The 288,358-nt window shown below is 42.6% G+C and overlaps 1 protein-coding gene across 1 annotated transcript; it reads right to left on the reverse strand.

Moving 5' to 3' along the window:
* Positions 1 to 30,056: 30,056 nt before the first annotated feature.
* Positions 30,057 to 226,759, reverse strand: COLEC12 (collectin subfamily member 12). Its single transcript, XM_065889785.1, has 10 exons — positions 226,623 to 226,759; positions 208,698 to 208,748; positions 75,638 to 75,760; positions 65,995 to 66,093; positions 64,204 to 65,250; positions 51,057 to 51,545; positions 49,944 to 50,080; positions 48,525 to 48,634; positions 39,127 to 39,272; positions 30,057 to 31,512 (listed from the first exon to the last, which is right to left on the reverse strand). Exons 1-10 carry the CDS (start codon positions 226,627 to 226,629, stop codon positions 31,493 to 31,495), a joined length of 2,229 nt encoding a protein of 742 aa, XP_065745857.1. The 5' UTR covers positions 226,630 to 226,759; the 3' UTR covers positions 30,057 to 31,492.
* Between the last annotated feature and the right edge of the window lie 61,599 nt (positions 226,760 to 288,358).

Below are 288,358 nucleotides of genomic sequence, written 5' to 3' on the forward strand. Positions count from 1 at the left end.
TTACGGCTCAATGGGCCGCGAGGGAAGGTAACCGCCGCCCGAGAATCCAAGGCAGGTGGGTTATCCGGGAATGCTCCAGGCTGGGGAAGTGTCGGCAGTGGCCGTGCACCGCCGGACCAAAGTCCTTTTCGAGGAGTGGTCCCAGCTCCGGATTTGCGTTTCTGCCCTACAGTTCATGAGCCCTGTAGCTCAGGAGCAGCCTCCTCTTCTGAGTAATAGAAATAATGCTTATATCCTTGGGCTGTGGAGGAGCGTCAGTGAAGTCATGAATGCGCGTGTGGCTTGTATAGCAATGCAAGTATTATTATGAATGTTTGGGGATTCGTTAACTTTGCTGGCACATAGAGGGCTATACTGAAAGAGGAAGATCTCGGAGGAACGCAGTACTCGGCGCTGATTGGATAGCGCGTGGCGCCGGGTCAAGGGTTGGAGGCACCAGCTGCAAAATCTTGCAGTTTCCTACCTTGGCCAATGAGAGAGGCTTGGCCAATGAGAAGCCAAGTGGCAGTAACTTTTCAGTTGGAATTATGCTGTGGGCGAAGAAGCACTGACCCAAACACTTCCTACCAGCTCTTACTCACCTCCATGTGTACCTAAATGAAGAAAGCTAGACGCGCTTTACCTTTTTCCCTTCGTTGATATCCAGCGAGAATACAGGACACTAACAAAAAGACAGCTTTGCATAGTCTTGTCCCTAAGTGGGAATTGTGAACAGTGCTGGCTACCTGGAGCGTTGAAGGCTTTTTAGAATCAACAGAATCATTCAGGTTTGATTGTGCAACGTAAATTTCCAAATTGCCAAAATAAACAGGTTTTAACTGATTTAATAGGTAGCTGATGTATTAGGATTATTATTATACTATAGATGATTATTAACTGTGTGGAGCACAACTAAGACCCAAGAGGTAAATAAAATTATTTTCTACAAAATCCAAACAGAAGAAGAGCTTGAGTTTATTGACTCATCCATCAAAGTCTAGTGACTTAGAATTGTGTTTATTCACACATTTGCTGGGCACTTTATACACAGTGGACAGTATTTGTTGAATGAGTAATAAATATATGGACATATGATTGAATGAACAAAAATTGCTGTTTTGAGGAGCTCAGGTCGACATAAATGAAACAACTGCAGTGTACAATTTTGATCATGAGTAATTTGCATCATAGCTGCTGTAAGAGATCAAAGGAGAGAGGGACCATATGAGGTGGTCAAGGAGCCTTTGTGGAAAAGAGAGAATATGAGCTGGGCCCTGAAGGATTCCAAAAGACAGGTCAGAGTGTGAAGGGGTGAATAGGAAAGACATTCCAAAGGGTGAAGAAGGTGTGAGCAGAGGTGTGGAAAGAAGAAAGCACAGTGAAAGGTAGTTGTTGACTTTGACTTAAACTTTGGATTCTGAATAGAAATAGAGTTGAAAAACTGGGTTGGAACCAGATTGTCTTCGTGTTTCAGGCCAAAGAATGTTACTGGTTTAAAAATGGCATTTGCGGTTTCTCCCAAGTTATAGCCAGCAGTATATTTTGTGGGAAGGAGAGAAGTGAGCTGTTGTTACTAATGAGTGAACAAACGCCAGATAAACAGGAAAAAAAAGCAGCAAACATCAGGGGATAATGGGGAGTTACTGTTTAATGTGTACAGATTTCAGATTGGGACGATGAAGAAGTTCAGGAGATGGATATGGGTGGCGTTTGCACAGCACTGTAAGTGTACTTTTAATGACACTGAATTGTACACTTAAAAATGGTTAAAATGCTAAATTTTATTTATATTTTACCACAAGTTAGGAAAAAATCTATGTAAAAACAGTAGTCTGATGCTAGATAACTTAAAAAGGGCAAAAACGTCACAGCCATCAGTATGATCTTGAGATCTCAAGGTGAAGTGATATTCAATAAGGCAAGGAAGTAGGTGATGCATTTAAAAAAGTTGTGCATCAAAACTCACTACCATAGAAATGTGTTAGCATTTAGATCATGTTAATAAATGCCTTATAATTCCCAAAGCACTTAACGTGTAGTGCTTTTGATCTTTTAAATGATATTTTGAGATGAGTAACAGCGATTATGCTCACTTTACGCGAGGAAGCAAACTCAAAGAGATAGGGTTCTTGATAGAGGTAACTGGCAACATGAGACTACCCATGGGTTTTGATTTCAATTTTTTAGCTCTACACTGTCATACTGTCGTAAGTAATAGTCAAGTTTTGAGTACCTCCTATGAGCCAGACACTTGTATTATTCCTAATCCTTACAACAACATTGTACATAGTTATACACATCAGTGAGGAAACAGGCTCATCTGTCCTAGGTCACATGGCTAGAGGAAGCTAGGTTTGAACCCCTAGCTGTAATCCCAAAGCCTATATTCTTCTCGAGTCTTAACTTATGAATCCTTATGAAGCCATGGGCCTAGTTAATGGCCCATAAATTATTTCCTTATAATTAGATAAGGGTGAGGATCATATTGTCATTCCTAACATAAGTGTTTAAAGAAGTATGTAATAATAACATTCCAAGGGCAGACATCCAATAACATGTAAATTCCTCACTTACATTTATTGAGCACCTCTTCTTCCTTCTATGCTAGTGAGGTAAGATGGACCAGGGAATGCCTCTCTGTTAGGAAAAACCTCCATGGGAAATTCTAGGATGGATGGTTTGGATGGATTCTAAGCATTCACATCTTTATTCCTCTTCTTTTCCTTGGTATGTCTCATTTGGATTCAAGTTATCATTGGTGTGGTGAGATCCTAGGAGAAAAGGACCAGGGAGGCAGCTTAGTCTGCTTTCGTTCTGGTCTTTATCCTCTAGCCCGGGCCAACGAAACTTTGTTGCATGCTCACAAGTCAGCTGTGTTAGCATGTTGGATTGCGGCCTTTGCCGGTTTGGGTTCTGGGCCCTAGCCCTCTTTCCCTTCCTCTCCCTAGGTAATTTAAGTGGATTGAAAGAATTATATTGACAGGGAACTGATGTTTGAGAGGCAAAGTTGAGCAAAAAGAATGAGACTCCTGCATTGGGAGAGGAATGTCGCTGAGAAGAATGGAAGAAGTTTGGCACTTCGTGTATATTTTGGGAGTTACATTTTTGTGGAAAAAGAGAAATTGTGTGCAAACTGTGGGTGCTGTCTTTTTTATAGGGTGGTGGCAATTTTCAAGCATTTTATATTGTAAATATTGTGCTATTCATTCAATATGTATTTATTGAGTGCCTACTATTTGCTAGGCACAAGAACAATATTATTGGACTATATATGCAGTATTGTTATTTTATTTTATTGTAATACTGTATATATCATTATCTAGTATATGTTGTGAAATCCTGTTTGGTGAGCTTGATTGGACCACATAGATGAACATAATTTAAGGTTAGAAATTGAATAGTGGGTGATTCTTACCCTGGTGAGCCCAGCTTCCCTGAAAGGTTAGGCAGAGATTTTGACTGAAATTGACCCATCACTTGGCTTGTATCCCTTTCCTATCCTGTTTCTCTCCCTTACTGGTTTCTCCTGAGAGCACCTTAATCATATATTCACAAATTCTCCCCTCGGGGTTTGCTTCTGCAAGTCCTGAGTGTGTTAGTTTGGGTCTACCAAGAAGCAGATGCCAACATTTTATTAGATGTGCAAGAGATTTATTAGGGAGGGAGCAAGAGCCAGGAGCAGGCAGTGAGAGCTTGCAGACCACAGTGCAGGGCTGACACCTGTGCAAAGAGAGAGGGAGGGAAGAAGTGAAGTGCAGCTCCAGGAAAGGCTTGACTTTGCCAGTGGGGAGATGTCAGGCCAAACTTCTTGTAGGAAGGGTCTGGCAGTTTGCCCGAATGGACCTGCCCTGGTTACCTCTGCCATGCTCAGTCATTGACCTAGAGCCACCCTCAGAAAGCCTGGCCTCGGTGCAAGTGTGGTGGACCCAGCAGGCAGCAGTGGGGCTGTCAGTCAATTATGTTTCCCACAGCAAATGGTCTGAGGGGAGCGTTTTCATGGCCACCACACTCTCCTAAGTTTTTGATATAATATTTTCTTCATTTGTTTATTCTCAACTAATATATATATTAGCTGTGTGTGTGTGTGTATGGGTGAACCTGGCACTTTGAACAAAACAGAAGAGTTAACTGTCCTCATGGAGTTTTTATTCTATGGGAGAAAAGATTTTTTTTAAAGTAAAGAAAAACATAAAAGAATTTCACTGTGAAAAATGCTATGAAGGAAACAGTGGCGTATATTGAGTGCCCTTGTGTGCTTGAATTCTTAGTGCTTTACACGTATGAACTATTTAGCCTTCCCAGCAACCTTGTGAGGTAGGTACTCTTTATTATTCCCCGTTTACAGAAGAACCTGAGGTGAAGAGTGCTTAAGTAACGTAGCCCCAAGGTCCCTCAAAACCAAAGGAATGAGAGACTGAGGCAGGGGACTCCGGCAGTATTTAACTTTTGAGTTGCCAGAAAAGACCTCTCTGAAGAAATGATATTTAAGCTAAAGCTTAAAGAATGGAAAGGAATGAGCTGTATATTTGTGAGGGTGGGATTTGGCAGAGGAAGGCAAGAAAGATATTCATATGAATGGTGATTTTTCCTTCTGTATGTTTACAAATGTTTATAAATGAAGGTCAAGATTGTTCAGTCCTAATCACTGTTGCAGGGGTGCCCAGCACGTTTCCCACTCCTCGCTTGCCATTCCCACCACCTTTGCCCCATTCTTGTAACAGATGAACAGTTGTGGGCATAGGACCAGGCCTGGCCAGCCGTAAGTCTTTGAAATTTTTCTTCTGCAGCTGGACAATATGGCTGTCGTACTAGTGAGAGTTTCTCTTTCATAAAACAATAGAAACCTGCTCTGGTTAGTATTTTGAGAAGTACGTTATTGGGAGGGTATCGGGAAGCTCATATAAGTAAAAGGCTGGAGATAAAGCTTGGGCAGGCCTCAGTGGAAGCAAGACATAGCTTCAGTCTTAAGATGCCCCACCAACACCATTTCTATGGCTTGGCTCTGCTTCTGGATTCGGCAGCCCCTGGGCACTTGTCACCGCGTCATTGAACATTGACCACCACACCATGCCGCTGCAGCTGTCCTGCATCATCTCCAGCTCTCAGACCTTTGCACGTCTTCCTCGAGATTCAAGTTCGTGGCTGACAGTATCTGATTGGCTACACTCAGGTCTCGTGTTTGTGCTCTAGCTTCCAGGGAACAGGAAGAGTTATACCTGTCCCTCCTCACCTTCAGCTTCTGTAGTGAGCTGCAGAGCCCTATTTTGGGATTTCCCTTCAACTGGAAAGAGTTATTTGGATGCTGAACAGCAAGTAGGATAATATCCATTAGTGATGCTGGCTGCCTAGCCCGATTCACCACAGGAACCGTGGTGAATATTGAGCTAATGCTGCCATCTTCCTTATCACTTGGAGAAAGCCCATCTTCAGAAAGAGAAAATGAGGCCAACACACAGACACAGAGGTAACAGATGGACTGTAGGAAATGAAAAGAGAAGGGGAGGATCTAATGTACAGCTCAGTGACTATAGTTAATACTGTATTTTACACTTGACATTTGCTAAGAGAATAGATCTTAGGTGTTCTCATCAATCACAAGAAAGGTAACTAGGTGAGGTGATAGGTATGTTAATTAGCTTGATTGTGGTAATCATTTATCAAAACCATGTTGCACACCTTAAAATACACAACTTTTATTTGTCAATTATACCTCAATAACACTGGAAAAAATTAAAACTTGCCCTACTAGATATATGCTTATTAGAATCATAACAAGATGCCATACTAATGGTTAAGGGAAAGAAAAATTGACTAATGAAAGAAAATAAGGAGTCCGCAAACAGACCCACACATATGAAGAAATTTTATCTATGTTTCATTGTATCACATTTGAAGACATTGTGACTAAGAGTCAAGAAGAAAATGGGAGATTATATGATAAATCATTCTAGGACAATTGGTTATCCACACATGGGGAAAAAAAAAGATCCCTCATATCACACAAAAAAATTTCAGATGGATTAATGACACAGTCTGAAATACAAAATTAAATTATTTAGAACATATCCAATTACCATGGAGTAGGGAGGGATATCTCAAACAAAATACAAAAAGCATAAAACATAAAGGAAAAATAAACAATTTTGTCTACATTAAAATTAACTTCAGCTCATTAAGAAGACAAGATAGTAAAAATGGAAAGACGGGCTTAGAGTGGTGGAAGATGTTTGCGACTCTTATAATCAGTGATTAGTGTCTAGAATATATTAAAAACTTTTACAAATCAATAAAAAGGCAAACAAGTTAAAAACGGCAAAAGACATAAACAGTAAATTCATACAGAAGAGGAAATATGAAAAGATGCTTAGCTCCCTGAGTAATCAGGGAAATGCATAAAACAATACTGAGAGATTGTTTTCTCATCTGTGAGATTGGCATGAGTTTAAAAGCCTGATGTGGGACTCCCCTGGCGGTCCAGTGGTTAAGACACCGTGCTTCCACTGCAGGGGGCACGGGTTCGATCCCTGGTCGGGGAACTAAGATCCCTCATGCCGTGCCACGCGGCCAAAAAAATAGAAAAAAAAAAAAAAAATCCTGATGCATGTTCGTGAGGAGGTGGGGCCAGCTAATGGAAATGTAATCTGGTACAGACATTTTGGAAGAGAATTTGGCATTCTATAAGGTTGAAGGTGTAATACCCTTCAATCCAACAATTCTCTAGGTATAAAACACAAGAGGATTTCTTATGTTGATAAGACGTATACAAAGAGCCATGTACACAAATGCTTATTTTGGTACTGTTGGTAACATCACAGAATTGGAAACACCAAGTGTCAATCAATGAATTGGTGAATAAATATTAAAATATTCATTTGCTGAGTGTAAGGCAGAGAAAATGAAAGAGCTAGATGTATTTGTTTCAGTGTGAATAAATCTCTTTGGTTGGAGTGATCATGTTTGACTTTTATAATTTTCAATAGGGATGTAATAAGCAAAATGAGAAAGCCTTTGGAGGAAAGAGAGAAAGTTCTGGGATTGCCAAGGGAAAAGCATTTTGTGGGTGAAGTTGTTTTTTCCATTAAAATAGGATCATTTAGGGCTTCCCTGGTGGCGCAGTGGTTGAGAGTTCGCCTGCCGATGCAGGGGACATGGGTTCGTGCCCCAGTCCGGGAAGATCCCACATGCCGCGGAGCCATGAGCCATGAGCCATGAACCGTGAGCCGTGAGCCATGGCCTCTGGGCCTTCGCGTCCGGAGCCTGTGCTCCACAACGGGAGAGGCCACAACAGTGAGAGGCCCGCGTAACGCAAAAAAAATAAATTAATTAAATAAAATAGGATCATTTAACTTTGCCTTTCCTATCCATAACGCAAATTATCTTAAATTCCATTGGAATGATACCTTCTTTAAAGTAACTTTAAAGAAGTAGTTTAGTAAGTAACTTACTAAAGTTTCTTACCAGGAGAGGTCAGCATTTGCATGGAAATACTCCTCTAAAGTAGAAAGACGAAGAGACAGAAAAGTGAACTTTTTCTATTTAGATGTATTTCTATCTGAAGTGGATTCTGGTAGTACTGACCTTAACGGCCTTAGTCAATGCCAGTTGTAAGTAAGTTATTACTACAGGAAATGGTATATACTTATAGTGCTATGTTAGAATACTTCCTTAGTTCTGAGCAACTCAGCAGGTCCATCCACATTACAGAAGTCAGGAAGGCTCAGCTGGACTTTGGTGTTTTTTTCTTTCAAGGAACTCCTCTAATGGCTGTTTATGTCAGTTTAAAAAACAAGTGATACAGACCTACACCAGGGGGAATTACTAAGTTATGACTATTTCATGAGGTTTTGTGACCTTCACTCTAGCATGTGCTATTTTTATTCATAGCTCTTAGAGGAAAACAAAGCACTTTGCCCTCAGGGCTAGAAGAGGCCTCTGCCACTTGGTTCTGGTTAGACTTTCCACTAAAATGTTTTTTTGCCCGACTCTAGCTTCCTTCCTCCCACTTCGTAAATGGAAAGTCGTGAAAAGGTTCCTGTTTTGATGTCAGCACCAGACCCACACTAAATCGTCAGTGGTTGATGGCAGTGAATCATAGAGGGGGTGTCTAAGATAGCATTTTTGTTCAAACATCTCTCCCACAGTGATTAGCACACTGCCTTGTACTTGAATATCTGCCTTAATGAAAATAGAAATCTGATCAGTCCATTCCTTCAGTGGCTCCAAATAGCTTTCAAGACCTAGTTAAATTAGCTCCACATTCAAAGGTATTCATAGCATGGCCCTGCCCAATCCATCAGCCTTATATAGTGATATATTCCTATTCATAATAAGTTACTGTATGCTAAGCACACATCATATGCCATCATTGTCTTTTATACTTTATATACATGATCTCATTGATTCCTTTTTGAGATATTGTATGCAAACGAGGAAAACAAGACTTAGAGAATTAAAAAAAATTCTTTACACGACTAGGATTCGGACTTGAGTGTTTTTGATTCTAAAGTCATAATTATATATTGCATTTCTCTTGTCTTGCCCCATAACCACATACTCTGCAGTCAGACTGAGCTACTCTCAGTTCTTTTTATGTCTAATAACTTTCGCGTACATTTCTGCTTCTTCCGGAATGCCTTTCTTCCCTGCTCTAACTAGTTGAATCCTTCTTGTTTAAAGCTCAGCTTAGTCATCACTGCTGTGGTTGACCCTCCCCGATCTACTCAACTGTGTTCATGGCCCCTGCTCTGAGGACAGAGTAGTTTTTCTTAGCATGTACATGAGGGAGTACGGCAGAGGATTCGGGAGTTAACTGCTGATGTTACTCTGGAAGAACCATTGCTCTGGTTCTTCAGAAAAGAATGTGTGGAAATCCACTTGTAGCTTGCACCCCAGCAAGGAAATGTGTTCAAAATAAGGGAGCAAAATAAGTCCATCTCCTTTGACCCCGAGATATAATTACTAGGAGAGGGAGAGTACTGATTGAGCAGTAACTGAAGTTTCAAGAAGGAGCTCCCAAGGTGGAGTTGCAGGGCTAAGAGAATAGAAAAAGATATTACTTGGGTGAACAAATCAAATGGGCAGCTGTGTTTAAAGGCTAGACCTGAAATGAACTCTGAGCCTTTGCAAATACAGGAACCAAAAGGGCCTTGAAAGTGAGGGAAAACAACTCCTACCCAAACTACAGGGAGGACTTGTGTGCTCAGAATGGGCAAATCAGGAGGAGGCAACACTCCTTTCTTAAAATTCTTTCCATAAGGTAGCTAATGGCTATTTTGAGCATGCTACCTGGGAACAGAAACTTTGAGGGATTATATCTCCAGCATGCCTTTTCATTTCTTTCTCAAATATTGGGAGCTAGATTTTCACTTAGATTTGTACCATGAGCATTGCCTTTCTTATTTCGCAATGGCTTCTTCCTCTTTTTTTTTTTTTTGTACAGTTTTCTAGTTGCTGAGACTCTGGAAATTTCCTGGCAAATTATGGTTCCATTTTCTTGAGAGCAAGAAATTCTTTAAAGATATGGCCTTATTAGTTTCCCATTTCAAGTAATTTATTTTTATCACTCATCTTGAAAAAATATTATGAGAAAAGGAAGGGAATTAGTATTTACTGAGGATATGCTAAGTGCCAGACAACTCTTTCACATGCATTATCATAACCCCGCTCCCCCAGGGTCTCCCAAATTTAAATGAAGAATAGACCTCTTTTAAAAAAGGAAAACATTTCCACAGACCCCTTGTAATGATTTAAGTTATTTTATGTTTCTTAAGTGAACAAACATAAAACTAAATACAGTTCATGTATATGGCATTTATGTAACTACAGGACTAAAAGCAAATACACAAATTAAATAGAAACAAAACTTCAAATGACATAAATAATAGATAATGTAATTTTGTTAAAATAAAATTGAGGCTTGCAATATAAATACAATATTAATTCTCATAGTGCAGTTTTTTTTCACTTCGGCATTTCTGTCTGCTGTGTGATGATCCCATTTCACATTACCGCTTAACTCTTTGAACTACTGTGAAAATCCGAGATTTTTACAGCACATCGTGATATGATTTAACCTTTGCTTGACCCAAGTGATTATTTCATTATGAAATCCACCTCTGTTCTTGTTTCATTACAATAAAAAATCAATCATGACAATAAAAATAGAACTATGTCCACTCCTCGAGGGTGGGTCTGCCTTTTTCACTGGTGTATTGATTGGTGTCTAGAACAGTGCCTGTCACATAGTAAGTGCTCAGTAAATGTTTATTGGATGGAAGGGTTAATGAACAAAAAACACTTGAGGCCAATACATTATTACCTGTAAGGGCAGTTTCTGAGATCTTATGGTGATAATAGGTTGTTCGATGGTCGTCCAGATGATTCACAGTGTGCTTATATTGCTGAGATAATATTTTGAGGCATTATTTGTTGATTTCTCTCTGTGTTGTCCCTCTCCAGCCCTTTCCTTTATTCCTGTCCTGACTATTCCAGCAGGTACTTGGATTCTATGCCAAGGACCTCATGGGAGGGGTCTGGCGGGTCGGAGAAGCAGACTGTAAGCTTTCTTGGTTTGTGTTCCCTAAGCCTCCAGGTGACAGAGCCCCTTTTGGGTCTCCTTTTCCTCAGTGTGCTGCTTATCCTCCATCCGTACCTTCAGATCCACTCTCCATTCTTCTCCAGCCTGATCTGTGCCCTTGGAGGCTGCTCATTATGAATTGTATCACTGATCCCTCTTGTCTTTTGGCTTCTGCTTGGTTTTGGCCAGTGGGAGGCACTGACATGAGACCGAGGGACGCATCTCAGTGGCTACTTGTTTGGACATAAGTCCTTGCTCCCGCACAGGCCCCCATGATTTGGTGTTTGGGGCTCTGTGAAAAGTCAACAGAGTTGAGACAAAGCCCTGGAGATGTGGGGTGAGGGGAGCAAGGAGACCTGAAGTTGTTTGTCCTCCTGGTGGAATGGTAGACTCAGATTTAGAAATTAAGTTTAATTATAGAGAATTAAGTAATATATTTTTCCCTGCTTAAATTTGCAGATTGAGATTCATACCCCCCATGGTATTTTTTTTTTAAAGGTTATCATTACAGTGGGAACTCCAAATTTAAAAATTGTCCCATTGAACTCAATGGACCCCATCCAGGAATCCAGTTTGAAATACACTACACTATGTCATACTGACCTTTGGGTTACAAAATTCTAAAAGCTGGTTTCCGTGTGCATGAACAAAAATTGTGATTAAAAGTTACACTCTGGGAGCTTCCCTGGTGGCGCAGTGGTTGAGAGTCTGCCTGCCGATGCAGGGGACATGGGTTCATGCCCCGGTCCAGGAAGATCCCACATGCCGCGGAGCAGCTGGGCCCGTGAGCCATGGCCGCTGAGCCTGCGCATCCGGAGCCTGTGCTCCGCAACGGGAGAGGCCACGACAGTGAGAGGCCCGCGTACTGTAAAAAAAAAAAAAAAAGAATGAGGAATCTGGATTCAGATTCCTGCCTTGCCACCCACAGCTATGTGACTTTCAGTAAGTCTGTGCCTGTTTCCTCATCTGTAAAAGTACACAAAACTTTGAGGATTAAATAAGATAACATGTAAATAACTTAGAAAGGTGCACATAATAAGTTCTCAATAAGTTTATGATAATTATTACTCTGATCTCAGTAGTCACTCAAACACTGCTTCATTTCACTGTTTACTTGCCACTCACCCTGCAGTGCACAGCAGAAGGCACTCATGAAAAAATGAATAAAGGGTTTATCTGCTTCCAAGCAGATGGTTAGCCATTCACCAAAAAGAATCCATTTCTTCTTTTTCTTTGGGCAGGCAGCTACACTACATTCCTTGCACCCTTGCAAGTAGGCATACAATGCAATGAAGTTCTAACCAATGGTTTGTGAGAAGTTTTACCCATCACTTTCAAGCTAGAGTTTCTAAAAAGCAGGGTTTTTAAGTGCCCTCCTCAGTGTCTTGATGCAGAAGATGGACAAGGCCGTAGGAGATGGCACAGCCACAAAACAGATGGAGCCTGGTTCCTGAATTGCCATGTGGAGGAGAGCTGCCAAACAATATCTCCTTCACACTGAGTTCTGGGAAAAAAAGAAACTCCTGTGGTCTTTGAGCCATTATACATTTTTTGAGGGGCTGTTTATTATAGCAGCTAGTGTTATCCAAATTAATATACTCTTCTCATAACTCTAACCATGGAAAGGGTGGATATTTGCAGTCAAATATGTTGTCTATTTGGATTCAGATTTTCAGGAGGGAGAGGGTGGGGCAGAAACTAGAAAAATGGGGTCCTTTTATATCTTGTTTTTTCATAAAGCCAGACCCCTCCCAGATCCTTCTGGTCTTCCCCATGGTGTTTCACTCTGGGCAGTGTTTCCCCCCACCTCTCTATCATTTTCTTCTTTATGAGAGCTTCCAGGCAGCTGTCTCCTCAGCTCAACCATGAATGGCATCTGCTAGCAGTGCTGGCCCCTTTTTATATCTGGGTCATGCTGTGTGTGTGTCTGCATTAGTGGGATAAAGAGCTCTTCCTGACCCTTTGGTTCCTTTCCCAAATGATCCACTGGCAATTTGTAAAGTGAAAGGTTGGTCTTCCAACAGCCCATAAATAATGTGACTTACTAATCAAAGGAATATCATCATACACAAGGCACTTAACCGGTTTCATTGAAAACAAGGTTTATTGTTATTTTGGGAAAATATTTTAAAACTCCAGATTAACTGTGTATCTACTTCTTGAAACAAAATACCTTACTTTCAACGAGCACTTTCTAGAATGAAAGGTCCACTCCTTCACTAAATGGCAAAACCAGGTAGTAGTTTCCATAGTATTTGATCACCAACCTCCAATCTAAATTATGAATTTGACAGAGACACTTCTTAGGATACAAAAAAACACCCATTGGGCAAATCTGTATATGCCCCTAGAATGGCCTATCCAGAGTGGGCTCAAGTGGGCTCAAGTGGGCTCGTCCTGAGGGTGCTGCTCCGATTCTGGGCAGCCCAGGAAGGCCTGTCTTGGGTCAATTTCAGCGTGGCTCTGCTCCAGGCTCTGTCTGGAGGCCTCCCTAATGGGAGATGTGGGTGCTGTCCAGTTCTCTGCCTTCTTCAGGGCACTGCCAACCTGCAACCTTGGCTTGAAAGGTGTAAATAACACAACTAAAAACAAATTGTAGGCACATTTTTACCTGGAGTTGCCCACTGCCCTGGGTTGACCATTCTTATCCAATAAGCAAGCCTGAATCGTAGAGAAAAATAAGCACTTCAGAAACATTTGGAAGTTTCTCTCTTTCTTTCTCTCTTTTAAACTCCTTTTAAAAGAAGGCAATACTTCTTAAGTTGCCATAGGTAGATTCAAGCTACATTGATAATTTTTGCTATCAGGACTTCATTTTACATTTTAAAACAATATTCCAACTCTGAAAAAAATTACTCTTTTGGCAGGTTTTCAGGAAATAAGTGCTTAACCATGTTAGATTTTAGAAAAAAGGAAAGAAAATTAGTCACTCAATACTTTGAAGCATCCAGTAACTTCTAAGTCCCTGGAAAAATCAACACAAGGCAGACCTTGCAGATTTCTTAACTTTTCTATTCTCCTAGAAATACCAATCTCTCAGCTGGCTGGAACACAATTTGTGAGCCAGGATTGGCCCAAACCAAATTGCGGTTTTTCATTTTTCTACAGCAATGGCATTCAAACTGGTAATAACAGCCACAGTGTAAAGTGTACCCTCCAAAACTGGGCAGAGTGGGAGCTGGCACACGGATGTTTTTCTGACCTGCTCTGTAGAGGGTGTCATGTTCTGGCCAGTCGCTAGAGTAGTAGTGACCACCCACTGGGCAAAGAACTTATAGGAGAAACTATGTATTCTCCATCCTAGCACTACTCTCTGGTTTGGCAGAGTGGGGTGCCAAGGAAAAGCACAGACTTAAGCACCAAAGAGCCTCACTCATATCACATCCCTGCCCTGAACCTACCACAGTGGGAAACTTAACCAGCCACCCGCTATCCATTTACCAGCACAGTGGAAAGAAAGATCATGGGATCTTGGTGCTGGCTGGAGATGGACTGCTGCCATGTTGTACCCCCTCTCAGGGTGACCTTATAAAGGCTCACTTTATAAAGAAGGAGAAGTACCCTGAGATACAGATTGATATGAATTCTTGGACAAGAGTGAATGGCTTGACTGCTTGGTCGGGGCCCAGAAGGAACAAAATTGGAAGGTCCATGGTGAGGAAATCTGGGGAAGAGGCATGAGGATGTATCTGTGGTTGTGGGCACAGAGTATGTGTATCTTTGTATCCTACATTAATGCCCACCAGAGAACCCCCACTGCAGAGGGAACTCTCAACCACAAGGTAGACAAGATGTCTCATCTTGTGGATGTGGACAGCTAGTGATGAGCCTTGGGGAGACCAGACCACCCACTTGGTGGCAGAATGATGTCAATTTCAAGTTGTCCTTTCCAGAATTGATATACCAACCCTACCCACATGTCTCTATTAATATCACCACCCAAGGGCTCACAGAATTCCTGATCTATTAAAAATGGCATCCTGCACAGCATTGTGGCAAAGGGCACATGAACACGAGATCTACTGGTCTCCCCAGAGATCTGATCAACCAGAAGTAGCTAGTCTAATGGGAGAGTGCAAAGACTGTTGAAGGCTCAGCTAGGGTTCTAGCCTTGGGGCAATAACCTGCAGAGTTAGGGTGCTGTCTTCCAGGGTGCAGTATATCCACTAAGTCAGTGGCTATAGTGCTATGCTCCCAATAACTAGAATTCACAGGTACAGGAACCAAGGGATAGAAATGGGTGTGGATCCTCTCAGGATCACTGCTTATCAAGCTTGCAACTTTAGACTCTGCCATTTTAAAGGTTCTGGTTTCCACAAGAGGAACACCAGGCAGCAGGTGAACTTGAAGCTGTGACTATGTCAGGTCATTTTAGGCTCCTCATGTCAGTGGAAGAACTGGCAAAGAAAAGAATTATCCCCTTGGTGGGCAAAATTGACCCTAATTACCATGAGGCAGAGGATTGCTCCTACATAATGAAAGCATGGAGGAGTTGACTGGAACCCAGAGGACTCACTTGGGTGTCTCTCGGTGCTTCCATGCCAGCAATAACAGTAAGTGGGCAACTTCAACAGCTATGGCTTGATGAGGCCAAGGCAGCTGAGGACTCAGGGCTGAGGTTCTGGGTCAGCCCATCAGGCAGGAAGCCTCAGCTGTCTGGAGTACTGACCAAAGGTGAGTGAAATCTAGAGTGGGTGGTGGAGGAGGTAAATGAAGGCTTTATCTTGGGATCTGCTTTCCAGGGAACTCAAGAAAGATCCCCAGCATCTGGCACAGGATCTAGAACATAGTAGAGAGGCCCTAAGAGGTTGACTATATGAATCTTTGATGAATGTATGAATGAATAACTGTGCCTTGTGCTCTGTGGTAAGGATGCTCAAGTTAATTCACATTTGAGAAGTGCTTAGGGATCTCAGGGAAGGTCTGTATGTTAACACGTGACACCCCCAGCCCCTGTTCAGCAGGGTTCATTCATTGTTCCTCCCGCCGAACCAGGGTCTCATGTTGAAGGCTCACACACAGCTTTGGAAGTGCACCAAAGCCCCTCTGTGCTTGCCTCCCCAAGCCACTGTGTCGCCAGCAGGAACTCATTATTCCTCAGAGTCAGAGCGACAGAAAGAAACACGATCCTTAAGGCTTGACCATTTTCTTTCCCCCAAATAAAAAAGCCAAGTCACACATGGCTATAATTTGGATGCTGTGTCACTTTCACACTTTATTGCTCCACACGTAAGCCAGTTGAATGTTTTTGAAAGTGACTGAATGAATTTAGTTTTTAAATTATCCCATGTACCTTACCCCGATAAATTACCAAAATAAGTGGCAAGTGTAATATAATTACAGCATTGACAGTGGTCTAAGGCTCAGCTCTATGAAAAATTGCTTCCCCTCCACCCCTTCATCTCTCTCTCCTGGGATTGGTTGGTGGGAGATGAATTCTCCAACAAATGAGCTATCTTCTTGAGATGTAATCGTAGGCCTGGAAGGACTTGGAGGTGTTTTTGCCTAGTGCCCAATGCCAAAAGCAGAGGCTCTGCAGATAGGGTCAGAAATCTATCAGTCTTTCACTCTATTCCCATCTTTTTTGCTTTCTCTTAGTTCTGACATTTTACAGCCTGGCTCACTGATTCTCAGCTCTTACATTTCTAGTCCATTCTCGTATGCTAGAATTTTGGTGGCATTTGTGAAGAGATTGAAATACTCAGAACAACGGTAAACAAGTAAGCAATAAATTACCATGCAGCCACTGCTCGGGTTTAACACTTTCTCAAGGTGTTATGAAAGCATCCACAGTCATTTCCTCATTCACCTGGCAGCTTTTCAGGCCATGTTGTTATTTCAGAAGACCTTTTTACTGCCCTGGCCTTTTGCTCACATGGTTAAATTAGCATAAAATTTGCCTTTGGTACTAGCCTGATAAAAATTTATGCTTTACCGCCTTACAGTAAGTTCCACATAGCTCTATATTGCTCTTCACAGCCTCGTCACCTCTGTGTTTCATTTTTTGAACAACTCTGTAACAGTAAGTATTGTAGTTGTGCCCAAAATGAAATTTATATGTTGATCAATATTTGGCCACATGTTAGCAATGGATTTGTGAGATGCCACCGTACTATACGTGACCTACCAATTAAGAATCCTGGGTCTAGCTAGCAGTGAAGAAAACAGTATAAGAGTTATGAGTTATGAGATTAAAGCCTTGAATGTTAAGACCTGAAACCATAAAACCCCTGGAATAAAACAGAGGCGGTAGGCTCTTTGACATAGGTCTTGGCAATGATTTTTGGTAATCTGACACCAAAAGCAACAAGCAAAAGTAAACAAGTCGAACTATATAAAACTAAAAACTTCTGCCCAGCAGAAATGAAAAGGCAACAAAATGAAAAGGCAACCTACTGAATGGGAGAAAATGATTGCAAATCATAGATCTGATAAAGGGCTAATATCCCAAATATATAAAGAACTCATATAACTCAATAGCCAAAATTAAAAATCTGATTAAAAAATAGGCAGAGGATCTGAATAAACATTTTTGCAAAGAAAACATATGAATGGCCAGCAAGTACATGAAAAGATGTTCAACATCACTAATCACCAGGAAAATGCAAATCAAAACCACAATGAGATACCACTTCACAGCTGTCAGAATGACTTATCAAAAAGATAATAACAAGCGTTGATGAGGATGTGAAGAAAAGGGAACCCTTGTGCATTGTCTGTGTGAGTGCTAATTGGTGCAACCACTATGGAGAACAATATGGAGGTGGCTCAAATTAAAAATAGAACTATCATATGATCTAGCAATTCCATTTCTGGATATTTTTGTGAGGAAAACAAAACCCTAATTTGAAAAGCTGTATGCAGCACCCGTGTTTATTGCAGCATTATTCACAATAGCCAAGATATGGAAACAGCCTAAATGTTCATCGGTGGATGAATGGATAAAGAAATTTTGGTATATATATACAGCGGAATATTATTCAGCCTTAAAAAAATGAAATCTTGCCATTTGTGACAACATGGATGGACTTTGAGGGCATTAATGCTAAGTGAAATAAGTCAGACAGCGAAAGACAAATACTATATGATCTCTCTTATATGTGGAATCTTGAAGAAAAACAACAAAAACCAAAAAACTGAGCTCAGAGATAGAGAGAACATGTTGGTGATTGCAAGGGGTAGGGGGTGGGGGTGGGAGAAAGGGGTGAACTTTTTTTAATAGATTAAATAAATTGAACTCAAAAAGTCAAAAATAATATTATATTTTCCAAGCTAATGTAACCACTAACATAATGTCAAAATAATGTCTAAATAGCAAAACAAAAAGTAGAGAAGGGGGCAAAACAATATTTGATCCAAAAGAAGACAGGAAAGGGGAGAAAGGGAACATGAGAAAGCGAGACACGAAACACGTGATGCTTGATTTAAATCCAAATACACGACAATCACATTACTTATAAGTGGACTAAATATTTCAGTTAAATAACAAAGATTAACCACTATACACCTTTTAGAATAGCCAAAGTCCAGAACTCTGAAAACACCAAATGCTGACAAGGATGTGGAGCAACAGGATCATACATTGCTGGTGAGAATGAAAATGGTACAGCTACTTTGGAAAACAGTTTCTTACAAAGCTAAACATACTCTTACCATACAATACAGCAATTATGCTCCTTGGTATTTACCCAAAGGAACTGAAAACTTATGTCCACTCAAAACCCTACACACAGATGTTTATAGCAGCTTTGTTCATAATTGCTAAAACTTGGAAGCAACCAAGATGTCCTTCAGTAGGTGAATGGGTAAACTGTGGTATAGCCAGGCAATGGAATATTATTCAGCACTAAAAAGAAATGAGCTATTAAGCCATGAAAAGACATAGAAGAAGCTTAAATGTATATAACTCTTTATTAGTAATATTATAAATAGTAATTGAAAGAAGCCAATAAGAAAAGGTTACATACTGTATGATTCCCAACTATATGACATTCTGGAAAAGACAAAACCATGGGAACACTAAAAATATGTGTTACTAGGGGTTCCAGGGGATGGGGAGAGGGATGAATAAATAGGTGGAATACAGGGGATTTTTAGGACAGTGAAACTATTTTGTATGAAACTATCAATATAACGATGGCTACATGTCACGTGAACCCTAATGTAAACTATGGGCTTTAGTTTAAGCCAGTAGTTTAGCACTACTGGTTCATCAATTGTAACAAGTGTAGTGCACTAATGAATGATGTTATTAAGAGCAGAAACTGGGGGAGGGGGTGGTTGAGAGGGGATATGGCAGCCCTCTGTACACTCTGCTTAATTTTTCTGTAAACCTAAAACTTCTCTGAAAAATAATGATTTAAAAAATTTACGAGTTATGTTTTTAAGATGAAATTATCCAAAACATGGAAATAACATAAAAGGATAAATATATATCCGTGCAAATGTCAGTCTGTTGCATTGACCAACAAGCCCATCAACGGGCCATCAGAACCTTTAGGGAATAAAATTTTGGCAAATTAATGGCTCAAACGCTGTAAAGCTGGATGTTAATGAAGATAATTGATAAGCTGCCAGTGATTTTTGACCAGTAGAGGAGCAGATGATTTCTGTCTGGCTGAAGAGATAACTCCAAAGGTTATGGCCCTATTGTCCTGTTAGTGTAGCTTTGTATCTAATTTAGCAACTAAAAAAAAGTTTATTTTTTCACTTTGTAATTCTTTTTTTAATTTTTATTTTATATTGGAGTATAGTTGATTTACAATGTTGTGTTAGTTTCAGGTGCACAGCAAAGTGATTCAGTTATACATATACATATATCTATTCGTTTTCAGATTCTTTTCCTATGTAAGTTACTACAGAGTATTGAGTAGAGTTCCCTGGGCTATACAGTAGGTCCTTATTGATCATCTGTTGTTTTTTTTTTTTTTTTTAAACATCTTTATTGGGGTATAATTGCTTTACAATGGTGTGTTAGTTTCTGCTTTATAACAAAGTGAATCAGCTATATATATACATATGTTCCCATATGTCTTCCCTCTTGCGTCTCCCTCCCTCCCACTCTCCCCATCCCACACTTCCAGGCTGTCACAAAGCACCGAGCTAATACCCCTGTGCCTTGCGGCTGCTTCCCCCCAGCTATCTACCTTACTACGTTTGTTAGTGTGTATACGTCCATGACTCTCTCTCGCCCTGTCAAAACTCACCCTTCCCCCTCCCCATATCCTCAAGTCCGTTCTCCAGTAGGTCTGCGTCTTTATTCCTATCTTACCCCTAGGTTCTTCATGACATTTTTTTCCCTTAAATTCCATATATATGTGTTAGCATACGGTATTTGTCTTTTTCTTTCTGACTTACTTCACTCTGTATGACAGACTCTAGGTCTATCCATCTCATTACAAATAGCTCAATTTCATTTCTTTTTAAGGCTGAGTAATATTCCATTGTGTATATGTGCCACATCTTCTTTATCCATTCATCCGATGATGGGCGCTTAGGTTGTTTCCATGTCCTGGCTATTGTAAATAGAGCTGCAATGAACATTTTGGTACATGACTCTTTTTGAATTTTGGTTTTCTCAGGGTTGATCATCTGTTTTATATATAGTAGTGTGTATATGTTAATCCCAACTTCCTAATTTATCCCTCCCCCCACCTTTCACCTTTGGTAACCATAAATTTGTTTTCTAAGTCTGTGAGTCTGTTTCTGTTTTGTAAATAAGTTTATTTGTATCATTTTTTAGATTCCACATATAAGTGATATCACATGATATTTGTCTTTCTGTCTGACTCACTTCACTTAGTATAATAACCTCTGTGTCCATCCATGTTGCTGCAAATGACATTATTTCATTCTTTTTTATGGCTAATATTCCATTGTATATATATACCACATCTTCTTTATCTATTCCTCTGTCGATGGACATTTAGGTTGCTTCCATGTCTTACCTGTTGTAAATAGTGCTGCAGTGAACATTGAGGTGCACGTATCTTTTAGAATTATGGTTTTCTCTGGATGTATGCCCAGGAGTTGTTATTGCCCTGTTAGTATAGCTTTGTATCTAATTTAGCAAATTTTTTTTAAAAATAGACTTTATTTTTTATTTATTTATTTTATTGGGTTGGCCAAAAAGTTCCCTTGGTTTTTATTTATTTTTTTTACATCTTTATTGGAGTATAATTGCTTTACAATGGTGTGTTAGTTTCTGCTTTATAACAAAGTGAATCAGTTATACATATACATATGTTCCCATATCTCTTCCCTCTTGCGTCTCCCTCCCTCCCACCCTCCCTATCCCACCCCTCTAGGTGGTCACAAAGCACCGAGCTATCTCCCTGTGCTATGCGGCTGCTTCCCACTAGCTATCTGTTTTACGTTTGGTAGTGTATATATGTCCATGCCACTCTCTCACTTTGTCACAGCTTACCCTTCCCCCTCCCCATATCCTCAAGTCCATTCTCTAGTAGGTCTGTGTCTTTATTCCCGTCTTATCCCCAGGTTTTTCATGACATTTTTTTTTCTTAGATTCCATATATACGTGTTAGCATACGGTATTTGTCTTTCTCTTTCTGACTTACTACAAAAAAATTGAGTAGATAGTACAGAGGATTCCCTTATACCCTGCACCCAGTTTCCTTTATCTTAGCATCTTACATTAGTATGGTACATGTGTTATAATCAGTGAACCAATATTGGTTCATTATTATTAACCAAAGTCGATACTTTACTCAGATGCCCTTAATTTTGACCTAATGTCCTTTTTCTGTTTCAGGATCCCATTCAAGATACGACATTACATGGAATTGTCAGGTCTCCATAGGTTTTCCTTGGCTTTGACTGTTTTTTGTTCCTTGTTTGTTTTTGATGGCCTTGACAGTTTTTAGGAGTACCACTCAGATATTTTGTAGGATGTCCTTCCATAGGAATGTGTCTGATGTTTTCTGCACGAATAGACTGATTTTATGGGCTTTTGGGAGACAGACCAAAGGATAAAGTGCCATTTTCATTACATCATATCAAGAGTACAGGCCATCCACATGAATTATGACTGTTAATGCTGGCTTTGGTCACCTGGCTAAGGTAGCACTTGTCAGGCTTTTCCATTCTCTCCCCTCCCTCCTAGCAACCGCTGATCTTTTTACTGTCTCTATAATTTTGCCTTTTCCAGTTGCTATTACTATTGGTGACCTCTTACAAGAGAGGTTGTCGAAAGTGCTACCTTGCTTTTAAAGCTCCTTAAGATGATTCTGTGTGCCCTTCAGACTCTTATCAGGTCACATTAAGGATATTGGTATTGTAGACACAGTGGTGGGAGAGTGGGATGGAAACAGTGCTGAGTTTGAGGACCCCTCTGCTACTCAGTGCCCAGTCCATTAACACCTTCAGCCTCAGCTTCCTTATTTTGTAAAGTAGGAAATGTCATAGCAGCACAATGATACTATAAGTGATAAAATATCCTAATCCACTGAGGTGTTTGTCTGAAATAAAATTATATGTGTGAAACACTTCCTAAGCACTACAGAAAGATAAATTATTACCATCTAGTATAGGGGTTGGCAACATTTTTCTGTAAAGGAAGAGATAGGACATGTCAGTGTTGTAGGCTATCTGGTCTCTATCGCAACTGTTCAACTCTGCCATTGCAGTTCAAAAGCAGCCATGGGGCTTCCCTGGTGGCGCAGTGGTTGAGAGTCCGCCTGCCGATGCAGGGGACGCGGGTTTGTGCCCCGGTCCGGGAGGATCCCACATGCCGCGGAGCGGCTGGGCCCGTGAGGCATGGCCGCTGGGCCTGCGCGTCCGGAGCCTGTGCTCCGCAACAGGAGAGGCCACGACAGTGAGAGGCCCGCGTACCGCAAAAAAAAAAAAAAAAAAAAACAAAAGCAGCCATGGACAGTGCTTAAACAATGAGCACAGCTGTGTTCCAATAAAACTTTATTTATAAAAACATGCAGGGGGCTGTATTTGGCCCACAGACTATCGCACGCTGACTCCTTGTCTAGAATATGCATGGAAAGACACAAACCACTCTGCCCCCTTCCTCATGAAATCTCTTCCAAATATAGTGCTGGCGAGGACATTCAGTAATTTATTGGGAGTCTTGACGCACAGACTACAAAGACCCTAGGTGGATTGAGTCCATACACATATGATATAAATAAATAAATGATGGAATAAATTAATAAGAGGGGGAGAAGAGACAGATCTCAAGGCTTGATCCTGAGGCCAGATGCACCACTGTGGTACTGCTGATTTTGAGGAGCTCCAGGGAGTGGTGTATCCTTGAAAATTTTATCCTGGGTGTCCTATAGGAGGAGGTTCTGAAGACTAGAACGTCAGCAAGGATATACAGTGCTCGGCCATCGCATAAGACACCTGAGGAGAGAATGGTGCCAATTTGCAGAAAATGGGAAAAAGAGGGTGTTCGGGTGAGTGGTAAAGGGGTTTGAGTAAGGACGTCAGGGTGCCCCCAATTTCCTGTATTCCCCAAAATTCCCACAAAAGAGAAGAGCTGAAAGGGCTCCTGCTCTGAAGACAGGCTAACAATTGCCATCCATGGAGAAACTCTTTTTTTCTTTTTAATTTTGCAAAGTTTTCAAAATACGTAGTGTCAGTTTGCAAGCCCCCTGAGCTGGGTGCTAAGCATGCAGAGTCTTCGTTATCTCACCCTGGGAGGGCTGGCTTCTGCCTTGTCTCGGAGGAAAGATCTTTTTTTTTTTTTTTTCTGGAACTGCCTCCTAAATGCCTTGTGACAGCCAAGTTCCCAAGGCCAAGGGCCTCACTCTCCTTCATTCCACCTGTGCAGTTGCAACTGGGAGGAGATGTGTGGGAACTGGCTGAACTTTCTGATCAATTTTTCCCTAAATCTAAAACTGCTCTAAGAAAGTAACGTCTATAAAGATAAGGAAAAAATGGTCCACTTATAAATGTCATCCCCCCTTATAAATGTCATCCCCCTTTTACCTCCTATCCCCAGATTCCTCCCCACAATGACTAAGAGTCCACCTTTGGAGACACACTTCTTTGGGTGAAGTATCACCTTCCACCCTTTCTACCGAAGTTTGTCTCCCTCCCTATCCCTTCCTCTGTCTCTTGTATTAGTGACATTGGGTTTTTATTATTGAGATTTGGTTATTCTGGTGCAGACCCTGTAGGGTGAGGCTGGATCTTTTCTGAAGGTTGAGATCTGTGTCATGTGAATAACTGGAGACAGGTGTCTCCAGGGTGGACCCATGGATCTGTAGGCAGGAGAGGGGCACTTTGGGGGTCTAGATGCCTAAAAGGTGCTTCTGAACAGGGGGTTTTCAAGGCGATGCCAGGCGGCACCCTGGAGTGAGTAAGGGGGCAGTCCAGGTGAGACCTCTCCTCCTTGGAATCCTCCGTGGCTGACAAGCTCTGCTTCTCTAGCAACTGGATGCTCTCTGTGACTGTTTATCTTTTATTGTGCTCTAGCCCTGACTGTAATGTAAGCCTTCTCCAGAGCTTCTAACCTAGAGAATGAAAGGGGGGAGGGGTTTGGTCAATGCTTGGCTGTGAGCGTTAACAGAGCAGTGTCCCTCTCCTGCTGTGATGACAGCAGGGATCCATGAGGCCCCAGGAGAACGTGAAGCTTAGGGACACATCAGGCTGTGTGGTCCAGGATGTTATCCTTCAAGTGCTAGTCTTGGGGATTGGTTTATTTTCTTATGAGAAGTGGTATTTTCTTATATAATCTCTAACACTAAGTAGGAGATTATTTCTCAAAAATAGCAACAGGGCTAGACAGGGAAGGGTGAGAATCCAGAGTTCATGCGAATGTTCAGACAGATCAGCCTTGCCTGCTTTTCCGTGGTGCCCAGTGCATCCCTGCGGGGGTTTCCGGTTGCTGGGGGCAGCCTGTCTCTGGCAGGTCTGCTCCTGGGTAGGTTCAACCCCACCCTGTATTTGGGTAACATGCTGGGTTCCTGGCCTCCCCTGCTCTGGCCTCACGAGGTGCCCGTTGTGGTAGGGTGTGTGTCAGCGAGCTGAATTAGGGAGGAAAACAGTCCCCACGGGAGGTGGGAAGCAGCAACCCCAAATGCCAGGGCCAGCTGACCAAGCTGCCAGTTCTTCCTGCAGACTGTGGAAGAATGCAGTGCATATGATCCCGTTGCCTGCGATGGAAGACGAAAACCGGAAAAGGTAATGCTGGGGCTCTGTGATTTCAAAACACTGTGGCCACAGAGTTGAAAAGTGAGCACCAACGATCTTGAGCAGATGATTTTTTCATGCCTTCAGAAGAGTATGTGCAGTGCCGCGGGCTGCTCCTAAGCTGTCATCATCTTAAACTCAGGTTTCACCTGCCTGGGGGGGGCAGGTGGAGGACTTCAGGACTTCAGTGGACTTTAAGGCAGTGCTTTCTCCACCGAAAGAACTCTTTCAAATGGACTCTTGGGTAAAAAAAAAATGGTAACAGCTTTCTCTTGGCTGACCCTCTTTCTTTTTCTCTTCCATTCTATGCATCTATGTGTCTATGTTTCTGTCTCCTATCTTTCTTCCTCCCTCCCTCCTTCCTTTCTTCTTCCCTTCCTTCCTTCCTTCCATCTATCTATCCATCATTTAATTTTGGGGGGCTTCTTTTTTCTTTCTGAGAAATGCCAGGCTCTGTATGAAGGTGCTGGTCATTATTCCTTGTGCCTGTTGATTTAGGCCTCTTGGTATATACTTCACCCAGTGTAGTTGTAGGTATAGGGTTGAAATAGGTGAAGTTCTGGTATAAACTGATTATTTCTTTGCAGAGTGTCAATTAAGTGGCATCTTATAGGACCTGAAATCCAGACTATTTTATGAAGTGGACTCCAAACTATACCTTTGGAGTAAAAAGAGCTTATTTTCACACAGTATTGTCCAAATGGAGGCAAGGCAAATAGTTGTTTAGAAATAAGTTGTTATTACCATCAATAACAAGGTAGTGTGTGTCTACGAGAAAAATCATTATTCATTTTACTATCTATGAACATCATGGTGGAAGGTTGGAGCTAGGAAATCTTTTGGCGGGGGCAGGATTATAGATTTTTAAGAGCATGTTAGCGAGTCCACTGGGGACTCTTTCTTGCTTTTTGTCTGTTTGATCAGGATTTCCCACAGCATCAGGCTTCCGTGCTTTTCCTCTTGTGCCCCCTTCCTCCCAGGTCTCAGTAAGTGGGACCTGGAGCTGCCTCATGCAGCTGAGTTCAGCCAGCCTCTCCCATATCCTTTCTGACCTTCAGCTCTCCTTTAGTTGGCCTTTTAGAGTTTGGTTGAAGTTCCAGGAGAGATGCTTCCAGTGGGATTTGTGTGGAGCAGAAAGTCATATTTCTACAGGTCATGAGGAAGGAGGTAGAACCTGTGAAAAAACTACTTATGATGGGGCCAGAGCCTTTCCATGCAGCCAACCATCTGTCCATCCATGCTTGCATCTGTCCTTGCAACTATTCATGCATTCATCCTTCCATCTGCCCCTAAAACAAAGGGAGGACACAATGGTATATGACTTCATTCTATTCATTTTGGGTAGATACAATTTATATGCATAAAAAGGCTAGTGTATTTCTAGCAAACAGAATCCAACAGCATATGCCTCACAAGCAGGAAGTAGAGAGGAGGATTCAAACCTGGGTCTATTTGGCTCCCAAGCCTGTCTCCTTTCATTTGACACTAATTATATCAGAGAACCCTGTGAGACATCCAGTTCCTCTAGAATCTACGGTGGTTTCTCCAAACTGGACCTCTTTGGACATCCATGGCATGGGTGCCAAGTGGACTTTTGCCTCTTTGCTCATTGATAACAAAGAGATTGGTCTAGTACTTTTATGTAAAGGGCACGAATCACGATTCCTCCATTATCTCCCTGCTTCTGTTAGAGAGACCTGGTGGCTTGACTGATTTCTTGTGGCAAAGAACAAAATACAACCCAGAAAGCCCAGACTCTCAGGAAGGTTACTGTTGGATCAAAGGAGACAGCCTGGTGGGGTGGAAGCTAGGTGGCCATGGGTTCAAATCCCAGTTCTTGGAAAATTATTTAACCTGTCTGATCTTCAATTTCCTCGTATGGTAATTGGAGATAGTAGGTGTTATTATAGCTACTCTAGAGCCAGCACTTTGTGCTGGTTTATGTCAAACCTGGCCTAGCTCCTCTGCTCTCAGGCACAGCAACTGCTTTTAAGAATCTTATAATTCCCTGAAGCTTGCAGGCATTATTTAGTGGGTCACAGCAATGAGTGATGATTAAAGAATACACCAAACTCTGGCACCAACGGTTGGAAGACTGGCCAAAGGACAATTCTCCATCTCTGGCCAAGAGGACTAACCCTTTTGTTAAAGCCCATTTAATGACCTGCCTGATTGAGTTGTTGGTGGGAGTCTCCTTGCTGGCAGCTGACTCCCAACCAAGTTGTACAGGTGATCCCTGTTTTACCTAATAAGTCCTTGGAGGAAAGCTGGAGGCTGGGATACAACCCTGCCTATGGCAGGCAGGGCTGGACTGAGTTCATTCACAGACTCATTCATTGAAAAGTTTGAAAACCAGGGGCTCTGCTTCTGGAGAATTAAAGTTGGTTTTCTTAAGCCTGCTTTTCTTTGGACTTCTGCCCACCTGGTGTAACCTGGGCATGCTATGTACTTATTTGAACAAGTATATCTAGGAGGAGAGGAAAAAGCATGAACGGGTGGAGTGGAATCTCTTTAACATCTGCTCTGTGATTTATAAAATAAGTGTGATGCCATGCCACTACGGGATGCTTTCCAGGAAAATGGAGCTATGGTACAGAGAAATACCTTCTAAAAAATGGCAAAAGTTCACCTATACTTCTAAAACTGTTGAGTATAACAGAAAAGAGATATTTCATTACACAGCCATTTAGAAAAGGTTTCTAAAGCTTTTCCCTGACTCAGGGCCATATTTTGATAAATAGAATGAATCTGCTTTGCCAGTTTTCTTTTCACTCAATATTCCATTCATAATATGTATATTACATATATAGCCAATATAGTGGATTTATAGTAACCAGTTGTTATCAACGTGAATTGCTTCATTTCTCCTGCTTGGCTTCTCCCATTCATCAGTTCTCTTAAGATTTCATTGCTGACTGGCCATATTCACCTTTCTCTTCTTTCTTTTTTTTTTTATAAATTTATTTATTTTATTTATTTAGGCTGCATTGGGTCTTCGTTGCTGCGGGTTTTTTCTCTGGTTGCGGTGAGCAGGGGCTACTCTTCATTGAGGTGCACGGGCCTTCTCATCATGGTGGCTTCTCTTGTTGCAGAGCACGGGCTCTAGGCGCGTGGGCTTCAGTAGTTGTGGCACGTGAGCTCAGTAGTTGTGGCTCATGGGCTCTAGAGCACAGGCTCAGTAGTTGTGGCGCACGGGCTTAGTTGCTCCACAGCATGTGGGGTCTTCCCGGACCAGGGCTCAAACCCGTGTACCCTACATTGGCAGGCGGATTCCCAACTGCTGCGCCACCAGGGAAGCCCACCTTTCTCTTCTTAATTCAGTAATATTTAGGCCTCTCAGCTAATCTGTAGATCATCTAACACAGTGTGTGGGTTTTCCTCCATGTTATCCGGAGCACTTGTGTGTAGCGTTTGGCATGGAAGAATCAGCTCTTCCTTCAGGGTGCATTTGTTTTGAAAGGATTCGGGCTAGAAGTGATGCTTGAGCTGTATCTTAGAGGTACTTTCCAGGTAATAAAGGTAGGGAAGGGAAGTTCAGGTAAAGTATGAGGGTAAGAAAGAGCATGGAGGAAATTGCAGGTGGCTTGCAAGGCTGTTCTGGCACATGGCAAGGGAGGGCAGGGTTGCAGCTGGAGGGGAGGCTGGAGGGGAGGCTGAGGACCTGGTCACAAGGCCCTCATCTCCCCTGCATGTATGTCCTGCAGGCAACTCAGAAGATTTTAAACTGGGGGTAAGGGTTAGAATGGGCTTAGACTTAGGGACATAAGAAGGAGGAACCTGATCAGATTTGCATGACAGTGATGTGGGCAACGGGCAAGTCTTCAAATTAGCCTCAGTGTCCTCATTCCTAAAGTAGAGAGAAAAGTTTTGCACCAAGGTTGGAAGAGGTAATGTATGTGAAAGTGCTAAATATATTTAAACTTTTATTATTATTATTGGACTTCTTTGAGCCATGAATGAGTTAACATACTTCATTTTTCAAGAGATCAGTTCTGTCATCTGAGGCAAAATACACATGCTTAATATCGTTACCTGATTTATATAGGGATATATGATTGATTGTTTGATTGGCTGCGTTGGGTCTTCGTTGCTGCGTGCAGGCTTTCTCTAGTTTCAGTGAGCAGGGGCTACTCTTCGTTGTGGTGCACGGGCTTCTCATTGCAGTGGCTTCTCTTGTTTCGGGGCACAGGCTGTAGGTGCGAGGGCTTCAGTAGTTGTGGCTCATGGCCTCTAGAACGCAGGCTCAATAGTTGTGGTGCACGGGCTTAGTTGCTCTGCAGCATGTGGGATCTTCCCAAACCAGGGCTCGAACCCATGTCCCCTGCATTGGCAGGCAGATTCTTAACCACTGCACCACCAGGGAACTCCCAGGGATATATGATTTATGTAGCTTTCTATTTCCTTAAACATCTGATTTTTAAAGTGGGAGCAGGTCTTACTATTTGTTGTCTGCTTTAATCTCTAACTGCTAAAATTGGAAGGATATGGGAAGACCTGGTGAACGCTGCTCACAAAGAGGAAAAGAAAGGGTTTTTTTCTTTCTGGTTGTGCACTCATTCTTTCAAGTCATTTAAAAAGAAAAAGTTTCCATCTTCTCATAGCAACTCAAGTGCTTGAGGACCTCATGACATTTTACCAAAACTCTCCTCCCAGAAGGGCATCAGTGGTGAGTAGGTGAATAGAAACATGGTGTATAAATAGCTAAATATACAGAGGAGTACATGAGGCATCTGGTAATGTGTGATTTTCATCTGATTTTACTGTGTTATTAAGATGAACCCTGCTTCCTAAAGAAAATTAGAACATTTTCAAAGCTCGAGTCTGAATCCTGCCTCATTCCTTGGTGATGATGTGACCCAGGAAATGACATCACCTCCCTATAAAATGGGGAGAGCAGTAAGGCCTACTTTTTAGGGCTGTTGGGAGGATGACATGAGATCATCTGCTTGAAGCCTGACAAATGATAAGCTCTGGGTAAGTTGTTATTAGGAACACCCTCAGCTGTGGGAGCCAGCACCATTCTCTTCTGAGCATGGCATCAGACGTTCAAGTTGCTTCTGAACATGAATCTTAATTGACACCTAAGAAACCAGAAGGGGATGAAAAAGAGGATAGAGTTTAGTCTATAGAAGGTCTTGAGCCTGAAGAGGTACCAGAGTCCAGTGCCTGTCTTGTGTCATAGGGCCCAGATGACAGTGGGTCCTACCAGCCCGACCAGACTACATGGACAGGACAGCAGGGCATAAAGGTGCTGAGGAGGTGACCATTCCTGGGCTGCAGAGATGGCATGAACAGTGACCAGGGCAAGACAACACAGTCCACACAGCTGCAGGTGTGAAAATCAAACTCTGTCTTTATTCTTTTACCATTGTATGTGGGATAGGTAGCAGCACTGCTGGGGAGCTCCTTGGGAGGAGAGGAGAGGGAATCTGTTGGATGGAAATCTTACCTTTGAGCATCAGTTACATCTAAGCCTGTTTTCAGCACATTTCATGTTAGACTTTTCAATGGCAAGTCAAGGAGTAGAAGGTAGATGGGCTCAGACAAAAGGTTCTTTGCAAGAGTTCAACATAGTGGCCAAGATTTTATTCTTGCATTTCATCATGCATGTGCCTTGGAATTACGGATTCTTTGGAATCTGACTGAATTGAAAACATAAACTTTCCAGGTAGTGTATAGGCGTCCCCATCTTTCTAGCATCTCTGCCTTTGGCCGATGTGATGCCATACTTTCCTGACATTTAATATCAGCTCTGGTATGGGTCTGATACCAAGTATATTCATACCTCAGCCATAAAACAGGACCTTCTAGATAGCCAGATTCAGGTGCTCTGCCCTTCCCAACAGATGCCTCTCCACCACCCCTGACTCCGCCAAAATGAAGTAAAAGCACATCCTGAGTTGACCACTTCCTCTGAGCCTGGCAGACACACAGCAAGAGTCTTGGCTGGTGATGGGCTTGATGCATGGCCCACTTGACTGAGCCACACACATGCTCAGGCTTGACCTACACTGGCAAAATCTGCAAGGACACTTCTTAGACATTTCAAGTGATTGATTCCTCTGAGGAAATGATACATTAAAAAATACACATATACACACATATTTAATTATTTTTTTAAACCACAACTGAAAGAAATTCTTTGCCACTGTGTAGAATTAAATCTGACAAGAAACCCTATGAGTTTTTATTAGTACCATTATTGTTTTCTTTGGCTTCATGTACTATAATGGTAAAATAACAAAAAAAAAGAAAAAAATTGTAAAAAGGCAAATATTTTGTACAAAAATACAAAGTTTTAAAAGCTCTTTAAGTATATTTCATATTGTTACTAAAAGTTGACCTATATATCTGTATGTCTGCATATTTTTCCTACATGTGGGATTTTAGAAATGTAAGGTACTGTTTACACAGTATACGTTTTCAGTTCTTCCTAAAGCTCAACAACCAATGATAATCTTTTTTCTGATTGGAGCATTCCATACTCTGGAAGACATGATTTGCATAACCGTATGATTACTGGCTGAGAAAAATCTATGTGATTCAGTCCATTTGCATACTGAAAATCAATGTATCATACTGGGGGAACACTTTTGTTCCCAAGTCCTTAAGTAATGGCAGATGGTAAAGAACGTTGGCTGTCAATTTTTTCAGTAATTGGTTTTCAGTGCTTTTTTTCAATCTGGTGAGAAGGTGATGCAATGAGGAAGAAGTATCTTTTGCCTTTGAGAACTGTCCGAAAATTTGCTCTTATTATTATATCACAGTCCATTATAATGCAGGTGATAGTACTAAAAGAAAGGAAAAAGGATGGGTGTTAGTTTTTCTTAAAGAACAATGTTAATGTATAATTCAAAAAAGGAACATGTGTTTTTATAGGAAACATTCCAAACACATCGTTCAATAATTATTTTTTCAAATAAATGCCTAGAAATTCTTACTCAGATTAAATAAAAGGTAAAATTCACTTTGAAAGAGCCTATTTTGGGGAATCCTAGTCCCAACTCAAATCCCAAATGGCCAAAGAAGGCTAACAAATGACAAATCTGGGTCACTTGTCACCCTCTACTATAATCTCTTGTTGAGATATTTGTGTTCTTTTCCTGAAACTGACCAGGATGGGAGTTTCTTACGTGTCTGGAGACCTCTAGCACTTGGAGGAGTGCTTGACACACTAGAGGTTTTCAATACATGACTGCTGAATGGATAAATGCATAATTTGTGCCCCAGTTACTGTCAAAAATAATTTGAGCAAAATATATTTTTGTCATCAACTTTGTTTTTAAAAATTGAGATAAAATTGACATATAACATGTTAGTTTCAAGTCTACGTGATTCCAAATTTGTATATATTGCAAAATGATCACCACAGTAAGTCTAGTTAACGTCCACTACCACATATAGTTATAATTTTGTTGCTGTTGTTGTGATGAGAATTTTTAAGATTTACTCTTTTAGCAACTTTCAGATATATAACAGGATTATTAACTATAGTCACCATGCTGTACATGACATTACATTACCATGCCTTATTTATTTTATAACTAGATGTTTATACATTTTGAGCCCCTTCATCCATTTTGTACACCCCACCACTCTCCGCCTCTGGCAACCACCTGTTTTCTGTATCTATGAGTTCCATTTTTTTTTTATAAGGTTCCATATAAGTGCGATCATATGGTGTCTGTCTCTGTCTGACTTATTTCACTTAGCATAATGCCCTCAAGGTTAATCCATGTTGTCACAAATGGCAATATTTCATTCTTTTTTATGGCTGAATAATAATATTCCATTGTATTTATATACTGCATTTTCTTTACCCATTCATCTATTGATGGACCCTTAGACTGCTTCCATATTGTAAATAATGCTATTGTAAATAATGCTCCAGTGAACATAAGGGTACATATATCTTTTCAAGTTAATGTTTTTGTTTCTTCAGATGAATACCTAGAAGTGGAATTGCTGGATCATATGGTAGTTCTATTATATTTTTAATTTCTTGAGGAACCTCCATACTGTTTTTCCATAGTGGCTGCACCAATTTACATTCCCACCAACAGTGCATAAGTGTTCCCTTTTCTCCACATCCTCGCCAACACTTGTCTTTTCTATAATGACCATTTTGACAGGTGTGAGGTGATATCTCATTGTGGTTTGCATTTCCTTGATGATTAGGGATGTTGAGCAGCTTTTCATGTACCTGTTGGCCGTCTGTATGTCTTCTTTGGGAAAATGTCTGTTCAGATTTTATGACCATTTTTCAATGGGATTGTTTGGTGTTTTGCTATTGAGTTGTGTGAATTTTTCATATATTTGGGATATTAGCACCTTATCAGTTCTATGATTTGCAGATATTTTTTCCCATTCAGTAAGCCGACTTTTCATTTGTTGATGGTTTTCTTTGCTTTGCAGAAGCTTTATGGTTTGATGTAGTCACACTTGCTTATTTCTGCTTTTGTTGTCAGATCCAAAAAATCATTACCAAGATCAATGTCAAGGAGATTATCACCTATGTTTTCTTCCAGGAATTTTATGGTTTCAGGTCTTACATTTGAGTCTTTCACCCATTTTGAGCTTATTTTTGTGTATGGTATAAGAGAGTGGTCCAGTTTCATTCTTTTGCATGTGGCTGTCCAGTTTTCTCAATAGCTTTTATTGAAGAGATTGTCCTCTCCCCACTGTATATTCTTGGCTCCTTTATCATAAGTTAGTTGACCAATAATCCATATGCATGGATTTATTTCTGGGTTATATATATTCTGTTTCACTGATCTAGGTATCTGTTTTTATGCCACTACCACACTGTATTGATCCCTGTAGCTTTGTAATATAGTTTGAAATCAGGGACTGTGTCTAGCTTTGCTCTTCGTTCTCAAGATTACTTTGGCTATTTGGGGTCTTTCATTGTTCCATACAAATTTTAGGATTGTTTGTTCTATTTCTGTGAAAAATGCCATAGGAATTTTTCTAGGGATTGCATTGGATCTGTAGATTGCTTTGGATAGTATGGACATTTTAACAATATTCTTCCAATCCATGAACACAGAATATCTTTCTATTTATTTGGGTCTTCTTCAGTTTCTTTCATCAGTGTCTTATAGTTTTCAGTGTATAGGTCTTTCACCTCCTTGGGTAAATTTATTCCTAGGTATTTTTTTCCTTTTTGATGCAACTGCAAATGGTATTGTTTCCCTCATTTCTCTTTCTGATCGTTTGTTATAGTGTATGGAAACACAACATATTTTTGTACATTGATTTTTGTGTCCTGCGACTTTACAGAATTCATTTATTAGTTCTAACATTTTTTTTTTTGGTGGAGCCATTAGGGTTTTCTATATATAAAATATCATGTTACCTGCAAATAGTGACAGTTTTACTTCTTCCTTTCTGATTTGGATGCCTTTTTTTTTTTTTTGCCTAATTGCTCTGGTTAGGATTTCCAATACTATGCTGAATAAAAGTGGTGAGAGTGGGCATCCTTGTCTTGTTCCTGATCTTAGAACAAAAGTATTCAGCTTTTCACCATTGAGTATGATGTTAGTTGTGGGCCTGTCACAGACCCTCTATAGAGAGTTCCCCTCTACAGGGAATCCATTTGAGAGTGGTTTTTTTTTATCATAAATGAACACTGAATTTTGTCAAATGCTTTTCTGCATCTATTGAGATGATATATGATTTTTTCCTTTCATTCTGTTAATGTAGTGTATCTCATTGATTGATTTGTGGATGTTAAACCATCCTTATATCCCTGGAATAAATCCCACTTGATCATGGCATATAATTCTTTTACTGTATTGTTGAATTCGGTTTGCTAATATTTTGTTGAGGATTTTTACATCTATAGTTCATCAAGGATATTGGCCTGTAATTTTCTTTTCTTGTAGTGTCCTTGTCTGGCTTTGGTATCAGGGTAATGCTGGCCTCATAAAATGAGTTTGGAAGTGCTTCCTCCTCTTCTATTTTTTGGAAGAGTTTGAGAAGGATTGGTATTAATTTTTCTTTAAACGTTTGGTAGAATTCACTAATGAAGCCATCTGGCCCTGGACTTTTGTTTATTGGGAGGTTTTTGATTACTTATTCAATCTCTTTACTAGTAATTGGTCTGTTCAGATTTTTTTATTTCTTCATGATTCATTTCTTTGTAGATGGTATGTTTCTAGGAATTTATTTCTCATAGGTTGTCCTATTTGTTGGTGTATAATTGTTCATAGTGATCTTTGTATTTCTGTGATACCGGTTACAGTGTCTCCTCTCTCATTTCTGATTGCATATATTTGAGCCCATATTTTTTTCTTGGTAAATCTAGCTAAAAGATGGTCGATTTTGTTTATCTTTCAAATACCAGCTCTGTCATTAATCTTTTCTATTATCTTTTTAGTCTCTATTTCATTTATTTCCACTCTGATCTTTATTTCCTTCCTTCAACTAACTTTGGGCTTCATTTGTTCTTTTTCTAGTTCCTTGAGGGGTAAGGTTAGGTTATCTGAGATCTTTTTTTCTTGATATAGGATGTATTGCTATGAACCTCCCTCCTGGAACTGCTTTGCTACATCCCATAAGTCTTGGTATGTTGCATTTTCATTTGTCTCACTATATTTTTTACTTCCTTTTTGAGTTCTTCCTTGACCCACTGGTTGTTCAGCAGCATGTTGTTTAATCTCCTCATATTTGTGATTTTTCCAGTTTTCTTCTTGTGATTGAAGCCATATCAAGCATCTTTTCCAGTCACAATGGTATGAGGCTAGAAATCAATCTTCTTAAATTTATTGAGACTTTTTTTTGTGGCCTAACATGATATATTCTGGAGAATGTTCCATGTACACTTGAGAAGAATGTGTATTCTGTTGCTTTGGGATGGGATTTTTTCTATCAGTTAGGTCCACCTGATCTAATGTGCCATTTAAGGCCAATGTTTCCTTATTGATTTTTTGGTCTGGATGATCTATTCACTGATGAAAGTGGGGTACTAATACTGTACTGCTGTCTATTTCTCCCTTTAGGTCTGTCGATATTTGCTTTTTTTACTTAGGTGCTCCTATGTTGGGTGCATAAATATTTACAAATGTTATATACTCTTGTTGGATTGATTCCTTTATCACTATGTAATGACCTTCTTTGTCTCTTATTCCAGTCTTTGTTTTAAAGTCTATTATGTCTGATATAAATATAGCTACCCCATCTTTCTTTGGGTTTTCGTTTGCATGGAATATCTTTTTACATCTTCACTTTCAGTCTGTGTGTATCCTTCATCTGAAGTGAGTCTCTTGTAGGCAGCATATAGACGGGTCTTGTATTTTTATCCATTCAGCCATTCTATGTCTTTTGACTGGAGAATGTAGTCCATTTATGTTTAAAATAATTATTAAAAGATATGTATTACCTGCCATTTTGTTAATTGTTTTCTGGCTGTTTTGTAGTTCCTCTGTTTCTTCTTCTCTTGCTCTCTTCCTTTGTGACTTGATGATTTTCTGTAGTGGTAGGCTTAGATTCCTTTCTATTTATCTTTTATATATCTACTATAGGTTTTTGCATTGTGGTTATCATGAGGCTTACATATAACAATTTATATTAACAGTCTATTTTAATAACAACTTAAGTTTGAATGCATTCTAAAACTCTGTGTTTTTACTCCCTGCCCCCACACCATTTTATGTTTTTGATGTCACAATTTATATCTTTTAATCTTGTGTATCCCTTAACAAATCATTGTAGTTGTAGTTATTTTTATTACTTTTGTCTCTTAACCTTCATACTAGCTTTATAAGTGTTAATCCACTACCTTTACAACATTAGAGTATTCTGAATTTTACTATATATATGTAAAGGTAAATATATTTTGACCTTTACCAGTGAGATTTATACTTTCATATGTTTCCCTGTTTTTAATTAGCACCCTTTCTTTTCAGTGTAAAGAAGCCTCTTTAACATTTCTTGTAAGGCTGGTCTAGTGGTGGTGAACTCCTTTAGGTTTTGCTTGTCTGGAAAACTCTCTCTTTCAATTCTGAAGGATAACTTTGCTGGGTAGAGTATTCTTAACTGGAAGGTTTTTTCTTTGAACACTTTTAATAAAACCATTCCACTCCCTTTTGGCTTGCCAAGTTTCTGCTGAAAAATCAGCTGACAGTCCATAGGGGTTCCCTTGTATGTAACAAGTTATTTTTCTCTTGCTGCTTTTAAGATTCTCTCCTTGTCTTTAACTTCTGACATTTTAATTATAATGTGTCTTGGTGTGGGTATCTTTGGGTTCCTCCTATTTGGAACTCTGGGTTTCCTGGGTTTGGATGTCTGTTTCCTTCCCAAGGTTGGGGAAGTTTTCAGCCATTATTTCTTCAAGAAGTTTCTGCCCCTTTACCCCTCTCTTCTCCTTCTGGGCCCCTATAATGTGAATGTTGGACCACCTCACATTGTCTCATAAGTACCTTAAACTATCTTCACGTTTTTTCATTCTTTTTTCTTTTTGCTTCTCCACTGGGTGTGTTCCACTGCCCTGCTTTTGAGCTCACTGATCCTTTCTTCTGCTTCTAGTCTGCTACTGAATCCTACTAGTACATATTTTCCAGTTCAGTTATTGTATTCTTCAGCTCTGTAACTTCTATTTGGTACTTTCTTATATTTTCTGTCTCTTTATTGAAGTCTAACTGTGTTCATCTATTCTTCTCCCGAGTTCAGTGTGAGCATCTTTATAACTATTATTTTGAACTTTTTAATAGGTACATCACTTATCTCCACTAAGGACTTTTTATAAGGTTTTATCTTGTTCTTTCATTCAGAACATATGTATCTTTCTTCATTTTGCTTGACTCTCTGTGTTGTCAAACTAGATAAAACAACCCTCTTTCCCAATCTTGAGGGAGTGGCATCTTGTAGGAATGAACCTTATCTTTCAACACTGCCCTAGCTCTTGCTTGTCCTTCAAACCACTGTGATTGTTCAAGCAGCCTTTTTTATTTTTAGTGGCTCCTAGCATTTGAGTGTGCCAAGACCTGTCAGTGCCCCAAAGGGGAGGATCTCAGTCAGCAACTAGAGTCTTGCTGATTAGAAACTAGACCGTCAGGCAGCAGCTTTTAACGTATGCAAATATTTATAGTCTTGTGGGACTGAAAGGTATGTCCCACTGGCCACCAGAACTGGGTGACCTAGAAGTGTCTCCTGCACAGTTGTTGCAAAAATCAGGGTGCCAGACAAGTGTACAACCTCCATCCTGGGAGCTACCTGCACCCTGTCACGAGGCAGAGGGAGGTCACAAAGATGGCATCCACCAGCCTTTGTCCCTGGAGGGCACCTCAAGTAGGTCCCTAGATGAGCCAAACCAGAAGCCTACCCCTCTTGCTGAAGCTCCAGGACAAGCAAATAGGCCTCTTTCACAGAAATACTGGGGGTATGATTCAGTTTGTTGTCTGCACAGTCCCCTGGGGATAGCAGCTGGCCAAGAATGATTTGTTTGTTATAGTCTCATGGGACCCAGGAATGCAAGCTCACTGGCCACTAGAGCCAGGAGATCAAGGGGTGTTCCCTGCGTGGCAGCTGCAAAAAACTGGGCATCAGACATGTGTAAAAGCTCCCCTTGGGGTGATACTGGTGCTATGGAGCACAGCAGAGGGAGAGCACAAAGATAGTGCCTGCCCTTCAAGGTCTCCCACCAACTTTCAAAATAAAGACTTTATGAGATAGAATTACATAATATTCACAAGGTTGTATAGTTTAGAACTATCTAATATTTTAGAACATGTTCATCACCCCTAAAAGAAACCCATACCTATTACCATTCACCCCCATTTCCTCCTTCACCCACCACAAACTTTCAAATCTAGTTCTGATGAAGAAAACTAAGATGCTATGTCCTGAAGAGGGTCATGTATTTAATGAAGTTTTACATAAGTACCTTTTGAAATGAAAAAAAGAATCTCCAAATGCCTCTTAGGCTTATGAGCTTAGAAGGAGGCAGGGAAACTATATCCCTACATTATCTAGCACAGCATCTGGCCCATAGTAAATGCTCAATAAATACACGTGGAATTGAATGCTTGGCCACCTGAATTATCTGTGCATGGAACTCTATGAAAAAGACACAACACTGGTGCCATATGTTAAATAACAATTGACTGACAATATTATAAGGTAATGACCTAGGCCTTTTAGTCTAATATTTATTGAGTACTTCCTCTACATTAGGCACATTTACTAACTTATTTAAGTCCTCACAACAACCCCATTAAGAAGATATTATTATTTCCCTGAGGTTAATAGCTTGCCCAGCTAGTAAATGGCAGAACCAGGACTGGAAGCCGATTACCGAGCCTACATATACTGTATATATGAGTATATACATATACTCATCACCTCTTGCCCTTTAATAAGATATAAGCTCAGTGGCTCTCTCTTAAATCCCCTCTACTGCTTACCTGTCTCCCTGTCTTTTTCGCAAATGAAGTTATTGATGTCCTCACATTGGAAGTCGTTCCACTGCCCAGCATAAATCAGCCCAGCACAGTCTTCTCCAGGCCCATGGCCATGACCCCAGTTATCTGGCTGTCCAGCTTTCCAATTTCTTTTAAGAAAACAGAAATCAGATATTATCTGCAAAGCCACAGAGAAGTTTTCTTTACCCAAGAGCAGCAGAGAAATGTAAAAAACAAAACCAAGGCCTGTCATTTGTCCGGGAATGAAAATGCACTGTTTAAAAAGCTGTGCACACTCGGGTTCAGAATAAGCAGCTGTTTTGCAGAGCGCTGTGTTATGCAGCATCTCCCTGCAGGCTTGTTATCATTGCCACAGAGCAATCAGCTCACTGAGCTGCTTCATCACATTGCTGAGAGAGTAAATCTGTCTTCAACACAGTTAGATGAATGACAGCTTTCTAACGTGCACTGGAATGCTGACTGCTGGGCATATGGGTGTATATCTGTGTGTGAATGTATATGCATTCTGAGGACCACACACACACACGCACACACACACATTCTTGGAAGAACCCAGAGGGATCCTCGTACGTTCTGATATCTTGTCTCTAACAAGTCAGAGTCAGGCAGAGAGAGCGAAAGACGCTTGATATACACTTACAAGAACCTACAATTATAAACACTTGGTTATGGTTTTCTGGCTAAGTTGTAGATAGTTAATTGCTATAGAAAGAAATAGTAATTTATTCTTACTGAAGATGACTTATACATCTCACTGCCGTTTTGGGGAGAGAGATTAAAGTCTTTAAAACAAGTTTTCTTTAGGATGAGCTCATTTGGGGCTTAACTTGCATGCTGCTGCTCAAAGCACCCCTTTGCCAACGTTTGCTGTCCCTGACTCTATTTCCAAGCAATAAATTAGATGTGCTTCCAAGACTCAAAACTTGAAAGACTACGTTTTCTCTGAGAACCAGGTCTTTGCACAGAAGCTTGTGGTTACCTCCTAAGAGGACAAGCTTGCCTCGTGCGGAGGGTCCGAAAAAACATCTGCAGCAGGAAGTGCTTCCCATAAACGATGACTCATTACCCAACCAGCATCATCTAATAATAACTCACTCTGGTCCATGCTTCATGTTCGTATCAAAGTGGCTGCGGCTTTGGCCGCTAGAGAGAAATCTTCCACTGTACAGACCCTGATAGCAGGAGAAAGTTCTACAGCAAAGAAACACTTCTCACTACTAAGATTTTCCTTTTCTGAGGCCAGGCTCTTACCAGGGTCACCTGGGGACAGAGCCCATGTTGTCCTGCTTCTTTCGACGACAAGACCAGCAAAAATCAGGGCGATGGGAAAGGAGAGTTGAAATTTACAGTTAAAGGATGTAACAAGGTAGCATGGACTCCCCCAAGCCAACTGTATATTTTGGGATATTTTATAAAATGAAATGAACTCACTTAAATAAATCTAGTGATGAAGAGATAATTTAGATGAAACCATCAACTGATGAGAGTAAATGTGGGACGATACTCAGGTGGAAGTCAGAAATAGTCATTCGTTAACTCATTCATTCGACAGATATTCACAGAGCACCAACTATGTGCCAGGGATAAATAATGCTAGCTGATGGCAACACGGCACTGTGGAGAATAGAGTCCCAGCCCTCTCAGAAATTATATCACAGGCAAGAAACAAATGAGGTAAAACCCTCAGACTGTCACAGTGATGCCAGAAAGAGATGAAGTTGGAAGGAAACTTTCAGGCAAGCTTTTTTGTGTGTGTGTTTCCACCTTGAAGGACCCTCCCGGAAATGACAACAATGCCCGGGCACTTTGATGTCGTTGGTGTACACGTTGTTCATTTCTGTAGTTATACGAGGGGGTTCCCTTCCAATTTTGTTTATCAAATTTGAGATTGTGATTCTCGATGCATACTGACAGGACATTTAATATTCTTTATCTCCCAGTTAGTTGGGAATAAATAGGAATAATAAATAGGAATATTTATATAATAAATATAATAGGATTTATTATATTATTTATTATATAATAAATAATAAATAGGAATAATAATAAATAAATAGGAATTCTGATAGAAGATCTGTTTAATATTTTCCCCTTGTATTTCCTTGCCCTTTTGAGTAGACAAAAGGGATTTACAGATGAGACAAAAAGAGAACTGCTTGATAAGAAAGGAGATTGTCTTTATCACCATCCTCCATTCGTTTTTTTCCAGGTCACTGGAATTCTTCACATGCAGTGCTTAAAGCAATCCTTCAGGACTAAAGGTAGAAGGTGGCTGTGAGTGGAGTGACTCAGGTGGGACCAGCATGGATGTGCGGTGGAGTAGCCTGAAGCCAGGCTGCAGGAGGAATTTGTCTCAAAGACTAAGTCTCACAGCATCTCTTTGGAAAAGCTAAAATCACATGGAATGATTTGTGGCAAATCCCCCCAGTCTGCATGTTTGTAATAGAGCAGAACGTGTCAGATAAATAGAATGTATATATTTTGGAGAAGAATTTCAGCTTAAATGTTTCCTAAACCTCATTCATAGGTAGATTCTGGAAAGAAGAATGGCTCAAACCTGGGCGCCAGATCCTTGAATGCCACATTATAACATACATGTCAGAGAAGTGGTTGGGTAGCAAGGTGTGTATGTACTTGGACACTGTATTTTGAGTACACTGGGGACCATGGAAGCATCGGGACTCCCTCTTCCAGGGAGCTGGAATCATTGCAAGCACCTCAGCCAGTGGGTGTGAAACACCCCCCAGGATTCTGGGTTTATACTAATGGAGGTAGAGCACAAACTCTCAATTTTGGGAACAGCCCCTTCCAACCCTCACAACTTAGTATTTCTCATCAACCACAAGATTGACTGAGCCTTCGTGGCCAAGAAACTTCTGCTGGTAAGAGCCTGGCCTCAAAACAGGAAAATCTTAGTAGTAAGAAGTGTTTCTTTGCTGTAGAATTTTCTCCCGCTATAGAGGTCTGAACAGTGGAAGATTTCTCTCTAGTGGCCAAAGCCAGTGCCACTGATACAAACATGAGGCATGACTAGAGCGAGTGAGTATTGAAGTAGATGATGCCAAAGGTTCCCTTCTGGTCCTTACCATTCTATGGTTCTATATTCTAAAAATGTAGTATATAATATTACGTGTAGCCATCTGTGTGGACAGAAGGGCAGCCCATGTTTTGTCTTTGCAGTGCAGAGATGAAAGCTGTTACTCGTAACTTGACAGCATGCTCCCGTTAAATGATATCCTGTGCAGGGGACCAAGAAATGGACAAGAGGAAGAGAGGAGCTTCAAGTGTGTTTTGGGAGACTCTCAGGAAGCACAGCATATCTCTGGTGATCTAAGGTGGGCAACTGCAAGGAGGGTGGGCAGGAAAGGCCTTCAAAGGCTCCCTTACATTTCTGCTTTGAGCAAGTGGGCAGTCTCCATCCCATGTGTTTGGCTGCCCCGTGCCTACCAGGCAGTCTCCATTGACAGTGATGACCTTTGCCAAATGACACACCGGCATTTATTCCATCAAGAGTAGAAAGACCAGCTTTGACATGCTCCTGATTTCACTGGTCTTCTCCCTGGTTTGTCTGTTTTCTATTTCATTGCTTTCCAGTCATTATTATTTCCTTGCTTTTGCTTGCTTTGGGATTAATTTGCATTTCTTCTTCTACCCTCATAAAGTAGAAGCTTAGGTCATTAATTTTCAACTTTAAAATATTTTTCTAATATAAGCATTTAAATTTATAAATGCCCCTCTATATACTGTTTTAGCTTCATCTCACAGATTTTGGTATGTTATGTTTTGTCTTTGAAACATTTGCAAATTTCCTTTGTGATTTCTCCTTTGCCCCATGGGTTATTTAGAAGTGTGTCTTTAATTTCCAAATATTTGGTGATTTTACAGATATCTTTTTGTTATTGATTTCTAATTCAATTTTGTTTTGGTGAGAGAACATACACTACATAATTCCAGCGCTTTTAAATTTATGGAGACTTGTTTGATGACCCAGCCCATAGTTGATCTTGGTGAACATATCATACGCACTTGAAAAGAATGTGTATTTGTAGTTGTTGGGTGAAAAGTCCCATAAATATCAATGAAGTCAAGTTAGTTGATAGTGTCTGCTATATCCCTCTTGGTTTTTCTATCTCTTCAATACTTGTTCTATTAATTACTGAGAGGAGAGCATTGAAACCTCCTTTGAAGCCCCGCTCTTCACTGTATCCACGTTTAGGGTCAGAGTGTCTGTCTTCTTGATTGTGACAGGGTCCTGGAAATCAGACTGTTTTTACATGAGTAGAAGAACAGTACCTCTCACTCGTATTGTGCCCCAAACTCCAGAAAAGATCCTCCAAACCAGCACAGAGGCTGGGTCATGGTGGACACTCCAGGATAATTCACTGAATGTTATCATGGGACTGTGGGCCAGTGGATCCCAATGTCCAGTCAGAGGACTGGTGCTGGGCAAGAATGAAGTTCTCACAGGTCTGTGGTGAAAAGAGAAAAATGAGGACAACTCTGTGTGTATGTGTGATGGTCAACTGTCTTTTCTTGGTTTTATTCTTGTTTTTGTGCTGAGATTTGTTGATAGGTGATTTTTTTTTTTTTTTTTGCCTGTGCTGTGTAGCATGTGGGATCCTAGTTCCCTGACCAGGGATCGAAGCCGTGCCCCCCTGCACTGGAAGTGTGGAGTCTTAACCACTGGACCACCAGGGAAGTCACCGTTGATAGGTGATTTTTAAAACCCACGTCCTTAGTTGGGCAACTAAAATCTTGGCAACATGAGTCAGCCCTCCAGTCTTTCTCTTGGAATTGTATTGGTGTGTGGACCCAACGCATTTGGAAACCTGTCCTGGGGACCATCCTGAGACATCACAGATTGCTTCTCATGCCATCCTTTTCCCTAATCGTCATAAGATTTAGTGAGTCAGGTCGTATGTTTCATGGGAAATAAACCTCCGTTCAAGTCCACGTGTGCCCTAAGCTTCTGGCATCCAATCCACATCACCGTAGCTTTTTGTCTGTTTATTCCAGCACTGTCTTTCTCAGCCAGGTCTCAGTATAAAAATGGAGTGGGGGCAAGAGGCAGAGGAGAGAACCTTTTATCCTTTGTGTGTTTCCTCTTTAACAGTCCCCTCAGCAGCCTGAAATAATTTCACAAGGGGTGTGTGTGCGCGTGTTGGAGAAAAAGGATAAGAGTAAAGTAGGGAGACTGACTTCTTCTGTAGCCTGCACAAAGTACGGGGAGGTGCCAGGTCCAGAAACCACTGTGGGTGGCAGGGGAAAGGGAAGTGGATGTGGGTGGCAGGGGAAAGGAAGTGGATTCTTGGAGGCCACAGAAGCAAAGAGAAGGAGGGTACAGGTGAGTCTGAGTCGATGGAGAGGTACTTGGGGAGCTGTATCGTGTTGGGAGACCCCTGAGAGCCTAGAGCCCCATCCCCAGGCCACGGCAGGGAACATTCTTCTTGTCTTCACAAACCTGTCGTGTGTGTGGCATCTTCTTCAGGACATGGTATAATCCATAACTGCTAGGAAGTGTTATCCTGCGATTAGTGACTAGTATGAAAATGATGACAGTGATGACAATAGGAGTAATAATTCTTGAGCACTTCCCATGGGCGCAATGTCCTCAGTGCTTGATGTATATTATCTCATTTAATTTTCACAATACTGACATCGGTCCTTCTGGAATCTTCATTTCTAGATGAGGGCATGGAGATTCCAAAGTTGAGTAACTTGCACAAGGTCACGAGCTGTTGAGTGCTGAGTCCGGACCTGGAACCCACACCTTATTGACTCTAGGGCAGGTACTCTCTCCCCTCGCTACACTAGCTCTTTTTCTAGTTTGTACTGTGTTTATTATTCTATGTCAAGTTAAATTAGCCTTCAGCTATTGAGGCCTCATAATATGTCTGCCTAATTTATTCTTGCTTTTAAAATGTGATCCCAAGGGCAAAGTGAGAGAATGGCATGGACATATATATACTACCAAACGTAAAATAGGTAGCTAGTGGGAAGCAGCCGCATAGCATAGGGAGATCAGCTCGGTGCTTTGTGACCACCTAGAGGGATGGGATAGGGAGGGTGGGAGGGAGACGCAAGAGGGAGGGGATATGGGGATGTATGTATATGTATAGGTGATTCACTTTGTTATACAGCAGAAACTAACACACCATTGTAAAGCAATTATACTCCAGTAAAGATGTTAAAAAAAAAAAAATGTGATCCTAGGGTTTTTTACATGTCTATGTATTCCTTTGGGTGGAAAACCAGAAGCACTGTCTGGGCTGTGGCTGGGAACAGAGCTCCCAGGAAGGTGTCTGGGGATGTGAGCCTTCTCAGGTCCCAGGTACCAATTCTGGCGCTCTCCTCCCAAATCACATAATTCCTGCTGGAGCCTGGGAGAGACGAGGAAACTTCCACTTTGGGAGAGCTGGCATAGGCCGTACTGTTCTGTTCCCTCTCAATCCATTCCATGTGGGCCAATCCAGTTTTTGCTTATAGGAGGGCTTCAGATTGAATTTCTTAGTGAGTCTAACCCAGACCTTTTTCGTATTTATGGTTGTGAGAAAAGTGGAGGGGACTGAGGTTTTTTGTTTTTTTTTTTCCAGCTCCCCACTGACTCCCTTAAAAAAAAATGATCCTGGCACTCTAGACTGTCAGTCACAAATTTCTCTTTCCCTTAGTAGTCTCTGCCTCCCGTGCCCCCCCCACCACCACTGGTCCGATTTTAGGTGACAACTCTCACAACTGTTTTGACTCTCCTGAAGCATATCTCTGCTGTGCTGGATGCCCTCCTCGGGCTGGCCGTCAAATTCCCGAGTGCCAGGGTGTGGTGTGGCTTCGTCTCCCCAAGGACAGGTGCGCAGGGAGCAGACAGGATGTCTGCTGAGCCAGGAGGCAGATATCCATTTGCCCTGGGGGCAGTCTGGGGCAGTTCGGAGCAGACCTAAAATCTTCAAACGTTCCACCTTGAAGTTTGGTCGTTCTTTTAAAAGAAATGGCCTTCGCCAGCCCCCACCCAGAACTCCCTTGTGGTAGGATGAACCTAGCTATGGACCCAAAATTTCCAGTGTGCGCTCCAGCACAGCACTTGTGATGGGCTGCAGGAGCAAAAACATACATTGTCGGGACTTCCCTGGTGGTCCAGTGGTAAACAGTCTGCCTGCCAATGCAGGGGACACGGGTTCGATCCCTGGTCAGGGAACTAAGATCCCACATGCCAAGGGGCAACTAAGCCCGTGCACCACAACTACTGAGCTCGCACACCTCAGCTAGAGAGCCCGCATGCTGCAACTATGGAGCCCATGTGTTCTGGAGCCCACGCACCACAACTAGAGAGAGAAAAGAAACCTGCACGCCACAACTAGAGAGAAGCCTGCGCCACACAACAAAGAGCCTGCGTGCCACAATGAAAGATCCCGAGAACCTGCATACTGCAACTACAGCCCGCAGCCAAAATAAAAAATAGACATATACTGTCTTTCTCTAAGTACGGTTTCTAAACACTCCCCCCAAACCCCCCACAATGGTAAGATCATAGACCCAGTGCCTGGCTATGTGACCCCACCTCGGGGGTCAGGTCCATTCTAGGCTGATCATTTCCACCTCTCCCATGGGGGTGATAAGGGTCACATGGAATGAGGTCTAGGGTTGTGCTGAAAACTGAATTCCCATATTTACACACCTGTGTTCACAGCAGCATTATTCACAGTAGCCAAAAGTTGGAAGCAACCCACATGTCCATCCATGGATGAATGGATAAACAAACTGTGGTCCATCCATACAATAGAGTATTAGTGAGCCTTAAAGAGGAAAGAAATTCTGACACGTGCTACAGCATGGATGAACCATGAAGACATTATGCTCAGTCAAATAAGCCAGTTACAAAAGGACAAATACTGAATGATTCCACATACACGAGTGACTTAAAGGAGTCAAATTCATAGAGACAGAAAGTAGAAGGGTAGGTACTACAGGCTGGGGGGAATAGAGAGTTATTATTTAACGTGGACAGGGTTTCAGTTTAGGAAGATGAAAAAATTCTGCAGATGGATGGTGGTGAAGTTTACACAACAATGTAAATGTAGTTGACGCTGGAATCTACACTTAAAAATGGTTTAAATGGTAATTGTTATGTTATATATATTTTACCACAATTTTTAAGTAAAAGGTTTTTTAAAAAAAAATAAATGGCCTTATTCTGGTTTCCACCTATATCCTCTAATCATGCTTTTCACGTGGAGGATTTAAAAGTATAAAGAAGCCTGTCTGTCTACCCCCATGCACAGACATGCACAGGAACTCTATCTGGCCCCTCCATCCCTTCTAACCCCTGTTCCCTGTCCTTGACCTCTACTGCTCCAGCCCCGAAGCCCGTGATGCTGTCTTGGACCTGAAATACCCTCGCTTTCTCCTCTCCTGGTGCCAAGGATGCTGTGGCTCCTCCATGCTCGGGACATGGTCCTGAAGCCGAGATGCCCACATGCCTGCTTGAACCTCTGCGGGGCCTGCCTTCTCTGTCTCCAGCAAAGGAAAGGTGGGTTTTTATAAATTCTGCTCCATTTGGTACAGTGTGTGTCGCATATTTTCACATCCATTAGAGGCAAAGCAGGAGTAGGATAAAGAGGTGAAATTTAAATGGGCACAAGTTAGTCCTCTTCAGACCATGGGGTAGGATTAGGGCAGGAGTGGGCACGGGGGTCGGATGAGGCTCATAGAGATGTCTGTGCCCCTAGGAGCTCCGAGAAGGTTCTGTGAAGTGCTTCCCTTCTCTGTTGCTGCCTTTATAGAACTCAGGTCACATCGGACTTAGAGAGACTCTTCAAGCCTGCAGGACACGGTCATCCCACAAACGCCTTCATTTGTGGTGTACTTGAACTTTCTGTGTGTAGGACAGTCATCAACCTGTAGTTCATCCCCACACTCTGGCCAGAAGCACAGAGGGGGTCAGGGCGTCGATGGCGTCATCCTGAAGGGAGTGCCCGGCTCTCATCAGAAACATGGCTGGTGAGCTCGGACCATGCTGGGGAGCCTGGGGCTTCTTTGGCCTTCACGGCAGCATTTAAAGAGCACGCTCGGCCACAAGTGCCATCCTGGGTGGTTTTATGAGTCTGGTGGTTTATTTTGTTTGTTGTTTTGTTTGTTTTTGTAGAAATGAAAAAAAATTCACTCCATGAAAAGAAAAAAGAAAACCCCTATTTTTACAGCATATTGATTCTCAACCATAATTTCCCTACATGGAAATAAACATGCAGCTGGTACCTGGAGCCTCAGTTTGAGGAACGTGTAGGACACAAGGTCGTTCAGGAAGAAACTGTAGGAAGTCAGTCTGGCAAGAGGTGAAAACATAGACCAGTGAGAGCCTGACCAGCAATCTGGAAGTTTCTGAGACTCACTTATACTCTAGAGATGTCCCATCCAGCCACTTCCATTCGTTTTCCTGCTCTGAGTCTGTGAGGCCGATCCAGTAGTTCTCTTTCCCTACCATCTGCTTTTTGATCCATTGCTGAAAAATAAATCAGAAACGGTACATTACTATTTCTTGAACAGATGTTTGGGGGACTTTCCCCTCAATGTTTAGAAAAGAAGGACACTTTATAAGAGGATGTTTATCAGACTTTAACAGAGAAGCAAAATGAGATTTGAATAAGATAAAGCTGTCTCACAAAAAAAGGATGTTTGTCAGAATTTGTACACTGCTTTTGCTGTGCACTTGTTTTGCACTGTTTTGGGGGCTTTGACGTTTTGTCCTCTTATAAGCTTATAAGCAATATTTAAGTGATGCTCTTTCTCCCTTAAAGTATCCAGACCACTCGATGAATCCCACCAGGCTCCACCCCCTTCCACCACCCCTCCCTCCCATGTTCAAACAACAGTAACAGCCACGGCAATATTGAGCGCTTCCTCTGGGCCAGGTCCCACGTCCAACGTGTCACATACAATGTGTCTTTGAGCCATTACAACCACCAACCTAAGACAGATGACAAGTGGCTGAGCTGGGATCAGGCCCAGGTGTGTGTGTTCTGAAGCCCAGGTACCTGACTTCTGTCTTATGGATGCTCCTTCCCAGTCGATTACTGCAGAAGCATCTGTTTTCGGGGTCATGTCTGCCAGAGACACTTAAGGAAAAGGAAGGAGGCCACTGGGGCAGTGTGGCATTAAAGAAAGAGCATTGGTATTGTTGCTAGTTGGACCTCAGTTTCAATCTCAGCTCTGCATTTACTTGTCTCATCATGTATTAATCATTTAAACTTTGCGGGGCCTCAGTTTTCTTATCTGTTAGATGGGGGTAACATTACACATAAGCTCTAGGGATGTGGTAAGGTTTCTAAGAGAAAATGCCTCATACAGTGCCTGGCACACAGTAGGGGCCTAGTGAGTGGTCACCATTGTTATCATGTGTGGGCTCTGCCCCAGGGCCTCCTCTGCTCTTCCTGACTGTGCCGAGGCCACACGTCTGGTCCCTTGCATCCCTCCCCACCCCTGCGGTGCTTAGGCCTCTCTGCCTCTCTCTCCACAGGGGCCTGGTGCCGGCCTGCCAGGCTTACGGCTCTTTCAATGGCCACCGGTAAAAGCCACACACCTCCAGGCTTGATAAAGCAAGACCTTCCAGGTGGAAGCATAAGGACCTAATTCCCATGCCATGAATGCTTCTTGTCACTGGATAAATAGCCCAAATCTCCATAATGCAGCCTTCTGTGTTTACGTGACTATGAATTCTTGATATCTTTGAATCCTCAGTAAGCACGTACTTTCCAGGTGTCACGATCCTTAAATTACAGTTTTCCCCAACTATAAGTATGCTGCAAACATACCTGTTCCTCTCTTGTGTTTATGAAAATAAGATGTGAAGACTTGTCTTCACAGGAAAGTTTTGCATCCTCAAAAATTTCTTTTTCAACCGAAAAATAGTAGCATTTGTCTGTGAAGTTCTTCCAGTGAGGCGGGCAGCCTAGGAATGCAAAGTTTAAAAGTATTGATTAAAACACACACACACACACACACACACACACAGAGAGAGAGAGAAAGAGAAAGAGAGAGAGAGAGAGAGAGAGAGAGAGAGAGAGAGAGAGAGAAAGCACTATGCCTTTCCTCAGCTGCGTTTAAGAGGCACAGCTATGGCCCTGCTTCCCCACGTCCATGTGCCAAGCCAGTGACTGACGTTTGGGGACATGCTGGGAGCAAAGACTAGTCCAGGAAAGTGGCCTGCAGAATACACAGTAGTTAAAACTACATAATCTGGAAAATATCTACCCTGAGCCTTTGTTCCTCTGTGTCTGGATTCGTCTTTACAATGACAGAAATAACAGACACAGCAACAAAAAGCACAGGCACAGATGTTCAATGTCAGTCTGGAATCACGTGGAACCTGTAAACAAGTGGCTAGGAGAGCCCAGAACTAGAACTAGGCTCATGGAACAAACATGACTGAGCTGGACTGAAGGAAACCAAGTGGAATCGGGTGTGGGTCAAAGGTTGCAGACCCAACACTCAGGGTTTGACCAAAGGTTTCACTATCAAAGGACGAGAAGGCGCCATAACATCTTCTCAAAAAGAAATACGATCTGGCTTCAGGAACAGAAAGTTCCATCTGCACGTTAACCACGGGTCATCCATCCCCAGGTGAAGGGCATAAAATGAGGACAGGGACGGGTCCAGGGTGGCCAGCCTCAGACTTTCCTGAAGGAAATGTTTGGGACCAGTCTGTCCCCGAGGATCCGACTCAGCTAATTATAAACAAGTGCTGGAGGGCCTGGTGCTGTTTAGAGAGAAACACAAGTGCCTGAGCACCACCGCCTGGCACGGGGCCGTGGGAGCAGCGGGGGCGGAGGCCACCCTGTGCGATGCCTTCACTTCCAATAAAATGCAGTGTGGGGGGCACACATGGCGGGGGCACCCATCCCCAGGTACGTGGGGCTCAGACTTACCGTTGGCCTCGGGTGCTGCAGTTGGCTCGCTCTGCAGGGCCAGGGGCACCGCCGCCCCTGATGGGCCCGGGGGACCGGGGGGGCCCTTGGGACCCGGCATGCCCGGCACCCCAGGCAAGCCCGGCAGACCCCTTGGCCCGGGCACCCCAGGCTCCCCCACGGTGCCCTGCAGTCCCTGGAAGCCAGGGGGGCCCTGGGGGCCTGGGAGTCCGTCCTTGCCTGGTGGGCCAGGGGGGCCTGGGTCCCCACTGGGGCCCTGAGGGCCGGGCTTCCCGGGGGACCCGCGGGAGCCTTTGGGGCCCTGCAGGCCTTTGGAGCCTTTGCCACCACGCTCTCCAGGGGGGCCGACCGGCCCGATCGGGCCCCTCTCACCGGCCGGGCCGGGAGGGCCAGGCTCCCCCTTCTCTCCTTTCTGTCCCTTGTTGCCAGTGGGACCCGGGGGTCCCTGCTGTCCTCTGTCACCTTTCGGACCCCTGGGGCCAGGAGGACCTAAAAGAAAAAAAAAGACAAAAGGCATAAAAGTGAAATCCAGGACGCCTCTGGTCATCTGGGACCATTTTGTCACCAGCAGGAAGGCTGTGTGGGTTGAGATCATGTGCGGGTTGAGATCGGGATGCCCTTCCCTCTTATTTCCTCCTCTTTCCACCGATGTGATGAATATTTATGAACTACCTGTTATATGACAAGCACCATGTAAGGTGGGGGAGAAGGGGTTTAGAATTAGACCAAAAAGATGCCATCGAGCGTTGCGGGCCCTATCCTGTAATTCCTGCACCACACCGCCCCGGCCTCTCCTCTCTGCTCCTCCACTGACGCTCCTGTCCCCTTCAGCGGTGCTGCGGGCACACTGCTGTCCTCAGGGCTCAGCCTCACCATGGACCAGCGTGCAGGGACGGGCGGTCTCCATGAGAAGTGCTCTCGGGGCCAGAGCTAAGGAGGATCAGTTTCATTTTTTCCAGAGAGTCTAATGATGCAAATAGGGAAGGTAGACTAGAGAAAAAAAGAGGTGGACCATCTAATTGGCAAGGGAGAAAAAAAGACACCATTTTCCACCAAAGGAGGAAAAAGCAGTTCCCCCTAAAAAAGGTTGGGAGAAGAAGGCAAATACCTGTTCATCCCTTCTTGTTCCAAAAGCAAGTTCACATAACATGGGATTGTTTTGTTTTCTCTGAGTTCTCAGGGGTAGGTAAGGTAACAGGGATATCACACAAATACATCACAACAAGGATTTGTTGTGATGTTGTATAGAAAATGACAGTGTGAGGTACTTTCACATACATTATGTCACCTGACCTTCGTCTATGACAGAGAATTCCCACAGCACATCTGAGGACACGCAGGGCCACAGACACCAAGCTCTTTGTTCAAGGTTACTTAGTGACTCAGGACAGATCTACCCAGGGGAGTAAGACACGGACAGTCACCGTCTGGGAGAGGAGCTGGGACAGGAATTCAGGGCTTCTCGTGTTGAAATGGATACATCGTGGAGGGCACTGTGCTCAAATATTCTGCTGCCCAGAATCTTAGAGTTTGAGATCTCACTATTCTTCGTGAACAAGTGTAAGAGCTTCACACCCATGCTTTGGACAGAAGCAGACAGCCTTTGAGGCTGGAAGGGCGCAGGTGTGGGGGAAAGGCTGGGTTGGTGGGACTCTGCACTCCCACAGTTTTTCCTATTCCCCTGCACCAGCACACCCCACCGGCTGGTCGGGATGGAACAGTGAAGCAGCCTTTCCCACCTCAGTAGGGGGAATCTCTGCACCCTCCCATCCCAGGCCCTAATGGACATCACTGCGCCCACATACCATCCATGGCCAAGTCCAGCCTGCCATCTCTGCCGCCCCTTAGCAGGAGCCTAGGTCCTGGACTCAGCTTTCCTTACTTGAGGCTACCCGTGACGTGCCCCTGGACTTACTGGCAGGACCCTCTACAGAGCTGTAAGCGAGTTTATGCCAATGGCTAGCACTGGCTTCAGTGCGTTCTTTCTAGGGTTATCTACCCCATAAGTGGGAGGCTTTGGGATGAAGCACCCCTCTCCCTGAGCCCATTTCATTGACTCCTCTCCACCCGCTCCTGTTGACTCCTCTCTCATCAGCTCCCCTGGGCTCTGGGTCCTTATCTCCATCTCATAGTCGGATGGTCTATCTTCTCTGGGATGTCCCGCCAGCACCCCCAACCTGGTGTGTCTACACTGACCTTGTCATCTCTGCTGTTCACGTCCTCCTCCCGCCATCCCTTATCCCACTGCATCATCACAACCATCTCATCACCATCCTAGTGTGAGTCTTCTCTCTCTTCCTCTCTCCCTCCTGCCCCTCTCTTTCTGGTAGATTTTCACAGTTACCTCTTAACTGCTCTTCCTACCTCTGATTCCTCTCCATTCATCCCACTCTGCATCTTTCGCCTTCTTTACACATAACTCTGGTCTCCACCTGCTCCAGAATATTCAGCCCCTTCTCGATCACCTGATGTCAAGGCTTTCATGACCTGGCCTCACATGTGTTTATTCCATCCTCCCCTGCACTTATGCAAATTTCTTCTCTTAGAATTTTCTCTGCCCATATCCATCTGGAGAATTCCTGTTCACCCACCATGTAATCCTCCCAGGTCACTCCAGATGGAAGTTTTTCCTCTTTTATGATTTTTTAGTCCTTGTTTATTCCTCGAGGATCCTTCCCCATCTAGCAGCTAGATTATAGGCCATACTCATTATCCAGCAAGTGTTTATCAAATCAATGGGCATCACAGCCCAGTGCACTAATGCCAACATTATGGGCCCCAGCAGAGACCAAAAGGGAGAGATTTTGGGGGAACGGTGTCCTGCCTGGTGTCCCTCACCTCATTCCAAGAAGTACAGCTCCACTCAATCTACATATCAGGTTTACCTGATATGTAGCCAGGTAACCCTGGCTGCCAGTATGGAATCACCATGGGGAGATGTCTTTCCTGACTCTACTCACACTTCAGAATTGATCTAGTGGTCTTTTATCCACAATCTGGATAAACAGATTTTCTTTTTCTGTTTAACTTGATGAGGCTTATTAAACAGCCAAACCACTTAGTAAAGACATGGAGGGTGGGTTTTCATTGCCAGATCAGTCTCCTGATTTTTTAAAATAATAAAGTTATTTTTTAAAAATAACTTAGAGGCTTCCCTGGTGGCACAGTGGTTAAGAATCCGCCTGCCAATGCAGGGGACACGGGTTCGATCCCTGGTCTGGGAAGAACCCACATGCCGCAGAGCAAATAAGCCTGTGCGCCACAACTACTGAGCCTGAGCTCTAGAGGCTGTGCACCACAACTACTGAAGCCTACGTGTCGTAACTACTGAAGCCCGTGCACCCTAGAGTCCATGCGTCGCAACTACTGAGCCCACATGCTGCAACTACTGAAGCCTGCATGCCTAGAGCCCGTGCTCCACAACAGGAGAAGCCACCGCAATGAGAAGCCCGTGTACCACAACAAAGAGTAGCCCTTGCTCACCGCAACTAAAGAAAGCCCACGCACAGCAGCGAAGACCCAATGCAGCCAAAAATAAATTTTAAAAAATAATAAAAATTTTAAAAAAATAAAAAGGGCTCTCACTCATAAAAAAATAACTTAGTTCCTTTGTGTAGTTGAGAAATAGTGTCTTACAGATTATTAGCAGGTAAGGTGGCATGTGTGTTCCTCCACAACAGATGTAGCATTATGGAAGATTCTAGTGGAACAATACTGACAATAGGCCAAAACGAACAAACAAAAATCTAATTTATTTAGAATAAGGGCAAAAATAAAAGTAACTTTTTTTTTCCCCCTCAGCTACTTCTGTTTTGTTTATGTTCTATGTTTAGCCTTAAGAAATCTAAATAATGAGGAAGGTCTGTTGGGAAATTCAAGTGCTTTAGAAATTCTTTATCCTTATCCTCTTCGTGGATTTACCAATAATCAGTGTTTCTTGATCACTCACATCTGGGGTTGGTGCTATACTTGCAAGTTACGGGAAATGAGTTCACTTGCAGCCGTGAAATAGTGCCCATTCCGGGGCCTGTCTCCCTGTTCTGAATGTTCTGACAGACCCATGTGACAGGGACTTGTATTTGTTCCAGAACACCCTCCTCTGGTTTCCGACAGAATTCCAAAGACATACAACTCTCTCTTTGCCTCCTTACATGAATCCAAGACCTCCCTTACCTGGGGAGACAGCTTTTCGTGAATCTTATTTCTTTCTGGGGTCAGGTAGTTTATCGTATTCAGCTGTTTCCCTCTGAACCGAAGTTGTGCTTGAATGGCCCTACCTTCTCCACATAGAATCGTGGCTTATTTTAAGAACAGCATAAAAACACGGATCCCACAGTCAACACAAAATACCAACAGATGCTAATTTCCAAATCTTGAGAAGGAAGGGAATAAGACACTGGGAGAAGATGCAAGATTTTGCCTTTGATAAAGTCTAAAATCCTACTTGTGATGGATTTCCTAGCTGGATTAGCATAAAAACTGAAATTTTCATACGAAGCACTAACTACATCCATCATAAATAGGTTATCTCTCTCTTTAAGATAAAGTTTTATATTCATGGCTGTGGATAAACTCCTAGCAAGCACTCTATTATCAACGCATGTCTTCATCCCCAGCTGCCCCATCCGCAGAGCTAGAGCAGGAGGCTGGCGCTCCGCCTACAGATGCTAGGCTATGTGAAAACGTATTCTGTGTGTCCCATACCCAGGGGATTCATTCATTCATATACTTGGCTCATTAAGACGGTACTTTGCTCCTTAAGACATAGATATTTGCTAATCATTTCTTTTTAAAAATCACTAAGAGGGCTTCCCTAGTGGCACAGTGGTTGAAAGTCCACCTGCCGATGCAGGGGACACGGGTTCGTGCCCCGGTCCAGGAAGATCCCACATGCCCGTGAGCGGCTGGGCCCGTGAGCCATGGCCGCTGAGCCTGTGCGTCCGGAGCCTGTGCTCCGCAACGGGAGAGGCCACAACAGTGAGAGGCCCGTGTACTGCAAAATAATAATAATAATAATAAATAAATAAATAAAAATCACTAAGAAAAAGAGCTAAAACCATTTCAGAAGTCAGCACTGGATCCCCCTACAAAGCCGATCGTTAATGCCATAAGTATATCTTCCTCTAGGCCCTGGGATGCTGGTATGGTTTTGGCATCTAGATGATCCCAGGCTTTTAGGTATTACTTGAATCTTTTATTAGGCAGCTATTGAAGTGAAAATAAAATATAAGCCATCCATAGTGCCTTAAAACTGAGAACACTGAGATAAATGATGAGGGAGGTACTTATGAGCTCATGTGATAACAATTTGAATTCAGACTCAAGAAAATGTAACACTACATGTGAGGCAGACATGATGTCTCATACAGAAGAGCAAACTGGAGATTTGCTTCCAAGGCCAAGTGGGTGGCTGGCCTGGGATTCTGAAATGCCAGGATACCCATGTTGCTGATAAAGCCACCAAAGGCTCCAGAAATGCCTGTATATAACCGACACCAGAACTTGGAGCAACCGTGTTTACACTGCCAGCAAAACCTTCTCCCCAGGTTCCCAGGCTTCAGAGCCCAGAGCCTTGAACACACGAATCCCCTAAACAAGCAGCTCCAAAGAGGACAGAAGACTAAATCACTGTGCCATTTCCGCTTTAACAACCAAACTGCAGGCCTTGAGAAGGGCCCAGCCCTGTGTCCTATGCCAGAGATAACTTTCCAATTCGTTTTCCAACAAAACTGCTGGTGCCTAACAGAAAGTAGAGAAACCACTCCAATTCTTACTGCCATTCAACATCTTGGAGAGACTGTTTTAGAACCACAAGTGGTTGGGTTGGAAGATAGAAGAAAACAGTAATATAATCTGACATATTTTTCTTCTCATTAAAAAAATCTACTTCGCATGCAATGAAATTAATCAAACATTTATTTAACACCCACATATGAAAAAGTGGTCCTGCTTCACTTAGGTGAAAAGGAATATACAAATTAAAAGGAAATTTAAGAGATATTTTTTGGCAATCATTTTGAAGAAGAATTTGATTCTTGACCTCATGTTCAAGACAGTCAGGCTTCTGGAAAGCCATGGAAGCTCTCTCTCCACAGAGAAGGATATACTTAAACCACTGTTTCTCACCAACTGGCCACGGTCTACATCGATGCCTTTGAGTTGCCTACTCTCAAGGCTCCCCAGACAAGTGGTCTTGTTTGGGGAAGAGTATCAAGAGGGGGTGGGGTCGACAATGAGAGGAATCGAGGCCTCATGCCTGATCCACTTTGCTCCATGCCCTGTCCTGCTATGTGTGCTGTCCAGCCTTCCTGTGCATCTTTCAAGGTCCAGATCAAATGTCAGTCTCTCACTGAAGCCTTAACTGATAGCTCTCCTGAAGGTAAACTCTCGTGTATTCAACCTCCCCAAACATGCCATCTTTCTCCTGAATCATCCGAGGGCAGCAGGGTACCGTGTGGAAGCATGGGTTAAGGGACCAGACAGACCCGAGTTTAGCACTACCTACCACTGACTAGCTGCTTGATCTTGGATTAGTTACTCAGGCTCTCTGTGCCTCAGCCCCCCTCCCTGCAAATGGGGATGCTGACGATCCCTACCTTAAGGAGCTATAACAAGGAACAGAGACAACTTATCCAAGTGCTCACTGGCATGACTGGCATGTTGCAGACACTCAATAAAAGTCCACTAGGGACTTCCCTGGTGGCACAGTGGTTTGGAATCCGCCTGCCAATGCAGGGGACACGGGTTCGAGCCCTGGTCCCAGAAGATTCCACATGCCATGGAGCAACTAAGCCTGTGTGCCACAACTACTGAGCCCACATGCCACAACTACTGAAGCCTGCGTGCCTAGAGCCCGTGCTCCGCAACGAGAAGCCACCACAATGAGAAGCCACACACCTCAACGAAGAGTAGCCCCCGCTCGCCACAACTAGAGAAAGCCCATGCACTGCAACAAAGACCCAACGCAGCCAAAAATAAATAAAATAAAATAATTTATTTAGGGGCTTCCCTGGTGGCACAGTGGTTGAGAGTCTGCCTGCCGATGCGGGGGACACGGGTTTGTGCCCCGGTCCGGGAGGATCCCACATGCCGCGGAGCGGCTGGGCCCGTGAGCCATGGCCGCTGAGCCTGAGCGTCCGGAGCCTGCGCTCCACAACGGGAGAGGCCACGACAGTGAGAGGCCCGCGTACTGCAAAAATAATAATAATGATAATAATTTATTTTTAAAAAAAGTGGATTAAAGAATGAGTGAAAGCCAGGGGTCGGCAGCACCGAGTGTGATTCCTCTCCTGGGCTGGGCACCAGGAAGCCAGTAGTTAAGTAGTTTTGGACCCATATGGTACAACTATAGTCCTTGTGCACATGAAGCTGTTGTTTTCCACAGCGATGTACTGGCTGGGGCTCCAGTGGAGGGAAGTCTTGGATAGGAACTGAACAAACTCACTCTTGGGTATGAATATTAGCTAACCCCCTGCCAGGCACTGCACTATTTTATTTACATTATCTCATTAAGTCCTTATAACTCTAAAAGGTAGATGCAGATGGGAAAACCGAGGCACAGAGAGGCTAAGGAAGTTGGTACCCGTATCCAGGGCTATCAGGCTCTAGAGCTTTTGTTCTCACCCACTAAACCTGTGCTTCTCTCAGAACAGCAGGTGCAGGGAACTGTCTGATTGCACTAGAAGAATGTGACTTACACCTGCATGGCTTGCAGAGAATAGCTCAGGATGTGAGGTGAACTTGCCACCCAAGAGTGTGTGTTATGAGTATGAAGTCCTCCATGTGCCTAATAAGGATAAAAAGCATTACATTATTGGTAACAAAAAAAAAAATAAGGCTTTCTTAAGGTTTGGGGGTTTATGGATGTAGAGATAATTGTTATCAGGATTCAACATATGACTTAATATCTAGTTCCACATTATCATCTGGCTTCAGTGCCATCTAATCAGTCAGCTTCAGCTTTCACTGCCTAATGAGGCAAGTGTCTCCTGTGGCTGAAATGTCCCAGAAGCATTAGGGTTCTTGAAGTGCACGTCACCAAGAATTTCCTGGAAAGCATCAGTGTATTCTGAATCTTGCAGAGGCAAACCCAGCATAAGCCAGTGTTAATCCCATCCTGCTCCTTCCTGTTTTATCCCATCTGTCCCTCATCCTCAGGGGTGGGATGTGCGTACAGAGAACGAGGAAAGGCGCTAGAGATGCAGGGGGGGAGGAAACGCTTGCATTTGGAAGTGGGGGTCTCCCCCCAGTCTCTGGTTCTCTTGGAATCGCCAGTGGGCATTCCCGTCCTGGAGGAAGTTGAACACATTGAATAGAAAGGGGGTGGCTTGGCTTGAGAAGTTTCTCAGGTCAACTCACAGAAAGTGCAGGTAATGAGAAGACCAAGGATAAATGTAAATGGGAAAGCATATGAAAAAGAGAAAATACCATTCAGAAACCAAACTCTGAGGCCTTTCAGAGACACTGAGCCAGGAACCTCACCCTAAGAGACATCTCCCACTTAATACGTCTAAACAGACCTCCCTTTCTGCATCTCCTGGTTGGTACTGCCATCCGCCTAGGTGCTCAAGCCAAACACTTAGGAGACACCCATTCCTCCCTTTCCCCTGCCCTCCATGGCTGATGCATCCGTGAGCCTCGTCCACCTGCAGGCAGCAGCCCCTAACCCCGTGTTCAGTTTCTGTCCACAGCACCCCGACTCCTACGACGTACTGGTGCCTCTTGGCTGCCGCTTTGGGCTTGGGACACTTCGGGGAGGGAAATCCAGTGTGCTGTGCGCCAAACGTAGTCAAGATGGGATTGGCACAGACTCCAAACTGCACTGCCCCTCCAGCCCGTGAATTCCTCACGCCGGTGGGCACGGCCTGTTGTCCAGGGAAGGGCAGGGCTGTCCTTGATTCTACCTCCATGATTCCTCCTGACTGAGGAGACCCACTTCTGTCATCTCCACTGCTACCATCCATCCCACATCACCCATGACTGGTCCACTGCCCCTCACTGGACCCCTGCCTCCAGGCTCACTCCCCCAGAATCTGTTCTCCCCCCAGAGAACATTTATTTTTGTATTTAAAAACGTAAATATTTTTATATTTAAAAACACAAATATTTTTATATTTAAAAATATAAATCAGGTCATGTCACCACCTTCCTTAAAACTCCCCTTCACACTTAGAATGAAATCCCATCTCCCTGCCCTCACAGGCTCCCTCGGGATGGCTGGGAGGGGGGCGTGCACTTGCTGTGATTATCAATGGGGTTCGCACCATGGGCTTTGCACCAGACGCACTGGGCTCAGATCCTGTTTAGCTACTTATCGTTTCTGTAAATTTAAGGAAGTTCCTTAAACCTCTCAACGCCTTAGTTTCCTCATCTGTAAACAGGTGATGATCTTCTGAGTACCTGCCATACAGAGTGGGTGTTAGGACTCACCAAGATGGTTCATGAAAAGCCCTCATTCCTCTCATGCTCAGTATCAGCTGATAAAAATAATCAGAACAATGGAAACATTAACTAAGTTAAAGCCGGGCTCTGAATCTCCAACCATGAGCTTTTCATACCCTTCCTTAGCTGTTAAGCCGCACTGTCTGTAAACTAAGTATGTCAGAAGTTTCCTTGTAGAAGAGAAGTTAACAATTAAACCCATGGAGTAATAAAACTATGAAATTTATAGCTAGAAAATCTCCAGAATACCATGATAGGACTGCCTAAGGTATAACAACTTGCCTAAGGTATAACAAGAGACAATGAGAAAGCTCTTATTTTCTGAGGTTGCACGTCTGCTGAGATCTGCCCTCATTCTGAATTTAGGTTGAGGAAGAATAGGGAAAAAAATAAATCAAGCACTGAAGAACCTTCTGGTCATTTGAAAGCCCACCTCTTTATTCCGAGTATCACTCATACCTACAATACTTTGATGGGCAGTCCAACCTCTCTAGAGTTGGGGCATGCTTATGGTTCAGGAAACCCACTACAGTCTCAAGCAACACCAATTTTTATAAGGAACATTATATAAAACCAAGATTTGGGCTTCCCTGGTGGCGCAGTGGTTGAGAGTCCGCCTGCCGATGCAGGGGACACGGGTTCGTGCCCCAGTCCGGGAAGATCCCACGTGCCGCGGAGCGGCTGGGCCCGTGAGCCATGGCCGCTGAGCCTGAGCGTCCGGAGCCTGTGCTCCGCAACGGGAGAGGCCACAGCAGCGAGATGCCCATGTACCGCAAAAAACAGACTTTATTTTCCTTTAATGAGTACCCACTAGTCTTTGTTTCACCCTCTGGAGCACCTCCGATGTCATTTAAAATCTCCTCCACATGCTGGCCTTTTGAATAGTTGTAAACAGCTGCCTTATTCCCCACTAAGCTGTCTCTCCTACAGGTTAAAGTTCCCAGGTCCTTCAGTCCTTCCTCACAGCACATCGTTTCTAGACCCCATCATCCTGGTCATATTTTTCCAAGCATGATGGTCTGTGAGCGCCCCTGTTGAAAGGGGCTCCCCAACATACGCAGTATCCACCAGGAGTGGTTTTGCCATGCTGAAGGGAGTAAGATATCACCTCCCTCATTTTGGAAATCATATTTTTATTAATACGGTCAAAGATCACATTAACTTCCCTGGAAGACACATTTAGTTGCTTACAGTCAACTAAAATCCCCACACTTTTCCTGCACACTTCCTCCAAGCCATGCCCTCCCATCAACACTAGTATTTGGTCTCTTCTATGTACGAGCAGGTCCTATATGTCTTCCCTATTTATTTCACTTTGTTGGCATCTCTTTACTATGCCAGCCCCTGCAGATCATTTTGGATTATGATTCTATCACCCATTAAACAGTATATCCAGTTTCATGTCACACAAGTATTGGATGACCAGGTTATCCACGTCCTCAAGTGAGTCCCTGCAAAGCTGTTGAGCAGGTCCCTGCCATCTGCCACCCAGATATGCCTCCAGGCTCAGAGGGGCTCATGAACTATCACTCTTTATACTCAGTCATTCAATAGTATGGCAGTCACATCCCAGGGTGACTCCCAATGACTCATGCCCTCGTATAATCCCCTCCCATTAAGTATGGAACCTCTAACTTGCTTCTAACCAATAGAATATGTCAAAGGCGATGGGATGTCGCTCCCTTGACTAGGTTACATTTATAAGACTCTGTCTTTGCCAACTAGAGTGAGAGAGACTCCCTTGCTGGCTTTGAAGAAGCTGTAATGTTTTGAGATGGTCACATGGCAAAGGACTGGGGGTGGCCTTTAGGACCTGACAGCCGATCTTACAGTCCAAGCAGATGAAGTCTGCCAAGAACGTGAAGGAGTGTGGAAATGCGTCTTTCCCCAGTCAAGACTCTGATGAAACCACAGCTCCTCGCTGAGACTGCAGCTGGGTGAAACCCTGAGCAAAGGACGCACCTGAGCTGTGCCCAGATTCCTGACCACAGAAACTGTGAGATGAGAAGTGGGTGTTTTTTTTTTGTTTTTTTTTTTTTTTTTTTTTTGCTGTACGCGGGCCTCTCACTGTTGTGGCCTCTCCCATTGCGGAGCACAGGCTCCGGACGCGCAGGCTCAGCGGCCATGGCTCACGGGCCCAGCCGCTCCGCGGCACGTGGGATCTTCCCAGACCGGGGCACGAACCTGTGTCCCCTGCATCAGCAGGCGGACTCTCAACCACTGCGCCACCAGGGAAGCCCGAGAAGTGGGTGTTTTAAGCTGCTGAGTTTTTAGTAATTTGCTATGCAGCACAGAAAATGAATACAACCAATAAACCCATCTAACTGGGCTATAAGCCAGCACTGAGTGCTCCATCTTGTTCAAGGGTATCACTGCCAAGTGCCTTGGTGAAATCCAGATATGCTACTTTTCATTCTCCTAGTTTAAACAATATACTAACTCTGTTAACGTGAGGAAATAAGATGAGGTTCACCAGGCTTCTTCTTAGTGAATTCATTCTGATGACGATTGCATTCCTGAAAACTCAAAAATTATCCTTTTTATAATCTCTTCTCAAATTTTTCTTGGGCTTGAAGACAAATTCTCCATTCTACACAGTGTGTAGACTCTACCTTTATCCCCTTTTTTTGAAAATCAGGATTACTTTTGCTTATAGCCAGTCTCTTTTTGCCCTAAAATTCTCTTGATTTTAAGCTACATGAGGGCAAAGACCTTCTGGTCTTCTTTGTACACCCCAGAGTGCCGAGCACAGCATCTTCCACTCAGTACTTTCAACTTAAACCCTGTGAAAATAGTTATGACTGAAAATACTATTAATATATGGTTGCTGCAAATCTTCAGAAGTAGGCTTAATCTAATCCAAATTAAGTAGGCTTAATTTATAGGGATGATCTAGTTGAGAGCAAAACTCAGATTTTTATGTAAGTCCATTATTCCCCTCCTCTGTGGTGTTAACAGTTACTGTAATGGCCAACCATCCATCTGCTCATGACACTTAGAAGTAGGAATCTCTTAATGGTAACTCCATGATCTAAAAGAATTAATCTTCCTTCCAAAGGAGTCTGATTTATAATGGCACTGAAATAGCTAGGCACTAAGAAAATCCAAGTTAACCAATCTTTCATCCCACAAATATTTAATGGAACACATTTGAGCATGGTCCACAAATTCTTAGTTATTTCTGCTTCCTTTCAAGAAATGGAGCTTAATTCCCTTCCCCCTTGGGTGTGGGATGGACTTAGTGACTTGTTTCTAAATTAGAGACTGTGGTGGAAGTGATGGTATGTGACTTTTGAGGCTAGGTCATAAAAGGCATCGTGGCTTCCTTCTTTCTGTTTCTCTTGGATCACCTGCTCTGGAGGCAGCCAGCTGCCATATTGTGAGAATACTCAAGCAATTTCACATGGTGAGGAAACGAGGCCACCTGCCAACAGCTGACAAGCCAAGAGCCATGTGAATGAGCATCTTGGAGGCAGATCCTCAGCCTCAGTTAAGGCTTCAGAAGACTGCAGCCCTGGCCAATATCTTAACCACAACCTCATGAGAGTTACTAACCATCTAGCTAAGCTAAGCTGCTCCTGAATCCCTGATCCATAGAAACTATGAGATAATACATGCTTATTGTGTTAAATTGCCGAGTTTTGGGGTCATCTGTTACACAGCCATAGATAACTAATACAAACACAAATTCAGAATTTTCGCTTACCTTGTAGTATTGTAAAATTCTTGATGAGCTGACCATGCTTGGAGTCCACCAGCTTCATTTCTTCCATAATCACTGATAAGTTGGCCACTTCAGTGTCCAACCTCGACCTCATCAAATCTTGTTGCATCCTGAGAGAAACAGAATCCAAACGGATGTTGGCCAGTGTGTTATTCAAGGAGGTCAGATCATCCGTGTGTTTGGTCAGCGTATCCGTGCACGTGGTCCTGACTTCATTCAGGTTGCTGGTCAGTGTCCGTAGGTAGTGGGCCGTGTAGCTAATGTTGCTAATGATGTTCACAATGTCGGTCTCAAAGAGCTGGAAGCGCTCCTCCAGCTGGCTGAACTTGGCAGCCGTTCTGTTCTCTGCATCCCTGTGTACATCCTGCAGATCTTTCAGGTTCTGCTCATTGGCTTGGGAGGCCGTAGTGATGTTGTCCATCTGCCCTGCAAAGGAGCTGAGCTGGCTGTTCATGTCCTCCAGGGTGTCATTGTTGGCTTTGGCCAAGGCAGAGTTATTGGCAGCCAGCGTCTGCAGGCTCTGCACTTTCTCCTTCAGCCAATCCGTGTCCTTCTTGGCTTGAAGGAAAACCTGCTGCAGGTTCTGGAAGTCATTCTTGATTCGCTGGATTGCCTGGCTTGTGTCATCCAAAGAGCGCTGCAGATTTGTGATGAGGTTCCTTTGCTGTACCTGGGTCAGGTTCAGGTTGTTGAGGTTCATGATGACCACGTTGTGAGAATACATCTGGCTCTGCAGGTTGCCCTGAAGCACACTCGTGTCTTGCTGCAGGTTTGTGACGTAGCCGTTATATGCCTGGAGGGTTTTGTTTACAGTGGTGATGAGGAAGGAGTTATTCTCCAAAGTTTCTTTCAGCTGACTCTGCTGGTCCACCAGCGCATCCCCGCTCACCTGTAACTTCTCCAGCGTATCTCTGTTCTTGCTAGTCTTTTCTGTAATCTCACGAAGTTGCTGACGCAGATCCAGAATGTCTGACCTGAAGGTGGAGAGTTCTGAGTTGGTGCTGAGAGCTTTCTTCCCAGTTTGGTCCCCTGGAATAAGACACGTGTGTTACTCAGATTGGTGGGATGGAGAAGTGTTCAGGTGAGGTCACAGATCCCAGAGACCTAACTGGGATGTGCTCTATTTCATACATAAAACTTGTGGGATATGCAGACTGCACTGCAGTAGTAAAATCCATCTCTCTGTTAAAACTGGGTCCTCAGAAATTGGAAAGGCTACTGAGTACTAGGACAGACTAACTTGGGTGAACACTTATCTCAAAGGAGGGGGAATTTGCCTGATTCTAGAGCACTGGGAAGGACGTCAAGAAGGCAATAACCTTCTGTTTAATTCATCAAAATTCCTTTTTAAAAAATTGAAAAAAATCACAGGATAAGAATAGGCTGGTATCTTTTATTTTTTTAATTAATCTCTACAAATTTTTATGAAGTTTAAAATATTTCAAATAGGAATTTACTGAGTATTTCATAAAAGAGCTTTTAATAAAGGGTGTTTGTGGTTCTTTTTGATCAGGATTGGTGTTCAGGTTTTATGTGGCACATAATAGTGTTTTCTGGGGAGCAGAATTCAACTCCAAAATTGGTCCTTAACTTTAAAATTTTAAAGTCTTTGAATTAAATCATGAGGAAAGATTCAACACACAACATGAAAGTTTAAAAAGTCTTTCTGGGTGAATGTGAATTTAGAGCCATGTCATTCTAAAAAGCTGTAATCATTTACATAGAGTTGAGTTAGGGGATTCAACTTAATAGTTCACTCTCATTGCAGATTACCTAATTTTTTCAGGTCGCTTTCCACTGCTGTGAGCTTGTCATCATAGGTTTGGCGAGATGTCTCCATGCCACCTGTAACACTGTCCATTTTCTCTACAACTAAGATTTGGAAATCAATGGATTAATACACACACCTGCCCATATTTTATCTTTCAGTTTCAACAAGAGAGCATTTCATTACAGAATAAAGGAAACAGAGTGAAAGAAAAAGAGTATAAAAGAAATCAAATATAGGGAAAAGGCCATTCTTTTAGAAAAATAAGTAACGTACTTGTCGTAAACCCCGGTGGTAGTTTACTTGGTTGAGAACTGTATGTTCTTAAAAGCTGTTCTCAGGATTCTGTATTGGCTTGGAGATTTTAGAAACTGTATGCAACTCATTAAATATTTTTTGTATTATAGAAATCCTCAATCTGTGTTATTTTTTATATTAACTTCCATAGGTGGAGGCATAACACAAAATTTTGTCACTTATCAGACTCCCTACCATTCTTGGTAGGTGTAACTCGATTATATGGAAGGAGATTCCATGGCAAAGAAAATCTAGCTCAAGTCTATACATAAAGTTGTTGTAAAAGGGATGCAAAGTCAAGGGTGTTTGCTACTCTCTGTCATGAGTTCATCACTGAGGCTTGAAAATCTGCTTCTCCGTAGTGACAAGTGAATCTTTATCAGTTCCCAAGAAGGTGCCTAAGTGGGTTTCCAAATAATAATTTACTAAGAAGACTTTTTTCCCAGCATTTTCCTGATTGTACATGATAGGGAAAGTTAGTGATGCAGTGTTAAAGCCACTGTCATTATTCGTTCTCAGAAGGCAGTAATTGTCCATGGTTATGAATTTAAGTTTACCATTCTAAAATGTCTGGGAATTGTCTCCTAAGGCAAAAGAAACAACAGCAAAAATAAACAAATGGGACCTAATTAAACTTAAAAGCTTTAGCACAGCAAAGGAAACCAGTGACAAAATGAAAAGACAACATACTGAATGACAGAAAATATTTGGAAATTATATGACCCATGGGGTTAATATCCAAAATATATAAACAGCTCACGCAGCTCAATATCAATAAAACAAACATGCCAATTAAAAAACGGGCAGATTGGGCTTCCCTGGTGGTGCAGTGGTTGAGAGTCCGCCTGCCGATGCAGGGGACACAGGTTCACGCCCCGGTCCGGGAAGATCCCACCTGCCGCGGAGCAGCTGGGCCCGTGAGCCATGGCCGCTGAGCGTGCACGTCCGGAGCCTGTGCTCCGCAACGGGAGAGGCCACAACAGTGAGAGGCCCGCGTACAGCAAAAAAAAATAATAATAAATTAAAAAAAAAAACGGGCAGATTTATTATACAAACACCAAACTTACTGAATTATACTTTATTGTAATTTAAAATAGAGAATAAATATGTAACATATATGTATACACACACACACATATATATATATCTTTTTTTAAATTGATTTATGGCATCCTCGATGCTTCCCTGAATTCCAAAGTTGCAGTGTCAGACTCACTTTTATCTATTTCCTTCTCTTTATACCAGCCTTCCTCTTTTGTATTATTGGAATAAAAATATCCAGGTCAATAAACTCTAGTCTATAAAGAAGAAAACTCTTACTCTCCCTAACAGTGATCCATCCTATGTCATAATCTCTTTCATCTTCTACCTTCTCTAATATTGTACCTCTTCATATAAATGAAAACCTGATTCCTTCCCAATAACACCACTTCCCTGGAGGTCCACCCTAGTGGGGACTGTAGGTATTGACATAATTGTTTACCTCTGGCACATCTTGATCCTTATCTTTGAAATATCTTTTAACCCTTTCCTCCTTTTGAAATCAGCATCACCCAATTTTACTCTACTTTTCTATCTTTGAGGCTATAAACCACAGAACTTCAAGACATGGTGTACCTTCTCTCTGATTTCAGCATCTTTTTCTTCTCATCCTTTCAATGCAACATTTCTTGAGACTTCAGTGTTTCCCTATTCATCTGGAATGGACGCATTTCAACAACTGTCTCTTGTTCCTTACAACTCAAGCCATGTCATTGTAACTCATCTTCCAGGAGATCCCCACCACCACCAAAAAAAATCCAACCAACCAACCAAACAAACAAACAAAAAAACAGGCAGAAGATCTGAACAGACACTTTTCCAAAGAAGATATGCAGATGGCCAACAGGTATGTGAAAAAAATGCTCAACATCGTTAATCATCAGAGAAATGCAAATCAAAACCACAATGAGATATCCCCTTGATATCTCATATCTCATTTACACCTTGACAGGTGTAAACCTGTCAGAATGGCTATCCTCAAAGTCTACAAATAACAAATGTTGGCAAGGATATGGAGAAAAGGGAACCCTACTACACTCTTGGTGAAAGTGCAAATTGGTGCAACTACTATGAAAAACAGTAAGGAGGTTCCTCAAAAAACTAAAAACAGAACTACCATGTGTCCAGTGATTCCACTGCTGGGTATATATATGAAGAAAATGAAAACACTAATTCGAAAAGATACATGCATCCCAATGTTCGCAACAGCATTATTTTACAATAGCCAAGATATGGAATCAACCTAAGTGACCATCAACAAAAGAATGGCTAAAGAAGATGTGGTTTGTGTGTGTATATATATATATATCTCTATATACATATATATACAATGGAATATGACTCATCCATAAAAAAAGAATGAAATTCTGCTATTTGCAACAACATGGAGGGACCTGAGGGGTATCGTGTTTAGTGAAATAAGTCAGACAGAGAAAGACAAATACTGTATATCACCTATATGTGGAATCTAAAAAAATAAAACAAACGAATATATATATACAAAACAGAAACAGACTCACAGGTATAGAGAACTAATGTTTACCAGTGGGGAGACGGGAGGGGAGAGGGGCAAGATAGGGATTAAGAGATACAAACTATGTATAAAGTAAATAAGTAACAAGGATATATTGTACAGCACAGGGAAATATAGCCATCATTTTGTAATAACTTTAAAAGGAGTATAACCTATAAAAAAATTGAGTCACTATGTTGTACACCTGAAAATCAACTATACTTCAATAAAAAAATAAAGATAGAAAAAAATAAAGTGTACTAAGTGAAAAAATAAAAAATAAATGTCAAATAAGAGTATATCCCTCCAGAAGTAACTCCTGTGAGATCCAACCTCTAGCAGCTTGGGATCAAGTCTGACTGTCCCTCTTGGTATTGATAGCTTTTTAAAAAATAATGACCAATTTTTTAAGCATGAATATGTTTTATATATTACTTATCAGCCAATGGACCCAGTCTATTTTATTCAGCAAGCGTTCCACCCAAGTGGGACTGCGTGAGAAGATTCTCCAGGCTCCCATCAGGAAGCAGAAGTATGTTCCCACGCGTGGAGAAGCTGGAGAAGCTCGTCGTGCTCTATCTCAAGCTTCTATATAGTCTGGTCATAATGAAATGTGTGCTTTGCACCAAACGCTCTTTCTTCCCCAAGCCTTTCCATGCATGCTTCTCCCCACCTAGAATGTTCTTCCCTGGCCTCTTCCCCAAGCTAAGCCCTCCTTGCTCTTCAAGACTCAGCTGGTCACGTCCTGTGGGAAATCTTTGCTGAAGTTTATGTTGCAGGGGTCTCTCTCCCGATTATAGGACTCTCGTCACTGCGTTGTCATGGTTTCTCTACTCTAAGACCCTTTAGGGCAGGACAATTTGTGTTGGTTTTATCTCCAGCTCTTAGCTCAGTGTGTGGCGCGTAGTAGGTATTCATCACATACTTATTCATTACACCGTTTATTTAAATAAATGAGAATCTGCCTGCTGGCTGCTGAGGCCTGTGGAAAAAATCGACTGAGCTAGAGGTTATGCAAACAAACGTATAAACCAACCAATGCAGGGAGGCCTCGACACTGGCAATGAGTATGGCATTTAGTTGAATAATTATCGTTTTTTTTAAGATGACTATATAAACACAGAGGTACAGTTATAATAATCTGAGGGTTGTCTGATAGGCATGCACATTCCTAAATCCCTGGAAAATGGGAAGAACAAAATGTTTCATCTGCCTTTTAGCAAAGCTACCCTTTAAAAAAAAAAAAAACGAATGTTTACAAGTTTAGGTTCAGTTTTGATCCTCAAATCAAACACATGCCTCAGTCTGTCCTCAAACCACACACAGGATCTTAAGTCCTGACCTTTTTTCCTGGAAGCCAAAGAAACCTCTGAATATGCTGACAGGCAGTCATTTTCTACCCTCTCTAATTTTTCTTCCATTTTACTTTTTAAAAACACAGAACTGTCGTAGACAGCTAATTCAGGTTTGTATAGAGTAAAAGGAATAAATACATTCATGAAAAAAACCCAAAAACCTGTTAGGTTTCTCTTTGGTGCTAGGAAACTCTTTGCCCCGCCCACAAGGATTATGAATTGGTTACATGCACCACTGCCTGTGTGTCTGTGTTTAAAAACAGAGGATCTGGGTATAAAGCTGCAAACTTGAGGGCTGCAAAACTGGCAGCTTGCTAACTGCTTTAAAATACTAGACTGATGGAGATCCAGAAGTAACACTTGCTGTAATAGCACATAGCATTTTCGCTGTTTTTTTTTTACTCTTAACTCATTAGCACAAATTCTCTGTCAGGAAAATAGTGGCAGACCATCCTCTCTGACCCTGGAAACTCCCCATCTTTGGAGGCAGACCTCAGTTTGTAGATTGTTCTCATATGAGGAAAACAAACATGAAACACAGAAGGGTCACGAGCAGTCTGTTTTTTCACAGGCTCCCCTTTATTGGAAAGTGTTTCTTGACAGATTTTTTCTTCAAAGTATCATTGCTTTAGGTGTCATATCTGAAGTGCTGCCCTTCTTTAAGTACCCAAAACTCAATTCTCTAGGATCATCTGACAATAATATCTTTTCTATAAAAGCATGTTGGTATCATTCCCTGGCCTGGGCCACTAACCTCCTTCTCCCTCGTCTGGATTCCACCCGTCCTTTAAGGTCTACTCCAAATCTCACCAGCCCATCGTGCTAAGCCTTGCCTGATGATCTGATTCCACACCAATGGACCCTTTATCTGAATGGCAATAAAAACAGCCTCTGTGGATTGCCTACTCTTTGCAAGGTGCACTGCATCGTCACTGCAGTTAATCCTTATGACTGCTGTTTTACAGATGAAAAAAACTGAGGCTCAGAGATGTTCAGTAACTTGTCCAGAGTCACAAAGCTTATTATTTTTAATTTTGGGGGGGGTAAAAATCTACACTTTACTTTTTTAATTTTAAAATGTTTATTATTTTTTTGGCCACACAGCATGCAGGATCTTAGTTCCCTGACCAGGGATTGAACCCACGCCCCCTGCAGTGTAAGTACGGGGTCTTAAACATTGGACCACCAGGGAAGTCCTTCACACAGCTTATAAGTGACTAAGTGGGATACCAGCCCAGGAGATCTAACTCTAAAATCCATGCTTGCCTATAATTCCACATTGCCTTTCATCCAGTATTTCTTTTTCCTAAATATGGTTTCTTCCAAGAAAAGTCCCTTCAGGGGAAGGACTATGTCTTCTTTATCTTCCCTTTACAGTCATCAACCTCAGATGTTTACCAAGTATCTGCCAGGTTTGTGGCCCAGAGCTGGACATGGAGGATCCAAGAGACGTAGCTCATGGCCCAGGCCTTGGGGACAGGGAACAAGAGCAGAGCACAGAGCTCCTGCCGGGTGCTCACGAGAGTCTGTACCAGCCTGATTGTGGTCCTGAGAAACACGCCCCCTGCTGGTACCTCGACTTCCCAGTAATACCAGTTATGCTCCTTCGTGATGTAATAAAGACATTTCTACCTTGAACACTATTTCATATTTCATTACAAAAATACAGAAGATCTGGTTATAGGGTGTTATCATGGATTCTGACAACAGCTACACAGTGTGATCTGATGCACATCTGAAAGCCTACTTATCCAGCTGTAACTGCCACCTTGGCAGAGCCGAGCAGCAAGGCAGACATTTATGACTAGGAATGTTGCATCAGAGGAGGTTCTTACTGAAAAAGGTTCAGATGTCTGTCTTTCATCTTTATCCTAATTCCCTTAAGGTAGATGCCTGCTGGGCAGGACCACAGACTAGGATTTTCCTGTTCAGGGAATGTTCTGGAGGAAAAATGACCCACTGAATTTAGGAGGTGGCTTCTGTCATGGAAGCTTCACTGACCGATGATAAAGAGTCCAGGACAGAGGGTGCACCAAGCTGTAACTGTCTGAGAATGCGCTTTCTGTAAAGTGGCTGACATGCCTCATTGTCACAGCCAGTGTACTGACCTGTCTGGGTGACTCAGCAATCCTCTGACTTGATCAGCAAATTCTCTGGAAGGAGCTTAAGTTACATCCTAACTTGTAGCTGCATAAGTGACATAAAAGGAGAAGTAAAGAACAGTTTTGAGGAAAACACCATGGAACTGCATTTGCAAACTCTGATAAATAAAGGAGTTTCTATTTTATTTCCTTCCAACTTCTCCTCCAGAGAAACCTCTTTTTCACTGAATATTCTTTTTGTTTCTTTCTTCCCTTTTTTTTTTAAGTGGAGCGAGTTCCTCCAGACTTCCAAGGGAGATGTGTGAAGGGAGAACTTATCTTTCTGCCTCTTACCATGTTGGGTCACCAGAATCTTATCAGCAAGAAAGAGGAATCACTGTTCAAGTAAAGGGAAAACACATCTGGAAAATGTCAGCATTTTAGCTCATTAAGGCTGTGTTTAAAGACAAAAATTGCATGTTGTGTTACCTTATTTTTGTCATTAGAAGCCTGAGGGATGGGGACCCTGAAGGAGGAAAAGAGGGGCCTCCAACTTGTCTCACTCCCTCAATCTCTTCGCCCTTCATCCTCGCGAGATACACCCCAGTGCAGGCCAAGTAATCTTCAGGATTTTAAGCTTCTAGGTAGGGCCTTGAGTCGCAGCAATTGGCTTAGAGGTCCCTGGGCATTGATTGACTGCCTTTATAGAAGTCGGCCCTAATCTACAATTCAACCATCCAACTATCCATCCATCTTCTCATTAATTCATTCAGTAAACTTTATTGGGTAACTATTACGTACTATGAGCCAGGTGCTAGTGGGAGATATGATAAATAAAAGATAGTCTCTTGTCTTCGTGGAGCTTACAGTTTGGGTGAGACAGACCCATTGGCCATAACGATATAGTGTGACAGGGGCTAAGAGTAAAAAAGGATGCCATGGGGACCAGCAGGAGGGCACCCAACTCAGCTTTCAGGGGCTTCTTGCGGTACATGTGTCTGAGGGAGACATGAAGGGAAAGAAGAGAAAGTCATAAAGAGAAAGGTGGAGAACAGGGAAAAGGCGTTCCGGGTGAATGGACCAGCCCACACAAATATGCCAGAGCCGAGAAGGGCTTTCTACTGTCATAAAAATGGAGGAAATATCTGTACTTTAAAAATAAACAAAGCCCCCTATTTTGTATCTTTCTGTATAATTCTTAAGGCATAAAGATCCTAGACCTTATCTTTTTGCAGAGGTAAAAATGCCAAAATACCATACAGAGCTATTTCTTCAAACCTTTCTCATCTCTGTTTACTTTCATATCACATAGTGTGAGCCCTAACGATACCTATTAAATGACTGTTTGATTTCAAGCATCTCCTTTATCTGAGTTCACTAGGAAAAGTTGTCAAGTGAGTAATGACCTAAATGACCCAGTAAAAGAAGACAACCAGGCTGAATTACCTGGGACATAAAACACCTTCCTTTTCCCCACTAGGTTTCCTCCCCCGCCTCCCTCTGTCCAGCCCCACCACGATTTAATAGCCTTTCTTAACACGTGCTCTGTTAATCCTAGGTTAGATTAACTCGTCGCAAATGGATAGAATGACCTGGTAATTTTCCAAACTTCCATTGCCCAAGTTCCTCAGTCAGCCCACTACAGGATGCACACAATTTTCCATGGAAATAGCCTTAAAAGTGGACTTAACAAGCCCTGGCTATACTGAGTATTTTTTAACATGTTTTGCCATTCTCATAGCCAGAGCTGTAAAAACGCAGTTATGAAGAAGCAAAGAAGAGAGAGATTCAGCCACTCGCTACTGGGACCAACCTTAGGACAGGTGGCTCAGTTACATCATCTTTGCTCATCGCAATCACCTTGAAGAGTGGCATTACTATTGCCATTTTACAGATAAGAAATCAGAAACACCAAGGGGTTATGATTCATACCCAGGTTACACAGCCATGCAGAGGATTTAGCGTGATGCCCAGCACGCCAGCGAACACTTAATAAACATTCACAATTGCATTACAAATGGTGGACTCAAGAACTGGACCGGGACTGTCTGGCTCCAAAGCCCATTCTTATTCCAGTACATTGTTTTCTCAGGAAACCGATAAACACTGGGAGAGCAGTGGGAGGAGTTACAAGCTGGAGGGAATTCACCTTGCATCCTTCTGTCCCCCCGTCAAGTCTATGGGGCAGGGAACAGAGAAGGGAACATGTGGGAATTCTCCACTGTTAATCTGTCAGTGCTGAGGGAAGGCAGAGTGAAGATCAACAGACCCCATGTCTGTCTCTTGCTGAAACCAGACATCACATCTATCTCGCATGTCTCTGTGAGGCTTCCATGGCTGTTTTCTTTTCTTTTTTTTAGATAAATAAATAAATAAATAAATAAATAAATAAATAAATAAATAAACTTATTTAGGGCTGTGTTGGGTCTTCGTTGCTGCACACAGGCTTTCTCTAGTTGCAGCGAGCTTGCGGTGCATGGGCTCCTCACAGGCTCTAGAGCGCAGGCTCAGTAGTTGTGGCACATGGGTTTAGTTGCTCCACAGCATGTGGGATCTTCCCGGACCAGGTCTCGAACCTGTGTCCCCTGCATTGGCAGGCGGATTCTTAACCACTGCGCCACCAGGGAAGTCCCCCATGGCTGTTTTCTATAAAAGGGTTTACATAGTTTGTGATTCTGAATCAGGGCACCTTCTACCTGCAGTGTCTGGAATGGGGGGTGGGGGGGACCAACCCACTTTGCAGATCTGGAGGATTCAGGCAAAAATCCTCCACTGACCTTAAACCATACATGTTGAAAGAATGCCTGATGTGCCATAAAGTACAGTTGAGGTGGTGGTGCCACCTCTGTGTTTAATTTCTACAGGGTGGTATTTTTATGGGGGTATATAAACAGTGACCACAGTAAATGTGCTGAAGAGAAACAAAAGGGAATTAATTGGCCAGTTCCTAGGTGAAGTAAGTCGTATCTCTTGGAGGTCTTATCCTCTGTCAATACAGTTTTCCCATGTGCTGACTCCAGGGTTTTCGTGGGGCCTCTTAGAGATAAGATGGAAAAAGATAGAGGAAGAGGGAGTATTTGGAAATAAGTAGGAAAAAGCAACAAAGAGGAAAAAATTTTATAACTCATAGAGGACCATGATTATGGTTGAAATGACTCAAAAGGAATTGCTACTTCTCTTCTTTCAGGTCCCACAGCTACAAGAAGCTCAAGACACAAAGATGGAGCTTAAGATGTTTAAGTTTTGTTGGCAAGAGTTATATTAATGAAATACTTCACACTTGCCAATGTACTTGTTTTTTCAGGCTTAAATTAATGAAAGAAAACTTGCTATTTGGAAGGAAAAAGGAGAGAATACTTACCTTTGTATCCCAAAATGGCTACTGTGATTGTTAACAAGGCACACAAAATGTACAATAATATGATAGAAAACTTCAGTGCCCAGTTATTTTTACATTTGGTACATTGTGTTCCTTCCTGAATACCTGTAAGAAAAGTCAAATCTTAATAATAGTAACCAAAAACACATTTCAAAAGTATCTTTTTGCATTTTGGTTCAAATACTATAACTAAGAATGTAGTTTGTACACATGCCCTACTATAGGATGAGTGGTATTTTAAAATTAAACATACTTGAACAATACAAGCACTTTAAATCTCGCCATTATATTATTATAAACGTATTTAATGACTTGAAAATAGAGAACTTTGTCTCATAGAACAGTTTCAAGATCACATTCCATTATGATAATTATAATTGCAATAAAGATCTCTACATGACAAGAGATTTAAAACACCCAAATCTACTTGTGTCAGCCATTATTGGACCTACAGTAATTCAGACACAAACAACAACAAAAAAATTGTGACTGGGGCTTCCCTGGTGGCACAGTGATTGAGAGTCTGCCTGCCAGTGCAGGGGACATGGGTTCGTGCCCCAGTCCGGGAAGATCCCACATGTCGCGGAGCGGCTGGGCCTGTGAGCCATGGCTGCTAAGCCTGTGCGTCCAGAGCCTGTGCTCCGCAACAGGAGAGGGCACAACAGTGAGAGAACCACGCACAGCAAAAAAAAAGAAAAAAAAGAAAACTGTGACTTGTCCCTTGATGTTTGTTTCATTGGTGTGCTTGAGCTAGTTCCTACTGGCTTGCAAGAGTCAATTGTCAAATTTGTAGGAATTTTGGGAACCGGTTGTTAAACAGTTGGCAGCTTGAAATCAACCCTGGAGGGAGTATTTACACCATGGAAATTGGCAAACACTACAAATGATGCCCTCCCACACCCTCAATTGCTTTACCAGCATGCCACTAGCTATACTGTACTATAACCTATAGCAGAAAATATAGGTAATTTTATGATTAAAATGCTCCATATATAACCATCTTTGTACATTACATATATACAGAAAACAGACACTGACCCTTATTTATCACAGTGATTTAAATAACAACTAGGGAACAACCAGAAAAAACAGACATTTTTGATGAGAGGAGGTAAATTTTTAGTGCTCACAGCTGAACTTTTTGAAAAACATTCTAGTCTAAGTGGTAAACCACCAACACTTCTGCAAGTGACTCCAGAAACTAACCCATTAAAAAGGAACTTGCCATCGGACTGATGAGAAACACAGAAGACATAGACTCTTGACATTTTAATGTGAAAATCACATTGTAAGGAGCATCGCGAGAGTCTTCCTTTCCCTATGTGTGTCTTACTAATAGCGTCTCCCAGGAGCAATAGCATATAAAGGACTGATCTTCTATGATTGTGCTCAATAACTTTTCATGGGTAAATTGTGAAGATCAAGCCACAGCTGAAGTTTCTCTCCTTTGGTTTGTAATTTTACGCATTGTGCCCTTCTTCGGTGAAAAGAGTTCTTCAGCTGTGTTTAATGCAAAATGATGAGAGAAACAGCATAGAACAATGACTCAAATTAAGTTTCAGGGTTTAACCAATCTCTCCAGTGTTCTGGGCTATACACCCAAGGGGAGGGGGCTCAATCTGTCTGTTCCATGACTTAGAGCAATGATTCTCAAACTCCACAGTGCACTGGATTCACTCGAAAGGCTTGTTGAAACATAGCCTTTCTAATTCAGGAAGTCTGAGAAGGCACCTGAGAATCTGGATTTCTAACAAGTTCCCAGGGGCTCTGATGCTGCTGGTCTGGCTGCCATGCTTTAGAACAGTGCTTCTCAAACCGTCAAGTGTTTACAAATCCCATTTTTGAAATGGAGATCCTGATTCAGCAGGTCTGAAGCAGGAGCTAAAATTCTGTATTTCTAAAAAGGTCCAGGAGATGCTTCGTTGGAAGAACACATTTTGAGGAGCTACGGTTTGCTTTAGAAGATGGTCATATGCTGGATCAACCTTGGTTAGCCAATTCCCTGAAGGTAAAGCTGTAAAGTCAGACTTATTGATCAAACAGACCTAGAGTTAATCAGCTTCGCAGCATCACGGTTTTCTCATTTCTTTGACTCCTTTTCCTTTCCATCCTCCTCCTTCCACTGCCACCTGGATGTTTCAGTGCCATCGCTCGTGTCCAAAACTGACCTTGGTACTAGCCCTGCCAAACCAGATCTCCAGCTTTCACCCAACTTTTTTATTTCCGTCCAACCTAAATACTCCTACCATCCCAATCCCCCAGGTAGTCAAACTCAGACACCTTGAAGTCTTCTCTTATACTTATTCTCTAACTCAACAGGTCTTGAGACCCTGCTAATCTTCCTGCGGATATTTTTGTCATGATCATCTCATCCACAGTTTACTGATGTTCGCTTACTGCCTACACTGTGCCAGACTCTAATACAGGTACTTTACATCACCTTTAATTCATATAATAACGCTTCAAGATGGCATGGTAGTGAGAGCTGAAATGACATCCCATAGACATCATAGCCAGGATTCGAACTTGGGCCCGTCTGACTCCAATCGTCATGACATCTCCCCTACGCCACGGTGCCTCTCTGGTCAAGCTTTCCTATCCATTTCCACTGCCACCGTCCTAGTGTGAGATCTTCTGCTCTCAGTGGAAGATTCCTCTTCCATTCCCACTGGAATCCAGCCTCACCCTGGAACAAAATACTGCTGACCTCATGATGATGCCAAAAAGAAAAAAACAAAAACAAAGAAAACTTTCAACCGTTCACCCTTAACTAAAGGATGTGCGCGTGCATGCACGCACACGCACACACGCACACACACACACCTGCTCGTAAGCTCTCTATAATCTGGCAGTTTAAAATGAAACAAAGACCCCTTATATCCAGTTAGAGTGAGCATAGTTTTGGAATTGGGAGTGGGGGAAGCACAGGTAGACCCAGAGATATGCCACATCTCATGTTCAGAAAGCAATTAACTTGCTTTGGTGGTAATTGTAAAACACAGAAGGAGGATAGACCCAGGGATGCTGTGCAAAGATTGGATGACACTTTTATAGTTGATGGAGGGTTTCATTCCTTTTGGATTTTAGGACTGTGGTGGGTGAACTCTTTAAGCCTCTCCAGGGCTATTTCTTTCATTCCATTAGAAGAGCCTCAGAAGATTTGGTCAGAGGGCAGATGATGATAGATAACAGAATTTGGGGCTAGAAAATTGCTTAGAGGTCATCCCGTCAAGTATCATTGTGTTACTGATGTGGAGAGTGAGGCCGGCGAGGCAAAGCAGAATCAGAAGGAACATGCCCTGACATCCAGTGCAGGGGTCCTTTCCTCCCCTTCTCACCATGCGTGCTGGCGCTGTGTTTGCCACTGGACATCTTCTGCATGTGGTTTTAATGCAGATCTGCTCCCAGACAGTTGTCACTGCTTCACATGCTGAAGAACAAGGGTCACTTCCTAGTGACACGCATTTCTCGTTGCTGACTCTATCAGCATTTAATCAATATCAGATGGCACCGCCTGGTCTCCCGTCCTACTTGACACAATTTCTCCGTCTTGTTTTTTCTCCCTCCCAAGACTTATTTTTCATAAGAATTCTGTTTTATCTTTCCCTCTCTGCCCTCCACTGGGAGGACATCTGGCCAAACATACAGATGCCTACTACAAAGAGACCCTGCTGGCTCACGTAGCTGGGGGACCCCCTCCTCCTTGAACCTAGATGGTCACAAAAAACATTCAAGAGAGACATCCCCCTGTTACCAGCCTTTGTAGTGTTTGTTTTCTTAGCATTACTTTCCAGAGACGGGGGACTCTGTTCCCATTGCGAGGGGCCGGTAGGAAGGGCAGGGAATGGATCTGCAAGGCTGCAGATAAGAGATTCTAGGTCAGGAAGTGAAGCAGTTTGCCCCTCACCACCGAGAGAGCCAGCTTATCACAAAACCTGGCCCAAACGGCACATCTACAATTCAGCAGGCCACAGGCAGAACGTGCCTGCAGGACCCATGCCCTCCCATGGGTTACCCCTCCTGCTCTATCCCCACTGAACTCAATGCTTGGCTTGTGTTCTGAATGCATTTTCCAGTGTCCAAGTCTTTATTATACAAAAAACATTGGGGAGGCCAAAGGAAGCCAGAATCACTCTGGTTAACTCCTTGAGTATTCTACGAAGTTCAGAATAGGCTGATAATTTGGTCCCATCCCCAGTGTGCAAACTCAAAGTTCCCTGTGTTGCCCTGCTTCCAATAACACGTTTTAAGTAAGAAGATGGGGGTCAGTGCGGCCGCCGATCAGGGTATGGTGAGCTAGTTGGAGAGAATAAGTGAGAAACACTGCAGGAATGACAGTGCAGAAGGCCAGAAAAATTCACCAGCAAAGAATTCCTTTCTGCTGTGGTTCTCCGTAAAGAGCCCTCCCAAGCTCTGTGGTCCTGGCCCCAATACAGTCTGTTTTGCCAATCATTTTGGAAAACAAGAGTCTCCTTCACTATCATGTTTTTCTACCATCACCAAAAGAGGGCTCTCTGTTAACATGGATGCGTGCTGATCAGCGCCCTTTCTCCTTAAGTGAAGGCTGGCGCTGTGGGCGAGTGCACGGCACTTTCGGGCTGTCTTAATTATCATAAATGTCCAGAGCTCAGTGGTGTTGCCATAAAGATCATGTTCCCATAGAGAAGCTTCAAAAAGCTGGTAGACTGCAAAATCCAGAAAACCACAGGTTTTGATCTGAGTTTTGCAGTGACCTTTGCATGTGGTTTTTTAATAGTTATTAATCTACTGCCTGGTGGCATATATTCCCATAAGCCCATGAGAATGATTTGGCTCTAACGGTAAAACTGATGATTCAAATACACTCCTATCATTAAAATGCCCTCAAAAGCAACAAAACAGTAGGAGTTAACATCCTAGTTAGTTATTTGGATGTTGTGCAACATCACTAGAACAGAAGTTAAATACATAAAACATTTTATCCCACAAATAATTAGTTTTTCCTTATTATAAAGGCTATTTACTAAATGATGGGATATGGATTTATTTAGTATTTTTTAAAAAGTACTAATGAGTATTTAGTTCCCCAAATACAAATCCCAGCCCTGGACAACTTATTATGCCAAGTTTCTTAAATAATGTAGAGAATCATGGTAACAGAAAGAGGACGAGAATTAAAAATAAAATCACTTTCTGTGCAAAATAAATGAAGCCTCACATCATCGCTATATGCATAAAGATGCATTCAAACCAGAAAAATGATTTAGAAGAGTTTTATGAATTTGAACTCTTCAGCATTCATCCTGAGCTTATATTAATATTCTGCACATTTACCAAAGGTATAGTTTCTTTCGTTAAAAACTTTTCATGTATATATTAAAAGAGGCAGCCAGTTCTGGTTTGGTTTTAATGTAAAAATCTATATTTATTATTGGTTTAAAATTTATAATGTATACGCTGCCTGCTAAAAAAGAATTGTTAGAGGCAAAAGACAGATAATGATGCCACTCAGAATATATAACGTCTGCCAGATCGTATGGTGTCTCAAAAGAACGCCATTACTTTCTCTTTGTGGTTTTTATAATAGGAAATCCTTTATTATATGAACTGTACACAAATGCCTTCAGTTCTGAGGAGCGGAATCCTAGGTCCAGGAGGAGTTCATCCATCACATCTCTTACATATGTCCCTCCTGGCTGGCCCCTTCCTCCTGGCTCTCTTCCTATTCATTTTATTCCATGGGCACAGAGTGAACTGTCAACCATCCTAATGATACACTTCAGCAGCCCTGACTAACTTCATTATCGGCACCACCAAACAATGTCCTTCTGTGATTAGGCTCTGAATCTTTTAATTAAAAGGACACATGAAAATTTGGCTCCAGCTTGGACCATCAAGAGTCTGTCGTATAATTGAGCTGGACACTTAGACTGCACAGGTATTTGGAGGAAAGCCACGAGATATTTGTTTAGTGGATGAGAGTTTGCTATTGCTGCAAACTCGAAGAGGAATTGGTAAGGATGGTGGCCAGTCTTGAGTACCTGATGTGTACCACGACCCCCTGCCCAGCTACTTACAGTCCCTTTAATAACCCTGCCAAGTAGGACTTCTGACCCTGATTTTATAGATTTTTAGGAAAGTGGGGGTCAGAGAGGTTGAGCACCCAAGCTAGTGAGTGGCTGAGCTGGGAGCTGAACCCAGATGATCACAAGTTGCTTCCCTAAGCTTGTTGACCTTCAGAGGTGGAAAGCAAAACAAAGCAAGGAGAAGGATGCCTAATGAGATAAACTGTAGAAGGTGGACAGGTTAGACTTGTAGAAGTGTTCTGTCAAAATACAGGAATGCAGAAACATCCTTTCAAATGTTGACAGATAAGCCTTTCTCAGAAATGAGCAGGAAAATTTAGTCTCCAGGAAGTTAACTATTACAGGCCTGAGGTTTCTACAGGCTGTAATTTCTCTTCCTATTCTGTGATGACATACTTGAGCAGCAAGTTAATTCCACCCTAAAAAAATCCTCATTATCTCTGTGAGAGGTCACAACTGGCTTGGAGGTTTGGCTGGTAAGGTCTGTTAGCCCCTCAGGGGAATCATCCCCCAATGGTGGTGAAATTTCTGGGATGGGGTGGCCTGGGAAGAGAAGGTAGCTTTATAATTTCAAGGCAAACTATGAGATATGTAAGGGCTTTGAGCTTGAAACCAAAACAAGTTGGTTGCCCCTACTGAGTTTTCTTCTGAAGTTCTAGTTCACTGAAATAGGAGCCTCAAAAGTCAATGGTGCACTCATCTATGGACCCAAATAATTGTTGGTGGTTCAAGCCTGCAGGAGTTGGGAGAGAAAAGTTAGTGGAAAGGAAGCAGGTAAAAGAAGGATTTATTGAGTGGTAATAAAAATTTATCTAGCCTCTTAACCCCCTTTTTAAAAAACCTCCCTGGGGACTTCCCTGGTGGCACAGTGGTTAAGAATCCACCTGCCGGGCTTCCCTGGTGGCGCAGTGGTTGAGAGTCCGCCTAGCGATGCAGGGGATGCGGGTTCGTGCCCCAGTCCGGGAAGATCCCACATGCCGCGGAGCGGCTGGGCCCGTGAGCCATGGCCGCTGAGCCTGCGCGTCTGGAGCCTGTGCTCCGCAACGGGAGAGGCCACAACAGTGAGAGGGCCGCGTACCGCAAAAAAAAAAAAAAAAAAAAAAAAAAAGAATCCACCTGCCAATGCAGGGGACACGGATTTGATCCCTGGTCCGGGAAGATCCCACATGCCGCGGAGCAACTAGGCCCGTGCACCACAACTACTGAGCCTGCACTCTAGAGCCCGCAAGCCACAACCACTGAAGTCTGCGCACCTGGAACCTGTGCTCTGCAACAAGAGAAGCCACCACAGTAAGAAACCCACGCACCTCAACGAAGAGTAGCCCCCGCTCGCTGCAACTAGAGAAAGCCCGCATGCAGCAATGAAGACCCAATGCGCGCCCCCGCCCCCCAAAAAAACCTGCCTGGAGTACTTTGGAAAAAAAAATTCTTTTTACAAATACCAGCTTGACCCCATGGTTCAGAAATCCACTGCCACAGTAACAGCTCCAGGTGGCTCAAAGTACATACCAAGAAGCCCACCACCTAGCATCCTCTGACCACCCAGGTCCTCAGAACCTCACAGCCTGAGGACTTCAGCGGTCACCTCAGCCAGTATCCATCTTACGAGTGAGGAAACTACAGTCCAATGAACTTCTCTGCCCTCCAGGCTGTCCTGGGCTTCAGGACTCAGGTCTCCGGATTCTCTGCCAAAGTTCTTTAGACCCCAAAACATAGCCCACCATACTTCTTTCTCGCTACATCCCATTTATTCAAGAAACAAGGATGGAGCACCTAGTCTGTACCAGGCGCTGGGTAGAACGGTGAACAAAACAGACAACAATCTCTGTCCTTATGGAATGTACACTCCGGTGGGAGGATATCTTAATATGTTGGAAGGTGCTAAAGGTTATGGAGAAAAATAAAGCAAGGACTGGACAAAGGGAACGTGGAAGAGGAGGTGGACGGCAGTGTAAGCAAGTGGTCAGAGAAGGCTTCAGGAAATAACATCAGGGCCAAAGCTTGAAGGAGCTTGGGGTGCTGGGCAGGGACCTCATGGCACAGCCTCATCGTCTGCCTGTCTCCTCTCTACGTCTTGAGATTCGCCCCCCTTCTCCCTGCAGCACTCTTCTCTCTACCAAATGACTTCTATTAAAAGCTGTTTAATTTCCTCACAAATTTCCTCCTGGATGAACCCTCTTCTAATAAGCCTCGTCCCGAGCCCAGCTGGGCCTGGACCCCTTCGGCTCCTCTGAGGTTCACATTGCATAAATCTATTAGGCTCATTTGTACGGTTTTCGAGTAATTTAAATGCCATCTCCCTGGCTATGACCATGGTATGGGAATGTAATTGTTCTGCTGTGCTGCTTTTGCATTTCTCTGAACAAACCAGACCCCTCTCATACCCTGTACGCCCTGCAGATTCACGAATATGGGCCTGGAGTGTAGAGCCCGCCACGGGCAGACGGGCTCTGTCACCCTCTCAGCCAATCCTACTAGTCAAACAAACTGGCAGCAGCGCCAGGTGTGGGGATTTCACAACCTTCTCTCCCACTCTGTGTCCAGCCTCCTGGGTGATGGGTGACACGCTGAGCTCAGCGTCCTGCAGGCCAGGGTGTAGACGTCCTGAGAGAGGCATTCAGCTCAGGGCCTGACAGTCAAAACGCAGACATACAGGACACCTTCCAACCAAACACTCAGGAACGCACAGCTAGAAAGGAAGCATTTTCTTTTCACCACTGGGGAAGGGGTGTGCAGTGGGATTTACTAACCAAAGAAATGCAAGCTGTTCCCAGAGACCCTTCCCAGCTGCAGGGCTACAGCTCTCACAGAACTAAACCTGACAGGGCAGAGGTGAGAAAGCAAACCCACAGTCCAACATTTGCCTCGAGGTGCTTGCTTTAAAAACTGTCATTTTAGGGCAGCTGAACTGAGCGGGCAAGTCTCAGTTAATGATAGCGTATTTGTTGTCGATTACCGAGGCAGCGTTGGGGCATGTGGAAATTATGCTTTGGAGCAGGTGCTGGTGGAAAAGAAAAAAAAGACAACCCACTATCTCTCACATATCTACTTGACTTTTTTTAAACCAAAAAACGAGTGTTTTGATGGAAAAAAAAAAAAGGACCTAAATGTAAGTGAAAATATCAATCAGCCTGACAGAAACTCCTCGTTCCTGTATGAATATGCTTTTTACTTTCTTCAAGTGAAGATGATAGCTGAGGACACTTAAATTAAGGGAAAAGTGAGCCAGACGAGGTGACAGATTTTCCTGTTGGCACTTTAAAGTAATTATCTATTCTGTGGTGAAGGTAACCTCCGTTCTGAACCTCGATGAGAAGTCGATTTGAAATGACTCAATTGAGGGGGAAGAAAAAGCTGGTAAAAATAATGAGGAAAATGAGAAGGCTCTATTTTACAGACCATGGGATCGGGGGTGAAGGGGGTGTGGCCCCCAGATTCAGTGAAGAGCATCTGTTCACCAGCTTGGTATTCACACTTGTTATTAAAACTGGACAAAGGACAGAAAGAGGAAGAAATCTTTTCATTGAGCAGACAGCCCTGGCTGTAGAGGTCAAAGGAATGAAACTGAAAAATACGTGGAAAATCACTACACCAACAAGTCAGAAGGCATGCAACCAATTATAACTAAAAGTAGAAGAGTGGCTTCAAGATGGCAGAGGAGCAAGACGTGAAGATCACCTTCCTCCCCACAAATACATCAAAACTACATCTACATGTGGAACAACCCCTACAGAACACCTACTGAACGCTGGCAGAACACCTCAGACTTCCCAAAAGGCAAGAAACTCCCCACGTACCTGGGTACGGCAAAACAAAAAAGAACAAACAGAGACAAAAGGGTAGGGATGGGACCTGCACCAGTGGGAGGGAGCTGTGAAGGAGGAAAGGTTTCCACACACTAGAAAGCCCCTTCACTGGTGGAGATGGGGGGTGGGCAAGGGGTAAGCCTCAGAGAGCACAGCAATAGGGGTGCAGAGGGCAAAGTGGAGAGATTCCCGCACAGAGGATCACTGCCGACCAGCACTCCCCAGCCCGAGAGGCTTGTCTGCTCACCTGCCGGGGTGGGTGGGGGCTGGGAGCTGAGGCTCGGGCATCAGAGATCGGATCCCAGGGAGAGGACTGGGGTTGTCTGTGTGAACACAGCCTGAAGGGGCTAGTGCGCCACATCTAGCCGGGAGGGAGTCCGGGAAAAAGTCTGGAGTTGCCGAAGAGGCAAGAGACCATTGTTTCCTGGTGCGCGAGGAGAGGGGATTCAGAGCACCACCTAAACGAGCTCCAGAGACGGGCACGAGCCGCGGCTATCAGTGCGGACACCAGAGACGGGCATGACACGCTAAGGCTGCTGCTGCCGCCACCAAGAAGCCTGTGTACAAGCACAGGTCACAATGCACACCTCCCCTCCCGGGAGCCTGTGCAGCCCGCCACTGCCAGGGCCCCGTGATCCAGGAACAACTTGCCCGGGAGAACGCACGGCGCTCCTCAGGCTGGTGCAACGTCACACAGACCTCTGCCGCCGCAGGCTCGCCCCACATCTGTACCCCTCCCTCCCCCCACCTGAGTGAGCCAGAGCCCCCAAATCAGCTGCTCCTTTAACCCCGTCCTGTCTGAGCAAAGAACAGACGCCCTCAGGCGACCTACATGCAGAGGCGGGGCCAAATCCAAAGCTGAACCCCTGGAGCTGTGGGAACAAAGAAAAAGGGAAATCTCTTCCAGCAGCCTCAGAAGCAGCGGATTAAATATCCACAGTCGGGCTTCGTGGTGGCGCAGTGGTTGAGAGTCCGCCTGCCAATGCAGCGGACACGGGTTCGCGCCCCGGTCCGGGAGGATCCCACATGCCGCGGAGCAGCTGGGCCCGTGAGCCATGGCCGCTGAGCCTGCGCGTCTGGAGCTTCTGCTCTGCAACGGGAGTGGCCACAACAGTGAGAGGCCCGCGTACCGCAAAAAAAAAAAAAAAAAAAATCTCCACAGTCAACATGATGTACCCTGCATCTGTGGAATACCTAAATACACAACGAACCATCCCAAAATTGAGGCAGTGGACTTTGGGAGCAACTACAGACTTGGGGTTTACTTTCTGCATCTAATTTGTTTCTGGTTTTATGTTTATCTTAGTTTAGTATTTAGAGCTTATTATCATTGGTAGATTTGTTTGTTGATTGGGTTGCTCTCCTCCTTTAAAATTTTTTTTATATATATAAATATTTTTTTCCCTTCTTTCTCTTTTTGTGAGTGTGTATGTGTATGCTTCTTTGTGTGATTTTGCCTGTATAGCTTTGCTTTTGCCATTTGTCCTAGGGTCTGACTCCTTTTTTTTTTTCTTAGTATAGTTGTTAGCACTTATTATCATTGATGGATTTGTTTTTTGGTTTGCTTGCTCTCTTCTTTCTCTCTTTTTAAATTTTTTTAATATTTAATAATTATTTTCTATTTTAATAACTTTATTTTTTTTCTTTCATTCTCTTTTTTTCTCCCTTTTCTTCTGAGCTGTGTGGCTGACAGGGTCTTGGTGCTCTGGCTGGGTGTCAGGCCTGAGCCTCTGAGGTGGGAGAGCCGAGTTAAGGACACTGGACCACCAGAGACCTCCTGGCCACACATAACATCAAACGGCGAGAGCTCTCCCAGAGATCTCCATCTCAACGCCAGCACCCAGCTCCACTCAACGACCAGCAAGCTACAGTGCTGGACACCCTATGCCAAACAACTAGGAAGACAGGAACACAAACCCACCCATTAGCAGAGAGGCTGCCTAAAATCATAATAAGGTCACAGACACACCAAAACACACCACAGGACGTGGTCCTGCACACCAGAAAGACAAGATCCAGCCTCAACCACCAGAACACAGGCACCAGTCCCCTCCACCAGGAAGCCTACACAACTCACTGAACCAACCTGAGCTACTGGGAGTAGACACGAAAAACAACAGGAACTACAAACCTGCAGCCTGCAAAACGGAGACCCCAAATACAGTAAGTTAAGCAAAATGAGAAGACAGAGAAATACACAGCAGATGAAAGAGCAAGTAAAAAACCACCAGAACAAGCAAAGAGGAAATAGGCAGTCTAACTGAAAAAGAATTTAGAGTAATGATAGTAAAGATGATCCAAAATCTTGGAAATAGAGAAAATACAAGAAATGTTTAACAAGGACCTAGAAGAACTAAAGAGCAGACAAACAATGATGAACAACACAATAAATGAAATTAAAAATTCTCTAGAAGGAATCAATAGAAGAATAACTGAGGCAGAAAAATGGATAAGTGACCTGGAAGATAAAACAGTGGAAATAATTACCACAGAGCAGAATAAAGTAAAAAGAATGAAAAGAATTGAGGACAATCTCAGAGACCTCTGGGACAATACTAAATGCATCAACATTTGAATTATAGGGGTCCCAGAAGAGGAAGAGAAAAAGGGACTGAGAAAATATGTGAACAGATTACAGTTGAAAGCTTCCCTAATATGGGTAAGGAAAGAGTCACTCAAGTCCAGGAAGTGCAGAGAGTCCCATACAGGATAAATCCAAGGAGAAACATGCCAAGACACATATTAAACTATCAAAAATTAAATACAAAGAAAAAATATTAAAAGCAGCAAGGGAAAAGCAACAATTAACATACAAGGGAATCCCCATAAAGTTAACAGCTGATCTTTCAGCAGAAACTTTGCAAGCCAGAACGGAGTGGCAGGACATACTTAAAGTGATGAAAGGGAAAAAACTACAACCAAGATTACTCTGCCCAGCAAGGATCTCATGCAGATTCAACGGAGAAATTAAAACCTTTACAGACAAGCAAAAGCTAAGAGAATTCAGCACCACCAAACAGCTCTACAGCAAATGCTAAAGAACTTCTCTAGGCAGGAAACACAAGAGGAGGAAGAGACTTACAATAACAAACCCCAAACAATTAAGAAAATGGTAATAGGAACATACATATCGATAACTACCTTAAATGTAAATGGATTAAATGCTCCAACCAAAACACACAGACTGATTGAATACAAAAACAGGACCCATAAATACGCTATCTACAAGAGACCCACCTCAGACCTAGAGGCACATAGACTGAAAGTGAGGGGATAGAAAAAGATATTCCACACAAATGAAAATCAAAAGAAAGCTGGAGTAGCAATTCTCATATCAGACAAAATAAACTTTAAAATAAAGACTATTACAAGAGACAAAGAAGGACACTACAGAATGATCAAGGGATGAATCCAAGAAGAAGATATAACAATTGTAAATATTTATGCACCCAACATGGGAGCACCTCAATACATAAGGGAAATGCTAACAACCATAAAAGGGGAAATCGATAGTAACACAATAATAGTAGGGAACTTTAACACCACACTTGCACCAATGGACAGATCATCCAAAATGAAAATAAATAAGGAAACACAAGCTTTAAATGATACATTAAACAAGATGCACTTAATTGATATTTATAGGACATTCCATCCAAAAACAACAGAATGCATTTTCTTCTCAAGTCCTCATGGAACATTCTCCAGGATAGATTATATCTTAGGTCACAAATCAAGCCTTGGTAAATTTAAGAAAATTGCAATCATATCAAGTATCTTTCCCAACCACAATACTATGAGACTAGATATCAATTACAGGAAAAAATCTGTAAAAAAATACAAACACATGGAGGCTAAACAATACACTACTAAATAACCAAGAGATCACTGAAGACGTCAAACAGGAAATCAAAAAATACCTAGAAACAAATGACAATGAAAACATGATGACCCAAAACCTATGGGATGCAGCAAAAGCAGTTCTAAGAGGGAAGTTTATAGAAATAAAATCCTACCTCAAGAAACAAGAAACATCTCAAGTAAACAACCTAACCGTACATCTAAGCAAATTAGAGAAAGAAGAACAAAAAACTCCAACGTGAGCAGAAGGAAAGAAATCATAAAGATCTGATCAGAAATAAATGAAAAAGATATGAAGGAAACAGTGGCAAAGATCAATAAAACTAAAATCTGGTTCTTTGAGAAGATAAACAAAATTGATAAACCATTAGCCAGACTAACCAAGAAAAAAAGGGAGAAGACTCAAATCAATAGAATTAGAAATGAAAAAGGAGAAGTAACAACTGACACTGCAGAAATACAACAGATCATGAGAGATTACTACAAGCAACTATATGCCATAAAATGGACAACCTGGAAGAAATGGACAAATTCTTAGAAAAGCACAACATTCCGAGACTGAACCAGGAAGAAATAGAAAATATAAACAGACCAATCACAAACACTAAAATTCAAACTGTGATTAAAAATCTTCCAACAAACAAAGCCCAGGGCCAGATGGCTTCACAGGCAAATTCTGTCAAACATTTAGAGAAAAGCTAACACCTATTCTTCTCAAACTCTTCTAAAATATAGCAGAGGAAGAAACACTCCCAAACTCCTTCTACCAGGCGACTATCACCCTGATACCAAAACCAGACAAAGATGCCACAAAATAAGCTACAGGCCAATATCAATGACGAACACTGATGCAAATATCCTCAACAAAATACTAGCAAACAGAATTCAACAACACATTAAAAGGATCATACACCATGATCAAGTGGGTTTACCCCAGGAATGCAAGGATTCTTCAATATACTCAAATCAATCAGTGTGATAACCCATATTAACAAACTGAAGGAGAAAAACCATATGATCATCTCAATAGTTGCAGAAAAAGCTTCTGACAAAATTCAACACCCACTTATGAGAAAAACCCTCCAGAAAGTAGGCATAGAGGGAACTTACCTCAACATAATAAAGGCCATATATGATAAACCCACAGCCAACATCATTCTCAATGGTGAAAAACTGAAACTATTTCCTCTAAGATCAGGAACAAGACAAGGTTGCCCACTCTCACCACTATTATTCAACACAGTTTTGGAAGTCTTAGCCACAGCAATCAGAGAAGAAAAAGAAATAAAATGAATCCAAATCAGAAAAGAAGAAGTAAAACTGTCACTGTTCGCAGATGACATGATACTATACATAGAGAATCCTAAAGATGCTACCAGAAAACTACTAGAGCTAATCAATGAATTTCGTAAAGTAGCAGGATACAAAATTAATGCACAGAAATCTCTTGCATTCCTATACACTAATGATGAAAAATCTGAAAGAGAAATAAGGAAACACTCCCATTTACCACTGCAACAAAAAGAATAAAATACCTAGCTATAAACCTACCTAAGGAGACAAAAGACCTGTACACAGAAAACTATAAGACACTGATGAAAGAAATTAAAGATGATACAAATAGATGGAGAGATATACTATGTTCTTGGATTGGAAGAATCTACACTGTGAAAAGGACTATACTACCCAAAGCAATCTACAGATTCAGTGCAATCCCTATCAAACTACCAATGGCATTTTTCAGAGAACTAGAACAAAAAATTTCACAATTTGTATGGAAACACAAAAGACCCTGAATGGCCGAAGCAATCTTTTTTTTGTGTGTGTGGTATGCGGGCCTCTCACTGTTGTGGCCTCTCCCGTTGCGGAGCAGAGGCTCCGGACGCTCAGGCTCAGCGGCCATGGCTCACGGGCCCAGCCGCTACGTGGCATGTGGGGTCCTCCCGGACCGGGGCACAAACCCGTATCCCCTGCTTCGGCAGGCAGACTCTCAACCACTGCACCACCAGGGAAGCCCCAAAGCAATCTTGAGAAAGAAAAACGGAGCTGGAGGAATCAGGTTCCCGAACTTCAGACTATACTACAAAGCTATGGTAATCAAAACAGTATGGTACTGGCACAAAAACAGAAATACAGATCAATTGAAAAGGATAGAAAGCCCAGAGATAAACCCACATACATATGGTCACCTTATTTTTGATAAAGGAGGCAAGAATATACAATGGAGAAAATACAGCCTCTTCAATAAGTGGTGCTGGGAAAACTGGACAGCTACATGTAAGAGAATGAAATTAGAACACTCCCTAACACCATACACAAAAATAAACTCAAAATGGATTAAAGACCTAAATGTAAGGCCAGGCACTATAAAATTCTTAGAGGAAAACATAGGAAGAACACTCTATGACATAAATCACAGCAAGATCCTTTTTGACCCACCTCCTAGAGAAATGGAAATAAAAACAAAAATAAACAAATGGGACCTAATGAAACTTAAAACCTTTTGCACAGCAAAGGAAACCACAAACAAGAATAAAAGACAACCCTCAGAACGGGAGAAAATATTTGCAAATGAGGCAACTGACAAAGGATTAATCTCCAAAATTTACAAGCAGCTCATGCAACTCAATATCAAAAAAACAAACAACCCAATCCAAAAATGGGCAGAAGACCTAAACAGACATTTCTCCAAAGAAGATATACAGGTTGCCAACAAACACATGAAAGAATGCTCAACATCACTAATCATTAGAGAAATGCAAGTCAAAACTACAGTTAAACTACCTCACACCAGTTAAAATGGCCATCATCAAAAAATGTACAAACAATAAATGCTGGAGAGCGTGTGGAGAAAAGGGAATCCTCTTGCACTGTTGGTGGGAATGTAAATTGATATAGCAACTATGGAGAACAGTATGGAGATTCCTTAAAAAACTAAAAATAGAACTACCATATGACCCAGCAATCCCACTACTGGGCATATACCCTGACAAAACCATAACTCAAAAAGAGCCATGTACCACAATATTCAGTGCAGCACTATTTACAATAGTCAGCACACGGAAGTAACCTAAGTGTCCATCAACAGATGAATGGATAAAGGAGATGTGGCACATATATACGATGGAATATTACTCAGCCATAAAAAGAAACGAAATTGAGTTATTTGTAGTGAAATGGATGGGCCTAGAGTCTGTCATACAGAGTGAAGTAAGTCAGAAAGAGAAAAACAAATACCGTATGCTAACACATACATAGGGAATCTAAAAAAAAAAAAAAAAAAGATTCTGAAGAACCTAGGGGCAGGACAGGAATAAAGGCGCAGACGTAGAGAATGGACTTGAGGACACGGGGAGGGGGAAGGATAAGCTGGGACGAAGTGAGAGAGTGGCATGGACATATATACACTACTATATGTAAAACAGATAGCTAGTGGGAAGCAGCCATGTAACACAGGGAGATCAGCTTGGCGCTTTGTGACCACCTAGAGGGGTGGGATAGGGAGGGTGGGAGGGAGACGCAAGAGGGAGGGGATATGGGGATGTATGTATATGTATAGCTGATTCACTTTGTTGTACAGCAGAAACTAACACACCATTTTAGAACAATTATACTCCAATAAAGATGTTAAAAAAAAAAGGTAAACTTATTGGGAAAAGTATATGCTTATTATCATTTCCATGCCTATGTAAAGAGTTCACAAATGAGTGTTAAATTTAGAAAATTGTGTAAAACTGAAATAACTAGATAAAAAGACAGGTAAGTACCTACACTTGTATGTACACACACGCACACACACAGTGACTTTCTTCAGACGGTAGAGATGTTTTTAAAGAAAGGATTTCTAAGGCAAAATTCAAATTCACGATTTCCCATCATTTCTCAGGGGTGTGTTGGAGCCAGCTTACACTGACTGGTGACAGCCAAGTGGTTTTTTTTTTTAATAAATTTTACTTATTTATTTATGTTTAGCTCTGTTGGGTCTTCGTTGCTGTGCTCGGGCTTTCTCTAGTTGCGGTGAGCAGGGGCTACTCTTCCTTGCGGTGTGCAGGCTTCTCACTGCAGTGGCTTCTCTTGTTGCAGAGCACAGGCTCTAGGCCCGCGGGCTCTAGAGCACAGACTCAATAATTGTGGCACATGGGCTTAGTTGCTCCACGGCATATGGGATCGTCCCCGACCAGGGGACTTGAACCCATGTCCCCTGCATTGGCAGGCAGATTCTTAACCACTGAGCCACCAGGGAAGCCCCAGCCAAATGTTCTTATCTCTTCACACCCTGCGTTCTGAGACTTTAGTTGACAGCTTGAAGCTGGTCATGCTGGGAGTATTTACACCACAGAAATCAGCAAATGCTACAAATCAGGGCTTTGGCCTCCGGAGAACTGGTTGTTAAAGTTGGCCTACATGCTGTTCAACCTGGTGCAGCTGACCCATCACATTTAAACAAGTGAAACAACTGTTCTGTCCATAGAATCACATGAGAAGTTCAGGATCACTGGCCCTGTCAAGCTGGACATGGTGGAGTCTGTATTGGACCGTTGTTCCTTCTCTCCCCTCAAGGTAGTAGGGATAGCGCACATGCTCCTATTGGTGATTTGTGCACATTAGAAGTTTTGCATTTAAAACTTGCATGGAAAGTTCATAAATTACAAATTCATCATATCAGTGGGACATAATATCAGTGAGATATTATGAAATTCAGTGAAACTGACAATGTTTCTCAGTGAAACTGACAATGTTTATTTTAGGGTTCAATTCCCACATGTCTGTTAACTTCATAACAGGGACACAAGTTTGACTTAACTCTGACCAGCCACCCTAAAAACTAATTTCTTTCTCATGTGGAGGAAGGGATTTCGAATGACAACCCTCAGAGTCTGGAAGATATTCTCCTGGCCTCCTAACATCATGTAGGAATTAAAACCCCACCTGCTAGGCAGAAAAAAATCCAAGAGTCCAAAAGAGCATGAAACTTCTGTACATTTTTAAGAGGCACAAATGTCTGCCACAGCAACAAATGGACCCAGAAACAGAAAGAGGAGAACATTAGAAATACACCAGCTGAGCCATTCAGAGTGGAGGCCGGGTGCCTTTTGAACTTGACCTCTTAGAGCAGAGAACTGCAAAGTTTGGTCAGGGCTGCATCAGCTCTGGTCCATTATTCAACGGATATCAGAGATGCAGAAAATATATACACAATTTCATATGATATGAAATTCTTAGGGTAAAATCACTTAATTGTATTTCATGCTCAAAGAAATGAATTTTATTGCCCAAATGGCTAAACAGCTTCTAACTATGGCTGTAAACTGGTTAAACAGGCTGAAAGAAGAGGCTTTGGACAAGTGCTTCACAATACTGTCCAATCCACACCTAGCTCAGGGTTTTCTCCACCACCCCCGCGAATCTGGAATTTGGAATTAATATCAGGATCACCCACCATGGAGTCATTCATGTATTATATTTCTAATATGCAACTCTACTGGTTTACATGAACTCCTAGAAATCTGTATATAGTTCAGAACACAGTGTGAGTTCACTGCTTATTATTCTTTAAAAAATCTCTGTGGCAAAAGAGTCCCTCTTGGTTAAGAAGATATAGCTGTCTTGGGTGGCCACTACACAATGGGACGCCAAGGATGGGCTCAGCTTGGCAGACCAAGGACACATACCCCATCTAGAATGGGGCCTGAGCAGGGCTCTTCCTTCTTGGGGAAGCAAAGCTTCCCAACCCTACTGTTGGAAAAGCCACTTGAAGCTCAGGTCCTAGGGATGACGGGCCAGCAGTGTCATCTGGTGAACACAAAGAGAGCACTAGTTCATTAACTTCACATTATGCATGGCCCTGGAGAGGAACTGAAAAAGAAAGATTCAGTGATTCACAACACGTCTGTTCCTAAATGAGGAATCAGATGAAGTCTGGACTTAATAGCTCCAGCTACTTTGCAATGTTCCTTCCTGCTGGAAAGCAGTTGTGTTATAGCAGCAAAGCTAGTAAAGACAACCAGCCACCTGTAAATACAACCTACGGGTTGCCCTGAAACAATGCATCCCTTTATACAGCACTTAGAGGAAACAACACCTAATAAACAACACCTAGAAAAGCAAAGAAACATATACTACAGTAAAAGGAAACATCCCACTTACAACCGTGGTTATGACAGTGCTTATAAAATTAGAAGCACTAATTCATTAGGGTATACAGCGCCCTAAATGACTGTGTGATTGTATATTTACTAAATTTTATCTATAGGACGGTTGTATAGGAGTAAATCTTCCTGGCTTTGAGTTTGTTTCCATCCCTGCTTACTTGCCAGACACACATCCCAAACTGGGCACAAATCATCTAAGAGAAATGTTTATCCAAATGGAACTGGAAAAGTCAGGGGCTCCAGGCGGGCCCTGGGGCTCTGGGAAGGGCCCTTTTTTCAGTGACTTCTGCTGTACAGGCTCAGGGTGGGATGGAAAGGATCACAGAGTAGGGGACGGAAACAAGATTTCTTTTTTGAGGAAAAGAGCAAAGCTTGTGATTATCTAGTCAGAACAGGAGAAAGGGGACAGCTGTGGCAACAGGGAAATGAAAGTAAGCAACAACAGGCTTCACGAAATAGACTGCAAGGAAGGTTCCTACCATCGAGTCATTTGTGTCCCAGCGAGCTGGGAAACCCTGAGGTGGAGTGTCTGTGCTTCACTTGCTGGGACACAGAGATGATACAGATTATTGCTGTTAGTAATGAAGAGCAGGCTCTAGAGAGTGAAGGAAAAACAAACTAGAACATGAAACAAGTAATTGCCCAACAGTCTTGTTAATTACTTGGACATCTAGGGCAAAATCAAACCAGTATGTCAGGCAGAGAAATGAGTGCCAATCTAGTATCCACTGTTAAAATATGGTGATTCTTATTTACCAAAGGGCCAATCTGCTTCCAATACTAAGGATTTATAGCTGCACCTGGTCCTCAGAGCAGGGCGGGACTTCACTCCCCTTCTCCTCCCACCCTTCCCCACAGCCAAGTACCTCATGTGGCACGAAAACTGGGAACCAAACAATGGGGCTGCCCCCTCGTCAGATGTACCCCACTTGGGCGCACTATGTCCAGACAATGAAAGCATCCCCCTTTAGTAGATGTATTTCAGAGTCCTTCTGCAACCTCAACTCCCCTCCCTCCATGAACTCTCTTGAAACACAAAACAGGTAATAAACTGAAGAGATCAGCACTGTCTCCTTTAAGTCAAGCACCAGTGTTGACATCACTGAGCCACAGCTGTGAGCAGGCTATTCAACCCCTTAAGCTGGTGCAAAAGAGTTTCCTACCAACATCATTTTGTAAGGTACGACCAAAAGTGTTATTTACTGACACCAGGTAATAGAATTCACGCAAGGTCGAGCAGTGTGTGATTCAAGGGAACACCTCCAACTACTTCCTGCCAAGGGGGACGTTTGATGCTGACACAGGAAGTGTATTGATGTCTCATGAATAGGGGATCCAAAATGGATGTCTGATCTTCTAGCAGAAAAAGGGTCTGGCCTAACAGTTTAAACCTCCTCCCATCTTTAAAGGAAACAGATTACAGCTCTGTTGCAAAGCCTAATGAATCCCTCTGAGAGACTGATATTGTTAAATTAATGAAACAAGGAGGCCATCAGACTGAGATGGCTCTAATCCCGGCAAGGCCTATGGAAGCAAACCAAAACCTGAACCTGAAATGCCTCAAGGTTACGAAATCTAAACCCAAGGACAACCAGCCACAAACAGCCAACTAGGCTTTAAGCTACAGCCGATCAATAATTTCCTATCTTTGCTTCTGCACCTTTTCCTTGTAAGTCTGGCCCCAGCTCCTGTTGGGCAGAATGCTCCAACCACTTCCGGTTTGGTGCCATCCAGGTAGAATAGATTTTTGTTCAAATAAACTCTTAAAATTCTTAATATGCCTCAGTTTACCTCTTAACAGTCGATTCGAGTTAGAGAGGAGCCCATACCACGGCTTCCCCATGACCAGGACAAAACTGAAATGTTGGTGACAGTGGTGGAAAGTCACACAGACTGAATCCAGGGTACTTTTCATAGTTTTTTCTCAATTCCCATCTTGATGAAAAATGTGAAACCTCTATGTGTGTTTCCGACGGTCCCCGTTTCCCCCTGTACAGAGATCAGTCAGGGGGCATGTCGATGCTTCTGACCCTGATGGGAGGAGCAGACAACCAGTGAGAGGAACAGTGGGGGAGGCAGTGTGGACATAAAGGCCGGATTCAGACAGGACTGGGACTATTTCCTTAGCCACACCGATGAAGGGTTTCTACTGGGTCCTTAGTGAGGAGAACTGGAACCTGATATCAAAACCCACTGTATGTCCTTTGTAGTTTTTTGGTATAATTAAGTACCACCAACTGTGCGGGGTTTGCATTCCAGGGCCTGGGATCAGTCATTCTCGACAATCCTTTTGTTGACTTCCCTAAGTCCCAGCTAAGAAACCCTTGAGGGCTTCCCTGAACTGGGAGGAACTGATTAGCCGGGCAGGACTCTAGCGCCCAGGACGCCCCTCCCCCACCATCTCCGCCAGGTGTGCTTCACGGCATACCTGCAGGTGAGCATCAGACAACAGACACACCGGGTGCATGCCCTGCCTCCAGCGGCAAAAGAGGCCAGTACGTACCCACGGGACTGGGAACGTGTATTTCTACCATGGTACTGCGGCGAAGTCCCGAGGTCTCCCTGTTAAGTCCCTCTCTGTTTCCCTTCTGAGCCTGGACCTCATCTAGTGTGTGGGCCCTGTTCCACCAAGGACCCGAGGGGACGTGGCAGGGGGCTTCTAAATACCTCAGGCCTAGGATGTTGTTTCAAAGCACTTGGCTCATGTGCGTGTCTGTAAAGCATTGCTAGAATTGGAGGTGTTTCAAAGGCAATGATGAGCATATGAGAACAAATGATCTAATACAGCGGGTGAATTCATGGTGACTTAGTCACTGAGCAAGGAGGCAGAACAGACCTTGAGTGATAGTACACCTTGAGGTCCTCAAAAATACATTCCACACCTTCTCAGGGACCATAATTTATCTATCTTGGGAACACTATCAGCAATAGTTGTCAAATATAGATATTACAGATTCTTAATATTACAGAACTAAAAGTTCCCTTTAAATCCCTTTATAAAACATGTACATTTTCACACGCTTGCACATAGGTTATCCAAGGTTGCAAATATGGCCTACAGTTGTGACGAAGCCATTCAATGAACACGCAACTGAGCGCTAGCTATGACCTGTCCCCAGAAAAATGTACACAGACATCCATTTGGATGTGATTTCAGGAGATCCATGAGCTCCAGATGCCACTCACAGACCTGGGGCTCAGAACTTGTGATGCCTGACCTCTCATAGCATGTATGAGGATGTCATAATCCTTTCCCACAGGAATGCAAGGGTACAAGTTGTCACTCGGACACACGTCTGTTCCCCCATGGAACAGGATGGAGGGGAAATTCCATTGACAAACATCTCCTCCTTCACCCTTCCTCCCTGCTGATTCTCTTGATTGCCAGGCCCAAGCAATATTTATCTGCGAGTCCCTGGTCCCAATAACTAATTCAACACAGTAACACATTATGAATCACGAGTGTGGACCACAGTTGTCTATGAAGCCACTTAAGTAGCATCATCAAAACAACCCAATACAAAGAGACAGCAAAGGACAGAATCATTCAGAAGAGGGGAGGAGGCTGGACAAAGATACAGGGGAAGTTGGGGAGAGTTCATCTGTTGTTAAAAAATCAACATGTACAATGTTGACAGTGGAGGCCCAGATGTCCCATTAAACAATGTCCTACTTAAAGTCTCAAAAAGTTGGCAACTGTCCTTATGGGAACCAACAGCAGGAGCAGCAGCTGTAGTAAATGAATCAGAAATGTCCTTTCTACACATCTGGCTTCCTCTTGATCATGTCTCCCCTCTGCTCAAGTTCTTCTGGTAGCTTCTCATCTCACTGAGATAAAGAGCTGAGATCCACAAAGCCTATCTTCTCCCCAAACCTTCTCTCTCTGACCTCATCTACTCTGCGGATCACGCCTTCTGCTCTAGCCACGTTGGCCTCCTTGCTGTGCCTTGAACACACCAGACACATGGCCCCAGGGCCTTTGCACTTGCTGTTTCCTCTGCTTCAGACTCTATCCCTCATATACCCTCACAGCTCTCTCTCTCTCTCTCTCTCTCTCTCTCTCTTACTCTTTACAGGTCTTTACTCAAATGTCACCTTGTTAGAGAGGCTTTCCCTGATCAACCTTTTGAAAATTACAGCTCCCCCATCCCCCTTTCCTGTTTTATTTTTCTCTATAGCACTCATCACCATTTAACACACTATCTAATTTACTTATCTTTTGGCCTCCCCCAACAAGAATGTAAGTTTCATGCAGAGGGAGATTTTGTGAGTTGCACTCACTACTCTATGGCTAGAATAAGGCTAGCACAGTGCCTACTGCACAGGGTTATTGAGAAGATTAAATGAGTTAAGACACATAAAACACCTGAAAAGCACAGGGCATATAATAAGAATTATGTAACTGTTTGCTATTATTTTGATGTTTGTTTTAAACTCCATGACACACCTAATGAGTAGTCGGTATTGTAATAGCCAATTTACAGATATAAGAGGCTGAGGCTCAGAATAACTTTGCATGCTAGTGGCTGGCAGAACCAGGATTCAAACCCAGATCTGACTCTATGTTCTGTGTACTCATTTCCCTCCATCTGCTTTGGGAGTCCTGGGATAGAAGACAGGCAGAAATCCATTCATTCTGGAGCAAGGGCCAAGCCTGAGAAGGCTCTAGCCCAAGGGGGTGGGCGGTAGGGAATCAAGTTTCCAGAATCCAGAGACATTTCTACTGCATGGATCTGAAACGGCATGTGGCATTCTGTTTACTTCCTAACCTCACCAAAAAATGTAGCAGAACCTGCCAATTAAAAAATGTTTTCATGACCCCAGAAAATCCGCGTATTGGAGACATTTACTTTAAACAGTCATTCCACCATAACAGGAAAAAGAGGTAGAGCAGAGGAGTTTATTATAACAGCTGCTTTCATACCCAAAACAAGGTTTGGCTGTTTTTGGCAGGTTGTACTGTGGTGGGGTTGGCAAGAAGCTGACAGACTGTATGAGTTTCCTTTCAAAAGATCATTTTGCTTCCTTAGAAAAACCCATGACTGGACTATCTAGTGTGACCTGCAGATGTCTGTTCCTCCTCTGCTCCTCTGTCACCCCGGGGCTTCCACCCTACCTGGGCCTAAACAGGGCACGAGCCTGTAGCACAAGAGGGTGTGGGCTTTGGAACTGCAAAGACCTTGGGTAGAATCCAATCTTCCTTTATTAGCTGCATAACTCTGAGACTCAGTGTCCCCGTCCGCACAGGGCTATTACGAGGATGAAAGTAAGGCAACGGCAGCTCCTGGCACGTTATCAAGTGCCACTGGCAGCTATTATTAGGATGCAGTTATTATCATGACTTCAAATGGTGACAGGATTGAGTCCCGATTCCTCTGAGACATTCCTTTTACAAAATGCACACAACGTGAAGTACAACTCCTTTCCTGGGGGCTTTTAAAAAAGTGACTTAAAAATAAAAGAGAATTTAGGGCTTCCCTGGTGGTGCAGTGGTTGAGAGTCCGCCTGCCGATGCAGGGGACATGGGTTCGTGCCCCGGTCCGGGAGGATCCCACATGCCGCGGAGCGGCTGGGCCCGTGAGCCATGGCCGCTGAGCCTGCGCGCCCGGAGCCAGTGCTCCGCAGCGGGAGAGGCCACAACAGTGAGAGGCGCACGTACCGCAAAAAAAAAAAAAAAAAAAGTGACTTATCTGCACCCCCTTCCTTTCAAAACTGCAAAGTGGGCAAGAAAAGGAATGGGGAGAGATGCCAGGGTCCCCCTGCAAGTGTCACTGCTCTCGAGGTCCAAAATAAGAGGAAAGGGAAGGGAGAGAAGGGGACCTGATGGCAGCCTGCAGCGCAGGGCTTCGCTGGGGTGACACTGGAAATCCGAAAGGAAGCAAAGGGCTCCTGACTCCTAGGGACCAGGGCCATGCTGGCCTGCACCTCCTGCAACACAAGTGCACAGCAAGCGGCTGAAACCGTCTCAACACTGATGGCTTCCAGATGGCAGGAGAGCAACCAGCACACGGCACAGGTCAGTCCAAGGGGTCTGATGCCCATCATTTGGGCCAGTGACCCAAACTCATAAAGAACCCATGTGAATTAGAACCAGATGTCCCGCATGTTTGGATCCCCTGGCTGGACCAACAGGGCGTGCTGGGGATCCCAGGTAACGGGCACACACCCTGTATCCTGCAGGGTCTCCAGCTGCATGGAAGCCACCTCCCTCCAGCAACGCGTGCCCTGCCACATTTGAGTCTGAGACCCACGGACAGCACAGGCCTTGCAGCACAAAGGAAATGAGCTTCCCACAGCATTTGGGAACTGTGGGCTGGGCTGGGTTTGGGACCCATGCTCGAGGGGAGTTCCTTGGCCATTGCCGGCAGCTTTGAAGACCTAGTTTTGATTTCAAAAGCCTTTAATCCTCTGTCTATTCAGAGCCTGAACTTGGAGCACTTGCCTTCAAGAATGATGAAAGCGAGGGAAGCCGGTGAGCAACGCAAGGGGCGTGGATTCAAAGGGGCACCACAAGCTGGCACATCTAAGCCCTTATTCCTGGGCTCCAGCCTGGCGAGGAGTCAGGGTGGGGAAGGTGGGTGAGTGGGTGGGGCCTGTACTCCTTCCCCACTGAGAGGGCTGTAGTTTAATTCAATGTTGAAACATCCCACAGCCCAAATACCAGCTCAACCAATAGAAGAAGTGCACATCTTCAGCCTGAACTCCACATCCAGGTGATATTCCAAATATTTGATAAATGCCCTGGCACGAGCACTAATCAATGAGCAGGGATACCCCATGGCGCTCCCAGCTAAGTATCTGCCCTGCCTGCGTCCGGAGAGAGACGTTTACAAAACACCACAGCAATTACCTGTGGGTGGAATATCCCAGAGCAGCCAACACACTTTCCACTGTTGACTCAGAGCTTTCACTGCCTGGTGCTTTTCCTGGAGGGTGCCCTGCTCCGCGGTAGCCTGGCCACACAGAGCTGATGGGACATCAGAAGACGGACTATCTGCCCCAGTTGTGAATTAAAAATAAAAGCTGTTATGAAAGCAGACAGGCGAATGGCCATTTTAAGTTGCTCCTCTGTTTAAGGAAAGTAGCCGTAAGGACAGGTGCCAGGGTTCGGAGGATATCCTTCCATTCCTGTGAACCTGGGTAAAAACCCCAAGTGCAATATTTTGTGAACCAAACACTCAGGTGCGATTGCTGCAGGCCCTTCCGCGGGTTGACCAACATCGGGTCCTGCAGGGTGTGGTCGGTGAGGGAGAGAGAATGAGGACACCTGGTGCCCACCCTCCAGGAGCTTACGCTGAGGTCCTGGCAACTAGTATCAAAGTCGGACATGAGCGGCTCCCTCCATGTGGCAGTCTGTACTGCTCTCCACGGGGCCATTCTCAGGGCCAGAGGATGTGCCAAGAGAACCACGTTTGTCTTGCCTTTTCTCCACCCTCCTGACACCATGCGCTTCTTCCCAATTGATCTCCCCTTTTCCTTTTCACTCCCAGATTGTTACCCTCTCCATTCTCACCTTTCTCCCCTAGCCCCGTGCACGCTCTCCCCTGCTGTCCCTTCCATTTTTATCGCAGTTGTGCTTCGTCCTCCCGGTTCTTTCTTCCCACCCGTGCCCTTGAGAACCTTACATCCAAACCGTCAGAAAGCAGCCTGCCTGCCCTTGGCTGAGGGTTGAATGGGACACTGGGAACGTGTAGGATGGTTTCCAACAGCTCCCTTTGTTTGGGAGACAAGGGCTGGATGGATCGCTCAACCCTTTTATCGCAACACTAGATTTTTGTCAGAAAAAGTTGTAACAAGCAGAAGGGCTCACTGACTCCTGACCAGGTCCATGCAACCTACACATTTTGGAAAAGCGAAGGAAACAGAGGGAGAAAACCGGAGGGAAAAAGAAGAAAAGAACAAACAGCAGAAGAGAAAGACCCCACTTCAGAGCAATCACAGCTCATTCAGGTCAAAGTTCAAAATACTCAAACTGTTCCTAATGTCCCACTACGCAGCAGCCTCTCAGGGCCTCTGACAAGTGATTTAAGAGGAGTGGTCTGCTCTTATGGGAGCTCACGAATCTCCATGCAGGATGGTCCGACCGAGTGAGCACAGAGCCGCACAGTGGGGAAGGCAGTGATGCAAAGGTCAGACAGACAAGGGAGAAGGTCATCCATCAACCCGGACGTGCGAGCGTGCCCGGGACAGCTCACGGGACGGGAGCCATCTGGCAGCTTCTCTTGCAAGGCCAGATTAAGAAAGCACCAGCACAGAAACCACAAAGGAGAAGATGAAGCTGTATTTCCGGAGGAAAAGCAAAGATTTCTCCCCAAAGCTGAGGTAAGAGCTTTATTGATTTATTTTTCCAATGATGAAGAAAAAAATCCTACTTCCCTCTGATTTGGGATTATTTTTAGTGTATGTGCCTCAGCTTTGAGGCCCACACGTCTGGCCGTATATTTTCCCCAGCCTGAAAATTTTCAGGAGCTTCCCACTGCCTAGTGTATGAAACAAACGCCATGGCATGGCACCCAAGGCTTCCAAGGTGGGACCCCACCCACCTCTTCCCCTTTGTCTTCTTCCTGCATTCTCGGCTCAGAATTCACAGAGTATTTGCGTTTTCCAGAGCACGTTATACTGTCTCACACTTCCCTGGTACACGCGTTTTCCTCTGCCTGGAACACCTTTCCCTGCTTGCTTGCCTACCCAGATTGTACTCTCCCTTTGTAACCCATCTCAAAACGCTAGCTCCTCTGTGAAGCCTGACTTCCTGGGTTCCCTCTCCCGGACTCCACTGCACTCAAGAGCCACCCCATTACGAGAACGATCTTTCATTGTAATACAGACAAGAACTGTATCTTTTCATTCTTTTGTCACCAGCATCTAGCCCACAGGAAGTGCCCCAAATGTATGCCAACTGTTCGTGTAGCATTCATTGGGATTCTACATGTATACACATTTAGTTTCACATACACGTACACCCACACAGCCATCATCCCCTGCATCTCCAGGGCTGTGAGTTTTAGTTAGGACCCTGCCATGAAGTTTCTGACCAGGGCCCCAGAGTTGGGATGGATTGATGGAATGGCATAAGTGGTCTATCAGAAATCAAGTCTAAAACTTGGAAATGAATGGCTTCAAGTGCTTAGAGACCTCATATGCACAGGCCTTAGCTTCAACTCAGGCAGAGTCTACATTGTCTGAGAGAGGAGAGCAGATAAGAGTGAGTGACAGCAGAGAGGGGGAGGTACAGGGTCTTGTGCAGAGTCTCACACCTGGTCCCCTTCCAGCTTCCTGGGAAAATGGCGCTTATCAGGTCATCCTACGTAAAGAGCCATTTATTATATCAATTTTTTTTTTTTTGGCCACACTGCACAGCATGTGGGATCTTAGTTCCCCAACCAGAGATGGAACCCGTGGCCCCTGCATTGGAAGCTTGGAGTCTTAACCACTGGACCACCAGGGAAGTCCCCTATTTCCATCAATTTTAATTCCATTTTTAATTAGCCCTTTCCCAAAGAGCCACCCAATGTCAAAGTTGCTGGGATAAGCAGTTGAGACTTTAATAAATGTCAAAGCCAGTGGAACCAGCCTCAGAGAAAGGCAGGTAAGTGCAGGAAGGGACCTCTCGCATTCCAAAGCACACGTGGAAAAGCGCAGAAGTGGGTATTTACGTATGAAGGAATTTTTTAAATAGTCCATCGTACTGAGACATAATTCTGCTCCAAAACCTTAATTGTCGGGCTTCCCTGGTGGCGCACTGGTTGAGAGTCCGCCTGCCGATGCAGGGGACATGGATTCGTGCCCCGGTCCGGGAAGATCCCACATGCCACGGAGCGGCTGGGCCCGTGAGCCATGGCCACTGAGCCTGCGCACCTGGAGCCTGTGCTCCACAACGGGAGAGGCCACAACAGTGACAGGCCCGCGTACCGCAAAAAAAAATAAATAAATAAATAAAAATTTAAAAACCCTTAATTGTCAATAAGTCTGGCGTGAAACTGACAGAGGAAAAAGGGGTATCTAAATCTCAAATGTTCTGCAGTTCTGAAATTTGGTTCTGCATTGTATTAAAACACTTCACCTCTCATCAGGAAAATAATTGCTGGATTTATGAATGTCAAGAACTCATTACTGGGCATATTTAACAAGCATACCAGGTCTGTGATCGTCTAGGGATCTGAAAAAAGCTACTTGCCAACATGCGGGAGACAGGAATATAAGAATCGGCAGTATACTCATGATGGAGGTGGAATAGCATTTTCATCACCACATATGGTATACCACAGTTTAAAAAGGCAATGCAGATGGCCAGAAGAGAAAATATTATTTCTAGAGCAAAATATATCTTTAAATGATCAAACAACTGCCTTGCAAATCACCTTTCCTGTTCCAAGTTGGGGACTACCTAGGTAAATCATTCAGACACACTCGGGGAAAAATCCCTTTTCCTTTCTACTTTTCATGCACAGGGTCAAGAATATAGGATCAATTAGTTTCACAAGCACATTGTCTGACTTACTACTTTACAGAGCAAATTGCTCAAAGACAGGATGAGTGTCTTCTAAGAGTTCTGCATCTCATCACAATGGAGTAGGTTTTCTGAACCTTGCAAGTGCACGACACAAAGAAAGAGGATTCAGAATGACTGAAAGACTGGAACTCTGGAGCAAACCCAACACAATGAAATGCAGTAGGATGCAGGGCCTTCCTTACCCCAGCAAGATGGTGTGGTGGAAAGGGCATGACTCTCACTTTCATCCTGACACCCCACTGATTACTGCTTAAGTCCCTCTGAGCCCCCATTTTCCTCATCTGTAAAATGGGCATAATTACATGCACATCACAGGATTATTGTATAGGTTAAAGGAGACCATGCATTGCCAATAAATACAGTGAATGTGGCACATATTAAGTCAATGTATTGTAGTTTCCTCTTCTTCTCTCCTTTTAAAATGCAATTCCTCTTTGGAGGTATCTGCAGAGAACACACTTTCTGGTCTGTGCCTCCATGCTGCAGGTTTTACACGGCAGTTCCCACATGGGAAGTCTGTGGTTTTCCAGCACTTCCTGTAACTTCACAGGAAAGTCTAGCTAATTCTGGAGTCCAGGATTGGGAAGCTCACTGCTGTGGCACACCTAAGCCATATCCTCACACCTAGCCTTTATCAATATTAAAGGTGAATTTTTAAATTTAAAAACAAAAAGCATTTACCAAAAAAGGATGGGGGGTAATGGTTTAGAAGTAAAAAACCCTAGGAGTTAAAGGGCATAGCAAATTCACCTTGAGTTAGTGATCTGGTACAGCTCAAGTGTCATAATGTAGCGTGATGGAGGGGAGTGATCTCTCAGGAGGGAGACGTATATCTCCCCACATCCCAACCCCCTAAATGTCTCATCACAGCATCCCAGAGAGCGAAATAAAATGTGCCAGAAACACGATAAATAAGACATGAAACACAAAAACATGAGCTCAGCTAGCTCAGCTGTGAAACTTAAGTTATGATTATATTGGTTTTGTATCAATGTAAAAAACTTCAAGATGAGAATCTAAAACCCAAGAAACAAGTATGAGTTCCAGCTTACAGAGAGACCTACCAATTCAACAATAGGCTGTAGCCCCTCCTCGACCCTAACACCCTCTCCCATTCTCATCCTTTCTCCACACTTAGCCTGGGCGGCCAGCAATGCCTCTGATTGGTAAAGACTTTAGAATACTCATCCCCAACCTCAGCTACATTTGGTATTTCCCCAGAAGTTTATACAAATCTTGGTGCTCAGACCACACCCCAGGTCAATGAAATCAGCATCTCCAAATGTGGGGCGCAGGCACCGTCCAGGTGATTCCAACATGCAGCCAAGGTTGAGAACTGTTCCAGAAGGCCAGTCCCATTCCAACCTGGAGGACGGTACCAGTTCTGAGCCACGAACCTGAAGAAGGTTGGTGAGGTAGGAGCCTGTTCAAAGAGTGACCAGGATGGTGAAGCGTCTGATCTCTGACATAAGGACAACTGGCAAAGGAAAGAGAGACAGGCGACTCGGGAGTATAACTGGTACTTAAAATCCCTGAGGCCCTGTCAGGTGTAAGAGGAAATCATTCAGTTCTGTTTTCTCTGCATTGATATCAAAGGGTGGGAACTAGAGAGAAATGGATTTCAGCTCCATCTCGGAAGAACTTTCGTCTGAAAACTCTGCAAAGACTAACTTATAACCTGTGGCCGAACAGGTTCGAACACAGACTATGGTGAAGCCCATAGGGCAAGGAATCTACAGGGAAATCAGGCATCTGACAGGGGATTAGACCATGTGACCCTTCGGGTCCGCTGTAACTCTGTGATTCCAGATGTCTTTGATTCCAAGGGCTCAATGACTAATAATGGACTAAATCACAACTTTGCACAGTGAAGAAAAAAAATTTTGTTTAACTCAGGAGAACAAATCCATTATAAACCTTACCAAATGGATAAACATGAGTGGACTGGGACTTAGGAATAAACCCCAGAAGACTGAAATGCCCAGAAGTTCTTTCCACAATACCATACAGTTCATTAGAACAATGGGAAATAGAGCAATAAAAGAGGCAGCTGAATGGCCCCGCTGTGGCAGCCCTCTGGGAGGCTATCTGCTGATTTAAGAAGGCAGACACTCAGGAGGAGACCCCTGCTGTTTATATGGTTGTCCAAGTTAATTATCCCTATATTTTCAGATGAAATGAATGGTAATCTGTTTATCTAGGTCAAATATTTGGAGCTGTCTTTGTCCCTTGACAGTGGTACAAAATACATAGTGTTGTCCTTTTGGGCATTATAAGAAAAGATCAGGTTAAAAAAATAGTAGCCGCTTCTTTATAGGTTTAACACAGTAAGTCCTTATTTCTGAGGTACTCTAATTAGATCCAACTCTAAACAAGTGGTTTAAAATGGGATTTAAAAAACAACAGAAAGAAAAGAAATTTTGAATTCATGCCATATTTTTGTCTTGAGTTTATGACTATGTTTCCCCATAGAGATTATGAAAATCTGGCCTCTCGCCTCTGCAACCATTCCCAAGAGCAGTAAGTACCACTGCACAAGGAAAAAATGCATGGAGTCATCATAGACGGCTAATAAAGTGCTGTATTGGTTACCAGAACAAAGAGGGGTGTCGGAGTGGAGGAAGAAACTTTACATGTCACAGTGTACATGGGGAGGATGTGATTTAAACTGCAAAAATAAATAAAATCATTGGAAGAGTAAGGTGCTTCTCAATGGTATTTACCAGGTGTCCTTTAAGGTTGGTCTCATTCTGGAACATGTCAATCAGACTGAGCTGTGGACAGATAGAGGTAGGGTGAATAAGCCCACTGTGGAGAAAGGATTATCAGGGACTCTGCCATGGGGTGGGGTGGGGTGGGGGTAGAGGAGAAGGCCAGGCTCTGGTTTGGCCCTTGAAGGATGGAGCCTTCAGGGAACTGCAGAATCACCGAGCAGCTAAAGTTAAAAACTTCCCTTACTTTGAGCCACTTACTCTACTAAGCAGATCCAACGTCTCTAACATTATTGAAAACCAAGTATGCAAGGCACCTACCAAACGCAAGCCTGCAGCGGTGAGTGGAAGACGCGGTGGCTGCCATCTTGGAATCCCACGGTGATGACGCTCTATGACCTCCGTTCCTGCACCAGCATCACCTGAAGCTTGTTAGATACAGACCCTCAGGCCTCTCCCAGACCTACTGAGTCAGAATCTGCATTTTAACAAGATCCTCAGGTGATTCCCATGCTCATTAAAGTTGGAGAAGCACTTCAGTAAGAAACCTTTGAGTTTCTATCCTTTCATTTAAATTTGTTTAAAATTAAGACTTTATGTTTTAGAGTAGTTTTAAGTTCACAGTAAAATTGAAGGGAAGATACAGAGATTTTCCACGTACTTCCTGCCCACCCCTCCACATGCACAGCCTCCCCCATTATCAACGGCCCCCACCACATGGTACATTTCTTACAACTGACAAACCTGCATTGACACATCATCACCCAAAGTCCATAGTTCACATTAGAGTTCATTCTTGGGGTTGTATATTCTGTGGGTTTGGACAAATGTATAATGACCCGTAGCCATCATAATGGTATCACACACAGTAGTTTCACTGCCCTAAAAATCCTCTGCTCTGCCTGTTCGTCCCTCCCTCCCCCATATCCCCTGGCAACATCTGATCTTTTTCCTATCTCCATAGTTTTGCCTTTTCCAGAATGTCATATGGTTGGAATCATAAAGTATGTAGTCTTTTCTCATTGGCTCCTTTCACTTAATGTGCATTTAAGCTTCTTCCATGTCTTTTCATGACTTAATAGCTCATTTCTTGTTAGTGGTGAATAATATTCCATCATCTGCTGGTACCACAATTTATCCATTCACCTACTGAAGGGCAACTTGGTTGCTTCCAAGTTTTGGCAATTATGAATAAAGCTGATATACACATCTGTGTGCAGGCTTTTGTGTGGACACAGAGGCAGGTTTTCAATCCCTTTGGGTAAATACCAAGGAGTGTGATTGCTGGCTCGTATGGTAACAGCATGTATAGTTTTGGAACAATAACCTCTTATTTTTCAGATACAAACCTGAGGCTCAGGGAAGTTATGAGACTTACCCAAAGTCACACCATGAACTCATGGCAACCAGGTCTAGAACAAGCATTTCTTGATGCTTCATCTGTAAATACACGTTGTCATGGGAGAAGAATGGATATGGGAACCAGGGAGACCTGAATTGAGAAACTCTGTGCCTCAGTTTCCTCACCTGTGGACACTAAGATGCTTATACTTCCTCAGCAGTGTAATTGTGAAGACTGAGTAAAATAACATAACTGAAAATGCCCACGGTGCTCAAAAAATTTAACTCCCAAATATTTTTTTCTGTTCCTACCAGCACCTTTGAGGGACCCAGTGCCTCGGGAAGAGGCCAGGTGTATACCTGACTCAGGCTGGGGGTTTTTCTACATAGTAAGGAGTTTTCTTGGACAAAGAATGCAGAACTTACTCCATCTGCTGCAGGGTGGGTGCCACATTGCTGCCCCTGTTGTTTAAGATTGGTGTCTACGCTTTATATAGATCCCTGGATGCCTCCTGCTCTGTTTTCTAACAGTGACATGCTTGCTTTTGGCAGATTAATTGGTAGTGTTGTCAGCACAGCTGCCTTTTATTGCCAATAAACTTGGGCCCCTGTGAGCTGTGGCCTTAATGATTTGTTATTTCTTTTTCCAAGAGGGATAAAGTATATCCTGCTTTAAGCTGGTGTTCTCTTGTATCAGGACACGAAACTAAAGAGCACACTGAGGAATTGATCGTGTAGCAGTGACTAGAAGGGGTGCCTTCGAAAAAGCAAACAGTGAACTGAGGCTCCAGCACCCTTCCTGGCTCTTTTTCATCCTCTTACCCCCTCTTTCTCCCCCAAATCCATGCTTAATGGCAAGAGGCAGAGAAACTTCTGCTCATAATCTAAGCCTCATGAGGAAATTTCCACCAGTAAAACATTGTGATTTGTCTCTCCCTACTTAAATGTTTGAAGGCTTCTATGCCATAGAGCAATCTCTTGGCGATGTTTTTCCATGTCACACTGGAGTGTGATATTATTAAAAATAATGTGCTCTAGGAAATTTCAGACTCTTTGTTGACAACGTTTACAGAGTTAAGCAAAGCTCAGTTTGATGAGTATAACCACAGTACAAACCATGTGTAATTTTTAAAAGCTTCACTATCTTGTTGGGTTTATCAGTGTTTTTCCTTACATGTGACAAAATTAATGTCATATAAAGCAGAAGCCTGCTGACTTTACTTTTTACCCTACCAAGAAATAATCAGTTCAGCTAATTATTAGCTCTCTCCAACATCAGGAATCCAGGGAAATCAAAGGAAAATGTAATCCACGGGAACACAAAGGTCTGTTTTAGTAAATAGTTTCAGTATCTTCTCCACAAAATAGTTTACCAGATCTGCTGCTAGGCAGAAGGATGTGAATTTTACCTTCTTCCATTCTACCTTCTAGTCAAGGGGCTAATGAACTGTAAAACAGCCTCAACTGGACAGCAGGAGGCATAAGGAACAAAAAGAACTTGGTAATAAGCCATCAACATAATTAGTCCTTGAAACAAAAAAATCCAGCTTAAATGGTAACTTTTAAGGCTGTTAGTAGCCCTCAGCTTCCACAACGGCAAGACCTAGTAAACGACTTATTATACTATTTTATTATAGTCAAATACCACCTCATTTTAAATATAGGCCTTGTAAAATTGAACTAGATTGATGTCTTAGAGTTATCTGTGTAATCTCTAACTCCATCGCCTAATTGGATCATCGGCAATGGCTCTTTCGGCCATTAGTCTTAATTAGCATGGCGCCACCATTACTGTGCAGGCACACGTGGCTTCCAAGTGGGAGCGCACAATCACCCACCGGCCTCTTTATAAAGAGAGTCACTCAAAGTTTTTTGTATGTGTGTGGGTTTCCCCAGATGTCAACCACACATCCAGCGAAGTTTGTAAACGTCCGTTTAAATACGCTGAAGTCATTTCATTAACTACCTGTGGCCACTCATATCCGAGAGAGCCGGTATGTCAGAGACATGGACTAAACAGGGCTGTGCTGGGGAAACAACTGAAGGTATTCCTGGCAACTAATTAACGTGACATGAAAACTAGCTTTTGCCACAATATCTGTTTCCCAGGGAAATCTGAACAGGAGCTGACACCTCAGCAGTTGCCATAACTGACTGTGCTTATAAGATTCTCACCTCCTTTATCTCCCTTTCTTTTTGGTCGAAGAACCCTTGGGAGAGCACACACCTTCCCTCCCCAAACCAGGGTCAGCTTTGTTCACATTTTCAACACGAGTAGAAGTTTATCTTTGGAGGCCTCCTGCCTGTATCTCTGCATTGCCCTTCTTTCTTCTGAGCATCCTTTCTGCATCCTCATAGGCTCATGTGCCTGCCAGCTACTGGAAATTCCTCGCTCCAAGTACCTCTTCATCTGACAACATACACTCCCTCTCCTGGACAGCGTGTAAGCCAGGCGTTAGAAGGAAAGCAACATGATCACATTATTCACAATTTAGTGTGAAGACAGACCAACTCACCACAACTCTCCTAAGAGTATTAACAATTGAAAAGATGCGCTTATTGTTATCATTGAATTTATACTGATACATTTTCAGCCAATATAACTTTGGAAAGGAACTTATTTTAAGGAGAATTGGGAAAGAATGTTTGAAAAGCAAGATACATATATCTATTTCACACACACCCCACCCGTACACACACAGAACCATGCTACAGAAAACTATACAGCCAATTTTTAAAATGAGAGCGCTGTAGATCCTAAAGCGCCCTTTGAGTTTCTTAAATCCAACCACAAGTCACAAATAAAGTCATCCCTGGTCTTCCTCCACTAATTCAGAATAATCCTCCCCTTCCCTCACCCTACTCCCGGAGAGAATCAAACTTACTCAGTGCCACCCACAGACTCAAGCCTGAAGAATGGAGCTGGAAACTTGGCATGGTACTTCTGAAAAATTGCTAATCCCCGAGCCTGGCCAGTGGATGTGGAAATCTCATTCGTGGTCAGAATCCCACTCACAGATCAGGCCACAAATGGGAATTCATTTTCCGCCATGGTATCCACAAACCTCATCTATAGCTTTCTGATGAGTGGCTTTTGTTCTAAGTGAAAGATCAAAGATAAGCTCCCAATAGAATTTTTTTCTTTAACACTAGAAGCACAAATAAAAACAAAAGAAAACAAAACACTGCGCGAACACACTGCCAGACTCGTTTCACAGGTGCCACCTCAACCTGTGGCAGTTTCCAGGACCCGGAAGTGCTTTGCCCAGCAGGGGGAGACACTGCTCCCAATCACATCTGCATTCTCCAAGAGCAGGCCTCAGATGCTCCCAAAATCTGGGAAGGGAAGCGAGTCCTGTTACCCAAACTGTGGTTTGTTATGGAAGCAGAGATGGCCTACACCTTTCCCCCTGTGAGCTATTTTTGAACAAGAAGCAAGATGAGAAACTTGAATTGGAATTTTTTGAAGCAGAAACTACTCTCTGGGACCCAGAGGTTTTCGGAGATGTTCCATTATCTATTTCCTGGCACTAAGGATCATTCAGCAAATGACTCTTTTCTGTGCTTAAAGATGAAAACGATAACAGAGGCAAGGACTCCTTTGGCACATGTGCTATAATCCCTGAGAGTGAAGAAGGCTCTGCTTTCCTAATGCTTTTGTCACTGTTTAGCAGCAGGTCAGAGAAGGCTCCTGGACACCCCTTGCTGCTACACTGGTGGGACAGACATTGTCCCCACAGCAGCAAACTGGTGTTTGTCAGGAAGTAACCAACCGTGCAGGGAGCTGTGTTGACAGGGAACTGGTTCCACTCTTTTTTTCTTTTGTTCTTCTTTCTTTTTTAACCTGAATTTCCAGTTGTATCGCAAAGCCATTTCTAAACAATGGATTTCCCAAAGCAGTCTCAAGTTTGGCTGTCAAAGGGTTTTGTTTCCACTGAATTAACATAAACTCTAACAATTTGGGAAGCTGGAGAGAAGCAGGCTCTTTGGCGTGTAGCTGCTTTCGTCTTGTAGAACCAGTAAACTCTCAAGTTTTGAACTGAAAAGAGACTCAGGAGATGACGTATCCTCTCATTTTGGGAGTGTGTGCAGGTGCCAACTGGAAAGAGGTAAGTGGTAATGTGTGTGCCTTAACAGAGAACAGGGAAGAACATTCTGGAACATTTCATCCTGATCAGTTTGGGGATGGGTTGCTTTTGGGAACCTTTGGCAAGTAACTGCATCAAAAGCGTCTCGGTTTTTTAGTGAATACATAACATGTGTTGAGTTACCAGGTCTGCCCACCATTCTGAGATCTGGAATCTCCTCCCTGACTATAAACTGGGGATATTTGGTGCTATGTTGAAATCATCCTTTTGAGTGCTTGTGGCTCTCTAGTTATAAGTAATTTTGCTGACCTGGAGGAGAGTGCTGTCTTTTGGGACCCTAGCTTACAATTTAGTGCATTGTATCAGCAGGGGCATTGATGTCTGAATTTCACCCCCTCTTTGTATTTTCAGGGAGAATCAAGTGAAAACAGTCTATATCCACAAAAGTAACACCAAAGTATATGCACACCAAAGTAACTAGATACGAATTAGCTCTTTAGATGTTCAATGAATAAGTAGAAAAGAGGTGGCAATGCTTCCACTTAAGTAGAGTACTCTGAAAAGCAATTATTACAACATACAGAGTTCAGGTTCATCCTCATATTTACAATAAGTTAGCTTTGAGAAGATTTGATCACTGAATACCAATAGGTAAGATTATTCAAAGTTTCTCCAATGTTTGAAGCTACTCTTGCATTATACTGTCCACACACTCATGTATGGCAACATGTATGTATGTTTGGTAAATAGAAGGGTGAAAGAACAGATCCTTGGATTGTCTCTGACCAGTGTATACCTGGGGCCATGCGTGGGGTCCAGGAACTAGAGAGTGTTCATCCTCCCATGAACAGATGCCTCCCTTTAGCATTCCGGCCTAAGGAGTTGAAATTTTTTCTGAGTTAACTGCAGTGAGCCTTCCAACCCTACAGTGTTTGGAATTTTCCCCAACAGGCGCTACTCTAGCCTGGTGGCTGCTGAGCGTGGTCATCATAACCTACAGTTCACTGGTCCCTTGGGTAAGTCAGTTGGGCCTGGGAAGGTAGAACAATAACTATACTTAAATCGAAAGACCTGGGTTACGATCCTGACTCTCCCACCTCACATCCATGCCAACTTGATCAAGCCTCTGTTTTCACATCTGTCTGATGGGATAATCATACCAGGCCTGCTCAAGGTTTTTATGCAATTCAACTTAGATACTGGATGGGAACAATGGGAATACATTTTACGAGTTGTACCATGTTGTATAAATATTTGGGATTGATTTATGTTTGGCAAAATTTACACTTTTACCTTAGATGCTATTCGGTGAATGCCACAGGCCTTCTGAGACCAAAGCAACACACATAACACACACACACACACATATCAGCCTCTTGAACCTAGGTTTGCACTTCACACAATTACTTTAGCTGCTAAGGAAAAGAACCAAATCTCAAAAGATGCTCAACCCACAGCTTTACTTCTGTAAATGTGAGGACTTTTTATGCTACCTAGATTCACAGCAATACACATGCCGGCAGGTCAGGGAACCCTACTTAGCAACCCAGCCTTAATTCCAGGTCAGTTGGAGCCGAGCCATGGGATTGCACTATTAGTCCAGGATAACCAATTACTTTCCTTCCATGATTAAACATCTTTGGAAAAAGATTGTTTTTCTTTGTTACATAACCCAAAGTTCAAATGCTTTTGTTCTTGAGGTCTCTGCCAATGAATGAAAGCTCAAGTTCACTGCCTGCTGTCCAATACTTTTTAAGAGCCCCATTGTAAGAAATAATGTTCATGGATGATTGCCTAAAAGATATGAAGAACTTCTATTTCTCTAGATACCCTAAATTGTATCCGCACACCAAGCCAAACCATGGAAAAGCTGCAGGCTTAGGCTGAATCGTTCTGGCCCTGTGTTCAGCTGGTTTTACTGAATTACACTTTGGCAGTATGCCATTGGCTTGCATTGAGGGACATTACAAGAAACAGTCCTATAAAAATTGCTAGTGCAGGGAAGATATTTCCACTGTGTCCCCACATTGAGCCTTCGATGAGAATCAATGGAGAAATTTCCCTTGGCTCTTAGTTCCAGCAAAAGCCTGTTTCTTTTGAGCAATTGGCTTTTTTTCATATGGGTATAGCAAATTTCACAGTTCCCTTTTTGCTTTGGCATCTAGGAAGCTCAGAGTCAATTTTTGTCCAACCCCTAACAACTAACGGTACATAAGCTCTATATGAACTAACTGTTCATGGTCTTATATTATTTTTCATCCCTTATATTCCCTACACTTTAATTTCTTTTCTATGTAGTGTGTGTTGGGGTAAACCCCCCCTGAATCTTTTTGAGAACAAATGTGTATGGAACTCATTGGCCCTGCATAAGCCTCTTCTAGATCCCAATCTGCCTTTCCGGCCTTGTCTTTGGCCACTTTTTACCTTGAATCTGTGCTCCAGTCACACTGAGCCACGTCACGCCTTCACGGTGTTGTGCTCTTTCATGTTGTTCTACACCTGCCTATGTAGGTTCCCCTGCCTGGAATACCCTCTGCCTGTCTCTCAGTCAACCAAAAGCCTGGCAGAAAGCAAGAGTCCCCATCTCTGTTCCTGTCCAGCTTTTCATCCACACCATCAGCTTATCACATACATTATACAGTAGACCAGGTACACCCCTCTGTCCTTTGCTAGATCATAAACCCCTGGAAGGCAATGCCATTTACACTTGTCTTTGTATCTCCAGATACAAAGTTCCAGATGTACAACAGGTCCTCCACAAACATTGGTAAAATTAACGAGTAAATGAGAGCTCCTGTTCCAGCACCAGCACGTGGGACCCTTCTGATGCTTGTTACCAAGGTTGATAACAAAATGCACTTCAACATTCACAACCTGGTGGTGGCTGCTAGAAGCACAAGTGCAGGTGATGCCGTCTTCCAGAAGGTGGGGTACCAGTCCTCAGAGCAGACCCCAATCCTCCAACTCTCTTCTAGAGACAGCAGTACCTGGATGCTCCCGCCGCCCCGCCCCACCACCACCTATGGCATTTGCTACTTGGTCAGTTTCAGCTGTTTGCCATTGGTGAGGCTAACACCAAAACAGCAATCATGGGAAGCCAGAAACAGAAAAAAATGCAGCTGATTCTGGTTTGTGATTCTATAGGCCACAGGAGAGGGGCCCAGGAAGGGGGATGGGAGGCAGCCTGGTATCCTGGGGGCAAATATCTATGCATATGAGCGCAAAGGAAAGTTAACACCAGAAACCAATTACTCGATCAATTTTTCAAACACTGGGGTGGAAACGATGCTTCTCCAGCCTCCCTTTGTTCTTCCAGTGCCAGAATAGTGTGTTTCTCGTTTGCTCAAGAATCCAGAATATTCTTAGGATGATGAAATAGAACATGAAAAGAGCATCACAGTGTTCGCAGCAGAATGCTGCATTGCGACATATTAAAAGGGCCTCGCACAGCAATGTTCAATACGATAAGCAGTTACTTTCTACCTTGAAGGTTTCCCGTTTTTGCCTCTTGCTTTGGTGTCTGCTTTCCTTCGAAATCTGCCAATAAAACTAATGGGATTATTACTGTTTCAACAGGAAGACCACTGAATCCAACGCCTCCATTTTACAAATGCACAAGCTGAAGCCCTGTCAGATACAATGACTTGACCAAGGCCACACAGACCAAGGCGGCAGAACCCATACTGGACCCCCAGCCCACTGTTCCTCCCAGGACACCACACCAGCTGCCTCTTTGTAGGCATCCAACAAAAAGTAAGTACAAATAACCAGAAGCTCCTGGGAGAATAAGCCAGTCCATTTGTTTCCACGTTGATGCCAACTCAGTCCAAAAAACTCTGGCATTAAAGGGCTAACAGACTTAGTTGATGGACCCAGCAAGTGATTAATGTGTAAGGGACTAAGGTTGTAAAGAGATGCTGTATCTTCAAGCTTGGCGTCTGGGACTGGTTCGACAAACACTCTGGGAGAGCCTAGCACTGACCCAGTTGCTGGAAGGAGATGAGGTGATTGAAAGCCAAGTGTGGAAGAATGCAGCAGAAACCTAAGACTCAGACCTCCTGCTCTGCTGACGAACGTGTTATGTAGGTCACTTGGCAACAGGACATGGCGTGCATCAGCAGAAAGACACTCGGGATTTCTGCAGTTGAGGTGGGAGGGCACAGGGCCCTACAAACAGTTCACAGTTCAGTTGGGAGTGTCACAAGGAAGGCAAGAGTGTCCGTGCCTTACGGTCTCAATTCTGCCACAACAGGTTGTCTCATCCCCAATTTTAGGGGCCAAGGGTGTCCACGATCTCTCGGCACACACAACACAAAGGGCAGGCTCGTGAGAGGTGTACCAACTCAACCACAGAAAGAGCACTAGACATTTTTGAGTTTCTGATTGCCTTTTTTTCAAACAGTAAAAACACGGATAATAATCCTTCCCAGAAAAATGTGAGGTTAAAAGTTTAATCTGAGTTCACAGCACACACATTCCAAGGGGGGGCACCGTACTTGGGGAAATTACTCACCTAGAGTTTATGTAAGTTCCGAGGCGATTAGAGTCAGCCGACAAATTGGAGCCAGAACACGTTTACATTTAAGGCTTAAAGTGTAGGTTCCTCTTACGGAAGAAAGAAGGGTGTCAGGGGTGGGAGGTGGGGGGGGGGAATCACCCACCACACAATGTTTCTTGTTAAGGGACCAGACTCCATTAAGTGTCAGTCCGTCATCTCAAAGAGTGTGGAAGATGCCAATACACGATCCCCCTCTGCCCGTCCCTCTTAAAAAGCGCACGTCACATCTGCTTGCAATCAGCATTTATCTCGCGGCGTGCGTCTGACTCATTGGGAAAACTCAAAGCACATGTCTATTCCTGCTGAGGCGCCGGCCATTACCATGCAATTTACAGGTCCTATGCAACCCTGAGCACACGGCCAAGGAGCCGGTCCCGGCTGGGTTTGATGACTTTGCTACCAGCTTCACAAATGGAGGTGACACCCGTGTCAGCCTCCACGGAGCTCTCTTGTCACTTCTCAGCCCCAGTCACAATGAATGCTTCTCCTTCTTTGGTGAGGAGCCCAAAGAGAAAGTGTTTGGGAAAGAGTGGCCACATGTAACTAATGGGGAACATGTGGCTTGTTAGTTTCTGGAAGCAAACGGCATGCGTGCAACCCCTCCAAAAAAAGCCTTGGTCAAAAAGCAAAATCAAAGTACTCATTCTTTTTTCCGAATGCCTGCAGTCTCTGGGATGGAGCTTGGTGATTGCAGCACACTTTTCACCTGGGTTTCTCCCCACCACCTAATCTGATTTCAAGCAGCCTGTCTAACAACACTGAAAGGGAGTGCAGCGTGAACCTACTTAACTGTGGCCTATACCAAGCCACACTCCGGGTTGAAAAGTGAAAATTCATCAGACTTAGCATTTTGTCTGCTGGATCTTTTTTTTTTTTTCCCTTCTGATTTTGGCTCTAGTCGGCCACAAGTCACAGCAAGGTCATGGCCATAGCGGGTCCACAGAGATGACTTTGTGTAAGTTATAAAAAGGTGACCCCTCCAGTCAGCTCAGCCCTTCCGGGAGCCTTTCTGCAAAGCAAAACCTGCACCAATGAATGTTGCAGCACTGGCAGGAGCTCATCAGCCTTTCCTTTCCAGAAATCTTGAAAAGTGATGGACACTCTAAAGTTTGTTCACCTTAACTGGAAAAGGCCACACCAGGCTGTTAAAATGCAAGGGGCCAAAGGCTCGAATAAAAGTCTACCATGTACCCCTGTCTGTGTTCTCGGAATGCTGGACCTCTGCACGGAGAGGCTGGCATGAGTTATCTAGACCCGATGGGCTTCCATCTGGCCAGGTGACCCTGTAGTATTCATTTTGCTCTAGAAGCACCTCCTAGATGGAACTGGTTCCTTTGGTGAGGTGGCGTCCACTTTCCTTGGGTCCTTCCTTAGTTCTGAGTATCTCTGGAAAGATGGGAGATTTCCTGTCCTCCTGGTTTGTGCAGAATGTACTCCCCACTCTTCTCATCAGTGGCCTGTATCTTCCCTCAGACTTTGCAGGCAGGCCTGTCCTCTGAGGCCACCTCTACCTTTGAACATGCCACCAACCTTTGACCATCAACCTCAGAAAATGCCATTTCCTAGAGCAGTGGGTTCTAAGCATTTTCAACATATATCCTCCAAATCCTTATTATTATTTTGTTGTTGTTGTTGTTGTTTTTGCAGTACACGGGCCTCTCACTGTTGTGGCCTCTCCCATTGCAGAGCACAGGCTCCGGACGCGCAGGCTCAGCGGCCATGGCTCACGGGCCCAGCCGCTCCGCGGCATGTGGGATCTTCCCAGACCGGGGCACGAACCCGTGTCCCCTGCATCGGCAGGCGGACTCCCAACCACTGCGCCACCAGGGAAGCCCCTTATTATTTTTTTTATTCTTTACTTGTTAACATATACATTATCAACACAGGCTATTACCATTATTTTACAGTTCAAGGCACAAAATAGATTTTGAGATTTATCATAACAATTATACACGTAAATTTTCATCCAGGTTCCCAATGACATTTTAAAATTTTTGGAGGTTTTTGGCCAACTGCTTATTAAATCAAATTAGATTGCCACTGTTTCTACCTTGTAACACTGTGACCTTGTAGTGTGGTTGGCAAACATTCTGCAGTGGGAGTAGCAGGAGGGCTACTTCTGCCATTTTTGTTCAGTTTTCTTGGGAACTGTATGGTTAGAGTGTTATCTTTAATCCATGGTTCCTTTATAGGAGTCTTTTCAAGCCATGTGTCCCTTTTGTCAAGGTTAAAACTAGATAATACAACTGGTAAATACATTTAACCAGGCACAAGGAACCAGACAAGGACACTCCATGCCTTTGAATTGGAAAACTTGGAGACAAAAGACTAAAGAGTGGCCCATTCATTCACTCAGGGTTAATACCAGGTCAGGAAAAAAAAGCAGAGGGAGCTTTTTTGGGGGCTGCCAAAAAAATGCTACTTTCACAGTTGATTCCACATCTACATCATTTCTGGTTTAGAGCACTTCCCAACAAAGGAAGGGAAGCGACAGATACCAAACGTGTCCCAATGTCTCAAATGCCTCTAAAGGGAAGCAGGTAAGGTATACGACCTAACTTCTTAGGTTTAAAGCAACCCAAATCGGGGCCTGTCTTCACACGTCTTTCCTCCACAGAAGGTCAGGGAAGCATGGGAACCACGAGACAGTGGAGGGAACCATGCCGTTCCTCCTCCCATTGGCCCATGCTGCCTCTCATCTGGCAACAGCAATATCTACACTCTTAACACCTCCAGTAAACTGATTTTTCTCACCCCATTCTGGGTTTGAAAAAATGAGAGCTGCTGTAGGCACATTCAATCTCAAGGGTCACAACTGCTAGTTTTAGAGGGATGTTGCTACCACCGTCAAGGTGAGAGGAACAAGCAGCACATTCCCTTTCCGTCCACTTCTATGGTAAAAACTCCAAGTCAGCAGATTTCTCCACTGTTGCCAGTGAAGACTTTTCTCTAATGCTTGAAAACAACCGGCCATCCTACCCAGGCTCCCTGGGAAGGTGGGAGCAGCTCTGCTCACTCAGTGGGTCCTGATGCAGGGAAGGGCCCTGGGGGAAGGGTGGGTGGCTGCCTGTAGCAAGGTCCAGAAAACCTCAGGATGGGAAAGGAGGGTTCAAGCTAGGGAGGAGTTAGTTAACCATAAGCTGACTCTAAGTTAGCTTATACACTGAACTATCCAACTCAGTGGCATCCACAATGAAATTCATAGAAGTCAATAATTATATAAAGAACAAGAAGAAAACTGACATTGAAGCCAACAAAAGACAGGAACAGAGACAGGCAAAACCTCCATGTTTTCTGGGCCGGCGGGAGATATGTAAGCTAATGGCTTTGCTCTCATCCACATGCTGCCTCTTTTCTCGCTACTTGGAGGTGTTCATATACCCGTGGACTTAAATAAGACAAGAAGGAAAGAATCAAATGCCAGCCTATATGCAGTATCCAGACCTGAAACCTAACCTAAACATATCCAGATTCCTCTGATCTTGTTACTAATTTAAGACAAGAGAGTAGGTCCAAATAATGCCAAGCATCTCAGGGCCACCCATGGAAACCAGGCTACTTTATCAGCAGCTCAAGGCACTATTTATAAAAAAGCAAAACCAACCAAACAAGACAACCCAAAACAACCCAAACCCAAAATGCCATCCTGGAAAATGCACAACAGAGTCTGAGGTCGAGGACATTTTCTACCCTGCTGGTCTCAGGCCAAGTGTAAGATGCTACTGACAGAATGAACTTCAGACAGCTAGCGGGGGTTGGGGGGGGGGGTGACCCCGGCACTAGAGACCCAGTGGGTGTGTGTGGCCAGGAAGAGGGGGCTGCGGAGCAGCTCACTCAAAAGGATCCTTCTCCTCTGTCCCCAGCTCTTGCTGCTAGAGTGTCCTTTCTTGTCAAACCAGCCCCGAGAGCAGCCCGAGCTCTGCCACCCAATGTCATGTCATTCACTAATTTATTCATCCATTTAGCAAATATTTATTGAACTCCTCTGAAGGGTCAGGCCCTGGGGATACACACATGAATGGGACACACACGGCCTCTACCTTCATCTGAAGCTTTCTCTAAGTCTCTCTGGCAGGTTGTTGGCTTGCGTTTTCACAAGGCAGACGCTGTGGGGTAGAACTGTGCTTTGTGTTCAGTAAGTGGAGTTTTTCAACCCAGGCTGATGCCCGCTGCTTGGAAGGAGCAGGCCCCTGCCCCGGCCTGGGCTGGATGTGTGGGGAGAAGCATGGTGGGAAATTAATTTTCATCTGCTTCACAGTTTGCTTGGGACTAACCCAAACTAGGACACAGCCCCCATCTTGGCTCAATCCACAGACAGCCCTTGTTAGAGAGCATCTCAGGGTGGGGGACTGGAGAGGCTCTATTTATTCAGGGTCTATAGAAAGTCCCATGACAGTTTCAGCAAGGACTTGCCATTCTCTCTTAGTATGAATAGAGAACCCTCTTCACCTCCGTGTCCCCAGCACAGGTCTGCTGGTAGTGCTGGGAGGAATGAAACTGCAAAAAAAGGCTGGGGCAAGTGGGTATCCAGAAGATGGAAAAGGCCCAGATACGTTCTAATCTGGATAATCTCTGTGCACCGGATGACGATGTGCCCTCAGAGTGGAGCAAATTTTAGTCTAAATCATGCCAATTCTGTGTTCAACAGTTTACAGGCTAAATGGATCCTTTTAGTCTGTCATAAGTTCATGCACTTGGAAGGACCAATAATGTAGACTTAAACATGCCATAAACTTAAAGGAAACAAGGGTCCAGGGCGTGAGGAGAAATGAGCTATTACTCCTCCTCTGGCAGGGAAAGGCCATTGTATTTCATGTATGATTTGACCATGCTTCAGGAAAGCCATTTTGGCTTTAAATGGCACATTTCTTTCTTCTTTATGAGGCTTCCTGAAGGGTTATTTTACCCCCAGGTACTTTCTCACACTGAGTAGTATTTCAGTTGTGTTCACAAACCCAGAGGTCTTGCAGAGATCTCAGGAATACTTGGTATGTCACTAACGGTCAAAAGCCAGCAGACTGTGGTTCTGGAATCCTGAGATGCACACTCGGATCTGTGATGGATGTTTATAACTCTCGGGATGTGTCTTCAATCATTGCAGAAATGCCTGAGCACGTGGCTGTTGGCTGTGCAACGTGAGACGTGACTGACAGTGTCTCTTAAGATGGGCATTTGTGCCATTATTTATTATTGTTCTAGTGACATTTACTATTTCAGAGCGCTTGCTGTTCTGTTCTAAGAAATAACAATTTGAGTATGGATTTTTTTTCAAAGTAAGTAGCCTAAACCTCCTTTCCCTGAGTTTTGGAGCAAGGCAGCATCTGGGAACATATGGTTACAGCTTCCTGAAAAGTAAACTGTCCTTCCTTATTTTGTTAAAATGCATTCTTTATCCCTAGTGAAACCAAGATGAGATTAGTTCATAGAATTTTATTTCCTTGGGACTTATCTACATGGGGACATGAATCTCATTAGAGCCTCTGAAGGCAAGGGCTAACAGGATGCAGACCGCCTTGCACATGGATGTGATCCCCACTCAGCAGTTCTCACCTAGGAACTGCATATGCTCGGTTGTGATACTATCTGCATCCAGGCTGGTTTCAACCTCCTTAGTATTTAGGTATTTTAAATTAGTTATTCATCGGTGAAATCAAATATTTTTATTTGCATTATAGCGCTTCAGATCTGTCACTGCTCATGTACCACATGACATGTGGGATCTTAGTTGCCCAACCAGGGATCGAACCCATGGCTCCTGCAGTGGAAGCATGGACTCTTAACCACTGGACAACCAGGGAAGTCCCCCTGGCTGGTCTTTTAAATAATTCCTCGGTAAAATCCCCAGCAACTCTGTCAGTCAAAGCCATGCAGTTACCTTCGGCTTCCTTAAGGGATTCAACCCTTATTCCAGGGAAAACAGACCAGGTTTTCAAAAAGCAAAACTGTTTTCGACTCCTTAGTTGCTCATGAAAGCACAATTATTACCAACAGAAAAGATACTTTCTAACTGGCACTAAGGATGCGTCCTCAGTGTTCTGTGATATCTGCAACTGAACGTCTCCAGGTGTCATGGGGAGGGCCAGGGCCACGGCTGGGCTTAGACTCACAATGCATCCTCTTGGTACCCAATGTTCTTGATTATGAAGTTGGGCTCTCTTCTCCCTTAGAGATCCTCTAAGAAGTACCTCAAGAGAATGTGCTCAAAAATTTGCTTCAGTATAATCCTTGGGGGCATGGCAGTGGCCACACCGTGTCATATGAGCTTCATAGCAGGCTTCAAGCCCTCTTTCTTCAGGGTCCGGGGACAGGAAGGCTGGAAACCATCTGTGCTTTGTGGTGACCTGGAATTCAGAGGACCCAAGAGGGCCTGAAAGGGACATTTGTCTTCTGGAGCAGGTAACACTTGGCTCCAACAAAGGCCTCCCTCCTAAGACAGCAGCAAGAGTTCTACTCTGGAAGGCACAACGAATGGTCTGAGTTCAACCACGGCATCACCATGGTTAACGGTTTCCTCACCTGTAAAACGAGGGTTTGGGTACGTTCAACAACCTTCCGAACCCCTTCCGGTTCTCATTTGTGTGACTCTGTAATTCTATTCTACGTAGAATTATACCCTAGCAGACCATGGTAGAGCAAAACTGTAACATAACAGTACGAAAGAGGGTATTTATGACAGTTAACCATGGCCAAACAATACAAAGGCTACCAGAAGTGAGGCGAGAAGGTGACTTCTCATGACTCCTTTACTGCAGAGATCTAAAAGATCCAGGAGAAGTCTTGCCTTGTGAGATGTTCAACCTTCACGTAATAAGGGTCTTAGCGGTAGGTGAATTAGGGCTATCTCCGTGACTGGTATAATGATCCCACTCCTCCGCCTTGGGCAGCAGTAATAGTTTGTTCTTTGCCTTCAGGTGTATGTTTGGGAGCCTCTTGGAGGGTGAGTCATGTGCACAAAAGCTAGAAGCACATAAATCAGGCACAAAGTGACTAATCAACCATGGCCTGAGTGACCACTTTGGGAGAGCATCTAATTGTTTCACAGGAAGTGTCTGACGGTGCCCCTGTTCCTGACAGTGGGCCATCTGGATTCACTTCTCCTTCAAGGGTTAATTTACTTTGCCCTTCAAACGGGGTTTTTTCAACTTTCCATCTATAGTCTTAGCACTCAGAAGAACGCTAATCCTACTGAGAGGACTTTGAGATACTTGGTTCCTAGGCTTTAGGAAACAAAGACTGAGAGCTGTGTATGACCAGCTTAGGAGAGACCTTATGAAAGTAAGAAGTACAAACTAGATCAGGGATGACACAATAATGATAGAAGGACTCAGCCCGGGACTTCCCTAGTGGTGCAGTGGTTAAGAATCCACCTGCCAATGCAGGGGACACAGGTTCGAGACCTGGTCCAGGAAGATCCCACATGCCCCGGAGCAACTAAGCCCGTGCACCACAACTACTGAGCTTGTCCTCTAGAGCCCATGCGCCACAACTACTGAGCCTGCGCTCTGGAGTCTGCGAGCCACAACTACTGAAGCCTGCACACCTAGAGCTCGTGCTCCGCAACAAGAGAAGCTACCACAATGAGAAGCCTGTGCACCGCAACGAAGAGTAGCCCCCGCTTGCCACAGCTAGAGAAAGCCCGTGCACAGCAACGAAGACCCAACGCAGCCATAAATAAATAAATGAATGAATGAAAGAGTTTATATTTAAAAAAAAAAAAAAGAAGGACTCAGCCTGGACCAGAGCCACTGCCTAAGGGCAACCAGGTCCTTAATGAGTGGAACTGGTAACTAATAGCAAACCCCACTTTATCTTCCGTGTGGTTTGTTGTATGTGGCAAACTGTGTAAGGTCTTCACTTAACACAGAGTGTGATTTCAACCACTCCCAAGAAATCCTTTTGTTGTCTTCATACAGACCCTGCATTAAAAAACAAGAAAAAGACAAAAACACACAAACAAACCAAACAACTTTCAGGGGTTATTATAAATAGATTTGAATGCAGGTGACCATAAAAGACAAGATTCTGATGCCCAGAGTGAGAAAATTCAGGCTAGCAGCACCCACCTGCCCCACCCTTGAATACACAGAACACAGACAGCACTGGGTGTGCTAACACTATATACACTTGCATAGAGGCACTAAAGAACAGTATATTAAGCAAAGAGTGTTTTGTTGGTGGTATTTGTTTTATTTTCAGTGATTTACTGTCCAACCTTCTGAAAAGACAGTTTTAACTGAAAACACATCCATCTAATTTATTTTGGAAATCTCTATCAAAAAGATAAATGGGCTTCCCTGGTGGCACAGTGGTTGAGAGTCCGTCTGCCAATGCAGGGGACGCAGGTTCGTGCCCCAGTCCGGAAAGATCCCACATGCCGTGAGGCGGCTGGGCCCGTGAGCCATGACCGCTGAGCCTGTGCGTCCAGAGCCTGTGCTCCGCAACGGGAGAGGCCACAGCAGTGAGAGGCCCGCGTACCGCAAAAAAAAAAAAAAAAAAAAAAAAAAAAGATAAATGGAGTTGATGATTACAGTCGTATTTCCATTAGCTAACCAAAATGATGAGCTGAGGAAATTATCCAGTTTGGCCAAAGGTAAGAGGATAGTTATCCTTTCAAATCTAAAATGTCCACAGTGCCAATTTCACCAGGTCATTGGGCAGCCTTCTGATTCACCTGAAGCCAGGTAAACATGGTGCAGGGTTGGCTCACCTGTCGTTCTCACATTCCTATAGTATTAAAAAAAGGGGGTGGGAAGAGGTTTTCTTTTGCTGCTCTGGAATTGGAAGAACCCCAAGATCCAGCCCAGGTCATTTTCCCTTTTTCCCCAAATGTATTTCTAGTTGGTTTATTTTTTTAACTTATTTTAGGTAAAATGAGAATAGCAAAACCACATGAAGATTAAGGATGAAATGGAAACTGTGATGTCTTCAGCTTCACACACAGCAGCACCAACGTGCTTGTGTAATACAGTAACGAAAGCACTGCTAGCTGAACTTCGGTGACTTCTTTTGATCCCTTGAAATCTGTTTATTCCCTTGAACTGGAATAATTCCTGTGGCTTTGTTTGTTTATTAGCAATTGTTTTTCAAAGTTTGGAAAAATGTAGCCAAAAAAAAAGAAGGAAAGAAAAGCAAGTGATAAAACAAGAATATCATTCCTCTGCCTGCTATTTACAAGACACTAAAATGAATTAAAATTTACTCTAATAATCTCCAAGAATCTCAAAGTGCCATTTCATGTGTTTAAAGATATTATCAGTATGATAGAAATTTATGGGGAACTGGATTATAGTGTTGTAAACCAAGGCTTCTTTTGACCAAGTCATGAACTTGTGTTCCTGAATGAAACAAAATATTCAAAAGACAGAATGGAGCCACATATTGATTTAAAGTGGGACTAAGGATGGGGCTGTATAAACTGAATGAAAATTAGCTACCACTGCACAGGCCTTTCAACCAGGCGGATCCATTCATTCATGGCCACATGGCAGGCAACCATAGAAAAGAATCACGGACTGCCACAGTGGAGACTTCTGGTCTACCTTCACATCTGCATCTCTCTTTTTCCCCATCCCATCCTGTTCTCCTGGCTACCTCTGCTGGGCTTCTGAACCTTTGACTTTGCCCTCCTCTCTGGCTCTCTGCTTGCCCCTTGGACTGGCATGGGACAGTGGCCTGGCACTCAGTGCTCTCTAGGACTGCCTTGCAACCCTCTTTGGTTCATTTTTCTCTTGTCTCTTTGGGTAATCACTTCCCCACTCAGGGCTGAGCTGTAGACCCCAAGTTCAGCTTTAGCCATCTGTCCAGTATCCTGAGAAGACTGACCCCAGACCGCCCTGAGATGATTGGACAATGTGAGTTAACAGTGGGCACCTTATATTAAGGTGCCTGTACTCCCCAGGCTGCCCTTCCTGTGACGGGACCACAATTACCTGAGAGGGGTGTCCATTCAAACCCCATTTCAAAGGCATTCCTTGTGATGTCTCCAGGGATCTAAAGTATGAAAAAGCTCAGAGACGGAAAGGTGTCTAGAAGTCTTAGTCAGAAATGGAGTGTGTTAGGCAGGGTTCCCCAGAAAAACAGAACCAATAGGATGCATAGGAAATGGTTCATGCAATTGTGGAGGCTGAGAAGCCCCCAGAGCTGCAGTTGGCAAGCTGGAGACCCAGGAATGCTGATGGTTTAGCTTCAGTCTGAGTCTTAAGGCCTGAGAACCAGGATAATGGTCACTGAGACACTAATAAAAGGTCAGCACAGTGCCTGGCCCCTGATAGGATTACAGCAAATGTCAGTCTCTTCCTCTAACTCCATAAGAATCAAGTCTTATTAAAATCTGAGAAACAGAAACATTCATATCATACATGTAATCCAACTGTGTTTTCAATAAATAAATAATACATCACATACTGCACTTCTTCTAGCAGTCTTTCTTTTCAATCACTATCTTGTACTAAAAACTCCTGTAGTTCACAAACAGGAAAAAAAAAAAGATGTCAGATTTTGAACGTGGAAAGGAACAAATGCAGGATTAAACTTGAATTATTCATAGCTGTCTCAAAGTTGAAACTCTCCAAGGAATTCAAGTATTGCCAAATATCGAGAAAAAGAAAAAAATGGGGAAAGCAAAAAAGAAGGAGAGAGATTTAAGCTTATGTAAGTCAAATTTCAGAGACACAAAATAGGTCTAAACTCATTAGTGTGTATGGGGCTCCTTAGGAAATAATTTTGCTACAACTTATTTCACACTAAAACAGGGGTTGAAATGCCTGACTCAGAAAGGACTGTGTTCCATAATTATGACCAGCTTATTAACCTTAAACAAAGTCAATGCTTTTTCACAACTGAAAGAATATTATCTGGATATTCTGCATGCAGACAAATGTTTTAGGCTCTAAAAGAAATGTCTCCTTCTCTCCAAAATGCAAGCATTCCTATAAAGAGTGTTGATGAGTTGCTTTACTTATGATTCTGTAGGTATTTATTTACTACTGGAATCCGTCTATTATACCATGGGCACACTTAACACAGCAATACTGGAACATGTTAGCATTGTGGAATCTCACTAATTTGATCCTATAGGTATTTATTAATTACCTCCTATAAGTAGAGGACTCCTCCCTGTTGATGCAGTTATATCTACATTTATACACATAACCACACATATCTGAACAGGCTTCACCTAACTGATTTGGAGTTGCATGGGATTTACTAGGCATGGGCACACAAAAGAAGCAGGAAAGACCATCTCTGTGTCAGTGAGCTCACAAGCTGACCGAGGCCTATGGTGGGAGAAAAATGTGGGCAAGACTGGCCTCAAATCCTGGCTCTGCCAATTATTAGCTGTGTGATCTGGAACAAGTTACTTAATTTCTCTGAACTTCAGATCTCACCTCGGTAAGTCAGGGTTAATAATACCCTCCCTGTAGCGTTATTCTGAGGATAAAGTGAAATTATGCGTAAAGTGCCAAGCATGTGGTAGACACTTTTCTTCTTACATAAATCCTAGAAACAAATGTTTCCTGCAGGTGGTTTGGTGCCCTTCTGGTTTGTTAAGTGATGTCGCATGTGCATAAAATACTGAGCTTGGAAAACCAAGCTGACTAAAAATTAAAGCTTAGGACTCCTGCTTCCAGGAGGATGAAGTGGACACACTTTCTCCCATCTCTCCTGTTAAGTATAACTAAAACCCTGGACATTAGATTTAAAACAAATTTAAGAAGACTCTGATAGGTGGAGAAAAGAAGGCAGACTTGCTAGAGATCTCAGGACCCATGGCACAACACGGTGGTGAGTTGTTCTTTCTTTTTGTTTCACATGCCCCATAGTTAGAATTGAAGCCAGCAACTCTATCCAAAGTTAGAAACACCAAAGGGCACAGATGAAAAAGGTTCCAACAAGAGCCTGCTCTCTCAAGGAAAGGGGCAGCCTAGCAAGACCGCAGACATTTAAATAATAAAAGCTGTGCTCCAGCCAAATACCACACACACAAAAATGGTGGCCCTACCTCTACCCATGCCAGCCAAGCCCAGGTGGGGAGCCTAGACTTCCCCACCGTGAGGTGCCCCAACGCCCCTCTGGAGTGGTGTCAGAGAATGCTCACTGGAGAATCAGGACTCTCACCATTGCCTAGTGATAACAAGGCCACCCCACTGTGGGGTCAGAGGAGACCACGGAGAGAGCTGGAACTTCCACCCTTGTCCAGGATTGATGCTTTGTAATGAGCTATGAGGATAATGAACAATGTCACCCCTCAAGTATCAATGGAGGCTGAGTGGGGGACCTGGATTTCTGCGCCCACCTAAGCAGTGAGGTGGTGCCCACCCCTTCCCTGTCAGAGAGAGCCAGCTAAAAATGGATTTCGGTAAGACCCAGAGTCTCATAAAATAATATGAAAACATCCCAGTTTCATTTGAAATCACTGTCATACCAAGAAGCTGAAAAATCTCAAACTCAATAATAAAAGGACAATCAATAGATACCAATACCCAGAAGACACAGTTTAGGATTCCCTGCCAAGAATTTTAAAGCAGTCATGAAAATTTGCTTCAATGGGCAATTATGAATGTTTCAAACAAATGAAAAAGATAGAAAACCTCAGAAAGGAAATGGAAAGTCTCAGCGAAGAAACAGATGACCTAAAAAAAAAAAAAAAAAAAAAAAGAATCAAATGGAAATTTAGAATAAAAAGAACACAGTAACCAAAATAAAAAGCTGATTGGAAGGGCTCAACAGCGAATAGAGGGAATAGAGGAAAGAACCAGTGAACTGGAAAGTAGAATAGTATTTTATCTGGAAAACAAAAAGAAAATAGATTGAAAACAAGATGAGCCTCAGGGACCTGTGGGACCAAAACAAAACAAAACAAAACAAATCTAACACTCATGTCATCAGAGTTTTGAAAGGAGAGAAGAGAGAGGAGGTGGAAGAGTACTTGAAGAAATAATAGCTGTGAAAACTTCTCAAATTTGGCAAGAGACACAAACCTACAGATTCAGAAGCTGAATGAGCCCCAAACAGGGTAAAGCCAAAGAAATTCATGCCAAGACACATCATAATTAAACTTCTGAAAGTTAAAGACAGAGAAAAGAAATTGAAGACAGCAAGAGAGAAACAACATTTTACTTGTGGGAGAAAAACAATTCAAACAACAGTGGCTTTCTCATCAGAAAAATTGGAAGTGGAAACAATATTTTTCAAATGTGGAAAAAAACACACAAACAAATAAAACAACTAACCCAGAATCCTATATCTAGCAAAAATATCCTTCAGGAATAAAGGGGGAAACGAAGACATTCTTAGAGGATGGAAAACTAAGATGAGTTGTAGCTAGCAGACCTACTCAGAAGGAATAACTAAATAATTTTCCAAACAGAAAAATAAACAGAAGAGACCTGGAATGTCAAAAAAGGAAAAAAGAATAGAGTAAACAAAAATATATGTGGGCTTCCCTGGTGGCGCAGTGGTTGAGAGTCTGCCTGCCGATGCAGGGGACACGGGTTCGTGCCCCGGTCTGGGAAGATCCCACATGCCGCGGAGCGGCTGGGCCCGTGAGCCATGGCCGCTGAGCCTGCGCGTCCGGAGCCTGTCCTCCGCAACGGGAGAGGCCACAACAGTGAGAGGCCCGCGTAACGCATAAAAAAAAAAAAAAAAAAAAAAAAAAAAAATATATATATATGTAAGTGCAATCGATTTTTCTCTTTCTCTTGAGTTGTCTAAATTATGTTTGATGGTGAAGCAAAAATTTTTGACAACGGTGCAAAAGCCATGCAGTGGAGGAAAGACAGCATTTTCAACAAATGGTGCTGGAGTATTCACAGACAGTTCTCACACCTTGTATGAAATTTAACTCAAAATGGATCACAGACTTAAATATAAAACATAAAACTTTTAGGAAACAATTAGAAGAACATCTTTAGGATCACCAGATAGGCAAAAAGTTCTTAGATTTGACACTGAAACCACAATACATAAAAGGAAAAATTGATAAGTTGAACTTTGTCTAAACTAAAAGCTTTGCCTCTGGAAAAATGTCTGGTTAAAGGGTTGAAAAGACAAGTTACAGGGTGGAAGAAAATATTTGCATACCATATCTCCAACAAGGAACTAACAGGGAATATAAAGAACTTGCAAAAACTTAACAGCAGAAAAGTGAATGATCCAATTAGAACACGGGTGAAAGACATGAAGAGACATTTCACCAAAGAAGACAGACAGATGGCAAATAATCACATGAAAAGATATCCAACATCATTAGTCATGAGAGTAATATAAATTAAAACCACAATTATATACCACAACACACCTATCAGAATAGCTAAAATAAAAAATAGTGACATCTCCAAATGCTGGTGACGATGTGGAAAAAGTAGATCACTCACACACTATGGTGGGAATGTAAAATGGTACAGCCACTGGAAAACAGCTTGGCAGTTTCTTAAACAATGAAACATCCAACTACTGTATGCATACTGTACGTACGTATGTATACTGTATGTATACTCCTGGGCATTTACCCCAGAGAAAGGAAGACTTGGGTTCATACAAAAATCTGTATACGAATGTTTATAGCAGCTTTATTCACAAGAGCCCCAAACTGAAGACAACCCAGACGTCCTTCAATGGATGAATGGTGAAACAAATTGTGATGTATCTACCTCATGGAATACTACTCACCAATAAAAAGGAATGAAGTACTGATATATGCAACAATCTTTTTTTTAATTGAAAAAAAATTTATTATCTTTATTTTTTATTTTTTAAATCAATTATAGTTGATTTACAATGTTTCAGGTATATAACAAAGTGATTCAGTTATATATATATATATTCTTTTTTTAGATTCTTCTTCATTATAGGTTATTATAAGATATTGAATACAGTTTCCTGTACTATACAGTAGGTCCTTGTTGGTTATCTATTTTATATGTAGTAGTGTGTATTTGATCCAAATTCACAGTTTATCCCCCCCCTTTCCCCTTTGGTAACCATAAGCTTATTTTCTATGTCTATAAATCTATTTCATTTGTATCATTTTTTTTAAGATTCCACATATAAGTGATATCACATAATATTTCTTTGTCTGTCTTACTTCACTTAGTTTGATAATCTCTAGGTCCATCCATGTTGCTGCAAATGGCATTATTTCATTCTTTTCTATGGCTTAGTAGTATTCCACTGTATACATATGCCACATCTTTACCCATTCATCTGCCGATGGACATTTAGGTTGCTTCCATGTCTTGGCTATTATAAATATTGCTGCTATGAACATTGGGGTACATGTATCTTTTCAAACTAGAGTTTTTGTCTTTTCCATATATGTGCCCAGGAGCAGGATTGTTGGGTCATATGTTAATTCTATTTTTAGTTTTTTAAGGAACCTCCATACTGTTCTCCACAGTAGCTGTACCAATTCACATTCCCCCCAACAGTATAGGAAGGTTCCCTTTTCTCCACACCCTCTCCAGCATTTATTATTTGTAGCCTTTTTGATGATGGCCAGCCTTTTGGCCATTCTGACTGGTGTAAGGTGATACCTGACTGTAGTTTTGATTTGCATTACATGGAACAATCTTGATGAAGCTCCAGGGAATTATGCTCACGGGGGGGGGGGGGGGGTATACATTGTATAATTCTGTTTATATAACATCCTTGAAATGAAAAATCATAGAAACGGACAGCAGATTAGTGGTTGGTGGGGATTAAGGAGAAGGTGGAGGGGAGGGAATTTGGTGTTATCTATCTATATAAGAGAAATCTGGGAACCTGTGATAATGGACATTTTCTGTATCTTGACTCTACCGATGCCAACACTCCACTTGTGCTATTGTACTATAGTTCTGCAAGATGTTACCATTGGGGGAAACTGGGGAAAGTGTACAGAGAATCACTTTCTATTACTTCTTACAACTGCATGTGAATTTACAATACTATAAAATTTAATGCTCCAGAGACGACTTGCAAACTGGTAAAGAAAGTAAGCAAAAGCAAAACAAAACAAGCAAACAAAAACCAAACTCTTATGCAAACATGACCTTTAAAGATAAAGAGTCCTTACTTATCAATTTGTCTGATTTCTTAATCTGAAGTTGGCAAATGGAGGCCCAGAGGTGGACTGGTTTGCTCAAGGACAGACCTGGGACTCTGACCACCAAACACTCTTGGTCCCAGACACCGAGCCTGTGGGCCACAGGGAACACATGTAATGTCTGTGTAGTTAAGAGGGGATGCAGGAGCTGTTTCCTTATCTGAGCACAGACTACTTCACTTGAATTATTTCACTGCTTTTCTGCACCTAATAAAGCTACTGTCACAAAGACAAGGGAGTAGCCTTGATTTTAAAGGTTGAATTCAAAATGCATTTGTGCAGCCTTGGAATGAAGCCATTACTTATGATCATTCCTCTAGAATTACATACATTGTTCAAGTCAAGATGAGAACAATAAACATTTGCATGAAGTTTTACAGTTCATTAACACCTATATATTCATTATTTCACTTGATCATAGCAACAACTCTATGTGGCCTAGGAATTATTGCCATCTCCAATTTTTAGATGAGGCAACTGAGGCGCCATAAAGCTATATAACCAACCCAAAGTTAAAAACTAGCAAATGCAGAATGAGGGCGCCGACCTAGATTTTCTATCTTCAGTTACTGCTGCCTGTTCCTCGCATCTGTTGTGTTCTCCCAGATCTAGGGACAAGATATACCTTAATCCTTACAAAGCTAACCCCATCCTGGGTGGAAATTCCACTCTCCAGACCCGAAGTTAGGCTTAATTCCTTACCATCCTGACTCCAGACCTTCTCTGCACCATCCAGTCATTCTACACAACAACATGCTCTTATTTTTGTGGCTAACTGAATTATAATTATTTGTTCAACTCTCTTGTACTAATCTTTGTATCTTCTATAATAGATACCCATTGACGTGACTCATTTGTAAAAGTTGCCTTTCTTGTCTTGTTTGTACACTGGTCTGTCTTATCTGATGACCTCTTTGAAATTTAAAGGCTTTTGGATTTAGACTCTAGAAGTTTCTACAAGGCACTGGCAAGCAGGTTATGTGTCACCACAGAAAAGGAATTGACTCTTCAGGAACTAAGAGAAATAGAATAAATAGCAGAGCTTTTCTGGCTACATGTGCAATAACATGGAGATTTATTCAGTTGCCTGTCACAGTGACATATGCACCTAATTACATTGTAATTCACGTCTGTCTTTCTTCAACTACTCAATACTCTGGTGTTGAATATGCTAGGGTTATAGTAAGCTGGAATGAAGAAAAATAAATAAGAAACGATAGTCAATAGCACTAGTTCCTGGTCAGGCTACTGAATTTCACTGCCCTCAAATGAGATATCATTACACTAGTAGATGTGGATGAGATATTTATGGGGTAGAGAGATGACATTTAAACCTTTTTCTGGATTATCCAGTTCTTATTTTCCTCTTAAAGAGACATAAGTATCTAACAGATCAAAATTCAAACCTGACCTGTTATGGTGTTGACCCACAAAAAAGTCAATCTGGGAATTGTTTCATCAAAAAGCAAAAGCCAACTGAAAATAGTAAAGGCCAGCCAGGAACATGCAGTGAAGTACTTATCACATGCTGGCTATGGTAGGTGACTGAAACATGAAACAGGACTGGGTTTTAGGAGATTTGGAAGAAAGGAAAAAAGAAAAATGAATCCACTCAGAGGTTGAAAAGAGAGTAAAGAAAGAGTGACCGCCATGATATCTATGAGTTGTGGGGCTCTCTAACTACTCCCTCAATATTTTGATTAAATGTCTTATTACGATACCCTAGAGAAATTCCACCACTTACTTTAAGTGTCTTCTGTGCCTCCTTTCCAGTAGGGAATGGTTTTCCTTATGAGCAGGGAGGTAACGAAGCTTTGGGACTCTTCCCCGCCCAGCTGTGTCCCCTCACACAGCAGGAACACTGTTCACAGGCTTCTCTTTCAGGGAAGAAAGAGAAGCTCCAGCTCTAGGGAAGATCAAGTTCTGATATGTCTCTGTACTCAAAGTTTTTTAAACCAAGAATAACATTAAAGTTAGAAGACCTGTCTCACCCTGCATTCTCGACAGCATGAGATGACGTTTGGCTAATCAGGGGGAGGTAGAAAAGGAAGGAGGGAAGGAAAAGGCATTCCAGGTAGGGAGTCCAGCAGGTGCAAGGGCACAGATGTGAGGGAGAGTGTGCCAGGTTTAAAGAACGGCAGGAGCTAGGTTCATTTCACACATACTGTTGAGCACCCGGGCCAGGCATTATTCTAAGGGTTACAGTGACCAACCCAGACAAAGCCCCTGCTCCCATGAACCTGCCTCTGAGCTGGGCATAAAGAGGTGGGGAAGAGACGTAAAATAAACAAGTAAAGGAACATGAAATATACACAGTGGAATACTACTCAGCCATAAAAAAGAATGAAATAATGTCATTTTGCAGGAACATGGATGGACCTAGAGATTATCATACTAAGTGAAGTAAGCCAAACAGAGAAAGACAAGTATCACATGATATCACTTATATGTGGAATCTAAAAGGACAAAAAGACACAAATGAACTTATTTCCAAAACAGAAAGAGACTCACAGACACAGAAAACAAACTTATGATTACCAAAGGGGAAAGGAGGTGGGGGAAGGATAAATTAGGAGGCTGGGATTAACATATACACACTACTATGTATAAAATAGATAATCAACAAGGACCTACTGTAGAGCACAGGGAACTATACTCAGTATTATGTAATAATCTATAAGGGAAAAGAATCTGAAAAAGAATATATCAATATATTCAGATATATATATGTATGACTGAATGGTTGTGCTATACACCTGAAACTTACATGATATTGTAAATCAACTATACTTCAATAAAAAATTTTTTAAAAAGGAACATGAAAATATCAGATAGTGATCAGCAGTATGCAGAGAATCCACGTGGCTGCTTTGAGCTTGGGTCCTCAAGGAAGTGATTATTAAGAGGAGATTATTAAGTGATTATTATCAAGGTGATTATTAAGTGGAGATTGAATGACAAGAAACCAGTCATACCAAGAACACTGGGGAGAAGGAATAGCTAATGCAAAGGTCCCAACACAAGGAGGAGCTTGAAAAGAGAAAGAGGGTCAGGGTGGCAGTGGCGAAGGAATGGGGAGCTAGGAAACATGTCCTTAGCTCCAGTCACGCTGCTCACATCTAACTGGAAAAGGGGAGGTGTTTCTTAATGCTGTTTCACTTATTCCCTAGTCTCTCTGTGACATCTATAGATGTATGTGAGATATTGGCTCTACCCAAATATTCACCGACACAGGTTCAAACCCAGATTCCAAACCCCTGCCTTGTCCTTCTCGCCATCAGTCTGGCTCCCCTTCCCCAGAGCATAACCACAAATGAGCCACGTTCCGAGGGCCACTGTCAACATGTCAATCAAGTGACGTGAGCAGAGTCTTGCCCTATCCTCTGGCCGGGAGGAGATGATGGTAGGAAGAAAACATGGTGGAGGTGCTGAAATGGTAGAGCCAAGTTCATTACTATCAGCCTCAGAAGCACGATTAACAGAGGAGAGATTTCACTCCTAAGGCCTGTTGCTGTCAGCAAGTTCCAGGAAACATTGGTCATTGCTTTGGCAACTGATTTCACATGCATCAGCAGAAATCGTAACAGTATTAGTTCTTCCTGGAGACAAGTTGAAACTGCCTACAATTAGTGTTCCCCATTTCCTCTAATGGTGCTGGCACTGCCCTGATCCTTTTGCCTTTCTCTAACCACTTTGGGTTACTCAGTTTTCTGAGGCCTCCCATTTTTCTCCCTGAAGAGGATGGTGCCACCCTAGACAATTAGGCCGTTTATGTGCTGTTCTGAGCCTTCCAAAGCCAAGGAACCTGGGGTTGCGGAGTGGGGATTAGAGAGGGAGAAATCACAGTATTCAGAATTTAAAATTCTGGGCTTGGGCACCAGCTCTACCAGTTAGCTGTCTGACCCACAGAAGCAGTTTACTTAACCTCTCTGTACTTCTGTTTCCTCATCAGAAAAATGGCGCTATTCGTATTACCTCTCTCATGAGATCAGCATGTAGAACAAAGTAAAAAAATGGGTGTGAAAATACTTTGTGAGTAGAAGAGCCATGTAAGTACCAAGTATTTGCCTGAAGCGAAGGATCTTCTCTTCATTTTAGGAGATAAACATCCAAAATGATGATATATATCTATTAAAAGTCCTTACCATATACTGATGAACCTAGTGGCAGGGCAGGAATAAAGATGCAGAAGTAGAGAATGGACTGGACAACACAGGGGGCAAAGGGGAAGCTGGGGCGAAGTGAGAGAGTAGCATTGACATATATACACTACCAAACGTAAAATGGATGGCTAGTGGGAAGCTGCTGCATAGCATAGGGAGATCAGCTCGATGTTTTGTGACGACCTAGAGGGGTGGGATAGGGAGGGTGGGAGGGAGGCTTAAGAGGGAGGGGACATGGGGATATATGTATACATATAGCTGATTCACTTTGTTGTACAGCAGAAACTAACACAACATTGTAAAGCAATTATGCTCCAATAAAAATTAAAAAAAAAAAAAAAAACTCCTTACCATAGTCTGTAGCTTCCTTCTACCTCTACTACGGAATTCAAGGAAGCCATCAGTGAAAGTATGCAGCTAACCGAATTCTGGTCCTGCCTCTTCCACCATTAGTAGCTTTGGGATCTGGGACACTTAACCACTCAGAGCCTCAGCTTCCTCAACCACAAAGTGAAGATAATAATACCTAAGAGCTGATGCAGGGAACAGATAATACATCTCAATATTCTTTGGAAAATATCTAATACATTTAAGGATATACATTTGAATATCTGCATACATGCATGCATATGTTTTAGATAATTATGAAGTCATAATTTGAATGTGAGATCAAAATTTTTCCATCAAAACATTTGCGGTCAGTAATCTTTATATAGAAAGAACTCTGAAATGAAGTGCATTGAATATCTATCTTTTTAAGGCAGGCACAGAGTGAGACAGAAGTAATCCCCTTTCGGGCTTCCCTGGTGGCGCAGTGGTTAAGAATCCGCCTACCAATGCAGGGGACATGGGTTCAATCCCTGGTCAGGGAAGATCCCACATGCCGCAGAGCAACAAAGCCCGTGTGCCACAACTACTGAGCCTGTGCTTTAGAGCCTGCGAGCCACAACTACTGAGCCCATGTGCCACAACCACTGAAGCCCACACGCCTAGAGCCGTGCTCTGCAACAAGAGAAGCCATCGCAATAAGCCTGTGCACTGCGACGCACAGTAGCCCCCGCTCACCACAACTAGAGAAAGCCACGCGCAGCAACAAAGACCCAACACAGCCAAAAATAAATAAATAAATTTATTTTTTAAAAAAAGAAAGAAAGAATCTCCTTTTTTTAGATATGGTAAATGGTGAGGCAGAGGGGATTTTTGATTTGCCACCTGTGGTAGATTAAAGATGACCACAGATTCTCTGCTATTCCTCCCACTGACAGGTGTAATTTATGTTCCTTCTCCTTGAGTCTGCAGGGTGGGACTGGGGGTGTCTCCGTGAAAACTTAACCATCAGAATATGGCAGAAAGGAAGCTGTCTGCCATGTCAATTTCCAAGCCTTAAGAGACTATGAGCTTCTACTCCCTGACTCTTGGAAGACTTGTTTTTGGAGCCCTGAGACACCACATAAGAAGTCTGACTACCCGGAGGCTGCTGTTCTGTAAGGAAGCCCAAGCTGCTCACCAGGGGAGGTCATATGAGGAGAGAGAGTTGCCCAGCTGCCCCCAGGCCGCCTAGCTCTCAGCCATTCCCATCACCCCAGCTGAGACTCTACGACGGTGGTGTAGAGGTGAGCTATACCTGCTGCCCTGTCTAAAGTCCTGACTCACAGGATCAGAGATAGAAGAATAACTTTAAGCCGAAGAGTTTTAGAGTGGTTTGTTTTACAGTAATAGATAGCTAGTAAATCATCCAAACATTAAATAATAAAATGTTTGATGACTGTTTATGAAAGTGTGTCTCACCAAAATGAAATTTCAGCCCCAGAGTTGCTTCAGTCTTAGAACAGGGAAACATTTTCCTATGGCTAGCTGCCAGCGGGTGTCTGAGAAATTATGGCAAATTGGAACGATTCCTCAGTATTTCCAAGTACACTGACAAGGGGAAAAGCCTCATTAAGTTTCGCCAAGCAACAAAATCTACATAGGCTTAATCTCTTTTGCAGAAATACAACAGAAAGAGAAAAAAAGTCTAAAAATCTATAAACAGCCCTCAAAATGTTTTTGGGTGAGGAGAGGGGGGTTCTTGATTCCCCCCTCCAGCTGTCTAGTAGAGGTTAAACTCCTTATTGGATGATAACTTGAGAACTGTAGAAATACTGTACCAGGGGGCTTCCCTGGTGGCGCAGTGGTTGAGAATCCACCTGCCAATGCAGGGGACACGGGTTCAATTCCTGGTCTGGGAAGATCCCATATGTCACGGAGCAACTAAGCCCGTGAGCCACAACTACTGAGCCTGTGCTCTACAGCCTGTGAGCCACAACTACTGAGCCCACGTGCCACAACTACCGAAGTCCGCATGCCTAGAGCCCGTGCTCCACAACTAGAGAAGCCACCGCAATGAGAAGCCTTCACACCGCAACGAAGAGTAGCCCCCGTTCGCCGCAACTAGAGAAAGCCCGTGCACAGCAACGAAGACCCAACACAGCCAAAAATAAATAAATAAAATTTTTTAAAAAAGAAATACTGTACCATGCATTCAAAATCATGTACCATTGAAGACAAATTACTTCTAGAACATACTTGGCAAATGATCGTGCAACTCCACAAGAGGTAACGAAGAAAGATTCAGACAAATATGTTAAACTCATTTGTATTGTATGTATTTTAAATTTTCTGTATATTATGATGTTTTGACATCTTAAAAAAATCTTTCTGGCTGGAGAGGGACTGCTCCCTCCAGAAGCCAGACAATCCTTGGAAATGGCAAAGGAGCCAGGCTGGAGCAGGTCTTTGACGAGCAAACGAATCCAGAGCCACAGTTCCTCTGTCTGGTCCGTACACTCCAGGAGGCAATATTCCTCTGCCTTGGTCACTCCAGGCCGGGCACTACAAAACTGAGAACACCGTATGGTCCAAGGCCCTCCAAAATTATTAAACTGACTAATCCTAAACCACTTACCCTGTCCTGCCTTGCCTTTCCCTGGGAAACCCCAGTAAAGACTGTGGCCCTATTTTACCATAACATGGACATTCTTAGAATATCATTCAAAGGGTTACGTGGTCAAAGACTTAGCTGAAATCAAGAGTAACTGCTGGGGGCTTCCCTGGTGGCGCAGTGGTTGAGAGTCTGCCTGCCGATGCAGGGGACACGAGTTCGTGCCCCGGTCCGGGAAGATCCCACATGCCGCGGAGCGGCTGGGCCCGTAAGCCATGGCCGCTGAGCCTGCACGTCCGGAGCCTGTGCTCCGCAACGGGAGAGGCCACAGCAGTGAGAGGCCCACGTACCGCAAAAAAAAAAAAAAAAAAAAAAAAGAGTAACTGCTGGGAATTGGGGTGGGTGAGGTTAGGCTAGTTTAATGACCATGGAATTATGGAGAGGCTTTCCTCAGCTTACAAAGGAGAGAGGAGGTGAGAGAGAGCACAAGAGAAACTCAACTGCTTCATTCCAAAATTCAGTTTCTCATGTAATCTAGCAGGGAAAAAGTTATGTAGCTTTATAAGCACCTACTTAAATTAATTCTTTTAAGTAAAATAGCTAAATGGCTGCATACGGAGCTTTAACTTGCACAGGGCTACGTATCTTCTGAAAATGAAGCCTGTCTCTAATGCTGAGTTACGAAAGCCACATATTAAGGTAATGAGCATATACTTTAATAGAAATACAAGAGGAAATTGAACCTTCTTGCCTGGTGATATAAACCAAATATGTTTTATTAATATGGTAGAGAGCAGATGGTGAAAAATGTAGAAAGGTACGACTCACTTCTACCTTGAAAGGCTTTACTATTCTCTGCTATCGGCAGAAATCAGATTTCATATTTTCAAAACTTCCAAATATGGTGCCTTTATTTTTCTGAGAAAGGCTACAGTGAAAGCCAAAGAATTACCTTCACCGTTGCTCATCTTCTTCTGGTAGGTCGATGAAGCAGGAGGCTAACATGAGGGACTCAAAGGAATGTAGGAGGAATCTGGAGGTGTAATTAAAAGAATTATATGTCTGCCTTTTTGTGCCTTTAATTTAGGAAGTCAGTGGCTTAAATCACCTACTTCACAGCATGAGTAAGGCACAGAAAGTCTGGGCTGTCGCCACATTTAAAACGACTCTGCCACCCAGACTGCCAACGAGCAGCACTTTCTTCACTTAAAATATTGAAGTGATTCCCACCATTGCCTACTGATGGTACTTTTATCTAGACATTCCTGCCACGAGGATCTTTCTATCAGCTTCTTCAAGGAGACTCCAAGCTGCCATTCAAGCATTTTCAACATCGCCAACTCACGTCCTAAATGAGGGGCCAAGAAAGGGTTTCATGCATTTGGGTCATGTCAGCTAGACTGGGGTTAAAAGCTCTCATTCATCATGTCAGATTCTGGACATCAAGTTGTAGGACTGGCCTTTCTGGTCAATTCAGTCGAATGACTGGTGGTTGAGCCACTGGACTACTGCCTCCCTCCCAGTCTCACTAGTTCTCCAGGTGATCTGGAAACCAGCTGTGGCCTGAACACAGCTGTAAGTACAAAGACCTTTCAGACCGCCATGCATGTCCAGCCCTGTCAGGTGAGCAAGTCGCCAGGGCTGGTGGCCTTTCTTGCCAGGCTACTGGCCCCTGTGCAAGCAGTAGACAAACCCACAGGAACACCTATGACTCGGTGTGACACTATGTTACTACACATAACGCCGTGTTATTTGCCAACAGCAGTCAGGTGGCTAATTTGGGCAGTTTTGTTTCTAAAAGTGGGAAATACGCAGTTTAGCAATGGCAGCCTCACAACTACTCCCTTATTTCTGCTGGCCTCTCCCAGCGACAGAGCCAGATGATGTTCTCTTTCCCTAGACCTTCAGCTCAATCTCCTTATTCTCATCCCACTCCTACCTCGCTCAAAGTCAGGTGTTTGAGTATAATTTTTATGCCACCCTACTGACTGATTCACCTATGTGTTTGCTGAACACTGACTGAATATTTACTAAGGGCCACACCGTGGGTTAAGAACAGGAGACAAACGAATACTCATGGTAAGAAGGTTTCAACAAAGGAGACGTATATCAGGTAAAAACGTGAACGTTCCCTGTATCTTTTCCAATTTTACTCCTTCTAATTGTATCCCTGGAATGTGCTGTGGATGGGTTTATCTATATTTTCTATAGCTTTAAAAGTGCATTTATATGTGCACACACACACAATCTATGTATTATATTCTAAGCATATACACATGGGAGTGTTGGGGTGTATGCGTGTTCACACACAATTCTAGATACGGTACTCATGAGGTTAAAAGTATAAATTATTGAAAATTATACTAAATGTTCTTTTAAAATTCCCACTCTGATCTTTTTGTTTATACACATTTTTCAGAGTTTGCAGAAAGAAGACACCACTGGACTCACAGCCAGCCAGCCCAGAGGCTTTTGCTCTGTAAATATTCTTCTCACTCCATTCATTCAAAAAATATTTATTGGGCTTAGACCATCTTCCAGACACTGTGCTAACTAGGAGTACAAAAATGAATTACCCTCAAGTCTAGAGTACACAGGATTAAAATGAATATATCTAATTTTTCCAAATAAAATTCTTACTTTTAAAGAAAATAACCTCAAAAACCCTTTTGATTATAAATATTTTTTTTACATTGTATAACGGCCAAGTGTTATAATGATCGTTGTTCAAATGTTGGCCTTCCCAGGTAACGAGACAGGCTGACTCAGGATCAGTGCGTGTGAGTGACTTTTCAGGAAACTTGAGAAACCAGGCAGCTGTCACATCATACACACACTCACGGGCTGGCCTAATGGTAGGACGGTTTGGGGTCGTTCTGATTTTCCCTTGTTTGTAACTGTGGTCACCTTAGTCAGACTGGGCGATGTGGCCCCCGGTTCAGGGGCCGTGGAAGAAGTGCCCAGGAGACAGTTATGCAGGTTGAGAGGCTGAGGAGTTCATTCGATTTCAAGCTTTAACGCCATCTTTTCCCTCTCGTCTTAGAAGAAGACGGTCTCTTGCTCCTGCCTCCAACTGGGAAGGAAAAGAAAGTGACTTTGGAATGTTCTATAGATAGGCTTTTATACCTGCCCCCAAACTCCGTTTTAAGGACAGCATCTTCTAGTGAGAGAAAACATTATACAACAAATGTCCCTGATCATTTTTCTACGGAGAGTGAAAGCCCAGTTATAAATTACACTGAATACTTCAATCATGGCATGACCTACAAGTGACCTTCTGCCTTCATTGGTCCAGCCAGCCTGGACTCCCACATCACTGTCACCATGGACACTGTATCACAAGAGAAGAGAAGACAGTATGGGACTTACATAACCACAGGCCTGTCCCCACCCCGGCCCTCTGCTCACATGAATGCTAAGTGGTGTATAATTTAGACAGGGGGAGAGGCGATCATAGCTTTTGACCTCACACTGCTATGAAATTCCAGGCTTTTATGTGCAGGAAGCTCCATGTTGATCTTGGCGTCCCCATGGGTTAAAAATCCTGTTTAAATGTTGCAGCCTTAGAATAGTCTTTGAGGTTTTTCTATGTTGTTTTATAAAAGACTCTGCCTGATTATTTACAGATGCTGTCTCTGAGAAAGCTGAAAATAGTCTCACTACGAATGCTGAAATCTGGACCCAGGCTTCCGTAGTATTTTATGGTGAACAGTTCATCAGAGCTCAAGCCCAAGGCTCAACCAGCTTTTAAACGGGGTTTTCTGTCAGTGTCTCTAGCGTTGAGGTTTCTGTTGACCTGACCTCAGCCTGTCAAGGAGTCATTCGTCAGTGCTCTCATTCAGCAAGTATTTGTTGAGCCCTACTATGTGCCAGGGGCTGGGGACATGGAGATGAAAACCAAGGCTCTGCCTTTGAGGAGAGGAAGTCAGTCAGCCAACAACTAGAACACAGTGTGACAAATGCTGTGACAGACAAGCAGGGTGCACTGGTCACCTCCCAGGGCACAGGGAGGCGGAGAGGTGAACAAGGAGGCCAGCTTGGATGCTCAAGCTCTCCTTCCCTCGCCCCCTAACTCCTACTAAACAAGGGCTGACAAGCAAGGTATGATTTCCTCATCTGTTTTTTCCCTTCTTCAAATCTGAACCAGGCCTCGGCCTCTAGGGGAGCATGATCTGTAATATTCTAGATTAAGAAAGACCCATTCTTGTTCTACAAAATCTCTAGAGAGGAACTTAGCACAGCCTTCATAATCATCACCGTGGGCAGAGAGGTCCTTGGTCTCCATGACCATAATCCTTGAGCTGCTTTGCTACTCAAAGCAGCTCAAAGATTATAAGCTGCTCATAATCTTTGAGTTCCTTTGTCCCGTCCCAGCCTTGGGGGAAAGCTGGCCCCTGGAAGCCTCCGTCCACACTGAGTCATGCCCCTGCCCTCTCCTCTCCAGGCCAAGTGGTCCCAACGCCTCCCAATCAGGACTCATTCATCTCCTTCAGTGCATTCAGTGTCAGGTCCTGGACTCACTCCAAACCCTCCTCATCACTTCTCAATTCTAAAACACAGAACTGGGCCAGGAGAGGAGTGTGCTGGGCCAAAGGTTTTCCTTCGCAATTCCTGCAAATTCCTGAGTCTCCACAGGCTGGTTGAATGAGTCTCTTTTAACATGATGACCAGGGGAGACTCTGGGATGACAGCTTTGTGGGGAGGAATTGAGGAGAGTAAAATACAGTCCTAACAGGCTTCATTAGGGACACACAGCCCCACAGTCACCAACATTACCATTCCTGGCACCGCTAGCTTCTCTCCGGAGCCATCAGGACATGTGGGTGAATACTGGAGAAGTGCTTTTGGGTTAACAGGAGTGTCATTAATCACTGTTACTGAGTTAAAGACGCCTCCATATGATTTACAACCTGCAGTAATAATGACCTGGTGAGTTTGAGAACTCATCACTCCATCTCTTATCCTATAGTGTCTCCTTAAAGAAAAATGAACAAAAATCTAAGCTGAGAGCAATAATGTAATCACATCTCGTCTTGGTACAGCATTTTGTATTTCCCCACGTACTACCTCATCTAATCCTCTCAATAACCTTATGCAGTGAATCTTACATACTGACTTATAGCTAAGAAAACAGAGGCACAAAGCTACAAAGTGACTTGCTCAAGGTCACATGAAAGTATAAGAACTAAAATAATATTGTATGTTAATTATAACAATTTAAAAAACATTAAAAGAATGTGTCAGGAGTAGGACTCAAAGGCAAGTCTACCTCACCTCTCTCTTTTCCACTATAACTACTAGTGTTTGCAAAATACATCTTAGTTATGACAACTTTTCATATACATGATTTTATTGGTCTTCAAAACGTTCCTAGGATGTAAATAAGGAACTAGCAAAAATAAAAACTGTGTAGGAAATAATTGTGAAAATTTTTGAAATGCACCAGAAGGGTGAATGGACATTGCCTAGTTCACCCTTCCCTAGTTCACCCTTTCCAGTTACCTTGTACTATGAGGACTTTGCATGTTTTGTGGTCTTTGAGCTATTTCACAACTCATAAATTGTAGATAATTGAGTGCAAACAATTCTTGCCCACAGACACACAATTGCATTTTTCCCCCTGAAAGTGCAATTGCTTTCCCTCTGCCTGTGGAAGGAGCCAGTTTTGCATCCCCTAAGCCAATTCACTTCAGCATCTTTGGTTGCCTATTTATGCACTTACCCTTTGAATTCTCCTTTGAACTAGTTGTAACATCTTACTTATTCATCAGTTAATGAGTTAAATAAATCCTTGACACATGCTTATTTGATATTTGTATGAGATGATGATTTTATCTTTTAAAATAATTATGCTTTAACAATGGCTAACACTTAACTCAGCACTTACTATAAGCCATTACTAAGGGCTTGACATACATTTAATTCTCACAACAACCATAAGGCAGGCACTCTTATTATCTCCGTTTTCTAGATGAGGAGACAGAGCTTCAGGAAGATTAAGACACTTGCTCAAGGTCCCAAAGTCAGCAAGGGAGGGAATCACTTCTCTCCTGCTTCTTCCTGAGGCCACCCCTACTGATTTTTCCTTGGGGTCTGTGATATCTAGAAGTAAGTAACTGAGGAAGCAAGGTCCCTGATGGAGGTAGATGTGTGAGTCCATCTTGAGCAGTTATGGCTGGTGGGCTGCAGTTCATGTTAAGTTTAACACGGTAAGGTTAAAATCATTCTCATTTTGGATGTTGATCAACACCCCACTGCTTGACAATTTGGGGAGCACTTGATATGATTTGTCTCCCACACAATGTGACTTGAGGGAAGATGGTGTCCTGGAAATAGCAGTGGCCTCGTAGTTAGAAGACATGCATTCTTGCTCTGGCTCAGCTGCTGACAAGTAGTGTGACCCTAGGCAAGGCACTAAACCTTTCCAGTTCTCATCTGTAAAGTAAGGAAGCCTGGATGGACAGAAGTGTAAGTAGGATGACAAATTTCACTGTGCCCACATTGAACAAAGACAACGGGCACTGAGCCAGGTACGCATTGTATGGAGGTCCCTGCCCCTTCAGTCATTAATCCTGGGTCTCAGGAATGGCAGGGGGGCGGGGGGGGATCCTCATTTTAAAACTGGTAAAGGAGCAAGTATTACAGGTCATCTGGTACACACAGGCAGATGTGTTCTATATCTTGCCCCTGCTGGGCAGGGCTGTCCTGGGTGATCTCTCAGAAGCTTCTTCATAGGGTCCCTGGGCAGTGGCTTGGGCATGCAGCCCTCTTGGAAGAAAAGTGAAACTCTACAGCTGGGACTAAAAAGACCTGAGGCTTACTTATGTAATTGTTAATCCCTAGAGGTGAAAGACCTTGTCTTATTCATCTTTCTGTCTCCCCAGTGACTTGCACAGCTCATAACTAGTTCTCAAATGTGCACTGAATTGAGTGGAATACAAGCCCATTAACTAGCTAAATAACTGATGCAACAAGCATTTTATGGGCATCTACCACATGCCTGGCATTATCCCAGATGAAAGAGACCCCAAGCCCACCCCACGGTGCTCACGGTCCAATGAGACGTGCTCCTCAGATTCCACTCTCCTCTCTGGCTACCTGTGGGGAGACACTCTCTTCCCTTTCAAAGTCATCTTTAGGGCTTAATGATCATCTTTTCAAAACATGCAATTCTACACATACTGTTATTTGCTCCCATGGAGGCCCTACTTAAAGAGGTTTTTCCAACAAATATTGATTGAATGTTTACCAGGGGTTATGGCTTGTTCTATGCAATGGACTAAACAGAGAAAGTCTCTGCTCCCACAGAGTTTATGTACATTTTAGGGTGAGACAGGGTGGTGAGAGGAGATAGATGAAATTAAAAGAACTTTTAAAAAAGGCATGTAAATTGAAAAGGAAAAAGTAAAACTGTCTCTCTTTGAAGATGACATGATATATATGGAAAACCCTAAAGACCAAACAAACAAACAAACCTGTTAGAACTAATAAATGAATTCAGTAAAGTTGCACAATACAAAATCAATACATATAAAATCCATTGACTCTCTGTACACTCACAATGAACTATCAGAAAGAGAAATGAAGAAAACAATCCTCTTTACAATAGCACCAAAAAGAATAAAGTACTTAGGAATGAATTTAACTAAGGAGGTCAAAGACCTATACACTGAAAACGATAAAACACTGATGAAAGAAAATGAAGAAGACAAAAATAAATTGAAAGATATTTAAAAATCTACACACAGTAAATGCTGGAGAGGATGTGGAGAAAAGAGAACCCTCTTGCACTATTGGTGGGAATGTAAATTGATACAGCCACTATGGAGAATAGTATGGAGGTTCCCTAAAAAACTAAAAATAGAACTACCATACAACCCAGCAATCCCCCTACTGGGCATATACCCTGAGAAAACCATAATTCAAAAAGGGTCATGTACCATAATGTTCATTGCAGCACTATTTACAATAGCCACAACATGGAAGTAACCTAAGTGTCCATCGACAGATGAATGGATAAAGAAGATGTGGTATATATATACAATGGAATATTACTCAGCCATAAAAAGAAACGAAATTGAGTTATTTGTAGTGAGGTGGATGGGCCTAGAGTCTGTCATACAGAGTGAAGTCAGAAAGAGCAAAACAAATACCATATGCTAACACATATATATGGAATCTAAAAAAAAAAAAAAAGGTTCTGATGAACCTAGGGGCAGGACAGGAATAAAGACACAGATGTAGAGAATGGACTTGAGGACACAGGGAGGTGGAAGGGTAAGCTGGAAGGAGCTTGAGGACACAGGGAGGTGGAAGGGTAAGCTGGGAGGAGCTTACCCTCCTCCCTCTCAGGAGCTGACATATATACACTACCAAATGTAAAACAGATAGCTAGTGGGAAGCAGCCACATAGCACAGGGAGATGAGCTCGGTGCTTTGTGACCACCTAGAGGGGTAGGATAGGGAGGGTGGGAGAGAGACACAAGAGGGAGGGGATATGGGGATATATGTGTACGTATAGCTGATTGACTCTGCTATACAGAAGAAACTAACACAACATTTTAAAGCAATTATACTCCAATAAAGATGTTACAAATAAAATAAATAAATAAATAGAAAGATATTTGTGCTCATGGATTGGAAGAATTATTGTTAAAATGTCCACAGTACCCAAAGCAATCTATAGATTCAATGCAATGCTTATAAAAATTCCAAAGGCATTTTCCACAGAAATAGAACAAACAATCCTAAAATTTGTATGGAACCACAAAAGATCCCAAATAGCCAAACTAATCCTGAGAAAGAAGAACAAAGCTGGAGGTAACACACTTCCTTATTTCAAACTCTACCACAAAGCTACAGTAATCAAAACAGTATGGTATTGGCATAAAAACAGATACATACATCAATGGAAGTAATAGGCCAGAAATAAACCCACATATAAATGGTCAATTAAATATTGACAAAGGAGCCAAGAACGTATAATGGGGAAAGAAGAATCTCTTCAATAAATGATGTTAGGAATACTGGATAGTCACATGCAAAAAAAATGAAACTGAACCCCTATATTATATCATACACAAAAATTAATTCAAATTGGACTAACAACTTCAATGTAAGACCTGAAACCATAAAACTCCTAGAAGAAAATATAGGGTTACGCTGCTTGACATTGGTATTAGCAATGATATTTTGGATTTGAAACCAAAAGTAAAGGCATCAGAAGCAAAAATAAACAAGTAGGACTACACCAAACTAAAATGCTTCTGGGAGCCTGAACCAAGATGGCGGAGTAAAAGGACGTGCTCTCACTCCCTCTTGTGAGAACACCAGAATCACAAATAACTGCTGAACAATCAACGACAGGAAGTCACTGGAACTCACAAGAAAAGATACCCCGCATCCAAAGACAAAGGAGAAGCCACAATGAGACGGTAGGAGGGGAACAATCACAGCAAAATCAAACCCCATAACTGCTGGGTGGGTAACTCACAGACTGGAGAACAATTATACCACAGAAGTCCACCCACTGGAGTGAAGGTTCTGAGCCCCACGTCAGGCTTCCCAACCTGGGGGTCCAGCAACAGGAAGAGAAATTCCTAGAGAATAAGACTTTGAAGCCTAGTGGGATTTGACTGCAGGACTTCGACAGGACTGAGGGAAACAGAGACTCCACTCTTGGAGGTCACACACAAAGTAGTGTGCACACTGGGACCCAGGGGAAGGAGCAGTGAACCCAGGGGAGACTGAACCAGACCTACCTGCTAGTGTTGGAAGGTCTCCTGCAGAGGCGGTGGGTGGCTGTGGCTCACCGTAGGGACAAGAACACTGGCAGCAGAAGTTCTGGGAAGTACTCCTTGGGGTGAGCCCTCCCAGAGTCTGCCATTAGCCCTACCAAAGAGCCCAGGTAGCCTCCAGTGTTGGGTTGCCTCAGGCCAAACAACCAACAGGTAGGGAACCCAGCCCCACCCATCAGCAGTCAAGTGGATTAAAGTTTTACTGAGCTCTGCCCACCAGAGCAACACCCAGCTCTACCCACCACCAGTCCCTCCCATCAGGAAACCTACACAAACCTCTTAGATAGCCTCATCCACCAGAAGGCAGACAGCAGAAACAAGAAGAACTACAATCCTGCAGCCTGTGGAACAAAAACCACATTCACAGAAAGATAGAAAAGATGAAAAGGCAGAGGGCTATGTACCAGATGAAGGAACAAGATAAAACCCCAGAAAAACAACTAAATGAAGTGGAGATAGGCAACCTTCCAGAAAAAGAATTCAGAATAATGATAGTGAAGATGATCCAGGACCTCGGAAAAACAATGGAGGCAAAGATCGAGAAGATGAAAGAAATGTTTAACAAAGACCTAGAAGAATTAAAGAACAAACAGAGATGAACAATACAATAACTGAAATGAAAACTACACTAGAAGGAATCAATACCAGAATAACTGAGGCAAAAGAACGGATAAGTGACCAGGAAGACAGAATGGTGGAATTCACTGCTGCAGAAAAGAATAAAGCAAAAAGAATGAAAAGAAATGAAGACAGCCTAAGAGACCTCTGGGATGACATTAAACACAACAACATTTGCATTATAGGGGTCCCAGAAGGACAAGAGAGAGAGAAAGGAACCAAGAAAATATTTGAAGAGATTATAGTCAAAAACTTCCCTAACATGGGAAAGGAAATAGCCACCCAAGTCCAGGAAGCACAGCGAGTTCCATACAGGTTAAACCCAAGGAGAAACATGCTGAGACACATAGTAATCAAATTGGCAAAAATTAAAGACAAAGAAAAATTATTGAAAGCAACAAGGGAAAAATGACAATTAACATACAAGGGATCTCCCATAAGGTTAACAGCTGATTTCTCAGCAGAAACTCTACAAGTCAGAAAGGAGTGGCATGATATACTTAAAGTGATGAAAGGGAAGAACCTAAAACCAAGATTACTCTACCCGGCAAGGATCTCATTCAGATTCGATGGAGAAATCAAAAGCTTTACAGACAAGCAAAACCTAAGAGAATTCAGCACCACCAAACCAGCTCTACAACAAATGTTAAAGGAACTCCTCTAAGTGGGAAACACAAGAGAAGAAAAGGACCTACAAAAACAAACCCAAAACAATTAAGAAAATGATCATAGGAACATACATATCGATTATTACCTTAAACGTGAATGGATTAATGCTCCAACCAAAAGACACAGGCTTGCTGAATGGATACAAAAACAAGACCCATATATATGCTGTCTACAAGAGACCCACTTCAAACCTAGGACCACATACAGACTGAAAGTGAGGGGATGGAAAACGATAATCTGTGCAAATGGAAATCAAAAGAAGGCTGGAGTAGCAATACTCATATCCCATAAAATAGACTTTAAAATAAAGAATGTCACAAGAGGCAAGGAAGGACACTACATAATGATCAAGGGATCAATCCAAGAAGAAGATATAACAATTATAAATATATATGCATCCAGCATAGGAGCACCTCAATATATAAGGCAACTGCTAACAGCTGTAAAAGAGAAAATCGACAGTAACACAATAATAGTGGCGGACTTTAACACCTCACTTACACCAATGGACAGATCATCCAAAATGAAAATAAATAAGGAAACAGAAGCTTTAAATGACAAAACAAACCAGATAGATTTAATTGATATTTATAGTACATTCCATCCAAAAACAGCAGATTACACTTTCTTCTCAAGTGTGCACAGAACCTTCTCCAGGATAGACCACATCTTGGGTCACAAATCAAGCCTCAGTAAATTTAAGAAAACTGAAAACATACCAAGCATCTTTTCTGACCACAACACTATGAGATTAGAAATGAATTACAGGGGGAAAAACGTAAAAAACAAAAACACATGGAGGCTAAACACTACGTTACTAAATAACCAAGAGATCACTGATGAAATCAAAGAGGAAATTAAAAAATACCTAGAGATAACTGACAATGAAAACAGGACAATCCAAAACCTATGGGATGCAGCAAAAGCAGTTCTAACAGGAAAGTTTATAGCTATACAAGCCTACCTCAAGAAACAAGAAAAATCTCAAATAAATAATCTAACCTTACACCTAAAGAAACTAGAGAAAGAAGAACAAACAAACCCAAAGTTAGCAGAAGGAAAGAAATCATAAAGATCAGATCAGAAATAAATGAAAAAGAAATGAAGGAAACAATAGCAAAGATCAATAAAACTAAAAGCTAGTTCTTTGAGAAGATAAATAAAATTGATAAACCATTAGCCAGACTCATCAAGAAAAAAAGGGAGAGGACTCAAATCAATAAAATTAGAAGTGAAAAAGGAGAAGTTACAACAGACACTGCAGAAATACAAAGCATCCTAAGAGACTACTACAAGCAACTCTATGCCAATAAAATGGACAATCTGGAAGAAATGGACAAATTCTTAGAAATGTATAACTTTCCAAGACTGAACCAGGAAGAAATAAAATATAAACAGACCAATCACAGGTAATGAAATTGAAACTGTGATGAAAAATCTTCCAACAAACAGAAGTCCAGGACCAGATGGCTTCACAGGTGAATTCTAGAAAACATTTAGAGAAGAGGTAACACCCATCTTTCTCAAACTCTTCCAAAAAACTGCGGAGGAAGGAACACTCCCAAACTCATGCTATGAGGCTAACATCATCACCCTGATATCAAAACCAGACAAAGATACTACAAAAAAAGAAAATGACAGACCAATATCACTCATGAATGTAGATGCAAAAATTCTCAACAAAATACTAGCAAACAGAATCCAACAACACATTAAAAGGATCATACACCATGATCAAGTGGGATTTATCCCAGAGATGCAAGGATTCTTCAATATATGCAAATCAATCAATGTGATACACCATATTAACAAATTGAAGAAGAAAAACCACATGATCATTTCAATAGATGTAAAAAAGCTTTCAACAAAATTCAACACCAATTTATGATAAAAACTCTCCAGAAAGTGGGCATAGAGGGAACCTACCTCGACATAACAAAGGCCATATGACAAACCCACAGCAAACATCATTCTCAATGGTGAAAACCTGAAAGCATTTCCTCTAAGATCAGGAACAAGACAAGGATGTCCACTCTCACCACTATTATTCAACATAGTTTTGGAAGTCCTAGCCTCAGCAATCAGAGAAGAAAAAGAAATAAAAGGAATACAAATTGGAAAAGAAGAAGTAAAACTGTCACTGTTTACAGATGACATGATACTGTACATAGAGAATCATAAAGGTGCCACCAGAAAAGTACTAGAGCTAATCTGTGAATTTGGTAAAGTTGCAGGATACAAAATTAATGCACAGAAACCTCTTGCATTCCTATACACTAATGATGAAAAATCTGAAAGAGAAATTAAGGAAACACTTCCATTTACCATTGCAACAAAAAGAATAAAATACCTAGGAAAATATTGGGAAAATGACTATACTACCCAAAGCAATCTACAGATTCAATGCAATCTCTATCAAATTACCAATGGCAGTTTTTACAGAACTAGAACAAAAAATCTTAAAATTTGTATGGAGACACAAAAGACCCTGAATAGCCAAAGCACTCTTGAGGGGATAAAACAGAGCTGGAGGAATCAGACTCCCTGACTTCAGACTATACTACAAAGCTACAGTAATCAAGACAATATGGTACTGGAACAAAAACAGAACCATAGATCAATGGAACAAGATAGAAAGCCCAGAGGTAAACCCACTCACCTATGGCCAACTAATCTATGACAAAGGAGGCAAGGATATACAATGGAGAAAATACAGCCTCTTCAATAAGTGGTGCTGGGAAAACTGGACAGCTACATGTAAAAGAATGAAATTAGAACACTCCCTAACACCACACACAAAAATAAACTCAAAATGGATTAGAGATCTAAATGTAAGACTGGACACTTATAAAACTCTTAGAGGAAAACATAGGAAGGACACTCTATGACATAAAAAGATCTTTTGATCCACCTCCTAGAGTAATGAAAATAAAAATAAAAATAAACAAATGGGACCTAATGAAACTTAAAAGCTTTTGCACAGGAAAGGAAACCATAAACAAGACGAAAAGACAACCCTCAGAATGGGAGAAAATATTTGCAAACAAATCAACAGACAAAGGATTAATCTCCAAAATATATAAACAGCTCAAGGAGCTCAATATTAAAAAAACAAACAACTCAATCCAAAAATGGGCAGAAGACCTAAATAGACATTTCTCCAAAGAAGACATACAGATGGCCAAGAAGCACATGAAAAGCTGCTCAATATCACTAATTATTAGAGAAATGCAAATCAAAACTACAATGAGGTATCACCTCACACCAGTTAGAATGGGCTTCATCAAAAAATCTACAAACAACAAATGCTGGAGAGGGTGTGGAGAAAAGGGAACACTCTTGCACTGTTGGTGGGAATGTAAACTGATACAGCCACTATGGAGAACAGTATGGAGTTTCCTTAAAAAACTAAACATAGAATTTAGTTATGATATGTTTGATCCAGCAATCCCACTACTGGGCATATACCCAGAGAAAACCATAATTCAAAAAGAGTCATGTACCAAAATGTTCACTGCAGCACTATTTACAATAGTCAGGTCATGGAAGCAAACTAAATGCCCATCAACAGACAAATGGATAAAGATATGGTACATATATACAATGGAATATTACTCACCCATAAAAAGGAACGAAACTGGGTCATTTGTTGAGACGTGGATGGATCTAGAGACTGTCATACAGAGTCAAGTAAGTCAGAATGCGGAAAACAAATACCGTATGCTAATACATATATGCGGAACCTAGAAAAATGGTACAGATGAACCGGTTTGAGGGCAAAAATTGAGACACAGATATAGAGAACAAACGTATGGACACCAAGGGGGGAAAGCTGTGGGTGCATGGTGGTGTGATGAATTGGGCGATTGGGATTGACATGTATACACTGATGCATATAAAATTGATGACTAATAAGAACCTTCTGTATTAAAAAAAAATAGAAAAAAACTATTTATTAGGTTTATAGACACGTGTGCAATTTGGAAATAAAAAACACTACTGTTACCTTGAAAAAAATAAAATAAAATATTACCAAGTTGGCAATACAGGTTAGCAGGGAAAGGAAAAATTATTCAATAAAGCAATTTTATTCCCTTTAAAAAAATAAATAAATAAAAATAAAAAGCTTCTGCTCAGCAAAGGAAAGCATCAGCAAAATGAGAAGCAACCTATGGAATGAGAAAATATTTGCAAGACACATACTCGCTAAGGGATTAACATCCAAATTACATAAGGAACGCATACAAGTCAATAGCAAAAACCCAAATAAGCCAATTAAAAAACAGGCAAAGAACCTGAATAGATATTTTTCCAAAGAAAACACTCAAATGGCCGACAGCTACATGAAAAGGTGCTCAAGATCACAAATCATCAGGGAAATGCAGATCAAAACCACAGTGAGATGCACCTCAAACCTGTTAGAATGGCCATTATCAAAAAGACAAGAGATAGGGGCTTCCCTGGTGGCGCAGTGATTGAGAATCCACCTGCCGATGCAGGGGATGTGGGTTCGAGCCCTGGTCTGGGAAGATCCCACATGCCACGGAGCAACTAGGCCCGTGAGCCACAACTACTGAGCCTGTGCGTCTGGAGCCTGTGCTCCACAACAAGAGAGGCCGTGATAGTGAAAGGCCCGTGCACCGCGATGTAGAGTGGACCCCGCTTGCCGCAACTGGAGAAAGCCCTCGCACAGAAACGAAGACCCAACACAGCTAAAAATAATAATTTTTTTTTTTTTTAAAAAGACAAGAGATAAGTAAATGCTGGTGAGGATGTGGAGAAAAGGCAACCCTTGTACACTTGGTAGAAATGTAAACTGGTACTGCCACTATGGAAAACAGGATGGAGATTCCTCAAGAAATTAAAAATAGAATTACCATATGATCCTGCAATCCCACCTCTGGGTATACAGCCAGAAAAAATGAAATCATTATTTCTAAGAAATATCTGTACACCAATTCTTTGAAGCATATTCACATTAGCCAAGGTTTAGAAATAACCTAAGTGTCCATTGGATGAATGGGTAAAGAAAACGTGATACATATACATATATCACATACATATATATATTTATGTACATATACATACATACACACAATGGAATATTATTCAGTCTTAAAAAAAGAAGAACATCCTGCCACTTGCAACAACATGAATGAATCTGGAGGGCATTATGCTAAGCGAATTAAGCCAGACAGAAAAAAACAAACACTGCATGGTATCACTTACATGTGGAATCTAAAAAATAAACGTTGAACTCAGAAACAAACAGAAAGGTAATTGCCAGGGGCTGGAGAATGGGGAGAAATAGGGAAAGGTAGGTAAAACGGTACAAATTTTCAGTTATAAAATGAATAAGGTCTGAGGATCTAATGTAAAACATGGTAACTATAGTTGATAACACTGTATTGTATAACTGAAATCTGCTAAGAGGGTGGAACGTAAATATTCTCACCAAGAAAAAAAAATGTAAATATGTGAGGTGATAGATGTGTTAACTCAATGGGGGAATGCTTCCTCAATGTACACATATAGCAAATCGTTATGTACACTAAAAATATCTTACAATTTTGTCAGTTATACCTCACTAACACTAAAACAAAAACTTTAAAAACTTTACACTATGAAAAAATTTTAATTATTAGAAATCTTACCTTGAATTTCAAAAATAAAAAATAATGCCAGCAATAAAATTTCATACCTTTCATATTTCTCCAAGACAAGTTAAATGATGGCAAAGAAGGTTGATTTCCACAAGATTCTCTAGTATCTCCCGTTTTCAGACAATAGAGAAAGCAGATCTTTTTTGTTAGAACTAGTGCTAAGTAATTGGTTACCTGAAGTTACTCACTGGATAACTGTATCAAATGAATCAAACACACATCATGGGTTGCTCAGCAATCTGTTATTATGACTAAAAGAGTAATTGGTTAGAAATTATATCCAACTGATATGTATGGACACATTCTGTGGGAGCTCATTAAAAAAGAATTATTTTAAATAAAGTATTATTCCCCAAATAAAGAAGTATTGCATTTAATAAGGTAACTAAAAATTGTTCTGAGACTTAAATTAAAAATTATAAGCCATGTTGCCCCTCCCCCCCCTTTTTTTCTTTTTTCTGCTGTGGTTTTATTTTGCCTTGTTGCAGTGCTTTCAATTATAATTTTATTTTCCCTAATACATTTTTTATCTTTCTATTTTATTTTGTTTTCCGTTCTTTGATATTGTACTGCTCCTTTTTTTTTCCTCCTTTTTTTTTACCACGCCATGAAGCTTGTGGGATCTTGGTTCCGGGGCCAGAGGTCGGGCTGAGCTCCTGTGGTGGGAGCTCCAAGTCCAAACCTCTGGACTAACAGAGAACCTCAGCCCTCAGGGAATATCAATCGTAGTGAGGCCTCCCGGAGGTCCTCATCTCAGCACCAAGACCCAGCTCTATCTAACTGCCTGCAGACTCCAGTGCTGGATGTCTCAGGCCACACAAGCAGTAAGACAGGAATACAGCACCACCCATCAAAAAAAAAAAAGAAAGAAACGACAAAAAAATACGTTACAGACAAAGAAGCAAGGTAAAAACCTACAAGGCCAAATAAACGAAGATGAAATAGGCAACCTATCTGAAAAAGAATTCAGAGTAATGATAGTAAAGATGATCAAAAATCTCAGAAACAGAATGGAGAAAATACAAGAAACATTTAACAAGGTCTAGAAGAACTAAAGAGCAAAGAGTAATGAACAACACAATTGCTGAAACTGAAAATACTCTAGAAGGAATCAATAACAGAATAACTGAGGCAGAAGAAAGGATAAGTGAGCTGGAAGATAAAATGGTGGAAATAACTGCCAGGGAGCAAATAAAGAAAAAAGAATGAAAAGAATTGAGGACAGTCTCAGAGACCTCTGGGACAACATTAAACACACCAACATTCAAATTACAGGGGACCCAGAAGAAGAGAAAAAGAAAGGGTCTAAGAATATATTTGAAGAGATTAGAGTCAAAAACTTCCCTAACATGGGAAAGGAAATAGTCAATCAAGTCCAGGAAGCAAAGATAGTACCATAGAGGATAAACCCAAAGAGAAACACACCAAGACACATATTAATCAAACTATCAAAAATTAAATACAAAGAAAAAATATTAAAAGCAGCAAGGGAAAAGCAACAAATAACATACGAGGGAATCCCCATAAGTTTAACAGCTGATTCTTCAGCAGAAACTCTGAAAGCCAGAAGGGAGTGGCAGGACATATTTAAAGTGATGAAAGGGAAAAACCTACAACCAAGATTACTCTACCCAGCAAGATCTCATTCAAATTTGATGGAGAAATTAAAACCTTTACAGATAAGCAAAAGCTAAGAGAATTCAGCACCACCAAACCAGCTTTACAACAAATGCTAAAGGAACTTCTCTAGGCAGGGAACACAAGAGAAGGAAAAGACTACAAAAACAAACTCAAACAATTAAGAAAATGGTAATAGGAACATACATATCGATAATTACCTTAAATGTAAATGGATTAAATGCTCCAACCAAAAGACATAGACTGGCTGAATGGATACAAAAACAAGACCTGTACATATGCTATCTACAAAAGACCCACTTCAGACCTAGGGACACATACAGACTGAAAGTGAGGGGATGCAAAAAGACATTCCATGCAAACAGAAATCAAAAGAAAGCTGGAGTAGCAATTCTCATATCAGACAAAATAAAATTTAAAATAAAGACTATTACAAGAGACAAAGAAGGACACTACAAAATGATCAAGGGATGAATCCAAGAAAATATAACAATTGTAAATATTTATGCACCCAACATGGGAGCACGTCAGTACACAAGGCAAATGCTAAGAGCCATAAACAGGGAAATCAACAGTAACACAATAATAGTAGGGGACTTTAACACCCCACTTTCACCAATGGACAGATCATCCAAAATGAAAGTAAATAAGGAAACACAAGCTTTAAATGACACATTAAACAAGATGCGCTTAATTGATATTTGTAGGACATTCCACCCAAAAACAACAGAATACACTTTCTTCACAAGCGCTCATGGAACACTCTTCAGGATAGATCATATCTTGGGTCACAAATCAAGCCTTGGGAAATTTAAGAAAATTGAAATCATATCAAGTATCATTCCCGACCACAACGCTATGAGACTAGATATCAATTATAGGAAAAAGTCTGTAAAAAATACAAACACATGGAGGCTAAACAATACATGACTTAATAACCAAGAGATCACTGAAGACATCAAAGAGGAAATCAAAAAATACCTAGAAACAAATGACAAGGAAAACATGACGACCCAAAACCTATGGGATGCAGCAAAAGCAGTTCTAAGAGGGAAGTTTATAACAATACAATCCTACTTCAAGAAACAACAAACATCTCAAATAAACAACCTAAACTTACACCTAAAGAAATTAGAGAAATAAGAACAAAAAACCCCAAAGTGAGCAGAAGGAAAGAAAGCATAAAGATCTGATCAGAAATAAATGAAAAAGATATGAAGGAAAAAGTGGCAAAGATCAATAAAATTAAAAGCTGGTTCTTTAAGAAGATAAACAAAATTGATAAACCATTAGCCAGACTAACCAAGAAAAAATGGGAGAAGACTCAAATCAACAGAATTAGAAATGAAAAAGAAGTAACAACTGACACTGCAGAAATACAAAGTATCATAAGGGATTACTACAAGCAACTATATGCCAATAAATGGATAACCTGGAAGAAATGGAGAAATTCTTAGAAAAGCACAACCTTCCGAGACTGAACCAGGAAGAAATAGAAAATATAAACAGACCAATCACAAGCACTGAAATTGAGACTGTGATTAAAAACCTTCCAACAAACAAAAGCCCAGGACTAGATGGCTTCACAGATGAATTCTATCCAACATTTAGAGAAGAGCTAACACCTATCCTTCTCAAACTCTTCCAAAATATAGCAGAGGGAGGAACACTCCCAAACTCATTCTAAGAGGCCACCATCACCGTGATACCAAAATCAGACAACGATGTCACAAAAAAAGAAAACTACAGGCCAATATCACAGATGTAAAAATCCTCAACAGAATACTAGCAAACAGAATCCAACAGCACATTAAAAGGATCATACACCATGATGACGTGGGGTTTATCCCAGGAATGCAAGGATTCTTCAATATACGCAAATCAATCAACGTGATAAACCATATTAACAAAATGAAGGAGAAAAACCATATGATCATCTCAATAGATGCAGAAAAAGCTTTCAACAAAATTCAACACCCATTTATGATAAAAAACTTTCCAGAAAGTAGGCATAGAGGGAAACTACCTCAACATAATAAAGGTCATATATGACAAACCCACAGCCAACATCATTTTCAATGGTGAAAACCTGAAACCATTTTCTCTAAGATCAGGAACAAAACAAGGTTGCCCACTCTCACCACTATTATTAAACATAGTTTTGGAAGTCTTAGCCACAGCAATCAGAGAAGAAAAAGAAATAAAATGAATCCAAATCAGAAAAGAAAAAGTAAAACTGTCACTGTTTGCAGATGACGTGATACTATACATAGAGAATCCTAAAGCTGCTACCAGAAAACTACTAGAGCTAATCAATGAATTTGGTAGAGTAGCTGGATACAAAAATTAATGCACAGAACCCTCTTGCATTCCCATACCCTAATGATGAAAAATCTGAAAGAGAAATTAAGGAAACACTCCCATTTACCACTGCAACAAAAAGAATAAAATACCTAGGAATAAACCTACCTAAGGAGACAAAAGACCTGTACGCAGAAAACTATAAGACACTGATGAAAGAAATTAAAGATGATACAAACAGATGGAGAGATATACCATGTTCTTGGATTGGAAGAATCAACATTGTGAAAAGGATTATACTACCCAAAGCAATCTACAGATTCAATGTAATTCCTATCAAACTACCCATGGCATTTTTTACAGAACTGGAACAAAAAATTGCACAATTTGTATGGAAAGACAAAAGACCCCCAATAGCCAAAACAATCTTGAGAAAGAAAAATGGAGCTGGAGGAATCAGGCTCCTGGACTTCAGACTATATTACAAAGCTACAGCAATGAAGACAGTATGGTACTGGCACAAAAACAGAAATACAGATCAATGGAACAGGATAGAAAGCTCAGAGATAAACCCACGCACATATCATCACCTTATCTTTGATAAAGGAGGCAAGAATATACAATGGAGAAAATACAGCCTCTTCAATAAGTGGTGCTGGGAAAACTGGACAGCTACATGTAAAAGAATGAAATTAGAACACTCCCTAACACCATACACAAAAATAAACTGAAAATGGATTCAAGACCTAAATGTAAGGCCAGACACTATAAAACTCTTAGAGGAAAACATAGGCAGAACACTCTATGACATAAATCACAACAAGATCCTTTTGACCCACCTCCTAGAGAAATGGAAATAAAAACAAAGATAAACAAATGGGACCTAATGAAACTTAAAAGCTTTTGCACAGCAAATGAAACCATAAACAAGACAAAAAGACAACCCTCAGAATGGGAGAAATTATTTGCAAATGAAGCAACTGACAAAGCATTAATCTCCAAAATTTACAAGCAGCTCATGCAGCTCAATATCAAAGAAACAAACAACCCAATCCAAAAATGGGCAGAAGACCTAAATAGACATTTCTCCGAAGAAGATACACAGATTGCCAGCAAACACATGAAAAGATGCTCAACATCACAATAATCATTAGAGAAATGCAAATCAAACCTACAATGAGGTATCACCTCACACCAGTCAGAATGGCCATCATCAAAAAATCTACAAACAGGGCTTCCCTGGTGGCACAGTGGTTGAGAATCTGCCTGCTAATGCAGGGGACACGGGTTCGAGCCCTGGTCTGGGAGGATCCCACATGCCGCGGAGCAACTAGGCCCATGCGCCACAACTACTGAGCCTGCGCATCTGGAGCCTGTGCTCCATAACAAGAGAGGCCGCGAGAGTGAGAGGCCCGCACACTGCGATGAAGAGTGGTCCCCGCTTGCCACAACTAGAGAAAGCCCTCACACAGAAATGAAGACCCAACACAGCAAAAATAAATTAATAAACTCCTGCCCCCAACATCTAAAAATAAAATTGAGATATAATTTACATACAGTGAAATTCACAGGTTTTAAGTGGTCAGTTCAATAAGTTTAAAAAAAAAATTTACAAACAATAAATGCTGGAGAGGGTGTGCACTGTTGGTGGGATGTAAATTGATACAGCCACTATGGAGAACAGTATGGAGATTCCTTAAAAAACTAAAAATAGAACTACCATATGACCCAGCAATCCCACTACTGGGCATATACCCTGACAAAACCATAACTCAAAAAGAGCCATGTACCACAATATTCAGTGCAGCACTATTTACAATAGTCAGCACACGGAAGTAACCTAAGTGTCCATCAACAGATGAATGGATAAAGGAGATGTGGCACATATATACGATGGAATATTACTCAGCCATAAAAAGAAACGAAATTGAGTTATTTGTAGTGAAATGGATGGGCCTAGAGTCTGTCATACAGAGTGAAGTAAGTCAGAAAGAGAAAAACAAATACCGTATGCTAACACATACATAGGGAATCTAAAAAAAAAAAAAAAAAGGTTCTGATGAACCTAGGGACAGGACAGGAATAAAGGCTCAAACGTCGAGAATGGACTTGAGGACACGGGGAGGGGGAAGGGTAAACTGGGATGAAGTGAGAGAGTAGCATTGACATATATACACTACCAACTGTAAAGTAGCTAGCTAGTGGGAAGCAACTGCATAGCACAGGGAGATCAGCTTGGTTCTTTGTTTCCACCTAGAGAGGTTGGATAGGGAGGGTGGGAGGGAGACGCAAGAGGGAGGGGATATGGGGTATACATATGCATATAGCTGATTCACTTTGTTATACAGCAGAAACTAACACAACACTGTAAAGCAATTATACTCCAATAAAGATGTTCAGGGCTTCACTGGTGGCGCAGTGGTTGAGAGTCCGCCTGCCGATGCAGGGGACACCGGTTCGTGCCCCGGTCCGGGAAGATCCCACATGACGCGGAGCGGCTGGGCCCATGAGCCATGGCCGCTGAGCCTGCGCGTCCAGAGCCTGTGCTCCACAAGGGGAGAGGCCACAACGGTGAGGTACACAACATGTACCGCAAAAAAAAAAGATGTTCAAAAATATATATAAGCCAATATAATTGGGGAGAATAATACTTAGGACACCAAACTAAATATAAATATAGTGGCTTTCCATTAAGATTTCATTAAGTTAATGTTTTTCTCCCTTTGGATTAAATTACATCAGGCCAAAATGAACTTGCCACAGAGCAAATTTTCCAAGGAATGAAAACAACATTTACTAGGGGACACAAACACAGTTTAAGAAAAAAAAATTTTTTTTAAGATATTTTTTAACCAGATGGAAGGCTTTACTTACAAAATGTAAAAGGTCATAAAAGCCCCCCTTTTTGGGGTAATCATAATATTTTTAAACAAGCCAAAGTGAATATTATTAATATACAAGTGAGATTTTTAGTTCTTTAAAATGCAGTGGGGAGTAATTTTTTCTAAACAGTAAAAAGGAAAATCCCTCTGAGATTGTGAAGTCACAGAATTTGAGACTAAAAATTTGCTCACGTCGAGACACTGTTAGTTAACCATCTGTTCTGCATGTGTTTGTGTGTGCTTTCTTAATGAAAGCATTTTGTCTCCCCTGTGGTAATGATGTAGATTGCAAAATATTTAAACTATTGTTGGAACAATGTGTACCACACCAAGATAATCGCTATACTTGGCTGATTTGATAGTAAACAAGGCAAGCTCTTTTCTCATGCAATTCATTACCAACACAAGCTAGCAGAGAGCATGCACGAGTGAAAGGGAACTAGGACCACATGATAGAAGATGTGGATCTGAATGTCTAATTCCAGGCCAGTGTGAATGAATAAAATCTCAGTGAAGAACCAAGTAGGCAGAAGCCCTACAGTCTATGGGAGATTCCCCACCACCCCATCTATCTAATCCAGCTCCTTGTACTGTCTAGTCCTTACTGCCCTTATTTTAATTCACAGCTTTCCTATAGCAGTTATTTATTTATTTATTTTTTGCGGTACGCGGGCCTCTCACTGTTGTGGTCTCTCCCGTTGTGGAGCACTGGCTCCGGACGCGCAGGCCCAGCAGCCATGGCTCACGGGCCCAGCCGCTCCGCGGCATGTGGGATTCTCCCGGACCGGGGCACGAACCCGTGTCCCCTGCATCAGCAGGCAGACTCCCAAGCACTGTGCCACCGGGGAAGCCCTAATTCACAGCTTTTATCACTGCCTGTTATTACAGGTATACTGTTTATTCATTTATTTCCTGCCTCAGGTCAGGGCTCTGGTTTGCTTATTGTAGCATCTCCAGCTCCTAGAACAGGACCTGACACAAGAAAGTTCTCAAAAAATATTTGGTGAAAAATGAATAAATCCTTTGGAGAACTGCAGACTCTGTACCTGGATAACTCTGCATATTAATTACCCCTGTTTTGAAAAATTATATTTTCTCAGAGCTCTTTCCTAGTTTAATTATTAATAAATGATCAGCTATTAACAGTACATTTTGAAAAATGTTCTCTTTCAATGATATAGTAAATTTGAAACTTGAATTTGAATTAAAAGTCTCTAAGGTTTTATTTGTACAGACAAAACTGCTAAGAATATGAGTATAAATGGACTAAGCTAAATTTATAAATCCAAGCTAGTATACAAAAAGTAGGAATTTTTTTAAACTGAAAAGTCAATTTTAAATTCTTTTCAACCTATCTTTATACCACAAAAAAACAATCATTATACAGATACAAATCTAAACAAAGGACTGAATATTCTAAAAAAGAGGGAAAACTTTTACTGTAAAGCCATTGTTGCGTAAAAGAACATTTTTAAGCCAAAATGAAAAATATGATGAGTAATAAAAATTAGTATTCCTGACAAATATGTTTTGTTAGCCCAAGGGGTCAAAATTTTTAAAATACAGGATGACCCCAGGATTATATCCTTCATCAATTTTGCATGTAAGTGGTTGCCCACTTCAAGTGTATTTAAGTGGGTGGCAACATATTGGAACTATGGTCACATCATGTGGCTTGTTATACAGCTGGTTAACACATTTTATGGTGACTGGCCTACTGTCGTGGGATTTCGATCACACACTTCATACTTTGCATTTCTGTCTTATGATATCCTGAAAATTCTTCAGGACAAGGATCATGTCTTATTCATGTTTATTTCTTGAAGCACCTTGGAGAGTGCCTGGCACACAGTTGGTGCTGAATAAAAATCACAGTTGAAAGAGTGGAGGACCCATGGAATGCGGAAGAGGAAGGAGAGAGTAAAGGAAAGGACAACTGAGGTTTCCAGCTTGGGTGAATAGTGACGGTGCTGATGACGGTGGGATGCAAGAGGAGGAGCACACTGGGAGGAAACGAATGAGTTTGACTTTGGACCTTTGAGTTTGAGGTCCTATTACATATCTGGGTGGAGATGTCCAGTGAGTAGTTGGGAAAACTGGGCTACAGCTCAGAAGTACCAGGGCTCCTTCTCAAATTCACTTGTTCTTGGCTCCTTGCAACATACAGAGCAGTATGTTGGAAAAGCAGCAGCAACAGTAGTAGTTGTAAGTGATGATAAGGATGCTGCTGCTGCCGTTGCTGATAATAATAATTGATAACACTTGTTGATCCACTGCCATGTGCCCGGCACTGTGCTAATGGTTTATATACATGATCTCATTTATTACAGAAACCCAATGAGTACCCAGTGGGTACTCTCCCAGTGTTACTTAGGGAGAGTAAATTACTTGTCTGTGGTCTGTTACAAGGCCATACCCTTAATCATTTTACTAAAATCCAAACCAACCCAGAAAGACTTGAGGAGTATAAGGGAAGAGCACTGCCGCCCTTAACACTAAACATATATCTTCTCTGTAAGTCCATCTACACTCAGGTCTGGAACTGCATCCATCGTGAATCTAGATTCGATTATGTCCATTCATTAATTCCATTAATTTAGTCATTCATTTACTAACAAATATATATTCAGTGCCAGATATTACATTAAGTGCCAACATCTACACTGAAGAGCTAGTTCTGAAATCTACATGAAAACAACTAAGTACTAAAATAACATCATCACCAGCAATAACATTAAAATAATGATAGCAGGAGTTTATAAAACACAGCAAAAGAGGCAACAGAGTATGTGGACACTCCTACTGCAAAAGGAGCCTGGGGTCCAGGAATCCACGCTCAGCTCAGATACTAATCTGGCTATAAAACCTCATTGAAACCTGGGTCGCAATGTCCTTATATAAAAATTAAGGGGTAAGATTACCGTCAGTTCTGCTATATCGCTTGTTTTGAAAAATACACATTCCTTCCAACCCATTTGACAGATTAGGGAACAATCTGAGCATGACATGGATTTTGCTTTTTTGCTTTTGCATAATTTCTCCTGTGACAGACACCAAGAGAAGGCAGAAAACTTCATCCAGCTGAACTGAGCCATGCTGGAATACACAAGACGCACATGCACTTTCAATTCTAATTATCCACCAGCTACCTCTTTCACCGAATGTTGTGAGCCACAGCCATCCACATCTGGTATCAGATAACCCTCCTTCCGCCCCTTCACAAAAGCTCACAAGCTGCAACCCTTCCAGCCCCTACTTCCTCAAGCAAACTTTTCAAAGTCAAGTGTCATGTTTATTGTAGTATTGATCTAGTTCTTAACCATTTAACATGTGTGAAACTGCACTAACACTTTTATTAGGATCTTATCTCTTTTTTAATATATGTCACTGGCCAAGCTGTTGAGAGTTGTGTCGCTTACCCTACTTTTACCCTAAGCCTGGGTTTTCATCGCTTGATTTTACATAGTGTGGTTTTCAGGAAGGCCATGCATTGCATGGAAGCAGCAGTGACTGTTCTCAGGTGGTTTTCAGATTTAACATTCAGTTCTGCCTGCTTCACTATGCTGTCCCTGGACTGAATGTTTGCCTTTGGTGCTCCTTTAAACAAAACTTAACACCGAATCACATCAATAGGAGGCTGAAAATAAGGACTTGTTTAAGTCTGAGCTTAAGGATCAAAGGATCCAGTCATAGCATTAAATGACCACCCACTCCCTCTGCATTTTGCTCCTCCCTCAGGGAGAGCACCTACTTCCTTGCACATGGAGGTTCAGCACCTTAAGAAGCCTGTCCCTGGGTCTCCTACCCCAACCAAAGATGCTTGGGGCTTCACTTAAGGCAGGACTCGTATGGGCCCAAGAAACTTCATATAGTCTGAAGGCTATTGGAGGGCTGCTGCCAGTTTCTTCTCTGAGACTCTTGTGGTTACTGAACAATTGGTTTCTTAGAAGATTCTGGCATCCCCCGGAGGCCCTGGCATCGAGTTGTTGCTCAGCCCAGAGGCCAATCAGCTCTAAGAGTCATCACTTACAGAAGACAACAAAAGGCTTTACAGGCCTGGTCAGACCATCACATCCCGAATCCAGGACTGTCCTGCTTATAAAAAGGCTGGAGAAGAGGTTTGCTTGTGGCAGGTGGTAATCTCCTAAATATAATTATTGTGACAGAGAAAGAGAAGAAAGGAGGAGGGTTAAGTACCCTGCAAAGCCCACCACAAACATCAAACTCACACCCCAAGAGTGAGTCGTTACACAAATATATGAGGCCATTGTTATTATTACTAATAATATAACACTACTGAAATATTATCCATAAATCATTAAGCCATTCTCATTGGTTGGGAAAAAGGTATAGGAATTATTAGAATATATGCTTTCCACTGCTAACAAAATACTGTGAAAGAACATGCCACCAACTGTAAGGAGGTAAAAGCATCATGTGAAAATGCAAGAAATAAAAGAAAAAAAAAAGAGGAAAAAAAAAAAAGAAAAGAAGAAAAAAAAAAGAAAAAAAAAGAAAAAAAACCCAAACAAACAAAAAGAAATAGAAGATACTAAATATTTAAAATTGCAGATATTAAAAAATATATAAACCAATAATGGCTGATAATGATCCAGAAAGATAAATGCAGTACACGATATTTCATGACAAATCTCCATAATTGGGGCTAATGTTTTGCTTCCATAATCAACTGTGTGCTAGGTCTGGCTTGGTGTCTACATTTCTATCACCCATGTTTCCGTATTGTCTGAGGAGGCACATCTGGCCCATTCTTCCCCCACAAGACTTCTCTTGGCCACTCGTTCTCAGGACAGGGCTTTGTCACTGTCTTGATCAGCTCAGGCTGCCACCAGCTCTTGCCAAGTGTGACACAACAGACTGTTCAATTCAAATCCTTATCTCAGATCACTCTTCTCTCCAATCACTTCCCTCCTCAGACTGCCATCAAAATTATCTTCCCAAATCTCCTATCTGAAGCTCACTCTCCCCCGCAATCACACAGTGGCTCCCTTTCCCTCAGACTCCTTCCCATGGCTTTTAATGCAAACAACATCCCCACTGCACCCCACTGATTTGGCCTAGACTATTTTTTCCTGCTTCATCTCTCATCAGAGCCATCCACACATCCCACCAAGTGAGCCAAACCACTTGCCATTCCCAGATGTGCCCCACCTGATCCCTCCTCCAGGCGAACACTCACACCATTTGCTTAGCTTGGAGTGTCAATCCCTCATCCTTGCCTATTTTCCCATTGACATCCCTGATCTCCACTAGCAGCTTTTTGGTGTCTGACTTACTCCTGATATTATAATTCTCTTCACTTATACTTCCCTAGCTGGATTCTGAGTTTCCTAAAGATTTTAGCAGCCAGCACACTCTCTCAAACATAATAAACACTCTATTAATGTTCACTAAAATGTAACTGAGCTGAACTTCAAATTAGGGAAAAGATGAGAAGTTAAAATCTTTGGTATATATATATATATATATATATATATATCTGGCTGATACATATTTGAAGTCTCTTTTTATACACTGGCTTTTTCTGAATATCCAGAGTTAGACAAAGCATGCAGAATTTTGCCAACTTAAAAAAAAAAATCCTTCTGGATATCCAAAATCTGAGTAACCTTCTACACCTAAGTTGAAGAAACTCATTTGTTCTCAAAATGCAAAAAGTGTTGAAATATAAGGACTATTATCTTGATGGGTCAGCCTGAAGAATTTCCTGGAACTTTACACTCTTGTTTCTGATAACACACAACAGAAATTTGGACTGAAATCTAGACTCTTTATCTCCTGCTCACAGCAAAGGTCCACAAAAGACTGTGATTGTGTTTCTGGCAGTCAGATATTCTTAATAACCGTTCACCTTTCCCCTTTGGTCTTCATGTGTCTGTGTTGTCTCTGGAGAGAATTTAAGTCAGAATCCGTGACTAATGTGCAGAGTATGTCAGCCAGACTATCCTTCTAGTTAGCCATCAACTCTTTGTCATAACATTGCTTCTTGGTCAAGTTCCTCGACTGCATGAAAAAAAAACCCTACTTAGTGATTAAAATTATGCTCAAATAGGCCCTGCACTGCCAGGGGACTAGCCAGAGAAATGGGGTCTTTCTCATCTAGACATGGGTTTATTTTGCAGGTAATAAAGGAAAAAAGAAAGTAGGCTTTCAGGAATTTAGATCTGGGGTCCCACACTGTACATGCAGTTTTTGGTCTAGACATTACATAGGTCTCTTCTGTGTTTGACTGGGATTCTTAGGCCCTAATACCAGCCTACCTGGGAGTCACCTGAACCAAAAGTCATGACCAGAGGCAGGTATCACAGCAGGTGTATTGTTTTCCTCTAAACAGCTATGGAAGAGTTTTTCTGTATTGTTCTGTGATGATCTGTGTGTTCACCACTCCTCTACACCCAGACTGCAAGTTTCTCAAGGCCAAGGTCCACGTTCCATATTTTATTTGTATCCCTCGCATGGCTGATAGAGTCACCAATGTTGAAATATTTAGCACATGCTCCATAAATATCTTCAATTAATTGATTTTGCCCTAAAAAGATAAGTAACACAATCCTTGTGGTCTTCAGATATTTCTAGCTCATAACTTGAAATAACCACACATTTACATAACCCAGGAGCTTCTAAGGCGAAAAGCAATTCGGTGAGGAGAATAAAACTGGATATGGGGGTGCAGAGGGCAGAGGAGGCAACAGTCACTGAGGGGAAATTACAGGGTGTAGTGGGCTGTCGGGCCCCAAACCAGGACCTCTCTTACCAGGACTGTATATTTTCAGAGAACAGCTCCATTAAATATTGATGATAGGACTATGAAAGGCCTAGAATTAAATTCCAATCCTGTTTTAATTTTATGGGCCATGCAACATAAAGAGCGAGGGAGAACAGCTGGGCCACTGGGCCACAATGCACATGTTCACAGCTGGAAGAGATCGGAGATGACCCGAGTTAAATTAGCTTCGGGGTGGCCACCTGCACAACATTTTCATTTCTCTAAAATTCTTTCCCCTGCCCATGTTGACCTGTCCCATGACTCTCCACTTAAACTGGATTCTTTTTTTTCAAGTCTATTTCCGTAGCCTCTTTTCTCCCCTAAACTCAAGCTGGTTTTCACTGCGTTGCTGGTGCATGTGCACACACGGAATGAGGAACTTGCAGTCGTTTGCTGAACTGGTCGAGTTCTCTCTCTTTCGTATATTCCTAAGTACAATTAGAAAGGACAGGAAATGACTCCAGGGCTAAAAGTTTTATTCTGATTTGGATAAGTGGCTTGAGTCAACCCAGATGGTGATACTTCATACGACAGCATTCGAGTTAAAAGAAAAGTCTTTGGAGAAATAATAACAATGACAAGAGTTTGCATCGACTTAGCCCTCACCAGGTGCCAGATACTTTTGTAAGCTCTTTCGCATCGATTAATGTATTTAATGGACTGTTTGAGCTACAAATTGGGTACCAAAGAATCCCTAATATTTCTCTGGCAACGAATAAAATAGACTAAGGAAAGTAGACGCTAAAGCTTTGACCTGTCATCTGAAAGCACACATATTTCTAAAGCAATACACTTTTTAGATATTTACAGTTTATATATATATGTTACATGTATATAGTCAATTATAATTCAGCTTTGAACTGGGTATATTTTGAGTTTAACTTTTTAAAAAATTATGAAAGGGGTAAGGCGACATATGTGCTAGATTATAAGGTAAAAGCCATGTTCTTAAATAAATGTAACAAAGGAATTAATTTGGTCATAGAGATACTATTGGATATAAAAAGGTAGACATGAGTGAGTTCAGATGTTGTAAAGTCAGAGTGCCAGCTCAGACCTCCTGCTATTACAACCCAGGCTGAGAGATGAATTAATCATTTACTTTTCCTAACTCTTTTCTTCTAATCTGATAGCTTAGCCTCCAATATAAAGTGGTACTATATCATGGAGCTAAAATAATTCCAAAATTTAATATACTCTATATTTCTGACAACTATTTATTATTTTTAACCATATTAAAACCTTAAGTGAACATCTGTCATTTTACTTCCAATACTTGGAAGGTTTATATGCCAAGTTTAGCTTCATTTTATGAAAAAAGAAGGTATACAGTGGAAGATCGAAAGTTCTCATTCCATAAAGCCCCAATCACCCCACAGCTACAAACTTTCATTGAATGTCTCTGAGAAGCCATGGAAGAAAGAACAGACCTGAAGTTAGGGGACAAGGCCACAATTACGGGAAGTCAGGTGCAACTGGCAGGAAGGAATAATAAATAAAGGAAGCAGGAATAATAATTTTGCATAGGAACTGGCTGCCTTTAACATGACTTGTCTCTCTGGGAAACTCTGTCAAGACCCAACTCAAACCTCTCTTCCTGCCTCTGACAGGGTCCTTGCTCTAAGAAATCAGCTGCACCCCGGCATTCTTCGTACATACTTCGTTTATAGTTCTTTGTTTCCATGTCTGCCTTTTCCTCAAAACCATGAACAATGGAAGAGTTTTTTGTGCGTTTGTTTTCTCTTATTCACTGTCCGTACGCCTAGACCAACCAAAATGGTACATTCTCTTGAGTGCTTAATATGTATTTGTTAGATAAATGAATGACTGAATGAACAAATGAATGGGAAGAGGTAGCTAGGCTATCAAAGGAGAGAAAACCTAGAGAAGAGAGGAGAGAATCAAACTAATAACCACAGCAATTCAAATTTTCTGAACATCACGGTCTCCAGAAGCATGATTTTTTTCCCCATTTTCCTAATTTTATCTATCACCTATCTATCTATCTATCTAACAATCTTATTGAGATATAATTCATATACCATCTATCTGGAGAACAGCATGTGCAGTAATAATAGGGAAATAGGACTAATATTATACCTTACATGTGATTAAAGTTTTACATAAAAGCATATTCACATAGGTTAATGCACTGGATTCTTTCAAAAGTTCTTTGAGTTACATACCATAGATTTTATCATCCCCATTGTACATATCAGGTGCCTGCTTCACAATTACAGATGATTCTGGGAAATGCTGGCTTGGTTAATCAGGGTCCCTACAGTGGTGCTTCACTTTAACGAGTTAGGCACATAGTACATCTCCAAAGAAGGTTACACTAGGCTTTTCCTGCACTGATATGCTCAACAGGCATTTTTCCGAGGATCACCTTTGGAGACTATTTTGAAAGAACACATTTTGGGAAACACTGTGCTTAGTCATTCAGCATTCAGTTGGAAGTGTCTGTCATACTATATGACAATGGGTATATAATGGTGAACAAAGCAGACACAGTCCTCTGCCACATTAGACGGCAGTTCAGGCATCCATGGGGATGGACACAGGCAGACAGACTGTCCACACGCCTGTACCAACCACAGCGGTGTCGATTCTACCTCGTGCTCATGTTTTCCTTTTACCAGTGCATGTGCCCCTATAAAAACCCCGGTAAAAAACTTTGGGACAAACAAAGTTCATTTTCTTTATATAGTACTCAACAGGAAACTAATAATGTCTCTTGGTCTAATGTAATTGGTCAAATGTTTTAAAAAATCATATCAGATCCAGAAGATCCATTTCTTTCAGTCAATAGGTTTAACAACTAGGGATGTTCCTTACCCAGATTTGTAAGAAAAAGAAGATATTTGGGGGTTAGAAGGACACTAAGTCAACAAACATTTATTGACCATCTACTCTGTGTGGATGAATGAGACAAAATGTCTCCCCTCAAGCTGTACAGAGCCTGCAGAACAGGAAAGTCTAACGAACATTATCATCCTATGCAATGAATGCCATAATAAAAGAATGGAATGCATGATACTGGAACACCAAAAGCGGGACATGAAAATCAGCTGGAGGTGGGGCAGAGGGGATAAAGTGGCAGAGGAACAAATGCTTAAATGGAGTCTTGAACTGACGCTTCTGATGACCGTCGTCAAGGCAGGGATTCTGAGACTGTATGCCAACCTTGTGCTCCTCGGTGCTGGGGATGTCCAAGGGGTAAGTCAGACAACGGTGCAGAGACGGAAGAAGAGGTCACGAAGCATGCAACGTGGGTTGGCATTTTCTCTCCTCCTCATGCATCCCAGGGTTCACCGATATTCCATCTCCACGGTATTTCCTTCGGAGATGGGTTATAAAGTCAAGCCTTTGATTATGATGCGTATGCAGAGGGCATTTGAATCTTTACCGTCAGTCCTGACTTCTCTCCTGAGCTCTTCATGGATGGGTCCAGCTCTCTGTAGATACTTCTACTTGGAAATCTTCTCCTCACCTCACCTGTTGACCTCACACTAGGTAAGAGCAATAGATCACCTCGCAAGTGTTCCTGATTTCAAGCTTTCCTTTCTTTCAATCCATTTCATACACTGCAGCTGACCTGATGCTCCTAAAACAGAGGTTTTGTGTGCCTTCCACCATATGACAGCTTCTACTAGATGTTCTACAGGGATCTCCAATGACTCCCCTGTCCCACTCAGAACAGGGTCCTGGCATAAAAGACAGGAGCAGAGGCAGGCTTCCTGCCTCTGGGTCTGGACTGCCATGACCTTGGGCAAATAACTAAGCCTGGGAGGACTGAATAAGAAAACCCAGGCCAAGGCTTAGCACAGATCCAGCACTTAATTCCCCTCAGTAAGGAAGGCTTACTTCTGTTTGTTTGTAAGTTCTGTTTGTTCCTGCCTTTAGCTCTTTGAATATACTGTTTCTGTTATGTGTGTTCACGTGTGTTCATCCTGCTTGCGAAACTTGCCCTCAGCACCACAGCCCAGAGCGACCTCTGCTTTCTCTAAACTCCTAGGACATTTACTACCAGCTCCTCTACACAATCTAGAGCCATTTCTCTGAAGGCTAGAAGCCCCTGTAAGAGCTCATCTGGTCCAGTCACCTGCTGGCTGGTGAGGCATCTCTTTTTCCTGATGAATCATGTCTCATATAAAATCTTGATTGTTCCCTAATTTTCTATACGTGTGTTAACATGGAATATATATACATATATATGAAAAGAATGTATTCTGTACGTGCATATTCTTTCCAACTATGTTGGAAGCTCCCGAAGAACAAATTCTTTTATAATTTTTCCCATGGCACCTAAATATAGTATGTACTTAATGAGTATTTAACTGACTTTAAGTATTTCAGATTGGAGTTAAATGATGGATCAAAATCTCCAAATCTGGAAAAAACAGATACATCAATTTTCTCATGGTTGAAAGAAACCAAAGGTCAAACCTGAAAGAACTCAATTACCCTGTGTCTCACTTTCATGTGTTCTGGTTGGTAAAGTGAAACCACTCTAACTTTTTGTTTAAATCTCCTTCTGGCCTTCTATTGGAATGGTGGTTGAGAATAGTTGGCTCTGGAAGTGAGGCTGTCTGATTATCAGGTTTTCATGGGAATGTGTGTGTGTTCGTGTCCCCTCAGGTGCTCTTGGCTCCAGCTCTGTGGCTGTATTCCCTTTGCCTAATGGTGCAGGCAGAGGAGAAGGGGGTGGAAATGGATCATGAGGCTGCAGCATAAGGATAAGGGTTATGTTATGATGAAACAGAAAAGGGAAAGAAAAAAGGAGCATGCTCTCCAAAGTGTTTGATCAGACACCCTTATCAGAAACAAAGCAATGAGCGAGCATCCTTGAGTATATGTATTTATTTATAAATGATCTATACCTGTGATCTTTATCCATCATTAAAGAGCATTACAACTTACATGTCTTTCTCTTTTTTCAAATGAAAGACAAGCAAACATGGTTATCACTTTGGAGATCACTGGGGTAGAATCTAGAATCCCTAGCTAAGGGCTGGTTCCGTAAAAAGCCTGCAGCAGGCGAAAGTGCTGATGTAATTGAAGCCACACCTAAAAGTAACACACCATCTGTACAATTAATAAAGCCATGTAGATAGAAACTATAATAAGCCCATATTTACATTTCAGTGTAAAATGTAAGAAGCAGTCTTGATTCGAAATTAATTTATTTTTGAGACATGATATTTCCAGAAGCGGCTTCCAGTCCTGTCACTCAACATTTTTTAGAGGGATATTCCTTTGTTTCTTTGGGGTTTTTTTTTGGGGGGGGGGATGGAATAGAGAGGGCAAAGTGAAAGTTAAAATATAAGTACAGGTATGAAAAACAAGAAAACTCTTTCCCCAGTGTGAAAACCACTCATTTGAAAAACATACCTCTCTATGTAAATGAGATAGACACATGATATTTCCATATTGCCTTACAGCAAGAAATTTAGAGTTGTCAGAAATCATATCCTGAAATCATCTCACCGAGCCCCAAAACCAACGGTGACCACAGTTCTCACAGTGGTATACAAGATTTGACAAGGCTTTTCCAGATCTAGAAAAATACTTCCTCCTTGATTTGTTATGTTTTGTTTCTACTTTATCAGTTTAAGCTATTTTTATTTATTAAGATATTTTTCCTTATGGATTATTTTACAACAGAGGTCAAATCTGACTCATTACCCTCCTCATATAACATTTACAGTTTGTTTCTTGCAGTTGAAAATGGTTTTCCCACATGATATTTGCAGTCTGAGGTGAACATATAATAATCAAACCTGACCGGGGGGCAGTACTTTTCACTGTGACCAAGTATGTGTCAGCAGATTCCATTCAGTGGGGATTTCAGAGCACCCTGGAAAATACATTATCAGTCTCACCTAGGTCGTAGCTACTGTTTCTCAACCTTGCTCCTCTTAACTTGCAGATGTTGTTTACATTATAATGTGAGATCTTATTCATCTAAATGCCAATTATTCTTATTTATGAAAATTCTAATTGGGATAAATGGACATATATCTTTTTTTTTTTAACAGAACAGCTTTATTGAGATATATTCACATATCACATGATTCAACCATTTAAAGTGTTCAATTCAATGGTTTTTAGTATATTCAACCACTTACAGTGTTCAATGCAATGGTTTTTAGTATATTCATAGAGGTGTGCAATGATCACTATAATCAATCTAAGAATATTTTCATCATCCCAGAAAGAGACCAAATACCCACTAACAGTTCTCCAGCTCCTATACCTGCCTGGCAACCACTAATCTACTTCCATTTCTACAGATTTTCCTGTTTGGATGTTTCATATAAAAATAACCCTTTTGGGGCTTCCCTGGTGGCGCAGTGGTTGAGAGTCCGCCTGCCGATGCAGGGGACACGGGTTCGTGCCCCGGTATGGGAAGATCCTACATGCCGTGGAGCGGCTGGGCCCGTGAGCCATGGCCGCTGAGCCTGCGCGTCCGGAGCCTGTGCTCCGCGCAACGGGAGAGGCTACAACAGGGAGAGGCCCGCGCACCGCAAAAAAATAAAAATAAAATAACCCTTTTGTGTCTGGTTTCTTTGATTTAGCAAAATACTTTCAAGGTTCATCATGTTGAAGCAGGTACCAGTACTTCCTTTTTATAGCTGAATAATACTCCATTTTATGATTATACTATATTTTATTGATCCATTCATCAGTTGATGACATTTAAGTTGTTTCCACTTTTTGGCTATTATGAATAATGCTGCTTTGGACATTCGTGTGCAAGCATTATGTGGACACGATTTCATTTCATACTTAGGAGTGGAATTGCTGGGTCATATGAAAAGTCTATGTTCAACCTTCAGATTGTTCTGACATTTATCTTTTTAATCTATGTAAACAAGTTTTGTGAAGAAATTCAAATGCAAAATAAAAGTCCTGGGTCTGCTTCTTTTCTAAAACAATCTCCATACCTTTCAAAATGTTAGCATTATTTGCATAAAATATTTACTGTGTTAATTGCAAACTATTCTGTCTTATTAGAGCAAGGCCAGTTGATCTTAATGCACACTGCAACATTTTGTCCGCCGTTCATTTGTATTACTGAACACCTCGAAAAACAACCAAAAAGGCATTCATTTCATTCACATTTTCCATTTGACTTCTCCCTAATCATCCTGAATTATTTTACCCATTTCTCCTCAGAATACAAGGGTCTGGGGACACATAAGCACACCAATAGACTTCTGAAAGAATAATGCATTCATCTTTGACCTTGAGTGGGCTGTACCACCTTCATAGCTATTCTTGATCATTTGTACTGGTTTATCTTCCCATGTTCAAGATGCCGACTATCTATGGGCTCCTCTGGCACATGTGATTGGAGGGAATAACTTCCTCCTAGGAATGAACATGCCTTTAAGTCAGATAATCACATGTGGAGTCCCTACCTGTGAAAGGCAGTTCGTGCGTGATGACACACGCATTCAGGCTTTCTCCTGGGCTCATCGTAGCCTTTGCTAACCAAAAAAAAAATGGTATCTTTTAGTGCATCCTATTTTTCTACCCATACTTTGGGGTCAGCCACGGTTGTACCATCTAAGAGATACTTGTATCAGAGATCTTACTTCCTACATGGGGAGAGACCTTGCTCAGAGCAGGTTCTGACTTCCTCAGGAGGCAATTTCAGGTCCCTTCAACTCCCCCTGGGCAGCAGAAACCTTGTCCAATTTCTCACGGCGGGGGTGGGGGGGGGTGGGTAGAGGCAAGGCAGAGCAGCCTACAACTTCTGGAAATTCACGCACAGTTCTTGCCTGGCGTGCTGAATGGAGGCCACCCAGTCTGGCTTATTGAATAGAATGTGACGACTTCACCAGACCAAGTGAAACAGATCCACCGTAGAGGCACTCCAGGAAAAACAGCAGACCGTAACCTCGGTGTGCTGAGAATCTGCTGCACTGCTCTTTATGGGGCACTGTCAAAAGTGGGAGGGGATAATTCCAGTTTCTCACGTTGCAAAATTCACCCCAACACATATACTGGACAAACATTAGAAGCAGTTTCTAGTGCTTGTATCTTTTACTAATATGCAGGAAACATACAAGTAAAACTGTAAACGCAGGTCCCGTCCTCTCTGACTTCACTAAGTACAAAGCTACAGACCACATTTTCCCCCCCTCTGGAAAAATATATCAATGATGTAATCACCCGGAGAGGAAAAACTCTAACCTCTATTTTTTATAATTATCAAATATTTTTAGAACTCTTTTCAAAAATAGCCAGCAGTCAAAGTATGTTGTAATGGGGGTGTGGGCGCGGAATCTGACTTGGGGGAATACTGTGCATTGAAAATATGTATCTAAAAAGGTCAGGGTGGAATGTAGCACTGCCTTGACTGGAGAACAATAATTATGCTGCTTTCAAAGACCCAAGTGGTAGCCACAAAGTTTACCTTTTCTCTAAAGCCTGTCTGTATCAGTGCCTTTTGTCTCTCTTGAGAATATTACTTTGTGGGGTAATCTTCCTTTTAACCAGTTTGTCACCATCGTGGGATAAACACAATGGAGCTTCCAAGATGAACTGGGCAAGGCTGGGGTTCTCTAGATAAAACACAACTGATCCTGTTTGGCAAACAAGTGCTCACAGAGAGCTTGATCCAATAATCTTTGTGTTGGCAGAGCACTACTGTCGTATAACTCGGTTTGGCAAACTTTGTGTAAAAATAGGACCCTTGACTTAAGACAGTGTAAACAGACTGACTTCCCTCAATGGGTATGTGGTGAATGAATGCTTAGGTGCAGACTCTGCTATGTAAAACCAAGTTAACTTGAAATATAATTTTTCTCTTCTCTCTCTGTTTTTCAATAAGGTATGGGCATCCCAACCCCACCCTCACGCCAAGAACTTCACAATTATTGCCCAAAATTCTGTGGAGTCCAGAGAGGAGATAGTGTTCAACTAGTGGAGACATTGAATACAATGAGATGTCTGTGAGGCCAATTAGGTTGTCAGTGGCCAAAAATAAGCATAGGTTAGAATAATTAAGTGAACGAAAATGGTCAAAAGAAATTTGTGGGGAGATATGTTTTTCACAGATTCTGTTTCCATTTTTTAATGAGTTTAAAAGGTTTTTTAAATGACTATACTGTACCTAAACCTAACCGAAGTAAAGCAATGCCTTTTGCTACAGTGTACAGAGGAATAAATTCAGTAGTTTCTTTTGAAAAGCTATTTTCATTGAAGGAATATTGTACATTCAGTATATTCACAAACAAGAAAAAGAATATGAGGTCATTTTTCTGCTCCCAAAGAAACGACATCTGAGGGAAGGAGGGGGGAATAAATACTGTTTATTTGAATTCATCTCTTTCATTGAAATCAATCGTCTTTTTAAAAAATTGCATCCCCAGAAATTATATAACACACAGGAAGGCAACATGACCACAGAGGCAGAGACCCAAGTGATGTGGCCAAAAGCCAAGGAATGCCAGCAGCCACCAGAAACTAGAAGCAGCAGGCAACAGACTCTGTCCTGGAGTCTTCAGAAGGAGCCAGCCCTGCTGACACCTTGATTTCGGCCCAGTGAAACTAATTTTGGACTTCTAGCCTCCCAAACTATGAAAGAATAAATTTCTATTGTTTTAGGCAACCAAATTTATGGTAATTTGTCACAGCAGCCACAGGAAACCTACAGAGCACTGTGCTAACAAAGTACCACAAACACAGTTACCTCAACAACAGAAATTTATTCTCTCACAGCTCTGGAGGCCAGAAGTCCAAGATGAAGGTGTCAGCAAGGTTGACTCCTTCAGAGGATTGTGATGGAAAAATCTCTTCCATGCCTCTCTCCTAGCTTTTGATGGTTTTCTGGCAATCTTTGACATTCCTTGGCTTCTGCTGCATCGCCCCGATCTCTGCCTTCGTCTTTACGTGGTGTTCTCCCTTTGTGTGCCCTCTGTGTCCAAATTTCCCCTCTTTATAAGGACACCAGTCATACTGGATTAGGGCCCATTCTAAAGACATCATCTTAATTTGATCACCTGCAAAGAGCCTATTTCCAAAGAAGATCATATCCACAGGTACTAGGGATTAGGACTTCAACATCTTTTGGAGGGGATACAATTCAGCCCATAACAATTACCTCAAATTGAATGTGTACAAAACTTAATTCATATTCCTTCTAAAATGTTCCTAGACTCTGTGTGTCAGATGGTGCATCACCACCCCTGAGCCAGTCAGAAGTCTTGGCATTATCCTGGATACCTGGCTTTTCTGACCTCCCCCCTCAGTCCTGCTTTTTTTTTTTTTTACCTCCCAAGCATGTATGTATGTATGTATTTTTTTTTAGCTTTTTCGTTTTTTAAAAATTTTTCTTGGAGTATAGTTGCTTTACAATGTTGTGTTAGTTTCTGCTGTACAACCAAGTGAATCAGCTATACATATGCATATATCCCCTTTTTCTGGATTTTCTTCCCATTTAGGTCACCACAGAGCACTGAGTAGAGTTCCCTGTGCTATACAGTAGGTTCTCATTAGTTATCTGTTTTATACACAGTATCAATAGTGTATGTATGTCAATCCCAGTCTCCCAATTCATCCCCCGCCCCCCTTTCCCCCCCTTGGTGTCCATACGTTTGTTCTCTACGTCTGTGTCTCTATTTCTGCTCATCTCTCCACCCCTCGCTACTGAAAGGGACTCTTAACTGGTTTCCCACCCTCAAGTTTGCCCTTCTCACATTTGCCCTCCTATTTTCTGAGCTCTTTGACTACAAGGACCGTGTCTCAGTCATCTTGGAATCCCACTGACCTTGCACAGAGCCTGCCATGTAGAAGACCCTCAGTAAATGATGATCATCAAACTCATTCAAGAAACTGTGTTTAGATACAGAACACCAAAACCATACCATTTAAGGTCTTCTGTGGGATTTATAGATAAATTCCCCTATTGAAACAATGTTATAATAGTATTTCTTTTTTTTCACACTGTATTTTATTTTTACAAGAGATAAATAAACTGACACCAAGCATTGTAAATGGATGACCACAACAAAAGCAACAATGATTGCAATTACCAAACAACGAAACACACTCATACTATGTCGTAATATTGACATTCAGTCCAGGTATCCTCCACTGTAACAGCTCCTTTACTTTGCAGTGAAAATTGGTTTGTATATTTTTTGCCTCTGAGTCCTTGTGGGATTTTTTTTTTTATTCAAACAGAAAGTCAAAAATTATAATCATCCTCATCAGTTCACTCAGTCCCATGTAATTAATTGTTTTCATCTTGATCTTTTGTTAGCACTTCTATGAATTCATCAGTTTTCCATTAGAGTTCTGACAATGCTTATTCATTCAGTTCAGCCGTATAGTCAGTTACCAGAAACCTGTACTTGTCAGAGTCTTTTCCATGAATTCCTTGAAGATGTATAATAGTATTTTGTAAAAGGAGATTTTACCAACAAATATTTCATTTTCGTAGGCTATTAAGCATTACCTTTTACATTAATTTAAAAAATAGTTACAGGACTTTCCTGGTGGCTCAGTGGTTAAGAATCCGCCTCCCAATGCAGGGGACACGGGTTTAAGCCCTGGTCCGGGAAGATCCCACAGGCCGCGGAGCAACTAAGCCCGTGCGCCACAACTACTGAGCCTGCGCTCTAGAGCCCGCGAGCCACAGCTACTGAGCTTGCGCTCTAGAGCCCATGAGCCTAGAGCCCGTGCTCCGCAACAAGAGGAGCCACCGCAGTGAGAAGCCCGCGCACCACAACAAAGAGTAGCCCCCGCTCGCCGCAACTAGAGAAAGCCCACACAGCAACGAAGACACAACGCAGCCAAAATTAAATAATAAAAATAAAATAAGTTACTTTTTAAAAAAAGATAGTTATATCATAGAGGAGAGGTATCACCCTGACCCCTGTAACTCACACTGTCTTGCTCTCTCTTGAGCATCTGCAATATTTGTCTGTACCTCTGATTAGGCACTTGGTTCCATGCTGCCTTATACTCTTATGTATTCTTTTTAGACTATGTCTTCTCTCAAAGACTGTAAGTTGCATGAGAAAAAGAATAATGTCACATATATTTGAATGCCCCCACTATGCATGATCTAGTGTTAAACAGAATAGATATTACTGAGTGAATAAATTTCACTGGCATCCATTATCACTCACACAGACTCTGTTAGAAAAGGAAAACCGACTTGAACTGTGCACCATTGTTTCCAATATATATGGTTTAGAGTGAGAGCCTGGGTTCTGAAATCAGAGACTTGGTTTCAAATTTCTCCCACCTACTAGCCCATAATGTTGGGCAACTTATGCAACGCCTGAAACCTCAGCTTCCTCATCAATAAAACGGGATCCCCCTCCACCTTTAATTCCTGCTTTGTGAGACTGTAGTAAGGATGAGGTAAGACATAATGTACAGCACAGTGCTTGGCACGTGTAAGCACTCACTGAACGGTGGTTATCATCATCATTATCATTTTTTATCCCTTAAGGCTTTGGTTGCTGCTTCCAGGAACTGCCTCTTCAGCAGCATCCCCCTCTTCCTCACTACCACCATCAAAGAACATTTCTTAAGAATCTTGGAAGAAATCTTATGCTTCCAGGTGTTGGCTCTGGCAGGGTTCCGTGGGAGTGTGGAAAATCAGCCGATATCACCCCTGACAAAACCAAAACTTTCCCCAACCCAAGGCAGGACCCAAAGATTGGATCTCCAGGACTGACTTGCAGGTTTATTTTTTTAATTACTGTGTTCTGCCAATATCGTTTTTTTGCCTTGTGTGTCTTTTCTGTGGAACTTCACATCTGTTCCTCTTGCCCCACAAACACTTTAGTGCCTTGGCAACGTGCACTTCCAATGGAAGTGCGAGGTGGCTGGGGAGGGAGTGAAGGACACTGCCTTTGCCCCACGAAACAGTGTCACTTGGGGACACAACGTCAGAAGTCCTAACCCATGGGAATTTGAAGCTAACATTCTACAAGTTGAAAGAATGTAACCAAAAGACATCATCCTAAAACCCAGCAGGAAACTAGAGTTATTCTTTATTACACACTGTCAAATCCATCCTCTGATCCACAGAAGAATTTCTGGACAACAAAGAAGGTCTCTGGAGGTTGCTGGTTTGTTTTTCTCCTTCCCCCACCAGAAGTCCAAATTCCCCTACTTAAAAGCAGCAGTGGATTTAGCAAGCAAGAATTCTGAATTACTGACACATGATCAGTGTCACTGGACTTGTTCTGGGGATCAGTAAGGATAGGAATGTGTAGGATAAGCCAGAAAGAAGTCGACTCCCGGCCAGGTTGGGGAGCTCTAGAAGTTGGGAATCAATCAAGAGAGGAAAGAGGAGGGAGAAGGAAGGGGGGAAAAACAGGGAGGAGAAAGAGGAAAAGTAGAAAGATGAGGAAGAAAGAGGAGGGGGGAAATGATGAAGACCTGTCTCCCCTGCCCCCCAACACATGGGAAGAGCATGGAGCTGTCCCCTGGGAGTGAGGAAGTGGTGTGTACGATTTAGGTGTCAGCGCTGAACTTTGCAGAACAGAATGTTGGTTCTTCCTCCTCTTCTCAACCTTTAAATAATACTGAGGGGCAGTCCTTAGCTCCCAGCTTTCCTGTCGACACTCTCTCCATATGTAATTGCCCCTAGTCCCTTGACTTGCTGAAGATCCCAATTTCTATCTGCAGCCACAACTTCTCCACCGAGCTCCAGACTCATGCAACTATATCTCACTGGATGTATAATCTCAAAATTGACATGTTTAAGACAAAATTCCGAATCCGCTCATCCCTTAGGTTCCAATGTCAATAAATGCACCACTCTTCACCCAGATGCTTAAACCAAATACCTAAACATCCTCAACCTCACTCCGTTACACCCACATCAGCAAGCCGGATTAGCTGTGCCTCTAAAATATACCCCCAATACCATCACTTCCCATCATCTCCACCATCTCTCCATTCCAGTCAAGGATACCCCCACCCCCATCTAGTCTACGGACATGACCCCCTACAAGCCTCCTGCTTTCACACCTGCCTCCCCGCCCTCTGTGCCCCAACACACTTTGCCATGAAGGAGTCAGAGTGGCTTACACTATGAGGTGCAAGCCAGACCATCTTACTTCTCTACTTGAACCCATGAAGGCTTTCCATAGACTCCAGAGTCCTCCCCATGGACCCCAAGTCTTAACATATTCTAGTCCCCCCACCCCAGTTCTTAACTTCATATCCTCCATCTCCCCTTCACTCTATTCTAGCAACATCTGGCTTAGTTCTTCTGTTCCTTGTACACTCCAGGCTGTTTCCACCTCAGGCTATAATGTTTCCCCCAAATCACAGCACCCATCAGTTTATTGTTCCAATGTCACCTCCCCCGAGAGGCCTTTTCTAACCATCCTATCCAGAACACCATTCAGTGCCACCACGCCCTAGTCCCCCACCTTGGTTTTTCTCCACTGGCACCTATTTGAATTGTTTTTATTAGCTGATTAGCTATCTCTCCCACCTGCCTGAGGACAGGTAATCTCTGTCTTGCTCTCCACTGTGGTCCCAGAGTCTACAACAGAGTCTGGTGTACGACAGATGCTCAATAAATGCCTGACTAAACAAATGTTGAGCCGTGCGGATTGGCCAGAAAGGGCTTCCTAGAATCAGAATTTTGAGTTTTATTTTCGAAACGATGAAGGATACACGCTGGGTGGAATTATCCTTGAAGATCCCTGAGGTTCCGGATCTTACTGATGTCCAAGCAGCCCCCCTCCCCCACCAGCAGGGACCCCTTTGATGATCACAGACCACACATCATCGTTCAGACCATGTCTGTGAGCTAGACGGAAACCATGTGAAAAATCATTGTTTCCCATTCCACGACGGTGTGGTAGCTAAGCGGAAAGCCCCACTGGAAGATAAATAGAAATGAAAGGCACGGTGATGGGATAATGTTATAAAAATAGTGTGACGTATTTTAAATGACACAATACTTAAGTGTATCAGGCACACTCAAGCAGGGTGTGAAATCAGACCGTGTGTCAGCCCTCAGGTGGGATTACAGAGCACGTGGCTGAAGCCGGGCTGGTTTAAGAGGGCCTTGCAATCCATTGCATGGAACATTTTACTGCTTTTCTGAGTTGAAGGTAGCCACAGGACAGAGAAAAACCATCTGACAACCACATTTACCCCATTTCCTAGAGGCGGGCACGACAGCACGAACATCCACTCTGTAGCTACGCTTGGTCCGAATTCCCGGTGCAGAGCTATGAGCTTGGCGTTATGCTGCATTGATCTCCATCCTGCACACGGCCGAGTTCTCCAACCTTCCTACAAAACACAAACCCCTCACTGGTCAGGAAGCACTGGGGGTTTGGACCAATCGTGTCCCACGAGCAATTTGTGCTCGGAGCCAGGCCCACACAGCTGCAACATTTTGCACAAGGAGAGAAAAGCTGTCTAGAAACTTTCTCTGAAGAAATACTCAGTGTTGGTCAGGATCTCCCCTCAGTGCCGGAAACAGCAGCATGGCTTCTGAGTTACCAGTGATCTGTTCTCCACACTTCACTGGGCCACCCCACACCTCGGCTCAAGAGGGTCACAAACCCACTTTGGGTTAAATGCTCTCACAGCTTACTGGAAAGCCCCTGGCAGCGGATGCCATGTTTCAAGAATAAACTATGTCATCTTCAAGATTTCCAAAAGGCACGTTTTCTCTTCCAACAAAGAGCAGCTTCTGACTGGGCTGTGGGCTGTGGGCAGTGGTCACCCCTCGGTGATTCACTCTTTAGATTCTGGAGGGATCGCACATGAGGATCAAAGACTTTGGGGACTGCAAGATCAGCTTCCCAGCCAGAAGGTAAAAATAAAACACAGGTGGTAGGCAAGAGCCGTGCCCACATAATGCACAACCTGAGAGTGTTCAGCCCTGCTGCTTCTCCACGGATGAGCCTGGAAAGGTCTTCGGGTTCTGAAATATTTCACTGCTTTCTGGCGGCGTATTCATGGGCATTTTGTTAGGATGGTGGCTTGCCGGTGTCCCTGCGAGTTTTGTCTTGGCAAGGATCAGTCCAGCTAGGTGACGGCTCTTCCTCCTAATGAGCCTTAATTAGATTATGATTAACAGCAGGGACTGCACAGCGAGACCCGCTGATCCGCAGACAAGGAGCAGCTTACCCTGTAAATTAATAGGCCTGCCTGGGATTAGGGAAGCTGGTTAGGTAAACGCGCGAGGAGCCCCGTAAGCCAACAGTCCTTGGCCTGCTGACACAGCTGCGCCCGGGTACCCAGTCACCAGAGCGCCCAAGGATATTCAGTTACAGTGAAGAAATCATAACAAAGACAGGAAACAGATCAGCACACTCTGGATTTCACACCCTCCCTGGGGAACTCTGCTGATTTCTAGGCTGCAGATGTTTTTAACCCTGTCTTGAAGAATGTCCACGTCACAGGCTCGGGCTGTTGGAGGCAAGTAAAGTATTTAAGCAAAGCACACATATTCAGCAAGTGGACCGAGTTATGTCGATCAGAGGTTCTCGTCTTCGAAATAGAGGCAGGGCAACTGTTCCAACCCGCAGAATCCTTTGGTGGAGTTTGCTGAGCTGTCGGGAAATGGACGCCGGAAAAGTCCACGGTTTATTTACTTAACATAAGGTGTAAATGAAGCCAACTAGCGCCTTCCATGAAGATCTTAGTCCCTACACTTGTGGGGTTTCTCAGCTGTTTCCTCATTTTGCTCTTCCCCGCACTCCACACCAAGGGGAGTAGAAGGAAAACAAGCCTTCTTCATTCAGCGTTTGGAAACATCACTGCCAACAAAAACGGGATCCTTGACCATTTCGAGTGTATGATTAAAGGGATGGCATATCTTACTGGCAGGATACGGGTCATTTTTCAAAAGTTACAGTAAATTTATCTTTTAAAATTCTTCTAGGCTACATAAATATGTCGAAGGCTGCATAAAGATGTGGTTGGCCAGAGACACCACATCTTCCTTGGGACAAAAAAAACCAACTGGACCTGCCAGAAAAGAGTTCAGGCCAGAGGAGACGATGAATGTGATATGAACCTCAAGCCCAAGAGCTGGAAAAAGCTCTTTTGTGATTTTGTGATCACAGCTCACTTGTGATTTTGGTGGCGGGGGGTGGGGGGTGTCATTTGCAACTTTTTTACTGTTTAAGTTTTCTTATCTGTTACATGAGTACGTTTTAAGAATGCCCTCAGAGAACTCTGTTAGGACCAAAAACTCTATCACTAATTTCCTAACTTACCCTTGAAACATCCCACTGAGGAGGTATTTTTGTTTCTCATGTTAAGAAAGCAATGATCATTTCAACTGCTACTGAATTGAGCCCTGTGTTTGAGGAGACACAGATCTCTGGTAATTTAGGGCAATTCTCCTTTCTCCACCTGAGTTTGCAGGCTTATCCAAACAACTGGGAGGACATGAAGGTGGGTGGGGAGGGGGAGAGGCTGCCTGAATTACACAGGCCGGCCCTCTGCCCTCACCACAGGCATCGGGGAACGGCTGTTCCTGACCGCACAGCCCCACTTTCCAAAGGCCAGTCTCGGCTTCTGTGAACAGGTGGCAGTTCAGGACCTAGGAGCTGATGGTGACCTATGGGGCAGCCTGGACCACTGCTGGCCAGTTCCACCCGTTAAAAAGCCCCTCCTTAATTTTGGACCTCTTGCGTCTTATGATCCCAGACTCTTGCCCCATACAACCACTTCCCAAGATTTCTCTCTCCTGGGTGAAGCCTTTTCTCCCAGCTTCCTCTCTGCTCCACCACTACACCTGATGGAATTCTCACTTCACACACTGGGTCCTCGGAGCATTCTTACTTGCCATCTACTTAGCTGGTGGACAGAGCTGGATCACCCAGATTCCATGAGGAGCTTAGACTGATTCAGGACAGGATGGCCCTTAGTTGTGGGCAGAAAAATCCCTCTAAGGTGTGAAGGGTGCCAACAAAACGGCCTCTGTCCCGTCAACAGGCCCTAAGTCTCGTAAGTCATGTGTTGCGTTCTTTTTTGGGGTCAAGCAGTGCCCTATCACAAAGGTCTACTTTTGAATGAATGATCACTTGGAAGAGCAAGCATGCACAGTGCCTGGTATGTATGTGCTGAACAAGTTTATAAGTGAAATCGTAAATCAGACAGCTTTTCTCACTGGGAGAGCTTGCAGGAGTGAAGGCGTATGTATGTAAAAACCTGAGTGATGATATGAAGGGCGTTTAAGATAGTTCTGTCTACATAAAACTCTGCTTGCGAAAGGCAGGTGCATGTCAGGAGACCCCAGATCAGCTTTCTCTATACACCCAGGGCAGCAAGTACCATGCATGTACCAGAATGCTTTTGTATACTCCTTTCTCCACCTTCCAGAAGCTTCATGGTGGAAGTGAAGCCAGAGGTAGGATACAATCTCCTGACTCGCCCATGCCTCTCAGCTATAAGGTAAGGGAGTACAAGAGGAAAAAAGGATGCTGAGGACCTTCTCAAAGGAGGATCATTGCTCATAAGGTTGGCCCCGAAATCAACCTGGAAATCCTGCAAAACACATGTGTGTTCATTTATAGGATTGTTGTCTCTCTCTCTTAATTATCCCGTTTTTCAGTAAACCATAATGACCTCTCAGTACTTCCCAGGGGGACTGCCCTGAGGTTCTTCCTTCAAAACGGGCAAGTGATGAGTGATGACTGATTAGCCTGCCAAATCCCTCACTTAAGAACTCATCAAGAGAAAGAAGAAGAAAATGAACTCAGCTATTTTGATTTGGCCGTGAGCTCAAGTAAGCAACATCCATAAAACAGTAAGAATATTTTTGACAAGAGACATCATTTAAACACACATGGAGTCCCTCTGCTGTCATTCAAGAATAAACTCCTGGCTGGCTCTGACCTCTTTTTATTCTCCTTCTTCCACAGTCACTTGGGATGGGCCACAAGAGAGATCAGGATTCTTCATTCACTCTATGCCCTAAGGTTTTATGGACTTTGTCTCACCTTCTGAATCCACTCCCATCCCAAGTTTCATTTTACGCATCAGTGAAAGTTTCAGCCAAATGGCAAGAAGTTTTCTTCCTATTGAAGTGGAACTCAGGAATGTATCTGTCTTGAGGTCTGGAGTCAAGCTAAATTATGTTACCTGGGGATGTTGCCAAAATACAGGTCTGTTCTCTGTTTTGAATCATGAAACAACTAGTGGTAACCTTACGTCCAGATATTTGAAATTAAAAACACCAGTACCTGATGTGTGTTTTACAAAAGAGGGTTGCCAAGGATGTTATGTCTTCCACATAGCTTTCCTGGTAACCTGAATACTGTTCTTCCAACAAAAAAGGCAGGTGAGAAGCCCCGGCCCAACCCTCTCTATTTACAGCTAAGTGGTATTCACACGTTAGCTGAAGGACGACTCAGCGATCAACGCCCCCAGCATCTTCCCCATCGTTTGCTGTGTGTGCCCCATCTTCTCTTCTTTAGTCTGCAATGTCCACCAGGTTACACAACAGAAAGGGGCATCGTCTCAGGCCAGCCCGTGACTGGGAGGGTCAGGGAAGGAGCTGTATCCAATTATCACAGGATGTTGCTTTAACGTCTTCATGGCCATGTTTCTGTTCTTCAAGGCTTTCTCTTATTTTGTTGGGTAGGCAATGGGTTAACTTTGAAGGACGGTTGGCTGGTTGGTCAGTTAAGGCCCTACTGCTGAAAGCTGACCAGAGCTCATCTGATTTGCTGTTCTCGCTCAGGGAGCAAATGGATTCCTGGTGATAAAAAGTGATAAGAAGATTTGCTAATAATCATCTGAGTTTTACCCAAAGGGTATTTAGATGACATATTTTTCTTTTCCAGGAGCTCAAAAACAAGCCTTGAAAATATTAATAGTAGGTAAAAACACTGTTCAATAGAAATACAAATCACATATGTAATTTAAAAATTTCTAGTAGCCACATTAAAAAAAAGTAAAAAGAAACAGGTGAAGTTATTTTTCACAGTATATTTTATTTAACTCAATAGACCCCAAATACTATCATTTTGACATGCAGTCATATAAAAAACTATTATGAGATATTCTACCTTCTTTCTTTCATAGTATGTCTTCCAAGTCTAGGCAGAGTGTAGACTGACAGCATATCTCAGTTTGAACCGGCCTCATTTTCAAGAGCTCTGTAGCCACATACAGCTCAGGGCTGCCGCACTGGGAATCCAGGCACAGCACTGCCTGCACCCTCACTGACTTAAACGGGGACTTAGAAAAGAGGGAGAAGAGGAATGTTAACCAGACCACCTTTTCCACATGGCAGCAAACTGAAGTGTATCGAAATGTATAGATATTGAGATGTAATGCCACTGTATCTAAAAACCACTCTCACGTCATTTCAATTCTATCCCTTTTTAGTTAATACATATCATCCCTGTATGATAGCAAAATAACCCCAGCTGATTTTTTTGTCTTTTGGGATAAAAAAAAAATGGAGATACTCAGTAATGGAATGGTGCAGCCACTCTGGAATGGAGTCCAAAAGGTAAACATAGGGTGACACGTGACTCAGCAATTCTACTCCTAGGTACACACCCAAGAGAAGTGAAAACATATGTCCACACAAAAACTGGTACAATAAAGTTCACAGCAGCGTGATTCATAATAGCCAGAAAGTAGAACCAACCCAATCCCTGTCAGTTGATGAATGGGTAAACAAAATGTAGGTGGACTATCATTCAGCAATAAAAAGGAACGGAGTACTGATACATGCTATGACATGGATGAACCCTGAAGACATTATATTGAGTGAAATAAGCCAGATACAGAAGACCCCCATATTGTATGATTCCATTTATATGAACTGTCCAAAAGAGGAAAATCTATAGAGTCAGAAAGTGGCTTAGTGGTTGCTGAGGGGTTTCACAGAGGAGGATTTGGAAGGAATGGAGTGATGACTAATGGATACAAGGTTTCTTTGTGGGGGGATGAAAATGTTCCAAAATTGTGACGATGGCTGTACAACTCTGAACACACTAAAACCTATCGAACTGTACACTTTAAACCAGTGGATTGTATGATATGTGAACTCTATCTCAATACAGCTGTTATTAAAAGAAAACAGCGAAGAAGCATTGCTGCCTGATGGATGAGGCCCCTCCAAACCACACACAATTTATCAGGGGGCTGTATGAGATGGCGCACTTGACCACAGGGATACAGATAGAGAAGCATTCTACCAGCACAAACAATGGTTGAAATGTTGAAGCCGATATGTTTCTTTTATTGGAAAAGGCAAAGCAGAGCAGCCCCAGGTTAATTTCTCCTTAGCCAGAGTTTATTGAGAAAAGCCAAGTGCAATATCTCAGATTTAAGCCCGCCCAGCAACAATGGAGGAGCCAGCTCTTTTTGTGTCTGTGCTTTTGGGAGGATGGGGTGGGGAGAGGAGTTTGGGGAAGGGGTGGCAGGTTCTGCAGAAGCTCTGGCTCCAACTGAGAGGCCCCGCTTCGTCCCACAAGCCCACTGCCTTCTCGGTGTGTGTGGCTCAGCTCCCCTCACTCACTACTTCCCCCTCCTTGACTTGCTTCCCAAAATGAGCTTCCAACCTCAGAGCCGGCTTTCGGCATCCACTCTTCCAGAAAGGGATTTACTTACCCTTGGCAGAGGATGAGGCTCGCTGACTTTCGTTTCAGACTTCTTTAACAGTGTTTTGTTTTAGGCCTGGTTTGTTGTTGTTTTCCCCCAAATCAAAGATCTCCAGCATCACACTGGCCCATTGTGAAGTAGCAGCCACTTAGTAAAACGTGCTTATTAACTGTACCTGATGGTACGTGGTTGCATTTAAGACATCTGGCAACGACCAGCCAAACCAAAAGATCTATTAAAATCAGGAAAGGAATAAACCACACACATACAAAGAAAAATAATTAGTTGCCTAATAGTCTCAATGCACTGAAAAGTGGCGGCCTGTGTCGTAAACATCGAATGTGCCCGGCGGGTTTGTGCTGTGGCCGCTGCCTCCCTGGCTGACCTCTGAATCTCAGTGGCAGATAACTATCAGTGAGCACGGTAAGAGTCAGAGACATCATGGAGTCACAGATTACACGACTCTCTCACTTCATTCCCGTCGTCACAAGCACATTATCAGCTTACTCACCAGTGACGGCGACAGCTCACTTCCCCTCTCCCCTAAATTCCACTTTCTCTTCTTTCTGTATAAAACTATGTAGTAACAGCACATCAGTCGCTCCCGATACTCCTTTTGCTACACAGACGGATCTGTTAAAACACTTTGAGTCCGGTTACTTTAATTGGATCAAATGGAAATTCTGCTTAGTTTTCAGCTCCCCAGCCCAGCCCAGCCCCCAACACGCAACCCCAGCTCCAGGCAGGAAGGTTTACAATTTCCCTCCCTGGCGGCCTTTTCTCCCCAGCCCCACAGGCACCCTGAGCTAATTCCTGCCCCTCCTCACTCAGAGCCTCAGACCGATGCAATGGTTTTCCTTTTCCTTTCCTGATTTCCTCTTGTCTGGACTCATCTTCCGCACAGACCTCTAGGATACAGTGGCTTGCATTGTTTGCTCTTGTTTCATGTGAGTAACTTCTGTCCTGTTAACTTGGTGGTGATATCCCGACAGCAGCGACCATGAGTTACTATTCTGAATCCTTCCCAGCCCCTGAAACATATCAGGCACCTAATAGACACAGCATTTAATGACCATCGCTGGATACTGGATCCCAGCGGCAGGGCGCACCTCTGCCTGCAGGTGTACACAGGCGTACCTTGTTTTATTGTGCTTCGAAATTGAAGGTATTTGTGGCAACCCATGTTGTCAGATGATGGTTTAGCATTTTTTAGCAATAAAGTATTTTTAAATTAAGGTATGTACATTGCTTTTTCTTTTAGACATAATGCTGTTGCACATTGAACAGACTACAGTATAGTGTAAACATAACTTTTACATGTGCTGGGAAACCAAAAAACATCGTGTGACTTGTCTTATTGGGATATTCACTTTACTGCAGCGATCTGGAACCGAACCTGCAATATCTCCGAGTGTGCCTGTCTGTGTCCCCTGAAGACAGGACTTACTGCCCCTTGATGCTACTGATGCTATTGATCTAATTTCATTCTGTTTCTTCTGCCTTGAGGATCTCGCCCACTGACTGCCAGGGGACTTCCTCATTTTAATGCCCCGCCCTTAAACAATCATCCTTCTCTATGGCTTCTCTGATCACGGGTTCCTCCCTTCCCTGCAGAATTAGTAACTTCAGAATCTGGGTCCTCTATTTCCTTTTAAGGATCTTTCAAATTATAGTATGATGATGTAGATGTTCTTTCCCCTTTGTTACACCATGAGGACTACACACACTGGTGCCATGTCTTAGCAATCCAATCCCAGGGTCTAGCACAGGGATAGGATATAATAGGTACATGACAGATATTTTTGAATTTCTTCCCCAATCCCAGGTGCCTTAGATCCAAAGCTCCTTGAACCTTTCATATCTCTGAAAGATGAATCTCTTAAAAACAATCACTGTGCTGATTTCAGCCAGATTTGAGGAAGAAAGCAATCTGATTAAATAGTTCACCCTGAAGCACAGATGACTGAGTAACCATCTTCCTCTCTATAACTTCCTAGAGTATTTGCACTTCACAAGAGCTCTATAATCTTAACTAAGTTTAAGCACAAAAGAAATTCAGATGAAGCCAGAGGAACTTCCCAGGGTCTTTCTGAAGAAGCAAACAGGGAGGTGGGCCCACCTCAGCTAGAGAATTTCAGGTGCTCTGTCTCTCCCCCTAATAGACCGGGAACTCTGTGCAACCCCCATCCCCAGGGTCGGCTCTAGTTGTTCTTCCTTCTCAGCCCTAGTCCCAGCCGTGGGGCATCTGTCCTGGCTTTGAGTCTGTGCCATGGCTGGATGCTGGATTTGGGGTCCGCGCCTCTCCCTCCCCAGAATTCAACTTTGGAAAATGTTCTTGGTCCACACACAGACGCCGTCGGGGAGATGCCCACCAGGTCATGGGCACTGGTAACATTTAAGAAAACACCCTGAGTACAACGCGTGTTATAAGCACCCAAGCATATTACTCTTCTGTTCTCAAATGCTTGTTGAGCCGAGGACCTGTCCTAAGTTCAATGACGAACAAAACGGACACTATCTCTGTCTCCAATGTACTTACACCAGGGCTGGGAAAAACACATTTTTAAAAAGTAAGAAATTATCAGAATGCAAGGGTTTGCTCCCTCCCTTCTTCCTGGAATCCCTGGCCCTTGAGAACTAAATCCGACTGTCTGACTCCCCCATCCCACAGCCTGCGGGACTCTCTGCTATCCCTACTCTGCTCTCTTCCCCTCCCCTGTGGCTTTTCCTTCTTCCTTCTTTCAGCCCCAGGAACCTCAAATCCTTCAGGTCTCCAGCTACATGCATATATACCTAAATCCACACAAGTGCCCAGCAGGGAAAAAAAAGACTCTCAATTTATCAGAATATCATTTCTAAGTGTTTGCAATTATAAATAGGAAAAAAAAAATGTAATACTCTTCCTTCTTTCCTTCCTTCTTTTTTTCTTCCCTTCATTCAAATGCTGACTCATTCACGATTTTCAAAGTGAGGTTAACTATTTACAAAATGGCAGAGAGGGAAGGAATTGACCTAATAATTTCCCAGCTGGGAAAAAAAATCTAGCTCATAAGCTTTTTAAATATATGTGTTCCCACTTTACATAACCATAACCCCTGGTTCTCTCTCTTTTGTGTGTATGTGGGGGGGGAGGGGTGTGTTCTAATACTTGGTCACTAACCCAGGAAGGTGAGAAAGACAGAGCTCCCAGGGGGCCTTCTTCTCAATAAGGGGCATGGCTAAAGAGAGTTTTTTCCTTTGTGGATAACCAGTAGATTCAGGTCCTCATTCAATATGTCTTTCATTAACATGAGAAGCACAAAGGAAAAATTCATAATATGATAAATATAAACAGATCACTGAATTGAGAGAAACTGCCAGATTTTCTTGGGGATTATTAATGGAAGCTTCTTATTAAATTTGCAGACACGTGTATCTGAATAATTACCCACTGATTTTATGAAGCTTGGAGGGAACAGAATCTTCCCTTTTTGAGTGTAGAAATCTAGAATAAAGTGAGTTCAAAACACTTAAGCCTAGAAAATGCTTCAATACTTCTAAAGTTATATGAAAGGAACATACAACCAAATGGAAACCCAACAAGCATGAGATCGGTGACAAGTTGAACAAAACTAATGTGAAGAGAAGATAGTTTTCCATCTGTCATTTTTGCTAAATTTTGTATCAGATACCTGGGAAAATATGTCTGAAATAAGGGTACCAGAATACTTATTCTGAATTGTTTGAGTAAGTAAAAGAAAGGGTGAAAAATAACATATATTTTTTAAAATCTCATGTAGTGGCAGAATAGAGCCTTGGATCACATTATAGTTGCAAACCCATAACCCAGTATGGCCTAAAGAAGTCTTTGAAATCATCTACACCAACCCCCTTCCTTTGCAGACCAGCTTATTTGAGACCCAGAGAGTTTACATCATTTTGCAAAATTCACACAGCTAGTTAACTGTAGGAAAAGAAAGACTACAATTCTGATCTCCATGCTTCCAATTCAGACCTCTTCAAATACCCAGTGATGCACACACATGCACACACACACAGTATATACAGACGAGTGTGCCTGGGTAGACAGAGAGAAAAAGGAGTTCAAATGAAGTACTGAACTCAATTTTTTTTAAAAAGTCTGGTTCTCTTTCCCCAGTGAGCACTTATGGAACAGTTTCTAAGTGTCAGGCAATGTGCTAAGTATTTCACTTCCCTTAAATAATCTTCGACGTGCCCTCTCTCATGGGTTAGTGTTGTTATCCCTCTTTCCATAACAAGCAAACGAGGCTTAGTGGAAAGTTACGTGCTTGAGGTCACTCGGGCCCTCTGTGATCCTTATTCACTGTTCACAGGAGGTACGTTTTGGTCCATGAAATGTGGGCCAAATATGGGAATTCCCTGGCAGTCCAGTGGTTAGGACTCGGTGCTTTCACTGAGGGGCCATGGGTTCGATCCCTGGTTGGGGAACTAAGATCCCACATGCCGCGTAGTGCGGCCAAAATAAAAAAGTTGAATAGTGAAGGATTCTAAACCAAATTATCTTACTACACATTTACTGAATTGTGTTTTCAATGCACAAAGCTGCTGTTAATAAGCAGAGCAGGTTTACGTGGCAACAGTTTGCTAACAGCTGGGTCCACAGCATGTACACCATCTGGAGACGGAAATCACCTTCCAACCTTCTCTCACCGGCTTACATCAAACAAGTTCTCACATCTCGTCCTGAACCTTTTCTGAGGGGCAAAGGACAGGGACTCCATATACGCCCTCTTCCTGTGCACAGATGGGAGAGGCGGGTGCAAAGGAGAACCCCCAACCTCATCTGGAAACCACTGAAATTAGAACAGCAGAAAGAAGAGGCGGCTTGCACTCCGTCTGGCATGTGGTGCCCTCTATTGTGCCTTTGAAAATTCTGCGGGTGGGAGAGGAAGCAATTCGTAGGCTTGGCTGATATTTTTCTTTTATGCAAATACACCCCTGTTGGAAAACTCTGCTTTCCATTACACTTGAAATTCCCAAAGGCAAAAGGCCATGTCTTCCTTCTTTATTGTGCATGATACCCAACACATTATGGGTGGTTAATAAATGTCACATCACTTTCATTCTGCATTGACTGAGAATGACATTTTCCCAGGAGTTTTGCTTGCTTCAGTTTCTCAGCAAATCTCACAAAATGCATACATTTCCCAGAAAAAGGGCACTGTTTAAGGCCAGTGTTCCTTGCTTGAATCTCTTCCCCAGATTCCCATCAACGCTTCACTCATCTTATCCCTGGGCCAATGGATTTCCCCCCTGTTCTCCAGCTGTTTTACTCTCTTTTTCTATGCCCACCTGCAGAATTTATATGTAATTCTCTGACACCCTATTTTATATCACTTCCATCCCAAAGTGGCAGCCCTCTGTTCTATGTCTACCTTTTGACTCTTTGTGGGGAGCCTTTGATGAGGCTTATCATCTGGGCTATTCCTAGTATAAACATTTTTAGGTGAAAAATTTTGTTTTCATAAGGACTTTTATACCTGTTGTTTTCTGAGAAAATTTTTTAAATGCATTATAAATGTTGATAAGGAATAAGAGAGTCAAGAGCAGAGACCTTGTTTATTCATCTTTGTACCCCAGTTCACGGCAGTCAGTGACTTCTTCTCAGAATGAGAAGCATTCCTATTTCCCCTCAGTTGTTTCCAAAAGTGATTCAACAGTAGACTTCCATGTAAAACGTGAGGCAGAGCAATCAATACATTTTGATATTCCTTATCCAATGGCCCCGGTCAAATATTAAATATGAGATACCATGAGGACGTCCTCTTACAAGTACAAAGTAAAACCCAAAGGGAAAGAATATGGTTCTCCCTCACTCATACTGCTTTGAATACTTGAGCTTAGACTGAAGATTCAAAATCAAAAAGGTCAGCAATGATTTTTATCTATACAATTTCCTCCTTCACAGAACAAGATGGACATGTTAGAAAGGTTATTTCAAATATTAGAGAATAGAGGGCATCTTTAGGCATTTGGATAAGAATGTAGCCTGGATTTTTTGCCAGAACTTTTGCAGACTTCTAGTTCCATTCTCCTGTTTCCCAACAAGCCTAAAATCCTTCATCCTCATCTTTCAGCATGTGAAAGAAATCGATCTGTATATGGAAATATTTACACCAATGAAGAAAAAAATAAAAACACCCTAGTGTATAAAAGAGAAGACTGTTTCAATCAGGGCCAAATGTCAGTTTTCAAAAACGTATAAAAAGGATAAAAATGAAATATCAGAAGAAGCAGAAAGTGTTTATAGTTATGACTCAGAACAGAAGACCAATTTCACAATGTTTCCTGTGGCAGGAGTTGTATTCACTGAGATTTGGGACTGTCTCCTTTTTTTTTTTTTCAAGTTCCTGTTCTAAAAAAAAATTGTTTCTTCCAAATCTGCTGAACACTACTGAGAAAACTAAGTTCCAAGAAAGCAAAACAATTTTTGTTCATTCATTTATTCATTCCCTTCTCTATCATACTGATCTCTTGTCTTTTGAAGGTTTTTCTTTTTATAAACTGTCAAAAACTAAGAACTCTTGGTGCTTGAGAGTTCAGCACACAGCAGCTCCACTTATAACAAAATTCCAAATCATAAAAAGAAGCTTGCAGCTATTTTGTGAATGAACTGAATTTTTCAGCATGTTATATAAAACACGATAATTTTATATGTGGAACAAATTATAAATAATAATTGGTCAGATTAAATTATATTGTTATTTAATAATCATTCATCATCTAATTTAACATTAAATTAGAAATGTAACAATATTACATGTTATACATATTATGTATTTATAATAGTCTACATTATGGATATTAACTTATACATAATAACAGCAGTAAGAGTGCTTAATTCCTCAGCATACATTTTGCCCCAAACGATGAGCCCAAGCCACCCAGGGCCCGCCCATTCCCTTTGTCCGTAACTGATTTAGGAAAAGACTGACTCAATGTTGGCCAATGACACGCGAGGAAAAGTCTCTGAAGGCCTTCTGGGAAAGCTTCCCTGCTTCCAAAAAGACGTGGGAACCCAAGACTGTCTGTCACCCACCTGGAACTGCCACAGCCACCTTGTAACCATTTATGTGACTTCTCATGATACACCATTTGTGAGTCTTTTTGTGTGCAAGGCGCTGCTCTAAGTACTAACTTCTTGAGTTCTCACGAGAGTCCTACAGGCAGATACTATAATTACCCCCGTCTTTTAGACAAGCACACAGAGGCCCTGGGAGGTTAACTGGTCTGAGGCTATCTCACCTGTAAGTGGCAAAGCTGGAAGCTGAGCAGAGGCAGCTGACTCTGGGGTACATTCCCTCAGCCAGGAGGCTGCTACGTCACCTCCTGCTACGTTACCTGCAACGTGCTCTTAGCCCCGCCCGCACTCACAACCTTCCTTACAATATATTCTTTGCTGGTGGCCACCAAGACTTTCAATTAAAAAAAAAAAAGCTATGCAAGAAAACAGACTCTTGATATTCCCTGAACAAAGTATGGCCCTTACGCAGAGCAGAGAATGCAGGAGTGAGGACAGCAAGATTTCTTTTTCCTTTTGTTTTTTTTCCCTCAGTCTCTGTATTTTACTTTAATTTTTAAAATTAATTTTTATTGGAATATAGTCGATTTACAGTGTTATGTTAATTTCTGCTGTACAGCAAAGTGAACCAGTTATACATATACATATATTGACTCTTTTTTTTAGATTCTATTCCCATGTAGGTCATTACAGAGTATTGAGTAGCATTCCCTGTGCTATACAGTAGGTTCTTATTAGTTATCTGTTTTATATATAGTAGTGTGCATAGTCAATCCCGATCTCCCAATTTATCCCTCCCCCCGCCTTACCCCCTGGTAACTATAAGCTTTACCTAGCACATATTCAAGAAAGGATATTGAAGAAAAGATGCTTAATGCTTTCCTTCACATGAAAATAGAAAAAAAATCATAATCACGTGGCCATGTGGTGTTGAACAAATTTTTACTGATGAGTCAAGGAGGATGTGAGCTGCCCATTGAGAAGCTCTTGATGGAAAAGAAGGGAAACCCAGGTGAACACCGTTGGCAGAGGAGATTGTGAATATTACCTCTAATGATAGAAAGTAGGAAATATCAGGTTATTTAAAAGAAGTAATAGGCAGCAAACCCTTTTTCTCAGGTCTCAGGAGCCCCACTGCTTGACTGGAAGTATGGGGAGAGGGGCCACGTGAGCTGTTCTGAATCTCTTTGGCATCTTCTCCACATGCCGTTTGACCCCCAATTCTCATAAAACCAGAATATCTACTCCATTAGGATTTGCAAAGCCACATAAAGAAGACTCTGCCACTAAGGAAGCAAACAGCTTTGAAGAGAAACCCCACAGGGACACCAGTTCAGCCTCTCATCCTCACTTATCTCTCTGCCCAGGGTCAGTCCTTTGCCTGGCCTGGTACCCTTTCCATTTAGAGATGTTTGGAAAAGGTGCTGTTGAAAGGACAGCCTCACGCTGGGCTTCTTTAGTCATTCCCCACAGGAAATGATGGAAATTCCTGGCATTCTTATCAGGGAAAGGGGTGAACTCTGCTGGTGCCGGTCTGGAAGGGCTGTGCGGAGACGAATGCACGGAGCCGTCCTTTATGGTTGGAGGTAGATGACTTCAAAGCGGCACCTTCTCCAAATCCAAGATGAAGCCAGGCTTCTGGGAAGAGTCCGGGGAGAGCAGAGACAGGCAGCCTGGTCCCCAAGCCCAAACATTCAGAGGAGGGGGCGGCCAGGTGTTTATTTGGGCAGCTTCCCAGAGAGAGTTCATCATCCTCTTGGTCAACTCTTGGAACCCTCTCTATACTGAAAGCAGAAACTCACCATGTGCCTCAGAAGGAACCTTTCTTTCTGGTTAAGCATACCTGTGTTGCTATTTTTCAGAAGCCCAAGTGGTCCTCTGCACTTTCTAGACATTCACTTCCTCAAGCCCTCTTGGGAAGACACAGCTCCATGATTTAACTAGCGCCCCCGATTTGAAGTTTCATATGTTATCTCTTTGGAAGCGGGTTAGGAGGTGGGGCGGGTTGGGGGGGGGAATGATGAAAAAAAGGAGCAGGGTCGGGATCATTCTGGGGCAGGGGTGGGTTCTATTCCACACAGATCTCTCGGGCTGCTCCCACATGCCCTGCACTGTGCGGGTTAAACTGTTAAAAATATTCTTGCTAAGCCAAAATTATTGTCCAAGGGAAGAAAGCCTGTGTGAAACTATAAGTAGAGGGAGGCCTATGAAGTTGCAGGTAAACAAAACTCACTTTTTCTAAAAAAAAAAAGTCAAGAACTGACTCCAGTGAATACACTTAGGAAAAGGCATCTGGTACCCGTTTTTGGACTGTTAACCCTTATGTAATTTTTCAGTAGTTCTCTTAGAATTTTTCCACTTCGTTTTTTACAAAAGATTTGAGTTCTACTCCATAGAATACACTTCCTTGTACTTTTTGCTACTATTTCACAGTTTGCAATTTTTGAGATCTTATTCTCTCATAGCTATTAACACTCCCTATTGCTGAGCCCCAAGGAAGCACTTTTGTCAAAGCTTTGTTCGTCAAACACAAACAACAAATGTTTCCAGCTGCCCCCAGTTGCTCACTGTCAACCCTTAAATCTACCCACGATGTTCACAGAAGGAAAGAACCACGTGCCTCTGATTCCTGCATCAGTCCAACTTCTGACATCCTATTATTACACCAGGTCCTATTCCAAAGATAACACAAGAGAACCCAATGCAACCAATGAAACAAAGTCAGTCTTGTCCCCCCATCCCGCTTCCCCCCAGCACAGAAAAGGGGCAAAGCAGGCTCCAGAGGGAGGGTAAGGGACACCCAGGGTGGTACTCGCCATTAGGCTCCCACACTGCCCACCACGGTGCTGGGGCAGAGAGCCATGTCCCCAGGCCTTCTCGCCTCTCCCAGCTTTTAGCAGGAAAGCAGGGGATGTGATGCAGCCAGAATCCACGAGGCTGCAGGACATCAGAAGGTTCCAGGGGCTTACTAAACCCTAGTTCCACGTTCAAGCATCAGGATCAAAAGGTTCAAGAAGGAATCTGATAATAGGATATTGGTCCACATTTATGGGATCCTCACAGTGTGCCAGGCACTGTGCCAACCCAGCAGCATGTTTAATTCCACAACAGCCCTATGGAGTTGGCCTGTGATGACCCAAATGTTACAAGTGAGGAAATGGACTTCACAGCTTTGGCTAATCACGTGCCCAAGGTCGCATAGTTGGTGAGTGCTGGAACTTGGATCCAAAGCCACCCACCTGGTTCCAGCACCCACACACCCAACCACTGCACCCCACTGCCTCCTGAAAAGATGACAAGCAGCCAGCAAATAGGAAAGATGGCACCTGGCCTGTTGGCCTCATGGAGTAGTGGTGAATGAAAACTACATTAGTACCTACTTCGGGAAGATACAAGTGATAAGCAAATGTGAGCTGGATTTGTTGCAATCTTTTGTACGTGGGTTAAAAAGCAGGATCTGGAAGTCACCCCTCTTCCCACACTTCTCCCCTTCTCTGGAACTGTGATGCACTTATCCCTTGGAGCTGAAATGACATTCTTCCTTCCTCCTCCTCTACCATTTTAATGGAAAAATAGATTTTTAACTTGAATGCACTCATGTTAATCACATGACTAATCAGAAGATTTCAGAAGACATTTTTGGAACAACTTATCACAAATTCCAAATTTTATGAATTCATAATTGTCCCGTAGAATATGAATGAATTCTCTTTCGCTTTCTGCTAACTGTAATAATTAAGGATACTAGAGCCGTGTGTGATATTTTTGAAGAAAACAGTAACTGGGAAATAAGTAGAAAGATATCATTGTAGTATAGATCATACTCTATCCATAGAAAATAAAACTTTATATACTGGTACCCCACGTTCCAGAGAATGAACTCTGCCAAACTGTAACTATAGTTACATCCCAAATTAATTAGCTCTGCACACTGAGGCCAAGAAACACTGACCTGTAGAGCCTGATGAAAATTTGAAAATGCTCACTTCCTTAACCTTTCAAAGTTTCCCCTCATCAAAACTTTCATCAGAGGAGCAGATAAGTGCAAACCCACCAGATTTAACTCCATCTCTTCTCCAGACACCTGCCCAGAACCTTGGGAAAGGGGCTAACAAGCAGGACATATAGAGAGACGGAAGAAAAATAGAAGCCTTGGTTGAGACCCAAATGCAACAATGAATTCTTGACTAGACAAGGGATGACCATCTTAAAATAATACCATCCCATAATAGATTACTGGAGATGATCACCATTTTGCTCTTTATTAAATATTATATTGAATTTGAAAAAGGACAGTATTTTTACATAAACAAGCCTTGACTTTATGTAGCATATGTTTCTGAATAACTATATATCAATAACTTTGGAAACAAGCTGCCAATTTGCTAAAATAGTGGTCCCTTTGCCCTGTTATTATGTATAAGTTAATATATTAATTAAATAATTAATCCCTGGTTCATCTGCAGCCTAAATTCAAGCTGTGACCACTGTATTTGCACAAACAAGACATACCTAAAATTAGACAATAACTAACCCCTATATGTTATCCAGTCTATTTTGCAAAAATAAAAGCCAATGATATTACCATGCTCATCTTTATATCTCTCTTCAGGAATGAGATTTCAGACCTGTCCCATTTTGATATTTGGCAGTGGCTGGACCAAGATGTCTGAAGAGTGATAACAGCCTCAAATCTCAGGAAAGTGGCAACACCACCCTTGTTTTCACAGTGCTGCAACTTCGAAGCACTGGTCCATCTGCTATCCTTCTCAGTCTCACCAAAGGCTTGTGAGGTAGACTTACTACTGTGGCAGGTGTCACTCTGCCCACAGGGCAGATGCAGCACTGAGGCCCACAGTGTGGAAGTGACTGGTCTCAAGTCACAGGAGTAAGTAGGGGCGGGGCTGACAGGACTGCCTGGTCTCCGGACGCCTCCCACTCACCACCTTTCACCAACTTTGTCTTCCTTTAATGGTTAAAGTTGAATCATACCTGAAGGAATGGGTTCTGGGGTCCTGCTGCTTTCAATGATCAGCCTTAGCCACACCTTAGGAACTAGAAACCCATTTACCTTCTATAAAACCAGGTGCAGAGTCCTAGGCCCTGTGAATGTGATGAGGTCTCCCTGGTGGAGCCAGACTGGTGTCCAGCCCACTTTAAGATTCCAGAACTGCAGGGACACTTCTAGGACACAGGAATTGAGAGGTCACCTCAATCTCACTGTTGGACCCTTCCTCAAAATTACACTAGCCTGAGAGTTAGAAGACCCAGCATCCAACCCAGCTCCGGCTAACCTGCTTGAGCAAGGACTTGATCTATCTGGGCCTCACCTTCCTTATCTGTAAAAGTAAAGGCTGAGGGACTTGCCTGGTGGTGCAGTGGTTAAGAATCTGCCTATCCAAAAAAAAAAGAATCCGCCAGTCAATGCAGGGGACATGGGTTCGAGCCCTGGTCCGGAAAGATCCCACATGCCGTGGAACAACTAAGCCATGTGCCACAACTATTGAGCCTGCGCTCTAGAGCCCACTCACCTAGAGCCTGTGCTCGGCAACAAGAGAAGCCACCACAATGAGGAGCCCGCACAACGCAACTAAGAGTAGCCCCCGCTCGCCACAGCTACAGAAAGTCCACGCACAGCAATGAAGACCTGATGCAGCCAAAAATTAATTAATTTTTTTTTAAAAAGTAAAGGCTGATATAAATCATCACAAAGCCTCTTCCATTTCCAAAATTCTACTCCACCCCTATGCTGGATATCCATCACCGTGCCTAAAAGCTGAACCCAAGAATTCTCAGCCTTGGGATGTCTCTCTCATAGCTCATTCCAAAGTTTCTCTTTTAATTTCATTCCTCTCTTCTTCTACTTGTGCCACTTGGTATCACTCTCTCCACGTCTCCCTGGTTCTCCAATATTTGTACGTTGTTATCATGTCTCCCCTCTGAGTCATCAGTTTATGGTTTCCACACACAATTTAACTACCATAAATTAAATCCTTTCAGCAACTTACTATGTTTTTGTGTTTTCCACCAAATCCCTGCCCATCTAGCTAGTTACAGGATCATGAAGTTTTATATAAAATTTCTCTCAAGGTCACTCTTTTCTCTTGGTTCTTCATATGTCTACCGATTTCTGTGTAGAGATTTGAAATCTGCTGATCTCCAAAACACACAGGCATGTCAACATTTACTCTGCCTTATCTTTACAAGCTTGATTTTCCTCTTTATTTCTGCCTTTTAATTTTTGTTTTGTTCTTTCTTTCCTTTATAATGTCTGGTTTCCTCTTCACTCCTATGACAACCTTCAGTGAACCCACGACGGGAAAGCAGAATAACACATGGTACCAATGCAGAAACATGTCATTGTGCAGATAAAGAACAGTAGCATGAGGGAGGGGAGGGCACGGTGGGCAGAAGCCTCTCTGCCAGCACATGAATGGAGGGGCCGTGGGCTTCGTGCCACTGCATTCTCACTTTAAAGCCCTGTTTTTGTTTTCCCAGAAAGAAATGCAGAAGTGTGTATCCAGAAGAAAAATGCTAAAGCAATGAGGGAGCCAGAGCAGCTGGGGGATGTTAAATTTAATCAAGGTCCAGCCAGGATTTTTTTTAAGCAACAGGAAGTAGGTTTATTCCCTTTCATATTCTCTCTCTCTCTCTCTCTCTCAGACACACACACACTCTCATTCTTTTCTCCTCTATCCTCTATTCCTCATTTCCTCTGACCAAGGCACAGAAACGGGCTGGACAGAAAAACCTCAGTTCCCTTGAACTGTCTTTGGAACTTTGTAATGTTTTCACTGGCAGTTTGAGGCCCAACTGCAGATCCTGGGAAGTGTGGTCAAAGACAGAAGAGCATCCGTGAGTAGGCAGAGAAGCGTGGATTAGTTCCCTGTGGCTTCTGGGACAGATCACCACAAACGGGGGGGCTTAAAAGAACACAGATTTCTTCTCTTACGGTTTGAGAGGCCAGAAGTCTGAGATCAGCTTTAGTCGGCTGAAATCAAGATGTTAGTGGGGCCGCATTCCCACCAGAGTTCTCTGAACAGAAAATGTTTCCTTGCCTGTTTCAGCTTCCAGTGCCCACCTGTATCCCTTGGCTTGTGGCCCCTTCCTCCACCTGCACAGCATATCACTCCAATATCTGTTCCCATCATCCCATTGCCCTCTTTTCTCAGCAGTCAAATCTTCCTCTCCCTCCCTCTTATAAGGACAATTGTGCTTCCACTTAGAGCCCACCAGATAACCCAGAATAACCTCCCCTGCTCAAGCTCTTAACTTGATCACATCTGCAAAGCACTTTATGCTATACAAGGTAACATTCAGGTTCCAGGGATTAGGATGAGGATATCTTTAGGGGTCACTGTTCAGACTACCTTGGAGCACCTGTGTCTAGCTGGGTTCCTGAAAAAAGTCTTCCTCTCGTTTCTCCACTGACACTAAGTTATGAATATGGGGTCTGAGGAAAAAGGGAAAAGATGTTTTCTAAATCTCAAAATAAAGAAATGACTATCTTGTCACAGATTTACCTTTCCCACCACGTTTTGCCTGTTACGCCATCAGGTTTGTATTCAGCCAAACCCCCCTAAGCATCCCATCACTTCCCCATGCCTGGGCGTAACTCCTGTCCCAATAGCCTCAGATTCTCTGAGAAATCATCCACCTGTTATACAGAAACTCAATTTCCAACCAAAATTGGGCCTCAGAGCCCCACGTGTTCATGTGTGTCAGAGGTCCAGCCATGGTCATGTTACCATATCCCAGGTCAAGCACAGAGAAGGAACAGAGCTTTGCTAGAACTCACCAAACCGCTTGTAACCGAAGGAATGCACCTCCTCCTCCTCTGCGAAGTCGTCTGCGGGAGAAGAAAAGACAGAGCATTAACCACAGTGAGGCCGGAAGTGCAGGGTCAGTGCTGGACTCAACTTCAGCCGTCTCCACCTTCTCCACCCTCCCCTCGCCCACCATGCTCCTCACAGTGGCTGTCCTTCTGCTCCTGGAACATACCACGCTCTCTGAGAAACACCACAGTGTCCCTGCACTGGCTGTTCCCTCTGCCTGGACTGCTCTTCCTCCTGTTCCTCAGGTGACTCCTTCTAATTCAGGTCTCAGCTGAGGTATGGTATCTTCGAGATGCCTTTCTGGACCACCACCCAGCCACTCTGCGTCAAACCATCCTATTTTAATATTACTCTCTGGTATCATCCTCATTTATGTGTGTGTGTGTGTGTGTGTCATCGTGCATGCTGTGAGCAGAAATTTTTTTCTGTCTGACTTCATGAATGAATCCCATGTACCTAGAATGGTGCCTGTCAAAGAGCAGAGGTTTCATAAACTTGGGTGAATGAATGACTGAATAATCAACTGTCCAAAGGGTCGAGTTATCTTCACGTAACTGAGCCTAAAGCCCTCCTTTGCAGATGCCAGGCTCTGGGGTCACCTCTTCCACCAACTGTGGCATCTCAGGAGCCCAGCATGCCTCCTGCAAGGACGGCCGAATCCTTCCCCACTCTCCTTCCACTGGATAACTGGGACTGACGGATGATTTCCCAGTAAATGCATTTCAAAAGACAGACTTGCTTGGGAATTCCTAAAGGTAGGGAACTGGAAACAAGGGCAATGTTATGGCAGCCACGCTTTCTACCAAATGCCCAAATCCCCCTCCTCACATGGACACGATGCAATTCCTATGACACTGATAACGAACTTGTCATTTCACACGTCTGCCAGGTGTGGGTGTGCAATTAAAGGATACTTTTGATGACAAGTCAAAGTGTTAAGACCAGGCCTTTCCAGGGAGACCTAACCAATTCTTCTTTTTGTTTTTCTTTTCTATTATGGTTTATTATAGGATATTGACTATAGTTCCCTGTGTTATACAGTAGGAACTTGTTGTTTATCTATTTTATATATAGTAGTTTGTATCTGCTACTCCCAAACTCCTAATTTATCCCTTCCCCACCCCCTTTGCCATTTGGTAACCATAAGTCTGTTTCCTATGTCTGTGAGCCTGTTTCTGTTTCATAAATAAGCTCATTTGTGTCACATTTGAGATTCCATGTCTAAGTAATATCATACGGTGTTTGTCTTTCTCTGTCTGTCTGACTTCACTTAGTATGATAATCTCTAGGTCCGTCCATGTTGCTGCAAATGGCATTCTTTCACTCTTTTTTATGGCTGAGTAATATTCCATTGTACACATGTACCACATCTTCTTTATCCATTCATCTGTCAGTGGGCATGTAGGTTGCTTCCGTGTCTTGGCTATTGTCCAACCAATTATTCTTGGGTTGATCACCATCACTGCACCAGCACCCAGCTTTCCCCCCACATGCAGTTCACTTCAAAAGCGCTGACTCAGCGCTCACTATGGACCAGAGATTGCCAGGCAGTGGGGTGCACAAATGAGTGAGACGTGGTCCCTTCCCTCAAGAAGCTGACAGGCTTTCAGAGAAAAGAGACACGTAGGGAGGAAATACAGTCTCTGTGATCATCTTTTTCAGCCCACAGATGGGACACAGGGCCTGGCTATAACCGAACCTTGAAATGTGGAAAAACCCAAGATGTGTGATATCTACCACACAGTGTGCTGAACCTCAGCACGCTAGTTTGTTATGAAGTGTTATGAAGACATGTGTGAGAGAACAACTACTCCTAAGACAATGGAGAAGTCGGAAATCTTTGTATTTTACTGTGTTTCCTTATTCAGAGAACAGCGAAGAGATCTTGCTTGGAATCTAGAAATCCAGGTTTTCATGATTCAAGTCATTTTCTTCTGGCAAGGATTAAAGCTTTAGTTCTTTCTAGATGGAAGAACATGCTTACAAGCAAAAGAACAGCACCTTCTTCTCTCTGACTCGGTGATTAGTTAGTTCGACAAATACATATTAATCCCCTAGTCTGTGCTGGCTTTCCTAAGTAATTCTCCCATTAATGCCTGCGAAGTCCAGTCTAGTCTCAGTTAAAGAGAAACCCTTATCTGCTTCTTCTGCTTAGAAATCCATGCATTCATTTATTCACTCAGTCAATAAACAGGTGCTTATAGACCAGTGGAGTTGATGGGACATGAACATAGGTAACGATGCCACCCAGACATCAGCTTCCCCCTCCAGCTCCAGCCCCTCCACTGCAGAGACACATCCGCAAAAGAATCTGCTCACATGCACACACTGTGGGCCAAGGAACCATCATCACTGAAGAACTCACAGTGGAGACAAAAAAACAGCTTACACTGTGCTCCCGGTAGCAAACAGCTTAAAAAATTAGTGTTCTCCCTAAAGCTTCTTTTCAGCAGACCTACCATTAGTTTGTTTGTTTGTTTTCTTTTTCCTCTCTGGTCTTTTTCCCATGCAGCATTTAGTCTGACTGACTCCCCTCTCCTTCCTGAAATTTCCCTGGGAACTTCAAATGTCTCATAGTTTTGTTATTAAAGCAATTCAGCGCTGCCTCCAAATTAACCTACTCAAACCCATTAGGGGTTCGAAGAAACAAAGGCTTTACAGGCGACTTCTAATACAGGACTCAAAGAGGATGTCCTGCTTCTTAACCCTCATCCCAAGAGGATGAGAAATTCTTATGGCAGCTCCTAAAAGAATACAAATCTCTGTCTCATCCAACTCTATAACTAGATACTAAATCGTATGAGACATGAGGGGTACAAAGTACCCCAGAGAACGTCTTACTGGGATTATCAGGGAAGGTGTCACGGAGAAGTGTCTTAATCTTTCCTAGTGTTTATTCTTTGGAGGGAAAAAGAGAGTTACTGCCTACCATATCCCTTTCTTGGAAATTCATAGCAATTTTGGAACCATTCGAGACTCAGGGAGGTGCTGAAAGAGAGAGCAAGAGATTGTTCAACTCTGTTTCACTCAGTATTTTCAAGAGTTGACTTTTTGCATCCTTAAAAGCTGCGTCGAGTTGGGCAGGTAATGCCTAGTAGACATTCCATTAGTGGAGGTGTCCCCAGAGCCCCAGCCACATTCCCCCAGCTATGAAGATTAGCAAACAGCTGACTCAGGCTGGTGATGCAGTGAGACATTTCAGGAACTGAGAAAGAGAAAGGGGCAGGAGCTGATGGGGCCTGCGGCTGTCTGGACAGCCACATCAGACTACAAGAGTCACAGGAGAGAGGAGGAGAGGTCAGCGGTTCCCAGTGCCTGAAAGTTTGAGAGGGTGAAAGACTCCAACAGGGCCCACATGGCTGGCAGATGGGTTTCAGGAAGACAAACAGCCTGATATTATGTGCGAGGTTATACTTTTTTCTCAAAACCTTTTCCTCACACTGAGTGAACCCAGGCTAAATGCATCCTGGATTTTCTTTATAGTACCAGGGGCCTGCAGAGGTGATGGGCTCAAATAAGGATATTATCCCTCAAGGATATCCAGTCACCTTTGCAACCTGCCAGTTTTCAAAATCTGTCTCTGACACAATCTACATCACATAACTGCTACACTCCAACACGAGAAAGGAATTTGTTAAGATTTAAGACCTCTAAGTTCTGCAGTGGCCAGAACTTGATCCCTGCTTCTGACATCAGTTAGTCTGCAGGGAAGAAGTAGCCTTAACATCCTAAATAACAAAACGTGTTTAATTGGAGATTTATGTCTACAGGCACGTACTTTCCTGGCTGCCACAGCTGTACTATAGCATTTTTGTTGTAATACCTATGGGCTATACTGTCTTTTGCTTGCCTATTTCAAAATGTGATTTTTATTTATTTTTTTACTTTCCTTGGTAACTGGCACAGGGCCACGCTGGCCAGAGGTTTCGTGATGGAGAACGCAAAACAGAATTCTGCTGCTGATTTATTCTTTGGGTTTAGCTATTTCAGAGTACCACGAGTTCAAGTGAAGTTTAGTTTAGTTGGCTTGGAGAGTTGAGAGTCATACATATTAATATGTTCCAATCAATCTGTGGACCAAGTTGTGCAACATCCCTATGGGTAGAATTCACCCCTCCTTCCCCTGCACTCCCTTTGTATCAGTGTGACAGCAATTACTTCCGTCTGCCTTATATTCCAGTTCTGTTTTTGTTTTTGTTTTTTTAAACATCTTTATTGGAGTATAATTGCTTTACAATGGTGTGTTAGTTTCTGCTGTATAACAAAGTGAATCAGCTATATGTATACATATATCCCCATATCTCCTCCCTCTTGCATCTCCCTCCCACCCTCCCTATCCCAGCCCTCTAGGTGGTCACAAAGCACCAAGCGGATCTCCCTGTGCTATGCGGCTGCTTCCCACTAGCTATCTATTTTACATTTGGTAGTGTATATATGTCCATGCCACTCTCTCACTTCATCCCAGCTTACCCAGTTCTGGTTTTGACTTCACCAGATGGAAAGCCTTTGGAAAACAGGAAACTTATCACATAGTACCCTCAGAAACTAGCACATTTATGCCATGCTATAGAAACTCAGTAATTGTTGTTAAAAAGCAAGCAGATTATAGAGTTATACATGTGTCTGTCTCTCCCACTAGCAGATGAATTCCTGAAGGAATTCTTTCTCTTTTTGCATATCCACCATGTTTGAGGAAGAGAAGAGAAGCAATACTTACTCAGATCTACTGAATGTCAGTTACTTCCCGTTTGTTGTTTCTCTGTTTTATAGGTGAGAAATCTGAGGCTCAGAGAAGTCATGTAATTTGATCCAAGGTCCCACAACTTGTGAGCAGCCTGACCAACACTAAGACCCAGGTCTGGCGGACCCTCAGGTTCCACACCATGGTGGTTGCTGACCCCACAGACCCAGGAAACTGAACTCTGTGCTAGCAGAAGAGAAGGCTGAGAAACGATGATTTATACCCCAGAATCCTGAAAAGGCTAAGGAATTTGGGACACGGGCCACTCTGAAAGGAGAATAAAGGTGAGGCTAAATGAGGAGGACTTGGTGAACATATGTTTAAGAAGCAACTACTATAGGGCTTCCCTGGTGACACAGTGGTTAAGAATCCGCCTGCCAATGCAGGGGACACGGGTTCAAGCCCTGGTCCAGGAAGTTCCCACATGCCACGGAGCAACTAAGCCCATGTGCCACAACTACTAACCCTGCACTCTAGAGCCCATGAGCCACAACTACTGAAGCCCACACGCCTAGAGCCCGTGCTCTGCAACAAGAGAAGCCACCGCAATGAGAAGCTCACGCACCACAACAAAAAGTAGCCCCCACTCGCCGCAACTCGCACACAGCAACAAAGACCCAACACAGCCAAAATTCAATAAATAAATTAAAAAAAAAAAAGAAGCAACTGCTACAATCAAAAAGATAGACAATTAGTGTTGGCAAGAAGATGGAGAAATCAGAACCCTCATATGCTGCTGGTGGGAATGCAAAATGGTGCAGCCACTTTGGAAAACAGTCTGGCAGCTCCTCAAAAGGTTAAACATAGAAATACCATATAAGCCAACAATTCTACTCCTAGGTACACACCCAAGAGAAATGAAAACATATGTCCACGCAAAAACTTGTACATGAATGCTTCTAGCAGCACTATCCGTAATAGTAAAAAAGTAGAACAATCCAAACGTCCACGAATCGATGAAGGGATAAACAAAATGTGAATATAATATTATTCAGCAATAAAAAGGAATGAAGTACTGATACATGCTACAACAGGAAGGAACCTTGAAAATATTATGCTAGTGAAAGAAGCCGGTCACAAAAGACCACATCTTGTATGATTTCATTCATATGAAATGTCTACATTAGGCCAGTTCATAGTCAGAAAGCAGGCTAAAGCCTAGGGCTGCAAGTTTTGGGGGGGAAATGGGGAGTGACTGCTAATGGGCATGGGTTTTTGGGGTGGGGGAGGGTGATGAAAATGTTCTAAACTTGATTGTAATGATGGTTGCAAACCTTGTGCACACTTTAAATGGGTGCTCTGTGTGGGATATGAAAAATAAAGCAGTTTGACCTCCCAGGCCCTTCACAGAGCTGGGTGACTGTCCCTCCCTGACCACAGCAGAAGATGGAAGATTTATTCCTTAGAGAAATTAAAACAAAAGAACACAAATGGTGTCCTCCTCCAGAGGACACCAGCAACAGCTGAGATGAGGGGAACTGTAATGGAGTCAGGGGAAAAGGGGGAAATTTTCATACTGAATGTTCAGACACTCAGTCTTCTTCTCCCACTCACCCAACCAGACTGTATCCTCCAGGCTAATGACTGAAGGTTCTTCCTGGGGAATCTGGCCGGTTAAGAGAAAAATAAACTAATGATTCTCATTCCAGGAGGTCCCCAATGGAACAGCCCAGCCAGATCAGCCTAGAGTGATAGTCACAGGTCACAAAATCCACCAAAACAAGGAGCTTCTAATTAATGTTTATAATACTCTGCTCTTATACATGAGGAGACACCAGACACGTGACACAGCCTCTAACATGAAAAGACAAAGATGAAAATAAAGAAACCAGATAAAGCAATTTGGAGAATATCATTGTGCAGAATGATAAAAATAAAATTAAAAATCCTACCATTAATATCCTTGTAGAGATAAGAGAAGATAATGTATCCATAAAAGAAGAACAGGATGCTATAATAAAAAAGAAACCCTCAGAGAAAAAGAAAGAACTCTTGGAAATTAAAACTATGATCACAGAAATGAAAACTTAATAGAAGAGTTGGAAGACAGAGCTGAAATATTCCAGAAAGCAGAAAAAGGGCAAATAAATAGAAAAGAGTAAAGACGAGAAAAAAAATTAGACAACCAATTAAGTGGGTTCAATATTCAAATAACAGGCGTTCCAGGAAAAAAGAACAGAGGGAAAGAATCATCAGAGGAATAAGTAACAGTATTTCTAGGACTGAAGGACATGAGTTTCCAGAATGAAAAGGCACATTACTTCCCAGCACAAAGAAAGGAAGAAGATCCACTCCGAGGTACATCATCATAAAGTTTCAGAACCTTGTGGACAAAGAGAAAACTCAAAAGCTTCTGGACAGAAAAAAAAAAATTACTTACAAGAATTTTTAAGAAAAGGAATGGCTTCACATGTCTCACCAGCAAAACTGGAGATAAAGGAGAAGAAAACAGTGCCTTCAAAATTCTAAGGCTATATTATTTCCAACAGAGAAATCTCTCAACTAAATGAGTAGGTAATATAAAGACCTCTTCAGACCTAACAGATTCCTCAGAAACGTACCTCTCATGCACCCTCTTCTCGAGAAGTCATTGGAGAAAGCATTCCACTGAAATAAGGAACAAACCAGAAAGATGTATGTGCGTATATGTGTGTGTGTGCACATGCGTGTGTGCACCCTAACCTAACCTTAACCCTAACCCTGAGTAGGTCGGAAGAGTCCAGGAAAGATTTCTTCAAGAAGATGAAAATGCGGTAATACCTACTATGCTTGAACACACTGCACAGAGATGGAGGACAGTGGAAGAGACTTCGGGGGTGAATGTCGATGTAAACATACATGGGAGGCTAAACAAATAAAATAACAAGAGGATTACCAATTCCAGAGGAAACGCAGTTATGCAAGAGAGAAATATAAGTCAGCTGTTAATAGCATTGACATCATCTTAATAATATAAACACTGAATATTGATCTAGGCCAGACTGTGATATAACTATACTGGGATGATAGGGGGCAACAGGAGGTGTCCGTGATGGTTGTCAGGTGGAGGTGAAGGGTAAAAGAACTAAATCCTCATCTGCTATAAAGGTAAGTCAATATATCATGCCTAAAACCAAAATAATAACAATAATAAAACCAAAAAGTGCCAAAAGCATGTCACTTCAGGACATGGGACCATAGTAGCTCACCCACGTTAAGAGCCACGAACAATTTTTCCATCCCTCCGCGTGCAAGTCCATTTCCACTCTTTTGAATCTGGGAGGACCTTGTGACTTGCTGTGGCCAATGGTATTTGCCAGAAGTAGCAGTGGGTGACCACAGGGCCTAGGCCTTCTCCAAGACCTCTGCCTTTCAGCTTCTGTTTTCACCCCCTCGGCAGCTGGCTGCCATGGGAAATGTCCAGGTACCCTGCTGGACCAGAGGCCACCTGAGGAGAGAGGATCCCTGGGGGATGAGAGACTCTGAAGGAAAGGGGAGAGCCCGGCCAGCCCTCGGCCCTTCCAGCCACCCCGCTGATGCTCCAGCCGTGGAGCAAGGCTGACCATGACCAGCCTGGCCAACACCTCGGGAAGCAGAAACCAGCCATCCCTGCCAAGCTCAGCCCGAATCACAGGGTCATGAACAAATAAACATCTGTTGTTTGAAGCTACAGGGTTTGGGGATGGTATGTTCTAGGTAGAGAACTGAAAGAAAAGTCAATGCCAAAAGAAAATGCAAAAACTGGAGGTTGCCTCTGGGGACTGGGAAATGATGAAATGAAGTGGGTTGGGCAGGAAATTGCTGTTTTTCATAATAAATGTGATATTCTTTGACTCTTTAAACTGTGCGCATCTCTAACTTTGATAAAAATAAGAACTAAAGTCAAGCAAACAAAACAAGGGAATGTGTAGGGGAGATAAAAGTCAGGTAGACAAAAAGAAAAGTGCTCAGGTCCAATGGATGCTGACCACCAGAAAAGGTCCCCTGCTCCAAAGAGCCAGCAAGCAGAGTTCACCCTAGAGTGACAGCACAGAAGGTGTGGACTCGCAACCTTCACTAGCTGGCACAGAGTAGGTTCTGACAAATGTCACACTGATCAGAACAAGTTCCGGCGCTTTTAGGGGCCAGGCTGAAGGACCGTGGACAGAGGCGAGGCTGAATTTAAACTTCTCTTCCAAGCCGGGCTCAGCACTGCTGTCCACTCTGTATTGTCTCCACCCTGATGCAGGCCCAGCTCCTGTAGCGTGATCACTGCTAGAACAAAACAGTGCGGTAGCCCACAGGCTACTAAAAATACTTGTAGGTTATTCCAAATAGTACAAGACATTTATTTTGATTACTCAGCTGCTGTCTGAATTTTATGTTTTACAGCAATAGGATCCCTTTTTTGGTTCAATGGTATAGGGTTTTTTTTTTAAGTCAAAATTGTAAAGACAGGGCTTCCCTGGTGGCGCAGTGGTTGAGAATCTGCCTGCCATTGCAGGGGATGCGGGTTCAAGCCCTGGTCTGGGAAGATCCCACATGCCACAGAGCAACTAGGCCTGTGAGCCACAACTACTGAGCCTGCGCGTCTGGAGACTGTGCTCCGCAACAAGAGAGGCCGCGATAGTGAGAGGCCCACGCACCGTGATGAAGAGTGGCCCCCGCTTGCCGCACCTAGAGAAAGCCCTCGCACAGAAACGAAGACCCAACACAGCCAAAAATAATAAATAAATAAATAATTTAAAAAAAATTTTTTTTAAATTGTAAAGACATAAAGTGACTCCAATTTGTGGCACAACTTGCAATTCTGATGCTTTTCAAAAACTTGCTTTTCTGATAAGGAGATATGATACCCTTTTCCTTCCTTTACCATTCAACAAAATTGAAGGGATTTTTTTGGTAACTTTTACCACTAAATTGGTAGTGGAGGCTAAACCAGATTTCCTCCAGCAGGCCCACTTCAACAACTTAAAAAGTAAATAAATATGAGACTCAAAATGTTGACCCCTACATCTACCATTCACAGTAACTACAGGGGAGGTGACATGTCTCCCCTTCTCTTATGAGGGACCTTCTCATCTAATCACCTTGGTCAAGTAGAGTCAGGATGAGGACTTGAATCCCTGCCCCAGATTTTATAAGGACCGTGGAAAGGTGTCAACCGCATGGGTCATTTGGCAAGAAAAACTAATGCCGTCCATTTCTCTGGAGACACACACACAAAATAAGTGGTCTTTGTTTAAAAACCAAACCAAACCAAACAAAAACTGATATAGCTGTTTTGTTCTGAAATCATTTAACTTTATGATTAGGTTATCCAAACAATTATACCAAAGTAACATACTATAATTAATTACGAATGATGGACCAAAATTGAGCTTAGGAGACAAAGTTCTAGAAAACTTTGTATTTTATTCTCTCTCATCTCCCACATCGAAATGTCCTACCTGAAGGTTTCAGGGTGGCACTGATGCACCATTTGCCTCTAATTACTATTAGAGCAATGTAACCTGAAACATGAAATATAATTTGAGATAACAAATCAGCTTGAATCTCCCCTCCAAAGGAAAATATTCCTGTCCTCAGCCATCTCCTCCTGTGTCCTACAGCAGCATTTATCTGAACCTCAAATAAGGCACTTTTCTCCTTCTATCTTGAATGCCAATTGTTTATGCATAAGTCTTACCCTGGGGCTTCCCTGGTGGCGCAGTGGTTGAGAATCTGCCTGCCAATGCAGGGGACACGGGTTCGAGCCCTGGTCTGGGAAGATCCCACATGCCGCAGAGCAACTGGGCCCGTGAGCCACAATTACTGAGCCTGCGCGTCTGGAGCCTGTGCTCCGCAACAACAGAGGCCGCGATAGTGAGAGGCCCGTGCACCGCGATGAAGAGTGGCCCCCGCTTGCCACAACTAGAGAAAGCCCATGACATTTAAAAAAAAAAAAAAAAAAAAAAAAAAGTCTTACCCTGCCCATCAGACTGCAAGCTCCTTGAGGACAGGGGCTATGTACATACTAAATATCTGACTATATTTCAATAACATTCTAAATGAAGAATATTTAACTATATTTAATATAAAGAATATTTGAATATATTTAAATAATATACTACATAAAGAATAAGTGAAAGCTAGTAATGACTTGGTGGCCTAATTTTAAATAATGAATAAATAGAAATGACAGCTTAATAGAAAATTAACATTACCAATGAAATAGACATGATGTCGTATGGTTAAAAACACATACATACACATACATCTGTCCTAAGACTTATTTACAGATAAATTTGTTTTATGTTTTAACTCTTTGATGTCATATCCTTACTGGACAAAACTGGACACTGGATTTGAGATACAAATCTTTAAAAACATTATGTCACCATCAGTAGGTACCTGAACAATAGAGCTCCAGGAAAATTAGTGCTCCTAAGCAAATTACAGGTATTTACATATATTTTCTAATTTCCTAGCATGAGCATAACAAATGAGAAAATGGTACCATTTTCACTATAGTGACAAACTTCACTGTAAATATGGTCCATGCATTTTCAGTAGGGCTGATTTCTGACTACATGACAATAACACGAGTGTTGGCAGCTGGAGATGGACCAATAGTAAAACTGTTTTCCATAAAGAGCACAGTTTTCTCCCATCCCCCAGGTGTTTGTACCACACATTTATAATTTGAAAATTACTTTCATTTCAAAACCGAACTTTTTTCTTCTTGGTAGAAACTGTATCACTTGATTAACCTAACATAAGATGGTTCATAATTGGCAATTACGTTCTGCCTGGAGGAAGCAGCAGGTTATAACTAAACAGTATTCTAACACCTAAAATGTCTTGAGTTCTCCTTAGGTGCTAGACACCATTCTAAACAACTGATCTATACTAACCTACCTAATCCTCAAAACAAACCAACAAAACAAAAATAAAACCAAAAAAAAGGCATCCAGTAGCTCCCCCATTTGACAGATGAGGACACTGGGGGCCCCAGTAGGTTAAGTAGTTTGCATGTGGTCACCAGGCCCTCTGATTTCAGAGCCCACACTCTTCACCACACTAAAATTGTCAGGTTCAACTCCTGGGAACACTACATATAATTACATTTTATGAAATGGCTACATTTTAAAGTATATATTATTAACTATAAATTTGGATTATTTTGCCTTTGAATAATAAAATGTTATATATATATATGTATATATATATATATACATCAGCTAGTTTCCAAACATTTCTATGTCACAAGGAAGTGAGTTACACCCAAAGAAGTGCATCTATTTCCACAAACCAATGACAAGTTAGTTTTTTCACACAGAAATGTCAAATGTCCAACCTCTTAGGCAAGTGCATATGACTTCACGTGATACAAGGTTATAATCTCAAATGACTCAGGAAGTATAAAGGAGTCATTTAATATATCCAAGTCCAATAAATAAATAAATGTTTAAATCTCCTCCCATGCTGAAAAACATATTTCCTTCATAGTTTTTAAGAGTATTGACTGACTATTTGTGATAAATTCAGGGGTTAAGAAAGCTCCTAGGATCTCTTTGGAATTTTAAATTGGATTACTAATTTCTCCTTTCACTGCTATATAATTACAAAGGTCCCTTAAGCAATCAGCAGGACCTGTTCAAGGTAGTATTTTGGTTTGGGCCCTTCAAACATCATTCACTTAAAAAGAAATCAAATCACTGCTTGATTGAAAAGTTACCCCCTGCAAGCTTTGGATTGTTGGTGTGGTTAGAAACTGTGTTATCAACAGTGAACAATAAAATACTTTCTATTAAGAATGTCAGTATCTCCCTATCCCTTGTTTAAGATGTTTATTTACTACTGCTACTACTACTATTATTTTTTAATTATTATTATTACTGATCACCTACTGGTGGTTACAGTCTGTTCTTGAAAAGCAATTCTGACAATGCTTCATTGTCTCACAGCAAACCTGTCAGCAAAACAATGCAGGGGCTGTTTCCAGAGTCCATGGCTTTAGGGAGCCATTCACACTCATTCAATCAATCACAAGAAAACCTCCAGGCAGATAAATTCTACAAAAAGCAGCAACCCTGGAATCTGCCTTATCTCTGCAGGAGCTCCAGCCTAGAGAGACTCCTCCAGTGACTGGCTGAAGAGCACAGCAATTTCTTCAGACCTTTGATGCCAGGTTATTAAAGTCTAAGCCCAGACAGTAAGACCTTTTCTACCTTGCTCACTCAGTATCTATGGATTGTGGCACACAGTAGGTACCTAACAAAGCTGGGATGGTTGAATGAAACATTAGGGTGTGGCTAGGAGGGAGCCTAAATTAGAGGTGTTACATGTGGATTCTGGAGTCAGACTGTCCGAATTTGCATACTAATTTCCCCACTGACTAGCTTAGTGCCCTTAGACAAGTAACTCAGCCTCTCTGAGTCTAAGATTTCTTAACTGTAAAATGAAGAAAAAAATAATGCCTGGTGTGGCAGGTGCTCAATAAATGTTAGCTATTACTAAAGGGAAAAATAGTAAGTGGGGATATTAAATGGCCCATCAGTCATGCCTAAGAAGTTGTTTGCAGTACTAACCACGGTACAGATCAACTTGTCCCTGGCTTTTATCTTCCAACTCACAACACTGTTCTCTGCCTCCAGGCCACAGTCAGGAATTCCAGAAGCTGAGAGAGCCTGTGCCTTCGGAATGGCATAGGAGCAGAAGATGGAAAGGCAGGACCAGCCTGGTAGAGCCAACCCCACAGTGCGGGTAGACTTTTTTCACAGATGATCACTTTGATGACCTAGAACACTGTCCCCTGGCCCCCAACTGCCTGATTCTTTTCACTCTGATTTGCCCCCCAAAAGCAGAAAGACTGTCCTCTGCCCACTCTGGGCTCCTCTCCTAGCACCTGACCTCTTTTTCCCATCACGCGGAGACATGTGGACCAAACTGTCCCCCTGAGAGATCACTCATGTGCTGGGTTTACCCGAGGCAAAACAGACTTTTCTATCACAAAATTTAAATGTCTATTTTCCCATTTGAAAATTAACACTTCAAAGGCCATTTAACTTACTTTGGCAGTAGCTACATCAACAGTTTAAAAATAATGTTTTAATGAGAATAAGCATTAATTCAGAAAATTAGACACCTAGTTATGCTATAGCTTTAAAGCTATCATACTCCAGCTTTTCCTATCCACACCATTATTGCTGGATAAGCCGCATGGTGGTGGTGGGGGGGGGGGGGAGGAGTGGTAAGGGGATGGGAACAATCTTGGAAAATTGCATAGGAGACCACAGGGAAGATCTATACTTAGCAATAATTAAACCTCAGACTAAGAATGTCAAGCATCTTCAAACTAACAGTCAAAAGTGTAATTGGATTGCAAATTTGTCTTCCAGAGGAAGGGCAGCCCCAATTCCCAAACAGTGAAAGGAAAAAGGTCTCACTTTGTTTCCATTTCCCTGCAGAAAACATGATTCTTTCAATGTTAAATGCAGTCAGCCCTTACACACATGTCTGCTTATCCCAGTTAAGGACAAGAAATTTTAGACACTGGGAAAGCAAAGAGACCATGGGTCTGGGAAAACAACAGGCAGCAGGAGAAGTATACTGCTTACTAGTGCATTTTGAAAGTATTATTGCCAGACAGCATTTCAGAAATGTTTACATACAAAAGCACAAAAATAAGCAGCTGGACACTATGTTTTGATGGCACCAACCTCCTCCCTGGGTTAAATTAGAACAGTGGTTTGAATCACTGTGGTCACGTGGTTGTTTCTGGCCATCTCTTAGGTAACAAGTGCTGCTGCATTAAAACTCACCAATGGGCTTCCCTGGTGGCGCAAGTGGTTGAGAATCCGTCTGCCAATGCAGGGGATATGGGTTCAATCCCTGGTCCGGGAAGATCCCACAGGCCGCAGAGCAACTAAGCTCGTGTGCCACAACTACTGAGCCTGTGCTCTAGAGCCCGTGAGCCACAACTACTGAAGCCCACGCGCCTAGAGCCCGTGCTCCACAATGAGAGAAGCCACTGCAATGAGAGGCCCACGCACCGCAACAAAGAGTAGCCCCTGCTTGCCGCAACTAGAGAAAGCCCACATGCAGCAACGAAGACCCAACACAGACAAAAATAAATAAATAAAATAAATTAAAAAAAAAAAAAAAAACTCACCAATATTCCCAACTTCCAGGACTAGAAGTGTGACTTCTTAATGACACACCTAACTCTAGAGGAGTCAGATTCCTTCATAAAGAATGTGAATATTTATTAGAAACCATGAAATTTATGGTGTGGTACAGCTAATTGAAAATGTAATTAGAAGTAAATTAAAACCAGATTCATGTTTTAATCAGTGTGGAACGCTTCAAGTATTGCAGCAAAAAGGCAAGTAATTTTCTTCTGGAAAATATATAATGATGTCATTATTTTGGTACTTGTGACTCCAGAGATGGAGGAAATAGAACAGAGACAGATATTTGCTGAACGCAACAGATAGGTGGCGCTGTGGCTCATGGCAGACCTGGAATTAGACTACAAAGGCTATATCCCAGGTTTAAACATCAGAATTAGAAAGTCAAATAGGCACCCTGAAAAGGTATCTGTCTCGCATAGTAGCTGAATTTCTGCTTTGGCAGATAAACTTCGTAACTTCTAAGATGTCCACTAATTTTGTATTCGGCTAAAGAATGTTTTACCTTAATTTACCTTAATTTTAAGCATTTGCAAGGCTTGTCACTGACTTCTATTATTTAGGGAAATCAAATTCTAATGAAATGTTGGCTTAAACATAATGATTTAATAGCTATATGACATAATCACAAACCCAAGGAAGACTCTGCGTTGGTTACCTATGGCAAATCATCAAAATAATTCTACATGGTAAAGGCAGCTTTCCTTTTTGGCTAAACGCATACTCTGCTTGGCTTCAGAAATCTTGTGTCCAATTTCTTGGTTCCACCCCTTCCTGGCTGCTGCACCAACTTCGAGTTACTTGGCTACTTAATTGCCTGAGATTCACTTTTCTTCTAGTCCAGAGATGTCTAGTCCAGGATCTGCTCTCCTAGGTCTCTCCAAGCCTCACAGGGAAACTGGCAAAGCTTGTCTTTAGATGCCTACCATCCTCCTTGTGGCTGGTTTCTATTTCTTCTAGACTCCTTTTCCACATCTATAATGTAGGGGTTAAAATACCTACCTCACAGGGTTGTTGAGAGGGTTCACCGATGGAGGGCTTATAGAGAGTGGAGCACAGGGGCTAGCACTTAGTAGGTACTAAAGAAGTATTACTGCTGCCCCCCTTCCGCATCTCACAAACCAGACAAATAAATGCAAATTACATGGCAATGGTTGGTAAGCAAACCTCTCACAGAATATTTTGTTTTAAAAGAGGCCTTCAAAGTGACTAGTCTACCCAGGGATTCAGTCCCTCAGCTCCCCTCTCCCACTGGGGCAGAAGGTAAGAGGGGCCTTTGAAGCAGTGCCCAGACCACAGAGAGTAAGCAATAAACCTTCTCCAGGGGGTCTGCAAGCTGGTCTAGAATGCAGTGTAAACCTCACACACACGCAAAAAAATATGTTTAGAACTTGTAGGTGTGTCTTCCTCTGCAGATTTGAATTAACATTGGAAAAATACCCAAACTGTAGTAACAGTCATTGACCCAGTCAAAAGCATAACAAGATTTTCAGAGTTTCGGAACACACATGGGAGCTGATGAAATGAGTAGCTGGCTTATCTTTCCGAGAGTTCAAAACCTTCTGGCCTCAGTGACCAGCAATGAGAAGATTAACTGGCTAAAATGATGGTAACTGAGCCCCAGAGTAAAGTTTAGCCGCGTGAACTCTTTCCTTTCTGGGAGGATCCTTCAATCAGTGCTAAGGAAAGTGCTCCTTTCCTAGAAGGTAACTGAGAAGAGAAACCGAGATGGAGGGAGAAGGAACACACACCACTGCCTTTTGAAATTCCCTAGCCAGAGAGTAGTATCCTGTCTTTTGTTTCTCTGGCCCTGGGGCGGGCCCCATTCCACCTGGTGTTCTGTCCCCTCCCTACCCTGGGTCTCCAAAGGAGGACACAGAACTCCCTTGGAAGGAGAGCTAACTGGCATTACCGCTCCGGAGTGTTCAGCGTGAACTCCGTTTCAGAGAAACCTAGAGCCAAAAGTTACTTTCCAAGTCTGTGGGGCTCCCGGGGCGCCCGCCTCGGTCAGCAACGCTTGCAAGTCAAAGCGGTCGCATCGCGTGGTCTCGGGCGACTGGAAACTCGGTCCCCGCGGTCAGATGGCATTTCGCACCCAGCCCCCTCACTCAAGCCTGGCCCGCGCGATGACAGAAATGTGTTATCCTAACACAAAACCAGGTCTCCAGTCTTGTGTAAACACCGCGCCGGCCCATCCCCAAACGGCTCTCTTGGATGCCTACGCTGTAATTATTTATCTCACATATAAATCTGGATTCTGCTGACAAATCTTCGGGTTTCTACTAAACACAGGCTGCCCTGAGAAGCCCTTCTCCTCGCGATTCCGTTTAAAGGTATGATAACATCTGACACTTCCCTAAACCAGCCTGCAGAGGATACCGCCCGGGGGACTGTGTCACCCCTGAACACACGTGGGCACAACAACTCCGCAGGCGGGCACATGGAAGGGACGCAGAACCCAGGACAGTTATTTTCCAGTCAGTGGGTCTGATGGAGAAAGATGCCAAACGCACTTCCCAAGCCAGCTGAACTCCGCGGGCACCTAATCATTGCCAGATGTGGGGAGGGCGCACCGAGAACATCCCCGAGTCCCAGAGAAAAACCCCGGCCAGCAGCCCTTCGACTTCTTGGACGGCGAAACGGCAACAGCGGGGAGGGAGAGGACGCTGGGGAGAGGGGGGAGGGCTCCAGAGCGGAGAACCGACTGGGGGGGGGGGATGATGATGCCTCCACTCTCCCGGGCATATTTTTTCAATTAAAAAGTTGGGAACTGGAATCCGTAAACAATGATTTGGGGCTTCAAACTACTTTGTAGAGACAGAATGGGGAGGGGAATACTCACACGCTTCAAAACCCCAACCTCTAGGTCTCCGGCGGTACCCGACTCCGGAGCCGGGGGCGCCCCCAGGGTGCGCGCACGAACCAAGCACCGGGTGTCCCCCGGGGTTCCGCGCAGAGAAAGTTCGCACCGGATGCACCTCGCCCCCTCACGCGCTTCCCGAAGCCCGCCCTACCTTTCATGGTGGCCGAGGAGACGCACAGCCAGCCGGGGAGCTCCGCGCCGCCGAGGAAGTTCGCGCTGAGCAGCGGGTCAGTGAGCGCCCATGGCAGCTGCGCCGCGCGTCGGCCGTCTGCGCTCCAGCCCTCCCTCCCCGCTTGGCGCTCTGTGCCGCGGGGCCGCCGCGCGCGCCGCTCACCCCGGGCGGGAGGCGCCGCTCCCGCCAGCGCCCCTCCCCCTGGCCCGGCCGCCGGGGCGCGCGGGCCGCCGCGCCCACGCCCCCCTCGCGCCCTCCCGCGCCCGCCCCGCCCGCCCGCAGGCAGGCGCCCGCCCGGGCCCCGTCGCTTCGTCGCCGCGCCGTCGCTCGGCCGCGCTCCCCCGGTTCTCTCTTTTTCCCATTGGACCAGAAACGGGACGAAGTCGGAGGAAAGCGGCTCCCGAGGGTGGTCAAGTGCTCACCCTCGGGGTGCACGGAACGTGCGGCCGCTGGGCTTGTTTCTAGACCCCTGACTACCTAGAGTGTGGGGTGAGAGGGCTGGGAGCAGCAGCGTCACGGGGACGGCGGAGTTAGCTCGTCCCTTCCCCAAAGGGCCCTGGGCACGGAGGGTTAGAGGATCAAACAGGGGGCGAGCGCTTCCCCGAGGCTCCAAGTTTCCAAGTGCGCTTGTTGATGCCCCGAAGGGACACAAGGGACAGTGCTCACTGCCACCCGGGGAGAGCTGTCGCTAAGTTCGAAGTCACCATTAGATGATCTCCCTGCAGAACTCGGAGCAGGATTACAACTCTTGGACCTTCAAGAAGAGAGAGACAGAGACTAAAAAACCCACCACACTCCCCTGGGTTGGAAAAGTCTCCCTTCTACCCACCGCCCCTGAAATGATCAGGTTGACTCCAGTTTTACCAGGAAAGGAGACTGGGCTGTTGAGCAGATTCATAATGAGTTTCTTTCATTGTGGCCCATCCTGTTGCCCCACAGTGTTTATCTTTCCTTTTAGAAACCTTCCTAAGCAGACCCATTGCTTTATTGCTTTCCTGCAGAAACTAAGTGGTGAGTGGAGCTGGTGGGGGGCGGGGCGGGGGGCGCTGCGGAGGAACTTTCTTCCACAATGGTGAAATGACAGATTACTTGCGCTCTTGTTAGCATACCAAAAGAAATACAATTCTGGCATGGGCAGTGGTTGCAGCTTTTCCGATTTTCTCTCCTGAGGACTTGGTAACACAGTGTAACCAGTCCATTGATTCATTCTAAACAGGGAATTCTTTGCTCTAGTAAAAGTCAGTGCCCAGAAATGAATACATTCTAAAATATTTCAGACTCTCCATTCCAGAAGCTTTCTATTTAGAACGTTAGGGGGAAGCTTGTACATGACTGGCAAAGAAAAAGACAAAAACTGGCAATTTTTTTTTTCACTTTAGGGCTTGATGAAACTATAGGGTCCCTGAAGATTACTCTGGAGATTTTCTCCAGCTCCCACCAAGGTACCTGCCTTGTTTTGCATGTCAAATGAGAGTCCCTGAAGAGGCCAGAATATGGATTCTCAGCCCAGAGCTTACTAACTAATGTTGGGATGGAATAAGCCCATCAGTTTCTTTGCATAATAGTTTCTCCAACTGAAAAATGGAGAGAATTTTGGCCCCAGTATTTGAATTGAAGAAAATCATTTAAAATACCTAAATTACAGCTGTGACACTGAAAAGTCAACAAAAGAAAAAAATAATAAATTGGATTTCATCAAAATTCAAAGCTTTTGTGCATCAAAGAGACTATCAACAGAGTGAAAAGGCAACCCACAGAGCAGGAGAAAATGTTTGTAAGCCATATATCTGATAAGGGGTTGACATCCAGAATCTGTAAAGAACTACAACTCAACAACAACAAAACAAATAACCCAATTTAAAAACTGGGCAAAGAACTCAAATAGATATTTCTTCAAAGATGATATACAAAAAAAAAAAAAAAGATGATATACAAATGGCCAATAAGCATATGGAAAGATGCTCAACATCACTAATCATTAGGGAAATGCAAATCAAAGCTACAATGAGAGGGACTTCCCTGGAGGCCCAGTGGTTAAGACTCCACGCTTCCACTGCAGGGGGAGTAGGTTCGGTCCCTGGCTGGGGAACTAAGATCCCGCAAGCCACACAGCATGGCCAAAACAAAACAAAAAAATAACTACAATGAGATACCACTTCATACTCACTAGGATGACTATCATAAAAAATAAAAAATTTTCAAAAAACAGAAAATAACAAGTTTTGACAAAGATGTGGAGAAATTAGAACACTTGTGCGTTGGTAGTTGGAATGTAAACTGATGCAGCCACTATGGAAAACAGCATAGTGGTTTCTCAAAAAATTAGACATAGAATTGCCATATGATCCAGCAATACTGCTTCTGGACAGATGCCCAAAAGGGTCAAAAGCAGGGACTCAAATAGATATATTTGTACACCCATGTTCATTGCAGCATTATTCACAATTGCCAAAAGGTGGAAACAACCAAAGTGTCCATTAACGGATGAATGGACAAAATAAAGGCAGCACATCCTGACAATGGAATATTTTTCAGCCTTAAAAAGGAAGGAAATTCTGGCACATGCTACAGCATGGTTGAACCTTGAGGGCATTATGCTAAGTGAAATAAGCCAGTCACAAAAGGACAAATACTGTATAATTCCACCTATATGAGGTACCTAGAGTAGGCGAATCATAGAGAGAGACAGTAGAATAGTGGTTTCCAGGTGGAGCGGGGAGGGAATGGGGAGTAGCTGTTTAGTGGAGACAGTTTGTGTTGCAAGATGATAACAGTTCTGGAGATGGATGGTGGTGATGGTTGTGCAATGATCTGAATGTACTTAATGCCACTGACGTGCACACTTAGAAAGGGTTAGGATAATAAGGTTTGTGTTATGTGTATTTTAACACACACACACACACACACACACACACACACACGCAAAACCTAACAGAAGAAGTATAAGGTTGGAAAAAATCCCACAAAAACCTGTTAGCTACAATGGGCTAGACTCACAGACCTGGTGATGAGAAAACAAGCTCAGCAACTCTTTAGAGGACAGGGCTTCTGGAACATGCATCCTCCCTCCAGCCCCACCACCTTCAGCACCAAGAACTGATCGAGCCCCTGCAAGTGGGTCCCAAAAGTCCCCGGCCTGGCGCCTCCTCTGAGCCCCACTCTGGAGGATACAGGGGCTGAAGGTTGTGGTCACGTGCAGATCATCAGCTGACCAAGATTTCTCTGCTCAAGAGCTCTGGGAGGAGTTGAGTTGGGGCTCAGGGAGAGGAGAGAAAGGCCCAGAAGAGGAGGATGGTGTGGTTGGAAAGGACACCAGTGAAGATGCCTTGTACTCCTCAGGGGAAATAGGCTGCAGGGCAGGAGCTTGAACTCAAGTCTCCCCACTCCAGGAGCAGCAGCTGTGCCCTGCGTTCGTATTACCTTTATAACGTAGAGAAGGCATCGTCTCACTTCATCCTCACACCAACCCTGTGCTAGTAGTGTCTTTTTACTGATGAAAAAGCCCAGTCACCCTTGCCTCCTCCCTTCCCCTCTACCCTACAACCTCACCAAGCTCTGCTTCTACCTTCAAAATAGATCTCATGGTCCACTTCTCTCCATCTCCCCCACATTCCCCATGTGGAGACCACGATAGTCCATCTGGAATTCTGCAATCACCCTCCAGGTGTTGCTCCCTCACCACCCACCTTATCAGATATGAACGCCCTCAACCTCCTTTTCCATATGCATCTAATTTTTGCTATCATAAACACCTTTTTCTCCTCCTCTACCACCTCCACAATTAATCTACTCATATACTTGATCTCACTCCCTCTACCTGGTCTCCCTGACTTCAATCTCGCTGCCTTTAATCTACCCACACCAGTACAGCCTAAATATTTCTAAAATGCAGACCTGATCATGTCACTCTCCTACTTAAAATTTAAGTTCAATGGTTTGACATTGTCCTCAGGCTAAATTCAAGTTCTCAGACCCAGCTTACAAGGATCTCTATGACTGGACCCGTGTTTATCTCTCTGGCTTCAGCCCATACTCCCCTCTGTGCTCTATGCTTTAGCCCCTACCTTTTTTTTTTTAACATTCCGTTTCTCTATCACCTCTTAGCCTTCAAATATTCCATTCCTGCCTGAAGCACTTTTTCCCAGGCCCATCTTCATTACCTAACTTAAGCTTCTGGCCTCAGCTTAACCTCCCTCTTCCTGACACCTAAACTAGTTTAGGGTCCCCCACCCACCCAACCGGTGCCCCCATAGCAAACTGCATTCCACACTCTCTTGTGGAATAGTTACTGTCAACTGTGTGAATTCCCACTGGCTACAGCTCTATGAAGGCAGGGACCATTTGGGTCCTGTTCAATGCAGAACCACAGACAAACATGTATGAATAAGTAAATGAAGTAAGTCTTCCTAGATCACATGTTGTAATTTGTGCCCTTTCTTAAATCTTCAAACCTTGTCCTCACCTCCTAAGCTTCCACATAAGCTCAAGTCTCCCCATCTTATAAAATTCTTTGGATCCTATTTTCCTTGAAATGAGCCACTTTCATTTGACCTCTGATTTACTACCCAACTCAAGGCAATTGGACTGGTGCCTTATGACCCACAAAAATTGCTCTTGTGGCTGTCACGGACCTCCAACTTACCAAATCCATGATTTCCCTTCCAGACTTTTTCCCACCAACTTTATCCCACTGCCATGCTTGTCTTGCTGATCATGATTTTTTTATTCATTTACTTATTTATTTCTGCAAAGGCCTCTCTTCACTTCCATGATCTCTGTCTCCCTTCATTTTCCTGTTCCTGTTTTCCTCCACTTGCCCTAAGCACTTGGATTTCATCCATTGCCACCTTGTCTTCAGCCTCCACAAGCTCTCCTTGGGTGGCCATCTAAACTCTCCAAGGTGTCAGCCATACTGCCTCCCACTGGGAGTTGGGGAGTGAAAAAGGTAACAAAGCCTCAGGGAAAACCTTTCAAACCACACTTGGGCCTCCTTCATATTCCAATCTAATCCCTGTCATCCACATTTAAGAGTAACTGAGTCACTTCTGCTTGCAGGAGTTAGTTTTATTAACTCAGGTGTGTTGGGGAGAAACTGATATGTATCATTCACCTATATGCTGAAGACACCCAAATCTCTCTCCTGTTAGACGTTTCTCCTGGACTCTAAGCCCTTCTTTCCATCTGCCTACCTACTGACAAGTTCTTCCCGGATATCCTACAAGCATCCCCATTCAGTTTCTCTAAAACCAAATCACCTCTTCAAGGCACGTGCCTTTCTATGTTTCCTACGACCCACAACCCAGTTGTCTAAGCTTGAATACGAGCATCATCTTAAAGCTTCTCCCTTTCCTTCAATCCCACTATTCACATCCTCTCAACCCCACCCTAATCCAACTGCGACCTCGTTTTTATAAAGTGCAGAAGGTTGGGCTTCACTTCAGGCCTTGGAATCAGAATCTTTCAGGGAGAAGCTCGGTTGCTCCTGTTTTCTGTTGCTCCCCGGCTGATTTTCATGTTCACTAAACTTGGAGAATCATTATAGTAGACTATGAGCTTCTTAAGAGAAGGGGCATGTCTTCTTCACCTTTAGAATAACAGTTTCTAGCAATTAACATTCAGTGAAAGACTGAATAAATGGAGACGGGATAAGCAATGGAGGGAACTGCAGAGCCCGGAAAGCAAAATGCATGGCACACGCCTGAGGATTGCCATCAATGGGTGATACCGCATACTCTGAGTCAAGCCTTTGAGTATGGCAGGAGGATGAGCTGGTTTCTTGAGAAGGATGTTGGCTTCCACAGCTTGGTCATCTGAGTCACGTCATATTCTCTTCCACACTTGACAAAGAATAGACCTTGTTTGCCAGAGGAGCCATTGTTGTTATTAAACAAGTCCACTAAAATGTTATGACCCTGTGAAGAGACTAATGTGGTTGTGATGGACACCAGGTGTTTTGTCTCCATCCTTTGAGATGTGATTATGCTTGAGATTTGCATGAAGGTTTTGGGGTTTTTTGTTATTTTGTGGGGGGGGGGGTTGGATAAAGAAATAGCTTTGTGGTTTTTAAAAGTTTATGGGTTTTGTCAGTGAGTGTTTCTATTTCTTTCATTTTTAAATAAACTTAAGATTTTTGAAAGGAGGCTCTGATTGAGAGCTGCTTTCCCTGTTTGACCAAAAAGTCAATATTTATTCCATGTCATGTTTCACAGTTCAGAGGATCAGTCTGAAATTTTTCCTCTAATCCACTGCAAGGCCACTGATGGTTCTAGAGACTGGTTCAGGAGCCTCTTTTTAATTTCAGTGAAAAGGTAAGGGCCGAGAAAAAAGAAATGTGAGCCTCAGTTGGAGACCCAGGTACATCGCAGGGAAAGCCAGAATTCTCCCATCCTGACCTGGGAAGTACAAGGTAGATGGCCAACTGCAAAATGCTGATGATTCTTTCCTATTAGGTTTCAGGTGTATTACATCTGGACATTGCAGACAAGTGACTTATATGAAAAAAGTTTTTACAGGTTTTTTTTGCCCTTAATGTGTGTCTTTTGCAGTGGCATAGATGAGAGGGACTTATTTTGGTTTTATCTTCCATTTGGTCTTGTCATTCATTCGTTCTGGTGGAGATGAAGTGTGTTGGGCCACGCCACCATCTGGTGATCACTAGAGTTTGACTCCAGGCCCTGTTCTGTTATTAGGGGCCTCTCTCACTAGGGCTGGCCTCTGACATCTCGTGGCCTGAGTATTCTTCCAGTAAAAATGAGAGGTTTTAGACTAATTTCCAAGGTCTTTTTTGGCTCAAAAACCTTAACATGAAATGCATGTAAACACTATTTGAGGGGACTTCCCTGGTGGTCCAGTGGTTAAGACTTTGCACTCCCACTGCAGGGGCCTGGGGTTCTATCCCTGGTCGGGGAACTAGATCCTGCACGTATGCTGCAACTAAAGATCCCTCACGTGGCAACGAAGATCCCGCGTGCCACAACTAAAACCTGGGGCAGCCAAGTAAGTAAATATTTTTAAAAAACTGTGGAAGTTGGAAATTCAGACATATTTTGGATGTGTGTATATATATATGTATATATATTATATGTCCAAATTATGTCTGAATTTCCAACTTTCACAGTGATCAGCTACAAACATATATACATTTGTATACATATATTGGTAGCTGATCACTGATTTGTATATATATTATATATTATTTATATATGTATTTATTTTTACTTATGTATATTTGTATGATATATCTGTAGCTGATCACTGATTTGTATATATGTGTATATATATACATTTATGCATATATATATATATATATATTTGTAGCTGATCACTTTTTAAAATATTGGACTGGCTCAGAGGTACACCTTTGTCCATATATTCATGCTGGTGATCCCATTACCTAGTAAGTATCCAGTAAATGACTAAATGAATGACTATGCAGATACAAATGAAACAGAGAAGCTGTTTCATCTGTCCATCAATTCTCACCTACCTTTAAAATGAGCCTCTTCTTTATGGTAATAACAGTAACTATTGCTGACGTTTACTGAGTGCTTTCTATGTTCTAAACCCTATGCTTAGCCCTTGATACACAGTATCTTATCTATCAGATTCAGAAATATGTGGGACTTTAGGAAACCACTTAACTTTGAGTATCAATTTCCTCATCTAAGAAATGAGGACAGTACTATCCATCTTGCAATATTTGGGGGAGGGATTAGAGGTAATGTTTTAAAATCCCTCATACACTACCTGTCACTTAGGAGAAGCTCAGTAAATTGTGGTAATTTTTCTCATAATTAATTAATTTTCTATCTTCTATTTTGCTTTTCAAGGTAAAACAGAAGGCCAAATTTAACAAAGGCAAAATAATTTCATTAAATTATTTCATACGAAATAACAATTTGGCTGGTTAAGGAAGAGCCTAGTAAAATTTATTTAAAATCTTAATGATGAATAGCTTTAAAGAGACAGTTTTATTTTTAAGAGCAAACAAGTACAAAAATAGTAGAGATCCCAACGAGAACTACCCTAAGAGATAGATTAAAATGTTTACAATTCACATGTACATTGTTACTAAGTGTGGTGTGCACAAGATATTTGAACATAACTTGTTCTCTAAAGTAATTTAAACATTAACTTTATGAATTTTGTTTATACTATAATTTGATTAATAATGGTGAAAAGGTAAACTTTTGCTAAGCTTTTGTCAAAATTGTTACAAATTCCAAATAAGTATATCAAGATTGGTGAGGTTTCACAGTATGGCGTTATTCCTATGTGATATTGTCTGTTGATACTATATTCTTTCAAGATTGGCAGAATTTTATTTTACTCTTTACTTCTTATAAATAACTAGCTATTTTCACTGGAGTCTTTGACTCCTATAAATAACTTACACTACATTTTTTATTCAAGGTCAAGATCCAGTAATTATTTTCACTTTATTTATATTTTTCATTGAGACAATACATTATATTTGAACTTAAATATTTCTCTACCTTGAATGTGCTTTCTTAGAACTTAAGAATAGTGCATATCAATATTCTAAAAGATTTACTTAAAAATAAAGAGCATCAGATGTGCAAATAATTTATTAAATAAAATCTTTTCATAGTTTCTTTCTGTTTGTTTTTGCAGAATTTGAAAGATGTTCTTTGTGGATTGCTCCCATGGTGCAGTGAATTCTCACATCGTCCATTAAGTCGATTTGCTTTATAGATTTTAAAAGTTGTGGATTTCTATTCCACACAATTAAAATGTTTAGTATTCCTTGTAATGGAAGCTAAAGCCCAGAAAGTTTCCACAACTTTTCTAAGCCCAAGACAGTCAAGAATAAGGTTCCACTAAGATTCTCATTGAATGTGTTCAAAACAAGCACATCTCAAATTGAATATGATTTTTCCAATAATTGCAGATTAGCTGAATGAAAAACTTGAGACTGAAAAGAAAGAATTGGAATTTTATAACTAAACCTATAATGCTGCAGAAATATAGGAATGCAGATAGCTGAAAGGTCATTCTTACAACTTATTTACTATCTCCTATGAAGAAAATATGGCTAATGAAATCTTTGTAAAATATTAGAATCCTATCCTTGCTCCATTTGCAACATAAGGACATTAAAGTAAGAAAATCCAATTAAAGAAGACACTGACCTTACCAAGGGACTCATCAGTGTAATAGATAACTTTCTTTTCCACGGTTTTCTGTCCTATTTTTCATATCTAAAATATACCAGTTTTTCACTAATTATTAGTCAATGAGAAAAATTTTGAACTGTGAATAATGCTATTTCTGATAATTTATTTATTAAGTGCTCATGTATTACATTAGTAAAAATACAATTTTGTATTAGAAAAAAAATTAGAATCCTGGATTCTAATGTGCTGTAAGGAAAATGCCCACAAGTCAGAATCCAGGGTCCTGGTCATAGCTGGCTCTGCTGGGGCCTGACAAGTCTCTCCGTGTCCTTGTATGTGCTCTGGGCAGCTCACTCCCCATTTTCCTAGCAATTACTCCTGACCTTCTTCTCAAGGACTCTGCTTGACGCCTACCCTCTTACTCTGAGCAGATGACCTCATCGCCTCCTCTGCAAAAAATCAGAGGTTATCTGACAGGAATCCCCTGGAGTTCCTGCACTCTTTCCTCCTCCCGGCCTGCTATGACTTATCTCTCTCGGCACCTGGACTCACCACTTCCCCTCATCATCACTGGAAGAGACATCTTATCTGTCCTCCAGGGCTCCTTCCACCTGAAACCTCACCTCTCCCATCCCCATCTATTATTATTGCCTCTCTCTCTACTTGTAGTTTCTTCTTTTACTTCCTACACTCTTCTTCCCATTAGAGACAAACTCTTGAAGTCGTCTACACTTGAAGTGTCCACTTCTAGAACCTGTTCCCTCTACAGACATGGCCACACCTGTGCTGCCACACGGTGGCGCCGGCCCTGCTATAACCAAGGTCATTGGAGCCATTCAGACCGCCAATTCCAGTGGGCACTTAGCTCCATCCTTGGTTCCTTTAACTTCTCTCCTATTGACAATCGACTTCTTTTTTAAAAAAATAAATTTATTTATTTTTATTTATTTATTTGTGGCTGAGTTGAGTCTGTTGCTGCATGCGGGCTTTCTCTAGTTGCGGCAAGTGGGGGCTACTCTTCATTGCGGTGCACGGGCTTCTCACTGTGGTGGCTTCTCTTGTTGCAGAGCATGGGCTCTAGGTACGCGGGCTTCAGTAGTTGTGGCACGTGGGCTCAGTACCTGTGGCTCGTGGGCTTTAGAACACAGGCTCAGTAGTTGTGGTGCATGGGCTTAATTGCTCTGCGGCATGTGAGATCCTCCCGGGCCGGGACTCGAACCCATGTCCCCTGCATTGGCAGGCGGATTCTTAACCACCGCGCCACCAGGGAAGTCTCGACACTCAACTTCTTGAACCTCCCTCCTCCCTCTGATAAGTGTCATCACGTCTCTGATTCTCCTACTAACTACGTCACTCTTTACTCTTGGTCTTCACTGTGGCTCCTCTTTTTCTGCCTTGCTTCAAAATAGTGACACTCCTAAGGATCCTGCCATCAGTTTTGCCTCTAGTAACTCAATAATTTTCCATTTCTGATGACCTCTGTTTCCTGACTGGACTTCTCTGACCTCCAACTACCCAAAAATGCTTACCATTCAAATGCATACATACTTACTATATCTCAAAACTTTTCCCTTTCATATAGAGTTTTAGATTTACCAGCATAAAGTTCAAAGTAGTTGCTTTTGCTTTTAAAAAAAAAATCTCATCTCTGTATTTATATCTCTTCTTGTTCCTGACATTATTTAAACCTTCTATCTGCTAGAGATGTGCCTATTTTAAAGAAACAGCTTTTTAAAAGAAATTTTTATCGAAGTACAGTTGATTTACAATGTTGCGTTAATTTCTGCCGTACAGGAAAATGATTCAGTTGTATACATACATATTTTTTTCATATTCAAAGAAACAGCTTTGATGTTGCTTATCTATATATATCTTTGTTTTGTTTTATTTCTGTATTTTATTTCTGCTCTTACCTTTATTATTTTTTATTATTTCCTCTCTGGTTTTACTCTGTTATTTTTCTAGTTTTTGTTTTTGTTTTTTTTTTAGTTGAATGCTAACTCTGCAATTTTCTAACTTTTTTTTAATTGATGAAGTTAAGGATTGTGGTAAATACTTCTTATTCTTTTGGGGTGTTTAGCACCTGAGTCCCCCTACTATATTCAGTTAATTCCCCACCACATGAGTATTGAAGCGAGGCAATGGTTCTTCCCAACATAGAAGCAAAAAAGCCAAATATTTTTTGTCTCCACTTATCAAGGTATAGAATTATAAATTACCACTTACTATCTCTCAGCAGTTTAGCTTCTGACATATATTGCTGCAGAAGAGAAGTTTGATATCAGTCTAACTGCTATTTCTTCATGTCTGACCTATATTTTCTGAAAGCGTTTTAGGATTTTCTCTTTCTCTTTGAGCTTCTGTGGTTCCAACTACAATGTATTTAGGTATTGACTTATTTTTATTTATCTTGCTTGATACTAGCAGTGCACTTTCAATGTAAGCACTCATGTCTTGCTTCTCTCTGGAAAATTCTCAGCCATTTTCCTCTTTGAATATTGCTTCCTCACAAATTCCATCAATTCTCTTCTTTTGCAATGTCTACTCACTGCACATTGAAGGCTTACTCTCTATCTGCATATCTCTCAGGGCTTTTTCATATTGTTCATGTTTTTGTCTCCCTGCACTGGACTCATGCCTATCTTTGGTTTCCTTTGTCCATCTAGAGTTCACCTTTTCCACTGAATTTTACAAATTTTAAGGAATATACATTGTTCAGTGTCATGATTTCTAATTTTCTTCTTCATATTTACTTATTTTGTTTCATTTCTCTTGTTTTGATTTATAACATCTCATTCTATTTTTATGGCTGTGATTCCTTCATTTACCTTTATGAGCATGCTAAGTTACTTAAAGATTTTTTTTTTTTTGCGGTATGTGGGCCTCTCACTGCCGCAGCCTCTCCTGCTGCAGAGCACAGGCTCCGGACGCGCAGGCTCAGCAGCCATGGCTCACGGGCCCAGCCGCACCGTGGCCGCAGGATCCTCCCGGACCGGGGCACGAACCTGCATCCCCTGCATCGGCAGGTGGACTCTCAACCACTGCACCACCAGGGAAGCCCACTTAAAGATTTTTTAAAAGATTATCCTGTACATTTAATTTCATCTGGAATGAATGCTTGCTCTGGAAGGTGATCTTGTTTGTTCTCTGTGTAGATTCTTCTCTTCCCTGGGACAGAACTATATGTTCACACCTTTACTCTGTCCTGGTGATGGGTGGAGTCTACCTCTCTACTTCTTGATTTTGGGCTTGTCTATATGACTTGCTTTGGCCTTATCTGAAGTGACTTGAAATATTCCTATGCTCTTGGGTCTCCCCTCCTGCTCTCTGATGATCTGTGGTGAGAGGAACATGAACCAGATAACTGCTGCCTCTCCAACCCGGGTCCCTGAATAGGAACTGTGAAGCCAACCACATGCCCTAGATAGCATTTGGTCCCAGAAGGAGGAGACATATGGACCAGACCTGAAACCAACCTGGAGCCTGGAGGCTGGTTCCTGGAACCTGGAGCCCAGCCAAGTCCAGCCCAGCGGCAGCTGCCAGCAGCCCCATGTACTTGAGAATAAATGGCTATGTTTTAAACTACTGAGTTTTGTTACACAGCATTGTTGTGGTAATAGCTGACTAACACCTTATGCTTTATTGCATTCGTTTTCTTCACCTGTTTTGAGAGTTTTGGTTTGCAGGCTTGTTTTGAATGGGAGGGTTTCTGTTTATTTTCCTCTTTCTCCTTCTCTGTACTTATCATTACCTGTTTAGTAAACTTCAGAAGCCTCCATGCAGCCCCTCTGGGCCCTATGTCCAGAGCCAAGTCTGATATTGATTCTTCAGGTCCTGTTCTAGGGTAGTATTGGAAATAGTCCTCTCTGGTTCTTGACCCAGAGGGTGGCTTGGCCCAGGGACTGGTTGTAAGCTGTGTTTGCATCTTCTGTTTCTCTGGATATGAAGCCCACATAAGGCAGAGGCCCCAGCCTCTGGTTTCTGGGAGTGAGCCTGGCTCACTTTTCCTACCTCGCCCAGTGTTCTTTTCATTCTTGTTATCCTATAGGTCACAAATTCCACCTCCACCTGCTTCTACACATTTAGCCCAGCAGGCCCAGGAGTTCAGTTCTGCTTCTCATTTTATGCTTGTCTTCCAAATTTGGTTCAATGTCATATTCACCTTGCTTTTGAGATAACAGTCTCTTTTGAAGTGTTTCTAGTATACTTTTCCCATCACTGCTGTGTGTTTGGAGTGCGGAAGGGGTGCTTCAGAACAAGAACTCACTGCTATCTTAACGAGAATTCTCCTGGACATTTCTACTTGCGTGTTCATCAAGCACTGACACTCCATACACTCAAAATAAAACTGAAATTCCACTATCCCTTCCCCGTAAAACCACTACTTTCTGTATTCTCAACTCTGGTTAGCGTTACCATCATCCATCCATTCGCTCAAGTCAGAATCCTCATTCTTTCTTTTTTCTCACCTTCCATGTGTTTCTGCTTCTAGTCTGCTTACCAACTCCTTCCCATGCCACTGCTGTATCCCATCTGTAAAGTCAGCTCCCTAAAATGCACATCTTAATCTATAACTCCATAGCCTAAATGTTCTGTTAGTTCAAGGATAAAGTCCAAACTCCACAGCACAGAAGGAAGCAGAGGAATGGTTCCCTCTCAGCCTCAGCTCCAGTTACTAATCAGTTCCCTGACTGCCAACCTGTTTCTGGGTCCAGAACTCTTTTCATACCCTTTGCTCTAACTGAAATTCAGTTTCCTAGACCATCAGCCCAATCCATCACATCCTCTACGCCTCATCCCTCCCCTCCCCAGGCTCATCTGGCAAAATCTTCAAGACTCAAGGACATATCTGACCCCCAGTGTGACTGATCCCTCCTTCATGACCTCAAGGAATCTGGTATTATACCTCTGTTATAGAACCTACCACACTAACTGGCATGCGTTTGATTACATTTATTTTCCCAACTAGGCTGTAATCCCCTTGAGAGCAGATATTTTATTTTTCAATATCTAACACCAAATCTGATATATAGTATGCACCCATTGGTAAGGGTTCCTCTACCCTTCGAAGAGTCTTTCTGATGGTTGAATAATCAAATCAACATGAGACAGATTAACAGGAGAAAAATGAATTTAATTTTGTACCTACAGGACACCCCCCATACATGAGAGGTTCAAAGACAGAAAGGTGAAATGAAGTATGCATGTCACCCTGAGCTAAGGAATAGGGCTTCCAAGGAGAGAAAGGTAATTCATAAAACGATAAGAAGAAGAGTAGGTGTTGAATGATAAGGTGCTTGACCTGCCATACAGATGGGTCACTCAGACAAAATTTATCTCTGGTAATAATTCTCATTCTGGGAAAGACCCCCAATTGAAATTGTTCTGGGTAGTTTAGGGAAGGGCAGAAGTTTCTCCTGAGCCCACACAGTCTCAATTGCCTTTAGCTCAAAATAACCCACATGTGAAAGTGCCACATTCAGGAGAGGCTCGTACTGAACCCATTCAGTCCCACCTTTGAAGTTTCCCCAAGAAGTTTCACAGACCAGAAGCTGAACTGGTAGGTGGCTCCATCTCAGTGAATCAGTCTCTTAGCCCTGAGAAAAGGTCAGTTCAGTTAAACAGTTGTGTTCATTTTAGGAGGCGTAGATGCAAGGCTCCCAAAGCTAGGAATAATAATTAATGATTGGAGCAGACTATTATCCCAGTTTCTAAATTTTGAAGGCAGCCAGTTGAGAAAAGTTCTAAATGTCTGGCTCAAAGCATCTTCTGATGGAGCAAGGGCAGGCAGTGACAATCTGAGAGATTTTCCTGGTTTGCAGTTTGAATGTCTCTGGTGATCTTCCTGAGTGTCCACACAGGAACAGGCACTGAGACTATCCAGACATAAGCTGTTGTGGTGATTCCTCTGAAGTTTATATCGAGGTGTCCAACTTTTAGCTTGCATTGCTTTGGGAAAAGGGCAGTTTTACTTCTCAATGATTCCAAGTCAAAGGAGTGGGAGAAGAATTGGAAATGTTAGTTTGGGGAGTTGTAGCCAAATATTGGAGGAAACTAGAAGGATTCAGAATCCAGTCCAGTTTACAGATAGAAAAAAAACCTTAAGAGACAATGGACAGCACTAGAATCTAATATCCACAAAGGTGTATTACCGAAACATAAATTTTCTCCCTAAAATCAACCCCATTTTAACCAAAGATTACTAAGTTAAGACTAATTCGTTTGCAAAATAAGTCTAGTGTAATAAACTTGGCCTCATTATTTACATAAGTACAGCAAGAAGAATGACTGATCATATAAAATCTTATAATCAACTTTTCTGGGACTTTGAATAAGAAATTTCAGATTGGACTTTTCAATGCCTTTTGAGGCTAACTAGCCAAGTCAAGTCTTTGTGATCAGACTTTGCCTAAAATACCTATAGATTTTCATGAATTCCTCTTGGGAAACTATATAAGTAGACCTACCATAAAACAATCATTGCTAAAAAGTTCATTGCTAAAATAAAAACTCTTATTCACACTAATTTATTAGTTCTTAACAATCATGTTTAGATTACCTACAAAAGCTTCACTTGACATTAGACAGCATCAGTCATATCCTAAGTTATTTTTCTGCCTGACAAATTTTGTAATAAAGATAACATGAGCATATTTGACTTGGTAAACATACATAGAATAAAAGTATGCTTATTATTGCTAGCTCTAAAGACATGTCTGTATTAATTAAACCAACAACCTCAAACTAGCTTTTATGTACTGAAAATTATCCTAGATCACATGAACTTGAAAAACATTTGTGTTAGTTCCTATTATATTTTCTGAGAATTTAATTTATATGTAAGTGTTTCTGTAAGCTTAAATAGAGCTCTGTACAAATTAATTTTGGCAATACTATACAGAGGTAGAAAAATATCGTTATCTATAATGTACCTATATAGACATACATTAAGCATTTAGATGCGAACAGAGATTGTGTGGCTTTCATTTAAAAATGTTTGGTCATGAATCAGCTACCACCATATAAAACTCACTAGCTAGCTACAGATAACTATTTGGAATAAGTTTATCTGCTCAGATGGCTAAGCTTTTTTTTACTAACATCTGTGGAGAAGGCACTTAAGAGGTGTATTTGTCCTTGAATAGATTTTGGGAAAGGGTGTTTCTGTAGCAGTCTGTATTTTTAAAAGGTCTCTTTTTCTTTCTTTCTTCTTCTTTTTTTTGAATTGTGGATGGTCAAGATAAGAGTTCCTGGAGAGTTTACAAGCCTTTTTAGATAAATAGGGATTGGTGAAAAGGAATGGGTGGAATTTGAACCACTTCTAGAGCTGAATTTCCAGTTTTGCAAAGATTTGACAAATAAAGACAGTTGTTCTCAATTCCTCAAAGAATTTGGGTTGTAACTTACATGACATCATAGGTTGACTCACTCATCCATTCAATTTGTTCTTTCCTTCTGGGTATACACTTTTATTTTAATTTAGGGGAGAAGGCCTAAATATTTTTTTCCGATCAGGCTCTGAATGTCAGCTACCTTTATTTATTCACTAATCTCAGAAGGTAATCCATTTACAAAACTTTGAGGATCCTCCCTGGTTTTAGAAATACTTTAACTACGGCCCTTAGTTTCAGCCTTTGATGAAACAGTGATCTCCTGTGGCCTCAGGTGGTCTTCTTTTAAAAGGTAACTGTTTAACGGTCTCCTCCAAGTGGAAAGGCAATTCAGATAGAGAATTGGTAAAACGTGAGTCCTCTGGAAAAGCCGGACAGAGGGGAGCAGTAGGAATCACATCAGTCTCAGCATCCTCCCGTTAAGGTATCACCCACGTCTTCAACTTTTCATTAGCCTTTTACAACAGGTCTCTCAATGATGCTATTTTGGAATTTTGAAGACTTTAGGAGTCTCTTGCATACCAATTAAAATATGTATCCCATTCTGTTCATTTGATTTGGAAGCCCTGGCTGTTAAGTACACTTTTATTTTATTTTATTTTTTTGCGGGGGTGGGTACGCGGGCCTCTCACTGTTGTGGCCTCTCCCGTTGCGGAGCGCAGGCTCCAGACGCGCAGGCTCAGCGGCCATGGCTCACAGGCCTAGCCGCTCCGCGGCATGTGGTATCTTCCTGGACCGGGGCACGAACGCGTGTCCCCTGCATCGGCAGGCGGACTCTCAACCACTGCGCCAACAGGGAAGCCCAAGTACACTTTTAAAATGATCTTATCGAATTGGAACGTTCCTTCTGTTGCCATTGTGATTCCCCTGAGGGCTGGCTGCAGTTCAGTAGGGGCCTGGCCATGAATGGAGTTCAACCCACATTTCTGTCCAGCCATGTTTTGGAGCCCCCAACCTGAAAGTAACCAAGCCAAGTTCTCAGGACACAAAACAAGCTTAGTTAACATTTTGCCATTTTTTGTAGAGGTTTATAGCTTCTGGAACCTGCAGTTCTTAGACATAAAATAAGGAGGTCTGCTAAAAGGTGGCACACTTAACTCTTTGGATTTTAAGAAGGGAGAATTTATGCTAGATGTAGAGATTTTGTTGTTGCTGTTGTTCTTAGTCTAATTTCCATTTTTTCATTTTATTAAGGGAGTCCCTAAGGTTAGCTGTTATACTTCTTTGTATCCACTTTTTAATTTGATCTTCCCATAGGTATTAGAACCAATAAAACAGTTGTTTGAGGGTGAAAGTTCTCTAAAATTTTTTCAAATACAGTTTTTCCAATTCAAAGGATCCATCGTCTGGCCATTGACAAGTAGGAGTTTCATTAGTATATGTAACCAGGTTGAAATAAAAAGTTGTTGTGAAGGGAAGAAAGGATGGGTACTGGGCAGGCAATCTACTGAGGTTTACTACAAGTGCTGCCATAAGAAAATATAGTGTTTTGTGAGCAAATCGTGCTTTGGGAGGCAGGATGGTATCGAACTTGGGAGCAAGGGCTCTGAACTCACATTGCCTGGGTTTCAGTGCCAGTTCTGCTAACTTACTTTCCTGCCCTGTACTAAGCTTTGTCAAGTACAAAATACAGATTATAATAGTAACTTACACTCTCAAGTTCGTTTGAGGATTAAGTGTGATAATGCATGTAAAGAGCCTAGGACAGTGTATGGCACGCTTAGCAGTTCCTATTTTTGTATTAAAGACCCTAAGCCAGCCTAGAGGAGTCAGGGAAGGCCTCCAGGAGGAAGTGGCATTCACACTAACTCCTAAAGGACAAGGAAGAGTCATCTCAGGAAAAAGGAGGACTGGCTTTTTTTGTTTTTATTTATTTATTTTTGGCTGCATTGGGTCTTCGTTGCTGTGCGCGGGCTTTCTCTAGTTGGGGCGAGCAGGGGCTACTCTTCGTTGCGGTGCGCGGGCTTCTCATTGCGGTGGCTTCTCTTGTTGCAGAGCACAGGCTCTAGGCACACGGGCTTCACTAGTTGTGGCACGTGGGCTCAGTAGTTGTGGCTCGCGGGCTCTAGAGCACAGGCTCAGTAGTTGTGGCGTACAGGCTTTGTTGCTCCGCAGCATGTGGGATCTTCCCAGACCAGGGATCGAACCCATGTCCCCTGCATTGGCAGTTGGATTCTTAACCACTGTGCCACCAGGGAAGCCCGGAGGGCTGGTTTTTAAGAGAAAATAGACTGGCCCTTCATTTTTGGCCCTGAATGGATGTGGTATTACTTCTGAAGGAAGTGTTTCTTGTGTCTCATTTTCTAAGTGCAACGTGTAATGATTTTACCAGAAATATAATTTCTAGAATGACCAGAGAGAACTAGCTTTAGAGGAAAGGAGAAATTTGAAAATGGAGCTCAATGAAAGGATGTTTGGAAATAAAAATTAGTTTGTGCAAATTATTTTGGGATTTGGATTATTTTTTTTAAAGTATATGTAAATGAAAAGCTCTTTAGATTTTGAGGGGATCCATCAAGGTATGTTTGGTAGATTTATAGTAAACGGAGGTTAGAAAAGACAGAGTGGGGTGTCGGAGCTCACAGTTAATTCTTTACAGGCCATTGAAGCTAGTGAGAATTTGGAGCAAAACACACACCAGACCCAGCTTGAGGAATCTATAATTTAGTAATCGTGGGTCAGGGAAGTGCTGAGCAGCTACAAAGGGAATCCATGGTAGGAAAATGAGGCACCTTCCAGGGAAACAGCAAACCCTAACCCACTGGTAACGTAGGCCAGTGACGACAAACTGGCCTTCGCCAACCCCATTCCTTGCCACGCTCAGATCCAACCCAAACCGTGTCCATAGTTACCACCAGCAAGCTATGAGGGCGGCCAGAGTTCATTCAGTAAACCTTCACTCAGTGCTTCCCCAGGCAAGGTGCTCTGCTTTGTATGGAGATTTTAAAGATGTGTCAAACACACATCCTTCTAGGCTCTTACCTTCTGGAAATGTGATTTATTCACATAGTGTCAGTGAGCCAACACTGCTGACTGCTTTGAGAGCGTGGTTGTTACTTATTAGTTTTCCCACTTAACAGATGAGTAACAGGTGCTTAAGGTCCCACAGCTGATAAGGGTCTGAATCAGGACTAATTCATGGCTGTCCGACCTCGGAGGGTTCACTTTTAACCCTGTCCGTGTTGTCTGAGCATCAGGACTCACTTCGGGGTTTGTGGGAAGTAGGTACAGTGTCCACAGGCAGCAGCGCTCTGGTTTCTTTGCCGGGCAGGGGAGTGATGAGAAGTGGAGAACTTCAATCGGCTGGTGAAAGATTGTTTTGAACGTTTTCCCTCCGTTGTTTTGAACGTTTTCCCTCCGTTGTTCTCAGAGGTGGTGGAGATCCTCGTTTGATTCTTCATGGTGAGTACTCTGATTTTCCCTTCCCCAAAAAATGATATTGAAAAGTATGGTGTTCATTGAAAGCACTTTATTGGTCTTTATGTATGCACTGAGTTTTTTCTAAATATACAATTTTAATTCTTGTTGCTTTTATCTTTAGCCATGAAGGCAATTTTTGTTCTATGTTAGCTACAAAACTACAAGCTTACTAGAGGATGGTTGTATAAATTTCACTAATTGAATGTACATTATTTCCAGTATTAACTCATATCCAAAAAAGTAGTAAGAACAGTTAAAAGAGTCTGTGTTTTTGTATGGGGCGGGGGTGTGCAGTGCGGGGGAGAGACGGAGAGAGATTTTTTCATTGAAATGTTTTTGTCTGAAAATTTTTCTGCATTTTTGAGCACAAAAACAGTCTTTTCTTGCCCTTTGTTTCCTTATTCATATTGTTATAAATTAGTAAAATGTATTGTTGCTAAAAAAATCCCTTGAAACATTTTTCAACCACTTCAACAGTATTTGTTATCTTCTTGATAAAGTGAAATTGCACTAGTTCTTAAGAAAACATGCCAAGCAAGGACTATCTCAAGAATGTGTAAATATTCTTAATCTTATTTCCTCATCTCTTTTAAAGAATAGAGACTCATTTAGTTGAAATCCCCTCTGGCAACCATTTATTCACTTTCTGGATCTTCCATTATAGTGACTTGATTTTTTGGTTGTTTTTTGCTGTGAGTACACAGAGGCAGGTCTCAATCTTGTGTTTGCTGACCACTTATGAATAGATTTTTTAGGTGGTACATTCAAAATGATTAAAGTACAGGTATGAGTGCAACTACTATCGTTTTATTTTATTTTATTTTATTTATTTTTGGCTGTGTTGGGTCTTCATTTCTGTGCGAGGGCTTTCTCTAGTTGTGGCAAGCGGGGGCCACTTTTCATCGCCGTGCACGGGCCTCTCACTATCGCGGCCTCTCTTGTTGCGGAGCACAGGCTCCAGACACGCAGGCTCAGTAGTTGTGGCTCACGGGCCTAGTTGCTCCACAGCATGTGGGATCCTCCCAGACCAGGGCTCGAACCCGTGTCCCCTGCATTAGCAGGCAGATTCCCAACCACTGAGCCACCAGGGAAGTCCTACAACTACTATCTTGATATTCTGTTCACTATCTTTCAACAAATTCCTATTTTAAATACAACTATTTATTGACCAGATCTTGCCTTCATATGGTCAGAAAGCAAATCCCCCACCTATAAGCATATCTTTCTTTAGTGTTGGATTGGCAGTAGAATATACGTATTACTCTACAGCAAGCGGTACCTACAGGACAGGCTACTTCTAGCACACTGTGGACCCTCAGCTGTAGGAAATAATGAAGTAGTAAACGTGGATTACAAAACAGCACAGCTGCGCAGGGTCAGAGCCTGAGCTGTGGAGTCATGCAAGCCTCGATTTGAATCCAGGTTAGGCCGTTGGTCAGCTGACTGACATCGGGCAAGTTGCTTGATGTCTCTGAATTTCACATTCCTCAAGTGTAATATCTGGGCAATAATATGAACTGTTGTGAGGATTACATGAGATGATATATGTAAAGTGCTGAAAACATAGTGAGCTCTCCATAAGTGCCAACTATTGCTGATGACCAAGCTTTCCGATGCTTTTGAAAGCCCCTCATCTTTGTGATCAGTTGAACTGCCTGGGTTCAGAATGTTGGCTGATTGATTCCTGATCTTCTCTGCGCTGAATGCTTCCATCTTGTCTAACAGAGTGCATGCCCTGATCATTTGTAGTCCCTGAATGCTGATGATTATTGACGGTATTGCTCTCTGCCACAGATTCCTCAGCCCTCCAACTCGGGGTGTGAGCCCCGTGATTATCCAGAATTACCAGTTCTGTTCTTTGCCACCCACACTTCTATCTTACTCAAGGGCTACCACTTCTCTGATTCCTGAAGGTCCAGGGCAGACTAATCCTTCAGCTTAGTTTATACTCTAGGTGAAAATCAAGGTCTGTGTCTGGAGGCTCTGATTTCTGATCAGCTGTTGACCCTTTAAAGAGCCAGCTATAGCCCTGAGTCTCTGGGATCCTCTTGCTGACCGTCAGCCTACTCATCACAGGCACTAGCAGGATGCTGCAGGGAGCATCCATGCCGGGATGGGCTCTGTGACACCTTTCAGCACCAGAGCCCAGATCTGCCCGGTTTATGACCCACCGCTTCTCCCTGACAGTCAGCTCTCATTTGCTTCTGCACCAATCTGCTTAGAGATGCAAACTTCGCGATACTCCTGGCCCTCTCAGGTGAGTTCCTTTACCTGATGTCAGATCCCTCTGCCACCTTCATGAACCTGGTCTTGATAAACAGCCTGACTTCTTGCTTGGATGTCCCATTTAGAGCGGCCTTGGCAATGTAACATTCACAGTTGGAGCCACCATATACCAAAGTGGAAAAAACCATAAATCATATTATGAAAAGTACCTAAATGCAAGACCAGGAATACTAATGCTGACTTTGTTTTTTGTTTTGTTTTGTTTTTTAATTTATTATTTTATTGACGTATAGTTGATTTACAATGCTGTGTTAATTTCCACTGCACAGCAAAGTGACTCAGTTATACACGTTATATATATTCTTTTTCATATTCTTTTCCATTATGGTATATCCCAGGACATTGAATATAGTTCCCTGTGCTATACAGTAGGACCTTGTTGCTTATCCATTCTATATATAATAGTTTGCATCTACTAACCCCAAATTCCCAATCCATCTCTTCTCCCAACCCCCCACCCACTTGATGCTGACTTTTTGGATTGAAAAAATTTCAATGCCTCAATTTTAGTTGGATAAAGGAGAGAGATGATGAGTAATAATGTTTATTAAATATTTGGCTATGGTTCAACAGGATGATATCTTGGTTATCAGATAAAAGGTGTGTCTGAGCACAACTTCAAATGATGTCACTATTTTTTTCATTGGTCTTAGATCAAGCTAGAGATAAGACAAAGATGCTGGACAGATCTCATAATGGAGTAAGTTTACTCAGATAATAATCACTCATTGTCAGGACTCACTCATTTATTTAACATACTAACACATTTTTCTTGACAGTATCTTTTGTGACAGTGTTCTAGATGCTGAGGGTAGCTACAAAGCGCCTAGGGGATTTGACTGTCCAGTGCGGAGACAGACAGGTACCAAATTGTCTCAGCATAGTCTGTGCTGTGTAAGAGATGTGTAAGCCGTTCTGAGGAGTGGAACAGGGAGGGAGTGACATGGTCTCCCTGGGGAGACCAGAAGTCTCTGCAGAGGTGATCACATTCTAGGAGATGTAAGTTCATTTTGTGCTCTGTCCATATGCGGAATCCTTCCCCTTTTGTCATCTGGAAGTTCCCAAGTTTGGAAAATCATTTGGACTCGAAATAATTTTAACATCTCCAAATTCTAAATTTTAGGGACATTCAACACAGTGTCTTGACAGTCTGAAAAAAAAGCCATTAGTAAAAAAAAAGAAAAAGCCTAGTTATCTCTAGTGAGATACACTTACTGAACACAAGACTGAGGCATTTAAACATACCTGAAAGATAGGCTTCAGAACTTTGCCTTACTGGCTCTGAAAAGTGAAATAGGCCTGTGAAAGTCAGTCCCCCAGGAGCAAGATTTTGTTATTCCTACGTGTTCTTCATCAGGCTTTGCAGGGCTTTGAAATATAGCCTGTGAGAATCAGTAACTACAACATAATCACATTTCCACTATTGACAGCATTGGAAGGAATCTGAGTACCAACCATGCAAAGTTCATTACAAAACTAAAATGAACTCAACCTTAAACACTGAAAAATGTGCAAAACAAATAATGCAGAAAAGGAAAACAGTTTCCATGACAAACTCTCACTTCCAAAGAACAGCCTTTCTTTTCCTTCTCTCTTCCTTCCTTTCTTCTTTCCCCCCTTCCCCCATCCAACTTCTCTCTCTCTCTCTCTCTCTCTCTCTCTCTCTCTCTCTCTCTCTCTCTCCCTTTTATTTTTCTTGGTGTAGCTTTGATACTTGAAATGAACCACATTGCAGTTCTCTGTGGCTCACTCTTGAACCACAAGGTCAATCCAAAATTAAGAACACATCACTTATAGGACACATTTTAACCTGGCAACTGCCTTTAATCTACACATTTACTAAAACTACTAAAGATAATTCACCGAAACTGTAATTTTTCAAAATTCATATTGAAAGCACCTTAAAAAAGCAGGTGGACTCAGTACTTATCCCCAGCCTAGTGTCCTTCACATTTGTTTGTCACCCTCCGGCCCTGACCCTTCCCACCACTTTCCACTCTACTCCCCCACCCCACTCCCTTCCCACCACCTTTAGCTAGTTAACTGCTACTTATTCAGACATCACCTTCTCCAGGAAAGAGATCCTTAAACCCTCCCAGGAGAAGGCAGGTACCCCTCCTGGGGGCTCTGACTTAGCCCTTTCACTGCCTTGTAATGATTTGCTCTTATTTGTAAAGGCAAACACTGCATCATGTATACTCTTTTATCCTCTGTGTCTAGCACAGAGAAGCTCAAAAAAAATTGTGAAATGAATGAAAGAATTCAGTCACCATACAAATCAATAACTAGAATTACAATGGCAGTGAATATCTCTTAGGCATGTGTAATGTGTCAGGCATGGTAGTAAGCAGTTTACATGTATTTAATTTCATTTCATCTTCACATCAGCCCTATGAGGTAGATACTACGATACTATGATCCTCCTCATTTTATAGATGTGGACACTGGGACTTGAGGAATTAGGTAACTTGTCCAAAGGTGGCACGACAGAGGATCAGAACTGACTTCAGGGCTGGTCTGACTCCAGAGTTTGTGCTCTTAGTCACTCAATTTTTCATCCTTCAACAGATGTACTTTCAACAGATATACTTTTAGAGGGAAGTTCTTAGAGGTTTCATTCTCTTGAAACGGGTATCGTTAATTCATTCATTCATTTATGGCTGCGTTGGGTCTTCATTGCTGCGCACAGGCTTTCTCTAGTTGCGGTGAGCAGGGGCTACTCTTGGTTGTGGTGTGCGGGCTTCTCATTGTGGTGGCTTCTCTTGTTGAGGAGCACGGGCTCTAGGCACACAAGCTTTGGGTTCAGTAGTTGTGGCTTGCAGGGCTCTAGAGCACAGGCTCAGTAATTGTGGCGCACAAGCTTAGTTGCTCCACGGCATGTGGGATCTTCCTGGACCAGGGATTGAACCCGTGTCCCCTGCACTAACAAGCAGATTCTTAACCTCTGCGCCACCAGGGAAGTCCAATGGGTATCTTTTATTTTACTTTTATTTTTAAAATTTATTTAATTAATTAATTTATTTATGGCTGTGTTGGGTCTTTGTTGCTGCATGTGGGCTCTCTCTAGCTGTGGCGAGCGGGGTCTGCTCTTCATTGTAGTGCGCGGGCTTCTAATTGTGGTGGCTTTTCTTGTTGCGGAGCATGAGCTTTAGGCGCGTGGGCTTCAGTAGTTGTGGCACGTGGGCTCAGTAGTTGTGGCTCGTGGGCTCTAGAGCAGAGGTTCAGTTGTTGTGGCGCATGGGCTTAGTTGCTCCACGGCATGTGGGATCCTCCCAGACCAGGGCTCTAACTTGTGTCCCCTGCATTGGCAGGCGGATTCTTAACCACTGCGCCACCAGGGAAACCCCCAACAGGTATCTTTTAAATGATTGCTTTTGTACTTATTTTTTCAGACTTCACAACAAAGGCTTGTTTAGGTGCCAGTCAAGTTGACTCGATGATGTCTTTCTATAACATTACCTCTGACATGTTATGTTTCAGGCTCAAAATTCTTTTTAACTCAACAGGGCTTGTGATGTGGTAGAACAAAAATATGGACTAGGAGTCCCATCTCTCACTGGCCCAGTCTTGAGGGACTTAGGCAAGTCACCCAACTCCTCTGACCTCCGAATCCTTGTCTGTGAAGTAAGAGTCTCTCCAGCACTTACATTCTGCCTTCATGGGAGCTGTTCTTCTAGGGTATCCAGCTCTCTCCATCTTAAATCTTGAAAGGGCCCTTTTACAGGGACATGTTTTGTGAATGTAATATGGGCACTTTATTGTCTTTCTCAGAATGTGTGCCTGGAAAGACAGGATGAAACAAAGTACTGAGTTAACCATCCAGAATAATTCAGGCCAAAAACAGTTGGTGTAAGACCACTGCCTGCCTTTGCCTGGATGCACTGGTTTGTCTGACCTCCCTCACCAGACAGCAGTCTCTGATTCCTGCTGCTCTTAGTGTGGGAGGACCCAGCTAGACACAGCCAGGTTTTTTGCTGTCCAGATACTAATCATGACAGGATGCTTCTGGCCTCCGCAAGGAGAAAATGCAAACTTTGAAGCTGGATCCCAGAAGACAGAATCTTTTTTTTTTAATTTAATTTAATTTATTTTTTATATAGCAGGTTCTTATTATCTATTTTATACATATTAATGTATATATGTCAATCCCAATCTCCCAATTCATCCCACCACCACCCCCGACCACTGCTTCCCCCGCTTGGTGTCCATATGTTTGTTCTGTATGTCTGTGTCTCTATTTCTGCCTTGCAAACCGGTTCATCTGTACCATTTTTCTAGATTCCACATATATGCGTTAATGTACGATATTTGTTTTTCTCTTTCTGACTTACTTCACTCTGTATGACAGTCTCTAGGTCCATCCACGTCTCTACAAATGACCCAATTTCGTTCCTTTTTATGGCTGAGTAGTAGTCCATTGTATATATGTACCACATCTTCTTTATCCATTCATCTGTCGATGGGCATTTAGGTTGCTTCCATGACCTGGCTATTGTAAATAGTGCTGCAGTGAACATTGGGGTGCGTGTGCCTTTTGAATTATGTTTTTCTCTGGGTATATGCCCAGGAGTGGGATTGCTGGGTCATATGGTAATTCTATTTTTAGTTTTTTAAGGAAAAGACAGAATCTTAATTGAGAACAGTAGAACGAAATCTATTTCAGTAGAAAATTGTCCTAGTTCAGCGTGGATTTGTCTGTAATTATTCCCAAAGGGTTCTTCACTCATCAAAGCCACTGTATCTAAAATACATAAAAGTCATGTTTTCTCTGAGACAGAAATTGAAAAAGCAAAAGACCACACCAAAATCAGGTCTGAGGAACACTGGGAGTGGTGGAGGCAGCTGCTGGTAGAGCTGAGGGTGGAGGGAGCGAAGTCTGGTGGCTTCACTCGCAGCCAGAGCAGGGCTTGTTGGGGCATCGACACCCGCCCCATGCTGGGCTTTCTGTTTCCTCAGGACGCATAATCAGAGGTCTCCAGTCCTGGCTGGTCTGTTTTTCCAACCTGTGATGCCTGTTGCAATATCTTATCACTCTGCTCCTTTCCCATTTCCTCTCCCCGTTTCTTCCCACCATCCTCTCCTCTCCCCTCATGCTCCCCAACTCCCCTCCCCCACAGACACACTCTCACACACAATAGCCTCACAAAGTCAAATTTAAAACTTCCGTTATATGAGAAGAACTGAAAGTCATAATGAAACACAGGGTGATTTGCTTAACATAATAGAATTTTCATGTTGCCAGTATCTTTAGAAAACACCTAGGCAAACTCTGCATTTGACCGTGTGTCAACCAACCTGAGGACATGCGTCAACCAACCTGAGGACATGCGTCAACCAATCTGAGGAACTTAAGTGATTGTCTCCTGTTATTATACAATGAGAGCAAGGATGAGAACCAAGTTTGCCATCCCCCAGACATTCCTCATCATCGTCTGATTACAGCCATGCCTTAGACATTTATCAAGTTCTGCACTTCACAAAACACTTTCTCATATGGGACGCAGCCCAGGAATTAGATCAAGTGGCTATTATTATTTATACAAACAACAAGGCTAGAAGAGCAATATTCTCCCTGGGATCACCTGCTATTGAACGGTGGAGGCTGTGCTGGAGACCTGGAGTCTTAGACCAAATGCTTTGCACACTGTCTTCGTGTGTCCTCTCCTGCTTGTATTTTAGGGTTCATTTTGCAAGCACAAATTTATATATGTTAACAGAAATTATCTGGTTTGAGTGATAAGCTCTTTTTTCTTTTTTAAAATTTATTTATTTATTTTTGGCTGCGTTGGGTCTCCCTTGCTGCGTGTGGGCTTTCTCTAGTTGTGGAGAGCGGGGGCTGCTCTTTGTTGCAGTGCACGGGCTTCTCATTGCGGTGGCTTCTCTCGTTGCAGAGCACAGGCTCTAGGTGCGTGGGCTTCAGTAGTAGTAGCACGTGGGCTTAGTAGTTGTGGCCTGCAGGCTCAGTAGTTGTGGCTCGCGGGCTCTAGAGTACAGACTCAGTCGTGGCACACAGGCTTAGTTGCTCCGCAGCCTGTGGGATCTTCCCAGACCAGGGATCGAACCCGTGTCCCCTGCACTGGCAGGCGGATTCTTAACCACTGCGCCACCAAGGAAGTCCCAAGTGATAAGCTCTTAAGTGTGAAATCAACGCTATGAAATGATTGGGGTTTTGCTGCCTCAAGTTGATGTTTTTTTAAATAAAGTACTTTAAAATGCATGAGAATCATGGTGCAATATGATCATTCTAAAATTTCAAGATGAAAATAAGCAGTTTTTAAATAAACTACTTGAATTTTGAAAAAAAACATATACTGGGGAAAAGTCTGTTTGCTCCAACAGTGCTTCCCGGCTCAATCTGTAAGCACCATGGTCAATCCAGACACAGTTGTCCAACATCTTCTCTTAACGTAAGACTCTGGATTTAAGGTCTCGTCTATTTTATCCTCAATCCCATATTGCAATTCAGGATAGAAGGAGCACAGGTACATTTTAGGGCAGGAACAACAATAAGCATAGGAAAAACACAAGTCAGAGCCAGCAGCTGCTGCGGTCAGGCCCAGCAAACCCACCTGCAGGCCCTTTGCTGGAGATCCGCAGTTATGGTGACACTCAAAAGCGATGTGAAGGCTGTTTGGGGGCCTACGTGTTCTCCTGTTTGTTTGTTTTTTGTCACTTAGTGCTATCTCACGGATGTTTTCCATGCCCACAAATGCATTTCTGTATAGGGTTTGTAATAGGTGCATAGAATTCCCCTATATATTTGTACTATATCTTTTCTAGCCAATTTTGGATTGTTGAATTAAGGTTGCCTTTGATTTTTCATGTTATTAACTGAAAACATCAGTAACATCTAAATCATTTGTCATGAATCCTTTCCTATTTGAAGGCAACATGGAAAAGAGTATAGAAGGGCAGATTGGCGTAGCCTGACATACTGACCGGTGCACTCTCCTCTGAAAGGTGTTTGTTCAGTGGTTTCGCTGGTGCCACCTAAAGAGAGCTAGTATCTATGAGAAAAAGGGAAGCTGGTGACTGCTTCACTTATGAGTATTTGTTCGTTCATTCAGCCAGCCAGTCAGTTATGAAATATTTATCCCACATTTAGATATTCCAGGCACTATGCTAGGCATGCACTAGAGGAAAACGATTTAAGACAGGCTCACATCTTGGTCAAAACTCACAGTCTGGTGGCGGGACGTGTTGGTGTCCATGTCAGTCTTCCCACCCAGAGAATGAGCTCCTTAAAGGCAAAACTGAAGCTGATCCCTTCTCTGCCCACGTGGCGCCTCCCTCAGTGATCTGTGCTTAGAAGTCCACGGTAAACTCTTACAAAGAGGATGGGCACATTTGACCTATAGTGAATGATGGGAGCCACTGTGCTTTCCCAAATGAGGAAAGAACCCAGCGTTATGTGAAAGAGAGGGGACTCAATGTCTTTCCTGCATTAGAAGTGCCTGAATTTGAGATTTATGGAGAATTGCATAAAAGCGTCTTATCTTTCATGTTGGCATGTTTGATTTTTACTTTTTTTAATTTAATTTTTATTTTATATTAGAGTATAGTTGATTTACAATGTTGTGTTAGTTTCTGCTGTAGAGCAAAGTGATTCAGTTATACATATATACATATATCAATTCTTCTTCAGATTCTTTTCCCATATAGGTTATTGGGAAATTGAGTAGAGTTCCCTGTGCTATACAATAGGTCCTTGTTGGTTATCTATTTTATATATAGTAGTGTGTATACGTTAATCCCAAACTCCTAATTTATCCCTCCCCCACCTTTCCCCTTGGGTAACCATAAAATTGTTTTCTATGTCTGTGAGTCTGTTTCTGTTTTGTAAATAAGTTCATTTATGTCATTTTTTTAGATTCCACATATACCTGATATCATATGATATTTGTCTTTGTCTGACTTAGTATGATAATCTCTAGGTCCATCCATGTTGCTGCAAATGGCACTATTTCATTCTTTTTAATGGCTGAGTAATATTCCATTGTATATATGTACCACATCTTCTTTATCCATTCATCTGCCAATGGACACTTAGGTTGCTTCCATGTCTTGGCTATTGTAAATAGTGCTGCAGTGAACATTGGGGGTGCATGTATCTTTTCGAATTATGGTTTTCTCCTGATATATGCCCAGGAGTGGGATTGCTGGATCATACGGTAGTTCTATTTTTAGTTTTTTAAGGCACCTCCATACTGTTCTCCATAATGGTTGTACCAATTTACATTCCCACCAACAGTATAGGAAGGTTCCCTTTTCTCCACACCCTCTCCACAATTTGTAGACTTTCTGATGAAGCCCACCCATTCTGACTGGTGTGAGGTGATACTTCACTGCAGTTTTGATTTGCATTTCTCTATTAATTAGTGATGTTGTTTTACTTTTTGTTTTGGGTCTCTTCCACACAAGACATTAGTTACTAGTTACCCAGTACCCTGTTACTAAAGACTGTTAAAATTATGCCTAATTAATAAAACCTTAGTAAATATTAAATGATTATTAAGATATTAACCAGACATGGTTAATAATAGAATGATCTATTTATTCTCCTTCCCAACAGCTATCGTGTTCCCAATAGCTTTGTTTTATCCATGAAGGTTGCCCAAAAGCTAATTCTTAGAAGAAAATTTTTATCATTGGCCAGGTGAAATTTAAATGACTTTCTGTTTTTTTATTCATCTTACAGAAAAAGGTTTTGAGCAATCTTGCATTCTGAAGCAACTTATAAGACATTCTTATCTTCATTTATAGTGAAAGAAAGCAGTCTCGCAAGCTTTCTGAAAGTAATTTTTAGAAGCTGCTGTAAATAACCTTGTTACAAAATTAATTAGCATCCAAGCAAGAAGAAACTAGAATTATAAAATCTTAGAGCTTGGAAAAGTTTAGAAGTAAAGTTAAAGGCCTCATGTAGATGTATGTCTGTAATGACGTTCTGAGCACTAATAAAGTTGTCATTTATAAGGCAGAAAAAAAGCTGTGGTCTAATGATAATGCACAATTCGCTCAGCACAGATAAGAAACAAGAATGAATAGAATATAGTCCCTTTAGTCCAGCTTAGAGAAGAAATTATACGTGAAAATTCATGAGGTGAGGGAGGGGCAAGCAGCCGGGCTAGCTACAGGATTTGTGGGGCTGATGCAAAATAAAATGTGAGACTCACTTCAAACATTATTAAGAATTTCAAGGCAGTGACAGCAGAGCATTAAATCAAGCACAATGTGCTTGCCCTTGAAGCCAGCCAGCCTTGGATAATGGTAACCACTGCCCTGTTGCACCAAATACAGGTGCTGGGGCTTTTCCTCTCTTACCAAGGCCACCTCTCTGGATGTCAAGAAGCTCACCCTCTGTTTTCCAGTACTTACAAGTATTTCAGGCCTTAAAAGGCCCACGAAGGAGTATATCTGCCCCGACAGATGTCAGGACAGGAGTGATCTAAAGCGGCTCAAGGGCATCTTTGTGTAGAACCATACTCTGCATTAAAGAGAAGTCTGCCTTTTAGGGTTCCTTTCCCTGAATGGTCTGCTCTATTTGACCAGCAACAGTCTCAACGAATCTTAAGGCAATGGGAGCAAAGCAAAGCTTTTTTTGGTCACATCCCTCCCACATCCCGCATAGCTCAGCAATTCCGGGCCCTGCCTTAGAAGTCCCACCCAGCCCACCCCACCTCACAAGCTTTGCCTTTACGGTTCTCGCTCTGAAATGTTTTGGCTAAAACCTCGCCCTCTTAAAACGTCCTCGGAAAAGGAACGGCACACACCCATGAACAGCTCTGGAGGGAGGGCTTTGGCAAGTTACCTGGGCTTAGGAGCCCCTCTTGCAGAATAATAAGCACACATGTGGCATTTGGGCCATGAGACACACTTCCCGCGGCAACTGCACCTTGACCTCCCCTGTGCCTTGTTCACTTGATCAATGAAAACAGACATGTCTTTTTCTTTGGACAGATGGTATCTGACACCAAATTGACAAGCTGTTGGGATGGGTGCGAATGAGGAGTGTGGTGCAGGGTAGTGAAAAGGGCTTTGAACTAGAACCCAAGGGTCCCACCTTCTTAATTTGTCACAGCCTCTTCCCAGCTGTGTGAGTTTAGGTAAATTACATTTCTCTCTGGGTCTCAATGACTCTTTAATGAGGAGCTTGGACTATCTCAACTTTTGGGTCTCTTCCTGTGAAAGAAGAGAAGCTCTACACACATTTTCTTGCAAAGGTGTTGAGGGAAGATAGGGCAAGGAAAGAGGAAAGAGTCTGTTGAAGGGACAGAGTTTGTTCGTTGACATAAACAATGAAATACCCAGGGAGAGTGAATCATGTCCAGGAAACCTGAGAAGACAAGAGAAAAGACTAATATTTAGGGATTGAGATAATTAGCTACAGAACATGTCAGCGTGGTAGGCCAGGGAATTGAAGTATGTTCAAGGGCAAGTTCTTGGCTTGGCGTAATGTAAGAGGCGGGAAAAGGGCTGGATAGGATACAGATTTTAATTTCAAACTTCCAAGAGGTTATTATAAACAACTGGAGAGAAGGTTGTTTTAAATTGTGTTTAATGGGAGTATTCACTTGTTGGCAGTGATCAGCATTTCCTATAAATACCACTTACATCTTATGGAATGAAGCTGTAACGTGTAATGTGTAAGGAGAAGAGGTGAAGAAAGAGCAGTGAGGGAAACTTGGAGCCTGAGCTCTTGGCATGAAAAAATGGGGAAATTGAATTCCCCTCCTTTTATTCTTTTTGGAACCGATGGTGAACAATTGCCTTTTGAATGGCTGTGTTCTTATTAATAGACATTTTTGCTTTGCTTTCGGGTATTTAATGTGCTCCTCAGAGAATTGTTCAAAGCATTTAAAACAGCATTTGCCAATTTCTCCTTCTAATTAATACCAAGTGGTTTCATTCAAACTGACGTTTCAAGCTGATTCTACATACGCTACAAAAGTAAGTGTAGAGTCAAGCTTCAGAGCCAGAACGACCTAGATTCCGATTCCTGCCCCACCCCTTACTAGCTGTGTGACCTTGGGAAAATGATTTAACGTATCAGAATTTCAAATGCATCTTTCTTATAAAGAGGATTGTTCTGATTATTAAATATGATAGGCAAGATATGTAAAACATCTAACACATTTCTTGACACACAGTAGGAACTCAACAAACAGGAACTATTCCTCTTTCCCCACTCACTCTTCCCTAGAGGAGAAGCGTGTAATTTTGGAGGTCTGAGCTATTCGTCCAGATACTGACATTGGTCACAGTTACCAAGGATGACCACATCCCCTGTTCCACTTAAGGCCTGCAGAGAAAGGTTGGGTAAGAGCCTCTCCTAAACATCTTTGCTCCTTATTTAGCTCGCATGAGTACCCCATGCATTGGCTCTTGCAGCCCCACGGGCCCACAGCATCCACCCAACCCCACCTTCAGTCTCATCCCAGCAGGTAACTCACGCAGAAGCCTTCCCAATCCTTTCAATTACAAGTCGTCTCACAGAGCCCAGGGCACACAGTGATGAATCACCTCTTTTTATTGCCACGACCTATGTATGTGCCAGGCTTCCCCACTGGTCTGTGTGTCCTGAAGGTAGGAACTTGGTTCCCAATACATGATGGGCACGCCATATTTGTTGAGTGAAAGAATAAGAATCATCGTACCTAAAACTACCTTTTCCCATAAACTTCAGTTTCTTCCTGGCTTTCCCATTTTGGTTGTTGCCAGCCAGCTCTTTCAGGAATGCTTCTCCGAAGATCCAGCCAAGTTTTCCTCACTTCCTGTTACCCAAACTTGGACCGTGTGACAATCTCTGACCAGGAATACTGACCAGAGGCTGAGATTATGTGATTAGCTGAGTCATACACCCAGCTCTTTCATGCAAGCATGTAATCTTTTCCCCTAAAGCTTGCACTTGGGTGGGTGGATATTTAAATTAACATTGGAATGGATATCAGGAAAAAGGGGAATGGATGTTGGGAAGACAGCCACTAATAACTAGATGATTGAAGGGTAAAGCTAGTTGGTGATGATGCCCGTTCGATTTTGCCTGAGACTGGTGTTGCTTTCATGTTTCCTTCTGTGATTTGACACACTTATGTAATTTTGGTTGAGTTCTGATCTACTGAAGCTGAAACTGGGGGAAATATGTATGGACCCTAGCAATGGCCTCGGTGCCAATATGTTAGGGGTACTCAGTTCCAAACTGGATTCCACCGTGTTCAGGAAGTGAAAGTGGGAAGCCAAGCGCCCCAAGAATGAACATCACTGGATTATACCTACAAAGACAAGCATCTCTTAACTGGGGGAAAAGTCCTGGCGACAGGCTGGCTCCTCCTGTCCCTCTAGACAAGGCTCCTGTGCCTTTTCATGATAATGGGAAGATGAACTGAGAGCAGATTTTCAAATGTAGACTTAGAAAATGGGATTACGTTATATACGACACTTTGTCAAAATTCACTTCTTAAAGTTAAGCTTGGAACATTGCCTTGCCTCTGCCTGACTCCATGAAACCAGTATAAAGGTTCTGGGGTTCTTCGTGTCAGACTGGCTTTCCCCCTCAACCTCAGAGAAGCCATAAAACTAGGACCCTTTGTCCTAGAAGTAGAAATATGTTTTCACTCTCCTGCTCAAAAATTTGCAATGGAGGCTTCCCTGGTGGTGCAGTGGTTAAGAATCCACCTGCCAATGCAGGGGACACGGGTTTGATCCCTGGTCTGGGAAGATCCCACATGCCGCAGAGCAACTAAGCCTGTGTGTCACAACCACTGAGCCTGTGATCTAGAGCCCGCGAGCCACAACTACTGAGCCCACATGTCACAACTACTAAAGCCCGCGTGCCTAGAGCCTGTGCTCTGCAACAAGAGAAGCCACCGCAATGAGAAGCCCACGCACCGCAATGAAGAGTAGCCCCCACTCGCCGCAGCTAGAGAAAGACCACGTGCAACAAAGACCCAATGCAGCCAAAAATTAATTAATTAATTTAAAAAAATTTGCAATGGGCCCTCACCACCCCCTCACCTCACACTCCTAGGGCAGTTGCATTCTGGTTCCAACAGCCCTTATCAGACTTTTTTACAAACCTGACACTCCAGGCAGCCTGGATAGATACGGGTGCTGCTCTTGACGCTCTATACCACGATTGCCCAAACCATTTCAGCAGCCTTGAATGCCCTCCTTCTACCATCCTTTCAAGTCCCATCTCATATGTTCCCTCCTCCCCAAAATTGTTCTTTATCCCCCAGCCCAAAATTATCTGTCCTCCAGCTCTTTGCTTGGGTATATCATGTGTCCAGTGCTGAATGTATGAACCAAAGGTCAGTCTGTGCCTGCAATCTTCCTTGTGTTACAGAAAGTTACTTTTATCAGAAAAAAACCTGGGGACGTTATCTCCACCTAGGTAATAATAGTTTTGAAAATAGATTTTTGTGAATCAGTGTAGTGTTTAATCCATAGGCATGCATTCATAGCAAGAAGCAACAATTAAGAGCTCAATTTGGGACTTCCCTGGTGGCGAAGTGGTTAAGAATCCGCCTGCCAATGCAGGGGACATGGGATCGATCCCTGGTCCGGGAAGATCCCACGTGCCGTGGGGAAACTAAGCCCGTGCATCACAACAACTGAGCCTGTGCTCTAGAGCCGGTGAGCCACAACTATTGAGCCCACATGCCACAACTACTGAAGCCCATGCTCATAGAGCCCGTGCTCCACAACATGAGAAGCCCATGCACCTCAATGAAGAGTAGCCCCCGCTCACCGCAACTAGAGAAAGCCCGCGCGCAGCAACAAAGACCCAACGCAGCCAAAAATAAATAAATAAATAAATTTATTTTTTAAAAAAGCTCAATTTATTTTGTACCTTCTTTTACATCAACATCTTCTTCTTTCCTGCTTTAAAAAGGCTTACATTCTCAGTTGAAACCCCACATGTCAGTTTGTGGGACACAATGTTATTTTCTGGGTAAAAACTGAAGTGCTGATATTAATTAACCTTGATTAATTACAAAGCAGTTCTCCTCCCCTTCCCTTCTTTATATGCCCCCTTCTCTCTCTTCTCTTTGAATCGGCACGTAGGCATGGTGATTCTGCCGAATGAGTAAGTTGAAATGAGAAAAAAAAAATTTTTTTTCTCAACCAGAAGCGTGTCAGCATTGACCTGGGGGGCAAAGGGGCTGATAAGTGTCCTGGCGGACGCTGTCACAGGAGAAGCACCAAGGGTGTCTGAGGGAAATCTAGCCTACGTCCGTGGATTGTCTGACGGTTTAATAAGTGTGCTTGCACTAAACGGTCTAAAACTGGCTGTCTTTCCAAATGAAGTGTGAGCAGGCTAGATGTACGACTGTAGAATTATTCCAAGCCTGTACTGGTTCTAAATTTTAGTTGAGCACGTATCCAGAGCAGCAGGCACAGAAGGCGTTGTCATTCTGACTGTGCAGTCATTCTGACTCTGCACACTAAGGAGTTCCATGAGAAAGCTGTGAGAATGGCTTGTGACTATTTTATCACATGTAGAGCCCGCCAAAGTCCTATATGTAGGTCCCAGCAGGAGCTTTTTTACTTACATCAATTAATCCAAAACTACTAGCAATTTTTGAATGTGTATCAACACCGACAGGTGGCACCGATCCCAGGGGCAAATTCACGGAGCAAATTCCTACTGTGAGTCCTGACACAGGTGCCCCCAGAACTCGGAGGCTTCTGCTATATTTGCTTATGAGAAAATTAAGAAAATGGATGAACTCTGAGCAAGCTGCTTTGGGGTGAGGGTCTGGGATGTTAAGGGGTTAATACGACCTGAGTGATTCATGGGATTGGTGGTCGTGCACTCGGGGGAGGGAGACCGGAGACTCGTCTACCCATCCCCCACTACAGTTAGTGACAACTTTGCAAGGTGGAGAGGGCAGGACAGGCAAACCAAAAATGAGACTCGGGCCATCCCCTACCCCCCACTCCCTCCTCTGCCATCTAGAGCAGCGGCCTTGTGGTGTGTGAGAAGGAAAATAATAAGATTTCTGCCTTTATTAAAATTCCGTTTTAAAAATAAGAAAAATAATGATTTCCTAATACTTAACGTAAACTGCCATTGAAACCCATGTTCCCACAGTTTGTTAGGTTCACACACATTCTGTTTACGCAAAAAGAATTTTTGGGTTCACTTTCAGTATCTTTCAGGGTTTTAAAAAGATGTCTTTGTTGAGATGATTTTATAAAAATAAGATTGTAATGAGATGGAAAAATGACCAAGAAAATCTAAAAAAATTAAGCATTAGAGTTACCATATGATCCAGCAATTCCACCAAAAGAAGGGAAAGCAAGGACTTGAATGGATATCTGTACACCCATGTCCATAGTAGCATTATTCACAATAGCCAAACTGTGGAAACAACCCAAATGTCCATAGACAGAAGAAAGCGTAAACAAAATGTGATACATACATATTATAGAATATTATTCAGCCTTAAAAAGGAAGGAAATTGGCTAAATGAACTAAGCCAGTTACAAAAGGACAAATATTGTATGATTCCATTTATATAAGGTACTTAGAGTAACCAAATTCATAGAGACAGCAAGGAGAATGGTAGTTGCTGGGGGCTGGAGGGAGAGGGAAATGGGGACTTACTGTTTAATGAGTACAGATTTTCAGGTTTGCAAGATGAAATATTCTAGAGATGGCAGGTCGTGATGGTTGCACGACAATATGAATATTCCCCCTGAACTGTACACTTTAAAATGATTAAAATGGTAATTGTATGCTATATATGTTTTACAATAAAGAAATAGATAAATAAATTAAAATAAATTCTTTTACTCTGTCACTTCATTATAAAGGTGATACGTTCACAATGAATGAGAAAGTAAATATTGTCTAAATGCAATTTGTGCTATGAAAAAAGCATTGTGAAACTGGATTTCTGGAAATATTTCCATGATTATGGACTTCTGTTTCCAAAAGTAGTATATGTGTCACCTATAAAACTCTGATACCTGCTCTTTTTAAAAGCTTGGAAAGAGACAACTTCATAGCTTCGTTTGAAGAGTTTCAGTGGGATTTTAATCCATTTTCAAACGCACATACAGAAATGCAACACTTTAAATTGCAGGAACCAACTGATTTAACGTCAGGAAATATTTAGGTTTGCTAAATGGATTTGAACAAAAAGCTTTGTATAACAGGTTGATATAATTGAAAATGAGTATCATTTTTTAGAAAATTCAATGATACAATTCTACTTTAGGGCTATTTTCTCTGTGTTGTCTGTTAAAAACCAATTATCATGCATGGAAATGTGAGTTAGTGTACGTCTCTCTGTGTGTGTGCTCTAGTTCTGTCTGCTAAATGGGCCTAGAAGTAATGACACCCCAAAAGCAATGAACAGACAATGGTTTCTAAATACCATTTTCCAATAAAAGGCACCAGAACTCCTCAGAGAAATGACTAATTCCAGGGCTGGGCAGGGAAAGTACAAGATGAACCTGGAGCATTGTGTAGTAGCAGCAGGTGAGGAATTGGCTCCAAAAAAAAGAAAGTGGGTTGGCATGTCAAAAGGATAGAAGAACCAGCCTAAGAGAACTCCCAATGGCCAAAGCTGGAAAAATTGAGCAAAAAAATAGATACATAGTATTGGATTATAACCCAATCTATAAAATAAATATCCACGAGTCAGTGCTGATAGACATAAATGATTGAATAAATCAATAAACGGGATGAGAAGAGACAAGGCTCACAGAAGAATCCCAAACAACGTATGTAGATACAACTCATCTACCCAGGAGGTAGAGCTTAATTCCAACCATCATGTCCTCTGCCATGAGGATAGGTTAGACACACTTCCAAAGAATAGGTGGGAAAAAGGAAAAATAGTAACTCTACGGTAGAGAAACTTGGCAAACACTGTCTTAACCAAGTGATGGCTCACATCCCCTGTGATGTCATATAACTCTCATGTCCTCCTGACATAATATAACGAGAAGAGCACTTTACCTCTGTGTTATTCATTCCATAAAAACATCACCCCAGTCTAATCATGAGAAACACATCAGACGAGCACAGATTGAGAGGCATTCTGCAGGGTACATGGTTAATAGTTCTCAAGACTGTCAAGGTCAGGAAAAACAAAGCCTGAGAAGCTGTCACAGACCAGAGGAGACTGGGAGACACGATAACAAACATAATGGGAGACCTTGCATTGGATCCTGGAGCAGAAATAGGCCATTAATGGCAAAACTCATGAAATCGAAATCTGTCTGGAGTTTGCTTAACAATAATGCACCAACGTCAGTCTCTAAGTTTTGACAAATAAACCACAGTAATGTAAGATGTTAACAATGGGGGGAACTGGGTGAAAGGTACACAACTCTATTATCTAAGCAACTTTTTACAAATCTAAAATTATTCCAAAATAAAAAGGTTATTTTTTAAAAAGAACCAAAATACATTAAATTGAGGGCTAAACTTGAAAAGCACTACATCACAAAGTAGTCACCAAAATTGTCATAAATACTAAAGCTTTGACCATCACAGTATCTTCCTAAAAATTAACATTAATAATTGTAGTTAGGGCAAAATTTGGTTTTGCTTAATTAATAAACTAAATGAATTATTTTTTAAACAGCATTTCCCTTATTTTTTTACCCTTTCATGTCTTTTTTTTTTATTTTCTATAACGTACTTAGTATATTAACATTGTCATACTTTTTTTTTTTTTTTTGGCTACGTTGGGTCTTTGTTGCTGTGCATGGACTTTCTCTAGTTGCAGCAAGTGGGCTCTACTCTTCATTGTGGTGCACGGGCTTCTCGTTGCGGTGGCTTCTCTTGTTGCGGAGCACGGGCTGTAGGTGCGCAGGCTTCAGTAGTTGCAGCACATGGGCTCAGCAGTTGCGGCTTGCAGGCTGTAGAGTGCAAGCTCAGTAGTTGTGGCTCATGGGCTTAGTTGCTCTGCAGCATGTGGGATTTTCCAGGACCAGGGCTCAAACCCGTGTCCCCTGAATTGGCAGGTGGATTCTTAACCACTGTGCCACCAGGGAAGTCCCTGTCATACATTTTACAATTTGTAGATAAGTCGACATACATATGTTTGGAGTACACACTCAAATATTTTCACAGGAATATGAGGCTTAAAAAAGTGTGTCTAGGAATTCCCTGGTTTCCCAGTGGTTAGGACTTGGCACTTTTACTGCCTTGGCCCGGGTTCAATCTCTGGTTAGGGAACTAAGATCCCACAAGCCACGTGGTGCGGCCAAAAATAAATAAATAAAGGAGGAAAAAACAAAATTGTGTCTATCAGTGGTTTAAGGGTATAACCAACACATCAAAACAGAAATCAGACCAGAACATCCAGGTTCAGGTTCTGGCTCCACTGCCTACGAGCTGAGAGAGCGTGTGCAGGTGACTTCACTTCTCTGAGCCTCATTTTTCTCATCCATGAAATCGGAATAATGACAGCACCTACACCCCAGGGTGTTTATATTGGCCAAATGAGACCATGAATATGAAAGACTTTATAAACAGGAGGTGCTCCATAAGGGTGAGCAGGAAATCAGACTAAAAGAAGATGGGGCGTCCAGGGTACTAACACTGAAAGCTGAATCAAAGGTCCGAAAAGGCACAAAGTGGAGAATTTTTACAAACTGAAGAAACCTAGCTGACTTTAAAACATGCCTCCTTGGTCTTCTCCTGGGCTCTCGAGGTGTCTGGAGTCACAGCTGTGCCCTGCACTCCTTCTGGTCAGCTGGGGGCTTTTGAGCAGCTGAGGTCATGAGGTCACAGAGGCCTGGAGGCTGGGCCTCATATTTTACTTTTTGTTGAAAACCTTGCTGTAATCAGTTCATTTGGGGGTGTCGGAATCTGGAGAATGACTGTCTACACTAACCAAACTTCAGAAAAATGATTTATGAACCAGGAACACATCTCTCAATTATGATAGCCGATGTGTGCCATGGAGAGTGTCATAGTTGGCCTGCGGGCCAGGGCCCGCCTTTTCTTGTAAGTTTGCCTGGAGAATGGAGGATTCGACTGCAAAAAGTTAGCTTTTCATCTGGCGGGATCCAAGTCTGTTCTGTGGCAGGAGTCACCTGCTACACACATCAGAATTCCCTGGTGTGCTAGACGGAAGCTTCCATTTCCAGGTTGCCAGATGACCATCTCTTTCTGTTGCCATGAAAACATGCCGTCTTCTCTGTACCATCCAGTTTTCACTGTGGGTGACAATTCAGGGACAAAACGTGACAGAGATGGTACCTGCTTCTTCTGATAGCTCCAGAGGCATGTTAATTTCATCATTAACGTCTCTAAGCTCCAGGGCAGGGCCCTTTCATTCTGAGAGAGACCATCTGGACCTGTCTGGGTGAATTTCAGTAGCTTCAATCTTGGAAACTATTGCTGTTGTAATGGTTGTCATTTTTTAAAAGAATGCTCAGGGGGTGGTATTCCCCTCACTGGGACATCGTCACATCCTACTCCTGACCTCCCCCTCCAGATATGTCCTGTCTTAAATCTCAGGGCCTTTCTTGAGGCTGTTTGTATTTCCTCCACGATGAGTAAGACGTGATGCTTGTGTGTGCGGGCATTCAGGCATTCAGGCACTTCTGTTTCCCGTCTCACTGATCTTCAGAGATTTGAGCCTGGAACCTACTGCTGAGATTTCCTGTCCAGTGACTTCCTGTGTAAACAAAAGCAGCTCATCAAGATCCAAACAAAAAAATACAAACATCTTTTGTAGCCCAGTTATACCATTCATTCCTCCTTGAGAAAGACTTTACATCTTATCCCAGTAAGAAGCTGGGTGCCCCAAACTATGATTATTAAGATTCTCTTCACATAAGGTTTTGAACAAAGTTGGGCCTCTTTTTTTTTTTTTTTTAGTTGTTGGGGCCGCACAAAACACAACCACCTCTTTCATCTAAGTGTTTTGAAAAGAAAAGCTACAGAAGTTATGGATTCCACTGTCAGAAGGAGACTCCTTTGATAGAGGAATGTTTTTAATTATTTAAATACCTTCACAGCGAGAGCTCACGGTGGGTTGGTTTCTAAAAGTATTATGAGAATCTCACTGCAGGTAACCATGTAACTTGGTCAGAGGCGTTGATTAAACAACCTGGCATGAGGTGAAGTATCCTCGTGAGAGTGTGCATCCTGCATGTAAACATGCCGTGCTGAATGTTTGCAGCCATTTGTTCACTAGGCTTTATTCACTTTCCCTTCTAACTCTGAGTATTACAATATCTGAACCCTCCAGGGACTTCCAGGGCAGAGGCAGAGGAGCGTCATCCAGCAACAAACCTCTGCTGGCTTGTTATCTTTTAAAAGACAGTGAAAGAATAATATGAAAGACAAAGGATTATTTTCCAATCCAGAGGCAATGACAGGTAGCCTTGAGACTCTGAAAATAGAATTCACTCGTTCCTCTGGCCCTTGGGAAAACATTTTCACATAGAGAGAGGTAATCGCCATCCTGAGAATCTTTTTTGACTGCTCTCATGAAAAATAAGCATGGAAAGGCTTTAAATAAGGTCAAAGTTGAACTGGCCAAATCTACCAAGCATTCCTTTTAACTAAAACATCCAGACAAGAACATATACAATTATTCTCTCTCTCCTTTTCTCCTTTCTGTTTCTTTCTTCCTTTCTTCCCGAAAATATTTAGCACCTATTATGCACAGGCATTATGCTACATACTTGGGATACAGAAATGAATAAGAAGTGGTTCCTCCCGTCAAATCATGGTCTACGGAGGAAGTCAAACACAAGGTCATTCATTCATTCATACATTTGCCCATCCATTACCTATTGAGAGCCTACTGCATATGCATATGCCTACTGTATGGCAATGACCATGAAACACTCAGTTATCTAGGGGTGTAAGTGAATGCTGAGGTCACCTGGGTCAAAACAAAGGGAGAGTGGATGGTCATAGTCTCAATTTCTCTACCTGCCAGTTAGATGTAAATAATGATAATAAATAAAAATAAGCTTTTTAAAACAATCCACTGTCTAGATTTCTGACATTAAAAAACTATGATTAAGATGAAACGTCAGGCTTCCCTGGTGCCGCAGTGGTTAGGAATCCGCCTGCCAATGCAAGGGACATGGGTTCGAGCCCTGGTCCAGGAAGATCCCACATGCTGCAGAGCAACTAAGCCTGTGCGCCACAACTACTGAGCCTGCACTCTAGAGTCTGAGCCACAATGGCTGAGCCCACGTGCTTAGAGCCCGTGCTCCACAAGAGAAGCCACCGCAATGAGAACCCCACTCACCGCAACTAGAGAAAGTCAGTATGCAGCAAAGAAGACCCAATGCAACCAAAAGTAAAACAAATAAAATGTTAAAAAAAGATGAAATGTCAGAGATAGTAGTCTGCCACATTCTTGGCCTGCCGGCTTTCCGAATAAAGTTGTATTCCTTACCTCAAAAAAAAAAAAAGATGAAAGGTAGTGAAATACCCACAAGGCAGTAGGAGGCTTCAGCTGAACTAAAACTTAGTAAAATGTTTTATGTCCAAGATAAAAAACTAGAGAAAAGATAGCTTCTGCACAGTATGTTTAGAAATCTTTCCATGATTATGTAACTTTCTTGCCTAAAAGATGTGTTTCAACTCTTAGAACTCTTTTATCTGCCTGCTTAGACTTGGGAAAAGATTATTTTTTTAACCCTTCCAGATGAAGAGCGTCAGTAGTTTTTGAACCACTTGTCAAATATAGATAAAACAACATCCTCAGATCAGCAGATGAGCGTAGATGGAAATTTCCTAACCACATATTTAGAAAAACTTTGCATAATTTTTGCCTGGAACTTAAAAAAATGGATACCATCATCTGTAAGTGCACCCAATGATGCACATTTTTCATTTTGGTATTTATATATATTTTGTGAGGTATCTTTTTCAGCTAAGATAGTCATTAACATCAAGTATAGAAATAAACTGAACTTAGAACCAGTACAACTACTTTCAAGTAGTTATATCATAAGCTACTAAACCAAAATTTTAAAATATGAAGTGTATTAACTATTTCGACAAAGTGACAGCAAAGATTGCTTAACATTAATAAAAGTTTTAAATATCTAATATTAATGATTATTTCTAATTATTAAACATTGAAATATTTTAAAGGGGAATAGAAAAATGTTATAGCCTTAAATGCATTAAAGTAAAGAATAAAGGCTGGGGGCTTCCCTGGAGGTGCAGTGGTTAAGAATCCGCCTGCCAGTGCAGGGGACACGGGTTCGAGCCCTGGTCTGGGAAGATCCCACATGCCGTGGAGCAACTAAGCCTGAGTGCCACAACTTCTGAGCCTGTGCTCTAGAGCCCGTGAGCCACAACTAACTGAACCCATGTGCCACAACCACTGAAGCCCACGCACCTAGAGCCCATGCTCTGCAACAAGAGAAGCCACTGCAATGAAAAGCCTGCACACCGCAACTAAAAGAAAGCCTGCATACAGCAACAAGGACCCAACGCAGCCAAAAAAAAAAAGAATAAAGCCTGAAAATTTGTGAACTAGGCATGCGGCTTAAGAAGTTAAAAAGAGTAGCAGGAGAAGAAAAAAGAAAGTAGAAGGAAGAAAATAATAAAGATAGAAGAAATTAATGGGGGAAAACACTCTACTAAAGAGGATCAACAAAGCCAATGCTTGGTTATTTGAAAAGACTAATAAAATTGCCAAATCTCTGGCAAGACTGGCCAAGAAAAAAGATAAAGCATTCATAAATAATGTTAGGAATAGTAACAGAAGAGATTTAAAACACTATGTAATAATACTATGTACAACTTTGTGCCAATAAATTTCAAAATTGTAAGTGAAACACAAATTACTATAAAAATTTAAATGATCAAAATCATAATATTTCTATATACATTAAAGAAATTGAGCCATAAAAGAAATCACTAAGGAAATTGAATTCATAAAAGGAATTGAAGTAATTAAAAATGTTTCCTCAAAGAAAATACCAGATGTATTGTTTTACTGTTGAGGTCTACCAAACATTCGAGGATTTAAAAGTTCCAAGCTTTACAATGTTTTCAGATTACAGAAAAAGAGAAATTAATCCCAAACTTATATTATGATGCTAGCTTAACCTTAACACCCAAAGTTGACAAGGAAAAAAAGCATTGGCTGGGCTTCCCTGGTGGCGCAGTGGTTGAGAGTCCGCCTGCTGATGTAGGGGACACGGGTTCATGCCCCGGTCCGGGGAGATCCCACATGCCGTGGAGCGGCTGGGTCCGTGCGCCATGGCCGCTGAGCCTACGCGTCCGGAAACTGTGCTCCGCAACGGGAGAGGCCACAACAGTGAGAGGCCCGCATACCGCAAAAAAAGAAAAAAAAAAGAAAAAAGAAAAAGCATTGGCTAATCTCACTCAGGAACATAGATGCAAAAACCCTAAACAAAATACTAGCAAACTGTAGCCAATGATGTATGAAAAATATAATATATTATGACCAAGTTAGATTTATTCTAAGAATATAAGGTGGGCTCAATATTAAAAAGTCAAGTAATATAACAGTATAAAAGAGGAAAACATATTCTTAGAACATGCAGGAAAATAATAAAATCCAGTTACCACTCAGGATTATAAAACAAACAACCAACTAGACAGAGAAGAGAATATCTTTAATCTGATTATAATACACACACACACACACACAGAAGAAACATTATAATCAATCATGAAACTTAAAAAGTAAACCTTTTAGAATCATGAAAAAGATAAGGATTTTCACGTAGCACTTGAAGGTCCTTGCAACAGATTAGATTTTTTTTAATTTAATTAAATTTATTTATTTATTTATTTTGGCTGTGTTGGGTCTTCATTGCCGTGCATGGGCTTTCTCTGGATGCGGCAAGCAGGAGCTACTTTTTGTTGTGGTGCGTGGGCTTCTCGTTGCAGTGGCTTCTCTTGTTGCAGAGCACGGGCTCTAGGTGCACAGGCTTCAGTAGTTGCAGCTCATGGGCTCAGTAGTTACAGCACGTGGGCTCTATGACACGCAGGCTTCAGTAGTTGTGCCATGCAGACTCAGTAGTTGTGGCTCATGGGCTCTAGAGCACAGGCTCTGTAGTTGTGGTACACAGGCTTAGTTGCTCCGCGCCATGTGGGATCTTCCCAGACCAGGGATCAAACCCACGTCCCCTGCATTGGCAGGTGGATTCTTAACCACTGTGCTACCAGGGAAGTCCAGATTAGATTTTTTTTTTTTTTTTAATTATAGGGGTTGGAAAAGGGAAAACAAAACTGCTATTCAGAGATGATATAGTTGTACATGGAAGATCCAAATAAATTTACACATTATTAGAATTAAAATAAGATTAGCAAGATTCCCAAAATACTAAATCAATATACCAAGCCAACTGGATTTCTCTTCATCAGCTACTGCCAGTTAGAATATTCAAATAAAAGAAAAAAATACCATTAAAACTAGCAACAAGAAATATAAACTACTTAGGAACAAGTCCAACAAGAGATGTGCAGGGCATATGTAGAAAATCATACAACGTTTAAAAAAAGACCTTAAAGAAAACTTTCTTAAAAATGAAGAGAGAGATGTTTATAGATTTAAACACACAATTATTTAGGACATAAATCCACCCCTCCCAAAAGATTTATGGAGTCAATGCAAATCCAATCAAAATCCCAAAGAGAATTCATTATGGTATTCAACAAGATGATAAATAAAATTTATAAAGAAGTCCAAACAGTCAAGAATATAACCAAGACATTCATGAAAAATAAAAAGGATTTGCCCTACCAGAGATTAAGACTTATTGTAAAACTGTAGTAATTTAAACAGTGAGAGATTCGGGTGTAGCAACAGACAAACAGAATTAAACGTCCAGCCACAGACTCAGCATACTTGGGAAACTGATACAACCATTCAAACTATGATGCTCAAACAGTTTTCCAAATGGAAAAAAAGGAAAATGGACCCCATTCAAGATAGATTAAGAAACTTAAATGTGAAAGATAAAACTTTGAAACTTTTAGTAGAAAATACACTAAATTAAAGTAGAAACAGATCTCTCAAATAACATATTAAAAGCACTAACCATAAAAGAAAATCTTGGAAAATTCAACTATAGTATAAGTCAGAACTTTTGACAGTGAACAGATAACGTAGAGAGAGTAAAAAAGCCAGACATTGGGAGAAGACTTTTAGAAACATATACAATAAATTGTTTCTATTATCTATGGTATAACAAACTATTCCAAAACTTGTTGGCTGGAAACAATTATTTTATTGCCCATGATTCTGTGGGTCAGGAATTCAGGCTGAGCTCAGATGGCCAGTTCTTCTGCTTCCAGAGGCATTAGCTGAGGTCATATATGCATCCAGCTGGGAGATTGGCTGGAGCTAGAACTTCCAAGACAGCTTCACACACATGTACACCACATGAGCTGAGGTGGCTGGAAAGGTTAGGGGGTGACTGGTCCTCCCTTTCCCCCTGCACGGTCTCTCATCCTGAAGAACCTCTCTTTCCACATGGTCTCTCTCACCAGCAGGAGAGCTGGAACTTATCACAAGGCAGCTGGCTTCCAAGAGGGTGGAATGGAAGCTGTAAGGTCTCTAGGCTGAGGCCTCGGGGTCACACAGTATCACTGCTGCTCCATTCTATTGATCAAAGCAAGTCACAGGGTCAGCTCAGAACCAAGAGGAGGAGATACAGATCCCAGCTCCTGATAAAGGGGACATGTGCCTACAATAATGGGAGAAATTGCTGGCAGCCTTCTTTGCAGATATTCCATGTGCCAACAAAGTTTTAGTATTCAAAATACGTAAAGAACTCCTATGAATCATCAAGGAAAAGACCCCAAGAAAGTGAAAACACAGACATTCATAGACAAGAAAATATGAAGGGACCATAAACATATGAAAAGATGCTTACTCTCATTACTCATTGAGGAAAAAGATTAAACGGACCAAAGGACAAAAATTCAAAAGTCTGGTAAGACCAAGTGTTGGTGGGAACTATTGTACAGAGATAATAGGAATGTAAAATGATACACTACTTTAGAAAACAATTTTGCATCACCTAGCAAAGATGAATTCATATACATAAGCAATTCTACTCTGGAGAAATTCTTGAACACATGCCCTGAAGACCAGTACAATAATATTCTTAGGAGGCTTTCTGGGAGGAAAAACACTAAGAACAGCCCAAATGTCAATCAACGATAGAAGGCATAAATAATTTGCAGTAGACTCTATCATGAAATACTATAATGCAGTGAAAATGAATGGTTGACAGCTAGACATGCATTAACATGGATGAATATCAAAAATATAATGTTGGAGTGGAAAGAAGTCACAGAAGAATACTTCAGTGTAATCGTATTTATATGAAAAGCTCACAATAGGCAAAACGCAACAATATATTGTTTAGAGGTCCAAATTTACATATGGTGAATACATACACACACACTCACTGAGCTATGATTAGCCCAAATTTCAGGACAGAGGGTAACTAGAGGAGATAAAAAGGAAAAGAAAACAACGTGCTTCAAAAACACCGGTAAGGGGCTTCCCTGGTGGCGCAGTGGTTGAGAGTCTGCCTGCTGATGCAGGGGACACGGGTTCATGCCCCGGTCCGGGAAGATCCCACATGCTGCAGAGCGGCTGGACCCGTGAGCCATGGCCACTGAGCCTGTGCATCCGGAGCCTGTGCTCCGCAATGGGAGAGGCCACAAAAGTGAGAGGCCTTCATATCACAAAAAAACAAAACAAAACAAAACAAAAACACTGGTAAGGGCCTCCCTGGTGGCACAGTGGTTGAGAGTCCGCCTGCTGATGCAGGGGACATGGGTTCGTGCCCCAGTCCAGGAGGATCCCACATGCCGCAGCGTGGCTGGGCCCGTGAGCCATGGACGCTGGACCTGCACGTCCGGAGACTGTGCTCCGCAACGGGAGAGGCCACAACAGTGAGAGGCCCACGTACTGCAAAAAAAAAAAAAACACTGGTAAAATGTTCTTGGATTGGAAGACTCAACATTGTGAAAATGACTATACTACCCAAAGCAATCTACAGATTCAGTGCAATCCCTATCAAACTACCAATGGCATTTTTCACAGAACTAGAACAAAAAATTTCACAATTTGTATGGAAACACAAAAGACCCCAAATAGCCAAAGCAATCTTGAGAAAGAAAAACGGAACTGGAGGAATCAGGCTCCCACTACTGGGCATATGCCCTGAGAAAACCATAATTCAAAAAGGGTCATGTACCACAATGTTCATTGCAGCTCTATTTACAACAGCCAGGACATGGAAGCAACCTAAGTGTCCATTGACTGATGAATGGATAAAGAAGATGTGGCACATATATACAATGGAATATTACTCAGCCATAAAAAGAAACGAAATTGAGTTATTTGTAGTGAGGTAGATGGACCTAGAGTCTGTCTTACAGAGTGAAGTAAGTCAGAAAGAGAAAAGCAAATACCACATGCTAACACATATATTTATATATGGAATAAAAAAAATGATTCTGAAGAGCCTAGGGGCAAGACGGGAATAAAGACGCAGATCTACTAGAGAATGGACTTGAGGACACAGGGAGGGGGAAGGGTAAGCTGGGATGAAGTGAGAGAGTGGCACAGACATATATACACTACCGAATGTAAAATAGATAGCTAGTGGGAAGCAGCCACATAGCACAGGGAGATCAGCTTGGTGCTTTGTGACCACCTAGAGGGGTGGGATGGGGGGGTGGGAGGGAGATGCAAGAGGGAGGGGATATGGGGGTATATGTATATGTATAGCTGATTCACTTTGTTATAAAGCAGAAACTAACACCACTGTAAAGCAATTATACTCCAATAAAGATGTTAAAAAAAATAACATTAAAAAAAAGACTAAAAAAAAACCACTGGTAATGTTCTTTCTCTTTCTTTAGCTCAATCATGGTCACATGGGTGTTTGTTGTAATGTTATTCTAATATTTTTAGTTCTAATGTTATATAAACATTTAGCATAGATAATGCTTTTTCAAGTGGTAAATAGCCTTACAATAAATTGCTCACTGAGAACACTCTGATGGCAATGAACAGAAAAATAATACTTTTAAATATGGCCAGGGGGCTGGGATAGGGACATCAGATTGTCACAGGAATCAAATCTTTCTTAGTTTATACTGAACTATTTATAGATGAAATGTCTGGAACTAGTTTCAGAATGACCTATGGATGGGTGTAGTGATGAAACGGTTATGCCCATGAGTGGGTAAGTGTTGAAGCTGGGTGATAGGCTAATGGGGGTTCATTTATACTATTCTCCCTTCTATTGTGTGTGCCAGAGAAAGAGGAGGAGGCGTAGGGGGTGGAGGACGAGAAATCTCTCACAAGAGAACTGAAACAATGAGGGTATTTACTGATTAACTGAACAGTAAGCATTCCTTGATATAAAGAATAAAACATAGAGTAGATTAGAAAGGAAGAGGAGGGCTTCCCTGGTGGCCCAGTGGTTAAGAATCCGCCTGCCAATGCAGGGGACATGGGTCCGATCCCTCATCCAGGAAGATCCCACATGCCGTGGAGCAGCTAAGTCCAGGTGCCACAACTACTGAGCCTGCAAGCCGCAACTACTGAGCCCACATGCCACAACTACTGAAGCCTGCACTCCTAGAGCCCATGCTCCACAACAAGAGGAGCCACCACAGTGAGAAGCCCGTGCACCGCAACGAAGAGTAGCCCCCGCTCACTGCAACTAGAGAAAGCCCGCGCGCAGCAACGAAGACCCAACGCAGCCAAAGATAATAAATATTTTTAAAATTAAAAAAAAAAAAGGGGAACAAATTTAAGGGGGACTTGCCAGTTTTTTACTCATGGGGAAGAGTCTAGTTGGCTAGAACACATCCAATGGGCAGGCATGAAGGTCCAGCCAGGTAGGCAGGGTATTGTGGGCGGAAGTGAGACCTTGAAGGGGGCCGTGGAAGATCCTACGAGCTGTGTGAGAGGCTGTCCCCTCTCCTGCTGCTGCTGCTGCTGCCCTTCACGGCCTTGCAGCGGACCTGGGCCTGTGGGCTGGCCACGGAAAGTGCACAAGCAGATGAAGCGCTATGGCCGTCCTGCGGTGCTGCACCCGCCAGCAGCCGCCTGCCAGGGTTGGTCTACGACAGGGTCACCCGGATCTCCCCCAGACCATCCCGTTCCACGACTCTGACTCTCATTCCCAGGATTTCTGTGGCTGGTACCTGCCACCCCCATGCCTTCCACGCATGGGCGCCCCGCAGACCTCCATCCCTGGCCAGCCCCACCCTCCTATTCACACGCACACACATCTAGTACTCCACCAGGAAGGCCACCTGTGGCTCTGGACTTGCTGTTCACGTTCTTGCTTCTTCTCCTTTGTGTGTGTTGTTCCCTCTACCTGACAGTCTTCTGCTCCCGGACAATTCACAACTACCCCGCCAGAGTGGGCTCCAGTGGGGCCTTCTGTCGGAGGCACTCCCTGACTGCAGGCGGAGAGCTACGATTATTTGCAGCGATTCTCACTCCTTCCACCCTGCAGAACTGGCCCTTACTGAGTATTCCACAATCGTGGAATACTCTGCGGTCATCGTTATACCTAGAGACATCGTTTCCAAAAAGCCCACGTTCACTATTTAAGAGACTGTAGACGGTATCAGAGGAAGGTTATTATGCACACAAGGGGATGTTGTAGTTTAATCCTAGTTTTGCTCCTGATTTTCTGTAATTGCACATTGCTGGGATTTAGATGGAGTTAGCCTAGAGAAATTTCTGCTGAGATAAAGGACCACGGTGGTTGCCTTCCTCACCCTTTAGCCCTATGTCACATTAAACGGCATCCCTCACCAACACCGGCATCTGCAAAGCCAGGCCAACCCCCAAGAGAGCCAGGCATGGGGGAGACGGCAGAGCAGGTACCGGTTTTTAGAACGTTACAATGCTAATGCCCTTCTTACAAGAAAAGAGGTATCTGGCTCATTAAATATTAAGCCATTCCAAAAAAAAAAAAAAGGCAACCTATATTACATCATGAAGTCTATGCTAAACCAAAACAGGATGCACTTGAACTGAAGTTCGTTTTTCTGAACAGTGCTGGCTCTAGCCAGACTTGGCAATTTAAGCTTCTGTCATTTCTACAGTATCTGTTTTTATTTAGTGACGTAACATATTTTTATCCAGTGCTGTTCTATTTCGCATATGACATTTTAGTGCATGTTCAGTGTTTTGGACTGTATCTATGGTACAGAGGGTAGTCACTTTAATTTATGGGTGATCCCAATTGTCACTTCCCCCAACCAGCAATGGAATTTTTCAATATCCTCAGAATAAATCCCTCCTCTGGAGCAGTAAACATAATATGACAGCGTGTCAACCACGGATTTGTTTCAAGATTATTTACTTACAATTCAACAACACTGCTGGCCCACGGAGTGCCCCATCAGCAAAAGCTGCATTGTTTGAAGTAGCTCGGGGAAACAGCCAGGGTTTCAGAATCCAAAGAATGCAGTTTTCCTAAATACCTCAGGATTACAAGATGCTATAGAACTAATAAATTTGCTTCTTAAAATAGTCCAGAGGAATCCTTAATGTTTGAAAGTGTAGGTTATTGATGGGGAGAGGGAATGCAGTTTTGTCCCTTAGGCTCACATAACATATCATGAGAAACATTTTTCTGCTTTCTTCTCTTTAGGATTATTTTTAAAGGATAAATTCCAGAGGTAGATAATCTTTTGAAAGAGAAGGACATTAAGAGAGAGTATCTCCAAAAACCCACTTTAGGGCAACCTTTTAAGCAGCGAATGTTTATCTCATGCTGATCACTGTTTCCCGGGATGGTGGGCTGGGCAACCTCACCCACCTCTGGGGTGAATTGGATCCTGCGCTGTAGGTGTGTCTGTCTGGCAATCTAATGACAGAATGAAATGAGACATTCTGCCACTGGTTGATTGTTTACATTTAGGCGTAACCAAATCTAACCTATATCTCATCTTTTATCTGTTTTAAAGCACTTTCTCATCTGTAATCTCATTTTTCTCACCACTACCCAGAGAAAAGAGTTATTACTATCACCATTTCACAAATGAGGAAATTTAGGCCTGGAAGACTAAAGCAACTTGCTTAAGTTAACACAGAAAATGGGTGGAAGAGCTTGGACAAAAACTCAGGTCCCACCTCTCTGGTCCATCCACGATGTATTGTGCAAATTCAAATTCATCTAACTAAGAGAAATATCCATATGAAGCATGTGCAGAGATGTCATCCATTCCAATGGATTTTTTAAGTGGGAGCGTGGCCACTCAGAATAAAGAAGTCATTTCTCAGCCTCCCTTGCAGCTACACGTGGTCCATGGATTGTGACAGAAGGGATGGGGGCAACTTCCTGTTCATAGGACCGTGTGGTCCCCTCTCTCCGCCTAGGTTCCCCTGAGAGTAGAATCTGAAGGTAAAGCTCAACTGCAGGTTTATTTGGGAAGTGGCTTCTGGGAGCAGGAGTGAGGTGACAAGGAGGGGTGTGAGGAGGAAGCAGGGAGAGCCCACATGAGAACGTGTTACTGCGCGGGCCAGTATCATAGGTGAACGGCGCTCAGTCCCACAGGACCTTCTGATGCAGAGATACAGAGGGGGAAACACCAACTGACAACCGACTGCCATTGGTCAAGGTGTAAACTCTCCTACACCGCTAGGTTGCACTTCCTGTACAGGCCTAGAAGCCCCAGAACAGAAAGTGGAAAACCTGGAGTATGGACTAAGATGAGGCATTGCCTGGATGCAGTTGTGCAAAATAGCAAAGGCTGCACAGCTGTGGGCAGCCAGGAGTGGTTAGGTGGGGCTGAGATGATTAGAAGTGCTGCTCAAAACAGTGTGATACATCCCCCTTCCTGCTGGCTAAGATGCTAGTGGAGAGCTGTCTCAGACCTGAAACCAGAGCAAACTACCTGGGAGGGTTGGAACAATGATTGGCACCCTGGGAATGTCTGAGTAGCCATGTGAGCTTGGACTGTACGGGAGAGAGAAATAAATTTATTTTATTGAAGCAACTGTTATTTGGGGAACTAAAAAACGATAAGTCTGATAATCACAAGCTGTAAACATCAAACTGGAGGGATTTGTTTAGACAGTGAATAAAAATTTTAGGTGTCAGTAAACAGTTGGCAGACCCATGGTCCACATGACAATCATCCTGAGAATCTCAGCACCGTGTGGCTCAGTCCATGACACCAAAGAACAGTCTAACAACTTGGTACTGGATCAACTGGGTGGTGTTGCCATCCAAACAGAGCTCCTCCAAATACCTTATTAAATATACACATTCTTGCCTTGCCAAAGTATTTTAAGCTGAAACAATGCATTCTTTTACAAATATGATTATCTTATATCACCGATCACACCAATTCTTAAGAATGAAATAGCCCATGGGACACTAAATACCTTTCCACTGAATAATTAAACTTTGTAGCTAATGGCTAATAAGTGACCATACTGGACAGAGTGTTGAGTATAACATTCCTTCAAAGTGCCTACAGTGATCTAAGGGGAACTTGGTGCCACATAATGAAGGAAGAGATAGGGACAGAGAGGTGGGGCGGCACAACCTGGAAGTGGTGGAGCTGGGATTTGAACCCAGGTTTGTTTGCCTCAAAAGCCCATGCTTTACCCAGTACGCTAGATCTGATTGAGGGAAACTGTGAGCTTTGCTATTCTCTGGGACTTTAGAAGGTCTAAAATAAGTAGTTCACCTGCCTTGTGCTTAAAAGGCAGGAGTGGGGATGGGGGGAAGGATGGGGGGCGATGGGGGTTGAAGACTGTAAGGGAGGAGCACAGGAGTTGAGCTGAGTACATGGGCTGAGTCCTTGCCCTGCTGCTTGCTTGCTGTGTGAATAGGAAAATGGCTGAGAATCTCTAACCTCAGGTGCTTCACTGAGAAAATGGCAACAATAAAATGTACCTGTACCTCGCAGGCTTTTTTGAGAAGTGAAACAAGGATACGTATATACAATATCAGAAGTGCTTTGTAAACCATAATGCCCTACATTTCCTGAGCATTTACGGTGGACCAGACATAGTGTTAAACACTTTAGACGGATTATCTCATTTAATCACCACTGCAACACTATGAGCTAACTGCTTTTCCACCCTGTTTTCCAGGAATTTGAAGCTTAGCTTGCCCGAGTTCACGTGACTATTAGTGGGCGGGGCTGGCATTGGAAGCTGGTACCCAGGGCTCTGGGCTACTCTCATCACACAGATGCCTGTGCACCTGGGCCATATGAGCACCCCCTATATACAGACCACTGGCATAATGTAGACAACTTGTCTCAGATTAAAATGTACCCTAGGGATTTACCTGGTGGCACAGTGGTTAAGAATCCACCTGCCAATGCAGGGGACACGGGTTCCAGCCCTGGTCTGGGAAGATCCCACAAGTCGCGGAGCAACTAAGCCCGTGCGCCACAACTACTGAGCCTGCACTCTGGAGCCTGTGCTCCGCAACAAGAGAAGCTAACGCAATGAGAAACCTATGCACCGTAAGGAAGAGTAGTCCCCACTCACCACAACTAGAGAAAGCCGGTGCACAGCAACGAAGACCCAACACAGCCATTAATTAATTAATTAATTAATTGATTTAAAAAAATAAGTGTACCCTAGAGGTGCAAGATCTCCGGCTTCTCCTGTTGGGGCTGCCCCGGCCGAGATGCAGGAGAGACATCTCTCTGCCTGTGAGCTCTTCACTAAGATGAAGAATACAGTTTCTGAACATGTTCTTAATCTTATTCCATTTATCTAGCCGTTAATCCCAGCCTTGTAAATGTCTGCAGAGCCCCCATGCTAAATGTATGTATTTGTTTTTGTGCTTTTTCATTAATCCTAATGAACTGGGGATTCTAAGGCATTCTTTCTTTTATTTTGAACAATATGTAAGCATAAAATTGTTTATGTCTTAGTCTCTAAAATTTGACTGTGTTGGGAAATTAGGATGTTTACAGTTTTAAAGCAGAAGGAGAGGCTAAATAATGTCTATCACTTTCTTAGGATTCGCTAAATATTCACGATTTTGATAAAGTCACAAAGAGGTCTAGAGTGAAATATGCATCCTCCTTGCCTTTTTCAACCCAACTTGGTAGATGAGGTTGAAATGTGAGTTTGTATCTGAGAGCCAGCTTTCTCCCCTTGCCTCATTCCCATCTGCTATCCTTAAAATATTATTGAAAATGCCTGTGTGAAATTCTTAGCGGATGTGAGAGCTTTAAAATCAACTAACTATAGGCTCCCATTAATGCACTGAAGCCTGAAATCACCTTGGCAGACAGACATTTTGTATAAGGTGTAACTGAAAAAAATACCACGAGTAAACCACTTCTTTTTCATTTTAAGCTTTGTCCCATTCACAGTACTCAGGGCAAAACAAACCCTGACCTATGCCAAAGGAAAAAAACAAAAGAACATGGATTTCAGATAAGAATGATCCAGAAACCAAAGGAATTTGGAAAGGGCTTTGTAGATGCAAAGTAGCAAATGCGGAACATGAAGGCAAGTAGGGGGGCCAGAAACTCTGGGTGGTGAACCCACCAAGTTTCAATAGACGTTTTCACCAACATCTAAACGAAAAACCACCGCGGGGACGGTCAGTTGCCAGCTGGAAATGATGAGGGAGACATCATCTCCTCCTGCCCAGATTGCACCCCTTTCCTATTTAGAGGCTTCACAGGAGGGAGCTGTAATATGATTATTTGTTGATGAAGGGATTTCTAATTGCTGCTTCAGAGGAGACTAACATGACCTATTGGTTTCCTTTGATGTTTTGTTTGCTGACACAATTGCTAAACTTTGAAATGCAGTCAAACTAATTTAGTTCAGAAGCTGCTTTTTAAACGTATATTGCAGCACAGAACTGATTTTTAGTCGAAATCCGCTTCTCAGAATTTTTTGTTAATGCAAATCCTTTCTTCATAAAAGGCATACGTGGGCTTCACTGGTGGCACAGTGGTTAAGAATCAGCCTGCCAATGCAGGGGACATGGGTTTGATCCTTGGCCCAGGAAGATCCCACATGCTATGGAGCAACTAAACCCATGCGCCACAAGTACTGAGCCTGTGCTCAAGAGCCCATGTGCCACAACTACTGAAGCCCGTGCTCCGCAACAAGGGAAGCCACTGCAGTGAGAAGCCCGCGTACCGCAACGAGGAGTAACCCCCGTTCACCACAACTAGAGGAAGCCCGCACGCAGCAATGAAGTCCCAACACAGCCAAAAAAAAAAAAAGATAAGATAAAAACTTAAAAAAAAAAGGCATACGTTTTCTCTACCATCTACTGTCACCTTCATTTGGTTTCCTCAATCCCCAGTGAATTGAGGAGCAGACCTCTGATAACAGGGCAGTTGTGTCCTACGTGCAGGAGGGGTACAGTCCCTCGCTATCCGGCTCCCTCATGGTGACTCAGGAGTAGCCTCTAGGGTCCTACCTGGATCAGCCTCACTGCCAATCACAGGGGCCCTCTATTCCCAAAGGGGTGCTAGTGGAAAAGGCCACAGGGATATGGGCAGGCAAAGTGGGCTCCTCTCCTACCAAGCTGGTTCAGGGGAGAAAATCAAACAGATTATTGCTACATCTGCAGTAGTTCACTTTCCCTACGGGCTGCTCCTATGGCAGGGTCTATACTTCAATAAAGATATTGATGCTGCGGGGACTTCCCTGGCGGTCAAGTGGTTAAGACTCCATGCTGCCAATGCAGGGGGCTTGGGTTCAATCCCCAGTTGGGGAACTAAGACCTCACATGCCTTGTGGTCAAAAATTAAAAAAAAAAAAAAAAAAAGATATTGATGCTGTGCTAAAGGAACTAGGCATGAGTAGGCTTGAGGCCAGAATTCAAGTTTCCCTCTGTCTGTCCTTTTCTCTGAGAAGTGTCCTTACTACTTGAACCCCAGTGACCAGTACAAGGACTGGACAAACACCATGCAGCCAACAGGCCAAGTTCTGCCTGACCTGTATTCCACAAGACCTGTTTTCTTGGGCCTGCACAGTTTGTTTTTTTTTTTAATTTGAATTTCAATGTCTTTTAAAAGGGCACAAGCTCTCCAGGTCACTGCTAATCCCTAAATATACCCTTAACATGCAGGTCACTTGGCTAATTCTGTGTCACTAACACCCCCGTGGGCTTTTGACCTTTATGCCTCTGGTGACCAGAAAATTCTCCTTAGTTAACAGAGGACTCAGCTTTTGACACTGAAGTCTCAGGGGCCTTGGATAATGAAAAAGGGTGGATCAAAGAGGAAACTAATAGCTTAGTCTATGAGATATTTTAAAAATCCAACTAAGCCACTCCGGGTCCTCTTAGTTCTGCATTTTCTGTTGTGTCCCTTAACTTGGTGGCCCTTGGCAGACTACTTACAGGGTGGTCAACTTCTGGGTCATAAACCCCATGAGGTTCTGCTTTGAATTTATGTAAACATAGACTGTGTCTTTTCTCAGCTTGTTGCCAGCAAAGCAATGCTTAAATTGGACTGATTTGGGCTCTGGGAAGAGAGGGCAGCCATTCTTTCAATGGATGCATTTCATTTTGCCCCACCTCTCAAGTTCCAAATGCTCTGGAGATTCATTCGTCTTCCTTCTTCTCCTCACACTCTTCCTTCCTTCTTTTTCTTTGACACCCAAGTCCAAATGATGTATAAGTGGAGCAGATCTTGGTTGGGTAGGAGTGGGAAACATTGTCCATCTTTATTTTTTTCACTGCAAACTCCACGTTAGATCCAAGTTTGCTAAAACATACAAGGTCCTCCTAACCCCTGGAGGTATACTTAAACTCAGCAAATAAGCACAGTGCATTTTTTTTGAAAGCAATCAAATTTCCTCAATGATCAGTCATTTAAAACTATACTAAGACCAGCAAACTTGCAGTGAAGCAGAAAGCAAAATTCACTTTTTAAAAAGACAAAACACAGGATCATAAAGACATTTCATTCTTGCTGTAGGCTTCTTCCAAATGTTTCCCTGGATCCCAAGGGAGTGCTTTACATCTCCATTGCTATTAGGAGTATCTGGGTGAAAGTTTGAGAAGCAGTGTGAGATTCTGGTAAATTCTTTTCTAAAACACAGTCTGCTTTTGTATCTGAGAGGAATATTTCTTTATTTCTGGGGTTTGTGGAATGAGAAATTATGTAGTCCTTGGCTGGACACTTAAGTCTGTTCCTGGACTTGCCAAAAAGGCTTGGGTTGAGTTACTGGACTGGACTACATATTCCCACTCTTAGACCACCGGGATTGTAAAACTGTTGGTGCTGAGTCCATTTCTTGTAAATGGCTCCACATATTCACGAATAAATAGTTTAGTTCTGTTATTGTTGGTTTTGGAGTCACTCCCCCCCACCCCCACCCACCCCCCCCCCCCCCCACACACACACACACGCACACAGTTATCTTGTTTATGCAGAAGTATCAAGCATTGGCATTCTCTCTGTTCCGCATTTGTTGGAGGGTAAAGAGGCACCAATAAAGAAATTGTATTATGCATGTTTTCTGCATTGGGTGGCACCTGGAATTTGCTGAATTTGCTGAGAGCAACTTAAATTTTAAAAGGTTCCTGAGCCTCACCTTTTTCATGCCATTTGAGTCAGATGGAAAACCAAATAATTAGAATAAGCTAGCTGTGTGGGTCCTTTCTCTTGCTCTCAGCTGACTCCAGACCCTGCTGTGGAATTCTAGCACCTCTTCCCCACCCCCGTTTCCAGCTGCTAAACTTCCATGACCAGATCTAAACAACTATCTTCCCTCCTCTCCCCATCTCAGATAATCAACAACTGAGTTAGCATATTACCTAGGACATCGCAGTACAAAAAATGTTCAGAGTAGAAAACAAAACAAAACAAGACCACTCCTAACCATTGGTTTATCAGAACACCTCATTTACTTTATGTTGGTCTTCTTCAAACTTGAAAAATGACTTTAAAGCAATGAAGCTGATTTTCACCAGCATTATATAGACTCTGATTAATGCCAACCAAAAACACTTTGCCTAGACTGCTTCCCATTAACTTGTACCCAGAGGGGATGGGGTGAAGCAGAATTGAAGAACAAATGTAAACAAAAGTCCAGACATACTGCTCTTTCTTTCAGTGACTCACCCCCGAATGGGACCCTGTCTGAGATCCCACAAAATCCTGTTAAATCTTTCTAGGCAAGATGCTTAACTGATGTTAGGCTTAGGGAAGAAAATCAGTATCATAGCTTCCCAGTGATACCGCATTTTGGTAATGATCTCAACTTTTGGAGAAGGCAGCATGGTGTGGTGAACAAAGATTCAGCATCAGACTCAGACCAGCCAAGGTTTAAATCCCAGAGCCACCATTTTTTGGCTGTGCATCATTAGATACGTGACAGGTCCTCCCGGGCCTCTTTTTTTTTTTTTTTTTCCCCATCTGCAAAATGAGGAATGATGACAAGGATTAAATGAGACAGCAGATGAGAGAAGCAAGCCCAGTGCTAGGCACACTATCAATGTAAGCATCCCTTCTTTTTTAAAATCAGATCACAGACTATGAACATAAAGTAACTCCCCACCAAGAGCTGACTCTGGCCGAGGGCACTGTTTTCTACGAAGGGAGCTCTTGGTGGCCCTTAGTTGTGACTGCTGATTGCACACATCTGGAAACTATGACAACTGTTTTGCTTTGAGCTCAGCTTGGCCCAAATATAGCTCTATATAAAGCAGCTTCTATCCCTCAGTTTTTCCCAACACATCATAGCTTGGCATGAATTTGGGCAGAAGAGTGGGTGTCAAAAGAAATGCAAAATATCTGGGAGGAATTCAGATTCAACTAAGAATCACCCAGCCCTGTATGGCCCCTGGAGTAGCTCCCTGTAGTAACTGTCCCTGGAGTAGTTCATTCAACACTCACAGGAGCCTAGTACGAAGCTCTATTATTATGCCTACTTTGCAGAAGTTTCAGCTGAGTCTGGGAGGTTAAGTGGCTTTCTCAGGGTCACAGAAATAATAAGGTTTGAGATAAGACCCCAGGCTTTTTGACCTGATTAAGAAAGCAGGAGGATTTACAGAGTTGGAAGATGGGCAATGGCAGTGTCTACTTGCCAAAGCCTGCTTTGAGTTGACACCATCCACAACAAGTGCCGGGAAGGGGGGTTGTTGAGAGGAATGTCCCAGGTAAGGTGCTTTTACCTTTAGAAACCCTGTGCCGAGGCCCTCTGTCCATTATGTCACGTATCAACTGGGGCAGGTAGTGAGATCTGGCTAATTAAACATGTCATGTAAACAATATCTGATCACTAACTTTAAAAACAATTTGTAAGGGCTTCCCTGGTGGTTCAGTGGTTAAGAATCCGTCTGCCAATGCAGGGGACACGGGTTCAAACCCTGGTCTGGGAAGATCCCACATGCTGCTGAGCAACTAAGCCCGTGCGCCACAACTACTGAGCCTGCACTCTAAAGCCCGCAAGCCACAACTATTGAGCCCTTGTGCCACAACTACTGAAGCCCACGTGCCCGTGCTCTGCAACAAGAGAAGCCACCGCAATGAGAAGCCCGCACA

Source organism: Phocoena phocoena, chromosome 13 (genome assembly GCF_963924675.1).
Source record: "Phocoena phocoena chromosome 13, mPhoPho1.1, whole genome shotgun sequence".
In the NCBI taxonomy this organism is placed as follows: domain Eukaryota; kingdom Metazoa; phylum Chordata; class Mammalia; order Artiodactyla; family Phocoenidae; genus Phocoena; species Phocoena phocoena.

What these genes read in the sequence shown, in the direction of transcription:
- COLEC12 (XM_065889785.1), bottom strand. An exon ending in AGCCATTTTGGGATACAAAG is followed by an intron (nt 66,094 to 75,637) that starts GTAAGTATTCTC and finishes TCCAAATCTTAG; the next exon opens with TTGTAGAGAAAATGGACAGT. An exon ending in TAAACACAAGAGAGGAACAG is followed by an intron (nt 48,635 to 49,943) that starts GTATGTTTGCAG and finishes TTTATTTTTCAG; the next exon opens with CAATGGATCAAAAAGCAGAT.